Here is a 288358-nt window from a genome sequence, read left to right on the forward strand (position 1 = left end):
CATTCATAATTTGCTGAATTCCGCTGCGCATCCAAAGAAAAACAAATTTATTGCAGTTACGCGTGCACTGATCCGATCTCTCAATGGAAATCCTCAAATCTACGATGCATCACGGGATATAGCAAATTCATCAAGGGAATCACTCTGATCTCTAGAGCGCAATTGGTGTCACATTCAATCGTTGAGCCACGCCCACTTTAGAGTAGTCGTTGTTGGCTCGTGGCCTTCTTCTCGTTATCCCCAACATCCTCCCACATTCCCCGACGGTCGTATCGGGCGTTGGTCTGAGTTCGTGCCCCTCGTCGTCACTCGGTAGATCCGTTCACCTATGAGAAATTCATCGGGGAACAGAGGGGATAAAAATGCATTCTTTTTTAGAACGAAATAAAAGAGTACAGCAAAGTTCACGAGGACATAAATTAAAAAATAATCAGAAAACATGCTTTTTCCAAAAACAGTATAAAAAGCTTTTATATAAGCTTTTCATCACTCGAAAAATTAAGTTTGGGACCTGATTATACTTATTAAAAATTAGTGTATAAGATTCTGATTGGTGAGTAAGGAATGACACGCAAAAATAATATCTAAACGAATCAGCGCTCATGCTTTATTCTCCGAGTTATGGCTCATTTTTTTTACTTTTTAGTGCATATGATACTGTTTCTGAAAAACATGTTTTTAAAATCTATTTTATTATTATTCTCTACTTTTTGGTGGTGAGTCATGTAATTCATCGAATCAGAGCTGTTAAGGCCGTTTTACGCGACGCACGTGATTGCGCAATCTTACTTTAGTTTATAAGTATATAGGTACATATTTAAAAGTTACTATCGATTCATTGGTAGCGATTACATATACTTGAACTCATATCTTAAGTAGAATTTAGATTTATAATTACCATTGGGCATTTACCCAGCCCGCATCACTGTGCCTCCTGTGATATATATTATATTTAGTACTACTACGAAGGCTTAACGATTACTTTCCGGTATCGCATACAAATGATTCAAGTAAATTTCCAAATCAAGTATTTAGTAGCCAATACTTTGTTCTTGCAATTCCTAGATGTATTTCCTTCCACTTTCGTTTTTCTTCTACTAGCGTAACTTAGTTGTATCCAGGGGCTTATCCAGCATAGAGGTTAGGTACCAAGGATCAAAACTAGAGGGGGCCATGCCGTGGTCGTTCAAGTTGTGATAAAGAAAGGGTTAAAGGAGCTAAAATTTCAAGAAAATAATAACAGCGCTTTATTAGTAAAAAATATTTCAACTTTAATTATATGTTTTATACTAGTATCACTTTTCTTAGATTTAAAGAAAATTTGTTCAAAACTTTCGTGTTGAACTTAATATACTTTTGCCTCTAAGGGGGGGGAGGGGGGGGGCAGCTGCCACCCGCTGGGTACGCCCATGGTTGTATCCAATTGCAGTAATTGCGAGTACTTTCTACTGGATACTTTATTTTTTAGTATCTAGGTGCGCGTTAAAAAGCTTAAACTATCGACTCCTTTGTATCGCTAGGTGTCACGTAGATTTATTATAGGGTGGTTTCCTTCATCAAAGAAAACGAAAGGCATTGATTGCGATTTGTTACCCACCATTAGTGTATTCATAATATACAAATTAGTTGGTTTTATAAATACCGGTTTAGACGAATGGCAATGGTCAATTTTATCCTCATTTGAAAAAGGCCAGATTGGCGCCCATGCGATGCCACTCCACGTGACGTCACAGGGACCTAGTTTCTATACGAGTAGATAGGAGTTTTACATTGTCTGAGATTACCAATGCATGCGTGAGGCACAGAGCTCAGGGAAACATGTCTTAATAATCACCTATTAAAACTAGCTATGGTCGCAAAGTTTTCTTCGTTTGATAAGGTATTGATAATCCTTATTTAAGCCAAGCGCTACCAGCTAGCAGGGTACTCGGCTACCTGTTAGCATCCTGCGTCGTATCAGCGCTCAGAGCCTCGCCCCAAGGTCACCTCACTTGCGGCAGCGGGAACCAGAACGACGTCACACGGAGATTTCCCGGCATTCATACTTAGCCGTCGCGTTTTCGTGCGCTTGAAAATTTTCACTTTTCATTTAATCGCGAAAAATAGATATCGTCATTTAAAAATCTAAAAGCGTGAAATACGTACTCCAGGTGTAATAATCTTTCGATTTAGGCAATAAAAAAATAATAGGAAACCACCCTATTACCAATGGGTAAATTCAACCGATTCAGGCGTTATATAGTGGAAGTCTGACTTATTTAAATAAAAGGTTTGTGCAATTTTCCACAGTTAATTAATGCGTACGACAAGGGCGTACCCAGGATCATAACTAGGGGGAGGGGGGCAAGCCATGGTCTAGGGATGGGCAAGCCAAGTTGTCACATTTGAAATAATAGTTATATTTTAGTTACATATCTTATACTAATACATTTCATTTTCCGTGGGTTTATAGAACATTTGTTGAATACTTTCATTTCAATTCAGCACTGATTTTTCTTAAAGACTTTTGCGATTTTTGCTTCCAGGGGGAGGCAGCTTCCCCCACCTGCCCCTCGCTGGGTACGCCCATGTCGTACGACGCGTAACGCCTCACAAATCCATCATATGGTACAAGACCAGATGACGGCTCTGTGAGTCGTAACGCGTCGCGCGCATCAATTAATTGCGGAAAGGTGCAACTACCATTTAGTTCAATACAGTTGGGTATTTACCAGGCCCACTTCAATGTGCCGCCTACGCATCACCGTGGTTATTTATTTCCTTTCTAGATACCTTGCCCATGGTTCACTATCTACGTCGATAACTTGAGTGGGTGCACTTAACAGTCCTTGGAGGAATGGGGTTCTTCCTGGGAACAGGACCGATGTCACGGCCCTGGGACAGCTTCACACCTCCTCCCCACGAAGGTATGTCGGACATTTTAATTTGGAATGAGCACGGCAAGGAGAGATGTGGTTGGCTTTTGTGTCAATTCCTCAATGGGTTGTCATCGTGAAGGTCATTCCTTCTGTAATTTAAGAGAGAGAGGGCGTATTCCACGGAACAAATCATCCCCGGAATCCCATGCTGGACGAGCAGATAATTAAAATGACACGGGTATATATATTTTCCTCCCTTTGTTCTCGCGGACGAGCGATCTTTATCGATTCGCGTGATAGCTCGTTTCGCCTGCAGGAAATTTCGGATTCCCGGGCATCATTGTTGCGGTTGTATTCGTTACGGACGGTGTGAGTGACCGCGCGAGAACTTCTGTGATAACTCTTTTTCGTGCCGGAGAGTTTCTGGGGGAGTGCGTGGCATATTTTTTTAAAGGATGTAATAAGGAGAGGGGAGGATTTTGAGGTTATGGAGGCTCAGCTGCATAGCGGGGCGGGTAATCGAAAATAGCTGGCTAAAACCGTAATTTTTATCATATTTTTTTAATGAAAAAATGCTTTTATTTCAGAAATTTAAATTTCCAGGACAGTAATATTTCAATAGAAAATTCTCCTGTTGGCCTCTAAATATTTTCCATCCACCAACATGCGTACTGAAATTGGTTTACCTAAGTCGAAACTCGCATGGCTTATGGTAAAGCCCTCAGAATTTTACGTGTAATAAGGCACCAATGAGGGCTATTTAACGAAATTTATATTCGTGACAGGTGTATAGCCTGGGGAGGGCGAGGGGTGGTTTAGGTGCTTAAATCCTCTGCTCCCGTATTTTTTTCCTTTCTGGCGACAACCCACCATGCCACCTGCGTAGATGTTATCAATGCAATTCAGCCATTTCGGTAACAACTAATGATGAGTATAACATTAAGAATTAAATTCACGAAATTTAAAGAGTATTTAAAGAAGCCTATGATTTTGCGTGATAAAGATCAATGAATTTTCAGCATAGACAAGCTGCATGTCACTGACATGACAGTCCAAGTTGCTGTAATTACTACAAAGCAATCCGTACTCGCCTTTACAGATGTAGTACATACATGAATTCTCAAAAACTGAAGTTTTGAGTACAAAATACTCGTGGTTCCTACAACTGGATGAAGCTAGGAATTAAAAATTAGTGGAATCAGCAAGGGTATTGTATTACATAGAGGAGGCCCCATTCAATTCGATTCAATTCAATTTCTGTTGCCTCTTCGGTCGCTTTTTAATCGGGTTTCAAAAATGTTCTAAGGGGGGCGATGAGCGGATATTCGTCGGGATTGGGTACAGCTAGGAACGGGGAATACAAGGAATCCTGAGTGCAGAGTCTGTCCAAGAAGTAAGTTAGATGATCTCGCGCCGTTAAATCCAAGGTCATCGTTTTTTTTTACAAAAAAGGCATTATCCGCTCGACAAGGAGTTTGTGCCACATGTTCAAACGGAAAATGGTCACTTTTACTTGCAAGTCCTAAAAAGACTCCCAAGCAGAGTGAAATGAGTCGGATAGGAGATCGCCGACACTAGGCGTCTTCACCATGACAACGGGCCGTCGCACACCGTAAGGTACGTTTTCATAGACGCGTCAGAGGCGCACGCGCGCGACAATACGCGTCACGTATTCGCGTGAACCGTTCACATGCAAGCGAAAGCGAACCTGCGCGTAGGATGTGCTTGCGCGACATCTACGGCAAAGAAGAAATTATAAAAAAAGAAACGACACGACCGTGGTTGCAAACTAACTTTCAGATATATGAGTTGGAGTGTATTTCTGCGAAAATATTTGAAGGGAAGAAATGGATGCAGTACTGCCATTGAATCCTGTACAAATGGAATGGAGGTTTAATGCCTTATTGGGCCTTGTTTTACTAAGAAGACGGCGATATGCAAGAAAAAGGTGGTGGGTTCGCCCAATATTTGAGGAACGCAGAAGGCAGGGAGACTACCATCATCTCCTCCAAGAGATGAGGCTTAACGACCGCGAGTCATTTTTTAATTACTTAAGAATGTCCCCAGAAATGGTTTAGTTAGAACTATCGAATTCTGATGAAATTTATCAAAATTTTTGGTCGTCATATGGCTCATTGAAAAATTTAGTAACAATTATCAATCCAATTTGATAAATTATATCAAATAGGTTTGGTAATTGATACCGAAATGGCCACAGCAGTTCGATAAAAACTATCAAAATCAAAAGATAATAAAACATACGTAGCGTGCACATGTGAAATATTTTCAATCCAGAAAACACTCTCATGATTTAAAATCACAAAATTAATAGTTTAACGTAAGTTTATGCCAAAAATATACATAAAAAAGTAAAAAAAAATTACTCCTGCTAACAGCATCGAACGCGGGCCCTCCGCGTGGAAGCGTTGGGCGCTAACCACTGGACTAACTCGGTTGCCATAACGAATATCTACACAAACACACTAATATTTTATTAATGTTCATAATCAACCTTTGCGTTGAAATGTGAATAAGATGTGATTAAACTTTCCCTTTGTAAGCTTAAGAGTAATACTTGATGCACACAATTGCACTAAGTAGTTACTCCATATCCATATCTAGTGCATATGCGCAATAAAACTTTGTTTGTACGCTTTTTACATCGATCTAGAGGTGATTTTAACGTGCTGGGTGATATCCTTAGCATGGATTGCGTCTAGTATGACGACTTTAATCACGTCATTCAACATGATCGCGAATGATTATGCCTCAGGAATACCTCCAATTAAGGTTTTTATGTGTCGAAATACACAAACATCTCCTAACAGCTTTAATATCCATGATAATACGCTGTTCAATCATTGTCTTTGATGCACCGGCTTACGGATAACATTGCAATGTAAAGCAATAATAAACAGAAAAATGAACGTAAATAAAATTAAAACTTTATCGCCATCACAAATAATAAAAACAAAATCATTTCTACCTAATTACCCGGATTTCCGAAATGATAACTTCATCAACGAAACCTCGCTGGTCGGCCATGTTTGAGATTCTACGCGACCCACGCGTCGAAAGTTGAACATATTTCATCTCGGGAGACGCGAAGCTAGGCGAACGTACGCGATATCACGCGAAGAAATCCGGGCTTCTGATTGGCTGAAAATTTCGCTTTCGCGTCGGTTCGCCTGAAACGCGTTCATGAAAACGTACCTCGTATTGTTACGGAGTTTCCAGCGAAACGCTGTTTCGCCACAATACCCATGCCACCGTACAGACCTTACTTGGCACCTTCAGACTTCTTCTTGTTCCCGAAGATACAGAGGGTACTCCAGGGTGACGTTTTCGGGACTTCATAAGCCGTCAAGGAAGCGACGACGAGTTGCTTGAAGGAGGCCCCGCTGGCGCCGGTGTCCCGACTTGGAAGGGGCCTACTTCGACGAATTTTTATCGATTGTATCGATATCATCTATAAATATTTTTTCATGAACCTATAAAATTTATTTCTTGGACAGACCCCGTAGAATTGTATACACTTAGGCAGGGCTGGGCAGAATGCAGGCCGAGGAATATAAAATACCACTCCAAATGCATTTGAAATGCAAAATACAAAATTCCTTTGTCATGGGTATCTGATAAACAAATTACAAAATAGTATTATAAATACCGTTTAAAATTGAAAAAAGTACATTTTTGTGGAAGCTAAGATATTTCTAAAAAATATAACCTGTAAATATAACCTAAAAATTTAACCTTTTCACGTTAAGGATAGTTGCAAACATGAAGAAAATGATTCCAACGAAAAAAAAAGAAATCTCCGATGCATAATGTTACAGAAGTATTATCACAACTACTTCAGAGGTATTTTACAAATGTATTTTTTATTTTAGCACGGGTAAAATACCAAAAACCTATTTTTGAAATAAAAAATGCAGGATACATTCAAATACGTATTTTAAAATACTTGTATTTGAAATACTGCTCAGCCCTGCATTTAGGAATCGCGAATACAAAATAATCGCTACTCAGTTCTTGATACTATTATGTACTGGGATCAATTGTATTAGATATCGGAAATAAACCTCTCAGCCCACCTCCATCGAGAGCAGTGGCGCAGCGAGGGGGGAGGGTTTGGGGGATAAACCCCCCCCCCCCCCCCCCCAGAGCTCAGAGAATTTGTTGAGTTTACTCCATTTTACCTAATTGGATTGATACTATTACTAATAGAATAGTGTAAGGATTAATAAAATATCCCTCAGAAAGCCGTAAAACTCACTATTTTGAACCATATATCATTAAAAATCCGCAATTTATTAATCTCGCACCTACCGCTTATCCTGGTGGGTAAACTATACCCCAACGCACCCCGGTGTTATTGCACCTAAACCCCTCTCCAGCCTTAATTCCTAGCTGCGCCCCTGATCGAGAGGGAGTGATGCGTCCTCTTAAATAGGGACAGAGGGGGGTCATGGTGTGTTGGGGAGCCCCATTCGACCGAGCCCCATTCGACAGAGCCCCATTCTCTTTTTTTATTTCTCCGCGGAACAGGGGGCGTAGACCGCTCGCGCTCCTCTTATTTGGCGAACACAATGGCTTCCTTCTCTAATTTTCCCTCGCGCGCCTGCCCCGGGCGTCCTTCGACTTCTTCAATCTCTTATCTTATCTTCCCACGGAGCTCTATCCTTCACCCCTTAACCCACTCCAATCCCCTCGGGCGGCGTGAGAGAGAGAGGAGGATAGCTCCGAAAGTGAGAGGCCGATATCACGAAGCGTTCGCTAGCTTTCAGCGTTCACCTGAGTAAGAGCTAAGTTAGTTAAAAAGCGCCCGCCTAACTCCCGTAGCATGTTTTTATTGAACTGCGCTAGTTTCGTAGAATTAGTGGGTAACATTGGTTTACGCATTTTGCGTAACTGGTAATGCTTTTCAATTCAAACCATGGGTTACGGGATCAGTGTTGTCAGTAAATTTATTCCCAGTAAGCAATAAGATATTCGAGATAATATTTTCATTAGCACATTGCCTTCAAATCAAATGGAATTTTAAATGAACTAAAGTTCCCTATTGCTAAATCAATGTGAAAATATTTGAAAATTTCCGATCATCTTACCTATATGTGGTCTTGTTTATAATTTATACAAAAATTAATGATAAAATATCATGTTGATAAACAAGATTCATTTCGAGATATTAAAATAAAAATCTGGCAAAAAAAGAAATTCAATTAAAAAAAGTATTCAAAATTTTTTTTACGAAAAAAATATTTTCATCTACCCTGAAATGTAAGGGTAATTTAAGTGTTAAGTTAATATAAGATTGGTGACGATTGCGATAGAGATATAACATCTGTGTATTACTCTTAGGGAATGAATTCAGTGACTGAATATTAAATAGGACTGGAAATTCCGTCGGGCAATGGCCGACCGCGCGTTGCACCTTCTTGCAGACCTCTGACATTTCTGCAACCACATTGAAGCCTTAGTTTGGGGTAATTTTTGTTTGGGACCGCTCCGCTAAAATTTTTTGCGAGTGTATTGCCCCACTGTGAGACGACATAATTCTCTCATGGATCTCTCCCGAGACCCAGGAAGTGAGCGATCAGCCGAGTGTGGTGGCGAGAACAAAGGGATAAGCTCATTACGTACTCCGCCGCGACTGCGAAACTTGACTGCAGGCCGATCGTCGACGTTCTTGCGGAGACCATGAGACACAGCCGCTGAAATTTCTGCGGGGAGGAAAGAGGGAAATGGTTTTGCAAAAAGGTTCTTCTGGATACGAGATGCATTCAGAAAGTAAAAGTTTTTGAAAAATCGAGTTTTTGATCCCCATGCATCCATAAAAAGAAGAGGCGTAGAGGCAGTTAGAAACAATCTATAGAAATTTAGTTTTGACAATTTTTCCTAGGCTTTCAGATGCAGGGGCGCAGCTAATACTTTAATAGGCTAGGGGGTTTTAGGTGCAACTAATACCTTGGGGTGTGGGGGTATTGCATACTCACCAGGGAAAGAGGGAGTTGCGGGGGCCCTCCTACAGAAAATTTTAAGATTAATGGTTCAAAATGACTAGTTTTACCACTTAATCAGAGAAATTTGATTAATCCTAACACTATTCTATAAGTAATACTAATCCATTAAGTAAAATGGATGAAACTTAAACATTTCTATGAGCTCTAGCTCCCCCAAAACCCCCCCCTCGCTGCGCCACTGTTCAAATGAATTTAGAGGGTTTTAACGTTTTTTTGTTTATGTTTGTGTTCAATTTATACTGTTTTTGATTTGAGTTTTACGTTGAATTTGATGTTTATTTGTAATAAAGAGGGATGAAAGGTTGCCTAGTAGTTGTGGGAGGAGAGGAGGATTGTTTTAAGAGAAGCTATGAAGAAGGAAGGAGACGAGGAAATAAAATTGTACATTTAAAGAAATAAAAATATTTTGAAAGGAAAAATTGTCTGATGTTACAGCGTCAACCAATAACTTTTGTAATATCTTGCATCGTTCACTCAAAAATATTTGTATAAATCTGTCAGTCGGTGCTTGGGAGTTGGTTTTTGTATATGATCGAGCGACAACATCTCTGTATAGCCTGTTGGATTCATTTTCAAATTAATATGGTAACTCAAGATGTAAAACGTTGATAATTCCAAATTCCGTCGGGTTCAGAAAGTTTACGGGATTTTTAAAAATATTTATTTATTCGTCTACATTAATGTTCTCGCCTTCAAAATAGTCCCTTTTAGATATTCATTAGATAAAATGTTCATTAACATTCTTTTCACCTTTTCCACGTTTTCATCGGTTTTTGATGTTTTGGGACGTACAAATTACGTCCAAGACTCTTCTAATTACACTTCATCGACTGACATCCACTATAAAATATACCTTTCGTGCTAATTTGTCTGAGCATTGAATTCGAAAATTCTCATTTTTACTCTAGCTTTAATTTCAAGTACATACATCTTAATTGCCCTAGATCATATTTTTATGGTGTACCATCCCTTCATTATATGTAGTGCATATACTTTAAACTATTGAGATACCTAAATAATCATAGTTATTTCTGCTGTAGTAATTTTTACCTCGGAAATAACGATAAAAACTTAAGATTAATTTGCACTGAATGTCGTTTGTAGCGTAAAAATTAATTTTTACTGTCGTTCCGTAAGGTTATCGTCTTCTAGCGTACCGCTGTTGCGGGCGTTGCCCTTTTGAATGTGTGACTATTTTGAATTTTTATGGAGGGCCACCGGCCAAGAGCGATTTTCGCCTTTCTTGCCCCAAATTTTCACCTCGTAACGTCCTGCCAAATCCCAAATTCCTGCATACCCACGTTTTCTCCCTACTGTGAGACCTTTGCAAGTATGTCAATATTGCGTACCCTATGCCAACTTCACTCCCATTTTTGAAGTGCTCAAGCCATTGGATCTTCACCTTTCATCTTTCATTTCATGACCTATGGATTTGACGATAAACATTATTTTTGTCCACTAGTCGTTCTTTGACCTGAGTTTGTTCGTTTTCCCTCAGAACTCAATTTTTGACCCCATATTTGGTAGCTATCTCTAATCATCATCAGTCAACAATCCTAAGATTGGTTTGACGCAGCTCTCCATTCCTCTCTCCTACCTTCTAGCCTTTTCATAGCTACGTATTTCTTCTCTTTTACATCCTTTATAACCTGTCCTATGTAACTCATTCGGGGCCGTCCCTTGCCCTTCTTCCCTTCCACTTGTCCTTCGACGATTGGTTTCGTCTGGTCATCATGCATCCCAATGTGACCAACTAAGTTGTCCAGTCTTCTTCTTAAGATTTTAGGTCTTTTCTTCCACTATTCTCATCACCTTCTCATTACTGAGTCGATCGGTCAATCCATTTCATCTTCATCATTCTTCGGTAGTAACTTTTACATTTCGAATGCTTCCACTCTTGACTTCTCTGCTGCTGCCAATGTCTATGTTTTAAATTATTTTCTGGACTTCTCTTTAGTTTTTAAGTGGTTTGGTGGCCTAGTAAGTGGAGGACTGCGCTACTAATAGTCTTATCATAACGAAAATATATCATGTAGTCGCAAAGTTTTGCACAGTGGTAGAGCCTCGTGAGCAACCCACTTAAAACCCTAAATGCCCCTGAGGTTACCGTACTCAGGGGTACAGTGGAACCTCGTTTATTCGGAATTCAATTATCCGGCTCTCCAATTTATCCGGATGAATGTTCTGGACCAATATTCCACTTAAAGTACGTTATAAGATTACACTTCTCAGTGTCAAAATATGCAACAGCCGTAGAATTAATATTTACAATTACAGTGAAATTTGAAGTATGTTCAATAAATGCCTGAACTTTTGGTAAAAAAGCAATTGCGCGATCGAGGAACGGTTTAACTCAGCAAATTGAAATTAAAACAAAGGAAGTCAGACAATTTATTTCTACACAAAAACGAAATACATTTCTTCTTTTTATTTTAGTTATTGTGTAGTGAGTTGTGCTTATAAGCAGCCATATATGGCTGATATCGTGATAAAGAAATGGTTTTGTTTTTCTTCTACAGTGCTGTTCTTGTATAAATATTCCTATTTCTTCCGGTTCATCCGGATTTGCATAAAATACTCTTGTTAACCGTGATCTCTAGCAAAACGATGCAAACATTTTAATTAAACCAGATAAATATTCCTCAAGAATGGAACGCATATTTTTTCTGTAGGATTTTAAGTTTACGAATTACAAAGAATATGAAATTTTCAATTGAAAATCATAATTCAATCGGATTCACACAACCTTTTAATGTAAAATTATCATAGAACTAACAGAGAAATTCAGCATTTATTGGAAAAACATAAACCGTAAGAGGTGATATTATTTGGCGCGTATATGTGGGATTCCGATTCGAATCCTGGCAAACAGTTTCTTCACTATGGAATTTCTTAATTTTTTAAAACTTGTTGGTTGTTTCGTTAAGCATTTATTATTGGTCGGCGTTAAGCATTTATTATTGGTTATTGGTCGGCGCTGTATTCCTACAGTTAGTCTTCATGAACATCTTATTATTCAAAGTGAAGATTAAATTTCGGAACTTTGTTGACCGAAGTGTCTCAAGTTTCATTCCAGATAAAGACTTGAGAGGAAAAAGTCTGGTTGCGGTGTCATTTCGAAAACAATCCAGAACATCCGAGAAAAACCTCTGTGGCCCAGGAAAAATATCAAGTCCATCTGCTCTGAATCGTGGAATTCCCACGCCCGTAGTCTAAACTCGCATTTCGAAACCTAATTCGGTTTTTTTACACTTATGAAAACTATTTTGGAAAGAATTCATTTTTTAGCAGTTGATGTAAATATCACCGTAATTTTTGGGATTTGTTGTTTATTTTTTGAGCTAGATACCACACAAAATGACATTGTTTTCATTTTTGGCCTGTGCTATCAGGTATCTACTTTCGCAGTTGCTGTCTTGGTTGAATTATTGTCATTACATTTTTAAGTACAGACTCGCTTTGCTCGCTGTCAGTCAGTATTTTTCACTAAATAAAATTGTTTTTAACACTATCTTAACAAGAAAACTACACACACTGGCAAGGTCAAACCGTTACCAACGAGTCATTAGGCGCTATTACAGTAAATATGGTGATTATAGTCAATAGTGTATTTCCATGGCGAGGCTATGTGTCCGCACCTGGGCACATACCCTCATTCTTTCCTCGCCTCAGATTGCATCTCCAAAGCGTGACCTTCCCTCATCAATCTAAATGTAAAATTCCGGGGCTCGTCTTCCCCCGTCACTTCACTCGATGTTATCCCATTAACCCCGCCCAATCCTTTTCCCCCTCTGTCCTTTGGCGGCCCTCCTCAACTACCTCCCTCCTCAGCTCCTCGCCCACCTTCCCCCACGACCTGCAGCTTTCCCTCGGCGCTTCCAGCCTTCCAGTCGTTGCCGAGACTTCGGGCGCGTAACACACGAAGTTATTCGATATCTTTGCCGTGAAATCCTTTCGGGAACCATCGGGAATTCCGTAGCAGCTGTCGTGTAATTCGGAGACTTCAACGCCCGTTCGACGGAGTCGTTAAAACCCGGAGACTTCAACGCCTGTTTATCGCTCCTGCTGGTCCAGCAAAAGGAGTTTGCTCCTCATCTCGTCCCAGCCGGAGCTACCCTACCGATCTGCCGCAGCAGTGAAAGGCATCTGTACCTGGTCGGCACCGCCCGCGACGCTTACATCTTTTTCCCCGGCCGGAAGACGCCCGTTTGGGGCGAACGTGATCTAGTATAAGAGGTAGGAATATGTCTTGTCGTGCATCAGGGAATCATTGGTCGGTCTTTTTCACGATCTATCGATTTTCCTGAAGTGATTTTCCTCCCCTCAATTGTTCGACTGCTGCAAATTGTTTTACCTGGTGTCCGTTGGAGACGAGCACTAGAGTTTCGCAACGGTTCAAGTGGAGATTTCAACGATCGTAGGAAAAATGTGAGAAGTAAACAGTGCACTGATTTTTAGGCATTACTGTGATTTCATCTCGAGGGGCCTGGAACAAACGTAACACTGTAGTCCCACATTAATGAGTACTAGTATGAGCGAAACCAGGCATCTATTTTGTGGGAGGAACTTCAAAATACTGTTAGTGTGCAATTTATTCACTCCTAACCATTTCCACGCTGATGTGGATCTAGGGAGTTTCCAGGGTGGTACACTGGGTCACAGTGTTTATTATAACCTACGTTTCTACAGTAATCGACTATCATCTTCATGGAAGAGGTGACACACCAAAGACACAGCTCTGAAGACGAAGTTCCATCATGTTTTAAAATCGGCCTCAGTAAACTTTGCGAACCGATGTACCACTCAAGAAGGTCTTAACTCACTCGGCAGTTTTTACTCCCTTGAGCCATATGAGCGATCGGAACTTAAACTCAGCAAAAAAATTATCTCTAGGCTTTGGGAAAATTCCTCTCACCCCCATTAATCTGCCCCTGGTATTTGCATGCCAATGGTATCACCATGGTAGATAAAACTTCCTGATAGTTATTTAGGCAGTGGCGAATTTTTTTTGGGGGGGGGGGGTCACATGGGTCATGATCCCCTGAAATTTTATAAAATTTTAAAAATTTTTGTAAGTTTAATAGTTTTTGTATTCTTGTAAAGGAGTAAAGCGAGTGTGCATGCAAATTCATGGCTACAAGTGACAAACGTGATAGAATAAAAATTAAATTTTAGGCTCAAAAATGCGCAAAATATGTGTATTTTAAAAATTTACACGGAGAACGCTCCTCTCTCCCGGGGGGTTATTCCATACTCGCCGGACCCAGGTCTAGACCTCCCCAAATTTGATGCTGTATCCCTGGCTGTAGGAAATAGTTAGAGGGATCGTTTCTTCTTCAAGGTTTTTTTTACTGATTCGCAGTGCGTTTGTTCCTCCTCGTATCTTCATGTTCCAGGAAACTTTTTCAATGCCTTTACAATTCGCTCCACGTTTAAATTTTGAAACGTGATTTCTTTTTCCAGTGAAGGCTTTGCATTTGATATGATATTTTTAGAATTCGGACATAAATTCCCAGTTTATTATGCTGTTTGCCAATGACTGCAGGTCACGTTGACGCCCTCATATTTTATTTTGGCGTCCCTTCTTTGTAAGTTTTATTTTTATCGTGGATATAATTTCATGCACGACTTCTCTTTGCCGAATTTTCATCGCATTACGAATCGTTTTCCGAGTAACTACATTCATATACACAGAAATGCTATCTTTATTAAGAAGTTTTAACCGCTACATAGAGTGAGTATTTTATGCTGCATTAATGTGGTTCAAGAATGTCATGACCCCTACTATTGTCTCCACTTTGAATGCAGAGTGCCCTTGAGGAAAATGTTACTTGTCATGGAAGAGAAATATCTCAGCGCTCAATGACACGTGGCTCATCAGAATATATGGGATGGACTAAATGAATTGCAGGAGAGGCTTTTACTCGGAATGAAATTCAAATTTCAGTATCTTACTCATGATATTAGTTTAGCCTATATTTATTTGGAATTACTGCCAGGACTTTGTCAGGGAAAAGCTTTAAATTCATTATGGAATCAGTAGTGAGAAAGTACTATATCACTAAATTCATTTTTTAATACTTTTAAATGCTGCAGCAAGACCACAGGCAATAGGAAAAATTACATTTACTCAAAGATTTTTTTCCGAAAAATAGTAACATATCATTCTGCTTTGAAAAATATCATCTTTTGTATGAGTCGCTAGGGCATGTATTCATGCTGTTCATTTTGTCTACGTAGCTTCAACGACTCAGTTCATCTGCTTTATCCGGTAATCTTCTTGTAGAAAAAAACGATGACACCATTTGTATTTAACAGAAAATTTGTTGTAATGATTAAAAAATCGATTGAGGTTATAATTTTGAATTATATATCAGATCTTTACACTGAAAATGAGTTGAGACGGAATATTTGTCATATTTGCCATGTCAACGTGTAATGCGTCAGTTTTTTATTGCAATTTGTGACAGAAACGTTTGATTTTGCCGGGTAGGAATAGCATGCTTACCTATGCCTGACATTGGCGTTGCGTAATGAGGTTTAAGGTCCTCGCCCATTTGATACACCGGTAACCAATCTCTTTGCCCGTTGTCATTGGGGTATGTGTTACTTCATGTGGATCAAGGACGCGTCGCTTTTTTATTTTCATGCCGCATCGGTCGTCATCAAAGAGGCAGAGAAATGGTCCCGCCCAGATTAATTGCGGCCACCTTTCGCTTTGTCTCTCTTAACGTCGTCAAACGATCGTGAAGTCACCTTTATCTAGCGACATGTATTGTTTTCCACAAATAAAAATGCCTTTTAAGTTTAATAAAACATTATATTTGTCCTTGGTAATGAGTTCTTTCCATGAATGAGGTACCAATTCTTTATTTTTTGAATTGTCATCATCACTGATCAACAATCCAAAGATTGTTATGACCAAGCTCTCCACTCAATTGCCCTATCATCTAATTAATTTACACTTACGTATTTATTCTCTTTCCCGTCCGTCTTTACATGTTCCAAATATTTTATTCACGGTATTCCTTTTCCATTCTTGTCATCTACTTGTCCATGGACGATTGTCTTCATCAGGTCATGTTGTCTCAAGATATGAGTTTCTTTTTTTCCTTTAATGTTGTTCCTTTTGTTGTTTGAATAATTTTATGATTTCTGATGCCATGCGATGAAAAGAACCAGTTTTGCTAAAGAGCTGCATTTAAATTAAAAAATAATAATTTAAAGCATGGGTAGGTTCCACTATTTTGTCGTTTCCAATTCGGTTCCTAGCATCGGTTCTTAGTACCTGGTCTAGGTTTTGGCTCTTAATCAAGTGATTCACTTTTGTTGCTTAAATATCAAAAAGCTATAAAATACTTTCGTTCGGTTATTGTGAGAAAGACCTAAAATAATAGTTCATGTTAATGTATACGTGATTTTCTCAATTGGAGAACTCTTTTTGAAGTACGTGTTGTAAATTACCATCAAGAAGAGTTTCCAAACTCCGCGTCGCTGCCGTAATGATAAATATGAATTTCACAGAGAGATTAGCAATAATACGTGATGTTAACCGATAATTGTATTCGTGACGGGGTGATGCGGCAAGTGTATAACTTTTCAGTGATATTACTCGCAAGTTCAAGTACCTTATTGCAATTTTCGGGAATGAATGAATCGCTCTGCTTTCATCTCCGCGCTGTGGATATTTAAAAACATTGATATTAATGCGCCTTAAGTGGCAACATGAATGAAGCTTCTTCGGCACTGACAGGGGACTCCTCTTTCTAGTCCCCTTGGTTATAACACTCGACATTGTTTGGGTGGCTGTATTTCATGTCCAAATATTTTAATTATCCACCTTGAAATCTTGAAAGGACCTTCCTCATACGGCGCGTAATAAAAAGACGTTGAGGAATTCTAAATTCAGCGCAATAAAGATGTTGTACACTGTGTAGCCAAATAATGGGTATCTTACAAGTATCACGTGGGGAATTTTCTAGGCGCTAACCGTGAAAATTGTGTGGAATGATATTATAGGGTTGCGATTCGGATAACATATATTCACATGGCTAAAAGAAGCCTTTAATCTGTTTCTCTAGGCTCTAATGACGTGTTTTGGTGTTTGTATAGTTATCCTTCTGCAGCAAATTTAATGAAAGATGCCGAAATTCATGCAAAAACTCGTTGAAAGATTTAATTGCCGTCGATAGGAATTTGGGGCGATCATATTTGCCCTTAATTGATGACCTTGTATACGGTAAATTTGATCTCGTCTCAATTTGAAATCTCTCAATATGAGTCCCGTAGCAATTAAAGAATCACTAAATTACTTTTTATATGGTATACTACCATCTTAATCTCTCCGTATTAGAGGCGAGTGAATATAACGGGTATTTGCTTAACCTTTTACGGGCTAAGAATAGAAATACTGTGCCAATGATTATAGTAAGGAGACTGTTAACAGCTTACTTAATATTTTAAGCCGATTTTACTTTTTGACTGTAAATTGCCGAAGCAGATTCATTGGTATAGAAGGCCTCCGTAATCTAATGTCGACGCTTTTACGTAACTAGGTAATTTTTCTTGGCTACACATAAGGGTTATAGTCACTATTTGTTACATATTCGATGATGAAGTAATGTATTTTTATCGCATCTCAATGTAAGTTATAGTTAATTGTAGTAAAATTCTGTTCTCTCGATATCAGCGAGCCATAATGGCTATTTGGAGTTTTTGCGCGGAGCTATGTAGGACTTTACCGCGGTGGAATGAAACAGAAAAAAATCGGCTCGTAATTTGTGCATAAATAGCTTCTGATGATGATGTCTTAAGTTGAAGTGCGAATATTACTCGTTCATATTAATAATAACAAAATTAATTTTATCACCATTATTTTTATGCGTACAATCAGATATGAGTGGGTTATTTTCTCATCGTCGACTTATATTATTTTCATTGCTCCTTCATTCATTCATTTGTACTCTTCCTAGATTTTGGGTAACTATACCATGGGTCGTATTATAACGAGCTAGCTTTGCATGTATTATCAGCAAAAAAACGTTTTTGTAGCTATTTAGTAAATGGAACCCGAAGGTTCTCACCTTGTCCAAACATAATTAATATTTATACAAAAATTAAATTTGGGTCATAAATATCAGTCTTTTCATTAAAATTATTTTCCAGGGTTCATTTTTGGGAACTTGGTGGCCTAGTAGGTATAACCAAAAGAAGTATCGTGGGTTTAAATATTAGGTGAAGTCTTTTGACATCCCCAAACCGAAATTCTCGGGGTTTAAATGACCCAGGGAAAGGATTTGGCACCCTACCCTGAATTTGCGAATTCCGAACGCCTTGACTTAGTTCAAGATGAGCTCTACCCTCACTCATCCAAACCAATCCACGGGTTGAAGAACTGAGTGAGTTTTCATTTCCCTACTCCCTTGTCAGACGCGCTCGCTTTCCAGACTCATGCCAAGCACACAGGACAGTGAGATACGGTCAGGCCAGAAACTCGGGGAGTACAAAGTACAGGAAAATAATATCATGCAAGTAAAACTACTAATTAGTAGAAAAATAACTAACAGTTATGCTTAATGGGTGAATGATTATTTTCTCTGTGGATTTTTCGCGCAATTTGTGCATTGCGGGTGACTCCGTAAATATATCACCGTAGCTAGTCCCGGTATTCTTAAAACGAAAAGTTAGTTTAGTAAGTGATTCATGCATGCGTCATAACATACCAAGAAATGCATGCAGTTAGCTAGTTTTGACACTTGTAACAAGTTATTAACTATGCATGAAGAGCCTATTTTATCTAGTCTGAGTCAAGATATCCTAGAGCTGAACTATCGCAGGTGTCCATTACCGTGCACGAAAAAAACGACGTCTTAAATACATCGGTTCTGCAGTCTATTTCCCTAATCTAATCCTTGTGAATGTTTTACTATAATATTTAGGCCCTCTCAAAGTATCTAGACTCTAGTAAGACTATATATTTTCAGGTGTGACTTGTGCGTAATTACCCGTGTTTTTTTCCTGGGGTATTTGTTTATTTTTAGAGAAAATCATGGCAAAATTCAGCCCTACTTGGAATAGAGGCGGTCAGAAAATTGAGGCTATGTTAGATATACGGTGATGTCTACAACGCAGTTTTCTGAAAAAGGACGTGTCACATCCTTCTTAAGGGTGTTCTATACCTCCGCGAAAAACGGCTCTGCAGACTTCAGGTTGCTCGCCATTTGCTCGCTTATTATACACTCTGGAGAGAACTTGTTTTGGATATGGTTTAAGCTAAGATTATTGTTATTGGCAAGTTAAAAAAAATTATTTGAAAAGCATTTATTAATTAGTTATTTGCGCTGAAAAACACAATAAAACGCCTGTTTTCTCGATGTAATTCTACCACGTAGAAAATGCGATTTGAATTTTTTTTTCGGGAAATGAGAACATTCATCCTTCTTCTTGGAAATAAGATACGTTTCATCAATTTAATATTTGTAATAACGACACTATAGCTCAATTTCCCGAGCGTGTTTTCTCAACGTCAAGCGCTTACGATCTTTTCTTCCATGGCGCTGCTGTATGATCCCCCACTCTCGGTGAAAGAGCTTCTCACCCCACAGCAGTCTCTCTCACTACCTCCCCTCCATCGTCTCTTGTGTCCCCTACATCTGTTTTTTTTTCCTCTATGCTTTCCTCGACCTAAGAAGCCCGTCTGACCCGTGGTCGGGCCCCAGCAGGCCAACAGTTTTTTTCGTTATTATCCGAAGCCCTGTGTTCTTGTGTTGCGAGCGGCATGTTTGAAACGGGGCTAGCGCGAGTTTTCAAGTTTTCTGTTCTTATGCATGGAAAGTGAAAGGAAATCAAAGAGGAAGCATATCTTTTGTGGGAAGGTGGAAAAGAAGTACTAGGAATAATGGTGAATGTATAAATCCTTTTTAAGTGTGCTACATTATTAACAGTTAGTATATCTTTAGACACGTATTTTCATCCACGTAAAATCTGTAAAAACGTGATGCAGCTAAGAAATAGACTATCAAATTATTTTAACCATTTTAGTCATTACAAACCTGCAATAATAGATGTTATTTACACTACAGAAGGAGAAACTGCTTTAAAGTAAGTACCTACCTCTCGATAATTTATTGGCTGTGACTATAATATATTAATTTTTTGTAACCAAGCATTGAAAATAAGATGAATACAGAGAATATACTGCACATTATCAATTAGATTCTAGGTTGCACCATTGCCTTTTAAGTTCTTGCTGACGCTAACCAAGAATAAATATTTCACCGAGTAGGTAATATAACGTGCATATCTTCATTTCGTGTCTAAATATTTTCAAAAGTAACCGTTATGTCATCAAAACACGATATGAAAGTATCACGTTGGTTTATTTGTCTCGTATTTCCGACATATATGTTTCTCGATAACTTGCAATCGAGGGAGAAAACTTCGAAAAGTTATTTTCTTATAAAAATATTCTTATTTATTAAAATTACTATTATTAATCATTACATGAGTCACCCAAAAGAAAGAATTTGAACTTGAACCACCGTATCACTAAGCAGGGGTTGATGTTTGGTCGATGTAATACAGCGACGACGTCTAGATGACCGAATTTAATCTTTAACTAGGTATCTATCTAACTATTTGCGTAAATATGCTTGTTGTATGCAAAAATTAGATACACGAGATCCAATGAACCTGCAAACCAGTTTTACAAGTATAAGACAAGAATTTTACTTGTGTAGCAGGAGTGACGAGAAAACAAACAATACACACGGATAAAACTCGAATGTGGGGTATTTATTTCGCTCGAGTGAAGTTATGCAAACTAACTTCGCGTTATATCTCTCACCAACAACCTGTTTCACGTGCTGCTTACACTCTTCTGAGCGATTGATTCTCTCAATGAATTGTTCTCACTACAGGTCGTAATGAACCGAAACTCTGATGATGAATGCAACTTTTCTCAGAAGTGGGCGGCAACTTCCGCGATTTTTCAATGCTAATTTTTGTGAGAATGACTGAACGAGGTAGTTAGTTATTTTTACCTATCCATCGACCGAGTTATTAACTAAAATTAAGATTTCGTGCCAGAGTAAACGACCACATTGCGATATAAATATGCGACACTTCATGTAAAATACTAGTGCGCAGGATCAGGTAGACTCATTATATTTAACTGTTGAAATTATTAGGCATAATAAGACGTCTAGAAGTTTATGACAACTAAATGTAATTTCATTAAAAGTTCTTCAGTTTAGAATGATACTAATATCACCGCAGAGCGGTTGTAGTCATTGGGAAGAAACTAAAATTTCTCAGGAGCATTACCCGATCAATTTTTCTCTACCCCTCGAGTACACTGTATGACCCTTCCGGGATGGAACCCTGGATTGAAGTTAGGTCTTGTACTTAATATGTCTCCCATTTTTTTAATTTCGAAGGGAATTTTAGGTCTTATACTACACTATCATTTAATATGAATGAGAATACATATATACCAAGACTGTTATTTGCCACGAAAAAAACATTTCGCTTATGTTAGCCGCGATTCAAACCCAGATTGCCGGTCCGTTACATTACCAAGTTATTTTTTCTAGGCGAATCTTAGACACAAGTAAAAAGAGTCATTGAAGAGTCAGTGAATTTCATATTCAAGGAAAAAGGTTGCTTCGTGGTATAAGTGGTAGCATATTTAACCGGCCATCGGGGATATCCGGGTTCGAATCCCAGGTTAGTCAAATGATTTTTTCATGTCGATTATCATACTTATTTAACTATGCACTAGTGTATTTAACTATGCACTCGTGCGCGTGACTGCGTACAAATTTGCTTGTTCAATGTAGTACTTTGTATGAGTGAGAGCACAAAACCTTTTGCATGTGACGCTGGAATATCCTCTTTTACGAATAACTCTAACCATTACACGGTAGATAATTTTTAGTTGCCGTTCCATGCTTAACAACTTTATTTGGTAGAATGATTAATGATTTTCAAAACGCTCTACATAAAAACATATACTTAATTCAACTTACAAATAAAATCCGAAGATTCAAACGTGATGGAGCGGAATTTTTCCATATTGAAAGAAACACTTGCAATTTTCCACGATTATAAGAAAAGTTAATGTGACCTAGATTTCAATGTTATAACAACATCTTCAACGTACAAATTGTGTGTAATTCATTCAATGTATCTTCTTGGGACTAAGCTATGTCTGATTACGAACTAATGGATTCGACTTTGCCAACATTTGGCCCGCTTTAATTTCGTAGGGGATAAATTATTTCTAATGCCTTTACTAATTTACTTTGAAAAACTGCGAGAAATATTCCTCCTTCCGTTAATTATGTAAAAGATAAGGATCATACGATCGATATTCATGGAAAAAGGTTCCGCGCTAAATAAAAGGATAATTATGGTAAAGCTTGAGACTAAGCCGGTAGATACCGTAGTGGTACATGTTAACATACCTACGACGGACTACTAGGATGAAGAAGTTAAAGACGTCTATGAAGATATCACAGCAGTAATCAAACAGGTAAGAGGTGAAGAAAACCTTATAATTTTAGGTGATTGTAAGGAGAAGGCTTTGGGTGTCAATATTAACGGAGAGAAAATAGTATGCTACGATTCGCTGACGACATAGCAGTCATAGCCGAGACAGAGAAGAATTTTAAGAAGACTTTGACAAATATATAAAGGAATATGGCCAGATATCAGTTGAAAATCAACAAAAGGAAGACTAAGATATTAGTATGGAGCAAAAGAGAGGAGGCTAGGACAAACATTAAGCTAAGAAATCAAAAGTTAGAAGAGGTGAAAGCGTTTTCTTACCAGGGAAGCCGAATTACCAACGATGGAAGAAGCAAGAAAGAAATAGTAGAATAGCGCTGGCGAAGAGGGCTTACTACAAAAAGATGAATCTTCTTACATCTGAGAATACAAGCATAGAAGTAAGGAAACAATTCATCATATGCTACATATGGAGTATGATTCTCTAAGGAAGTGAGGCTTAGACGTTGATAGCAGCAGAGAAGTCAAAGAGTGGAAGCATTCGAAATGTGTTGCTACCGAAGAATGATGAATATAAAATTGATCGAACGTGTAAATAATGAATGAGTGCAAAAAAAGTGGGATAAAAAATAAGACTTCTAAAAACCTTAAGCAGAAGACGGGACAACTTACTTGTCCACATTATGAGACCTGATAGCCTGATGAAAACATTCATAGAAGGACAAGTGAAAGGGAAGAATGGCAAGGGACGCTCCCGAATGAGTTACATTGGACAGGTTATAAAGGATGCAAAAGGGAAGACATATGTCGCTATAAAGAGGCTAGCGGGTAGGAGAGACGAATGGAGAGCTGCGTCAAATCAATCTTAGGATTGTTGACTAATAATTATGATCTCAAACCTATAATCCCTCGGTACCTAGAAGAGCAGAAATATTGAGAAGCACACTAGTCCAACAACTTTTACTATTGCCCAAATGTAGCAGTATGAATTTTGTCAACACATTGGCATTAATATCTACTATTGGAATAAGAGAGAGATTCTTCTGTAGGACAATATTGGATGTAATTTTTTTATTTTAAACTACATTTTGATAGCATTAAAATTAAAATTCTCTCTCATTTCACAGGCCCGTAATGTCGGCTTTCGAACTCAGAAGGTCTTGTTTATTGAAGTGAGGAACAGATACTGCTGTATTTGTGCGAGAAGTAGCGATACAAAATCGGAGGTGAAAGAGCAATGCTACAAAAATTGGAGCAAATCCTCGACAGCAATGGAAGCTGACATATTAGTCGAAGGGTTCGAAACAGGTATAAAGATGCGCGAATTAAAATATCATTGGATAATTGGTACGATAATATAAGGCACGGAATAATTCAGTGTTATTGTTCTGGAAGATACTATAATACTATCATTTCATTCGTAGGTGATGGCGACAGCAGCGTTACGAAGAAATTGATTGAAGTACCACCCTACGGTATCAACTGCCCAGTACTGGGCAGTTGATACCGTAGTAGAGTGCATAAATCATTTATTGTGCAACTACTGCAACAGGTGGAGGGAAATCGCAAAGAAATTAAACATAATACGGGAAGGGTATCAGTCGCTTTGCGTCGGAAAAGGGAGACAATATCCCATGGAAAGGGACACATTTTCGTTCTTCGGCCGATACTGTAACACTGGACGGAAAAAATAATTTTTTCTCGAGCCCTGGTACCAATCCTGCTGATTCTTATATAAAATGACCACCTGAATCCGAATATGACATCCGTTTTCCTCCATCACCCACAATTTTTTGGGGGAAGGTCCCCCTATAATTTTCATCAATTTTGCAATAATTTGGAGGAATGAAAAGGATTATTTTAGAATTTATATTTCTTATTTGGCTTTTGAGAGTATAAAAGTTCTAAAACATGATAATTAATGGTAAGGATGTATATTTAGGGGGATTAGTTTCCGTTAATGACTAAAAAAAAAACACTTTAAAAATCATCTTTTTTAATCCAATGAAAATATAAAATCTCAGTTTTATATTCTGCATGGAACCAAAAAGTATTACATTTCTTTTTTTTTAGCTGCGAAATCAAGAGAATTGCCGTCCAATCCTTAGCAGGAGAGGCACTGCGAGGGCCAGAGTAGTAAAGTGAATCTTCCGAGCTATTGCTACATATTTTAATTATTGTTGCTATGCTATACAGCAAAATATTTTTATTAATACTGCTGTTTCTTGCTGTTATGTATTATTATATTTCGGGGAGGATGATGTGAAATAGAAGCTGGAAATGTTTTAAAATACGTGAAAATTTGCGAAAAATAGCAAAATTGGTCATTTTAATGCGTTATTACACAATTTACGGATACTAATTTCCCTCAAATCTACATCTTTACCATTAATATTATTTTTTCAGAATTTTGCACCCCTCAAAACCCCTAGGAAAAATTTAAATGCTAAAATAATCCTTTTAATTTCTCCAAATGACCGAAAAGTGGTAAAAATTGGAGGGGGGGAGTTCCCCCAAAAATGGTGGGTGATGGAGAAAAACAGAGTTCATATTCGGATTTAGGAGGTCATTTTACATGTGCATTCGAAGGAATTATAATTTGAGCAAAGCTGATCATTTGAATCCACACCCCCTTCATAGTTTTGTAAAATGATATAATGTCAGAAAGCATTTTGTTACCACTTGAGGCAGTAATACTTGCGTCATGGATAATGGCAGAAGTAAGTACTATACGGATTTTATTGAAACGTAGGTATTACAATGCGGAAATATCGGGAGTAAAGCCAAAAAGGGAAGGATGTAAGACAAGGGCATACCCAGGTTCATAACTAGGGGGGGGGGGGGGGGGGCAAGCCATAGTCTAGAAGAGGGCGCAAGCCAAGTTGTGACATTTTAGCATGGAAAAGGTGAATGAAACAAATATTTTAAGAAAATTATAGCAGCACATTATTAGATTATGATATCATTTCCTAGAAAAAATATTTTTATTTTACTTACATATCTTATACCTACTAATGCATATCATTTTTCGTGAGTTTAAAGAAAATTTGTTGAATACTTTCGTTTCAAATCAGTACTGATTTTGATGAAAGACTTTTGCGATTTTTGCCTCTTGAGGGGGGGCAGCTGCCCCCCCTGCCCCTCGCCTATGATGTAAGGTTCTATTTTTTCTTGGGGGAAATTCAGGAGGAACGTCTGCTTTGTTCTTACTCATCGTCCTTACTGTAGCCAATCTGTTTTTGATAAAGTTCTACTGTTAAAGGCATGCTGGTACACCAATTGTTACTGGTAATATTTCTTCCTCTGCATTCAATGTGCTCTGCTAAGCGTTTGGCAATTTCATGAGGTGAATTGGATTCTTTGAAAGGGCATCTGGCTACGTGCCCATATAAATTTCAATTTTTAGGTAAATTTTCCTAGCATCCACCACAGCAATGACTTCAATACCATATATCTTTTGCTTTTGGATAGATACTGCGTTACAGGACATCGGCCTCGAAATGGTATAAGTTGGTCAAGGATCGTGATGTACTCTGATGGTGTATTTGTAAATTCAATTTTTTTTGGATATTTTATTAATGAACTCAGTAACTGCGGCTTACTAGTCAATTTTCTTACTTTGTAGTCTAGTGCTAAGGTTATAAAATCTAATGCACCGTAGAAAAAAAATCCGATAGCCCAGTGTACGGGAAAAAATTTGATAGACTTCTTTGCTCCAAATCTCCCTAATATCAACACGGGAAATTTTATACGCACCTGAGAGAAAAACGGGGACTAATAAGAGCTAGTTAATCATCTTCACTCAACTGCCTAGTATCACGATCTCTTGCATAATTTCCAGAAACAGAATTAAAGTAGAGATTTGTGATTTTCACAATTATAACTAATAATTCTGCGCAAAAAGAGGCGAAATGCTGATGATTCATCACACACACTTTTTGCACATGGGTGTATTCCAGGAAGATGAGTCATCGGCGATTTCATCAAGCCAAATGCGAGCGAATGAATTTTAATCGTCTTCACGATGGATCGGAAGCGAGAATAAATTGTAACACTTTCGGTCGCATCGGGTCAAAACTTCGGTTGCAGCAAAACTAGGGAACACTTTGAATATTAAACGTTACTTAGAGTTAGAATTACAAGAAATTAGAGACCAGAAAAACTCTAGTTCGAACGGCATCATTTTATTAAAAAAACATCGAAGAAAAAGTCAATGTGACCCGATGCGATCTATTCAGGGTTTTTGGCCTTATTAAAGCTGTATGTGATGTCTGATGCAATATGCAATTTATGATGTTCCTACCATATAAATCAATAAATATTAAAGATGATAGAAAATCAATTTTCGTTCATTCATTATTTGTCATTTGTCTCATTAGTGTTCTCCCTGCAGCGCTATGATTACTGAATAAACATGTTTCGGAAAGTAACTGTATTGAATACACGTTTTCAAATGGACGTGGGTGATTACTATTTCATTCATACTGAGGAATAACGTAAAAATGTAAAGTTGTACTTAAAAAAAAGTTTCACGAAGTACGCGCATTTCGGTTAGCGTAATTGACTTTTACGATTTTTTGAATAGCACTTAACAATTTTGTGATATGAACGTTGACCAGCTCTCCCCTTCCAGGAGAGTCGGATAAGGAGAGAACAATGCAAGTAATCGCCTTTCTTCATAGAAGCCGGCCGCACTTCCCAGCCTCGTCGAGAGCGTGCGTATTTGGATTCTTCCAAGAAAAGGCAACCGAGTGGCTGAAGTGGGACTAATGCCGCCAGAGAGCAAAAATCAACCTCCGAATCCTGACTATTCTCAATATCGCCCCTCCGCAGTGAAACTTGATACAGCGTCGGGTGTTTTTTTCGGTCGGAGCGAAGCTCGACCCCTCCTCCTTTCCTTTTTTTTCCTTCAATCAGCGACTCCTCCCCTCCACCCAAGGAGGCTTCCCATTCCACTGGCCGTAGCGGCCGACTTCGCAACTAAAATTCGGCGACGGTTGAATTTGGATTTTTGAATTAGGATAGAACACCCTTAAGTCATGCCGATTTAAAAAAATAAAGCCAGCAGTCCGTGTTGGGTGACAGATTTAAACGTAATTGGATCGTTGCTTGGCGCCTGCTGCGGAGATAATTAATTTTTTGTTGAATTCCTTATTTATTTTCCTTTGCTCGGCAATTGGTCCAAGCTAAAAAAAATGCTTGGTGCATCCCTCGTGAGATTTAAATATTACCATGGTAAAAAATGGGCACTACACCCGCCAGTTTATCATCAAATGAATGTGGTAATCAAAATAAAAAATGTTGAATGACAATGGCTCTAAGTTGATCAAAAATTACGAACTAAATTCAAAACCGCTTTAAAATGAAGATATCACTGCCATTTTTGCGAATTACCCCTCGTGACTTCTTCCGATTTTATGACCTTAACGTCGCGCTTGAGGGAAAGTGATTATCGTGAGATGATGGAATCGTTGCGGTTGCGGATATGAAGTTTCCAAGGCCACACGTTTGAATACTTTTCTGAGAGGATCCAAGAATTTGTAAGGACACTGTATCAAGTGATTTGAATCCTTACTTGGGAACTACGATGTGAAACAGGTTAACATTCAATCCAGACGCTAACAATAATCTGTGGTATAATTTTATTCCTTATGAACAGTTTGATGTGCACATAAAATGTGTTAAAGTTCCAGGAACTTAGAAACTGAGGTATTGGTGTAATATAGTGTTTATTTCAGTTAATTTTTCTTTGCTTAGTTCGACGCTAGTTGTTGTTTCTAGATGTTAAGCGATAATGATAATCAATGCGTTATTTTATGCTGCGTTGACTGGGAATTTTTCCCGTCAGTTTTTGATCCCTCTCAGATCTGACGTGGGCATCTAGAAATATATCAATACGGCATAGTTGTTGACATTTGTTGATTGTCTGTTTAGTTACTATACAGGGACGCCGACTTACAAAAAATATTGGGGGGCCCAAACCGGGGATCTTTCCCCGGGAAATTTTGTAAGTAGTGAGTTTTAAGTTTTTAAGCATTTTAGAAGAGTCATATGATCAACATTAGAGCACTGAGAACTCTAATCTCGATATAAGGACACTCCGGGGAAAATCGACAAGCCTGACACTTTTTTCCTCACACCCATAACGAATTATTGTGGGGGCTCGGGCCACCTCAAGTCCCATTGAGTCGGCGCCACTGTTACTATATCATTAATTTTCACGAGGTACCAATGGAATGTGAGTTTACGAACGTGGATAGCAGTTATTAATGATAATCAGACACCATCTCTAGCCTGATTATCGACATTCGGAAATAAATTGTTCGCAACCCGGAATTTGCATAAAAATGACTAAATGTGATGACTTAAGACCTGGTACTTTGACTTTCACCATTATATACGCTGTATCCTGATGGAACGTGGCAGATACTATTCCGTGTATGATAATTTTTAAGCTGGTGGAAGATTACTCAAATGTTAATGGTGGCGGATACTTAGTTTTAAACAAAACAGGTGGCTTCAAATCAGAAGTGGAGTACAATTACTTTCCGGAATCGAATAAATCTGATCATGGTACTTTTAATAATAAGTACTGAGAAGCGATTACTTTGCACTCGCGATTCTGAGCTGTATCTTCTTCCGCTGATCATTCCTTATATTAGGGATTCTTAGTTGTATTCACAGGCAGTGATGGCTAGGACTTTGTACTCGGTACTTAAAATTTTAAGTATCTAGGTACATATTTAAATGCGAGTACTTAACCATATGTAGTGATTGCAAATGCATGGATACGTCTATAGTTTATAATTATTTGAGATTGATTAATAATTCACCTTTTTCGACCCATAAATTATTTATTTCTGCACTAAAAATTCTCTATGCGTCGGCTCTTCAAAAATAACAGTGTCCTTATGAGGCTTGCGATTTGGAATATTTATCCTCGGACTAGTAGGTTTCATTCAAAATTTTGGCGTTATCAGCAAGATACTCATCTCGTCTACTTTTGAAGCGAAAATATTAATGCAATTTAATCTCCAGTGAATTACATATTTACTGCACCTAAAATACCAAGAGGAAAAACGAGCTGCGAGAGTGCCCTTCAAAACAGTTGACAAGAATCACGAGCCCAGGCAACAGGCTCGGAAATCAACAACAAAATATGAAGATACAGGAAAACACTGGATCGTTGGCTACGTTCTGTCCATTACCTTGGAGCGCAAATACCAAAATCACTGCGGTGGGACTGTCCTTCTGTGAGCTGGGCTATAAGGCAAGAGCGAGGGGGAGAAAGAGAGGCAAACGAGGTGGATATGTCGCGGAAGGCATGCCTTGGGGTTGGCGAGTGGTCGGAATGCAGTGAAAGTGAAACGAGAGTGCGCACAGGAGAAGGGGGGCATGGAATTGGAGCACCTGAGGGGGACTAATGGTGATGAGACTATGGACTAATGGCTCGATTAATCGTAACTATAATCGTAGATATCGATTAATCGTAACAATTGTTTAATCATAACTGTCGATTAATCGTAACTATTGATTCATCGTAAATATCGATTTATGGTAAATATCGATTAATGGTAACTATAGATTGATCGTAACTATAGATTGATCGTAACTATCGAGTAATCGTAACTATCGAGTTATCGTAACTATCGATTAATTCCAACTATCGGTAAATCTTATCTATCGATTCATCGAAACACCGAAAAATACATTGCAAGAAAAGATCATCAAGTTGTGTTTGTCGACGACATGACCGACGCGTCGAATATCAGCAACATCGAAGGCCTCTATGGTATCGTAGCGAAGGCCATTATGGTATGCTGGCAGTGACGAACCTCTTTATTTTCGATTTTTCGAGACATCGAAGCAATCGATTGTGCCGGCCATCGTCGAATCAATGGTGTCGCGCCTATCAATTAGATCATCATCCACGGATTGATTTCTCATCGACAATTCGCGACAGATCCGGGTTAATACAAGGAAACTTCGACTTATTTACTTTTCAAGGTTCGATTCAACGAATTTATAAACGGTAAATTGAGGCTTTATGATGGTGGTATGCTGTAATAATGGTACTATACTACGGCGAATTATGATATGGATGGTGCTGGTATTTGTATTTTCCTAATACGAAGCTTCAATCTTATTATCAATTATGGTTATGTCGCGTTGAGTCGCTATATTAATAAAAAATTTTATCTGAATCCGTCGTGTAACTTGGTCTCAATGGAAATTACGTATACCAATTTGCTTGCTCGATGACGTACCCAGTGTGTCAAATGCTCGTCCTCTGAGAGTCATTATTAAGGACATTAGTTTCTTTGCAAGAACGAATTTTAAAAATAGCCGCCATCAGTCATCTTTCTCCCGCAGAGAGAGAAATGGTTTAGGAGGGGACCGGAGAATTAGCGTCGCACCCATTCGACGGGGAAAACTGCTTTCGGGTCTCAAGTAACACTCTCTTCTCACTTTCTTTTCGGTCTCGTAATCATTGCACAATCAAGTGGAAGAGCGAGTGCTAAGTGTGGCTTGTAACTGATTTAGCTTGACCATCGTCGACTCACTCGGTTTTAATGGGCGTTTCGAAATCTGAGTCCTCCGATGTGAGTGGAATGTTTATCATTAACAATACATAATTATTTGTACTTCATCGAGGCTTTCGCGGTTCATGGTTGATGAAAGAAAGTTTTTCGGGTCTTACTGCGTAGTACAGGTATAATATATATTTCAACCCACTCCGGAAGCAGCCCAATCATGTTTGAAGAAGCGACCAACACGGGTCGCGATACGTAGGGAGATAGCCTGCACTACGCGGTAAGACCCGAAAACATTATTATTATGCTTAGCGTGATTTTTTTTCAGAGGAGCACCCTATAGATGGTTATCTCGACTGTGCCTCTTATTTTATACACGAAGCTCCGCCCAAGCAGTGAAGTTGTAACGTTTGCTCAGGTTTATTGTCATCTAACGTTAAATTATGTCGCAGTGAATATTTTAAGTCATATTATGTCTCCTAAAGACAGGAGCGGATTCAGTATCAAATTTGGGGGAAGAGGGGGGGTGATGATGTTTTCGGGGGCGTTTTCACTGTGCTGTACTACGCTCAACGATAAATACAACTCACACTTCTCTCGCGTGTGGGACTCATGGCCGTGCATTATCACATACACGCTCTTTACCACTTTACAAGGATAAAAAACTATTAAATAATTAATAATAAACTAATAAATATTTTTTTTAAATTGATAATATTTGGGAAGATCATTACCCCAGCGAACTCCCAACCTAAATCCGCCCCCGCCTGAAAATAATACAAAATGTATTGAATCCGATCATGTTATTAAATTATTTGCTGAAAATCACCAGTAACTTTTATGCTTTAATTACACAGTCTCTTGTTTATTCGAAACTCATGTAATGTGCTGGTGCACTAATTTTTAATTATTTTCGATTATGATGTAGTTTAAAAAATAAAATATACTCGTATTTTTTCGCTTTTCGATATATCGCCTTCTTCTCGAGTTATGCGCGACGAAAAATCGACAATTTTATGCATCCTTCAATATCTGCACTTTTTAACTTCGGCTTAACTCATCCGCAAAGTACCCCAATATTTATTAGCCTTGGTGTACACTTTTACCAAGGGAATACCTTAAATATGTTGATATCGACAGAGTTCGTTATATTATTCAGGAAAATTGTTCCACTTGATGATCGTAATATTCGTGAATCCAGCAACTACCACCTCCTCTAGATTCCCGAGTCGCTTCTTCGAGTTGGCTGAATCCAGGTCTTCTTTCCTCTCGGGGCTCGTTGACTGGCTTACGGATTGCATGCTGTTTTCGCCTCGTGTCGACGTGTTTATCCGTTCGAGCGACTCAACAAGCCGAGGCGACGCGTCGACGCTGCTCTCGTTTCACGGACTTCTTCTCACTGAAATAGGCGAGGAATTTCAGAGGCGGTATGAGCGCGGAGGGCGTGGTGATCTCGGACACAATCAAGGCCTGGCATATAACAATCTCCGCGAATCTGCGATATTCAGACGGTAGGCCTAATGGTTGCTGAATGAATGAAATTTAATAACTGTCCTGGGGCTATACCCCTTAAGAACAAAATAATACATTTTTTGAGCAGCATAATCACAATCAATGATTTGGAAACTAACATGGCGAAAAAATTAAATATAAATGAACACAACATTGACAATTAAAAAGCTGAGTGCAAAGTATTCAGGAAATCATTTAACAAAAATGCATCTGCATAATTTTGCAAAAGTTAACAATAGGAGAACTGCACTAAAATACTATTATTAAATATTCAAACACAATTACAACAATGTGCTAAATAATAACGCCATTTAGTCGTCAGAAATTAACATATTATAATATTTCATCTTAAAACTAGCAACAGAAGAACATTTTTTTATGTTTTCGGGCAGGATGTTCCAGAGATGACACGGAGTGACCAAGAAAGAATTTTGGGACTTATGACTTATGTTATTCGATTAATTGATGACTTTCATGATGCCATTGAACTTCGTAAAATAATCTAAATCTACATATCACCCTGCAAGCAACCTACGGAGGTGCTTGGCAGGGGGATAACCCTCACCAACATGAACCAGAGGATTAAAATTTATTTCCACTAACATGCACCACGCGTCTCGTGCGCTACATACGACACATAATTTAATACATCCTATTAATGAAGGAAATCTTCTCTTGAAGCTAGATAATGTAAAACATACCGTGATGATTATTATAACATGATGTGATGCGAGATTCACTTTGATTTGAGGCGGGTTGATGCCTGTCTCAGTGCGTGGAGGGCGAATGGGACATCTCCTATAAGAGAATGAGTTGCTTACGGTATAGTGGTTCTTTATATTATATGATGCTTTCTGCTCTTTGTATGTTTCTCCTGATTACTGTTGGAGACATCGCAATGACTATACCCCGCCAGCCTCGGTGGCGGCAGGGTTGCCAAGTTAGAGGTCGCGGGTTCGACTGCCATCTGGGTAGGTTATCCTTACCCAGATGATGATGTTCGAGTAAATTTAATTATTAAGTTGTCAAAAAAAACGATGGAAATAGCCAATATTGGCCGTCCAATAAGCCCAAAGGCTGTTTGCGGTGGTATGGGAATAAAAATTAACGAGGCGTAAAACGGCTTTCGGGCATTCTTCCGCGTAGTCTTGTTTAACGGCTACGATGGTTTCTCCAGCCATCCTGCTGGCGTCTTCAGATCAGAAGTGTCGATGAGTTGAAATTGGCCCTCTTATTAAGGAGCTTTGGGGGTTGTAGGTCGTAGATTGCCCCTACGACACGTGTCAGGAATGTGTCGATTGCAATAGGGTAGTTTCCTTCATCAAAGAAAACGAAAGGCATTGATTGCGATTCGTTACCCACCATTAGTGTATTCATAATACACAAATTATTTGGTTTTTGAAATACCGGTTTAGACGAATGGCAAGGGTCAAATTTTATCCTCATTTGAAAAAGGCCAGATTGGCGCCCATGCGATTCCACTCCACGTGACGTCACAGGAACCTAGTTTCTACACGAGAGGATAGGAGTTATACATCGTCTGAGGTTACCAATGCATGCATGAGGCACAGAGCTCAGGGAAACATGTCTTAATAATCACCTATTAAAACTGGCTAAGGTCGGAAAGTTTTCTTCGTTTGATAAGGTATTAATAAACCTTTTTTAAGCCAATCGCTACCAGCCAGCAAGGTACTCAGCTACCCGCTAGCATCCTGCGTCCTATCAGCGCTCAGAGCCTCGATCAAGGTCACCTCACAAGGCGGGAGGGGGAACCAGAAATGCGTCGCACGGACTTTTTCCCAGCATTCCTACTTACGCGTCGCGTTTTCGCGCGCTTGAAATTTTTCACTTTTGATTTAATCGCGAAAAATAGATATCGTCATTTAAAAATCTAAAAGCGTGAAATACGTACTCCAGGAGTAATAATCTTTCGATTTAGGCAATAAAAAAATAATAGGAAACCACCCTATTTGTACCGTAGACTTGTGCTGCACCCTGTACACGCCGCTGCTCAGCCGGTATCCGTAGATGAAACTGTCGATGTTGCGGGTGTTGGACGTTCGAGTCACACTCGTATTGTTTTATGCCTGGGAGGAGTCAGGTGAGGCATGAACGAAAGGGCGTGACAAGGCTACTTTGCTTTCTCCCACTTCTGAGGAGGCCAAGAGATAGCAGGGAGAGTTAATATTAGTGAGAGTGTGCGTGTATGCATGTTTGCATACACCTGGTTGCGTATCGAGAGAGGGGAAAGTGAGCTAGCGCGTACGTCTCCTTGTCTGGAATGGGGCCTTTAAATCTGCGATCGCATGCAAATGCATTCTTCGGGACATTCCGAAAGAAAGAAAATGGCGTTTTCAGAGTGGTGCTCTGGAGTGGGGAGAACCTTGGACCAAGTTCACATGCGTCCCGCGCCAGGGCGCCAGTGTTGGCCGGAGGGAGGAGTGGCGGTACTACTTCAGTCATTTAGAAACGCAGTATCAGCAGATTCCTTGCTTGTCGATGTTAATCCGTTCAGGGGGACCGATCGTGAACCGACTTCCATCGTACATGAAGCGTAGTGCGTGTTGGTGATGGTTCATCCCCTGCCAAACAGGGGCGCAGCTAGGAATTAATTCTGGGGGGGGGGGGGTTTAGTGCAACTAATACCGGGATGTGTGGGGGTATGGAATACCCATTAGGATAAGCGGTAGGTGAGAGATTAATAACTTGCGGAATTTTAAGATAGATGGTTCAAAATGGTGAGTTTTTACGGCTTTCTGAGGGATATTTCATAAATCCTTGCGCTATTCTATTAGTAATATCAATCCAATTAAGTAAAACGGATTAAACTTAGAATTTCTCTGAGTCTGGGGGGGTTTTATCCCCCCTCTCTGCGCTCCTGCTGCCAAACACCCCTGTAGGTTGCTTGCAGGGTAATAAAGATATAGATGTATCAGTGGCGTAACTATGGAGGAGATAAGGGGATAGATCCCCCCCAAAGCCTCAGGCGAATAAAATAAATATTTAAAACTATTGCCTAGTTTTGACATTTTACAACTGCATCAGCTTAAAGTTAAATTTTCAGTGCCAAAACGATGTAAAATGTATTTCCAGGCATGCCATTTTTCAAAAAAGTTTTGTCCTCTCTCGTCTCTTTAAAACCCCAAACATTTGTATGAATCAGTCTGGGGCTGGAAGCGGGTTTTATGGTAAAGTGATTAACACCGGCCACGTTCGGCTTACTGTGACACCGGTGCCCCAGTCGAAATTTTTCCTGCCCTCCTTTTTTTACTACTTCTCTTACCAGTCATAGTTTATGGCCTTTACTTTTGCTACGATTCCTTCTGAGTCTTCTGCTAATTGTATCATGCTAACTTTTACTCCACGGATATTTACTCCTCGCAGTGGCGCAGCGAGATGGGGGTTTTGGGGGATAAACCCCCCCCCCCCCCCAGAGCTCAGAAACTTTTAAAAGTTTAATCCATTTTCCTTAATTGGATTAGTATTACTTACAAAATAGTGTAAATATTAATAAAATGTCCCTCCGAAAGCCGTAAAACTCACCATTTTGAACCATTTATCTTTAATATTTTTTCTGAAGGAGTGCCCTCGCACCTCCCGCTTACCCAGACACCCCAGTATTAGTTGTGCCTAAACCCCCCCACCCCAGCCTTAATTCGTAGCTTCGCCCCTGACTACTCAGGCCTTCTCTTTGATTTCATTCTTATGCCTTCTATATTATAAAAAGACATTCATTTCGATTGGTATCTTGTGAATATCAGTCAGCGCCCACCATCTGTGATTCACTTGGTCGACATGTCGCGACATTTCCAGGTAGAGGGTTCATCTATTATTTTTAAGCATGCCGGTAAGGGTATTCACTTCGCGAATCTTGGGAGTGAGTTTTATCGCGACCCCATTCGGTTTAGCATCGGCTTCCGCGATTACCACATCACGTCTTTCGTGAACTTCATTCGGACCCGTCTTCGACTAATTGTCCCGCGCGGAACAGGTTGTTGGCCGCTACGGCGAGGCGATTAAAATGGTCCCAGCGAAGCGTAACCGTGACGGACTGCTAAGCGGGAAGAATGATAGGAGAGGATCCGCTTTGGAAGACAAAATTAGGGTCGGAAACGTGCGATAACGAGTTTTGTATTGACTCGCCAATATCAGAGGCCGATTCTCTGGGAGATCCGCTGAGAAACGAAGAAATGATCATTTTCGTGTAGATGTATACTGAAAGGATTATCATAAAAGAATGTTGCGGTTTCGGTAATTCATAAGACGATGGTGGAGACTTTTCAGAGGTTTCCGGATCCCTGCTTGAATGCCTTGAGGAGGGCACTTCAAGTGCAACACTCCGTCCGTCGGATGGGACGTTAAGCCGTAGTCTCTTTGGCGCTTTTCGTTTGGCGAAGGCTAATGTCGACGCTGGGTTTCTTTTTTGTCGAGTGACTAAGGGCGCTCCTATTGAAGTTTTTATATTATATAAAATGACTGTTTGAGACGAATAATAAAGAAACACTAATCGTAAGTAGTACTGTTTTCATTTAAATCATGTTCAAATCCGCACCATTCTTGTATGATAAACCTGTATAGTACAGTGAATATTCCCATGCAATAGTATTAATCGAAACTCGTACTATAATATTAGGCTGCCCAATCACTATATATCTTTTGGAAATTAGCATTGGAAGAATTTACCCATTTGATTGAAATAATTCCCCTAGGCCGCACTTTTTAGTGGGCATGGAAAGGGAATGGATATAGAAAAGTATTTAAATGGGAAAGTTAAAGATGTGATTGAAATACGATGAACAAAAGGTGCTGAAAAGGAGGGGAAAAAATTTGTGGTGTTCAACCATTATTAAGTGGGCTGCAAAGGCGGCTGTAATCTATGCGTGGAAAAAATAGATTGTCATGTACTGGAATATAAACGTAAATTTGACTAATAAACTGTAAAATGTGAGTTGAAGCGTAATATTCGGGTTAAAAAAGAAAAGGGAGTGATTTAATTCTCCGATTTTTGAGTTATTGGTTGATGACCGGTTTGTTTGAAGTCATAACACAGTCAGTTGTTGTACATAATGGGGCAACTGTCGGCTCAAATAGCCTCCAACTATGTAAACTTTGGGTTATATTCGTGAATAGTTTGATCCCTGATACACTTTTCCATAAAGGCAGTCGGTGCCGACAATATCCCGAACCAATGGTATTACTTAGTTTATATTTTCAACTAAGGAATCCATTTATATTCCTTTAAGGAGCGGAGAGTGAGGATATTAATTCGGAAAAGATTAATTATCATTGCATTGCGCAAATGCAGTAGCAATGTAAGAAAATCATTCTCGTTTAAAAGAAAAAAATCGCCGTTGTCAAAATATTCATAAAAAAACTGGAATTCCAACACCCGAGTAGCTATTTAAATAGTATACATTAGTATTTATAAAATAATTACTAGATTTATGTTAAGCATGACTTCGTTGAATAGTTTTTTAATCAAAAACTTCTGCTATCGAAATTAATGCATCGCGAAAGTAGTACTGGTCTGTCTAGGCGATTCGATTCAAAGATCAGTATTTCATAGAAAGCTAAATATTTGGCGTTTTCTGGAGCAATAACGAATTTTAGCTAATGATTAATTGGCATATTTTTGGTTTCACAAAGTATGATCGACAAGAATATAACTCATTCTAGGCTAAGCTAATGGGGTGCAAATTTATTGTTGCGTTCGTAAATTTCATTAATATAGCTGGGGTATAATCTCTTATTATCTCTGCCTTATCTATAAAAAATAAATCTTTGGATAAATTTTCATCGCCCAGTAAAAAATAATCAAGATACCGAGCCAGTAGAAAAAATAGGTAGGTATACAGCGCTTTCACATTCTATTTTTTCAGCGGGCCTATTAATTCAAAGACGAGTCCAGATGTATTCCTGAGGAGTAGTGTAAAGGTGACGTTGGTAGTTCTGTGGGCTTTCTCCTTCGCTTCTGATCTCGTTTCTTTATCAAGAGTGCGGCCAGAACTACTTCGCTCCTGTGGTCTGTCGACTCCTGTGTGATTCGACCGTGGCTTGAAATAACTTGCCAAGAGAAGTGATGATAATAAATAATAAATTCATTTATTGCTCTAGGAGCGAACTCCCTTGGAACATAGTTTCAATTTACAATGGTGTTTAAGAAAATTAATTAGGAAATAAGCCAATCAGACCATCAGGAAAGAAATAAGGGTAAATCTTATGGGAAATGCTAACAATAGCCATAAATATAACAAGGTTATCATTAAAAAATCTGAAGAAAAAAAACTGATTTGCTTGTTCTAACATAAAAATGAGCATTAAAGATATTTATATACAAACCAATCAATTAACTCAGTCATTAAAGACATAGCAAAACTCAGTAACTCAGTCACAGTCAGTAATTCAGTAACAAAACTCAATAACAACGTAATTAAAGTAACGTTGTCAATCAACAACGCAAAAAAAGAGCTAATTGTATCTTCTAACACAGAAATGAACATTTATCGTATCAATTAAAAGATAAATTAATAACATGATCAGAATACAGGGGTCACTGGAAAGTGATCCACTGTTTCGGCAAATAATTCTAGAACTGAGGGGCAGAAATGAATTGTACGAACGAAGTTGTTTATCTTCCGGGCTTCATACCGCATCGCTCCTTATTTCTTCCGGACGATAGTTTCGCCGGCTTTGCAGACGGCTTCTTGAAGTCACTAAAGAAGAAGCTGATTGAGGTCACTAAGCTGGCTACGATATAAATAAGAGAGTTTTCATTTTTATTGAATTGGTTTTGAAGGTAAGAAGTAATTAATCTTACGATCCCTTTTTTGCTGGTATTATTACCTGGGATTGTCATCGTATTGAACAGATTTATTGCTATTCAAAATGTGATGCTGCTGGAAAAAACTCACAGATTTACTAATAATAGCAAAAGGTAATAGAATATAACGCATCTGCACAGCAAGAAGAAAAGTATCTCTTTGAAAACGTTTATCAACTTCTGTGTCTTCCTTAATGGTTGGGAATCGAAAATAAATTGCTGTAAACCGCAATTATCGTCTGCATGCTAATGAAGATTAATTAAAAGGGGTTATTTTATAATTTCCCTATCGAGGATTCGATTCACCGTACGGAAAACGATCTAATCTTGAAGATTACCCACCTCCGCCGTGGCAAATTATGAAGATGTAAGATTAAATTCTTGCGAAAATCTGCGTCGGAATTTAATTACCTTGAAGGGAAGGGATTTTAATGGTTGGTAAGTTTTGCCCTTAATTCGATGACCTTGGGAATTCATGATCTCGTTGGCGTTCCAAACTTCTCTGTGTAATAATGATAACATTCCAGGGCAATTAACTTACATTTGAATCCTTCCGTAATGGAAGTGGATAGATTAAACTGATCTATTACTCGTGCTATTTTTGAAAAATTTGGGATTGATTAAGACTAGTTATTAAATAATTACGGATTCAACGGTCTATTATTTCTTTCTTTACTCCCCAGCTGGTATCCTTCGTAGGGCGACAATGATGTAAAAGACTACATGAACTTTTTTGGTGATTCTGGCTGGGGCAAATTTTTTTATTATAATTTCAACGTTAATGTCGATTTGACAAAAACTGATATAAACCATATATTGCCATTTCATGTATGTAGCGATATCATTAAAATGCCGTCCCATCATTATACTACTTTTCAGTGATTAAGAAATGACTTGACAATATTTTAATAAAACTTACGATAAGAGATGAGATTAGTAGGTTTAAAATAATAATTAGGTACGCATTTTGAGCGCGTTTATTTTTACTGTTTACAAACAACGGGTTTGTCAATAAAAGAAAAAGAAATTTTCTGGAAAATTTGCGAAAATTATTCTTTGGAGCCGTTTCCCTCAAGCATTTTTTTTTTTTTTCGCTGTCTCGATAGAATGTACTACGTACTCGTTTGAAACTTTCTAGCTATCACCTTGAAATTTTCGACACTTTATCGTATCTTAAATATGATAACAGTTTCAGTCAGTATTTTCAGTGATGGCATTTATTTATATTTGAGGTTTTGGAAAGTGTTTGAAATGGTCTTCGCCGTATGCATATAAAATTTTAAGGCGACATAGCGCATGCTTAAGTTATTTGTAAGCGCAAGTGATTCTCCAGGAAACGAGGCGAAATATGTTTTTTTAAACTTTTTTTCTTATTTCCTGCTTTGAATATGTCTAAAATTGCGAAATGATCCTGAAATTATCAAAGTGAATGTAATAAAACCTAATTAGTATTTACCTCTTCCTCCTAAATGAAATATTTACCTCACCTCTGTGATAGTTTCTCAATAGCGACGCAATGAATATAATGATCATTACCACTATACATGCGAGTTTGTGAAAAGAGACTGGTGTTCGAAAAAAAGGAAGGCATTCCTTTTCGATGTTTTGCGGAAGTGCAGTTGTTTTGAGAGACGTTCAGCTATTCAAACGGGTTTCTCTACTTCCCTCCTCGAGTTTAATCGGAAGAGCGGTGAAAGTGATGTTGCCGTGTTTTTATAGAGTCTATTTCCATTTTAATCTAATTTGTGCTATAAAAAGTGTGTTACTGATCTAGATTTTGTCTCGTTTTTTTGTTTTCTTAACATAGAATGAAGTACTGCTTAAAACCAATATTTAAAAATGGAAACCTAAGAAGAATACGTGGAAAATGCCAGAAGACATGGCAGGTTAAAAAAAAACTAAATTTTTCAATGGAGAGATACGTATTAGATACTTATCTAGGATCTCAAAAGTTACCTTAGCGGAGATATCAGCTGCGACCATAATTTTTGGTCGAGGAATATCTGTTCAAATTCGAGAAACTTAAGAGAACTGTGAAGAAAATGTGGCTGGAAGAAAAATAAACAAATTGAGAGTTAGAATCAACGGCAGTGGCAAAGAAAACTGCAAGAAGCAGTGGAAATTAGAAAAACTCACGTAGGAAGTTATTGAAAATTGCTGGAAACAAATTAAAATTGGACGATGAGAGGTCGGAGATATTTAATACAGGACGACTGAATGGAGAGAGAGAGGACGGAGATATTTAATAAGTCCTTGGGAGTCGAAAAGCAATCGAGAAAAAAGCATAGATCACGGATTAAGTCTTACACCTCATCGCAATGCGTGAAATGCTAAAGAAATGAAAAGAAAAAAAATCTTCTGTGTACGAGTTGCCGATGGCGTAGTGGTCGTATGAGAGTCAGAGCTATCTGCAGGTCATTCCATTGTATCAATAACCGTATTTGACAAGGGCGAAAGCTCAAGGAAGAAATGTATTAAATTATGCGCCTTATCGTATGGGACTCCACTTAATGATTCCCCTGTCTTTCCGTCATCAACTGTGATATATCCATTGCGATAGTAAACTTGGTTTCCATTGTCTTTAGAATATAAATAGAATAGAAAAAGTGAGATTTATTATTCCGAGACAAAAGTGTTCCTAAGGAACATACATGATTATATATATCTTAGAGTCAACAAGTGGTATATACAATATGAAGATTTACATGATGCTTCAATATCACAGAATGCCACATAATATGAGGAAGTGAGAAGCCAAGGGGTACAAGTGATTTTTTTTCTCAACAGAGTTAGGTAAAGTTAATTGTTGGAAGAAATACACAAAAACTTGGTTGCCAAGGGATACGAGTGAGTCTATTCTGTGCTGACATCGAGTTGAAAAGCAAATGCACTACCAAATATCTAATTGATCTCGCTTGTTTTCTGTACCTAATTTCTGTACCTTACTCTGTGTAGAAAAAAGAAATCACTTGTACATCTTGGCTTCTCACCCATTCTCATATTTAAAAATATTTAACAGGAAGGCAAGCATATGAATACATATAAATAAATCTGATTTTTTACAGTGAATGAAATCTGATATTTAATTCACTAACAAAAGTTAGTTCACTTGTTGTGATATTTCATGGTATTTCTTTTCCCTCAGTTGAAGTCCCCGAGGGCCGTTTGAAAATATTTTCGGCACAATTTTCTTAATGGCCGTGACGTCGGCGGGACCTTGTGAAAGTGAAGCGATGTCATTGTCGCGCTCGGCTCATTGTGTACGCTCTTATGGTCGTCCTGACAGCACCCGCTTTCCTCCAGCATCACGCGTGCCATTGTGGCCCATTGTGAGAGACTCCTGAGGGCGTGGGGGAGGAGAGAAAGTTTGTGTAGCGTACGCCGTGCGTGGATTCGTTCGAAAGAGGAGGGAGAAATTCGCGGTCAGGGCACGCGCCCCCACCCCCTCATCTTTCCTTTTGGTCAATGCTTATTTGGTCGATGAAATCAATGTTTGTGGCCGAACGGTCGTCGGCTCAAACCAGAAATTGCTATTCATTTTAAAGAAATCAATAGGTAGAAGGAGAAGTTAAGTTCTCGAAAAAATATCCTCTCATTTTCTTATATGTACGAAGAAAATTTGAAAATGGAAAAATGGAACAAAAGAAAATTAAATCCTGAAGAAATTTTAGTATCTTTGTGAAAATAGAATTTACCACGACTTAGACAAAAACCTGCCACAATATCAATCGAGAGAAAAGCATGGATCACGGAAAAAGTATTAAACATCTTTGAAGAAAAAGATAGTATAAGAATACAAAAAAATGAGAATGCTGTTGGAGGCCAAATTAAATACGCGAGTTTAAGGAACAAAGCAAGTCTCAAAACGTTGAAATCTAAATAAACACAAATGAGGAAAATATTCTTAGATGTACAAAAATTAAGCTTCAAAATGGAAAAATGGAACTTCAGGGCTTCTGCTATGATGGATTGTAGGGTGAATCTGAAAACAAATTATTGTTTTATTGAAGATAGAATAATCCACAATTTACATAAAAAACTTACTGTTATAGTGAATAAATTTGTCTAAAGAAATATAATAGCATAATAATGGAAATAAATAAGCATGAAGGGCCATTTCTTGGTACTCAAAGCAAACTCCTACGCTAACTTTCCCATTTCCCGATATGTGGTCATTTCCCTGTCGTAATGTCTCACGTTTGAGAATTTTGATAATGGTTTGCAACAAAGAAGATACTCAACCGAGCTATGTGGGAATACAGTAGCGTTCAGATGGCATTTTTGCTAATGATATACTGGTAGGACAAATGCAAGCAACGATTGATTTGAGAAATGAGTGAGTAGATTGAAATTGTAACATACTTTTTCGAAAATGCAACTATCACTGGTAAAAAATTACCAAAAATTCAATCACTCTTACTTTTTTCACACTTCCAAACTCCAGGTATTTCTATTCTCCTTCCCCTAAGATGTCAACATATTTCCGACTCTCAAGTACCTATCTTGAAAACAACGTTCCATACACTTTACTTTCCTATTCAACGGTATGACGTCATTTCCCTGTCATTACGTCTCACGTTCGAAAACTTTCAGATCAGTTCGCGACAGAGAAGGGAAATTCCATGTGATCGAAAATATTAGTGTTATAAAGAAGGGGAAGACAAAAAAGGTTCTCACGGCCTAAACGAAGGTCTCCGCGCGGTCAGCAGAGGTATGCCCCGTTTGAAAGTCGATACCGATGGACTGATGGCCGTGGAAACGCGATCAGCCAGGTTATCGACTGCGCTCCCACGCTCTACCCGACGTGAGAGGGAGCGTGATCGAGTAGTTAATGGGAACGCTAGTCCTTTTCATTGGGCACCGATCATTAAGATGACGTATCACTCCCTTTCTGACGGTGTTTTTTTGTTGACGGATTAGGGGACTTCCATTAAATTACGTGCGGTGACTTTGACGATTTTTGGACACCCTTAGTGAGATATCGTGAGATTTGGCTTGACCTACTCCTCTCCCTTTAATCTTAACGTATCCAAGCGATTATATTGACTTTAATATTACGTGACTCTCTATGTTTTCTTTATTTCTTCTTTCTCAATATGGCTTCTATTACAACAATCCTTTGTTCTTATATCTATCTCGAAAATACCAACTCAACCAAACATTATGAAACAAATAACAACTAAAACAAGCAAAAGTATGAACTTCAGAACATATAACAAAGATAACGTTCAGAAAAACATGTATAAAAGTGATGAGATGGTCATTCAAGATCGGTGCATCGATTAAGTATCAAAGCGATTATAAAAACTTAAATATCACTAGACACTATGGTATTTATTTATTTCTTATATCACAATATGGCTCCTGATACAACGATCCTTTGTTTTATATCTGTCTCAACCAAAACACTAAAAAACGGAAAAAAAACTCAAACAAACAACAAATGTACTTCAGACGATGAAACAAAAAAACTAATATGAAAACAATTATATAAGTGATTAAAGTTATTCAAAGCATATGCATCATTTTAACCTGAGAATATTCAAAATGTGTCTTTTCAGTGTAAATACGTTCATCTATGCATACTTGCGTTGAATTTATAAAAGAAATTGATTAATTTTTTATTGAAGATTAGTCAATTCAACCCAGTATTCTCGCAATTTTACGCTGTTAATTGCGGAAAGAAATTACGTGATATATACCAAGACCCCTCCTCTCCTCCACGTGAGATTGGGTGAGAATCTGCTGGACCCCTTCCCTCCCCTAAGCGCCTCACGTAATTAATGGACGCCCCCTTACTCACGTGAAATAAGATATCAAGGGATATTCTTTATATTGGTTCTCGATGGAGGTTAGAAATACCTGGATTCTGGAAGTGTGTATAAAGAAACAACGATTCAATTTTTGGCAATCTTTACCAGCGGTATTTGCATTTTAATGAAATAATATCTTAATTTCAATCTACTCACTGATTTTTCTAAACATTCTCATTAAGTGGTCAATCCATAACATACACTGATCCATAGTTCCCTTTCTTCTCCTATTCTTCTGTATATCTCTTAGTTTTCCGCCCAATTCTATTGATAACATATTTGTGTGCACGTCATAACATACTGAAGATAATACGTAGAATATTTTGCTATGAATAAACTCTAAAATAAGTTTCTGTCCTTTATAGTATTGCAATCGATATTAGTGTACTACAGCCTTCCATTTTTCCTTGTCCCATGCCAGTTCTTTTACCTTAATGGTTAATGTGCTTCCAAAGTTGTTAAATATGATCTTAACATTCTTCTTATCTGAGGATATTTATTATTAAATCTTGTGGTGGCTGGGGACAAGATAAACGCAGCGTGCTCATTTCATTCAAGAAGTTATGAAAGCAAATTAGAACATGCTCTAATGTAATTCGAATCATTATTCGAATAACGGGAAATTTTCGTTTTACACGGTGAATGAATTCATCATTCATCGTAAAAAAAAGACCATTATAACCTGCTGAAAACAATAGTTTGAATATTTTGCTATGAATAAACTCTAAAATAAGTTTCTGTCCTTTATACTATTGCAATCGAGATTGGTGTACTACAGCCTCCCATTTTTCTCTGTTCAATGCCAGTTATTCCTGATGCTCTTCTTCCCAGTACACTGTTTTCTGCCCTATATACTTGTCCCTTAGTCTTCCTCTGAGGGCTTTACCATCAATTTTTCCTTGCATTACCTTTACCACGTAACTGCTGTGTCCCGTTACATTGTCAATCCACCGTGTTCCTTGGCATACAGTGATTCATGACGTTTTTTCTTCTCCTAGTCTTCTGCTTACGCCTTCATTTCTCACCCTATTCGTCCATTTTAGCCTCAGCATCCTATGTCAGCTCCAGGTCTCGAGAGCCTCTGTTCATTTCTGATCACTTTTTCGAATGATCTAAGTTTCTGAACCATAGACTCACACAGAACTTTCGGGCGTACAGACAGCGTTACCCAAATGTTAAGCAAAATAGGCTGGGAGCCGCTGAAGACTCAGAGGCTGCGCGGTAGGCTTAGATTGCTTGAACAATTGAGAATGGATATCTTTAAGAGCGACACAGAGAAAATAATATTGGAGCCACACTATATTTCCAAGTCTGAGAGAAGTGATTAATGGAGAGAGATGTTTTGCCGAACGGATAGATATGGGAATTCGTTTTTCCCCCGAACCATAAAGGACTTTCATAAATGCTAAACGTAATTTCGTTAGAGCATTTCTTTTTTATGTGTAAATGATTGGTGTTCTAACACCCTCTGCCACACGCCTTTTAGGCGGCTTGCGTGGTAGTATGTCGATGCAGAACCTTATCATAGAGTTAGTGCTATAATTAATTTATGCCTCTGAAATCTAACATGAGGTTTGGTCGTCTATTTGTATCGGCATACCTCCTCCCTCACATCCAACGATTTTATTATTTTTATTCGGGACATCTTTCGTCCTTTGCGACCTTGAGTTCACCAGAACCAGTCATTACCTGTTCCAATCACTTGTTCTTCCTCTCCTCTCAGCAACAGACATCCTCATAGCAATCACCTTGCCAAATGCCCCTCTTTATCTTCCGCCCCGCTGTCTTCATTCAACTCCTCGCCAGCATCTTAAACAGCCCAATCTTATTCTCCTCCGCCAATGACAGTGTACGTTGTTATTAACACTAGCGTTTGTTTACTTCAGCTCTCCAATTGACCTTATCTCATGTCACTTCCTTGCCAATTTTGTTTCAATAATTGTCTTGATTATCCCCAAGAACTTGTATTTCATTTTTAGTCTCCCTATTGAGAATCTTGGAGTCTTTAGAGATTGGCTATTGGAGTGAATATTGTTTGTAAAAATTATCATATGAATTAGGCTTCTTTTACTTTCTTCCTAGAGCGTTTTGGTGCAATGATGGAACAAGGCTGTCATATCGTAAAAGAGCGGTCAAAGTTAATGTTTATTTATATGTGTGACTCATTAGCATTTTCTAATTGTTTTTACTATTTGTATTTTGATTTCTATGACATGTTTCCATAAGTGAAGCCCTGAGAAAACTCGTATTAAATATTCTTTTGTGGCTTGACTTGATCTTATATTTTGAATAAAAAACACAGGGAAAAAATAAGCCCTCAATAATTAATCTCGTTCATGCTCGCTCCTCTTGTTCATCATCGCTCGCCTCCTATGCTAGATCTCATTTGAATTATTTCAATTTTTGTCGCAAATTCATTCGTTTAAGATATGTGCAAAGGCCGTTTTTATACGGGACACGTAACTGTAAAACCTGATATGTGTACGAAAGCGAAGTCAAAATTGCGTCGTGTAAATCGGTGAATTACTAGAATACATGCGAGAATGCGCGGACGTCAGATGGCAAAATAGCCTCTGTTCTAATTTCGTTCGTGCATTCTACTTATTTATTTATATCCTACTTCCCATTAAAATTAGATAAAGGCCTTTGCAACGGAGGATTGACAAAGAACGTCACAGACATCCATACCCTGAATATGGACCAACCACCCAGGCGGGATTCGAACCCACGACCTTCGGTTTGGTAGGTGAGGACTTCACCCCACCGCCACCGAGGCCGTCGTTCGCGTAAGTCCAGGCCAAGAAGATAATTTTATGCAGTTATAACCTGCACAATTCCTTGATCCGCGTAAAATGGCCTTAACGCCATCTGTACTCCCGTAGCAGTTTTTTTACCTTACGTAGTACCCAGTGGTGCAAACAATTTGATATGAAAGGTTATATCGGTTTATGGAGGACATTCAGGTGCAATGTAACCAATTTATCCATTGAGAAAGCTCATCCTCATCGCTGGCGCTTGCAACACGGGTTTAATCTGCGCTGCTTGTTAAGGAAAAGTTTGGGGCTGGAACAGGCCCGGAACTAGGGCGGGGCAGAGGGGGCATGTGCCCCGGGCGGCAGATTTCAAGGGGCGGCAAAATTTGAAAAGGTTATTTAAAATTATTTATTTTTTCTAATAAAATTATTTAACCGTAATTATTAATTTATAAATCATTAAACAATTATATTAATAAAACTTCTTAGTGGCAAACATTCGGTGCCTACTTTCAACTCTCGAAAAATAACATGGGGGAGGGGCAAACTGATCTATCTCTTGACAAAACTTCTTGTTCCGGCCCAGCTCTAGTGGCTCACAACATAATTCGTTTAACATGTGTGTGACCATGGGCGTACCCCGCGGGGGGCCGGAGGGGGCACTGACCCCCCTAGAATCGAAAATAAATTTAGTTCAAAACGAAGGTTTTGAATAATTTTCTTTCAAAGAAAAATGAAAGTAGTCTAAGACATGGAAATAAAATAAAAATCATTATTTTTTCCAAGCAAATAATATTAGTAACTAATAAAGCGCTGTCATAATTTTCTTAAAATTTTGGTTTCATTAACCTTTTCTGTGTTACAACTTCAACGACCACGTCATAGTTTTGATCCCGGGTACGCCCACGTGTGTGGCACTTTCTGTGCGCCATTAGCAGTTTTTGACCATACCTAGTACCTACTGGTGCGAAGATTTTGGTAAGAAAGACATTCAATCAGGTAGTGGTGCTGCGAGGGGGGGGTTTGGGGGATAAAATACCCCCCAGAGATCAGAGAAATTTTAAGTTAAATGTATTTTACTTAATTAGAATAATATTGCTGATAGAATAGTGTGAGTATTAACAAAATATCCCTATGAAGACCGTAAAACTCAATATTTTGAACCATTTATCTTAACTTTTTTTCTTGCGGAGGGCCCCGCACCTACCGCTTACCCTGGAGGGTATACAAACCCCCAGACCCCTCAGTATAAGTTGCGCCTTAAACCCTCCCTAGACTTAATTTCTAGCTGCGCCCCTGCAATCAGGTGCATTGCATGCAATTTATCCATTGAGAAAGCGCATCCTCATCGTTGGCGCTTGCGACACGGGTTGAATCTGCGCTGCTTGTTGAGGAGAGGTGGCATAATTCCTCCTTCCCCTCAGCCTCCCTCCATCTCTTGCGCTGCGTGTTCCAGAGGCGGCCTTGAGCGGCATCCCTCGGCCTGGGCGGCTGCCTCCGTTAAAACAAGAGAGACTTGCTTGCTATCCCGTTACGTCCTCTCACTTTCTTTCGCTCGCCTCTCTCACGTTCGAGTATGTTCTCTCTCGGACGAGAGTCTCTTTTCCTGTTGCGAGGTAACATCTTAGAGAGTTGATAACAGTTTTTGTCACAGCTATTTTCATTCTTATTTATTTTCATCGCCCCGAAAATAGCTTGTTTAAGGCCTTTTACATCGGAGGAAATAAAATGAAACAACGACTAACACACAGCCATTCCTTAGGTAGGGGCAACCTACCCAGGCGGGACTCGAACCCGCGACCTTCGGTTTGGCCGGCGAGGACTTAACCCCGCCGCCACCGAGGGCTTGGCTGTTTCCGAAAGCCCAAAAGTATGAAGTTGCTTGATTTCGATTTATCTTGGAGCTTGAGCTGCGGTTGGAGTAAATCAACTCGCCTACGTAGCCATGACTTCGTGAGACATAAACAAGGAGTGCAAATATGAATCTTAAGAGCGGAAAAACCTCGCCAAGTATCCCGAAAGAAAACACTCCGGCGGCCCAACGTGTGCGTGGACGTTTCCTCAGTGCATTCCTTCCGCTAGGGCTTTTGCCCCTTGGGTTGGACTTCTGTTTTGCTATATAGGCCGGTTGAATCCCCGAACGTCCTTGTCGGCTCAGCAAAGGATGCACCTTGCTCATGCACCAACCTTCCAAGTTCTCGTGCGAAAGATACACAGAAAAAATCATCTGCCTTGACCGGGATTCGAACCCGGATCCCCCGATTTCCGGTCGAGTGCTTAAGCCAGTTAAGATACCGAGGCGTCATTCTTCCCTGTGGATATTGTGAACATTGCGGGTGACTCCGGTAAAAGTTATCACCGCGGCTAGTCCCGGTATACTTTAAACTAATTCCAAGTTCTCACCGACCCGGTACCATTTGTAAGATGTTGCTCGTGGATGGTCAATTATTATTGAAAACGAAAGTACCTCCAAAGAAAGAGACGGTCATCTCCGCTGTAAAAAATGAGAACCGGAAGACAAATTGGATAGTTAGTTACTTTTAAAGGAAGGAGAACCTCTACTCCTCCATGATGAGTTATTTTTTTTAACGAGCAAATCATATTTTTAAAACAGCGTGAAACCTGTGAAGCCAAGGGGAACCTTGAAGATATCTTTTGGGGGTGGGAGGTATATTAATGAACTGGTCAGAAACTAGAAAGCGGACTCTGACGATAATATAGTAATTCATATATTCGTGTATCCGCCCTTGGGTTGACGACGACATGTATTGAATGTAGCGGCAATTAATTGGAGTCAACGATATTAACCGAAACATATAAGGCATTCCTCACGGTCTGATATTTTTCGGGCATCTCAGATCGTTTCTGCTCCGATTAAAACCGGCTGGTAATTTTTTGAAGGCCATTTTTTAATTCTTACTCAATAATTTTGATTGAATGTATCGACCAGAGAAGAAGATTTGTGCTGATAATATTGGATCAAGAATAAAATTGATTGTTTCTTGTGAAGCTTGGTGGAAATTGTGGGTAATTAATTATTACAGTTGTTTTTCCCTACTGGTTACTGTGCAGTTCTCGAATCTGTCGAAATTACAAAGTAAAATTATTCAATAATAGATTGGATCAAGAGTTTTTTGGCCTCTACGATAGTAATGAAATCGAAGTAAATAATTAAATTAAAATGTTAAATTATCCAATTAAAAATTGGATCAATGTTTTTTGGCTGTAGTAATGATAATGAAGGCATTTTTAATGGAAAAATGCTAATTTAATGCATATTTAACTATAATATTTATATACGACATTAACTATTGCCCCAAAAGGTATTTTAATTGCTGGAAAGGAGGTAAATCTAGGAAAAAGGTCACATTATTTAAGTTTTTGGAGAGACTCGGGTATGAGTAAGTATCGTGCGTGAAGCGTTTCGCTGGTGACTGAAAGGTCCCAGGTTCAAACATAGGGATAAATATACATCTAAATACAACCCCGCAAGCTGCCTAAAAATGAGTGAGGCAGGGGGTGTTAGGAACCAAGCCATTTACGCATAAAAATGAAATGCTGAAAAAAAATTACGCCTAATATTGATCCCTTTAAGGTTCTGGGGTAAAACGAATTCCAATATCTATCCGTTTGGCAAAATATCTCTATCTATCTGTAGTGCGGCTGTAATATTATGTTCTACGTGTCGCTCTTAAAGATATCCATTCTCAATTTTTCAAGCAATCTAAGCCTAGCTTGCAGCCTCCGAGTCTCCAGCGGCTCCCAGCCTAATTCGTTTAACATCGGGGTAACGCTGTGTGTACCCCCGTAGCAGTTTTTGACGAACCGCGCAGCTTTCTTTTTTATTTCATTCACTTTACGGATTAAGTCTTTCTGCACCGGATCCCATATGCTCGCTGCGTATGGAAGGTGTGGTCGGACGAGTGCGAAATAGCATCGTTATTTTATTTTCTTTAGGGTGATGATCATGGAAAGAAACTGGCCCACCTACCTTGAAAGTATTAAAAACACTTGCATGCATGAAACTGCTCTTTGATTGCAAGTTCAATCCGTAATATTTTACGCCAACAAGGGCGGATCCAGAATTTTTTCTGGGGGGCACCAGGGTCTGACAGGCAAACGATCTTCTCATGCCTGAGATTGAAAGCAAGGTACAGAAATTCATGTACGAAATGTTCTCTTTATTGCATGAAAGTTTTTTGTATGAAATTAAATGATTGAGGCTCGTAGTACACAAAAAAATGAACGTAATAATAACCGCATTAAAAATTTTGTATACATTTTAAGCGTCACGTTCCCCCCCTAAATCCGCCTATGTACGCCAACATTGTTGCACTATTTGTATACCGTAGTTCAATTTTTTTTCGACGCGAATGCTATTTTATGATATCAGGGTAATTTTTATTAAATAACTGCATGAATAATGCTACATAAAAAGGAGGGAAATAAAAATGGTTTAAAGATACGGAGTTAACTGGAAGAAATGAGTAGTAAGAGGTAAACTCGACCGCCTCATGCCCAAACCTACTTTATGGCCAAAGCACCGATTGAGTGAGAATCTTTGGACGTCAAATGTGTTGTCAAGGTAACTAAAGAATGAAGGTTTCTGAGGAAACGCTTCTGGGAAATCCGTGTTGCGGTGACAATACCGGATGTACACGGAATGCACCGCTCATAGCGCGTCAAGGAAAAGGAACCTTTGGATGAGGTTCTCCTGATGTCATTAGGTTGTAAATAGAAATAGAACGCCGTATTTTTTACCGTGTAACTACCAGAGTGTTCTTCTTATTGATAACTTCCCTTAATTTTGAATAAGAGAATTACAGTTCAAAACGTGATGTCAATTCATAAATTAGCCAAAAAGCGATTCTGAGGTAATTAAAAGTATTTTCCTAGTTCCATGGATACTCTCCGTGGAAATATGTTTTATAATTCGTAATATAGGGAGTTTCAGGAGGAACCTGCAATACTTCAGGAAGTGGTAGGGGAGATAGTTTTAAGCCTTTTTTGTCCATAAACATGGGGTCGCAACTAATTAATAACGAAGGAATGGAAACGCAAACATTTTTATGGTAGTATTTGCAGTTACCATGAAAACGGTTTTTATTAAGTATGCATCCTTTTTGATATTTCATTAAATTCTCTGGATTTTTAAGGACATAAAATAGGTAATGTTTGACGAAAAGGTGCTATTATACTTGTATAGTCAAGGGCGGAAGCATTCGAAACGTGGTTCCACCGAAGAATGATGAAGATAAAGCGGATCGACCGTGTAAGTAACGAGTACGCGCTAAGAAGAGTGGGAGAAAAGAGAATTCTTCTGAAAACCTTAAGGAAAAGGCAACTTAGTTGGCCACGTTATGAGGCATAATGACCTGATGAAAACAATGGTAGAAGGGCAAGTGGAAGAGAAAAAAGGTAAGGAATGGTTTCGAAAGAATTACATACGATAGGTTACAAATGATGTGAACGAGAAGAAATACGTAGCTGTGAAAAGGATAGCGGATAAGAGAGAGGAATTGATAGCTGCGTCAAACCAATATTAAGATTTTTGACATATGATGATTATCTAAAGTGAGTTCTTTTTTACACAACTAGCCCCTCCATTCCCATTTCGTGGACATATTTATTATTCTGTATGTCTACAGTGAGTTATTTATTGTAAAAATAGCCCTACCATTCACAAAATTATTTTCTTCGCACATTCTGCGTGCTCTCCTGTCATCTTTGTTATTTTTCTCTTTCTCGGGTAAAAAAATGGGGGGATGGGAAGTCTGCTAACCTAGAAAACCTGGAATGATCAGGAAATTTCGGTCTTCTGGCCAAATTTGGTAATTTGACGAGTGACCCGATAATATTGACTTTTCTTGCATTCGTCTTACTTTTCCCATTACTTACTATTGCAAGAACTATCCGTTTGTATAATTACTTACGTGATTTTATTCAGTTTTTCACATGCTAACAGCTCATACGTGGAAACTAGGTAGTAAAATTGTTTGTACACTGGACTTCAGCTCAAGATCACTGCAGTTTTTATTTGGGAGATTTTATGGCCTTACGTTATTTTACTGCCATTTAAAAAAAAATTAGGCAGCCATATTTTCGATGAAGTTATAAATAGTGTCCTCCGGTGTGTTGTTTGTTAAGATCAGGATGGTGTTATAATGGCTGTGCTGTCTTTTCCTAGTGTGTTAATATGGGAGCTGAAATTTTATGGAATATACAGATGGTTTATTAAACCTTATACAACTGGATCAACTTACTTGAGCTGATAAGTCTCTGTTATCTTAAGATGCTACTCACGGCTCTAAAATGACTGACCCTAACGTATTCTTGGTGTCGTTTAATTGTAATTTTACTTACAGGGCATAATATACTCCAAAAATGTTACTATGTAAGACTGGATAGCAACATGGAACACAAAGCAGTTCTTAAAAACATGGAAATCTTAAGGAATTTTAAAAATTTTATGGAGTGGACACCCTAACATTGTTACTACTCGATTCCTTGTAATAGATTTACTTCCGCGTAAGATTTGTATTTTTCGTCTCGTGAGAAATTACGATAGTGATAATCGAATCACTGATGGATTTGCATCAATTATGGTCATGCTTTAAGATTAAGAAAATAAATATATACTTCAAATAAATTAATATCAACATCTAAATTATACCTAGCGAGTCGCCTCAAGGGTGTATAAACTTTTCATTCTTCCTCCCGAATTTTTACTTAAAATACTTCATCGTATTGATGCATATTTTTTAAGCATTTGCATGAATACTGTGGCGTCCGATGCCAAGATCCAGCATAGGTAGAGCTGAAAGTAAATATCTAAAAATATCTCTTTAGTTCGTGAGGAGAATGGAAGTCACGAAGGAAGTTCTGTGAAAACGTGGCTTTGCCGTTTCTCTGGCTCTTAAGTGTTGGACAAATCCCTCTCACAAAATTTAAATCTTCAGTGCGGCTGGTCCATGGCCCGAGCTCCATGCCTTCTCCATATTTCTTAGCGTGACCTTTGGCTGGGGATATTACGTACTAAGAATTATTTTTATGGCCAACTTGCCGAAATATTCAATGGAAAAGAATTCAGAATATCAAAGCCCTGAAAACAGTTTAAAATCTATTAGTGAATCTCTTTAAGATTTGGTAGTCCAGATATCAGTGTCATGGAAATATTCGGTTAAAATTAACCCACCAAAATTAATTAACCCAAAATTAATCCACGCTCGATACAATTGAAAAGATTCAAACAGTGGTCTTTATCGAGTAATACTATTGTCTAATAAAGGAACTCCATATCTCCTTACCAGCAGATAAACTAAAATATTCCATAAATCGTTCGACGTCAGATCTACCCTTGTATTTGTAACAAGTTAAAAACTCCTACCAATATTTTCGAGTGTAGATATTACCATTACCTGTTTCAATAGTAGTTAAGCTATCTGCTTTCCTTAAACGACAAAATTATTTCCCGTAAAACACCGAAGTCGTCACTTTTTCATGTACTCACCACCGTTTATCTGTAACTCTGTATCCTACTTACAATTACATCAAACTCCTGTTGTTATAATATCTTTAATTTCATTTCACATACAACCAAAATCAGAAGACTTCCTCTATAAATCCCTATTCCTTTTCCCTTCCCACCTTACAAAAGGAGCGGATGAGGCGGTCATAATAGTGAAATAATACGTAGTATCTTAATTTATTTAATGAGCCTTCTTTTTGTAGCTTCTTTTTTAACTTAATTATTTAACCCTTTGTTTATAAATCCAATGTAAAGGGTTTAAATCGACTGTTTTTGGATTTAATGAGAATAAAAAAATTATTTTATTAACATGTAATCGAGCACCCTATAAGTAATATATGACATGAATGATTTTCATCGTATTGCCTCATCTCATACCCTGTAATCTAAGATGCACATTTTTTCTGAGTAATTAATATGATGTAGGGATTTGACTGAGCATTTGGTAAACCTGTTTTGATTGATTCCCCTTGTCCTGAAAAGGTGAATTCAAGTCTCGTGGTTTCGAATTTTCAATCTCGGTTGGATCCGCAGGAGTCTAAATCGCTCTTTCCTAACCGTACTTAGAGGTTGGTCCATTTTCCATTCGGCTGCGTTTATGGCGTTTGATAGCGCATTGAAGTCTCCTAAGTGGGAGATTCCGACGCCCGACACGCTGCATTGCGGATTCAGCCAAGAGTCGCAACCCACTATATCGGTAGACTGCCTTCGGAATGTAGCTCTCTCGAGACTCAGGTTTGGGCTCGGATTAGTGAAGTGCGAATTCCAAAACAGCACAAGTATACTCTGATAAAATATTTGATTCTCAAAACCTCAGTTTTGAGAACAACATATTTTGGTGTGCTTTAAGGCCTATTGACCAGCCAAGCTGTGGCCAAAAAACACGACAATTTTATTCTTAATTATTTTACTATTTTATTATGTTCGTATTACAGACCACCTAACTCAGATATAACGTCAATGTTGGATTTTCAAAATCAAATAAACAGCCTAGCATCCAAGTATCCTGAAAGAAACTTGATTGTGGGTGGAGATTTCAACGTACCTTCTATAGATTGGGAGACTTATAGCTTCATTCCTGGTGGGAGGGATAAAGTGATCTGCGAGGCTTTATTACACACTTTCACATCTAATTCATTGTTTCAAATAGCATCCGCACCAAACAGAGGAGAAAATATTCTTGATTTATTAGCGACAAATATACCACATCAGGTAATAAACGTTGGCACTGTCGAAGGAATAAGTGACCATAGGGTAGTAACTGCAAAGTTTTCTCTAAATACCGCTGTAAACTTTAAAAAAGAGCGTAAAGTTTTCATTTTTAAAAGAGCTAATTTTGATGGGTTTAAGAGTCATATGAAAAATGCTTTCCCCGAGTTTCAAGAATCAGTATTAAAGTTAAATGTAGAGAATACTTGGAAAGCTTTTCTTTCGCTCGTAACTTCGGGAATAAATAGCTACATCCCTAGTAAAATAGTAAAAGATGGCAGCGAACCGAGATGGTACGACGCGGAAGTGAGAAAATCATTGAGGCGACAGAGAGCGTGTCATGCTAAAATGAAAAAAGTTAGTACGGATTTATCCGCTAATGAACGCGAGCTAATAATTAAAAAATATAGGATGACTAAAGCCGCCACGAAGGAAGCGTTCAGGAATGCGTTCACGAATTTTAAAAGAAAAACACTAGTAGAGCAGTTACAGGATAACCCAAAAGCATTTTGGTCATATGTTAGGGAAGTTCAAGGTAAACGATCTACCGTATGTTCGCTGAGAAACGACAATGGAGATGTGTTGACAAGCAGTTACGATAAAGCCAATTTATTAAATTCCTACTTTAAGAGCGTGTTCACGGAGCCTTCCGAAAACTCACCCGAGACCGATGACAATCCCTGTCTACATAAGATGCCAGCTATTGACATTAGTACGCTCGGAATAGAAAATATATTGAAATCGCTTAGTCCAAATAAATCACCTGGTCCAGACGAAATCCCTTCTCGCGTATATAAAGAACTAGCCTCAGAACTTGCCCCCTACTTGCAGTTAATATTCAGTAAATCCATCAAGCAACACGAAGTACCTAATGACTGGAAAATCGCTAATGTAACGCCTATATTTAAAAGTGGAGACAAGGAACAGCCATCTAATTACAGGCCGATATCTTTAACGTCCATCTCTTGCAAAGTCCTTGAACACATCGTAGTCAGCTCGGTAATGAAACACCTAGACGCGCAAAACTTATTAATGGGAAATCAACATGGATTCAGGAAAAGCAGATCGTGCGAAACTCAGTTAGCGCTTTTCGCCCACGATATTTTAGTCTCCGGGGAAGACAAAATTCCAGTAGACGCGATTTTTCTTGATTTCAAAAAGGCATTTGATAAAGTACCCCACGGAAAGTTAATAATAAAACTGAAATCTTATGGTCTAAACGAAGATGTCATTTCCTGGATTAGAGAATTTTTGAGCGACCGCGTCCAAAGAGTAGTATTAGACGGTGCAGTCTCCAATGAGGTTAGAGTGACTTCTGGCGTTCCTCAGGGTAGTGTCATTGGCCCACTCCTATTTCTTCTTTATATAAACGACATTGGCGAAGTAGTGCAGAGTAAGTTACGATTATTTGCAGACGACGCTGTAGTTTACAGAGAAATCCGTTCCAGCAAAGATATAGATGAACTAACGAATGACCTTGCTGCTATCCAAGCTTGGTGCGATGCTTGGCAGTTAGAATTAAATTTGGAAAAATGCGTCGTAATGAATTTCTGGAAGAAGAATAACTCCCTACAGCGTAACTATGTCATTCGGGGCACGCAGTTAAAGGCAGTTGAATCTGTGAAATATCTAGGGGTTAGACTCAATAATGATCTATCGTGGAATAAACATATTCGAGAAATAACCGGTCAAGCTAATCGTAAAATGGGTTTTGTTAAAAGAATATTAGGAAAGTGCGACGACAAAGTGAGAGAAATTAGCTACTTTTCCCTCGTTAGACCACATTTGGAATACGCTGCCAGTGTTTGGGACCCTCATGAAAAAGGCTTAATAACAGAGTTAGAACGCGTGCAAAGAAGAGCTGCCAGGTATGTGAAAGGTCGTTACGATAGTCTTGTTAGTGTAACTGACCTATTGGATAAACTCGGATGGGAATCTCTGTCGGACCGTAGATTGAAAAATAGACTAAACCTTTTAGATAAATTCAAGAGCAGTGTCTTTTCTGACGAAGTTAACCATATCTTGCGGACGCCAACGTACTACGGAAGATCAGATCATATTAATAAAATAAGAGAGATAGATTGCAGAACAGACAGATTCCGAATGTCATTTTTTCCACGATCAATAAGAGATTATAACGGCAGCAATAGAGCGCGTAAATAGATTGCATGACTTGTAGTGTAGCCTACTAACCTATGTAAAACTTACTGCATGTTTCTGAATTTCTATTCTATATTCTATTTCTAACAGCATATAGTAGTATAGTTTGTTATTATACGGGACGTTTCTTGGACGGTGTGGTGTGCATGTGGGAGTCCAAATGCATGCTGCATGCTGGTGATTGATCACCCCCTGCCAAACACCCTAGAGGTGGCTCGCAGGGTAATTTGTAGATGTAGATGTATTCATTAAAAATCCCGTATGGTTTTTCCGAATGACCAACGCTAGGGAATTGATATGAGTGAATTAACGTTCTCTCTAAGCACCTATTAATTATTTGTGCATCATTTGGATTAATGTGTCTCCAAAGTTGTTAAATACCATCTTAAAATTCTTCTTATCTGAGGATTTTTATTATTAAATCTTGTGGTAGCAGTGAACAAGATGGACGCAGCGCGCTCATTTCATTCACGAAATCATGAAAGCAAATTGGAACATGCTCTAATTTAATTCGAATCATTATTCGAACGACGGGAAATTTTCGTTTTACACGGTGAACGGTCATCACTCATCGTATAAAAAAACTGCCATTATAACCTGCGGAAAAAAATAGTTTGAATATTTTGGTATGCATAAACTTTACAATACGTTTCTGTTCCCTGTTCTTTAAAGTTTTGCAATCCTAAGATTGGTGTACTACAGCCTTCCATTTTTCCTTGTTCAATGCCAGTTCTTTTACCTCCCTGAAGATCTTCTTCCCAGTATTCTGCTATCTATCCTTGGTGCCTTTCCCTTTGCCTTCCTCTGCGGACTTTACTTTCAAATTTTACATTTACTATGTTTTTCAGGTAACTTCTGTATATCATTAAGTTATAATTACATCATATTCTCTTTTGGCTTACAGTGTACCTTAGTGCCCTTTCTTCTTCAATACACTTCTTCTTTTCTCACCTTATCCGCCCATTTTGTCTTTAGTAGCCCTTCAGCTTCAGGCCTCTTTTCTTGTCTGATCACTTTTCCAATGGTCAAAGTTTACGAACCATAAAATGCCACTGAATATTAAATTCCATTGAATATGCGTCCACGAATTACACCAAGAATCTACTTAAGTACTGCACCTGTTACAAAAGAAAGCCATAAGGACATTATTCAACTTACAGCATAAGGATCACTGCAAGCCTTTCTTTCTTCAAACAGGAATTATGACAGTGTATTCATTCTATATATATATATCAGATACTAAATTTAAGAATACCCGGACTAGGTGACATATTTACGGAGTCCCCCGCCATGCGCAAATTGTTCGAAAAATCCTCAGAGAAAAAATTGTTCGCCTTGGCCGAGAAAAAAATAATTCCGGGTTCGAATCCTGGTCAAGGCGAATGATTTTTTCTCTGTGGATTTTCGTACGCATAGAATATTAAACAGGAACTATTAAATGGTGAGCGATTTTATTATGCAATAGGACTGGATTGAGTGCAATCTTATCTTATCGTTTACCTGCACGCTAGACTGCAAGCGGTGTCCTCGAATGTAATCAAGTCCCAAGCAAACACGACATACCCTACGTCCCCGTGTCACGGTACTACTCCAAAACAGATTTGACGTAGTCCGCGCAGGCGCACAGCAAGCCTTAAACGAACCTTAATATTCGTGTCATTTTGGATCCCTCTGAAAACACTAATCGCCTCTTTCTCTCGCTACGTCGAAGCGTCGTGTCGCAACGCTTTTCCTGGAGGGAGCCTGAGGGGGGAAGGAAATATTAGCGGACGATCCCAACCTCCCACATTTACGAGTCTCCGAAAATTCCCCGGGCACAAAGAGCGCCCTCGTCGTTGTTTTTGTTCGGCTGATGATGTGGCTGAGCGGTTCACTTTCTCTTTCGAGTGGTCGGGGAGGCCACTCACGAGAGCCGATGATTGGGGAGAAAGGCGCGGGAAGAGCTCGACAGATAAGAGGGAGAGGTGGAGAGAGAGAGGACGTGAGGAAATTAAGCGAGGAATCCGAGTCAAAGGTCGCGCAAAGAAATGCGGGAAGGCGTGGAGATCGGATGGTTGACCAAGAAGTTTTAGGCTTTAAATTTGCCTTTAAATCGGCATGTTGAAGCCATCACTTCAGCCCAAAGGTATCTTCTATATTATTTCTACTGTATAGATACCTTTTTCTAAACTTATACGCAACCAAACTCTACCAATGAGGTACCAAAATGCACAGAATTTATCAGAGACCATGCGACGGCATATCTTACTTCCTAAATATTGCCATTGTTTCCTAAAATTGGTTTTTAAATAATAAAAAAAAAACAAAAAAAAACAAAAACCGGTAAATATTCTTGATGTTAACGGCGCACAAACTGATACATTTGTTCATTTGCAACAATATCTCGCATTCTTTAAAAACTTTTATCAAAATGCGGCTGATTCCACATTCAAGTCTCCTGTTGATACGTAAGTATGAATCATCATGTGCGTTTAACAGAGGATAGAGTAATTACTTCCAATGTTGTGTTTGAAGAGGTCCTCTGTCCTCAATTTGTACATGAACATTCCAATTACATTTGTACATAAGACCCTGCCTTTTTTTTACATTTTAAAATTAGAAACGCGCCTATCCCTCTGTGGACCTGCATTGAAAAGAGCGGGGGAAGCCTGCTGGGAGCGGGCGCAGCACGCTCGTATTTAATAATTTAAGGCTAAGTAAAGTGGATAATAAAATGAATAATATTGTCACAATGAAACGTAACTCAACGAGGTAGCGCAAATAAACAAAGCTGCTGAACCGGTGTGAAACTACGATATGTTGACAGCGTTGTCAGCAATTATATATAAATCATTTTTCCAAATTAGGTTAAAATTAACAGAGAAAAATACTTCACTGGTTAAGTTCTTTTTATTCATCCCTATAATGATATGGTTATGAAGCTTTACTGCATTTCCAGAGAAAGTTTTTTAATTCTTCCGATACATTAGTCAATATAACAGCAATTCTTCATATAATAGAGTTATTTCATTTTTATTGAAATTCATGCATTGTACATCTATTTTCATTGATTCAAAATTACTTTTAATTTTTATAAATTACACATTGAGTCATTATATCTTGTTGTTGCCGAGTTTATCTAACTGATCATCTGTGCTTCGAAAGCAGTATTTCGAAGCGCAGGTCCTACCATAAGGGAAGGCATTGCTCCCTCTTTTTTGGTCTGGTTTTGACCTGTCATTTTTTGTTTACGTATTACTCGTGCAAAACCTCCGATTGGGTCCTGATATTTTAAGGAAGCATAAAGTAGGTATCAATCTATATCTAAGCGTGTCTCAAATTTTAAATTTTAAATCGTGCAACATTAAAGGGGACGCATAGCTCCCCCTCTCTTGATGCGGTTTCGACCAGTCTTTTTTGTACACGTATTAATTTTGTATAAAATTTCCGATTTGGTCCTAAAATTTTTAGGATATATAGAGTATATACCACTAAGCAATTGCACGTTTCTGAAATGTTAAATTAAAAATCGTCGAGTATTTAAGGAGATGCATTCCTCCCAATTTCTTGGTCTAGTTTGGAATGATTTTTTTGTTTACGTATTAATTATGTAAAAATTCGGATTTGGTGCTGAAATTTTAAGGCTACACACAGTAAACACTATTCAACTTGTGCACGTGTCTCAAATTTTAATCTCATATTTTAGAAGATTTAGGGAATGGAGAGGGGTTGTTCCGTGTAAGAGACGTCTACCAAGACTGCACTGTTCAAAGTAAATACTTCTTTCTATATTTTTGAAGCCATGATTTTTTAAATTATACTATTATTATTTTTTGTTGTTTTTAAATGATAAATGAAGAATTTAGGTTCGCCACTGCGCTTTCTACAACAAGTATTTTACCCCTATGTCTTAAATCAAAATATTTTTACATCCATTTACCTTTACATCCGTTGAGAATAATCAGTAAAAATCTTGGGTACATTAAAGTGATTGATGCAGTCCTTGCACTTTTAATTCAATGTATTCCCAGGTAGGCATTTCAGCCGGCCGTCGCCCCATTTATATAACTAAAGTCATTTGACTCTATTTAAAGGATTAATTTACTCTCTCTTCCAATCAGTAGTTAAACCCGAAGGTTTAAAAAAAGCAAAAATTGTACGGTGACTATATTCTGGCAGTAGTCAACCACCGCTTAGAAAAGTTATGCCGTAAGAACCTGCACTAAAATGTTCATTATTAAATAACACTTGAGCTGAAAATTTAGCTTGGAAAGCCTAAAATTTGTGGCTCTAAAATATGTTGAAAGCCCAATTTTTTTACAAAATAAATTTTACTCTGTTATCAGTCCATGGTAAACACTGTTTCACTAACTCAAAATGTCTGCACGGGTATGAGAGGAGGTAGATATATTTTTTCTTGAAGTAGAATGATGAATGGAGCAATGGAGCTTGATTTGGTTTGCTTCAGTGAATGAGCTGTAATCTAAACGTTCCATTTCGTCAAAGAGTTCCAACACAATGATAGTTAAGGTCACCAAAATTAGTAACTCGTTCGGCAAAAGCTACTATTTTCGGCTAAAAAAATCAAGGTTCTAATCCATTACCATAATCTCATGTAAAAGGACATAATCAAAAACGAAAAAGTATGTAAAACGTCAACAATGGGTAGCGAGTCTTTTCCTCATTAGACAGAGAATAATCAAATTTATTACTAGATCTCAAATCTATCTACTATAAAGACCACTTACGACCACTCATTCATTCATTCACGTATACAAATGTTTGGGGTGAACGAGACGAGATACGGCAAAAAGTCTAATGAAGACCCCCTCTAAAATTGTCTGAAACCCCAGGAAAAATTATGAAAACACTAAATTTACAATTATTTATCCGTCTATTCAATTAAAAGTGAGTATAGGGATTAGTTTAAAAAATGGCCACCAAATTCCAATGGCGGCGCGGCAGTCATACAAGCAAACAATCATAGCAACATAAACAAGAGGAGCTAAACTGGGAAAGAAGATAAAGGAAATGAAACGAAAAACTGATAAATATAAGGTAGGAAATTAAGAAAGTAATAATTGAAGTGTCTATTTCTTTGCGTCTTCTTTCCGCAAGAACAAACATCTGTTTAAATCAAAGCGCATTCAAATCAAAAGCGGAGAAATGTAAGGTAAGAAATTAGTTGTTGTTTTTGGTATATTACATCGAGAGTGTGGTGGTTAATAATTTCAAAGTTAACAAGTGCTCTAAATGCCATATTAGAAATATGATTCGTGCTGTTGACTATAGTTCGTATCTTGTTGGCGATACACGATTGTAGTAGAAAGACTTTTAAACAAGTCTTACATAATATAGGTTGGTAAAAATGATTTTATTATCGTGTTTTGTGATGGTGATAACTTTTTATTTTTGTTTACGTTCTTTTTTCCGTTAATTTCCTTTTTAATGTACAATGTTATCCGTGAGCTGCAGGTGTGAATAGGCAGTGAATAATACAATATGGAAGATAAGTGCAAATAAAGGTATTTCTTATTCAATTATTTGTCTTGCGAAAATCACGTTTCCTTGAGTGACTAAGTTATTCAACTGTGAAAATTATCGAAATCTTGACATTCACAATGTCTTGTACACCAAAGGCTGAGATCCGTTACTCACCAGATTTATTGCGCATTGCGTTGGATATTAAAGCTGAGATATTTGTGTATCCCGATTCATTAAAACTTTAAATAGAGGTATTTCTGAAGTGAAATCATTCGCGATCAGGATCAATAATATTTCGATAAAATTCGTCATACTAGCCCCAATTCATGCTAAGGCGCATTTGTTTCTAGATATTTATATTCAGTCCCAACGTAATTCGCTAACGAAGGGGAACAGCTGTTACATGTTATTCGTGTATCAAAAATTTGGTTGAGTTTTGTGGAAAATAATTAATAAACGTGTTTTTCATTGTAATTCGTTAAGTGGTTATGTTATGATATTACGTATGCATTGGGTGTTACATTGGAACGTGGTCTCAACGTTTTTTGTTTTTGAATTGAATAAGTTAGAGAAACTCGTAGAAATTTATTTTACTTTTTTAGCCCCTCAGAAAAACGTTTCTCTTTATAAATATTTATATTCATATTGTAGCCTACGTACCATGCGCTCGTTTTACGTGAAAGTGGAAATATTGCTTATACCTAAGCTAGCCAGCTTAAAAGTAAACGATCCTTAAGTAACAAGTAGCAAACAAAAAGTGTAAGACCTCCCACAGTGAGCGTAACAGGCCGCAGGCCTTTTTCGGGGGGGCCTAGGGGGGGCAGAGCCCCCCCAGCGAGCTAAGCGAGTAGGTAATATATATCTGGCTGAAAAAATAACGTTTCTTATTTTAGCAGAGTTCTAATCGATTACCATAATCTTATTTAAATGAACATATCAAAAACGTAAAAAATATCTAAAAAGTCAGCGGTGGTTAATGGGCCTTTTTCTCGTAAGACTTATTATAAATGAATAAATAAAAACTCGAAAGATTACAAGAGCAACAGTTAAACTTTATATCAAAATTATTAATTCCGGAGAGGAATCAATTTACAGTCGACATTCCAATTGTTATCGCCAATTTAATTTTATTATTAACAATCGTCTACTTGTATATCTGTTCCAGGCTGGATCAAAGAATATCACCATCTCGTGACGTTGGTCGATCATTTCGCAAAATTATTCGACGTTTCAGAGAAAGAGGGGGACGGTAACTGAAGCGGATGACCTTTCGATGGCATTTATAACCGTCTGCGCGGCGATAAACCTTGAGACGAGGAATCCATGATGACTCGCCTCTGACGGCTAAGCAGTGTGAACTCTATGGGATTATATTGAATTACTGAATGATGGAATTTATCAAGTTCACTGATGAATATTTTAAGCCACTCAATGATTTACGCGTTCTCTAAAAGATAGTGATGATTGGAGGATAAGTGTGTGTGTAATGCTAAAGTGAGATATTTTTAATTATTTGTAATTTTCTTCCAGGGCGCAAATTGTCGTACTTCGCGATTTACGCCGTAATATGAAGGAAATAATCTTTTTTACATTGATTTAAGCTGTACGTTTGCATCAAAGTTTTACTGAAAATTAGTTAACTTATATAATGAATGTCATTGCTTCATTATTCCTCATTAATTCTAACTAATATTACTCGTAACATAATTCATAACTAATATTACTCATTAATTGCAAAAGTCGCGACTTTTTTGTCTATAAACAACGCTTTCGATGTACCCCTACAAGAAAAAATCGCAAAGTGTGGTATCTTCTTATGAATTACAGAAACCACACCATTCTTTAAGATAACTCTGTGTAATAGCCTACGTTACTTGGGGCTCATTAATCTCACAAGTTTTAGTTCAAAGTTTGATAAAATAACATTTTTTCTCACTTTCTTAGAGATTTTTGTAAATTTTTGTTAAATGTTGTTTAAAAGAAATGGCGTAAACGTATTCATGTTTTCGCTCAGTATTACGGAATCTGGGGTCGGTAATTAACATGAAATTGATGAAGACAATGTATATTTCTCTTATTATTATTATTGTCATATTATGGATATTGTATTTTAATCATGCAACGTCCTTAAATGTATTTGAATGAATATATTTTTATGTATCCGGAATGTAACTCGGATTTTTATTACACTGCGATGAAAAGTAATGACAAATTATGATCTTTCTACTTCTATCACCCTAATAAAAATATTATATGTTAGAATACTTATAGATTGATGCAGACTCAAAACGAGGTGATGCATAAGCTGTTGGTTTTTTGTTTCGCTATTTTTCTTTATTTTTGAAATTGGTTTCCTTTTTAAGAAGACGTACCTTAGGCTTATGAGAGCTGATTGACTATCGCCCTTTATTTAATTCATATGGTATGTCATTCCTTGCGTGACGAATAACTCACCGAGTACGCTTTTGTCTTTTTTCGTCGCTCTTGTTATTTAACATTCGATTTTTAATAGTAATATTTACATTCGCAAATCAAAACGATGTTTCACCGTCGTTCATTGATCTTCCTCATTGCTTTCTTCCCTTTGCATCCTCTTTATGGCTGTCGTACGCTGAATGATAATAATCCAAAGTTCAATTTTGATTTTATGGCCTTTACCGTAATGGCATCTTGCTCACTGGTAGGAAAAGAGCTTTTCAAGAGTGTGTGTTGTGGGAGAATTGAATCCCCTGAGCGCCGTTTTCCATCTTTTAAGCCCGAATCATTCCATAATTAATGCATTATGAAAAAGACAAAATACGACCAATCCAACGAAAGTTAAGCTTCCCATACAGTAGCATTTAAGTGTGTTCTTTGTTAACATATATTCAGTACAATTTGTTTTCAATCATGAAATCTTCTTCGACTTGAAACTCGAGACATTTTGTTTTGTTATTTTCTCTCTTCGATTTTCGAAAATCAACCAGGAGTGCTACCGACTATTTCGTTGTCCCCAATGCTTACGGTCGGTGAAGACTGTGAAACTCGTTCGGCGTTCCGCTTTTTATCGTCTTAAGATTCAAATAATTAAAGTACTACGGTGAAATGCGAGGACAACCAAATTTAGAGAAACGGAATGCAGTCTTTTCACGAGGAAAAAACTAGGACGCGGTTCGGCTCCAAATATGAATGGTAGTCAATTGAATGAATGTTATTTATGCTCTAGGATAACCATAAAAGATGATTTTCTTTTTTTGCTAATTTTATGATGAAATATAGTAATTTGTATCTTTCCTGTCGCTGATGTTGTTCTTATTTTGCATATTGTAGTAATTGATCGAAGCACTTGTGTTTGCATATTTAATAGTAGTATTCTAGTGCAGTTTCTTCAATTTTAAACTTTAAAAAGTATGGAGATTGATTTTTCCAAGTCATTTTTAAAATAATTTACATTCAGCATTTAATTGTGAAAATTGTATTCATTTAAATGTAATTTTTAACCATGTTTGTTTCAAATTGTTGATTTTTCTATCAATTTTTCTCAGAAAATGTATATTTTTCTTTGATCTTAAAGGGCAAAGCTCCAGGACAATTAATAAATTATTCAGATATAAGAGCAAAGATAAGAAATTACATATTATGTTCTATTTGGAAATGAAAGATCATTTTTTTTTCGAAATATTCCGAATCAGAGATTTGAAGAAATAGGTTTTAAAGAAATCATAGTGAGTCTTCACAAGATGAGAATGTTTTGACAACACAACAAATATTAAGAATCAATGTTACAAAAATGTAATTTATTAACAAATCGTAACGAAAACTTAAATAAATAGAAAGTTTTAATAACAACAAAAAAGGAAAATGGTAAATAAATTTAATTGCGGGTTTTCAAGTAACGTCTTATTGTTAGTAACGTAAGTAAATCCTTCAACGTTAAAAATTTAGGTAGAGAGAAAGAAAAAGAGTGCAAAAAAGTACAATCGTTCAATCGCTCTTTGAAGGATTGAACGACTATGAACGGTTTGAACGAAATGATAATGATTTGATATTTAGCGATAGGGAATCTAGAAGCGGTTAGTTGAAAAGAGTTGTGTAAGATAGACGAGAGAAGTAATGAAGAAGGAGCACTCGTGCAATTTGTTTGCTTGTCACCAACCCAGATACCAGCTGGAACCGGACTATATGCGGTGGACGTTAGTCATTTGAAACAGACGGCATTGCCAGCTTCGTTAAGGGAAGAGACCATCTTTAGAGTTCGTTCGTTCCATTCAATTTCCATCCTCAGAACTATCTTCCACTCGCGCTCTGCTTTGACATGCAATGGGCTTTCTTAACAGATAGTTCTGAGCAGCCTAATCTGTAGGTCCTCGTCTGTCACGGTAACAGGAGAGCTACGAATAGACATGCCTATCCTAAGTCCTAGACTCATTATGTTTAATCTGATTTATGGTAGAAAATCTTAAATCCGTATTCGGTACTTGAAGTTCCAAATTTAAGACTCCCGTGTGTTTCCCGGTACCTTTCTTTGGTTAAAATCCCATTCTGCTATTTTCCAGTTTTCTCCTTTGATGATCAATGCTTGCCCTTCTATGCTATAACGTCTGCAAGCAGGGCCCGATTTTCCTTTGGGCTAAGTAGGCTTCGGCCAAAGGCCTTAAGATCAAGAGGGACTTATACTCAAATTGTTAGCTAAATTAAAATTACAAAGTCTAAAAACAACATGTTTCATTTAACGTGGAATAACCAAGGGCCTCTCTTCATCTAAATCCGGCCATGTCAGCAAGTAGTACCTCATCGAACTGATGCGTCGATGACTGAAGTCATATTGTTTGTCCTTCATCTGGAAAAGTCAATTCACGACGTGGTCTTTGAGCTGGTAGTTTCGGTTTCCGCATGTGATACGCTGGCAGTAAAGATATCCGAATTCTATGAGGAAACAATCTATAATCAAGCCTTTTGGCTGAAATTCATATACGAGATAATATGATTCATGGTGTTCAAAGCTTTTAAGTAATATTCCTTGCCAAACAAATTTCTGTACGGAAAAATGGGGAATATATGGAATGAGCTGCACTCATCGACGTGCTATGGACAATTTTGGAAAACGATTCAAAAACTAGCGTAGTGCGAGCAAAATTGTAACTTCTGCGGGACGAACAGTGGATTCCTCTGTATAATTTCCTTGGTTCACACAATAGGCCGATGCCTACGACACAATTTTCCTAAATTTTCCGATAGCTCATAGTACATTGAGGCGTCTATTCTCTCAGTTTCTTCTTAACTCGTTCTCATTCATTCAAACGACAAAATAACGTAATCATAACAGCACGGGCGACCTCAGCTGCCGATCATTTCGCCCTAATGATCAACCAACATCACATTCAAACCACGTCTGCGGTCGACAGTGATACCACTTTCCGGCGGCCTTCTGGTTTTACGTGAATGTCATAATATTCCAGTTTACGGTGAATGGGGAGTCTTGATCTCCGTTCATTTTTCTTTGGTTTCCCTCATAGGCTAACTGTTGGATTAAGGAATCCTTGAGACTCATATTATTTAATGCATGGCTGATCACATAATACATACTCGCTTTCGGTAGCCCCAGACTCCCCCTGATGTCTTGCGGCCTTTCATGGTTATTCTGCCAGTTCTTACAATTTTTTCTACCGCTTCTTCCCTAAGAATGGTGTTTTTCAGCGATATCTAACCTACTTAAATTGAATCCTTCGAATGCCAAACAGTCCTTGGCTTCTTCTGACTATTACAAGGTGTGGACTGCCTCAATGACTTTGGTGCCATTAACGAGCTTCTCCGCGATGTTCAAATTCCTAATTATCACCGACTTTTTTGTCATTATTTTTTTTAAAGTAGAAGCAACGAGGTAGTTTGCCACATTGTAATAAATAAATAAATTTGTTTTCGTAAAATTTTTCCTAGGATTTAAGACAATTTAGATGGAGGTCAAGTGTATGACTTTTCGTCGTAAACATTTGTTTGAATCAGTCGGTCAGTGGTCGGAAGTGGGTCGGAAGTTGGGTATACACTGTACAGATGTGTACGAGCCGGGTGGGTATGCCATGATAAATAATGAATAGCGCAGCGATCTCTATTAGACGCAAATCATCGTCGTTGTGGCCAATTTATCAAGTCAAGAAAACGGAATTCAGTGGCAATAAATTCTATAACTTATTTAAAAATTAAATTTAACGTGAGTTTGAATGAAATACTCACAAATAATTTTAGTAGTCATTGGTAAATGGTGAAAATTTCATGGAAAAATTTTATCTTCTGGTGTGGAACGCCGCAAGTTGAGCACACATACCTAGTTTCTCTCCTGTTAAGTACCGATAGTGTGCTTTAAATTTTGTTTTGATTACGCGCCTAAGGCCGTTTTACACGGGGCACGTACTTGCACAATCTGACGTGTGTACGAAGGCCCAGTCAAAATTACGTAGTGTAAACCAGTGAATTACAAGAACACATGCGAGTATGCGTGGACGTGAGATGGTAAAAAAAAGCCCCTGTTCTAATTTAGTACAAGCATTTGCGTAATTCCACGCCATTTTAGAAATGAATCCAGTTCTAAATTCCGCAATTCTGTGTACCGTGTAAAACGGCCTTAATTGACGAGAATTCTCATCATCTGTATATACTATCAAACATCAAGCAAGCATTCGGTAGCGAAAATATACAAATCACGATCGGTTGAGAGGATCAGTGGCGCAGCGAGGGGGGTTTAGGGGGATAAACCCCCCCACCCAGAGCTCAGAGAAATGTTTAAGTGTAATCTATTTCACTTAATGGATTAGTATTACTTACAGAATAGTGTTAGGATTAATCAAATATCTCTCATAATGCGGTAAAACTAGTCATTTTGAATTATTAATCTTAAAATTTTCTGTAGGAGGGCCCCCGCAACTCCCACTTACCCTGGTGGGTATGCAATAACCCACACCCCAAAGTATTAGTTGCGCCTAAACACCCCCTAGCCTTAATTCTTAGATGCGCCCCTGGAGAGGATGTATCGGTGATGTGTCCCCTTCAGCATTGACGATCGTCCCCGTACCGCTTTGATTCGTGAGCGATAGTCAGCTGTTCTCGCATTCTCCTCAATATAAGCACTCTACCCGCCTCTTAGCTTTCTCCCTCCCCTTTCTCCCTCCCCTCTCCAGCGGCCTCACTTTCGTTGGCCTACATGCCACTCCCCTCCCCCCTCCTTCTCATTCTCAGCCCCTCCTTCCGACGACCAACTTCCTATCCCCACCGCCACATACCGATCCCTTTATAGTGGACCGCGTCCTCGAGAAGGCCTCCCAATCAATCTCCCTTTCACGAGGAATTTCATCCAAAAGTATTATCATTGCCAGGGGTGGTATGCCCCATATTTATATTTTTTTGGTTTTATTTTTTTATGTTATTCTCAGACCATCGAATACAGCTCAAATTGGCCATTTTATATCGGGGTATTCAACAAATTTAACGATTAAACGTACACGAACAACCATGTCCTAGACAGGGGAAATCTACCCATGCGGGACTCGAACCCGCGACTAATTATTTGGCAGGCGAGGACGGTACCCCGTCGCCACCGAATCCGGCAACATTTAGATCATGTTTCTCTCAGTGGCGGATATATATGGGGGGCGCAGGAGGCGCGACCCCCCCCCCCCCCCCCCCATCCTTGCGGGTCGCCTTCATTGCCGAACAATGCAGAACCACAATTGTTACATTTTTATATCATAAGATGGCAATGTCTTGTCAATATGTATAATAAGTTTGAATAAAACTTTCTAAAACTTTGCATGTAACTTTATTATTTTTCATTACGATAAAAATATAGGTAGCTCAAAATATCTTTTGCGCACCCCCCTTGAGTGTTTTCTGTATCCGCTACTGGTTTCTCTATAAATTACTTTATCCGAATTTAACGGGCATTTATTTTTTTGCCTCCTCCCTTTTTTTGCTGCCTTCCAAAATTTTCACATACGGTCTTCAGCCGCTTAAATTATTCATTATCTTCCCTATCATCAAGATTTTCATCATTCTGTCTCCTCTTAAAAACATGCTCCGTTTATTATCGCCGCATTTCTGCCGTCCTGAGTGAGTGAATTTCACGCGCCTTTGACTTAGGCCGGGGTGAGCTGTGCCCTCGCATATCCGAACCAACCTTCTGGTTGAAACGCAAAATGAATGAGTGAATACACTGAATGAATTCTTCTCGGGTTAGCAACTGGGTTAGGGTATGCATGTCGTAGGCCAACGTCTCGTTGGGAAACTTTCCTAACACCTTCAGGACTGATGAGAAAATGTTTTCTGCTTCCACCTTTAGCCTGAATCACACGATCATTTTTTCCGTCCATCAGAATGATAGCTCAAGCGATAAGATTTTCAGGGTCCAAACGATTGATCGCTCGACCAATCATTTTCTGCCATTTCCACCGTCCCTTTTTCCATCGCTTGTTTCGTCAGTTTTCGTATTAACAACTGTCATTAAATTTAAATCCATGGGTGGCGTCACGATGGATTTTAGCGGCCATGCGTTCTCATTGGCTGAAGTACGGTGCCAGCGATGGTTTCAGCGACGGCAAAAACGACGGCCGAATGATGGAAAAAGGGATGGGATTCCAGTCCCTCGAACCATCGCGGAAAATGGTGAAACGGTCATTTTTTCTCAGGTGGCGGCAGGGTAAAGTCCTCGCCTGCCTAACAAGAGGTCGCGGGCTCGAGCCCCGTCTGGGTCGGTTGACCCTACCCACGGCATAGTTGTTGTCGTACATGAAAATGTTTTCTTGTTGAAAACCCCTATGTTAAAGGTCAATATGAGCTGTTTTCAGTGGCATGGGTGTAAATAAAATGTAAAAAATATGTTGCTCTTTGCGGTGGTATGGCAAATAAAAATAGCAGTAATAAACGGTTTTAATTTTTCCTGGTGAATACTTCTGACGAATATTTCTCGGGTTTTCAGCCAGGTTAATGCTTATATACAAGCCAAAATATAAAAGTATGGTCTTCATTAAAGCTGTGTTCCGCCACGGCCGACTTTTCTGGTTGGGCTAATCAGAAAAATCTTCGGTGTTCATTTAGCCTCGTCTCAATCGTGCGGCCTGTCTCCCCCACATATATTTTACCACATTCACAAGGTATTCCATAAACCACCGGTGTCTTCAGGCCGATCGGATCTTTCACCCTCACCAAGCGATGCCTTAATATTGGTGGTGGCAGATGGATGGTTTTGATGTTATACCGTCGTAGAATGACCATGCTATTAGATAGGAAGATACAAAAATTCTTTGCCACGCACAACGTTACTGGGACCGCATAATTAAGGAAGCCATAGAGATCCCAAACCCAAAAATTTCAATCGGGACACCGGCATTCATCTCAGCAATACATGGAGACCTGTAATCAGCTGTATAGAAAACATAAGGGTTGAACGTGAAGCATTTCAAAAGACCTACAGCCAATCGGACGACACCTGAGCCGTATTGTTGTCCTCGGTAAGCGGTCGACCCGGTTCAGTGTGAAATTGGACTTCCATAAAGTAACACAGCCTTGAGGATGGTAGACAAGTCGTCTACCGAAACGTCGGCTTGCATAAAAGCATTAACCTGGCTGAAAACCCGAGAAATATTCGTCAAAAATACCAGTGATTTTCCCGCAAGGCAATGTCTATGATGAACTTTTATGGGTTGATTTCGCTGCGATGATCCATGCAATTTTTTTTCTCTTTTATGGTTGAATGAATTCAGCAGTTAGGTACATAGCGAGATGGCACCGGGAGGATCATTATGTGGTCAACATGAATCGTGGCGGCATGTCCTACGAAAAAGAAAGTGGATGTCCTAGTTGTCTCAGTTACACCAGATCCCTCTATTTCATTTGTCTAGTTTGTATGACATGTGGTTTCTATGATATCATAAGCTTATACAAGGTCGTCAAAAAATGAAAATATCGCCGTTAGAATTAGTGAAAAGGGCTCATGTCCCCCATTTACTTAGGGTAATTCTTGCTTAAGTGTATTTTTATTTGCTTTTTTCTTTTTGTTGCGAATAGAATTGTGCCAGGTTTTTATTTTTTTTGTTTGAGCAGAAATTATTGTATGTGTTTTTATTTGCTCCTATGGAGAAACCCAGCCCATTTTCATTTATTCATTCATTCATTAGGCTATTGGCTTAAGCATTTATAGCCCGATGTTATTTATGGGAAAATTAAAAAACAATATTTGTGTTTTGAAAAATGTATATATTTTCATTTCAATCGTAATAATTATGACAGCTTCATATAGACAGTTTCATTTTGCAGCTTAAAATTGCAAGTACTCAAGGTCTATGTTTAATTGAGTTGAAAATGAGCTTATTTTTTACAACGTTTTTATGAACTCGCTTTGTTGTTTGTTGTCTTGTCAGGGTCAAACCTCGCAACTCAATTTTAATTCACTTTACGATTAGCTATCAAGCTGAAATTTTAGGCATAGCTCAGAAAAAAACAATATTCTAACACTTTTATTATGATTAAAACTGTTTATAGAATTTTTATTAGAATATAAAATTAAATATGGATATTAGTTCAAAACATGACCACCAAAATCCTATGGCTGCTCTGCGAACACTGTGAGGAAGGAGAATGATATAAAATAATAGAAACAAATTTGTTTACATAAAATTTTATTGTAAAATTATCGCGAAGAAAACGTTTTTTGTTAAAAAAATGTTAAAATATTTTATTAATGAACCTTATCATTTGTTGCTATTTGTAAGCGACAAAAATATATATATATCAATATGTTAAATTAAACATGTTGTGATTGGTAACAAACTTTATAAAAGATAAATTATAGTGTTCACTCTTTTTATAATGTTGTAATTTTAATTTCGCTGACAATTTGAATGTAGGATCCTCTTGATCTTGAGGCCTTAGGCGGAAGCCTTGTTAGCCTATAGGAAAATCCGACCCTGTTTTAAAGGCTAACTGACTGCATGCAAAATACTCCTATCACGATCGTCTGTCGGTTAAGCACATTGATGATACGGAACGCTGAATAAGTAAGCCTTCAGGTCAGAGCTTTTTTTCTTCTGTCTCGGGGGGATCCTTTTTTCCCACGATGTAGTTGTACCTCCTCCGCGGGGCCTTCTTTGAAGATTCAGAGAGAGTCGACGCGAAGACAATAGATGGGACCTCCATTTGAACAATGGACAGGCGAGAAGCGTTTTCAAAGTATGTTTAACTCAATTTGAAAACGAGACTTCGACCGCAAAAAATGTGACGCTTACGACTGTTAAAACGCTACATGTTTTTTCAAATAATTAAGTATGCACTTTCATCAAAAACGCTGCAATTTCACTCAGTCTATAGCTATTGGTGTTACCAATACCAATTATTTTTATTTATTATTTTTATGCCAGTTGATAAATATTACATTTACGAACTAAACTTGTTCATTTATGAAACCCTAAAAATACCGGGTTTCGCGACAATTGCAATGACTTTAGATTCGTCAGAGGAGTTGTGTTTTTTTGTCACCATCTATCAATGTAATTCTAACCAAAAAAATTTTTTACGGTAGAAAATTTGGACAAACAGAATCTAAAGGCCGAATTACGCAAGGCACGTAATTGCAAAATCTGACGTGTGTACGAAGCCGCAGTCAAAATTGCTTCATGCAAAGCGGTGAACTGGTAAAACGCATTCGAGAATGCAAGGACGTGAGATGGTAAAATAGTTCTAATATCGTTCTTGCACTCGCAAGATTTCACACTACAATGAGAAATTAATGCAGTTCTAACCGGCGGAAACAAGTGCCCCGTGTAATACGGCCTTTAAAGTGAACGAAATATGTATTCCTTTTCGTTTAAAAGTAGATGAAAGATCGTTAAGTGAATAAAATTTTGTGATATTTACAATGATATAATTATTTTGTGCATATTTTACAGTAAAATTACCTTTAAATTTGGTGTTCAGTTCGGTACGGGTTTACGACACCCAAATGAGATCATATGTAATGATTCAGTTAATAATACATTTTTCCCTCCTAAGGGACTCCCTGATGTCTAGGAATAACCTAAAAGTAGCTTTTACGAGCCAGAAACAAACCTCATTGTTGGTGGGGTCTTTGTATAGTATTAAAAGTTTCTATCGCGAATTCAGCGCTTCTAAAGAGATTATTAGCAAAAACTACTTCATCGAGTGATATTGCTCCAATTTACCGAATGGAATATTTTTATATTTTTTCTGTGCAAACATTTTTAAAGTGCATTGTTTTTAAAGTATTTTATCAATGAAGGAAAGAAGCAGAAGTGGAATAATAGGCACCAAAAATTATATGGTCACCAATAATCTTGATCCCTTTTACACTTAGCGTTATGCGTTATGAAAAGTATAAATGGCGGATTCAATTTCGCTGTGCATTTGAAAAATTAAATAGTATCATATTATTTTAGAATGGCAATCTTTTAGAGTCGCTTATTATGGAATGTTTTATATAGCATTTAAAACTTCACTATGTAGTTTTCGAGGTATGAGATGACACATATCTTTATCAGCTCTCTTGTAAGATATGCATAGTTTCCTTTCGAAAAGATTTTGGTGAAATAATTTAGTGACTGAGAAATCCTATTTTTGTCGTCTTTCAACGGTAAGTTACGACCTACCCTTCATGTTTATTTACTGAATATCTCTCGTGAAGCAGAGAGGTAACTTTTTGAGTATTTACCTACGTCACTCACGTATTTTAAAATATTCCTTTTTTAAACATTCCTTTATATTAAAATATTCCTATTAAAGTATAATTATAAAAATTCATATTATTGAACTAGTAGCACTTGGGGTTTTCATACTGTTAAGTGCATTTGTGGAACATAAGATCGGGTTAAGCAATAAAAACCATTGAATATACTAATATTTTCGGGTGGTAATATATTACTGTACATTGAATATTTGTCTACATATAGCATGTAAAATATTTTCGAGAAAAATGAACTCACGGCTGTAGGTATATAGATGCAAATTGACTTTGTGCGGTTGAGCGAACCGAAAATGTCATGGGGTGATGTTATAGCGAAAGCCCTTTTGTGCTGGTAAACTCGCTGTGTGTTTCATCGAACGTCGCCGGGTATGAGTTCACGATTCAAAGTGGGAATACTGAGACTTCCACGAGGAATGCTGGTTTTTATGGCATTATCGACGATATTATGCTTATATTCCCATACGTGCCCGTCTTCGAGCTTTCCCCGAGGGGAAAGCTCTGTCATAACCGGCTGAAATATTCGGTAAGGTGCGAATAGAAAAATATGGAAGCCCGCATAAATATTTGCCTTTAAATCTTGAATATTTCAAACCCTTCCCCTCATGATGCGAGAGCAAGCATCAAAATTGAAAAGTAATGTTTACGCAGTGTTATTGCCATGCATAAATAAAATTTGATATGATCGTCCGTGTTCGTTAGATGTACTATTGTGTAAAAAAATATGTTAAAGTGCACGTCAATAGTGTTTTTCTTTTCTCTTTTTGTTTAGCTTCGAAGGTCGATAATAGTTGATCACTCATGGTAATTGGTAATAATTATTTCTTGTCCCGATTATCCCGCAATTGTTCAGCCCTTGCCCATAGTCTAGGAGGAATTTATCAATAATAACCCTTTTTAAGAAAACTAAGCAATGAACATTATATTTGCAAATTTTTTTAAACATTAATCTTCAATGAGTGTATTGGTGGTTGATAAAATTATAAATATTATTCAACTGGCAATTCGACTGCCTTAAATTAGGGTTATCAGTCGTTCCAGTCATCCAACAAATTTCCAACCGATCAAACTCATGTCCATCGTCTAGGAGGCAGTTATCAATTGGCATCATTTTTAACAAAAAATAACACTGAGCGTTGTTTGAATTGCACAAATAAAATTATTACACATCAACGGCGCGGTCGCTTATTTAGAAGACATGGGAAGTCAGAGAAAGTCGTGGAATATAAAGGAAAATTACAAAAAAATCGGGGGAAATCATATTTCCTCTAAAAAAAATGATGATTTTTCTTTATTCACTTAAACCCATTGGCGCATGTCCGATATCTGATTAAAGTAATCCCGAAAGGTACTGAAAATACTGTAATTTCTTCAGTTTTTTGAAGTAAAATAAAAACGCGAAAGTTACCACCCCACATTTATGAGTTGGTAGTGTATGTAGTGTCTCAGCTCATAAACTTTTTCAGAGGGAACAACTTATTGAAATGAAGAAATCGCTCATAAGATTGTAAGCAAATACGAAGCACACGAGACCGAGGGGTAGCTTAGAAGCGGTTTTACGCTTGATCAGGAGTTCCTGAAGTCATCAACTCATAAGCAGGAGGTCCTTCGATTTTTCGCCGCGAATAGCTGGAGAAGTAGTCAACTAATCGAAAAATATCTAGATGTATGGCTATCGTTAATGAATATATATGGGTATCCTTATTTTTACATCTGTGGACACACGCGGCAATAAATAAATGACAAATGAGCCCATTTGAGTTTGATTGTTAAGCTGTGCTGAAATTCGTGAGGACTCCTAAAAAAAATGTGTCGTTAATTTTTTCTTGGTTGTAGAAAGCTTTCCACTTACGTCCATGGTTTGTGCCTGTATCATTTAGGCTTTGTTTGGTGCAGTCACTTTCTCTGAAAATTATAAAAAATAACGAATTGGCTGTTGAATAACTGAACAAGAAATTTATCCCTTGAGGGACATATCTGAGAAACAGGTTTTAAAAGGGGACCTTCAAGCTCATAATTGGTCTGAATTCTCTTCCTTCTGTAGTTCTCCGATGCTATCGTGTACTATCCAAGTCAATGCGAGGTAATCAATTGCTGCATTATTGCGTTGTTCAATATTTCAGCAAGGAATGTAGGCGCAGCTCGTAGTGGATAACGACAACAGTGGATTAGAGAGTTCAGATTTCCGAAAGGTTTTCACATCGATACAGTGGTTAAATTTGAATCTCTTTTGGTTTGGAACGTATTAAAGAACATACAAGTATTTTGCATTTTTTCGAGCATGTAGAAATAAAGTTAGGTTTTTCACTGATTTCCGATTGCAAATAATATTTTGGTCATAAAAAATATGCGAATTAATGAGAAGAATGGGGACGGTTTGGCTGTCAAATCCTATATAAGCAGCCTTTCTGATGGTAATTTATCAGTAATTTTTAGCATCCATCGTCCACGCCGTTTTCAACGGCGGTAATGATACTATTAGAGGCTTATTAATATTATCTCGGAGTTGGTTTTTAAATTCAGTTTATGTAAAAAGATTGAGTTAGACAAACAAATCTTCGAATGGCTGTTGATAATGTCAAATATTCAAACGGTTATGTTCAATTAACGGGAGTTTATTTTTGTTTGTAACATTTTCATCATGTATTCTTCGTTTTGGGAATCCATACCTGATCGGCCATAATGATAACTGTTCGAGTCAAGCATGGAAATCATAACGCATAGTACATCGTACGGGAACATAATTTATGCATGCATTAGAAAAGAATTATGAGAATGCATGATATGATGTTTAGTTTAAAGAATTAAATATTTTTCCAGTTCAAAAATTATTAAAGTATATTGTAATTGCTAAAACTTCTTTCAATGATATATGTATAAAAAGGAAAGGGTGTATTATCAAAATATCGAACTTGGAAAGGGAACTTTTTTTTCAATAAGATTTTTCAATAAGATTGATTTGCTTTATTAAATGAATAAATAATTTTAAAAAATATTCCACCACAAGAATAAGCGTTTAAACGGACCTTTCCAAGAAACTAGCTTGAGGAAGATGAAGATTCGGCTGTTATACCATTTAAAGAACGCCTGAATTCACGACGCCTCTCAGTATCCGGGCGTTTTCTCAAAACCTTTCGTAAAAATCCTAACGCGTCGAATCACCCGCATTAAGTACACGCTGAATTTTCTCCGTGATAAATTTTCCTTGTCTATGGTAATTGTGTCAATTCTCTTTTGATTCACACCTAAGCTTTTTAGAAGTTAGTTTCTCACCTCACACAATATTTCATTGGAATAAAAATTATTAATGCGTGCCTGAGCGATGGTTATCGAGGCATGATTTGTCTTAAATTTCTAGGAAGAGAAAGATTGAAAAAAAATCTGTGTCTGCAAAGCTGGTGAATCTGACATTAGGTGTTTCCTCCTAAGAATTTCCTGCTGTCTGACGAGGGAACTTTTTACGGAAAAATATGGCGTTACGAAAGAAGACGAATGGTCGGGTTATTTGGGAGTTAGAAGATTCTCGCCAGAAGGGTCATCTATTCCGTTGCGTCCGCGTTCAAGTGAGGGTCAGCGGGAGAAAGCGGACCAAGGATATCTCAGAATTCGATAAGGCGTAGTTATTCTCTGCTACCATTGGAGTAGAAAGGTGTTTTTTAAAGTCTCTGGACCCAGAGCACTTATAACTACATTGCTATCTCGGCAATCCGGCTCATAAGCAGCCGTAGCATATCTGGATTATCGTAAAGGCCGGATTATTGGAAAGATGCAATGCACAAAGACATTTTAAAGTATAGTTTTGCAATATACACAAATACATATACACACATATGTACTTCTTGATATTTATCGATGAGGTATTTACCACAAATATAACTCAGATCGGGTAAGATACAGTTTAAAAAGCAATGAATTACACAATAAAAAAGCACTCACAAGATTAAATTTTCGCTGGCACAACCGCCTTCCTTGCAATTCGGAACAAGGGTGACACCAACTCTCCCTAATGCTTAATGAGTAAGATAGATAACCAAATTAATAGTAACGATTCTGGTTGATAAAGGCAGACAAAAAGGCGATACAAAATACTTACTATGCTTTGGGATATATTTTGTTTAAAACCGACGAAATTACATTAGTGGAAGGGAGGACGTTAGCCCTGCATGCCAGATTACTGGACCGCGAGGCCGGATTATAGAGATTGTACTGAATAGGAAATGCGATAGTAATACCAGGTGATTAATTACTTCGGTTAAAAAACAATATTAGACGGCAGGTGAAGCCATATAGTAAGGTATTACACTGTGGTGTATATATATATATATATATATATATCGCGTAATATACAAAATCATGGTCGCACATATATTGGTTCTTTATCCTTATATTTAAAAAAAATCACCTACTGCTGCATTTTTTAATGAATCTTACGCTTCAGTATGACCACACGAACGCACGTCTCTTATTTCCTAGTTTTTATTTGTAAAAGGGCTCGAAAAATATTTTATTGTTGTTACATTCACTCTTTTAATTCACAAACAAAATTAACACTTAAATGATAAATACAATTGCCCCGAATAAGTCCTCGTGAAGAAAAGTCGAGAGCGACGACACACGTCATTACTTCACAAATCAAATTCACACGAATCGCAAACACAATTGTCCTGGATAAGTACTCGTCCTGGATAAGTACTCACGAAGTAAAATCTGGAGCGACTACGCGTACGACTTAGCGCCAATCTTTACTAGCACATGATTCCCATTTGTTCTTTCGCGTCGTCAACAAGAATTTTTATCTATTATTACGTCACTCTCATGGTTTACTCACATCGTTAATAAGAATTTTTACAATATGTTGTAGATAGTTTTGTATTTAAAAATCCAGATTTGTTACTGTTTTTATGCTGAGGAAGAACTATTTCAATGCTATTATTTAACGAGGATTACGCTTACCTCCACTACTGAAAAAGTAAGGTGAGTGCGAGTTAGCGTGCCGATTGAATCTGCGAAGTATGGAACCAACTATATGCATACAGAACGGATCCGAGACTCTTCGTGTTCTCATGGCTGTCCTTTCTTCCGGTGTAAAGCGAACAGGTGTGGAGAATTCAACATCGCGCGATGAATAAGATCGACGACAGACGTACACAAACCACTTTCTTCGGGGACTCGAAAAATTCCGACGCAATCCCGAGTTACGTGGACGCGGGCTTAAAGCGTTACGTGTTAATTGCGGCTGGTAAAAAAATCTCATCTTCCAGACCACCGGGTTATCCTCTCCCAAATTTGTGCGAAAACCCGTTTAGGAACTGGCGGTTCGACTGTCACGTGCTTTTCGCGAACTTTCACTTTCTTCCTGCTTCGTCGCGGCTTCCATCGGAGCCTGCTTCCAGTCCTCAACCTCCAGCCTCTCCTCCCGGCTAATGATGGAAAAATCGATTTCGACTATTTAGAAAATCGATTTTTAAATTTCGACTAAAATCGAAAATCGATTTTTAAATGTTGACTAAAATCGAAAATCGAGTTTTAATAAATAAAATTATTCATCGTGAAGCAAAAACCCAGTACTGTTCCATAAACTTTAACGAAGGAGCTTGCTCCTTCTGTTTGTATTGATAATTACTTTAATGCCGTCAAAACTAGTTGACAGCAAATAAAAGCTTGTGGAACAGTACTGGATATTTGCTTAACCATGAATATCACATCGTTTCACCAAGTCACGACAAAATAAATTGATTTTAACAAAATTATTGTTCTGTAAATAGTGCCAAACCTCTGTGGGATTTCGTGATTTATACGCTGAATGCGACGCCTGTATTAGGACATTTAGAGCGAGAAAATTGGCTCATGCAGGACTAGTGATGGAGAAATCGATTTCGATTAGAATCATAAGGCGAGTTTTTTAATTCCAAAGATCCAATCATTCGTTTTTTTATTCCTAAGAGAACATCGAGATCGAACGTAAATATTCGAGTTTCGATTCAAACTCGATATTTAAACTTCGATCTTGAACATTTCGTTGGTTCTCAGCAGCGTCACAACCGGCCTATGATAACGTCATCCGTCCAATGTGAAAGACTATTCTCTAATTCCGGTAAAATTGACAAGGCCCGCCCTCGATCATCAAGAGAGTACCTCTATTAGTTTTATATTATCATAACTTATCAGAACCTCCTTTAAAATTTTAGTGAAGCAGGGTTGTTTCAAGTGATTACCTCCAAACTTTAATTTACGTGAATTTGTCAGTTTTTACTGCTAAAAATTCAAGCATGCATTCTAAGCCGATTTCTGGATTTATTTTTATCCTCAAATTTCTTGAGTTTTTCGAACGAATGACAAACTTTATTTTTCGTACATACAGTATTTTTTCAAAAAAGAACCGTCTTTTTTTCGATTAATCGATATTCTGGTTCAAATTTCGATTTGAAAGTTGAATAGTAGTGCATTTCATTTAGCTTAAAAATTGGTGACTCGAATAATCGATTTTAACCGACATTTTTCCATTACGTCTCGGTTATCGAAATTTCCATACATATGAACCCTCTACACGAGGTAGTGGCAGTGGCGTAGTTAGGGGGGGTAGGGTTTCGGGGAGTCCGAAACCCCCCTCCCCCGAAATATAAAAACACAATTAATTTCCTTCATAAATGAAAAAAATATTGAAAAATCATGGATTTACAAAATATTCCTTTAACAAATGAAGTTTTTTTCGATTATGAAAAGTGTTAAAATTAGTTTAAACCCTCTGCTTAGTACCCTATTTTTCAAAAATCTTCCCCCTGGTTTTGGACCCCCAGCGAACGAAATTCCTGGCTACACCACTGGGTAGTAGCCTGCCCGATGCGCCCGTGGTTGTGCACGCAAGAACGATTTGGGCGATACGAAGTTTAACAATTGAATTGCTCGAAGGATGATTGTATGAAACCCCGCTTAAGCTGCATCCAAGCCAGATTTTTCATCCCTCCCTTACAATATACCTACCCACAATTTAAATGCCAGTGAAGCTACGTAAATGGAATGGAGATGTACTGCTGCGATTATTTTCGCTGATGTGGTGCCTCTTGAGTATTATGACTGGTGGCTCTTGTGAAATGAGTGGGTAAACTACTCACTGAGAAATTCCAAATAAAATGGATGGTGGCCTTTTTTTAGCGATAAATTGTTAAATAATGACTAATTTTTATTGTTTAAACAAGTCCTTTTTGTTTATTATTGCTTCAAATCACTTGCAAGTTATGTCAGAATGTGCATAAATGCATTTTATTCTAAATGAAATAATAACCACTGCTTTATAGGCCATGGTTTCTTAGTGATCAGCATTTATGTGATTTTTCATTTTTTTACTATGAGGTCTGACTTGGCAAAGTTCAAAGGATGGCAACTTTAAAACGGTTCAGTTCTGAGCTGAGATAAATTGATCATTATTCATTATAAGGATACTGCTTTCATATATATAACTTTCATAGAAATTGGTGATGGTCACTTGACATTATTTTGCACTGCCTGATTTGAGATGAAAAGGCCCTACTTTTCCGCACCCTATGAATGTTAGATATCTAGGTGTAGGTCTTAAATCTGCCACAAGGTCCACGAGAGGCCATTTACGTTATTGATTGTATAGGGAAGTGAATGGAAAGAATTCTTTTTTCGTTGAAACATCTAAAACCGTGAATCTCCAACAACATGTGCACCAAAATATTTTTTCCCACTATCGATTTAAATTGAAATGCGTTTATCTTGAAAACACCAAATAATTATGTTTGTGCTATGATGTTTCTTTACAAAGACCTGTGATTGAAAAAATACTAAGAGGAACAAAGTTTTAAGATGGCTTTTCAATTAAGCTTTCGTGATTTATTACAACATGCTTATCGCCTGATAAAATGCTTTTTTTGTCTTCCCAAGTTGTGTCTTGGGAAAAACATTTCTCTGCCTTGTGCTGATGGTTATTTAATTACATGAAAATCTGACTTGACATTCAGAAAAGTAGACATTAAAATTTTATTTTTGTGGGTGAAAAAACATGCGGAAATTGATTCTCGTCGTATGTTGTTAACATCATATTTATTGCAGACAGTGACTAATTTTCATGCATAATAATCGTATGCAATTAAATGGAGCGAAAACTTTCATAATTTTGTTAATATTCTGCATTTGTACTTACCCATGGGGTAGAAAAAATATGAGACGCATTCAAAATGAATATCGCTCTCTCCACTTAGTGTAAGAACACAGAAAATAATTATATTTAATGTTCCGCGCATGACTATCCGAATTACGTACACGCGGTATGTCGAGAGAGATTTTTGCTCTCGGAATTGATTTTTTTTCTATTTTCACTCACAAATTCCCGGTAAGTTTTTTTTAAGTTCCTCGAGAGCATACCGATTTCGTCATATGCTTTCCACAGTCCTTCTCACTTTTACCAGCAGGCATCTTTAGAAAGACGAACAAAAAAAAAGAATCGTCAGCCGGCGTTATAGCTTCTGTTGCCGGGGGCAGGATGGTGACCTGGTTGCCAAAAAAACGTCTGCACAGCTTTGTCCCAATGCTCTCCCTGGATCAATTACACCGTCTCTTACGCTTCATATATTAATGAAATCAGGTAGTCTGCTTGACTGAAGTGAAAATTTTCAACCATTGATGGCCCGGTTAATTAATAAAAGTACCCAGCTTATGGCATAAATATAATCAAGTCATGTATTAATAGTATCATCTACTTTCCCTAAAAATTATTTGATTACTGATAGTTTAAAAGTAGATTAAGCTTGGATTACGCGTTAAATTCGAAGTATTTTTTTGTCAAATGAGTTAGCATTTCAACTATTCATAATTAATGTTTTATAACATTAACCTCAGGTCTGTTTGAAATCGAATGGCATATTTGTTGGAGTAAATGATTTATCATTATTCATGTTCTACTTATTAGTTATTTAACTATTTTTCTATGTTCTATCCTAAATGTTGTGATGGGTATATGTGCATACTTAGGTTTTCTTTTTATGATTGATTGAGTTTACTTCAAGATTTCGTTTCTATGCCCTGATGTGTTAGTTGTGCCGAATTCCATTCGGAAATATTTGATATATTTTGTACAAGTTTATTTTGTGATCTCTTTTGTATGTAATATTCATCTTATGTTCTTAATGGACAATTTGTCCAAGAACAATAAATATTATTATTACTATTATTAGCAAAGGAGAGCGAACCACTCTGTCGCAATGGGTTGTGGTATTTTGTATTTGTTTGCGACCTATTACTCGTCTAAACTTAAACTTTCTTATTGAAATGTTCTGGGTAAAAAGATTTCACTTTTGTCAATATTTGCCTTTATATTAAATATAAAAAAATAATTTTGTCAGAAAATATCATAGGTAAAATGTTCATATTTGAGACGTAACGTCGCAAATGTCATACGGGTGATACGTAACGATGAAATACCGGTTAGGCTTGAGTGATGCTTCCTCTTAAGCTACCAGTACATTCTATGCAATATTTCGTCACCCTAGTTTGAAGAATAAAGACCGCTAAGAAGATATACAATTTAGTACACTATATTGTGTTTTGCGTTATGGCATGCAACTATTTTAATGTTAATGATTACTTCAGTATCCGCTAATAAACGGAATTTCAGCGCATGCTTATGGTTTCCGCACAAATGCATCGGATTTGTGATTAAAATCATTCATCACGTCTCTAAATATTCGCATTTACGATCATGTCGGCCTCAGGTCCGATAGCTCCGTCGAGGTCAAAACTATTTACGTCTACCCTATCATCGACATAACTAGGTAATATTTCAAAAATGGTTTCGCAACAATTCGCAACTGGGGAACAGAATTGATCACCTCCGATCTCACTAGGGGAAATTTACAAATATTTATGATTGTTTTTATTTATTGTCAACCTCTTCCCAACTCGAAAGTAAAAACCTAGTTGTGCTGTTATCGGGGTAATGAAAATAAAATAGAATATATGTAAAAAAAATAAACTAATGGGCGGAGTTCTAGGTATTGATAATAACTTAGAAGACAGAATTTTGCAGCGGATAAGAAGGACCTTGATAATAACTCCGTAACACCTGTCGCACAGATATTTGGTGAATCAGGAGATCGTCACCCCGGCGACCGGATGTCAACATTCTTCTCGACGAATGTAATCTTCGCTTCCAAACGTACCGGTAAGAGGAGCGGAGGAAGATGGACGATCTAAATAAGGAAATGAGTTAACGGCTGTCATTGAAGACGTGTGCCTTACGTAAGTTATCCAATGGGGAGTCAGGTAGCACTTTCACTGGCATTTCATCTCCCCGCCCTCTGCTCCGCGCGTGGAAATGGAGGAAGACGGATAGAAAGCATCCTCGACTTAGTTGAATGGAGAACCGTTACGCACACATTGTATCATCGAAGATTCTCCCTCAATAGTTGCGTTCTAAGATATTTGTTGTTTTCGCATTCTGGAGCTTAAGCGGATACAGTTCCTTATAATGTTCAGGGGTGGATAAAGGTCGTAATTTGTGTGCTGTTGTCTGATATTTTAATAAAAATAATATATGTTTACTCCATAGCTGAATAAATTGTTTAAGTATAAATAATTCGGAGCTTCATGCGCAGCCTACAAATTATAAGCACCTGTATCGAGATTGCCTTCCGTAAAAAATTCATGCAATTGCTGATGTTATCGTACAAAAACTGAAAATTTCAGAGCATAGATACATGCACAAATAAGGACCATTTCATTTATGCCAGTTTGTGAAAGAAAAAATACATGCGTTTTTTCCTATGAACAAAGCTAAGTATATTATATAAACACATGATTAGTTACAATGTGGAACATAATATGAGCTACAAATCTAATACAAAATTCTCACTGCGCGTTCATGGTATGCAATACCTTTAAGCAAAAATACTTGTGCTTATGGACGAGCGACACTTTCTCCAGTTAATCTTCATGAGTCAACAATCATTTGATTGGTTTGATGCAGCTGTCTTTTCTGCTCTCCTATCGGCTAACCTTTTCATAGTGACGTATATGAAGAAACATTTCACCTGTAATGTGGTGGCCTGATGAAAAAAATCTTAGGAGAACAGGAGCAAGGGAGGAAGAGTAAGGGATGGCCCCGAATGAGTTACATAGGGCAGGTTATAAAGGATGTAAAAGAGAAGAAATACATCGCTATGAAAAGGCTCGCGGATAAGAGTTATACAGCCGGTGGAGCGGATAGGAGATCTCCAGTTACCTTACGATATTATTTGCTGAGGTGATGAAATTAACACTGTACATGGATTTCCTATGCCTAAATATGCCTACCTACGATCATGAAGGCCCTTATGATGGGATTAAATTTCGTGGCTTGAAACAGTTATTTTTAGTCATAAATGTTTTAAAATTCCTAGTCAAACCTGAGATGATCAATTATGTTCCTTAGTTGTAACTACAGCAGAGTTACAGTGACATTTAAGGTGATAAAGGTCACATTTCTACATACATTACCGATTCAGTGGCGTAGCCAGGAATTACGTTTGGGGGGGACCAAAATCAGGCAAGAAATTTTTGAAAAACTAAGTAGAGAGTTTTAAACTTTAACACTTTTCGTAATCGAAAAAGCTTCATTTTTCAAAGAAATATTTTGTAAATTCATAATTTTTCAGTTTTAGTTTTATTTTGTGGAGGAAAGAATTTGTGTTTTTATATTTCGGGGGGGGGGGGGGTCGGGGGGGTGGGAGGGGTCCGGACCCTCGGGACCTTCCCCCTCGCAACGCCACTCTACCGAGTTATTGATGGAATGGACGTTAATGTCCTTTTGTGATTTAATGCTTGGCTGACGTGATGGCTTGAAACATGGTTATTTTTTATAATGAATATTTTGAAATTCCTCCCAGTCAAACCGGAGATGATCATTTACGTTTTCTAGTTGTGACAAAGACTACGTTTTTGTGACATTTAAAGCAATAGAGATCGCTCTTCTAGATAATTCTCCTAGTTAAGCCGAATGATGGGTTATGCGTAAATAGATTTGACCTCGACGCAGTGACCTCGGTCGTCTGAACACGTCGTTTTCTCATCTCTGCCCTTCAGATAGCCCAGAATGAGTCCCGTTCGACTTGAAAGTTCAGCGAGTCGATCACGCGAGTGACTTCTTTACGCATAAATATTAAAGGGGACGCAGTGTATGTGAGAGTATAGCTACGATTTACATATCCCTCCCGCCTTCCCCGAACTTTTGGATTGGCGAAGGAGAAAGCACGGGTGATTTCGCTTCTCTCTTCCTCGCCGCACCCACAGAAGAAAGTTACCGAACGGTCGAACACTCCACTGCCATGACGTGAAACGAGATTCGTTTCCGGAAATGAATCAAGCCGCGGCATTATCGTCGTTCAATTTTTTTTCACAAAGACGCGTTGCGAAGAAGCCGGCCGGTAAGAAAAAAAGCACGTATGCATAGGCGGATTTAGGGCGGGAACGTGCCCCCCCCCCCCCCCCCCCCGCAGAAATTACGAAATTTCACTATAACATTGGTGTAGTTACAACTAAGGAACATAATTGATCATCTCAGGTTTGACAAGGAATTTTCAAATATTTATAATTTAAAATAACCGTTTCGAGGCACGAAATTTAATCCCATCATAAGGGCCTTCATGATCGTAAATAGGCATAGGAAATCCAAGTAAAAAATCCTCAGCAAAAATCTCTTAAGATAACTGGAGATTCGCTCCACCAAGTGGAAATCTCCCAACTGCCAGCCGTTTCATTGCGACGTAAGGCTTCTCTTTTGCATCCTTCATAACCTGTCCTATGTAACTCATTCGGGGCCGACTTGTTCCTTTCTTCATTCCCCCCCATACGCTCAAAAAATAGATAAAATTTTTAATACGGTTATCATTACGTTCGTTTTTTTGTATGTATTATGAAGTCTCGATCATTAAATTTCATATTAATAAATTTCATGTTAAAATAAAGAGAATATTTCGTACAGTAATTTTTGTATGTTGTTTTTAATCTCAATTATGAGAAGACCGTTTCCTTGCCGAGGACTAATATTATTATTTGTATTCACTAGTGCCGACTGATATATTATAATGTAAATGTATTGTTTTTCTAAGGTGGCTTTGCCACAGAAAATAAATAAATATATTATTATTATTATTATTGCCAGAATCATTTGCCCCACTCCAGGAAATAATCCTGATTCCTCCCTTGCACGAATATACACCACACACATACCTCCAGTACATCTACATCTACGAGGTATCCGTGCTAGCCACTACCAGGGTTTTCATCTATCAAAAAACCTCTGTAAGCTTTCGGAATTCAATATAATTGCATGAATACTTTGAAAATGACTATTTTTAAGGGCCCTGGAAAGGATTTTAAAATAAAATATAGAAATACTCCAATAAACAGAAGTAATCAAAAAGAAAATCCTATCCTAAGTGTAAATTTTGCAATTATTCACGACTAACATACTAGCATTATCTAAACTGATAAATTTATCCCATTAAAATATCGTGCTGGAAACTTTTAGTCCCTCAAAAATTTCATATTCATCTACATTAAAGAAGTTACTAAAGTCACCACCAAGGTGTGTGGCACGGGGTGATTCCACACTAGACATGCAGCAAGCACTAATCCTAGTTTTAATCAGAGAAGCGCTCGTACGCCGGATACATGCCAAGCACGCAGGACAACGACACGTGGTCAGACTAGAAACTAGGAGAATGCTTAAGACACGAACATGGTACCATGCATATAAAACTACTAGTTATCAGAGAAACGAAAAGTTTACGTAGTAAGTGGTTCATGCATGAGTTATAACATGCCAAGAAATGCATGCAGATGAACTAATACATAGACGGATTTAGGGGCGGGGGGTAGAGGGGCACGTGCCACCCCAGACGCTCAAAAAATAGATAAAATTTTTAATACGGTTATCATTACGTTCGTTTTGTTGCATGTATTATGGAGCCTCGATCATTTAATTTCATATTAATAACTTTTATGTTAAAATAACGAGAATGTATCATATTCACTAAAAAAGATGGAATTATTTGTGCAAAAAGAAATAAATAAAATGAAATAAAATATTATTATGATATGTCAGATGAGATAATCTAATTGTGCATCATAGTGAAAGAATTTTGGATTACATGTGTAAAATAGCTTTTACATGTATTATTGACAATTACAGTAAGTTTTTAAATATACATGCGGAGCCTTTTTACCTAATCCGAGTAAAGTTATCCTAGACTTAAGATATGGAGAATATTGACCGGTGGAAAACCCGAGAAACAGTTCTGCATTATGGTTCATTATTGCTCGCTGAAAAACCTAAATCTTAAATCTATTGGTTCTGAAGTCCATTTCCTTAACAATATCCTATTTTCTTCGTTCATTTGACTTTCACAAAGACGCGTTGCGAAGAAGCCGGAGGGGATCGCTAAGGACAAAAATATACCTTGCGCTTTGTCGTGATTTCTGAAGCCTTTGTCAGGAAATTGTTTTTAATAAAGAGTAATGACAACATTTCGGTGAATTTTATTCCCCTTCATCTCGAATTACTTCATGCTTTTTATGATAAAAATCATTACATCAGATAAACTTACTAAGCATCTATTTAAAATTAACAAAATAACAATCTCAAGATAAAAATAACAGTAAAATAGCATTTTTACTCAGTTTACTTCAAAATAAATGTAGTTTGTTCACTGTTATGCAATGATCTTATCATAAAATACTAAAGAGGAAAATTGCAGATTACTCTGAGTTAACATTAAAAATAAACTCTAGAGACTATGAATAAAAATAAACTTTAGAGATATATCTTCTGGTTACTGCTACATTCCTTAAATAAATATATTCTACTCGTTTTCTAAAAAGGTATGCCCATCTTCTCGATATCTATCTCGTATAATAAATGAACATTATTTTTATAGATACCGTACTGTGTTTATTATCCAACTCGATACCTGGATTTTGAGTCGGTGGGCTATTGTTGAGTGTTTTTGCATTAGAGGTATCGAACTGTCTCTTGGTAACGAACCGCACGCACTCACAGTTTGCTAATCACCTATGACATCGGCAAGAACTTGGCGATTATCGCAACGTCGGCCAAGCAATGTCATGGCCCAGCATGCAGGCCTTCGAATGCCACCTACTCTATCATCTCGGACGTGATGCAATCCCTCGACTCACGTGGAAACAGAAGATGCCAACTCTACATGCAAACATCTGATGCCTACAGAGCTTGCTATATTCCAATAATTTTTATATAATTATATAACAATAGTATTTTACTGCTTCATCTTAATGTACAAAATATTGTGTATTTATTACAATTCAAAGCTTCATGCGACCCATAAGGCAACTTCTAGCTGTTGCGGTCATCTTTTGGATATTTAAGCATAGGTAATTAACAATAACAAAAAATCTCCCAGAAAATTGTATAAAATTATTTTTCGCACATGAGAAACCGTAAATATTGCTAAAAAATATAATAGTATATTGTTATAGTCACCAAAGTTTCGTATTTCAAAGTTGGCATCAGCTTTTAGTTGCTCAGGTACCTTGTGCGCTCCTGTTCATAACTATCATCGCGAGATGCATCATTGCCGTGACAACGACCGAGAAATCTTGATCAAAAAAGCGATACACACAGAAATTCCGCAGAGAGACTGGAGAAGAATCTTTTCTAGGTAAGCTAAGGAAACTTAATCCATACTTTTAGAAGTATCTAATGTCCCTGGCTTATCATAAAACGTAATGATTTCAATCAGCGCCTCTGGGCTCAATTTTTTAAACTGTTTTAATGCGTTAGCAATTGTCTTTTTTAAATCTTTCACGTTTATTGAAATAACCTTCAGTTTTTAAATACTTATTTAAGGTATACAATTATTGTCAAAGGTGTTTTTTTTACGAGTGAATTCATGACATGAACTATATGACGAGGACACATTTATGAAGGCGAAATTTCATGAATGATGAAAGGACAACGTGTGGCTCCCTTGAATTAAAAGCAATCGTTTAAATTGCCATGATTTTAATCCATTTTCACAAGATATAATTATTCAATTTTGTCAAATTTGAATTATTGCTAAAGATAACATTTTTCATAGCTATATTTCTTTCAATTTCAGTGCGTTGATTTTTTTCCTCTATTGTATCATTGAGGAGTGTCCCTATGGTTAACTTCTGTCGTTAACACCTTTATTCTTCTCTTTTCAGGTACGTACCACCTTCACCCTGTAACAGCTGTAAGCTCTTTTTGCGGTGGCAAACTTCAAGGTATGATTTCAGGTATAAACAACGGGATCACGATCATTAATTACTCTCTCTAATTACCGAAATAATCTGCCGCAACTCAGTGCTTACCAACAATTTCTCACGACAGTAATATTTCACTCTCAGTAATTTACTTTAACTCCAACTATTGGCTTTCCTAATCTTCTTCAAAGTGATGTTCTTTTTCATTTGCCTTCAGGCAGTCATCAACAATGGTACCTGAAAATATTTCAAAGAGCGCAAGTAAAAATACTTTTCAAAGATTAATTTTTTGTGTGACTTGACTTATGCACAATTATATCTGCCCATGGCCATAATTAAAATTCCTATTTTCAATTCTAAATATTCGTAGCTAATATTTCGTCGATACTCTATTAATGTCGTTTCCATACATTTTAAAATCTTTTCCATGCACGATTCATCGAATTGATGAGCTGGATAATAATTAAACTAAATGCAGATACATTGTTAATTGGTGACAACTGTTTTAAGTCAGGCAATATAATGTCTCTGAAGGTCTTAATAATGGGTTCATTCCATAACTGAAGCCTTCTGGGATTCGTAAAATATTTTAACAGTGGAGTAAATGAAATTATATTTGCATCCGTTCATAATATGACTTTTAGAATTGAATAATGCGATTTGAAGCAATGTAACACCAATTTCTAGTGTGTTTTTTTGAAGAGCTCTTTCCTTTCCTTGAACAAATACCAAACGGCCAGAGAAGCGATTTCAAGACATTATGCAGTCATTGAGAAAATAAAAGCGATGATAAAACTTGGGTTCTTACTCACTATTTTTATAGCGACCATAAAAATTATCATTTTGAAAGACTAGGTGAATTTTGAATGTGAAGTTGAAAGGTGGGTGCTGTTGTTTGGGAAAACAATTGGTATATCTGTCGTAATGATGGTTGAGAGTTTGAGCTGTAGTTAACAGAGTTTGATGCGTGGGACTAATTCGTAGTTTTTATATGGTAATCTAGTGGACTGCGCGTGAAAAAATGTAGACTGTCATTGATTCATGGTCTCTTAAGCATCTTTCACAATACTTGAGATGCCTTGAACAGACAGATGCCGAGAACTTGGTACCTTTATTATTTTCGTACATCTATTTTTAAAAAATTTCAAGTTTAAAAGACCATGATGGAATACAATATATTCAGCCCCTTCTTAGTCCATCGAAACTCCTTCGTTCTCCTCCTTATCTATACCACTACTGTCTTACTGCTTCATTATACTAAGTTTATGTGCTGGGAATTTTATTTTGAATTTCAAGGGATGGAAACGTTTTGCATGGGAAGATTTCTCGATACAATTAAATACATGATAGGTATAGATATCATTAAATTGGTCAATATTTATCGTTTTGCAGACAAGTTTCTCGATGTGAACCTAAACATGCGGTTTTCAAATGATTTTTCTTGAAAATTTTGCGTGAAATTTCAAAGAAAATATGAAGAGAGTTTTCAATCTAATTAAATATGAAATTTTAAGGGATTCCTTCGAAGATATCCATTGATCTTAGGGGATTAATTACCGTGAGTGGAATCTTCGCGGGCGTCTTATCCTGATCAAGATACTTAATGGATCGTATGGTTTGGTCTCCCTCGTCATATGTTCATTGATGAAGTAATTAAATATGTAATTAGAGGGAAAGAATGTTCATTGGAAGATCGTCTAATCGTTATACTTCCGCTTATTATTTGCTTTTCCGATATGCGTAGCCAAACTTTCATTCCAGTTGTTGAAGGGGAACAGTACCGACAGGAAATGCGACGTGAGGATATCTTGAGCTGTAAACCTGTCTGTCGATGTTATCAGTTCCTTAACCCAAGGGAACCGGAAGGGGTATTTCAATCCCCTGTTTTTGACGTCCCCAAAGCTGAAGTTGGGTTCAATAGGAAAGCCATTTGAAATTGTCATCACCGGCCAACAATCCTTAGTTATATATATATATATATATATATATATATATATATATTTTATTTTTCGTTTTTCTGTCAATTTCTAAGTTTTTTTGTGTGCCCACCCTAGGGCAAGAAGAAGTTCCTTTACATTATATATATATATATATATATATATATATATATATATATATACCTAAGGATTGTTGGCCGGTGATGACAATTTCAAATGGCTTTCCTTATATATATATATACATATTTATATATATATATATATATATAAATATGTGGCCGATCGAGGCGAACGAACAAAAATTGTACTACTAAAACATAGACACACGTAAAAAAAAGGGACACTCACAAATAAACGTTCAGACGTTTCAGCGGATTGATCCGCTATCCTCAATGCTGAAGGTGAACTGCTGCAGGCAGGGTAAGTTCCTCCAGTCGCCCTCCTTGGTGAGGTAGTGGGGGTGGAAGAAGGGGAAGGGGAGAGGTATATATATATATGTGAGTGTTTCTTTTTTGTGTCTCTGTGTGTATCGACATTAACTTAAACTATTTATATATATATATAAGTTTGTGGAATAGTACTGTGTTTCTATTTCACCATGAATCCTTAGATTGGTTCGACGCAGCTCTCCACTAATTCTCCTATCGGCTAATCTTTTTACTTCTACGTATTTATTCTCTTTACCTGTTCCATACATGTTATCCGAGGTCTTCCTTTTCTTATCTTTGCTATCTACTTGTCCCTCAACGATTGTGTACTTCAGGCCATCATGTCTGAAGATTGACCGTCTCTCCTACTACTGTTAGGACTTCCTCATTACTAACTCGGTTGATCCATTCATTATGGAGCCAAAATGGGTAGTGGTGTTAAATATTTTGTAGCCACATAAAATATTATATTTATTCTGCAGTGGACTAAGTCTGGTTGCCTTCGAAAAATAGTTTTTTGAAATACTTAATCCATCCAAAACTCGGTAGAAAAAGCATTTGGTCGTACATTTTCTTTGTGCCTTCACTTAACAATCTTTTTATCATCGCATGATATCACCTATGGAAGCGGAGATTGATGCCATAGTTTCCAAAATTACGTAAATCTACTTGGAATGAATTTACAATGAATGCTTTTCCTGCCGAGTTGTGAATTCACACGTTGAGTAAAAAAATTATTATTTTTAACGAAACAAATTTTTAACACAGAAAACTTATTTACGCTGATTCTATTTAAACGGATTCCCTGATATTATACGCTGATTCCTTGTCAGAAATAATTCCGATTCAACATACGTTAGAATTCGCCTTCGATCAATTGGAATTTACGATAGGCCTTCTGGAACGGATTAGTATCGCATAGCTTAGGTATGGCCTTACTGCAAGTGAAAAGCATTGGCTGCAAATTGATATCTGGCGATGGAAACTTCCTCCTCGTGTGGTGGTGCAATGTTGACTGATGATGTGTTCTCGGGAAAGAATGAAAGTCTGGGATTTCGATTGGGTGGACGGGAGGAGAAATTTCGGAAGCAGGATTGGAGATAGCTGTTTGAGGAATTCGATTTTCGGCGCAAGAGGGCGAAGAGACTCCGCGGCTAGGTCATTAACTAAGCGAGACCTTTGGGATCCACGCTGCGGAAGTAGGAAGGGAGTGGAGGGGAGCGCTCAAGAGGCGCCACTCCCTAATTGGGTAATCGGGAAATGCCCGCCTTCTTATCTTCAACTTCCCCTCCGACATCTCATCTAGCATCTACTTCCAAGCCCCCCGGAGATCGAGGAATAAATAATAATAAAATATTTTTTTTTATTATTACAGTGATAACTGTTGAAAAAAATAATACATTTTAATAGTTACATTTTCCAAGATAGGAACATTTACAGTAGTAATAACGATAATAATTAATGTACAAGCAAGCTCGCAACCTCATGTCCTCCTGAGCCAAATCGGCTCGTCAGGAAGTGCCAGCAAATAAGCAAGAAGCTTTAAAAATGCAATAAACCGCCAAACATCCCTGGTTTGTCGGCAGGTTCCGCATTACTGCCTCCAAAGTACAAAGTGGCTCCAAACATTAAACAGAAATTTATCCAAAAGAATGCACATTAAGTGCGTCCACAAATATATGCAAGAAAACACAACCATACATATGGAATTAACACTCAATTGCTAAAACAACATTATATTTTCCTTTACAACAAACGAAAATCTCTCTCATTTAAGAAATACAATTTCCATAATATAAAAAATATCTTCCCCCACAAAAAAATAGCATCCATTGCACAAACAACTGTCTCCAGCAAGATTAATGTCTACCTTGTGCTAAAATATTCTTTTAGTTTCCTTTTTAATTCACAATAATAACAATAATAATAATGGCCGATACTTACAGATAAAACCATAGATTACAATAGGCCTGATATTTTATTGATCCACAAATTACAGCAAAGAGCAAACATAGTCGATGTAGCAGTGCCACTAAATCACAATGTTGAGTCTACGAGAAGAGAGAAAACACAAAAATATCAGAATTTGGCCGGTGAAATAAAAAATATTTGGAAGTTGAAAGTCGTCAGCATTAACCCACTGATAATCTCTGCGGAGGGAGTCTTGTCATTAATTGTCACATTATTCAGTTTAAATTTTCTGTAAGAACTTTAATAACTTAGTTAACTTTTTGAATTGCTCCATCCCAGAATTGGCCATAACTTCTTTTATAATCAAGACAATTCTTACTTACTTAAATAATTTTTTATGAAATCATAAAGGTGGCTTTTTATGTAAACAATGAAAATTTTCTCCGCAAGGCTATTCGGTGCTCCGATAAGATGTAAAGGCAAAATTTATCATTTTTCAGCTTCAATTTCGTGTGGAAACTTTAATACTTTCTCAGTGCGTAGAGAGAAAGGGAGAGATTTTAATCTAGCTACCCCTGGTATTTATGGGACACCCCGCACATATTTCACCCAACTCATTTAGTTGAAAATATGCCCCCTGCCTGCCTATTATAATATTCTCTCGACCCTTCGCCCCGGGGCCACTTGGGCAGGACCGCCCGCCCTCTGCATTCCGGACCCGCACTTCCGGGCACTTTCTTCCTTCCTTTCTTTCTTTCACTCCGTCCGACACACAAACAAACCATCGCTCTCACTCTCTTATGCGCAACATAACCCATTCCACAAGGCCTTTCCCGCCTCATACTACAGCTCTCTCTGATGACTCGTTACCGCTACGCTGTTTGTGCCTTTTCAGTACACGCTTTTTTCTTAACTTTCCTCGTCAGCCTTTCTGTTTGTCTCAAAGATGGAATCTTATAATTGATTTTTAACCTACCTCCCATTGTTGGATTGACTTGAAATTTTGCACACTTGCTTGATTCTGATGCCAATGCAATATTCAATAATTACACATTTGTAACTTAGTAGATTAATGATTTTTAAAAAATCCTGCAGAATAGGTCGTATAATGCAAAAAGTTTTTTTTTAAAGGGCTCTGAATGAAAAAATGTGAGCACAATAAAATACAATAATTACTGTACTGTTTTTATTGTACTCTCAATTTTTCATTCATAGCCCTGAGGAAGGTTTTAAAATAAACGAAACGTTGGCAAAAAAACTTTTTGCATTATATGACCTATACTCCAGGAATTTTTTATCATTAATTAAATGAGGTCAAGACAAGAGAAAAAATAAAATCTAAGTAGATTAAGCTTGGAATATGCCTTGTAAGGATATTATATTTTGCATAAGTTTTCTCAACGTCATCTGTTGGTCTAATTCATCGATGGATCTAGCGCTGTAGTGGTGCCGGTACGGCGTACCCCTTAAAATCCATACTCATTGTAAGCGTACCGGTTAAACTACCTTTTTAAATCTGTAAAAAATAGCCATAATATAAATTGCCCGACAGATTTCAGAGAGAAAAATCGGAAATTATTATAATCATAAATAATTATTTACTTGTTCAGATTTACCTCGTGGCACAACTTGGAACTAATACAAGAATTTGAGTTTGACATTTCAATTGTGGCCGGATGCATAATATATGTTCAGCTGTTGGCAAATTTTGGTGAGTACCGCCTAAATTTTTTCCCAACTATAGCACTGATGGGATCTTATAAATGATTTTAGCCCACTTTCGATTATGGGATCGGCTAGAAAATGTGCAAATGCTTGCTCCTGATGACAATGCAATGTTCAATAATCACCAATGTTTTATTAAGTAGGTAAAGCTTAGAATATTCCTAAAAGTCGAAGTATATTTTACATACCGTTTCTCGGCTTCGTCTGTTAGTCTGTTTCGCCGATGGGGTCTTGTAATTGATTTCTAAACTTACTCCAAGATTGTCGGATCGTCTTGAAATTTGAAAAAAAACTTGTTTTCTCTTGATCACAATGCAAGGTTCAATAATTAGAAATTAGAAGTTTTATACTATTTTCCTCTAATCAATAAAATAAATTTACATATGTAAAAAATACTTATGAATTTACTCAACAGGTAGCGTTAGTCATAAATTTTTAGACTGAGATGTCGTTAACAGCTCCGATTCAATCGATTACATGATTCACCACTAAAAAGAAGGAAGTAAAAATAAAATAATTTTAAAACACATTCTTTCCAAAAATCGTGTAAAATGCACAAAAAAGGTAAAATATTAGCTTTTCATAACCTGTAGAAATAAGCGTTGATGCTGATTAGGCGTATGCAGATTAGATATTAACATTACGTGCCAATCATTACTCACCTATTATTCTCTCTGTATGATTATTTTACCGAAATATTCGGTTATATCATACATACCTATAATTTTTATTCATTAGTATTTGCATCTTTGCAATGGGTTTGTTTTCACAAACATATTACTTCATGGAAAAGATGATGGATCGAACCAGATGTGTCTTCATATTCTTTAAAGCTGCGTATAATATTCACTAATAAGATTTATCGGCATGCTTGCTTGTACTTGAGCTCGTTGTATGGGTCAATATCCTCATCTTTTCGATAAATATATGCATCAAAGTTAAAGAATACACAAGTCAGAATAGCTGCGGTATAAATAGTTTGTTTGGGAAGTGAATTGCCTGCTCAACTTCCGGAGCCGGAACGAAAGTCATTTTATCCGCTTGTGTGTTTATTTAATTTATTTCTCACGTTAAGTTAACAGTCTGATGTAGTCCCCTCGGAAGAAGCCTTTATCTGAGTCGTGCGAATTTTATCTGTTATGAAGCGAGTTCTTCTTGTGAGAAATTTCCCACATCTTCTAGTTCACTCATGAACCGTTTGCTAAAAAGCTCTAATTGCCATGTACCTTCATTCCATTATGCCGGGTGTTTCAGGATGAATATAGAATATTTCAGGAGATGGCAAGGGAGACAACTTTAAGCATTTTTTGTCCCATAAACATTGGGTCGCAACTCCTTAGTTACTGAGCTATGGCAACGCTAACATTTTTGAATGATTTTTGAATTTTGATGATTTTTGAAGTTAGCATGAAAACTGGTTTTCTTGAGTATCCAGCCTTATCGACATTTTATTTTAAACTTCGGATTTTGTAGGACATAAAATAATTAAGGTTGGACGAAAATGTGCGATTATATTTGTCTGAGACAATCTCTGAGTATAATAAAAAATATTATAAATTAAAAAATTTAAAAACAACGTTTTTCTCGCCAACTAAAAAGAATAAAATTAATTTCTCTGTTCACATCTGAGTCTCGATATGAATTGTTACTCGAATGGAGTGACTTAATGACAATCATTGCGACCAAAACGAAAAATGCTGGGCGCATGTAAGTTTACATTTTCTGAGCTACATATAAAGTTGCAATGCTCTAGCTAGTCTTAAAGTGTGTTAAAATTGAGTTACAAAATTCCACCGTAACAAACAGACAGACGTACACGATTAATGATGAAAATAAAATGAGTTCCATTTTTAATCATTTTTGTCGGGTAATAGTGTAGTGTAGAAAAGGAGCTGAAAATTCTTACGGAAATTGTACGAAACTAAATGGTTCTTTGCGCTATGCTCCCATACATTGTATCCCATCTTTCCATTTGGAGATGAACCAACCGTTACCACTCAAACGAGCGAACTACCAGTAGTTTCTCCTTCCAATATTGCATCTTATTTTTCGTGGCAATAATTAAATTGTGACTGATCTATCTCCATTTAATATTGATAAAAATAAAAAATTCCATTTTTCATTTTTTTGGCAGGCGATATTAAAGTCTGGAAGGGAAGCTGAAAATTTTTATGGTTATTCAACGAAACAATTTGGCTCTGTGTGCTATACTGCCCTATATTGTATATGCTATCTTTCCATTTGGAGATGACCCAATCGTTACCATTCAAGCGACCGATCTGAAAGTAGTTTATCCTTCCGCTTTTGCATCATATTTTTGTAGCCATAATATAATTCGTGACCTAACTGATTTCTAATGACGTCGTTCACGATAAAGGTCAATGGAATGATCTTTTCCGCTTTAGGTTGGGAGAACATAAAACGGAGGAATCCGGAACCGGATCACAGCATCAGAGTGATGAAACCGGTCGTTCAATTCTTGTGGAAACACTTTCAGCTGCGGTCAACTCTCAAACAATACTTTGGTGAAGCCTCCTCGGGATTTCCGCCGGGTTAAGTCGTTACAAAATTTCGATGGCTAAGTTCTAACAACGCGTATATCAAAAATAGCAACTTTTCAGGAGAGCAAAAAAACTATGATTTTTTTACTTTTACACCGAAATTAAAAACCAAAAGTTCATGAAACGGAAAAAGAAGCAATCATTTGCGTTTTTTTCTTGTATTTTATTTTTTTAATGTTATTACACTTTGTTTAAGATACCTGTCTGAAACCGGCCGAATTTCAGATACGTGTTGTTAGAAATCAGCCATCGATATGTTGCGTTCAGGAGGAATCTGCAATAATTCAGGATGTGGTAGGGGAGACAATTTTAAAGCATTTTTGTCCATAAACATGGGGTCGCAACTCCTTAGTTACCGAGCTATGGCAGCGCAAACCTTTTTTAGGATACAATTTGCAGTAACCATGAAAACGGGTTTTATTTTGAATCCAGCCTTTTTGAAATTTTATTCCATAGTCTGGATTTTTAAGGGCATTTAATAATCAAATTTGGACGAAAATGTACGATTATAACTGTCTGAAACTTTTAATCTCAAAATGGGTAACACTGCGCAATCAATGGCGTCGCGAGTGAAGATTTTGAAATCTGAATTAAATGCGCGCGGAACGACAACAAATCTCGTGGAGGACTTGAGAATGCCCCGTTGTAATACTAGTGGATCCAAAGTTCAGACTTTTCTGGTCTTAAGGATTCATAAGAGCTAAAATTACACCTGAATCAAACGATCATTTTTTTCCGTGCGCTTTATGCGTTAGCTCCTGTGACTTCTCCGGTGATGGCGGAAAAATCATCGTTTCACGCCCATCCATGTGATTCATAAAATTATGGGTCGAGCGGTCACTTTTTTGGTCCCTGAAAAACTATAATTGTAACTACCATCTGATAGACGGAAAAAATGAATGTGATTCAGGCTAAAATAACGAGTATAATTTTTATTATGGAACATATATTGGCAGATAAATCTCTTACAAAAGTGCACTCAGGAAACCAATTACAAATTTGAACAATTGACTGCTTAAAATATGAGCGTGTGAAGCCAGGATTATTAGTTTCGCGAGATACCACAGCATTGCGCAACAATCAATGACTCGATAAAGGCGCGAAAATGGTGTCGGTTCTCCTTAAAGGACAGACGCGTCCACTCCATCAACCGGTATCCATTGGAAAGTGTTTGCTCCAGTTAATTTTAACGCCTTGTCCTTAAGCTTGAAAAATAAAATGTGACCGAGACTTCTCAGTCACGAAATGTCTCCGATCGGTTCGCGTGTGGAGATTTCGTAACAATCTGGTCAAACAATCTGATTGGAATTGGGAGCCGGTATTCGCGATACCAATGCGGAAGCGTAATACGGATACTTATAGTTTGATGGATCACATTCCGCAATTTTATTGATATCACATATGATTGCTACTGCATTATATATGGTGTTTCAGGAGGAATCTGCATCACCTCAGGAGGTGGTAGGGGAGAAAAATTTAACCATTTCTTTGATCATAAACATGGGGTGGGAACTCCTTAGTTACTGAGCTATGGCAACGCAAACATTTTTTTGATGGAATCTGTAGTTACCATGAAAACGGTTTTTCTTGGGTATCTAGCCTTTTCGACATTTTATTTGATACTCTGGATTTTTAATGACATTAATTAAGGATGGACGAAAATGTGCGATTATATTTGTCTCAAACAATTAATCTCAAAATGGGTTATATTGCGCAATCATATTTTTTTAATGACTCAACCACCGAATACAGCTCATATCGGCCATTTTATCGGGGGCATTAAAATTTTTTAACAATTTCACGTACAAGAACAACCCTGCCCCGGAAAGGGGAAACCTATATAAGCGGGACTCAAACCCGCGACCTCTTATTTTGCAGGCGAGGACTAACTCGCCGCCACCGAGGCTGGCAAATAATATTGTTGATACTCGCTCAAAGCTCTCGCTTTATTTAGCTCAAATATTAATTGTTTTTAATTTTCTTTCTGTTCACAATTCGTCATCTTTGCTACTGGCGCTTTCTGTCGGATGGCGGCGGAAACATTGGGAGCACATTAGGGCGGATCGGAAAAATCGATTTTTTTCAAATCCATCTGGCCCAATGAAAAAAAGTTGTGGGACCGATCAAAAATAAGGCCTGAAAAATTTGAGACCTCTAGGTGAACCCCTGACCCTCGCTCAAATGCAATTTAGGGGGGGAAGGTCGAAATTCGAAAAATATAGTATTTTATGGTCATTTCCTATAGATTTTGCCGAGTTACTGTCCTTTAGGACAAAATTTTCGTGCATTTTGACGTATCTGCCACCGTTTAGCCACAAAATGCCTAATTTGAGTCCGCGCCCGCGAAGAAAATATTCCAATGCCCACGCAGCGTCGCGGATACAAGAGCCGCAGGCCGATCCCCTCCCCTCCCCGCTCGCTACTACCCCTCCCACGCCTCCAATACAGCAAAATGCATCCCGCGTATACTGATAGGAGGTCATTTATCTGTGATAATATAAATCGGAAGATGGTAGAAGGTAATAAAGTAAGCTTAGTGAGACGACTTGTCACTTATTAAGCGCCTCGTCGGGGTGGAACAAATCGATGTTACCAACTTTTAGAGAAGTGATGAAATATTTTTAGATCCGAGAACGCAGGAAAGGAGCCTACGGTCCATGAAAAGGCCTCTCGAGTGGCTATAAAGGTGTGCGAACTATGGTGACGCTTCCCTTCCATTATGTGTATGATTAAATGGATTTAGCGGTACAACAGGAAGTACCAAAACTTACGGAAAATGCGAATAGGCCAAAAGTAGGGTTTTTGCTTAAATACAAACCTGAAGCACTTTTGAAAGAACACTTGAAATTATGCGATATTTTTGCGTGCAAGTGCAAGAAGGAACATAAAGTTCCCCCCAATGAAGAATTATGTTGAGAGACCAGCGGACGAAACTAAAGATTATGGCTGCTGGATTGACAACAACTGAGGAAAAAAAAGAGAATCGTCGGAGAGTGTTGTGTCGACATCGTCAATTCTTGTATGGCAAAATAGTATCAAAAATTTTCTTCAATCATTCATCCGAAGAAAATTAAACTGAAGAGAAATCATCCGATTTTTATCTCTACTTTCCTCATCAAATAAAAATTCAGGACTTAACTCAAACTGGAACTTCTGCCTTGAAAATGCGTCTGCCAAATGTGATAGAGGTATATGCAAGAACCAAGAAACAGCAATGATGTCCCAATGGTATAAGGTATAAGGAAAGACTATACTTCTCAGTCACGAAATGTCTCCGATCGGTTCGCGTGTGGAGATTTCGTAACAATCTGGTCAAACAATCTGATTGGAATTGGGAGCCGGTATTCGCGATACCAATGCGGAAGCGTAATACGGATACTTATAGTTTGATGGATCACATTCCGCAATTTTATTGATATCACATATGATTGCTACTGCATTATATATGGTGTTTCAGGAGGAATCTGCATCACCTCAGGAGGTGGTAGGGGAGAAAAATTTAACCATTTCTTTGATCATAAACATGGGGTGGGAACTCCTTAGTTACTGAGCTATGGCAACGCAAACATTTTTTTGATGGAATCTGTAGTTACCATGAAAACGGTTTTTCTTGGGTATCTAGCCTTTTCGACATTTTATTTGATACTCTGGATTTTTAATGACATTAATTAAGGATGGACGAAAATGTGCGATTATATTTGTCTCAAACAATTAATCTCAAAATGGGTTATATTGCGCAATCATATTTTTTTAATGACTCAACCACCGAATACAGCTCATATCGGCCATTTTATCGGGGGCATTAAAATTTTTTAACAATTTCACGTACAAGAACAACCCTGCCCCGGAAAGGGGAAACCTATATAAGCGGGACTCAAACCCGCGACCTCTTATTTTGCAGGCGAGGACTAACTCGCCGCCACCGAGGCTGGCAAATAATATTGTTGATACTCGCTCAAAGCTCTCGCTTTATTTAGCTCAAATATTAATTGTTTTTAATTTTCTTTCTGTTCACAATTCGTCATCTTTGCTACTGGCGCTTTCTGTCGGATGGCGGCGGAAACATTGGGAGCACATTAGGGCGGATCGGAAAAATCGATTTTTTTCAAATCCATCTGGCCCAATGAAAAAAAGTTGTGGGACCGATCAAAAATAAGGCCTGAAAAATTTGAGACCTCTAGGTGAACCCCTGACCCTCGCTCAAATGCAATTTAGGGGGGGAAGGTCGAAATTCGAAAAATATAGTATTTTATGGTCATTTCCTATAGATTTTGCCGAGTTACTGTCCTTTAGGACAAAATTTTCGTGCATTTTGACGTATCTGCCACCGTTTAGCCACAAAATGCCTAATTTGAGTCCGCGCCCGCGAAGAAAATATTCCAATGCCCACGCAGCGTCGCGGATACAAGAGCCGCAGGCCGATCCCCTCCCCTCCCCGCTCGCTACTACCCCTCCCACGCCTCCAATACAGCAAAATGCATCCCGCGTATATTGCTAGGAGGTCATTTATCTTTGATAATATAAATCGGAAGATGGTAGAAGGTAATAAAGTAAGCTTAGTGAGACGACTTGTCCCTTATTAAGCGCCTCGTCGGGGTGAAACAAATCGATGTTACCAACTTTTAGAGAAGTGATGAAATATTTTTAGATCCGAGAACGCAGGAAAGGAGCCTACGGTCCATGAAAAGGCATCTCGAGTGGCTACAAAGGTGTGCTAACTTCGGATATGCGCTCCAATTTCGGCTTTGTCCGACAGATGTGATTAAATGGATTTTGGGCGAAAGCCGCTCGCGTCCCCTACCCGCAAGCTTCTCCCACGCGCCAAATGCACCAAAATTCACACCAAGTGCGTTTTACTTCGTTAGTCTAAATATTTAATGTTTCAGTATCGTCTGTGGAGGAACAATCACGAAAGAATTTTTCAATTACCTGCTTTCCAATCTGTATTTCTTATATCAGTGTCATTCCTCGTCTTTCGCTGTTGTCAACAAAGTTTTGGCGAATTTCTTCACGAATCTCTCGTCCGTATCTATAATAAAAAGAAATATTTAACTTCAAATCTGAAAGTTCATCAATAGATTTTTGAAAATCCGCAGCACTAAGGTCAGATGTAGCCGGAGGTACTGTGATCTCTCTCCAATATGTCATCAGCGAGTAGTCCTTAAAGTTGATATTAAAATCCAGCAATTTAAAAAATCTCGGATCGGCCGCCAAACGCATACTTGCAACAACGCAAATTCGGTCCTTAGAATGCCCTCCCAATGTTTATGTCGTAAATCTAAGTCAACTTAGTGCAATTAGCAAATAAACTTCTGTAAGGGATGAAATATGATTTGATGCTTTCCCGGCGAATGATGTGGGTAAACTCTTCTCGGGATTCAACGAAATTTATCCCTGATGATGAGTCCTGAGTCGGAGCTTGAAACGTTTGCCATTATGGAAAAATTAACCCGGTGGGAATCCCGAGAACAGTTTACTCACATAGCAAGGGATGTTGGAATTATGCTTGTAGCAGAGGGATGATGCCTCCTTTTTGGGCGGTATTCACCATCGCATTCAAATCCTTTTTATTTTTGTGTATCTAATTTTCACTCGGAAAGGAATCGAGAATCGCAGATTTTATAACTTTTGCTAATCCTCCGACGGGGGAGGCAAACCCAAAAGTGGGACCCTGTTTCTTCAACTAACATCACACATTCCCCTCTAAACTTGGATTGATAAGTGCTCTTGCCTTTTTTCATCATGCAAAAGTATAGTCTTTCACTCCATAAAATTGTAGCCCTTTGATGACACCCTTTGATACCTCTCTTTTCGTATTCACAATAATTAGCATCTTTTTCTGTCTACGTAAGTAATTCTTGCAAACTACCTTGGATGTTTCTTACGAAGTTATGATTTTTGCGTCAACTGAAGTTGCACCATTGGGACATCATTGCTGTTTCTTGGTTCTTGCATATACCTCTATCACATTTGGCAGACGCATTTTCAAGGCAGAAGTTCCAGTTTGAGTTAAGTCCTGAATTTTTATTTGATGAGGAAAGTAGAGATAAAAATCGGATGATTTCTCTTCAGTTTAATTTTCTTCGGATGAATGATTGAAGAAAATTTTTGATACTATTTTGCCATACAAGAATTGACGATGTCGACACAACACTCTCCGACGATTCTCTTTTTTTTCCTCAGTTGTTGTCAATCCAGCAGCCATAAACTTTAGTTTCGTCCGCTGGTCTCTCAACATAATTCTTCATTGGGGGGAACTTTATGTTCCTTCTTGCACTTGCACGCAAAAATATCGCATAATTTCAAGTGTTCTTTCAAAAGTGCTTCAGGTTTGTATTTAAGCAAAAACCCTACTTTTGGCCTATTCGCATTTTCCGTAAGTTTTGGTACTTCCTGTTGTACCGCTAAATCCATTTAATCATACACATAATGGAAGGGAAGCGTCACCATAGTTCGCACACCTTTATAGCCACTCGAGAGGCCTTTTCATGGACCGTAGGCTCCTTTCCTGCGTTCTCGGATCTAAAAATATTTCATCACTTCTCTAAAAGTTGGTAACATCGATTTGTTCCACCCCGACGAGGCGCTTAATAAGTGACAAGTCGTCTCACTAAGCTTACTTTATTACCTTCTACCATCTTCCGATTTATATTATCACAGATAAATGACCTCCTATCAGTATACGCGGGATGCATTTTGCTGTATTGGAGGCGTGGGAGGGGTAGTAGCGAGCGGGGAGGGGAGGGGATCGGCCTGCGGCTCTTGTATCCGCGACGCTGCGTGGGCATTGGAATATTTTCTTCGCGGGCGCGGACTCAAATTAGGCATTTTGTGGCTAAACGGTGGCAGATACGTCAAAATGCACGAAAATTTTTTCCTAAAGGTCAGTATCTCGGCAAAATCTATAGGAAATGACCATAAAATACTATATTTTTCGAATTTCGACCTTCCCCCCCTAAATTGCATTTGAGCGAGGGTCAGGGGTTCACCTAGAGGTCTCAAATTTTTCAGGCCTTATTTTTGATCGGTCCCACAACTTTTTTTCATTGGGCCAGATGGATTTGAAAAAAATCGATTTTTCCGATCCGCCCTAGTGCACATGCTCATTGTTTCTAACGAACGTAACTGCATGAGTTGCTCTTTCATTTATCGTATCATTTATAAATGTAAGTTTAGTTTAATAAATATTATGTAGCGTTGAAATTCCGCTATTCATGTGGAAACTCCCGGTAGGTCGCAGGGAGGTGATGTGACGTAACAGATGAATTTCAAACCATTGTTTTTTATAATTTTAATAGAGCTACCTAACGCGCCTAAGCCCCACTTAACATGAGCTTCAAAGACGACACAAAGTCTACTTTGTCGCACCGAAATCGCGCATTAACTGGAAACAAAGCAATCAATAGGTCTATCTGCACGCAGTAACGGATACAGAAAAAACTCAAGGTGGAGGGGCGCAAAAGATATTTTGATCTGACCATACGTTTATCGTAATGAAAAATAATCAATTTACATGCAAAGTTTAAGGTAGTTTTATTTAAACTGATTATACGCATACACAAGACAATACTATTAAATGATATAAAAATGTTACAATTGTGGTTCTGCAATGTTCGGCAATGCGGTCAGCCCCGCAAGGAGGGGGAGCGCACCCTGCGCCCCCATATGTATCCGCCACTGTCTACACGGACGTCTTAGACGCTGCGACAAACGGCGATCGATCAAAGCGACTTCGTCGTCGATGGTCAAAGACGCGCGCTAAAAATCCGCTACTCAAAATAAACGTAGCGTATTTTCCGCGACGGACTCGTGAGAATCCGCGTATTTGACGCTCGTATAGAATGGGCCTAAAGAGCCAGGGGCGCAGCTAGGAATTAAGGCTGGGGGGGGTTTAGGGGCAACTAATACCGGGGTGTGTGGGGGTATGGAATACTCACCAGGATAATCGGTAGGTGCGAGATTAATACATTGCGGAATTTTAAGATAAATGGTTTAAAATGGTGAGTTTTACGGCTTTCTGAGCGATATTTTATTAATCCTCACACTATTCTATTAGTAATATCAATAAAATTAAGTAAAATGGATTAAACTTTAAAAATTTTCTGAACTCTGGGGCGGGGGAAAATTCCCCAAAATCCCCCCCCCCCCTCGCTGCGCCACTGTAAAGAGCTATTAACTTCAAATATGCACATGTGGTTAAATCTTAAGGCCAGTTGAGCCGTTTTTCCTTCACAGCATGAGAGAATCCTTTCCTCCACGCACCGTTTTCCGAAATGGAACCTCTCCCCGTGCATTCGGTTGAAAGGAAAATTGTTCCCGCGCTCTGAGCGCATTCCGGAACGGACACTTTCGTCGACTTTCTTCGCGCCATTCAGGGGGCGCTGGGGTAGGAAGAGTGAGCAGAGTGCACTTCCCCTCGTACGAAACCGAAAAGAGAGTGCGGAGAGAAAAGACTTTGATGCATTTGCGATCGGAAATGAACCGGAATGTACAGGTGACTGTCTTCTCTCAGATACGAAGGAAAATCCCCTTCTCGGAGATGTGTTTTTTCTCGCGGAATGCTTCCTGTTACGAAGTTGGTTTGCTGGACTCGAGCTGACTCATTTGATTGGCGTATTCTTCCCAGTAGTCATCACCTGCTGAAGCGTTCGGGGGGAGTATTTTACCTCGGTAATTTTTTCTTCCTCTTCGTGCTACCCTGCAAGCAGCCTCAATAGACATGTGCCGGGGGTGTTAGAACACCAGCCGCCTACAGATAAAATGGAAAAACTCTAACGAAATTTCGCCAATTATTTATCATACTCCTTTGTTGAAGTTGTTTAGGGTTTCCCACCGGGTGAGTTTCTCCATCTCTGCCGACGTTTCGTTGGGCGTGTCGTCCAAATATACGCCGGAAAAAACTCAGATCTGTCTTCATTATACTCCTTTGTTTGGGGGAAAGGGAATTCCCATACCTATCCGTTCGGCAAAATATCTCTCTTACATTATCGTTTCTGTAGGAAAAAAATTATGCTATTCATGTTTTAATATTATTTTAAACTATAATATTTAGTTTGGTTGGAGTGGTAACACGAGTACAAGAGAAAAAACGGCCTCTCAAGAGCCACGATCTGATCTCGCCCAATGTAACAACCGGGCTGGGCATGACAGGGCATAGGTTCATCGGGAAGAATGCCATCTCGTAATGTTGAATGCAAAGCTGCATCTGCCTTATGGTGAAACTGCTGCCTCTCAACAGTTGATTCTTGTAGATAAGCATAGCTTGTTGCCTCCCAGCATTCCAAGAAAATTGAATGTTTATCGGGCTTCCGCTCGGATTACTAACTCCATCGTCGCCAAAGTTTCGAAGGGGGAGTTATTTTTCGTCTTCGGGACTTGCAGTGCATCCGGGATTGCTATTCTGATACAGCTAGTCACACTATCCTGAAGTGGACGAGCCACGCGATGAGAACTGTTGGCGAAGATGGAGTTTATAACCTGAGCGGAAGCGCGGGAAAGAGTCTCTTTATAAATCCCCAGAAAATGCATTCTTGAATTTTTTATAACATTTGAAAATATATTCCTGTAGTACAACACCACAAAATAATCACAGAAAATGAAACAATAACTTGAAAAAAATAGACTTCGCAAATTCCACAATGATTTTTATTACCCAACCAGTTTCAACACTTCAGAGCCATTTTAACGGGACCAGCGAGTCTGGGAATCAAGGGGATAAGAGGAATGCATGTTTGGAGGAAACCATATTTCGCACCCACTGATGGAACTGGAAGGTATCACTATATGGAATAGGGTAGAGCTCAACCCACACTATGCCAAAGGTCCTTGATATTTCCACATTCAGGTTAGCTGAGCTAGTTCCTTTCTCCGGGGCACCTAGTACTTTCTAGGATTCTTGCTTAGGAGTGTCCGAAAAGCTTCAACCGGGATATGAACCCGGAATCCTTCGATCAGCACCCAAGAGTTCTACCCAGTAGGTATTCCCACGCTTCTGTTGTCATGATAATTGTAAGTGGTCTTGATTCCCTCTTTTTAGCCGTATATTAGTTGTTTTTATTATTATTATCATCATCATCATCATAAGTCAACAATCCTAAGGTTGGTTTGACGCAGCTCTCCATTCCTCTCTCCTATCCGCTAACCTTTTCATAGCGATGTATATATTCTCTTTTACATCCTTTATAACCTGTCCTATGTAACTCATTTCTGGGCCGTCCCTTGCCCTTCTTCCCTTCAAACAGTCCGTCTACAATTGTTTTCATTAGGCCATCACATCTTATAATATGGATAACTAAGTCGTCCTGTATTATCCTAAAGGTTTTTAGAGTACTTCCATTTTCTCCCACTCCTCTTAGCAATTACTCATTACTTACATGATCGATCCATTTTATCTTCATCATTCTTCGGTAACACCGCATTCCGAATACTTCCAATCTTGACTTCTCTGCTGCTGTCAACGCCCGAACCTCGCTTCCATAGAGGAACATGCTCCATGCGTAGCATCTGATGAATGTTTTTGTTATGGTCATTCTTTTCAGGGACGATCAAATTTTTTAACCCATCATAATGGTCGAGAATGCGTGCGAAATATATCCTGTCTCTGATGATACCACGGTGACCTTGGATTCTCAGTGATACAATGGCGAAATAAGATTGTGAATCATTTTAAGGACTTTCCGTCTCACAAAATAAATCCTCTCATATTAAGGCTTAAAATTCGTTCGTCCTTGCTCAACGTGATACTTTTTTTTATTAAATCGATCCATCCTTGATGCAAATTCAGATGAAGAGGAAAGAACGAACAATTTAGGCAATTAATCATTCCGGAGACGCTCGTATAATCTTCCGTGAGAAGTCCTTAAAATATGACGAAATGATATATACGTGGCAAGTTATATCCCTGGCGAACGAATGTTCTGGAACCCTCCAACATCTTCCTCTTTGACTGACGTTGTGGTCTCGCCTTTAAATTTTGAATTCGGAAAGAAATCGTGGATTAAGTGCCTTTGGGCGTCGGTGGTTGTCGAATAAAAAATGGGATTCGTGAAATTATTCCTTCCAGGCGTCTCTTCCCTGGGCGTCTGCCTGCCTTAGCCTTCACGGTCTATCACTCGGCGAGAGGTCGATGGGAGATAAGCATTCAAAATTATCCATTTTAATGAGGATATCATCCGGTGTATAATTCACCAATCCTTTTGGGAGAATGTAACTCGTCTAACTTTCCTTAAAAAAAACTGCGTAGAAAGCTCTTAACGCGAAGAAAGTTGAGGAGAGTCATGCCCCTGGTCAGTCTTTTTATACTTGGCGAGAAACGTCACGCATAAAATAAATGGAAGCATGATAAATAAAACACTTGAATGTGAGGTGCGCAATCATTGAGACGCATCGTAGATATATGTGCTTAATGTGAAGAAAGGTAGGAAGAGTCGTATCTCTGTTTTGACTTTTTAAACTTGGCTTAAAAAATTCTCGCGTTCAAGAAATTGAAACACGTAAAATGAAACACTTAAAGTGAGAGGTTTTATTCATTGGAACGTGTGGTGAATATTAATTCTTTTTCTGCCCCTGCTAGCCAGCCATGTCCGTTGCCGAGATGAGCGCTGCGGTGAGTTTATCTACCATGACCTTATGGGTACGATGGCAAGGACATAAAGGAATACCAGGAAAATAATGAAAGAAAATACATAATTAAGATAAGTTTAAATGGATCGCAAAAACGACAGGTGGAGTGTTAGTTATGCCTCCTCTTATACTGGCGTTTTGGAGTTTTCGAGTTACGTGATGCATATCTTCTCTAAACGATAGACAGATACGGCAGATCGACGGATCGACCCTTCAATATTTTCTCAAATGAAGTATTTTTACATGCTTTTTCTTAACTTGATTCGTCTGTTTGTCTGTTTCAACGTTGGTATCTTATCATTGATTTTAACCCACTTTCCAATTCCCAAATCGGATTGAAATTTTGCACTTTTGCTTTCTTCTGAAGACAATTTACGAACTTCAATAATCAGACATTTGAAATATTGTTCTCTTATAATTAGCTGACTCAATTCCTATATTTAAAAAGGTTTTAAATTTTCTCAATAGATGGGCGTTAATTATATTATTTTGGCATAGAATTTTATAACAGCTCTGGTTTAATGCATTACATTATTCAACACTAAAAAATGAGATTACGTTTAAATATTAATATTGTGTACCAATCCTTATCTATTCTTCATTCATTTCTAATTAACCTAATCAGCATCCACGCTTAATTCTTCAAGTAAAGAAAAGCTTATGTTATACTTTTTAGTGTATTTTATGCTGTTTTTTCTAGAAAAAACCTGTTTAAAAAAATATTTTCTACTTTATTTTTGATGCATTTGAAATACAGGCAAGTTGACAGAGTTCGAATGCATACAATGTATTCTGAGAATTTAAAGATGATAACGGTAGTCGATTGATATTAAGTGAACGTATGAATGACGAATAAAGGTTTTAAACTCTTTTCAACCCAGAGCTGCCTGTGGGAGAAACTAAATTTCAAGAACTATCATTTTTAAAATGTGAAAATTTTCTAATCGATCATTATTTTTGTGGCAGATAGATATTTCGCCATTAAAATTTACAGCACAGTAGAAAGCGTAGTTAAAATCTTTCCTGAATAGAGCTGAAAATGTATACATTTTTGACGTTACTTAGAGGCAAAAATGGGTTTTAATGGGTAAATGTAGAATATGAGCCTATTTTAAGGGATGCAGAGAAACCACCATAGCGTGTCAATGGTTATAACGATCCAGTGCGCTAACTAGTGGGAGCGTACCACTCACCTTGAACCAATTTTTAATTGGCTTTCGCCGAGAACTTTTTCTCTCCTCGTTCTTGGCTAATAATTTCTATTCTTTCTGCTCAGGTGAAGTGTAGCGTGTAAGTATTTTGGGAAAGTACACCTTTTAACTCCGCTGCGAATTTTCACTTGAAAATTGGAAACAAAAATCCGAGGGCATTGTATGAGAAATTATTGTAAATGGTGCTTCGAATTTTTTAAGTATGTCTCATTTGTTTCTACCTCATTATTTTAATTGTGTAAGGCCTTTGATTCGCGATTGGACGATACAAAAAATACGCCATCAAATCAAATAAGTATCAAATACGACAACATGTCAAAAAAGAAAAAGAAAACAATTGCATGCGAACAAAATTGAATCTGTGTGATCACAGCAATAATTGGCATATATATATTACTATTTAACAGTTCTTCTTTGAAAGTTTCTTAACTAGACAATTTCAAAATTGCGTAATTTTCAATAAATTTAAATAAAGGTATCACAATTAATACATGAGTATAGCCTATTTTTAGTAAGGTTAGATGTGTGGAGGTGGCTTTTAAAATGGTGATATAATCTTGCAATGTTCAGAGTAGACATACGTAATTTCGTCAGAGCATTTCTTTCTCCATTTTTTTCTTAACAACCCCCGCCACACACCCTTTGAGGCGGCTGGACGGGTAGTACGTAGATTGTCCTACTCTCTGAGGCTTTCGTCGTCCAGCCGTCCGGCAACTTCAATGCCACGACATTGCGGACTCGTTCGATTTTTCGAAATCACAATAAATGCGTGGCATAGTTGGCTGGCTCTCCGCACTCGCCCCCACCACAATGCCTTTCATTTTCCGCGCTCGAAATAACTGCCCGCTTTTCTCGCCTCCGCGGCCAGCATACCAACAGACCACCTTGGAGAGCAGTGGGCACTTGAGAGCGAACTTGAGAAATGCCGACCACTGCGACCATCCACGCTATAACGTGTAACACCGAAAATGAAATGATTTGTTTGTGAGTTTTCCTGGGTATCACACAATTACTTATATATTATATTATTATTATATATATACACTTATTACTTATATATATATATTAGTATATAAGCAAGAAGATTAAGTATAGAAGTAAGTAAGTAAGTTTGGAGTGGTATAAAAATGGTATGGTTAAAAGAAGTGGTATAAGTAATTATGTGATATCCAGGAAAACTTATAATGGAATACCACAAAGTTAATCAAGAGTTAGTGAATTTTGCTTTGTTTTTATTCTAAAATCTATGACCATATTGATATGTATAAGTTTTTCCCATATAAAATACATTATTTTCATATTTATAAAACAAAAACACTTTGGTGTGATATTTTTGTTTCTTCTTTTGTGAATTTCATGTCATGCTTCATGCAATAACAATTTGATGATACGAGGACAATAGAAGCCAAGGGGAGCAAGTTCAATTTTTGTAATGTCGGAGATAAGTGCAGATAATGGTTGTATCCCTTTGCCACAACACTATTGTGTACCCCACGAGCCATCAACTGCACTCATCTCCAAAATTATAAAAAAATTCACTTGTAGGTATAAAGATGGTAACTGGTAGTACTGCAACGATGTTATATAAATTATTATTATTATATCAAAAATGTACTCGTTCACAATTTTATTTTTATTTTTGCCGATTGTGATGGCTCAAGGTTAAATTGAAGGACGCTGATGCTGTGTTCCATCAAAAGAAAATTAAGTTGTCTGCAATTCGATAGTGTGAGCTTTATATAAAAAATTTAAATTGTAACTTACTTTTAATGTGAGCAAAAGTCACACATTTTATGCCCAAGTTTTTATCAATTTTAATTTTTTTTAATGATTTTGTAAAGGAAATATATTGTTCAGTTTTCGTTGTTTAAATCTAAAAATCGGCAAACGTGATTGGCTTAGTTAAGTGTGTTCTTACCAAATTTAACGAAAATGACAGTACTGTATATACGTCGAAGATTGATTAAACATGGTCGAAAAAATTCTTTTCGAGTTATCCCCTAGAATACATTTTCCATACCCGATTGAAGGGTCAACCATCGAAATTATACCCGGTGGAGAACCCGAGTTTTCCTGCAACTAGTTCGCCGGAAAGCCTACGATGTCATTTCGATCTGATATGGAACTACCCCGTTATTTTTTCCAAGCATCCTCTCAACTTGACATGTGAAAGTAGCGACAACAATGGATTTTCTCTCTCTTTTCATCTTTCTTTCTCTCTTAGTCTTTTCCCTCGCCTTGTTCCTCACCCATCTATCTGGACAGTGGGCACTTTCTACTCTCCGGCCGAGTTCATGTTCACTGTAGAGGGTTCTACCCAGGCGCGATTAAATTTAATTTTCACGAAAATTTCGTAATTCAGATGTTTTTAAAGACCCAAGCAAGTTTGCACATTTTGAAGCCGATCCCACAATGAGAAGTGGGTTTAAAACTATTGACAGGATGAAATAGACAAACAGACGAAGCAAGTTGAGAAAAATCGTGTTAAAAATTGGAGTAAATCGGTCACAAATATCATAGTAAAGAATTCATCAGTCGGGCGCTAGATTCGATGTCTCCTACCGCACATAAAAAATGGATTTACAAGAGTCAACAGTGACGCCACTGACGGCATACTGATCATCATCATCAGATGTACATCATGGGGACATCTGACCCATGATTTGCCTCTAAAATGTAGAAAATAAAATAATTTTAAAATACACTTTTTTCCTCAAGGAGCATTGGAATCGCTACATGAAAAAAATTAGCTTTTCATCTCTCGGATAATAAAGCGTGGGTGCTGATAAGTTTTAGATACTAATATTGCGAGCCAATCCTCACTTCCCTACACTCATTTATAATAAACTAAATCAGCAACCACATTTTATTCTCCGAGTGATGTAAATATTTTGTTTACTTTTGAGTGCATTTAATAATGCATGTGGAAAAAGTGTGTTTTTAAATTTTTTACAAAGCATTTATAAGTTTCCATAAAATGTTACTTAGGAATACTGAGATAGAAAGTTAAAGATCATAAAATAAAATTTTCGGTCGATTCCGAGATGAAGTTCTTGAAAAGAGTTGATTCATAAGTTTTTGAAGATTGAAACTTAAAAGTAATACTTAGTTTAAGTTTAAGACCAATAGTAGCTAGTCGGCTCACGACATCAGGAAAAACAATAAGATCAATGCTATTGATATCAAATGCTTTAAACTGTTCTTCTACACTCATTTGTAATAGATGTAATCAGCACCCATGGCGAGTGATGAAAAGATTTTTTTAAATTTTAGTGCATTTTATACTGTTTTCATAAAAAGCGTGTTTTTTAAATCCTTTTCTATTTTATAATATTTTGGTCATATTCTTGCTCCAATTCGCCTCTCATGCGGCCTGTAGGCAGTATGCGAATTCCTGTCTGCACCTACCAAGGCCAGATTGTCTGTGATCCGAGTTGACTGATGACGGGAGAATCTCGAAAATCGAATCCGTGTCCCGCCCTGTTTCTCAAGGCCGTTCACTAACTTTGGATCTTAAAAAAAACAGTGCAGATCCCATGGTATGTATTTTCTTACCCTGGGGACAAAATGCTTCTGAGGACGCATACCTCCGGCTTGACCGGTCCTTTTCTTGGTTACGTGCTTAAAATCTATGCAATCACCTTGAATTTTTCAAGGTATATACAAGATGTTTCAGGAGGAATCTGCAGTACTTCAGGAGGTGGTAAGAGAGACAATTTAAAGCATATTTTGTCCAATTGGTTACAACTCCTTAGTTACTGAGATATGGCAACGCTAACATTTTTTGGTGCACTCTGCAGTTACCATGGAAAGAGTTTTTTTTTGGTATCCAGCCTTTTCGACGTTTTATTTTATACTCTGAATTTTCAAGTAATTTCAAGTAAATTTTCAAGTTGGACAAAAATGTATGGCTATAATTGTCTCAAACATTTAAACTCTGACAATGAGCTTAATTAAATAAGAGATTTGAGCGAGTATCGACAATACGATCGCGCATTCTCGCCCACTTTCAGATTATTGTTTCAAGCTATTATAATCGCACATTTTCGTCCACCCTTAATTATTCAACGCCCTTAAAAATCCATAGAATTAACTAAAATTTCGAAAAGGCTAGATACCCAAGAAAAACCGTTTTAATGTTAACTTCAAAGCTCATAAAAATGTTTGCGCTGCCATAAATCAGTAACTAAAGAGTTGCGATCCCATGTTTATGATCAAAAATGATTAACGTTACATATAAAGTAAATTTTACGACTTTCTAAGATTCTCCTCATCTTAAGAGATAAAATCAAACATTTTTTGGGTATTTATTCGAGCCATTATCAAATCCTTGTCAAAATATGGATCTGTTTAGTCATAATCAAAATTTTACTTCCTTTATAAAATGTGCCGAACATTTTGAATGCGTAACGCCATCAGCACTTTCTATTAGAATAAAGGCAGGTTTACTCGAAGGTTAAGACATTTTTTTGTATCGGCCTTGTGACTCATATCCATGCTTTCCTGCCAAATTAAGTAAAATATAATATTCGCCGCTGTTCCCTAATATTTTAATTCAAAGAGCATTCTTACGTCACTGCAGTCGTTCTCTTAGGGTAAGATATCTACAATAAAATGAAATTGTTATCCACTAGTGTCGTTTCCAGTTTTGTTCGGGTAGCTGAGATACGCAATCAGTGAAAGAAGTACACGTTAAGCTCAGGAAAAAAACATTAAAGTTTAATTTTAGGTTTATCGTATAGGGAAATTTTTGGTCAAATGTCGGTCGTCACGAGTTGACCACAACGTATTGCTTACTGAAGCTGAGTTCGTATTTAAGTGTGAAGTAATATAAGTTTTAGTGCTAAGTCGTCCCTAATTTATTCATTTTCACTACGCGGGGTTCTTAATGGATCTATTGTCCTTTGAATTTTCCCAAGCTTTGTCATCGGCCTTTCTCGCACCTTGAATTAAGGATTTATTAAAATTTTCCATTTAATGCGTTTTAATTTGTGGGAGGATATTACGGTTTTAGTGCCGATATAACGCCTATTCAGCGTTAATAGGTCTCTTTGTCAAGTCATAAACATATGATTTAAGTGTGAAATGTGGCCAAAGTAATGCATGGAAAAATTGATGGCTTGGTCCAGAACTATTATTTCTTATCTCCATAATAATCTTTTTAGGATGTCCTTTTACAATCACTACCGAATTATTTAAAAAAGGCTTGATAAAAACCGGGTACATTCGTGTTATTAATTATGGATTCCATACAAGTTTTTAGCGGGAGAATAATCGTTTATGCTTATGAATACTCATGAGATTTTTAGTTTGCTCAGAAATGATGCAGGTGTTTATAGCGAATTCATATTTTACTATAGGTTATAGATGTCTGTCCTCACTAGTAATAATTTCCTTTCATTCCGTCGTAATTCTGGAAAAACCCTGGCCATGAATGCGTAATTAATTCCCTCGAATTGTGGGGATTTGATATTAATTGTATATTCCTTGAAAATTCTATTGCCGAGGGATTTTTATTCGCTGAGGAGCGCGGCTCCCACAACTTTCTTCGCTATGAAGCGTGTTAGGTATAAAAGGATGGTTTGGAAACGTGACATTAATGGTAGTTTGAGGTTAGATGAAGTGAGAAATGTTTAATACGCGAGCAGCGTTTCGCCGGGTGAAAGTTTCGCGCAAATATTTCAATGAATTCTCTCCCTCCCTTTTATGACGTGAAGTGAGGTCAAGAATATCGCTGTCCCTCAAATGTCATCCTTGTCAACGTAGAGCACAACTGAATTTTTTTGATGACAGCATTCGGTTTCAATAAATATGTACTCGCTGTCGGCGTCATATCGGCGAAATTCATGTATACATCTTTTAGATGCCTTAATATTTCTTTTTAATATAGAAATAAAAGGTAGTTGTACTTTTCCATTATAATTTCCAATCTTTTATTTCAATATGTCGAACTTCCACTATATCGCGCCTGAATCGGTCGACTTTATTACGTTTTAATTTGAGCTATTTTAATTATTGATTCTAATTCTCGAGGCGATTCTAAGCGTGAGGCCGATTTCTCTGTGAATATTATTGTATTCCAAAAGTACAAAATGTATGAATTTGAAGAAGAATTTAAAAAACGCTATTTTATTGAAATTGATTTTTGCTCGTCAGTGAATATCTTAATACTCTTGTACTAGTGAAATTATATAAATTTTCTTGCTTTCATTGTATTAAAATATCTAGATGAACAACGCATATCAGAATGTGAACAGCTACATTAGATTCTGTCTACGTGTTAGAAACACTGATTACTGCACGAATGATTTTATGAGAAATTCTCATATTAATACAGTGCGATACTGTTTTGAGAAAAAGCGTTTTAAAAATCATTTTTAACAGAAAATATGTTTTTAGGCTCATACTGATGCGTATATTCTGAAAAATTATCTAAAAGCCATATCTCTAACAGTTTATGAGATACAGGCCGGGACACCTATGTCCCTATGGACGGCATGCATAAGGTAGATAAGCATATTTCACCAAGATGAGCATTGCATATTAGAATGTGAGAACTTATATTAGATTCTGACTCCACATATAAACATTGATTACTGCACGGATAATTTTACTATAAATCTCAATTTTTGGAGCAATACTCTTATACATACTTACTCGCTAATATTTCTTCACTCTAATGCTTCTGATAGTATAACAGCGTAAGATATTCATGATTTTCACGCAATGACCATCAATCAGTTTATTTGGTTTAATGTGCTCGTATTTATGGAGGAAAGTGTCATGCGAGAGCAGTTTTTCACGTATAATAAACTGTAGCAGTAATAATTAAATATTTTTTTATCTAAAAAAAGATTTTTTTCTCGTTCATGACCTTCTAAATCAGGCAGACTTATAGTTACTTTTCTGCTGTCTCAGAATGTGGAATGGGTAGGTTTTACTGGAAGTTCGGATAATAAATATCAAGGTCAGAAATATTTCGCTGTGTGTCGATAAACCTTAAAAGTTTAATGGAGCATTTCAATCGTTCATTTCACCATACAGGTATGGTTATATTTTTGTATGTTCTTAAGTGAAAGAGGAAGGGTAAACTTGAGTGAATATTATATTTTCGTATCTCGTATCTCACCCCTTAACGTCCGCTAAGTCTTCATTTGCCATAAACCCTTTATGAAAAGAGCATTGTCATTGCGGCAATGTCATCAATTTAATTTTTCAGATCACGAAGTTATTATCATTAACTGGAGTTAATTAGTCACGTCATCATTTTTATGAAGAATCCCTTTAACTGCTTCCAAGAAAACTAACTTTATAACGAAGGTTTATTAGGTTCAATCATTACAGTGTGGGTGGTGTTTATATCCATCCAGAAACTGCTCTTCCAAGATTCTATATGCACGCATGAAACTGATGAATGCTGGTAATCGGTGGATGATAATTTATCATTATAATTTTTGCTTCCCTAATATGAAAGATTTCAAGCATTACCTCATTTGAACACTGCATATGTGTACTCATAAAAGAATTTGAACGATAGTAAGCAATACAGATATCTTAGTAATGAAAGTGAAGGTTTTTTGCCGATATGTTTTTGGTCAAAATTGTTTCACACAGTCACCGTCTCCCTAATGTTAGTATTTACATCCATTAGCCGCTCTTTCCCTATTTTTTACTCCCTTTTTTTAACTTGCTTCGTCTGTTTCATCAACACAATTTTGCAATTGATTTTTGACCCACTATAAGTTATACTTATTAAAATCAATTTGGGTGACCGTTGGACATATTATCTTAGTCGGTCAAACTTAGTAATCACCAACGGCGTTACTGAGGAATACTTTCAGTTCGCATGATAAGGAATCGAATTAACTTTAACAGCCATACGTTGCTGTATACATTTAATAAAGACAGCTTTCTCTAAAGAGAATACAACGAAACAAGTGATTGTTGGAAACAATTTAAAATCCACTCAAGAAGAAAACACTGTACGATAATTAACTCATATTTTTTTCGATCGCCATTTTCTATTGCTTCTATACCACCGAAAACGGCACCATTGGCTTTTTACATAGGGGTTTACAAATTAAATATTTAACGTACACGAACATCCATACCTGGGATTACTTCATTTTTTTTCGATCGTCAAATATTTATTAATTTCTATAATACCGAAAATATCAACTTTGCCCTTTTACACCGGGGTTCATAGCATAAAAATTTAACGAACGCGAACATCAATGTCCTGGATTGGGACAACCTACCCAGGCAGGACTCGATCCAGCGAACTCTTATGTGACAGGCAAGGCAAGGACTTTTATCCCGCCGCCAATTTTCGATTGTCAATGATTGTTTGATGTGCAGAAATGTATATGTGAAAGAAATTGTTTGAAATACTGCTGGAAAGAGGAAAAAAATGTATTGACCAACGAAAGTGTTTCAAATCTGAACATTTTTTTATAAAAGTGATGTCTGGTGTTCTCGATCTACTAGCTTTTTTGTGAGTCTTTTGTTTTTCAGCATCGGTATAATTAAAAGATATATAATATAACTTCATTCCATTTATATTCAAATATATTACATCAGAAAACACTTTAATAATTGTGGAATATGTAAGTACCCCTTATTGAATAGTTTTGGGGCTACCATTTACACTCTTTGTACAGGTCTGGTGAAAACATACATGAAAAGTAAATTTATTTCTTTGTATTCAGTGATTTGTTATCTTATCGATTGCATTCACTTGTGATACTTCAAAAATATGCACTTAGATAACTAACTTTCTTACAGAAACGCATAAGAATTACATACATAAAATATACAATCTGTAAAAAGAACATTTTTTGTCGGCAATTAATTTTTACGTGTCTCCATCAAGGCCGGCAATTAAGATTCATATGTATTGCTAAAATGGAGAGATTTCCCAGCGGTCGTTAAACCCTCTAGGTCTACTTTAAGTAATTGTCTCAGAATTCAAGGAGAAGACCACTTGCCCTTCTCGATGCAAATGTTGTTGACCGTGGAATCAATACTCCTCTGGTTTAACGGGTCTCCACCCTTCCGACAATCAAGGACGTCCTGACGTCGTGTCGTCCATTCTTACACAAAAATATTCTTAACCGTACCAGGCCTCGCAGAATATAAAGCTTGTAGATTACCGACGCTGCACATGACCGCCGTACAGATGGCGATGGGAAAATGTCGATGTTTTCGATCAATCGATTTTTCACCGAAATGAAAACATTGACTTTTCAAAAAATATGAACAAAATATCGAATAATCGAAAACATCGAAAGTTCTTTTTTTAAGTACAGTTTGTACAGAATCATGTTCATTATACATTCGAAAAACACGCAAAATACTCATGTGAGGGATAGAAAAAATTCCAAAAAAATCTACCCAGAATACATGATTGAATTATTGGTAGTCAAAATAAATTAATGTACGCACATTCAATTTTTGGGATCACCGCTTGGAATCATTCGGCTCCTCTAAGATTTTAAGAAAGATCAACTGAATGAGATGCTTTCTTGATGATCGAGGGCGTGCCTTTCCAATTTTACCGGCCTCAGAGAAAAGTCTTTCACTCGGAACGGATGACGTTATAATGGGCCGGTAGTTGAAAAATCAATTTTGGATCGAAATTCGAAGATAACGGCTCGATCTTGTTTTCCTCGACCTTTAAATATTTAAACTTAATTTACTATTTTAACCGATATCGATTTTTCCATAACTGCGTACAGAAACTCCACCTCACGAAGCTTTCATTTTCCTAGTTTAGAATTCATCTTTGTCATATCTCCTCTGCCGCATCTAGGGGCTCACGATGCTTAATTCACGGTGACAGTGATTATAAAGCAGTTTTGAATTATTACTGGTTTTATTTTTCATGTCTTCATCCAGTTGAATTGTATCATTTTTATGTTTAATTGTATATTTGTACACATGCCCCTGATGCATGATATAGTTTTCAACTGTATTAATTGTTTTCTTTGTCTGTGATAGCCGCCAAGGTTAGACGTGTTTTTATGAGCCCAGCGATTTTCGGCTCTCTTCGGATACGATAAGTCCCATAAGTCTTGTTCGCTTGAAGTAGGAATTTACCTTTCCTCAACGGCCTTTCCGGGCCGTATTTGTGGACCCAATGATTTAGCGATATTCTGAGTTTATTGAAGGACGCAAACTGTCTAAATCTGGGCTGAATGGTCAGTTGTAAATTTCGTATCAGTTAATGTTTTTAGATGATGTTCAGAGTCTTTTAAACATATGTAATCTATGCTTTTTCATGGCACAGAAATCAATATTGCGTTATGTGGTATGGAATACCCAACAGGATAAGCGGTAGGTGCCAGATTAATAACTTGCGGGATTATAAGATAAATGGTTCAAAATGGTGAGTTTTACGGCTTTGTGAAGGATATTTCATTGATCCTTACACTATCCTATTAGTAATATCAATCTAATTAAGTAAAATGGATTAAACTTAAAAATATCTTTGAGTTCTGGGGGGTTTTATCCCCCAAAACCCCCCCTCGCTGCGCCACTGACTATAGGTAAATGTTAGTCACTTACTTGATATTAAACCGCTCTAATTCCTGTAAGACATTATATTCCTGTGGCTGTAAACCCACTGCTTGCGCTGCTAGCAATAGAACCCATTGGCAGAGAGATATCTATTTCCGCAAGACGCTCACTGCACTGCATCCGTCGCTTGTGTTCATTTTATTGCTGTGATGAGAAGGGAAGTTATTAATGACAGGTGCTTGTAGCAGAAAAAAATGTCAGTTCCGTATTTTCTTTCTGCTTCATAAGTTACACATTTTTTAATGAAATATTAGTTAGTTAAAAAAAGTTGAAAGCTTATGTCTCGGTGGAAAACCGGGAAATCATACTGCGAGTGTTTATTACACATGTAATGTCATAATAAATACATAATTTGACTGAGTAGGCCAGGTTTATCATCACCATAATTATTCCTAAGATATTTTGCAAATCCTGGAAATCATGGTGAATAAATAACTCGAGCGAATTTCCGCAAAATCAAATAACTTCCAACTCAACCTCCACCTTAATAAATGAACCGACATTAAAATCTCTGTCGTATTTAAAAAAAAATTCATATGCTTAATATTCACAACTTTAATTCAACCATTTTTTTCAGAAAAGAGGCTAAATAAACTGTAAAAATTCATGTAAATGTAGTACTCAAAAGGTTGGAAGGATTATAGATGTGTTGTTCTGAGTGAATTATGATGATCTAAACGATTAATCATGACTGTGGTACTATGGAGTACAGTGCGCTGTTGCGTTGCGCTGCAATCGCTCTATACGGGCATGCGTTCTCAGTGGCTGATATGGTGTTTCAGTGACGGTTTCAGCGACGGAAAAAGCGACCAGAGGAGTAATGAAAAAATTGATAGAAATCCTCATCATTGGAGTGGTCGCGAAAAAAATGCGCGCGAAGTTCATTTCCGAGTGATTACTCGAAAATGACGAAAAAAATGATCGTGTGATTCAGGCTTCAACAATCGTTAAAAGACATGTGGAAGGGAGAACGGCAAGCAAAGTCCTCGGATGATAATTATGGAGTAGGTGTTGAAGGATAACAAGCAGAGGAATTATTTAAGTGTCAAAATATGAGCTTAATTGAGAACTGAAGAATGAGCCACGTCAAAAAAATCTTAAGGCCGTTTTACACGGCCCACGGAATTGCGCAATCTGACGTACGTGCTAAGGCGCTATCAAAATTGCGTCGTGTAAAGCGGTGAATTGCTAGAACACATGCGAGAATTCGTGGATGCGAGACGGCAAAATAGCCCCTGTTCTAATTTCGTTCATGCATTCGCGCAATTCCACGCCATTTTAGAAATTAATGCAGCTCTAACCTGCGCAATTTCGTGCCCCGTGTTAAAAGGTCTTTAGGACTACTAATGATGAAATAGAATCATTTTCCTGAAGCGCAAGCTATATGATAAAGTAACTTCGATATTTTTTATTCACGTTGGATTTTGAATACGTTACATTTGATTGATTGATAAGGCATATTCCTTGCAATATGCGTCCACTAGAGAAATTACTCACAATCTGGGAATGATTCGTTAAAGTTATGAATAAAAATTAAATTAAAGTAACAGAAGTAGGCGAGGTAGAGTAGAATGACATCCAGTAAGCACTGAAAGAACAGAGAGATGGCACTTTTCCACAGGTTTATTATTGAAAGTACGACGCGTTTCGACCGTCAGGTCATTATCAAGTACATTTTCAAACACATTTCATTTCACATTCAGTTTCTCTGTTCTTTCAATACTTACAAAATTAAATTCACGCAGTCACAAAAAAATGTGAGTTCTGTTTTGTCTTTTCTACTTCATAAGTTACTTTTTTTGCTGAAAAACTTGCTGGAATAAAAATTGAGAGCTAAATTTTATGAAATTTTTATGAAATCACGTTAATCCTTTACGTGTGACGAATAAATTGGATTTATTTATGCCCCCTATTCACTCGATTTGTAACTATGAAAACTCTTTGTTGTAGTATTTAAAAAAAATCTTGAAATGGAAGAAAGTCTGCCTCACGCTGTAGAAGTTTATTCAATTTCCATGCTGCGTACTCAGCCCATCAGCCCTAAGATTGCGGTTTCTAAATCTTCCTCTATAGCTTTGTGATGTCGTGCCTTTCTCCCGGCAGGGAACATGGCATTGACAAGTGATGACAAAGCCGTGATCGCAATAAGAAAGCCACGTACTATTTGTGGAAGACAAGCACGTAGAATTTCTATCTTGCCATCGACCTTGCCCGTCGTCACATGTCCACTTCGAGCATTTTCTGAGTTGTGTGGTTGGCATAAAGAAACTACTAGATTAGTAGATCCGGCAGCAATTAATTGCCTTGAAAAAACGAGGTGTGTTAAAAAAATAACGGCTACTAAAATTTTAAATTTCTCGCTAGTTTGAAGAGTACCACAGTAGTCACCATATGTTTTATTTCGTTAGCATACGTACCCCTCAAGTATGCTAAAATTTACGCTGTATTCATTGCTTACTTTATGTGTGACAGCCGCTAAGATTTGATGTGTTTTATATTAGTTCGGCGATTTTCGGCTCAAACATCATTTCTTGTTCGTGAATTTTTGGCCTAAAACAATAATGTATTGATGCTCTAGCCACTATATTCGCCAGACATGGCTCCGTGTGACGTGTGAAAATAAAGAGATTCTGAAAGGGTCGTCAATTTTCAAGTAGCGATCGAGTTTGAGAATCGTTTTGAGGTTTGGAAGAAGCGCTGGTACAAGTAATAACAAGCACCTCTAATAGGGACTATTTTGAAAGCGACAGCATTAATGCAGATGTATACATATTTTTTTCAAAAGACTAAAATTCCCGTGATTTTCTGAACTCACCACGCATAATTTTAGCCATGGAAAAGTTTTTTGAATATAACCCTGATGAAACTCTGATGGTTCTACAGTCGTATGTAAAAAAACAATAAGTTGACATAAATGAATTAGTCACCGATTTATCAACTAGCTTTCGTATGTAGGCTTGTCATTTACAACATTATAGTGAATATGAAAAAGAGTGCTATAAATATTGGCGTAGAAACGAAAGTAGAAGACAGCATTGAAACCATGTGGTTTGACGCCGGAGCAACATATTTATTGTTATAGAAAACAGAGAGGGTATTGAAACATATCATTTAGAATATAGTTTCGCGATTGCGCGGTTAAAAACATACTTTTCGCGAATGTTAGTAAGAAATATTTTTGGCACCGAAGATGTCATCCATCGAGCAATAAAGAGAAATAAGTTCACAGAGAATTTGGCCAATAAACCCTCATAAGTTATTATTTTTACAGCTATTGGAGTAGATTGTTGCCCCATTTTCATGTAACCAACGCGAATTGATTTCTATGACAGCATTTACGTCCATATGACTCAAAAATTAGTACTTTGACGTACCCACTTTTTATTTTTACAATTATTATCACTCACTTAGTCGTCCATTTAGACAGTCGTCGATGGTTGGTTTGGATAGGTGAGGGTAGAACTAACCCCAGACTTAGGCACAAGCGTGCGCATGTATAACACTTTCAGGGTAGGGGTAGTTCATTTCCCCGGGCCACCTCGTTCTTCTAGGATTTTGTTCTGGGGTGTCCGAAAGCTTCACCCAGAATTGTATAGTGTATGGTAAAATCAGCTTTCTATAAATATAGAATCTACCTTAAGCTGAAAATGTGAGTATAGAAGTATTGAGGCAATTTATCAGGTGCTGCATATGGAACATATGGAAGGCTGCCGTCTACATCCAAGCCTCGCTATGGAAGAAGATAAAATGGATCGACCGTGTAAGTAACGAGGAAGTACTACAAAGAGTGGGAGAAAAGAGAATTCTTCTAAAACCCTTAATGAGAATACGGGAACACTTAGTCGGTCTCATTATGGGACATGATGCCCTGATGAAGACAATCTTTGAAGGATAAGTGGAAGGGAATATGGCAAGGGACGGCCTCGAATGAGTTACATAGGACTGGTTATAAAGGATGTGAAATAGAAGAAATACGTCGCTATGAAAAGGCTAGCGGATAGGAGAGGAATGGAGAGCTGTGTCAAATCAATGTTAGGATTGTTGACTAATGATGATGATGTTGATAACCAGTATTGCATCAGCTTTTTGGCATCCTATAATGTATATTCTATAACTAAATTTCAGTGGATGAGGTACGATTAAAAGAGCAAATTTTCGGGTTTTAATAAACAATTAAGTTAAACTTTGTCTCTCGGACCAATCTCCGTGAGCCTTGACATTTGCCATCAACTATCATTACTTAAGTCTTGTTAGCACACTGACACCCGAATACAGCATCAGAATGATTGCCGATCAAGTCAGAAAATCGTTAGAGTTAATGTCATGTATTCACGGGAAAACGACCTCTTTTTCTCTCCTAAGGCGTATCAAAGAAAGAGAATGTGATCTATTTTCGTGTGCGCCTCTCACCGGCTAGTGGAAATGAAAGGGAAAGCAATTACTGCTTGTTTTCTATTCGAGGTAAACTTACCTATATGCATCACCTCTTAAATTCAATGTGTAAAATACCTTTACCTCCGCCAACGGTTGTACAGCTTGAAGTTGAAGCGCCTCGTGGGACAACAAGGAGAATAGAGGATGCAACTAGGTCTTTCATCACATGACTTTAAACTATGTATCGGTTGCATGAGAGATTTTAAAATTTTTATTTTATTCTTAAACCACCGAATACAGCTCATATTGATAATTTTATATCGGAGTATTCAACAAATTTAACAATTAAACGTATACGAACAACCATGCTCTGGACAGGGGAAACTTACCCAGGTGGGACTCGAACCCGCGACCTCTTGTTTGGCAGATAAGGACGTTACCCCGCCGCCACCGAGGCCGGCAAAAAAATGAAGAAATGAAGTGTTTTTAAATTAATCTCACTTATAGAATAGATGCGTACCATTCCTTGTGCGGCATAACTTTTTTAAACTTTGCGGAATAACTTAATTGTGATCAAATTGTGTCTGCAATTATGCTTTTCAAAGTTGAAGACTTCTGATGCAGGGAGTACACGATTGTAAAAATTTTTCATTAGAAATCTAAATTAAGATATACGTAAACTAAATTAAAAACAAAACAACTACACGCCCTAGTGTGCACGCCATGGTAAGATGTTGGTGGTGGACCAACAATAAGTGGCAATTTGACGGTGGAGTGGTTTGGTCTTGATTTATTTTGGACTGATATCACTACTTTATCTTTCTGATATTTCCAAATTTAAATGCCATACATTAAATAGGCTTAATATTTCATGTTAAAATATTCAAGGAAGTGTTTTTGAGATATTTAAGATCAAAGTTCTAGTCAACGACCTTCGGTTTGAAAATCCATGCAACCCTTTCACAAGAGCGTAAATTTCAATGTATTACTTTTTTAAAAATACATTCTTCATCACTGTATCTATGCTAAAATTCGAGTTGCTCTCATTTGCGAGGAACGCTCAAATTTCACACGCTCAAATTTCACAACATTTCCCTATTTTCCCATTAACAACAGAGCTCAGTAATGCGCAAGCAGACGATGATTGAGGCCTACCACGGTATTGAACTCAGTTACGAACGAGGCTGTGTGAAGGGGATAGTATGCTATAGACTTTTATCAAAAGAAGAATCAAACGGGTGGTTACTCAGGAAACCAGACTCTTGTTGCCGGAAAACAGAGTTACATGACGTTCTACATGGGCATTATCCCTCGCCGGGAATGAACTTTAACTTTCGAAGCTTTGAAATTAAAAAAAACTTCCCTTTTTCCCCTCCGTGGGGAATATCGGAACTTTCAAGTCTGTGGAATGTCAAGATCGTGTGTGACAGTTTTTTTTCAATATCGGGAAATGACACGCCAGAGTTGTTGACTCGAGAAAGTGGTAGCTGGGAAACAGAAAATCACGCGAACCATCTTGGAAGTAAAAGCTCTGCTCGAATATCAAGCTTCGCTCAGTCGAGGAAAATTGTCTGCCACCTACTTTTTACGAGTGGTCGTGAGAGTTTCATAAATTCAAATCGTGGTAACGTCTTAAAATGCCGTGTTAACCGGAAAACGTACAACGGAAGTTCCCAATGTTGATTTTTTTTGCAAATTACGGTGTGATTGAGCTCAAACTCATTAAATAGCGTGGAATAATTATGAGCCACTATAACCGAGTAAGGAAATACAAATCTTCCTATATTTGTATTTTATAACAGCTGTGTTATTACACTTACTCATGTAGATGATACATAGTTATAAAATTAATTTATTAGTTGAAATCATGTCTTAATTGAGTTTGCTAAAATTCTTATCACTTTCTTTATCTCTTTCCTTTATGTATTATATTTTCCTAAAAATTATATGTCTTCCTATACTTGTGTTTTATAATGGCTGCTTGGTAACACTTACCCATGGAGTCAGGGTTATAAAATTAATCAGTAATGGAAATTATGTCTTTATTGAGTTTGCTGAAACTGCTTAATACTTTCCTCTTTCCACTTGGTATTTTCTTAGATGATACTGCACTTTCGTAAGCTAGATGATGAAATAGGCGTGACAACTCTTGTGAAATTTCTATAAATTTGGTGATAGTGAAAGGGGTCGTATTTATCTTTATTCAGAGGTGCACGCCTTGAAGCAGTTTATACTATTTCTAACATCTTTGAATCTGCCTCGCTGGTCATTTATGAAAAAATAAATCGTTAGGTTTTCTTGCTTGCTGTTCTTCCAGAGTTTAATGGGTACCAAGGTATGGATGGAGCGAGTATTTAGCGGGGAGGGGATGTTGAAAACAGTGCTAGAGCGTAGAATGTTAGATAAACGAGGGAGAGGACGGAAGAGAAAAAGATTTATACATAAAATGAAAGGCCGTAGACCTTACTGGTAATTGAAGAGGGAAGTCCATGAAGGGAGGAGAGACTGCCAGAATATTTCTTAAAAACTCCATGCAAACCTCTATCTTAATCGATAGAATACTTTAATAATAATAAATTTTACATTCGGGTTCTGAATTATAAAAAGCCCTTTAAATTGTCATCAGCTGCCAAACAATCAGTCAATACACTAATAAAATTTATTCCTCAGCAGACTACACTTGGAACTTCTTATTCCATATCCACCATCATAACGTCCACCCTGGCCATTCATGAAAGCAATAAAGAGTAAAACGTTCTTGCCACGTTTATTTGATGTATAATATGGCAATTGTGTTCCAGGTTCTTCAAGTTGATTTTTGTATTGTTTGCAACTGTCGCCAAATACACTTAAATTGAAAGGAATCGAATGGGGTTGGTTTGAAAATGTTACTTTATTGCCTTGACTTGACTATCCCGTAACCCTCCATGTTATCAATGAAGCCTTGTCCAACATAAGAGGAAAGAGTGCGAATCGGCTTCTTAACTTCGGGCCAATATTGGAATGGTTGAATTCAATATCATCTAATGGATTCGTAACCTTAGCTATTAAAAAGACTTAGTAGTTTCGTGAACTTTCAAATAGCCATCAAATACGTTAGGATCATGGTGGTTTTCTCGCTAGCATGACATTGGGCAAACAGCAGAACCAACTTCTAAAAATAAGTAAATGCAGAAAGGACATTTATGCCTCAGCAGAATACAAATGGAGCATTTTATTACATATCCACCATCATTACGTCCACTCCAACCATTCATGGAAGAAGTAAGGGATAAAACGTTCTTGCTCCGTTTATTTGGGGAATTATATGGCTTTTCCTCACGAAAACTTTGATAAGAGGACGATAAAACCATATAGGTCATATCTTGAAACATCATGACTCAATAAATACAGTCGTCGAGGGACAAGTAGATTGCAAAAAAATAAAAGGAAAACCTCGGACAAAGTGTATGGAGCTTGTAAAGAAGGATGTAAAATAAACCAAATATGTACGTAGGTGTGAAAAGATTAGCTAATAGGAAAATTAATTGGAGAGCTGTGTCTAACCAATCTTCAGATTTTTGACCAGTGTTGATTATGATGATGAATAATGATTTTGGTTATTACTTTTTAAAAGGACTTACTAATTTCATAAACTGTAAAATAACCGGTAAATACCCGATGGACTTTCTCGATAGCATAACATTGAGCAAACAGCAGAACCAACTCGAAAGGTTGACTATGCGATTCGTCTTCGCGTGCCCTCCTCCGATGACCTTTCCCGCCCATCAACCATAAGGAACGTGACGAATAATCGTCACGAAATTGGAGAGAATTAGGGCGAGGTACGTTTTAGACTCCCCTTCTTAACCCTTTCCTGACTCTGAAGACCTCGTTGCATAATGACTCGCTCTTGTATGAGTTCATCGTTAATTGCAAATGTTGATACTGATTCGCATCCATAAGTGCATTTACTAAGTTCTACCAGAACAGCGAATTTTCCATTTTTATCGAAGATGACTTAACATGTAAAATTAACTAAGAATGATAAATTAACATGATAATTATCCACATTCTACATACCTTAATTTTGATTTTTTACTTTTTTAATTTTGACTTTATTTTTTAATGAAAAACGCCAGAAATATTTGTTTTGAATTGCGTCCCTTACTATGGCCCTTATAATGTTCTTTATATATTTTTAAAGTTAGCTCCATCCTTAACATAAAAAAGAGTTTCGGTTAATCTTGCATAAAGCCCTCAATTCTCTGGCTGTATAATTCTGAGTTTCGAGTTGCAGAAATTTCAAACCCTCTTCTAATAAGGCTTTAGGAATGTCTCAATTTTTCTGTGTGGTAACAACGAGATAAAGAAGATCATTATGTTCTATCGAGTCGTGGTTCAGAAGTAAAGTTGAATTTTCAAGTGAAATCAATGAATAAGTGAATCAATTAATAGGTTATCAGTCTATAGTTTATATACTGTCAGCGCAATAAATACACAGGCCAAATAAGAATTTTCATTCATATTTATTAAGGCATTGCACCAATTTTAATGCTGTATTTGAGGCAATTATGACTAACCGGCGGAAATAAAAAAAATGAACCATGCAATTTATGCAGAGATTGAAATGAAAAATCAGTGTTATTGCCACTTTGAAAAACTTGCAGAAAAATGAAAAGTAATCAATTCTTGTGGCATAAAATTTTCAACATAAATGTTAGGTGTGGATCTAGGTAAACAGAAGTATATCCATCCATTCATCCTAGAATTATTAAGTCCAATGCAATTGTGGTTTAGGAATAAGGTTAAAATTTCAAGTGAAATCAGCGTTTAACGTCTAACTTCATGTTTTTAACAATGTAATCTTTAAATTACTATATGATCAACACTTGTTTTAGGAACCATTTAAATGAACGAAATTATCTTTTATGGCAATACTTTTGGCTATACACATCCCCGTTGTTCATTTAAACGGTAGCTCAAACAAATCTTGGTCTTAATATTTCCTCAAACGAATCCTGTAGCGGAGAAAGACGGCTTTCGTTAAGCGGAGTCCCGGCTCTTTTTCGGATCGACTCAGCTCGCGAATAATTGGATCAACGGCGTTAAGCAATGCAAGGGAGAGCTCTATCTCATGAATACATGTATGCTGGCGACATAGTCCTCTTCTCTCACACTCGGGATTACATTATGGGCCTGAGAACCTATTGCGTTCCTTCACGGGAGTAAAATCTTTTCCTCCAATTATTACAGTCTTCCTATTTTCGTAACCGTCGAAGTCTTCAGCTGCCGAACTATTGTGCTCGCCCGAACGTTTTTGCCATCGTGGTAGCTTATCGTATTATCTCGTCTCTTTGTTAATTTCGAAGCGTTCGTTTGAATGCGGCACTGCGATGCAAAATCTTATAATATTTAGGTCTTTCTTATCTTTGCCATACTTTTGTCCTATGTCGTTTTTATTTCTCTCAGTAGATTTTCGCAGGTTTTCCACGCCCCCCTTCTTGTGCGGGCGTTTTCCTGCAGTGCGTTTTTTCGCTGAAGGATACTACACCCTTATCCTCATGTTTTTTTCCCACAAACAGATATATTGTTTTACACAAAATTTTCACATATACTTGTTTATCTTTTTTGACATTTTACAAATAGCGTTTATCTTTTTTATTGTAAATGTTCATCTACACTTTTAAAAAAATATGTTTGCATTGACGCTATCGAAAGGTTAGGTGGAAGAGGGGACTTATTAGTCTCAACTTCGCCCGAATAAAGACATCTTATTATTATTATGTCAATGGCATTTGATCAACGTCTTGGAGTGTATGTCTTGATAAATTTTAAATGCAATTTTTTGCTAACGATTCAGTATATTTATACACCTTCAACAGGGCTTGGAATTAAAATACTGCAAATAAAATTCATCAAGACCTACACTCCAATACGCTAATAAAATATTAAATATAGACGTCAAGAGAAAAAAAACCACCTTATATTAATGATACTCGCAACTCGAAGTAAAGCTTTCTTCCTCTTCTTTTTTTGTATACATGCTTGTGCCTCTAATATACTAGAGGTATAACAGTTATTATTGTCTCATCAACCACTTTCAAAAGTAATTATACAATGTGTGTCAGATGAAGTTTTTTTTAATCCAGGAATAAGTTTTAATTTTTGAAAATTTGACAAATCTTTTCACCTCCATTCATTCATTCAGGGTTTCCCCTGCCCTTTCTACAATTCAATCATAAAATTATTAAGAAGAAGATTTCTTCGAAGAGCCATTCACACGAATAAAATGGTTTTGAATGGCCAAAAGCATTGCGATTCAAGATAACTTTATTCATTTAAATGGTTTGTAAAGCAAATCTTGATCAAAATAATTTTATTTTAATCTTAATCACAATATTGCACTGCTAAAACGCAAGACGTGATAATGGCTAGTAATAGTGGTGAAACGTTGCTTTCACTTGATAATTGAACTATATTCGTGAGCCAAAGCTCCGTAGGACACAATAATTCTAAGAATGATGAGCAGATATATTCCATTTTACCAAGCTCTAAACCAAAATTTTATGTTAAAATTTTTGTGCCACGATAATGAAATATTTTGCTTTTTAAATGTACCTTATTCATTTTTTCATGTTTGTAAATTGGTGTGTTTTGTTATAAATGCGTCATATTTTTCGTGAATAGGTGGCGGACTGTTCTGATTTCATGAGTTTTTTTTTATTTTTCGATTTATTTTTTAATTTTATCACCACTTTTTACTTCCTTGTCACTTTGGTTCTTTATCTGCATTGTGTACAATCCAAAACTATTTCGATCGAAACCTTTGGGAAAAAATTCAAATTCCGTTCAGTCATCGCCCCAAAAGGAATAACCTTTTAAAATTTTCTTTCTCATAATTATCATAATTAGCGACTAAAAATCCTACAAATGCCTGAAAAATTATTCTCTGGTTTTCCTCCGCGTGTGGTTTTAGGTGACTGGTCTCAATGTTATTCCGGCTGAGTTTACCATCATCTTCAGGGGTAGAATATAGAGCCAAACTCTTGTCGATATTCATACTCTTTGAGTGCCGTATAGGTGGGCCCTGATTGCTTTTTCCTCGATAGCTGTAATTTTCGTATGTACTGGCTGATTATGCTCTTCCACGTATTGCTTAGCTGGGAGCCTTTGTCTCGATTGGCGTTCTTCTCTTCTAAGTCTAGTCGCATCGCTACTTTGACGATTCGATCCAAATAATTGTCCATGCGGTATAGAACCTTTGTGTTTTTGGCATTCATTCTAAGGCCGAAGTCCGGGCAATGCTCATATACCGCTGAATTCAGTGGGTGGAACAAGCGTTTGATCTTTCGTGTTCTGTCAGCCGTTTTTCTCTCGAGAGTATGAATACCGACAAGAACTTGGCTCCACATTCCACCCTTGAAGACGATGGCAGACTCAGCCTTCGAGATATTGGGACCAGTTACCCAAAACCAGTGGCGCAGCGAGGGGGGGGGTTTGGAGGATAAAACTCCCCCCCTCAGAGCTAAGTCATTTTTTTAAGTTTAATCTATTTTATTTATTTGGATTAATATTACTTATGGAATAGTGTAAGGATCAATAAAAATATCCCTCAGAAGGCCGTAAAACTCACCATTTTTATATAAGATAAGATAAATATCTTTTTTTTTTTCTGGCGGAGGGTCCTCGCACCTCCCGCTTACCCTGGCAGGTATGCCGTACCCCCAGACACCCCAGTATCACTTGCGCCTGAAACCCCCCCTAGCCTTAATTCCTAGCTGCGCCCCTGCCCAAAACAACGCCCGGTGGGAAATTCAATAATTATTCCTTCACACTATACGACGGTAAAAACTCAAATTCCAATGGAATTAATACCTTCCTATCCGCTGATATTTTATGTCAGTGCTGGTAAACAATAATACCTTCCTCTACATTTAAAAACCACGTGAGACTCAAGCCTCGAGGCCCATTAAAATAGCGAGACGGTTAAAAATGAAAGTTATGCCGACATTCCTCACACGTTACTTCCGTCGGCAAGATTTCCTTTGATTCTCACGAGACCACGTGATAAATTTTTCTCTCGTTCTTTTTAGCGGTAGTTAAATGAGAGTGCTATCTGTTGTATCCTGGGATATTTCAACGAGGAATACATTTCCTCTTTCAATGAATGTAATGCGTATGCACAGCATTTTTGACCGACATCATAGCCTCCGGTTAAGCGAAAAAACACACCCTGGCACACACAAACAATCCTGCAATCAGGTAGGGTTTAAATTGTCTGATTTTTTTCTTACGTATTCTCATTTGTGTTTATGGGGGGATGGTTATGTAAGTTTAAAGAAAAGTTCAGAGAAGAGTTACATACATTGCCCTTTTTTGCACTTGGATTACGCAGACCGCCCTCCACGGAGGCTACACTTTCACTCATTCCGATAGGGTGGTTTCCTATTATTTTTTTATTGCCTAAATCGAAAGATTATTACTCCTGGAGTACGCATTTCACGCTCTTAGATTTTCGAATGACGATATCTATTTTTCGCAATTAAACGAAATTTGAAAATGTTCAAGCGCGCGAAAACGCGACGGGTAAGTATGAATGCCGGGAAAAAAAACTCCGCGTGACGTCGTTATCTGCTTCCCGCTGCCTCTCTGTGAGGTGACCTTGAGGCGAGGCTTGAGCGCTGATACGACGCAGGCTGCTAGCAGGTAGCAGAGTACAATGCTAGCTGGTAGCGCTTGGCTTAAATAAGGATTATTAATACCTTATCAAACGAAGGAAACTTTCCGACCAAAGGCAGTTTTAATAGGTGATTATTAAGAGACCTTTCCCTGAGCTCTGTTCCTCATGCATGCATTGGTAATCTCAGACGATGTAAAACTCCTATCTACTCGTATAGAAACTAGGTCCCTGTGACGTCACGTGGAGTGGAATCGCATGGGCGCCAATCTGGCCTTTTTCAAATGAGGATAAAATTGACCATTGCCATTCATTTAAACCGGGATTTCTAAAACCAAATAATTTGTATATTATGAATACACTAATGGTGGGTAACGAATATCAATCAATGCATTTTGTTTTCTTTGATGAAGGAAACTACCCTATTGGCATTTCTGCAAACTGAGTTGCTAATGAAAGGGTAGACGAGCTAATCAGACTCTTGAGAAGGTTCTGCCAGAACAGGATAATTTAAAATTAAGTGTAAATTTTATAAAAAGTTATGATCCCGCCGATGGGAATCATGTAAAAAAATGAAATTGAAAATGTAATTTAAGCATAAAGTATTATTTCTTACATCTCTATTTGTACTGCACTTTTCTGTCCTACTACCTTTTATAGCTGTAAATCCAAATTAGGAAACTTAAAAGGCATACAGGGACAAGGGCGTACCCAGAATCATAACTAGGGGTGGCAGGGCAAGCCAAGTTGTTACATTTTAGCATGGAAAAGGTGAATGAAATCAAAATTTTATGAAAATTATAATAGCGCTTTATTATTTTATGATATTATTTCCTTGAAAAAAATTATTTCAGTGCTCGAGTTACATACCTTATACTAATACATATCATTTTTCGTGGGTTTAAAGAAAATTTGTTGAATATTTTCTTTTCAATTCAGTACTGATTTTGCCTAAAGACTTTTGCGATTTTTGCCTCTGGAGAGGGCAGCTGCACCCCCCCTGCCCCTCGCTGGGTACGCCCATGTAAAGGGATCAATGGATATGCCAAAATTGAAAAAAAATCTGAGATGATCAGGCTGAAAATGTTACTCAAATATAAATTACTATTTGTTCATCTCTATACGTAAATTTACTGGAAGTTACCACGCTTAGTTTGGTTCTATAGGCCGAACTGTATTTTTAATTTTTTTGTATGGATCCCATAGGTGAGATATATATTCGTAGTGAAATCATAAATCGAAATCTTTGCAATTTTAATTCTTTATCTGTACTGTCACTGGCTCATGTGGCCACTCAAATCCAAGTCGATTTTTGGCCTCACCTTATCTATACTGTAAAACCGAATCTATCTATGCTTACAATTAGAAGTATCGCTGTGCATCCCAAAGTTGAAAGTAATCTGAAAGGATCGGGTTGAAAATGTAATTTAAGCATAAAGTATTATTTCTTACATCTCTATTCGTAAATTCGCTCGAAGTTGATACATTTATATCAGTTTTAGGCCTTGTCATATTTTTAATTTTTTTATTGCATGGATCCCATCGGCGAAGTCATAAATAAAAGTCATTTTGATTCTTAATCTGAATTGTAATTGGGAATTTTTCAGTGCTCAGAGGGATCACAGAATATGCTTAAGTTGACGGCAATCTGAAAGGATCGGGTTGAGAATGTAATCGGAGCATAAAATATTCCTGCAGAGCATACGCCGGGAAAAACTCAGATTCTGCATAAAATATTATTTGTATCATTTATGTTCGTAAATTTGCTATAGATTAATTCTTTGAGCTCGTTTTTAGGCCATATCATATTTTTAATTTTTTTTTTGCACGGATCCCATTAGCGAAGTCATAATTCAAGATGAATGTCGTTTTGAATCTTTATCTTCATTGTAATTGGGAATTTTTCAATGTCTAGGTGGATCTCTGTATGTACTAAAGTTGAGAGTAATGTGAAATAATAGAGTTGAAAGTGTAACTTAAATATAAATTTTTATTTCTTTCATTTCTGTTCGTAAATTTAATGAAGGAAAACTTATTTAGTTCATTAAGTTCGGCTCTACCCCATTTCATTTTTTTACATGGTTCCCATCGGCGGAATCATATTTTTTTAATACGATTTACACTTGATTTTAAATTATCCAATTGTGGCAGAACCTTCTCAAGAGCCTGCTTAGCTTGGCTACCCTTTCATTAGCAGCTCGGTGTGCAGAAATGCGAATTGGAATGAGTGAGAGTGTAGCCTCCGTGGAGGGCGGTCTGCGTAATCCAAATTTCCCACCGAGTCCCGTTGAATGTGGCCGAGAGAGAATGCTGAGAAAGGACGCAATATCATATCCCGTTGATATTTTTTCCTTTCTTATCTCTCTAATTTATGTAAACACACGGAGCAAGCGAGTGGAGGAGTTTAAAGCCGAAAGTTGACGGCTTGAGACGTTCTTGGGAATGCGTGGGAAAAAGGTGCGATGATGTGCTGAAGGATAGCGCGTGAGAAATATCCTCTGCTTGTCTTCCTTTCCCATAGATGGCAGGGCACGACAGGTCCCCATGGACAGACCAGGGGCTATTGTCCTTTATGTTCCCATCCACATTTAGGGGAGCAAGTTCGCAACTGCATGGATCAAGACAGATACTCTTCGCGTATTCTATTATTAAGTGTTTTGCTATCATGGACGACGAACGTCGACGTCCGAAATTAAAATAAGTGTACAGAAAATCTGTATCATAATGAATTTCTGGGAATAAATTTAAAGAAGTAACGAAACAATTCATCAGATCCTACGTATGGAGCGTACGTTTACTTGGAAACGCGGTATGGATGCTTACAACAGTGGAGAAGTCGACAGAAGAAAGGAAATGCTGTGTATGGTGTGTTGTATTGTATTTACGCAAAATGTTGTCCTTGGGAAGAAGAGATAGGATCTAAATCTACATACTACCCCGTATGCCGCTGAAAGGGCGTGTGGCAGAGGGTGTTCGGAGACCAGCCATTTACACATAACAAGCAAATGCTCTAACGAAATTACGACAGGCATTTATTAGAGTCCTTTATGGTCCGGGGGAAAAAGGAATTCGCATATCTATCCGTTCGGCTAAATATCTCTCTTAATTTATACTTCTATCGGACCTGGAAATATAGTGGGGCTCTAATATTATGTTCTAGGTGTCGCTCTTAAAGATATCCATTCTCAATTGCTCAAAAACTCTAAGCCTAGCGCGCAGCCTCCGAGTCTCCAGCGGCTCCCAGCCTAATTCGCTTAACATCTGGATAACGCTGTATGTACCCCCGTAGCAGTTTTTGACGAACCGCGCAGCCTTCCTTTGTATTTTATTCAGTTCGCGGATAAAGTCTTTCTGCAACGGATCCCATACGCTCGCTGCATATTTAAGGTGCGTTCGGACGAGTGCGGAATAGCACCTTTCTTTTACTTTCTCATCCGAAACAATTCGCTTTGCGAATTCTAATTTCTTCTAGGCTATGCCGAAAATATTCCTTATATGTGTTCCCCACGAGAGGTTCGAGGTTATCGTAACTCTTAGCTACTTCACTTCGTCTGTTACCTTTATGTTAATACCATCCGCAGCATAAACATGGATAAAGTTTGACGAACTCTGCAAAAAATGCACCGACATGCATTTACCCCATGTATTTAGCTTGCGATAGAATTAACGCATTTGAGATGTGGTCGTGGAGAAGGCTGGGGAGTGTGAAGTGGGTGGATAAAGTGAGTAATGAGGGGGTGCTGGAAAGAGTTGGGGAGGAAAGGACATTATTGAGAACCATGCTAAAGAGAAAGAGGAATTGGATCTGGAATATTCTAAGAGGGAAGGGGATTTTAAATACAGCAGTCGAGGGAACAGTGGAAGAAGAAAAGAGAAAAGGAAGAAGAAATGTCAGAAGAGGAAGAGGAAAACCGAGGGCTTAACCTCACCTCAGAAGAGGAGGAAGAAAACCGACGATTTTTTATCCTGAGGTGAGGTTAAATGGAAGGAATTAGGAAACCAAGAAGTAGGCAAAGGACAGGAGAAGGTGGAGAGAACTTTGGTGCTTGATACCTCCTAATAAAAGGCAGAAAACCAGTTGATGATGATGTTTGGGAACTAACGTTGGAAAAAGCAAGAAAGGAATCGTAAGTAGAGTAGCATAGGAGGCGACGGCATTCTACAATAAGAATTATCTACTTACAGTTGAAAACATGAACAACATGCATAGAAGTAAGGAAATTATGCATCAAATGCTTCATAGGGACCATATTTCTCCACGGAAGCGAACCTTGGACGTTGGCAGCAGCAGAGAAATCAAGAGTGGGAGCATTCGAAATGGTGCCACCCGAGAATGATGAAGAAAAAATAGATCGACCGAGTGAGCAATGAGGAAGAGCAAGAAAATTCGGAGAAAAGAGAAGACTTCTAAAAGCTTTAAGGAGGAGACAGGACGACTCAATCGGCCCACAACTGGCTGGCATGATCAGTGGCGCATCGAGGGGGGTTTTGGGGGAAAAGCCCCCCCCCCAGAGCCCAGGGAAATTTCAAATTTAATCCATTTACTTAACTGATTGATATTGCTAATATAATAGTGTAAGAATTAATAAAATATCCCTCAGGAAGCTGTAAAACTCACAATTTTGAACCATTTATCTTAAAATTCCGCAATTTACTAATCTCGCACCTACCGCCTATCCTGGTGGGTATTCCATACCCCCCACACACCCCGATATTAGTAGCACCTAACTCCCCCCCCCCCCCCCCAGCCTTAATTCCTAGCTGCGCCCCTGGGCATGATGACCTGATGAAGGCAATCGTTGAAGGACAGGTGGATGAGAAAAAAGGCGAAGAACGACCCCGAATGCATGGCAAAGGACAGGTTATTGAGGATGCAAGACAAAATAAATACGTGAATGTAAAAAGCTTAACAGATAGGAGAGCGAAGTGGAGTGCTTCTTCAAACCAATCCTCGAATTGATGACTAATGATAATATTAAAATATGTCTTGATAAATACCAGAATATGTGTGTCGTTTAAAAAACCAGCAAAACTAATCTATCGTTCTTTATACCTTAAGAATCATGATAATCAAAGGTGAATTTAGGGGGGAGGCACGTGCCCCCATTTACTCTTCAAAAATCGGCAAGATTTTTAATACGGTGCTGTTATCATAGCGTTCGTTTTTTATTACGAAATATCCTTGTGCCCCCCAGGACAAATCTTCGATCCGGCCTTGCTTGTGACCAACCCTCCCAGAAATTAATCCTGGTGAAATTAACCCATGATGATAATAATAAACTTATGTTCCACACCGGATAATTTTTTTAGTTATTAATTTATTTCAGGTACGTAGGCAGTGGATATGTTTTTCATCTAATTAAACCTTAACTGAATTAGATTGCTGAAGTGGTGGTAAATTCCGTAATTCATGTCAAATATTGTAAGTCACACGAAAACGGCGCTGGGATCGGCAATTATGTCTATGATAAGTCCCCTTTTTAAGTCAGCAATATATTCTTTTGGTGCCGCTCTTCATTCCGCGTTCCCATCTGCAAGCATTGTCATAGTGACATATCCATGATATCTCTTCCAGATCATTATCTCCATCAGATAATAACCTGTCATATGTAACTCATTCGGGTCTGTCCCTTGCCCTTCTTCCTGCCCACCTGTCCTTTAACGATCGTCTTCATCAGGCCATTATGCCTTACGATGTGGACGACATATTTGTCCCGTCTTCTTCTTAAGGTTTTAAGAAGTCTTCTCTTTTCTCCCATTCTTCTTGGCACTTCCTCTTCACTTACAAGGTCGATCTATTTAATCTTAAACATTCTTCGCTGTTATTAGTGTTGACTTAAAAATTAAAGGTTTGAATCATCCATATTTTCCATACTGTTATTTTTCTTTTTACCCTCGATGGATGAAGTCAATGATAGTGAAACATGCTATGTGAAAAGTATTTCTTTTGAATCACGCTGTCGTGTGCCTATGTCATTAAAAAATTCTTTCAACTCCTTTAAAGCTTCGCGGCAGTCCAAGGGGATCTTCTCCGAAAAATAATAATAAAAAGACCCTTGAACCCACGGTTAGTGTCATTTTCCCCTTGGAACTAAGATTACTTTCACCTCTTAAGGCGCTCCCAGACGGTAAACAAAGAAAGAAAAATCTCGGGTTTTAAGCAAAGAAAGCGTAATCGAGGTGGAAAGTCGTCTTCTGTGATGTGAAATCCGATAAGGGTGCGCTTTCATTGTCCGCTTTGCAATTTGTTGTGACTTGCGTGAGTGTTACTCTTCGAAAGAATGTGTTTCCGGTAGGTCTTGTTTAAGAAAAAAATCATGATCCTGTTCTGAAGGGGCCCTCGAGCAAATCCTTTCCCGTAATTTTCGAGCATTGTGAAACGAGTTTTAATTTATGAATGACTTTCAACTCGAATATTGTGTGTAAAAATAGAGAGAGTTTAATTTTTATCCGCTATAAATCGACTCTTAAATGCACCGAGTCTCTTAATATGACGTTTGCAGTCTCTATGTAGTGTTTAAAATTTCTCGTTGCACCAAGTTCATATGGTGTCATGACGAGTGTATAATTTCATTCGTTCTGTGGCCTGGAGTGTTACTGATTCTATTGTGACTTGCATGAATGTTACTCTTGAAAAGAATGTTTCCGGTAGGTCTTGTTTAAGAAGAAAATCTGGATCTTGCTCTCTTGATGTGCCCTCGGGCAAATCAACTCCCGTAATTTTCGAGCATTGTGAACCGAGTTTAAAATTATGAATGTGACTTTTAAATCGAATATTTCCATCGTTCTGTGGCCTGGAGTGTTACTGACTGATTTTTTTTGCATCTCTGGCTGTACATCGGACCTTAAATAAATAACTGAAGTGGTAGTAAACGTTGTAATTCTAGTAAAATAACGTCATTTACAATAAAACAGCACTAAAATCGGCGACAGTGTTTTTTTTTCTTTTCAACCTTGATCTCATAGAATGTTAGCATTATTGAGGGGATGATATCGCCAAGATCATTATTACCCTTGGGGTATGTTAACCCGAGAACTTACGTGAATCATATTAACTTATTGTTTTGCTTTTATGAACGTATTTCTTATCTTTCTTTTTCTAAATCTGAAAGACTTCTCCTTTAATATTGAGCAGACTGCGGTGGTATTTTCTTCGGCAAAGGTTTTTGTGTATTATTTATAATTGTTGGGAATCCTCAAACTGTTAAATCAGAGGCGTATATGTGGGTGGCCAAGGAATCCTTAGATAAATTTGGCACTTAAAACGAATCATAATTTTCAGGTATTCCCTACGACAGGCACAAAGCACTTTCTCCTACATCTTGTTACAGCCAATTTTTCAATAGTACAATAAGATGTGCCCAAGCATCGTACAAATAATGAAAGCATGTGAAATAGCACGTCAGGAAGTGAATGTCCATTGGAATTACTTACGAAAATCATTATTATCATCGTTAGTCAACAAATATAAATGGGTTTGACGCAGCTCTCCATTCCTCTTTCCTATTAGCCTTTTCGTGGCAACGTATTTCTTCTCTTTTATTTTCACAACCGCTAACAGAAAGTTTTCTGGGTGGTCATGGGTCAAATAAAGGCAAAGAAAAAAAAATTCCATGTTGTTAATAGCCTATTCATAGTAGTATCTTTTAGTCTAGGGCAATTCCATTTGTGACGGAATTACCTTTTGAGGAAACTATGTAATTTGATATTTCGATAAAATTGTAAAATACCCAAAAATTGCAAAACTTCTGGCTATGCAAGATCAGAAAACATCTATAAAGGTGATGTTCATATAGAGAAACAAAATTAATTATCGAAATACCTTCTAAATATGCCCAAAATTAACATGTGACGGAATTACTGCCAAGGCCAACCTCCTAAGTGTAATGATTTTAATTGCCTTCAAAACTAAGTGATTCGAAGTATAATTTGAAAACTTTTAATAAGGCTCTGAATAATGTTTCAAATACTGATTTCATAAAATTCATTCATTTAGCTTTTGACTTATCAAGATATCAATATTTCCAGCCTAAATTTTAATTCCAGAAAAAAAGTTGACATTTTCATGGATATCCCCACCACCCATGGATATGAGAAAAAGAGCATTAGTATTAACCTGACCTTTTCTCTCCATTCACAGATGGCGTCCCCCTCGGGGATGATGACGCCAAGTGCACTCCCTGGATGCCTTTTGGCAATCATCCTGTTCGCCGCGTCCACGATGGTGCAACCAACCGAAGCCGCCACGAGGAAGAACTCCACGTCACGTGAGTATCCATTGTAATCCGTCCCTAGCAGAGCCGTCAACTGACCTCGAGAAGTCATCTGAAGATTCTCTTGAAAAAAAATTTCTATAAAAAATACTATTTAATTTTCAAAAATAGAATTTAAATGCACAAAAAATATATAGAATTCAGGCGAAGCATAAGTAAACAATTTTATCCTTCGTCAAAGTTCTTCATTTAATACTTAATTTGGTTTATTTATTTGATAAACGGGTTAAAACTTTTAGAAACTTTTCATAATATAAAAGTTTATACTTGATCTAAAAAAACTCGTTTATTATCAATGAAAGGAAAAAATGAGATACAGGAAAAAAGACATTAAAATGGGAAATCTATAATTACAGTATAATCCTTCTCCACGTTTTCATACTAATGTAAAACCTACACATATTTGATATTTTCATCATCTTGATTGATTGTATTACTAGGGCATCGCAGCAGCGATGATTACTAATCAGAAAAAGTATGTTAATTTTCTGTAGATGGAGATAAACATTGATCAATTTCAGCTATTGCATTGTCATGATGAATACCCCACGGAAACAATATCATGACGGATGTAAAGTATTTAATTATGTTTGACTTACACTCGATGGATTGGATGTAATACTAACGCATTGGAAGAATTACACTGTAATTATATATTTTCCATTTTATGTATTTTTCTTATTCCTCTTTCTCGCATATCATCCTTAAGGCCTTTAGAAGTCCCATTCACACATCAGATCGCACTTGGAATACGCGGTAAGCATATTGATAGCGAAGTTCTAACAACACCTACCTCAAAGTCGTCCGGTTTGAAGTATCTTAAACAAAGTGTAATAACATTTTTTTAAATAAAATACAAGCAAAAAAGCAACTGTTTGCAAGCAAAAAAAAGCTTCTTTTTCAGTTTTATGAACTTTTGGTTTTTAATTTCATTGTACAAGTAAAAAGCATATCGTTTTTTTCTCTCCTGAAAAGCTGCTATTTTTGAGATGCGTGTTGTTAGAACTTAGCTCAATCTATGTGGAAGCCGGCACGGAATGATTTATTTCTTGATCTAAATATAATACAAATAAAATCGACGTGATCCGTCAAAAAATGCTACGAGAAAACGGAGATCGTTACGAAGCTTTTACTTGAACTAGAGGCTACGTGCTTGTTATAGCAAGGGCTAGGCAAAATATAGGCCGAGGAGAATTTGAAATGCAAAATACCACTCCAAATGTATTTTAAATTCAAATACGAAATACCTTGACTTGGTTATTTGAAAAAAAAACTTCATAATAGTATTTTAAATACCTTCTAAAATAAAAAATACATTTGTATGGTAACTAAGAGATCTTGAAAAAAATAACCTGTCTTGGCACGTTCTGGATAGTTTCAAACATGAAGAAAACCATTCTAATGAAAACGCAGTAATATCTGAAGCATATTGTTACAGAAGCGCTATCAGTGCTATTTCAAAAGTATTTTTTAAATCTATTTTTTTTTTATTTTAGGATTACAAAATACCAAAAAACTGTATTTTCAATACAAAATACAAGACACATTCAGGGCGTGTATTTAAAATACCAAGTACAAATAACAAAAATATTTCAAATACGCATTTTAAAATAGTTCTTGAAAATAAAACACTAATCATCCCTGGGTATAGCTCTACATATCGATGGCTAAGTTCTAACAACACGTACTTCCAATTCGGCCGATTTGAGACAACAACAATCTTAACCAAAGTGTAATAACATTAAAAAAGTAAAATACAAGCAGAAAACAACTCTTTGTTGGCAAAGGAATGCTTCTGTTTCAGTTTTATGAACTTTTGGTGCTTAATTTCAGTGTACAAGTCAAAAAATTAATCGTTTTTTTGCTCTCCTGAAAGGTTGCTATTTTTGAGATACGAGTTGTTAGAACTTAGCCATCGATATACAAGAAAATAGGTTAGATATACTCATTTCTTTTGGCATGGGATGCAATAATATTGTAGTTGGTGAAAAATCTCCATGATGGACACGAAGCGATACGCCCACTTGAGTTTTGAGCGGCAATGACCTTAGTTAGACCAAGCAGATCGGATCGATACCCTTGAGCGATCGGCCTACGCAGTGGGCACCCACGCAGGAACCCCATAGGTCACTCCCATTATACACTCCGGGGAAGGACTGGGTGAATGTGAAATATTGACTCCCACAACTGAGGCAAAGTAAGGTTCACTCAACCCGCGAAGGAGCTGCGACACTCGAATTATGTTTACTTTCATGAGAGTTTACAAACTAAACCTCCTCAGTCACGGGACATAATGCCGTTTTTGATATGGATTTCATGTTTTCTCGTTAATTAGACTTTAACAAACAACATTAGCGATTCATGTGCTTCTGTATGATGCTGTATCTGTCAGGAAGCACTGAACAAGTTGTAGTGGTGGATACATATGGGGGGGCGCGCGCCCGCCGTGCGGGGCTGACCATATTGCCGATTATTATTTTTTTCTTGTTCTTTTCACTTTGATAGTATCCAAATAGTTCCAAAGGTCTCCAAGTCACTGACCGCAAACATATCTTAAGCATGCCTTGAAAGTTTTTCCTCTAGGTTAGAAAGGAATATACGCCAGTGGAATGGTAAATAAAGACCCTCGTTTTCCCTTTTCCTGCGGGTGGGAATTGTATAAGACAGTATTTGTGCCCTGAGCACAATAGAGATCTCGCCCAGATAGCTTCATTCGGAACGGGGATTTTTCTTTCCTCGACGCGGAGAACGTGGTTGGCTCGATCGGTATGCCGAGTCGCTTCCTTCCTTCGAGAAGAGAATGTCTTCATTTCAGAGTCACCTTTTTTGCCGGAACGAACTCGTCACTACCTTCAAACGTCGTTTGAGGACGATTGCTAGGAAACTATGCTGAAATACTTGTTTCTTAACGTTACTATCTGGGGAAGATGGAAGAATAAACCTAAAAAGATTTTTTAAACTATATTTCTGCGATGGATGTGCAAACACTGCGATGCACCGATTATTCCGTCCAACTTTTTATGATAATAACATGGATGCTTTCCCGGCGAATTATGTGGGTAAACGTTTCTCAGATCTCGTCATTTTTTGCTACATGGAGTAATTAAAATACATTTTTAAATTTATGAATTAAAAAGATTGTTTAGTTTTTATATTTTGCGGAATATTCACATTCATGACAGATGAAAATTTGATTTAGTTCAGTAAAATATTTACTTTAATAAAATTGAGCAGCATAGTAATGGAAAAAATAAATTTTAATATTTACGGAATTAATAAAAGCAACTGCATCTTCTCACGTCATTAGTGTTATGACCTAAAAAGACGTGTTAATAAAATGTCACGACACGTTTCGACAAAGAAGGTGATAAAATTGATATACTGTTAGTGAAGAGAGGAAATACTGAGAAAATATTATCATGAATTAAAAACATGTATAATTATCAACGTAAAGATAGTTGTTGATCTACAGAAAACTTTGAAAAGCATGTATGATTTCACACTTTCCCAGCGAACAGAATATTTGTACTTTTCTCGGGATTAGGGATTAGGCGCACTTAGAAAATCTTACCCGCGCGGAATCCCGAGAAAAGTTTAAATATTGTGAAAATCATATTCTGAAAAGCATATATTAAATATCGTGTAACGAAAATTTTATTTCTGTTTTCTTTTATTTCTACAAACAGCCCATTTTGAGTCGAATGTGTGATTATTATTGCCTCAGCTATTTTCAAAGAGTTTGAAATATTTCAGTTTCGAGGCAATTTTTAGTAACAAATGGTATTTGATGCAAGCAGTTTTTCCTAATGGTGTGGGATTTGAAGCTTTTTCTGAGCCGTAGAAAAAAAAATCCCAAAAAATCTGCTCAGAAATATGCTTAAATTTTTTGCGGTAAAAATTTACAAATATTAGAATTTATCACCCTCTTTGTCGAAACGTGTCGTGACATTCTCTTGACACGTCTTTTGAGGTCATACCACTATTGACGTGAGTAGATGCAGTTGATTGATTCCGAAATATTAAAATTAATTTTTTCCATTACTATGCTGCTAAATTTTATTAATATTCAATATTTTACGGAACTAATGGACATAAAAATTTTGGGAATCACCGCTTGAAACCATTCTGCTTTACTATAAGTTTTGTGTTGGAGATGCTTTCTTGATGATAGAGATACTAGCCTCGGAGAAAAATCTTTCACATGGCACGGATGCCGTCCGTATCGTAGGCCGCTAGTGACGCTGCCGAGATCAAACTAAATGTTCAACATCGAAGTTGAAAATCGAGTTTGGATCGAAACTCGATGATCATGCCTCGATCTCGATTTCCTCGATCTTAGATTATTAAAACTCGGCTTTCAATTTTCGATCGATTTCTCTATTATTTCCAGTAACACCTCAAATTAACCCTTTATAACTCAATGTTGCTTCTAATCAACATCAAAAATGTTTAAACTTTCAGCTCTGTTCAGGAAATATCTACACTACCCATTGTTTTGTAGTGTAAATTTTAATGATGAAATAGTTAGCTGCCACGATAATTATCAAGTTTTCAAAATGAAAAATCTTGAAATTTGATTTCTCCCAGAATCAGTTCTGGGTTATGAAGGGTTAAGTGACCCCTTGCTAATTTCAGTTTTCAACTTCCGATGTGGAGATAGTATGTACCCCATTTTTGAGCCTTCAGTTTTTGGTGTGGTTCTAATTTCCCCTGTCTCTCATAGAGTGCGTGATTCAAATTTCCCTGTTGATTTTATTTTATTTTCTTCTTGCCAATTTCAGGCGTTTCAACATCGTCATCGTCTGGTGGGCCTCTAGTCGTGTGCTACTACACCAACTGGTCCGTTTATCGCCCGGGTAGGGCGAAATTCACTCCATCCAACGTGAACCCTTACCTCTGCAGTCACCTCATCTACGCATTCGGAGGCCTGTCGTCAGAGGATGGCCTGCGGCCGTACGACAAGTACCAGGACATTGAGCAAGGTGAGAAAAAAACCTCACGCCATTCTTCCCGAGTCGTGCAATGGAAGTGGCGTAAGCGTGGAGATAAATTCGGAAAGTTGGTCCCTATTATTTTATTTTTATTTTTTTATTTTTATTTATCACATCCCCCGTAAACAGCACATAACGGCCTTTTACAACGAGGGTTTCCAATATTAACAAAGTACAACACTAACATCCATGCCCTGGATAGGGATCCACCCACCCAGGCGGGATTCGAACCCACGACTTACGGTTTGGCAGGCGAGGACTTTACCCCACCGCCACCGAGGCCGGCAAAATTTAAAATATCCTAAGAATGCAGGTGCTTTGAAAATGACGTAAGCTTTGCATTTTCTTTTCCTTTCTCTTCAGAGAGAGAGAGAAAATACATAAAAATTAAAAATTGTGATTCTCATCCTTACGATTCTTATTATTCTTATCCATTATTCTTATCCATTTCTTATCTTTCAATCTGTGGTCATGTTAATTCCATAGCAAAATTCTGTCACCTAAGTTTGTAGATCAATATGTCAAATACCGCTTATTTAGATATAAATTTAAAATGATGTCAATTTTTCATTATATATCATCAATATGTGTAAATAAAGGAACATAAAAGCGTAAAAGTTTACTAATCTTTTGCGTAATGTTGAAAATCAGGGAAAATGTATTCCGAAAAATTATGTTTGCTGCATGCGCATGGGACCAAGGTTGAAATGGCAACACATATGGTTCTGATTGTCTGACTACGACGATAGTAATTGCTCTAATGGTACCTATATCGACGGTAAATTTTATTCATTAACTCAATAGATACGAAGGAGGAGGATCAATATTTTAATATATAATTTTTTAAATAACCATTTCAATTCCTACCTTAACATCTGTTTCCCCCAAATAATACTGATAATGGCCTCTGGTTTTGGTTCTATGCAGTCACTTTGAACTCTCTTGTATATATTTACTCTGAGGCTGCGGAGAAGTCAAAAATAACTTGCGAAAAATTGCCCAGGATAAAATATTTAAAATTAAAATTGGCCATGACTTAACAAAAAATAAATAATAATAATTTATCAGTTATAAAAGGAAGCGTTGCGTATTTGTAACGGTTACATTTACGTAACTAATACGAGTGCCACTGTGCAAATTCAGGAATGCCGTATACTCGGTACTAGGTTTTTCATTTTTGGGGTTAGTAATAGATTCGGTTTCATTCCTTGTGATTCTTATCCATTTCTTATCTTCTAATCTGTGGTCATGTTAATGCCGTTGCAAAATTCTGTGACCCAAGATTGTGGACCAATATCTCAAACACCGCTCATTTCATTCTAAAAAGGAACACTATCTAAATCTAAATCTATTTTATTTCTTATTATATATTTGAATTATATATTATTATATATTAAATCTATTTTATTTCTGCGTTGTCTAATGGTACGAAAACTATTCTAATGCCAATGGTAATTTGATCCGTCACTGAAAAACGGAATTTCAGCTAAATTTTTCTGGTTTCCGCATGGATACATCGCAATTACGGCTTCTCAGCAAAATATAGATTTTTGATATCAAAATTTCCTTCATGTCTTTCGTAGCGAAAGACTTTCGCAATATTTATATCAAGTTTAATGTTTTTTGCCCACCAGTGTTAATAGTATTGATGGAATTGTAAAAAAATCTTATTATCCTAACCGCTCCCCCTGACGAAATCGTCGCATTGATCGTCTCCTATCTCCACAGTTCCTCATTTTGAATCCTCTGGTGATATTGTCACGACATGTGTTAGCAATCAGATATCGTAAAACATTTCATTATGAGCGGGCTGCTAAAGCATTTCATCGTAATTCATTTCTAGTTATGAGCGGGCTGAGCTAACGAGAGCTTGTGGAAAAGACTGAGCGATGGAGGGTGATCCATTTTGTTGTTACAGAGCCGAAAACGCAATGCATCCGTGCAACAGCCAAAATATGCGCTGAAATTCCATTTTAGAGCGAGACAGAGTTTTAGAGCATAATAGAGTTATTATAAGCACGAAATAATTTGCATGACATCATACCTCGCATGAATAAAAGGGTTGAAAATAAATATGGTGTGCTTTGTTTTGAAATACAATTAGTGAGTCTTTAAGATATTGGTTTTCAAACTTGGGTGATAGAAGTTTTCAACGGACAGATGTTTATTAAGATCGCTTTGGTATTTAAATTCTACGATTTACAAAGGCTTAGAAGAAATTTTAATAAATAAAATATAAAACATTTTTGAAGAAGTAAAAAATTGAGAGCCGATTTGTTCCTACGATTTCATATTGTAAATTGAAACTAGATATTCCATATTCATTAGTTGCCTCTTCAGTTCTCCCCGATAGTATGGTAAATAACATCGATTCTACTCAAATATTTGGGTTATTATTTAAATCTTATCCTCCTATGTGTTTGTTACATCATTTGGAAGTTTCTGCCGATGAAATTACTCAAGTTTCCAAAACTCACGTTTTCATGAGTCATTCAAAAGTTCAGGGAAGTGTGTAAACATAGTACAATAGCTGACTGGCCATAAAACACGAACATAAAGAAAATGTGTGAATTTTATTGAATATTCATAGTGGCAATAATCAAAGCACAAGCGATTGGGTAAACAAATCCTTTATTCTATTGTGATCCCGATTTGTACGCGATTAACATTCAAAAGAGACATAGATTTTTAAATCAGAATACATGCTATTTTGGCCAAAGGAGAATGGTCTCTATGGGTTTCTGTGTTTACGATCTCTGTTTGCAATTTGTGTTGAAATCATATAAGCGGTGGCTGAAGGAGTGGGACGAATATATTAACTCTATATTTGACTTCCTAGTAATACTATTCTGATGTTCTCTTGTCTTAAAATTTATCTATTTATTTATTTTCTCTTGAATATAATGGAAGAGTAAACATACCTTTATTTTACGAATGTGGGTAAACATTTTCTTGCTAGTTGCAGTCGTAACTTTGAAAGCGCTGTAATTGAGACTAGTTGTCTATGGTTAACCAGTCATGATGCAATTATTAACCGGTTACGGTGTAACAAAAACCAGTTAATCGTGTCTTGTGGCATCAGCTACTTTTGTATTTGAATATGAGATACCTAAAATAGCAGCGTTTATTTACGGATAAACGAAAATAGATCGCATTGTTATTGGCGCTAAATTATCCACCAGATTAATTTCATGTCTAATTGAGGGTACATTTTTCAGTAAGGGAATGTTAATTGCGACAAGATTTCCTAATGTACATGGAGAAAGAGTCCTCAATAATACTCCTATTATCGTCTATTTTCACGTCTTTTAATATCATCTCTAATCATTCATCCCCTTTTTAATCGTAACTTTGGAATAATCGTAACTAGATTGTTCCTTGTCATAAATCCAGTATTTATGAATATTGTTAATCCTCAGAACCTCGACGAATCAAATTCTTCCAGTCTATGTGTATTTTTATGCTTTTGGAGGAGTAAAAATGACATTCAATTCGATTTCTCAATGGAGTCAAGATACCATTGGTGCCGTGTGAGATACTCAAGAAGGATTTGAACTCCGAAGAAACAAATTTACAGTGTAAAAATTCATTTTGCTCAACCAGGATTCGAACCAACTTCAGATTGTTGGCACGCATGCCACCAGTTACGCCAGCATAACTAGCTGCCCGGCGTTTTGAAGACCCATGTTTGAATGTCGTTATGTGAATTACTTACAGTTTTCCTCTCAGAGTTTATATATACAAGAGCACTTTAGGAAATGCACAGTATCCATAAGCTGAAGTCAACATTGAAACCCCAAATCCTGTATTATTATGGAAAACGGATGTTATTTTGGCAAATTAAATACTTATAATATACTCAGATGGTGATAACTATTTAAATCCATTTTTATATCACGATGCTGCTTAATGTTATTTACTTTAATATTGAACAGCACTTAATCGCATTTTATATCTTGTGAATTTGAATATTACGTAAAATATAAAAAAATTGACAATATATATTTTAATTCATAAATTTATGACTTTATTCAATGCAGCGTAAAGTATATCATATACGTTTTTTTATAATAAGTGCATTTTAGCGATAAGAAGTGATCACGTGAAATCTACATTCCTTCAGGTGGTTACGCCAAGTTCAACGGCCTCAAGTCTTACAATAAGGCCCTCAAGACTCTGCTGGCTGTGGGCGGATGGAACGAGGGATCCGCGAGGTTCTCCTCTCTGGCTGCCGACCCCGAGCGTCGAACCAAGTTCGCCAAGGGAGCCGTCCGCTTCCTCCGCACGCACCGCTTTGACGGACTCGACCTCGACTGGGAATTCCCCGCTTTCCGCGACGGAGGAAGACCACAGGACAAGGAAAACTACGCCAAACTGGCCGAGGTGAGCCCAAGAGGGAAAATGTCAGGGATGGCAAGTGAAAAGAGACGAAAATGCTTCGTTTCGACACGGTGGGAAACGATAGTACGAGACCTCGGTTTAGTTTCGTTCCCGCACGAAATTAAAGTCCCCAAGGAGTTTATTATCGACCCGCGACGAAACTTTACTCCCGGGAACGGAACTAAATTAGTCGAAACTCCGCTGCTTACTGATATGTTTCGATCCCAGAAGTTGAGTGGAGGGAGAATAGTTTCGACCTGGGATGGCAGGTGAAACGAAGTTCCGTTTCGACCCGGAGGGAAACTAAAAGACGAGGCCTAGGTTTAGTTTCGTTCCCGCACGAAATTAAAATCCCCAAGGAGTTTAGTTTCGACCGGGGACGAAACTTTACTCCCGGGAATGAAACTAAATTAATCGAAACTCCGCTGCTCACTGTTATTATTCAATCCCAGAAGTTGAGTGGCGGGGGAAAAGAGGGAATAGTTTAGATCCATTACGTGCGACAAACGTGTAGAGAGGTTGAAAAGTTGACCTTAAAAAATGGAATGGCCGGTTTGTGCTCGCCGTTCTGCTCTTTGTGGTCCAAATATGAGTGCCCCTTGCATCTAATGGCGGTAAGCAGAGCCTCCACTTCATTCAACCATACTTCGTACTCGGTGTGTGGGTCGAAACTAAACTGTTCGAAGGTGAAGCACGTGGTCCCTCCGGTGCGAAATTTTACGTTTCATTTCGTTCCAGAGATTTAGTTTAGTTTCGACCCGAACTAGTTTTGACTCCGATTTCGTTTCGACCCCGAGTTTAGTCCCCCAGGTTCAAATCCATTTCGTTTCGTTTCTACATTTCACTCCCGATAACGAAACTATTGAAATTTTATTGGTTTTGACTTTTGTTTCTTTCACTTGCCATCCTTGGAAAATATGATTAACCTCCCGAGTCCCGGGACATGTCTACCGTTATTTTTGGTCTGAATTTCATGTTTTTTGGTTAATTAGATGTTAGAAAACGACATTAGCAATTTATGTCAATCGCGCTTCATTATGATACTGTCATCTATCAGGAAGCACTGAACTAGAGTGCCAATCCTTACTCACCTATCTGGCTCTCCTACAGTCATTTCTCACTAACCTAATCAGCTTTGCAAAAGATTGTTTCAGAATATTCAACTAAAAACCTATCTATCGATATAGTATATATGAGGGGGTGAGAAGCCTATGGGAACAAGTGATTATTTTATCAAAAGAGTTAGGTAAATTTAATTGTTAAAAGAAATACACAAAAATTGGTTGCCAAGGGTCACGAGTGAGTCTCAGTTCTGTGCTGATATCGAGTGGAAAATCAAATCCGCTGCATCAAATATCTAATTCATCTCGTTTTTTTTCTATACCTAATTTCTGTACCTAACAGAGTATAGAAAAAAGAAATCACTTGTACACCTTAGCTTCCAAACCACTCATATAAATAATATCTATCTTTTATATGTTACAATTTTGTCGCATCACATGGTCAGCAGTCCGGTATAGACTTCAAATTTTCACAGGGAAGAGTAACGCCTCGGTAGCTTAACGGGCTAACGCACTCCATCGGAAATCGAGAGATCCGGGTTCGAAACCCGGTCAAGGCGAATTATTCTTCTGTGAGGATTTTTCGCACAGTGTAAAAGGGAATGTCTGTTTGTCTGTCCGTTATACATTTCCATACGGCTGCACGGATTGCAACCAAAGTTAGGACATAGGTGCATTTCATACTCCTAAAGCCCGTAGTGCTACATATGTTTGTTTCCGACGCGTCCATTGCGTCGTTTTCTCATTATTATTTGTTACATCACGTCATACAATTTCTGTGTGTGGACATCCTGCCGGGTAGGCACACCTCTTGACACGCTCAAAGGGAAAACATAACTCATTGGATTCTACATTTAACTAAAAATCCTCTTGGCGCAAACACTTTTGCTGGGGTATGCCTCCGATAGATGAAAAGCTTATCTATTACTATTTAGTGCATTTTATATTGTTGTTGGAAAGAGAGTGTTTTTTAATATTTCTTTACTTTATTTTTATGTTAAAAATATATCGCAACACTTTTAGTGGCCGACTCGAGAATTGTCTAATATTTGTATAGTTAGCATTAGTCTTTTTTATGACGGAACACGTTCGCTGTCGCCGTCGCTTTCATAATGATAGCGGAAAGCGTTACTCATCTTGTTCTCATCCCCATCTATTCCTAGCGGCTCCTACGCGTGCCTCCCACCTTGAGTGAGTCCTTGAATGGAGGCTCATATATGATTCATGCCTACGATGCGGCAAAGTAAGTTGGGGTTAATGACACGTTCGCGGTTCTGATCTTCTGCCCTGAAATGGTAAAATAATGTGATCGCAAGTATTATCCGAAGAATGAATTTATGGGATAGATTTTTAGCGTAAAAAAAGAACATAGCAGGATTTCGATTGTGTTTCATTTTTTGATGTCCATGTAAAAAAAACTATTCAACAATGAAGCGTATTCAATAAAATGTTGCGCCTATTCCTATGAATAAGATAATAAGTATTGTGTTAATCTGTTAGAAACAAACAAATCTTCTTCCTAATGACATATTATACGTAAAATATGGTTGAAAAGTTTACCAAGAAATATCAATGAAGTTTACCGACAGTAAGTATGAAAAAATATTTTTAAATATCAATTTTCATGTCCACCGAACCAGTGGGTGAATCAAATTATGTTTCAAAGAATACAAACATCTGATATGCAATTTATTTTTGAGTTCCAATTTTGATAGAATTGCGAGTATCGTAATTATTATGCCTCCAAACAAAATGCGCCGAACTAGTACTACCGTTTCAACATGATTTCAACCTTCTCAAATGTTTGAATTGTCACGTGCCATCCCGTAGAAACAAAAACGTTTTCGTCCGTTCATGTTTCATTCGCTGTGAATAATTTATGTTACTAGGTCGTGCGACAGGAAAGCATGTAGACAAAGTATTTATTTAGAGGGATGAACCTAAACCATTTGAACATGTTTAACTCTTAGTTACCCGCTAAGCGGGGATTTTTCCGCATTTTTCAAAATTTCTAAATAGCGTGTTTACTGCGTAATTATCTCTGGTGGCACACTTTGTTATTCTTTTTGTGTACTTTTTCCTCCACCAAGAACATTATCGTCCGCAATTCCGTAAGAAATATTATTCAAAGTATTTATTAATAAATTTGCATATTAATATGCTTTTTTGTTTATGAATGAAAGATAAAGATATTTAAAGTGCTTCTAATTACTAGAAGTTATCCAAATGCGTTAAAATGCCCTGAAATTTTAATTTATATTTAGGAAAAGCAAAAATATTAAAGTGCTGCAAAAAACCGCAAGCGTGCACTAGCGCTATCCTCGCAGGCGCGTATAGCTAAGGTTTAATTGTAACGCCTTTTCGCCAATCAAAGTTTGGTGGAAAAATCTCTTACGTCCCAATGTGTGGCAAATAAGTGTTCGATATCGCATGATTTCACTGCGGAGACTTTTCTGCCCGTCAACATAAATTTGAAATTTAATTTGCGGAATGGATAATATTTCTAAAAATTTTCATCACGAAATTTTTGCAATCGGAATGAAAAGAAATTATCGTCATTCTCTGACTTCGCTGCGGCTGCGGCTGACTGCTAATTAAAAGCGAAAAAGAATTGTATAAAACATCCTTAAATGTATGCATCCCATCAAACGAAGTATTACGGCTCCTAAAGGCCGATGATTTTTGTTTTAAACTAGCAGGTCACCCGGCGTCCCTCGGGATGGATAGGATCCAGAGAAGTGGGAAACTTGCAACATGGATTTCATGATCATATAGGATTTTTATTTTTCCTCTTTGAGCGTGTCAAGAGGGGTGCCTAACCAGCAGGATGTCGAACCGCAGAAGTTTAATTCAATCTAAAAATCTTATTATCTAGCTTCTTCTCCCTCATTTCCCCATCATTCTACTATCTAACAATTTATTGACTTCAACTGTATTACTCCATAATCATTTAGACCAGGATAATTAAAAATAAATCTCTTTGATGCTCTTACGATTAAAATTTCCAAGAATAGGGTGGTTTCCTATTATTTTTTTATTGCCTAAATCGAAAGATTATTACTCCTGGAGTACGTATTTCGCGCTTTTAGATTTTTAAATGACGATATCTATTTTTCGCGATTAAATGAAAAGTGAAAAATTTCAAGCGCGCAAAAACGCGACGCGTAAGTAGGAAAGTCCGTGCGCCGCATTTCTGGTTCCCCCTCTCTCCTTGTGAAGTGACCTTGATCGAGGCTCTGAGCGCTGATAGGACGCAGGATGCTAGCGGATAGCTGAGTACCTTCCTGTCTGGTAGCGCATGGCTTAAAAAAGGTTTATTAATACCTTATCAAGCGAAGAAAACTTTCCGACCTTAGCCAGTTTTAATAGGTGATTATTAAGACATGTTTCCCTGAGCTCTGTGCCTCATGCATGCATTGGTAACCTCAGACGATGTATAACTCCTATCCTCTCGTGTAGAAACTAGGTCCCTGTGACGTCACGCGGAGCGGAATCGCATGGGCGCCAATCTGGCCTTTTTCAAATGAGGATAAAATTTTACCCTTGCCATTCGTCTAAACCGGTATTTCAAAAACCAAATAATTTGTGTATTATGAATACACTAATGGTGGGCAACGAATCGCAATCAATGCCTATCGTTTTCTTTGATGAAGGAAACTACCCTATTACATCACGTCAAGAATCACATTAATAACGAGATTTTTGGAATCTTATAGAAGCGGTTAATGATAAAATATTGGAAACATTCTTTGATCTAGAGTGAAATATTATTCGGTCACATATCCCTGAGTTATTTCTGAAAGCAAAATTTGATGTTTTTTTCATAGGACCTGCGTGCTGAATTTGACAAAGAGTCATCACAAACTGGTCGTCCAAGACTACTGCTTACCATGGCAGTACCAGCTGGCAAAGAATACATCGACCGAGGATTTGATATGAGCAGACTGTCCTCGTAAGTCTTTAAACAGTTTTTTTTCCTCTAAGTGATTGCAAAAACAGGAAGCCTGGGAGGGCATAATCTGCGAATCCGAAGATTCTTGAGCATATTTGAATTTAATTCTATTAGAAGGATGAGTTCTTATTAAGGTATCAGTTTTTGAAAGTTAACTCATTTGATACATTATTTGTAGCTCATTGTACTACTTTTATTCAAACCATATTTTTCTAAGTATTTTTAATTGGAAAAAATATTTTACAGCCCTTGCGTGGATATTTTTAGTTTCAATAGGATAATCCTTATTAATTAGAATAAAAATGAAATGAAACTTTTAGGAGACGAATGGAAAATAGCAAATAGATAAATAGTCATTCCTGGCGAATTACCAGAGTTTTAATGGAATGAATTGTAACGTTTGTCAGGCCAAAAAATCACCACCCATTACAGAGTTATTAGTACTTTGAGTTGAAGAGCTCTTTGGACTTTACTAGTGTAGATTTACATATGTATTTTTGTGCATGTTACTTTTGCCAGAATTTGCCATAGAATTTAAATAGGCCGAAAATGGTTCAGAAATGTGTCATAATGGGATCCTATTTATCAGTATAACAACTCGCGTCGCTTCGCGCGCTCTTGCTAAGGCGCTACCAAAGAAGACATACGCCTCTGACATATTTTTATGGTTTGTTCAGCGTATTGAAAATGGTTTAAGGCTCGTGGTATTGGCTTAAACTACGTCATAATTTTATAGTTTTTTTTTACTGTTTTTGGCTTTACAAAGTGACGATCAAAGGATCCGACTCAAAAATTGCAAATTTTTGTGTTTCTGAAACGTATCTCTAGATAATACTACAAATTATGAAATCATTCGGTAGTTTTCACATAGAAATTTTAATTCAATTTACCATAAATTAAGAGGCAGATGGCTTTCTTCGTATTCACAGACCCAGTATTGAACGTCCGCGTTAAAGAGAACGACTAGGTTGGAATTAAAATCCCATTACTTAATGAGTCTACACGGTTACCATGGGAATAAGAAAAAAAAACAAACTAAAAATTTAACTCATTCCACCACCTATTTAGCCTAAAGCACAGCGAAAATGTGCCTCTCTTTTAATACGAGAAGTAGGCCTAAAACTATCGCAAACACGGTATTATCATAACATTTTCATATTTGGCGGGTATTTACAGGTACATTTACAGGCATCATGGGTAGTACCTGTATTAAAAATTTAATATTTCAAGCACACAAAAATGGCAGGCTAATCGTCCCTCCCTCAACGGCTGGCTAGTCGTAGTGCACTCCCTCCGCTTCTCCTTCTTTCGTTGAACACCACGCCAGCCAATGGCAAACAGAGTCCATTGGGAAGGAGCGTGAGTCGTCGTCCGCCAACAGCAACAGCTCAAGTCAAGTTGGCCAACTTACAGGGATACCTCCTTATATGTTATCCTCGCCTTGGAGTTAAAAGCCTCAAATCTCGCATATTTTTGCCTCTGGGACGTCAAACTTTTCCTGAAATGGACATTTTCGAAGTCGGCTATTAGTCTCGTATGTTAAGCGAGGAGGTACGCTCGTAAATGGTACCTACCATTAGAATTTGTTTATGTTTTTGTGTCGACTTCTGCAGCTTTCGGGCTTGTTGACTGTCCAGTGTCCATTGAACGGGTGGCTAATGGTAATGCACCCCCTCCACTTCTTTTCTCTTTCTTCTTTTCTCTGAGCAACATGCAAGCTAATTCGGAACCGAGCATTGGAAAGGAGGGTGAGTAGTCGTCCACCAACAGCAACAGCTCAAGTCAAGTTGGGCAACTTACACGGATACCTCCTTATATGTTATTCTCGCCGTGGGGATACAAGCCTCAAATCTCGCAGATTTTTGCCTCTGTGACTTCAGTTTTTCTCTAAATTGGACATTTTCGAAGTCGGCTATTAGTGCCGTATGTTATGCCAGGAGTTATGCTCGTAAATGGTATCATTAGAATTTGTTTACATTTTTGTGTCGCCTTCTGAGGCTTCCGTGGTTGATGACTTTCCAATGAACGGGTGGCTAGTGGTAATGCACCCCTTCCCCTTATCTTCTTTTCCCAGAGCAACATGCAAGCTAATGGGAAACAGAGCATTGGGAAGGGGGGTGAGTAGTCGTCCATCAACACAACAGTTCAAGTCAAGTTGGATAACTTACAGAGCATACCTCCTTTTATTTTATTCTCGCCGTGGAGATACAAGCCTCAAATATCACAGATTTTTCCCACTGGGACGTCAGTTTTGTTCTAAAAAGCGCATTTTCGAAAACGGCTAATAGTGTCGTATGTTATACAAGGAGGTATCTCCGCAAATGGTATCATTAGAATTTGTTTACGTTTTCCCTCGCCATCCGCAGCTTTCGTAATTGTTGACTGGCCATTGCACAGCTGACTTATCGTTCCTATCCTGAATGACTGGCTAGTCATAATGCACCCCCTCCGCTTATCCTGTTTTCGCTAAGCACCACGCCAGCCAATGGCAAGCAGAGTCCTGGGAAGGGGGATGAGTAGTCGTCCGCCAACAGCAACAGCTCAAGTCAATTTGGCCAACTTACATGGACACCTCCTTATATGTTATTCTCGCCTTGGAGATAAAAGCCGCAAATATCGCATATTTTTTCCACTAGTACGTCAGTTTTGTTCTAAAAAAGCGCATTTTCGAAAACTGCTATTAGTGTCGTATGTTATGTCAGGAGGTATCTCCGTAAATGGTATCATTAGAATTTGTTTACGTTTTTGTGTCGGCTTCTGCAGCTTTCGTGATTGTTGACTGTCCACTGGACGGCTGGCTAATGGTAATGCACCCCCTACCCTTATATTCTTTTCGCTGAGCAATACGCCAACCAGTGACAATCAGGGCATTGAGTAAGGGGGGTGAGTAGTCATCCACCAACAGCAATAGCTCAAGTCAAGTTGGGCATCTTACAGGGGTACCTCCTCATATGTTATCCTCGCCTTGGAGGTAAAAGCCTCAAATCTCTCAGATTTTTGTCTCTGGGACGTCAAATTTTCTCTGAAATGGACAGTTTCGAAGCCGGCTATTAGTGTAGTATGCTATGTCAGGAGGTATCTTCGTAAATAGTATCATTAGAATTTTTTTACGTTTTTGAGTCGCCCACTGCATCTTTCGGGCTTGTTGACTGTCGACCTTAACGGCTGGCTTCTCGCAATTCACCCCTCACTCTCTGCCTCCCTCTGCTGGATACCACGCCAGCCGATTGCGAACACAGCAGAGTGAAGTAGGGTGAGTAGTCGCCCGCCATCAACAACAGCTGAAGTCAAGAGGGGCAACAAACAGGGTTACCCCCTTGCATGTTTTTCTCGCCGTGGAGATACAAGCCTCAAATCTCACCTATTTTTGTCCCTATACACTCTAAATACGGCATCTTCGAAGCCGGCTCTGAGAGTCTAAAAAGATCTGAAGAGGTATTCTCGGAAATGGTAATATTGCCACTGCTGCATTGATTTATAACAGCAGTCTTTGATCCTCTCGTTTCAAAATTGAATATATCAGTGTTAAATTTTGGCAAAATAAATTAAGTTTCCGCATATTTATTTAAATTTGATATAAAACTGAATGTTGAGTTTGAAGCTATTTTCACTGCAGTAAAGCAATGAAGTGACTACTTTATAATTTGCTGGTGAAGGGTGAAGTATCTTCGTATTGCTGCGATTTCAATGCAATTCACTTACCTATTAGCTGATTTTAAGTTGATTTGATACCCATTGTCCGCTATCTTCTGCTTTCTGCATTGATATGTACTTACCTTTTAAATGGAGAAAATAAAAAATCTAACTGATACCTTCAGCAGTGGCGTAGCCAGGGGTGGGGGTCCGGACCCCCAGTGTATTCATAATATACAAATTATTTTGTTTTAGAAATACCGGGTAAGACGAACGGCAATGGTCCATTTTTATCCTCATTTGAAAAGGGCCAGATTGGCGCCCATGCGATGCCACTCCACGTGACGTCACAGGGACCTAGTTTCTATACGAGAAGATAGGAGTTATACGTCGTCTGAGGTTACCATTGCATGCATGAGGCGCAGAGCTCAGGGAAACATGTCTTAACAATCACTTATTAAAACTGGCTAAGGTCGGAAAGTTTTCCTCGTTTGATAAGTTATTAATAATCCTTATTTAAGCCAAGCGCTACCAGCCAGCAGGGTACTAGGCTAGCCGCTAGCAGCCTGCGTCGTATCAGAGCTAAGCCTCGCCTCAAGGTCACCTCGCAGGGCGGGAGGGGGAACCAGAAATACGTCACGCGGAGAGACTTCCCGACATTCATACTTAAGCGTCCCGTTTTCGCGCGCTTGAAAATTTTCACTTTTCATTTAATCGCGAAAAATAGATATCGTCATTTAAAAATCTAAAAGCGTGAAATACGTACTCCAGGAGTAATAATCTTTCGATTTAGGCAATAAAAAAATAATAGGAAACCACCCTATTATTGTCCTTCATAAAAGAACACAAAATATTAAAAAATCGGGAATTTACGAAATGTTTCTTTAACAAATTAAGTTTTTTCGACAATGAAAAGTGATAAAATTAGTTTAAACCATTACTTAATGACCGGTTTTTCAAAAATTTTCTCCCCTGGTTTTGGACTCCCCCCCGAACGAAATTCCTGGCTACGCCACTGACCTTCAGGATTTTCTTTGTGAGAAGAAAAGTCTGTAGGGTTTTCTAATATATTTAAATACCACTACTATATTTTTTAAAAACATCCAATACTTGATAAACCACCAGGCATAGGGTGTTTTTTTTTATATATAGTGAATCTTACCAAGGGCAGATACAGGATTTTTTCTGGGGGGGTAGGGCACAAGGGCTTGACAGGCAAACGATCTCATCATACTTGAGATTAAAAAAAAGAAACAAAAATTACTATATGAAATATTCTCTTTATTTTAATATGATAGTTAATAATATGAAATTAAATTATTTACAAAATTAATACAAAAAAACAAACATAATCATAACCGTAAGAAAAATTTTGCTTATTTTTTAACCGTCTGGGGGGGAGGGGGCATGTGCCTATCCACCTATGAACCTTACAATATTTATTCTTTTCATTTTCCATAAAAAAATCAATTGACAAAAAAGGAATTTCATCAAGAAAGACAAGATCCTTGAGCTTCAAGCAAAACAGCTTTGATATGTTGTCTAATTTACCAGATAGAAGAACACTGTGTTTCAGGCCTTTAAAAAACCTACTGAGCTCATTGCGATGAAGTGCTTTTGAGCCTCGAGGAGCTTGTGAGCTGGCTGTGACTAGACTCTCAACTGACCAAATAATGCATGTTAAAATGCCCATTTTTCGCTGAGGTTCAACAACATTTTGAGTGTCTGGAGAATGGAGCTTCCACTCCATGCAAAACGTCATGGCTAGGGATGAGTTTTGCCTACAGCATATTCAAAATGCATTGGCGTTGGCTGCTCAGCAATTTTCACCAAATTCAAATCACTACAATACGCTCTCTTTCAGTTCCATTCTTTTTTTAAGTCCATTATTTTCGGTAATACTGTAATACTACCATGTAAACATACCTTAACTCCTTTTAGGGGACTGGTACCCACCAAATAGGTAACTGATTCTGAGGATTAATAGATGCCTTTATTCAGGCGAGGTTAAGACTAAAAAGTCCCCTCTTCTGCCTCACCCCTAATAAGTTAGTTTCATTGGTTTGATATTTGGAGGAAAGACCAACCAAGTCCTTAGGACAATAAACAGTAGGTTTACCTTAGGTAGATGCATATTAATAAAAGGCAAATGTAGAAAGGAAACAATAATATTTATTGGGAACTAGCTTTTTATAAGAGTATGTACCATTAATTAGCAAACAATTCAGGGCATTATTCAATATTTCTTGAATGAAGTCCTTCATGAACTCCTGCAAAAAAAAGGAATAGAAAAAAACAAGAAATTAGTTAATTTAATTTAAATTGTTTAAGACATTAAAGGGGAAGAACACCTTATGAAAATACAAGAAAGTTATGCAAAACGGTAGGACTTCATGAGTTTCAAATACCATGAGCTATAACTAAAATAGGAGTGTTTCAATGTCAAACATAATTTTTTTTGGGAATATCAACAATAAATAAGTTAGATGAGACAGAAAATGATTGTATAGATATTTTCAAAATTCAAAACTTTTGTAATAGAAAAGATAGAACTACAGCTCAGTAATTTCTTTCAAGATAAATTCCCTGAAACAGTTGCGAGTTTTTCAATACCAAGTCAAAATTAAAGAAAGATTCCCATGCCATCAGCGTAAAAATGTATAAAGTTAATTCCACTATCAGAGCACACACAATATGGGATTGAGATATTAAAAAATTAAATAATTAACTTAAAGTATTGTAACTATTTCAGGTTTGCTGCCAGTTACAGAATTTTTTTATTGAATATGATACCCATTTCACTGTCATCCAAACCAGTCCCCTATTCCGCATTTTTTTCTTTAGTTAGGAAGATGACCTATATCTTAGAGCTACATTTTAGAAACAGAAAAATTTGCAATTGTTGACAGTTGGATCAATAGCCCATCACTTCATTATCTAAAAACAGTCGAAAAACATTTCAATTTTTTGAAAGCTAATACATATTTATGGAATCTGGCAATAAAAAATAAGTTTGTACCTCTGTTTTTGTTACTTGTACATCTGTTTCGGCTAATTGATTGACAGGTTAAGATGAGGGAATGACTTTTCCAATGCTGATCTGTTCATTTTATTTAGATTTATTTAGAGTACCAAATAATTAAAGAGGTGGATTGATTGACGGTTCAAGATGAGGGAGGGATTTTTCCAAGTCTGACCAGTTCGTTCTTTTTAGATTTATTTAGAGTACCAAATATTTTCCTCTCAAGTTATTTCTAAAGCAAATTTTTCTTACAGGCAACTGGACTTCCTTAATATTCTGAGCTACGACTACCACTCTGCTTTTGAGCCAGTCGTGAATCACCACTCCCCGCTCTACCCTCTCAACAGAGTAGAAGGAGGATCTGAGTATGATTATGATGGAGAACTATGCATTGTGAGTCCAAATAATGAAAAGAGCTCATCAACTCTCTATGCTGTACATAGTCTTTAGAAAAATATAATTTGTGCATTGATTATGTACTATTGAAAACTCAAGAAGAAGAATCTTGCAATTTTAGTAAGAATCATCATGACAATGAGTAACATTGATGGCAATCACATATGCACTAAATGTCTTGTCATTCAGACCTAGTTCATTCATATCAAAAACACCAACTAAAGGTTACTACACTTATTACAATTACTAGGGGCTGTCTGGCCAGATCAGCTGATTGGCAATCGCCAAGATGCTCAAGCTTAGGGGGCACACACTATGCTCCCATCTATTGTGAAGCATATATGAAAGGCATAATAAAAAAAGACTCAAATTACTTGAACCAATGTTTGTTTGCAATTATATTATACTTGCTACTTTTTTATTTATAAATATATTTACAACGTAGTCTGCATAAAAACATTATATAAAAAATAAAGTGTCAGAAGATGAAGAGATCCTTTTTTGAAAGGGTTATTTGAAAAGGTTATTTCAGAGGATTTTTAGATTTCACTGCATTTTCAAGGAACATATTCACTAACTACATAATAGAACCATTGTACGCTATGAAAATTTACGAGCGGTCCATTTAAGTGAATGCCTCGCAGCCTTTCAGAATAAAATTCACTAACTCTTTCTACGACTATACAACTATGCAACGAACGCCGTGAATTAGACTCGTGAGAGCAGATGGAAATTTTAAAAATTATTGAAAGTCAGGACAGCACTCTGATAAACGAATATCTTTACCCATCCTTTTCTCCTATTCTGGCGTCCATTTTAAAATTCATCTCTTCCTCCGTTCGGTAATTAGGTAGCAATAATAAGATAAATACATCATAATTTACACCTGAAGATGATGATTACTCATCGAAACCTGGGTCACATAATATAAAAAAGTAGTGGTGTAAGTAAAAGTGAATTGTCAAAGAAATCTTTCAGAATAAATTGTTTAATCTCTTGCTTGAAATTCTTCATGTTGATTTGTCTTGTTTGTTTACAGCAACGACTGGAAAACTATTACAGCCAAAAATCTTTGATAATTGACAATTCTTCTCTGTCTGGGGATTAATATTGATTTCAATTTACAGTATATAGGGCCATATAGTGGCAGTAAATTTTTAATATTAATATATGTCAACATTTCATCTCCAGGATTTCACGGTAAAACACTATTTGAAGGCAGGAGTGCCTTCTTCACAGCTTGTGCTAGGAATACCAACTTATGGACGTTCCTACACTTTGCTGAATCCTGAATCGATTGACCCAGGGTCTCCAGCTGATGGCCCAGGTGCTCAAGGTGATGCAACAAGGGAAAAGGGATACTTGTCGTACTATGAGGTATGTTGTGAAATGGAAACTCTAAGAGAATGCTTCTTTGGTTTCTTCTTAGGTTAACTCCTATATAATGGCAGATGAATTTTCCCAACTTCTTTAGTCTGGAGCCTTCCAAGCTCTTCCAATCAAAGGCTCTCTGTGAAAGATCAGCCTCAATCTTACCTGCTGCACAGCCAGGAAATGACTCTTGAACGAGTTTCACAAAGATTAAACAAAAGATTTTACCAAAAGTAACGGTAACTGTAACTAGTTATTTTTTTGAAATTGTAACTGGTACTGTAGAACCTCATTTATTCAGATCGACTGGGACCGTACAGATCCAGATTAAAAAATCTGGATAAACCATAAGCAATGGGAATATCAATAAAAATAATATGTACTGTACTGCAATAGAAAAAACTTACCACGAGATCGACCATAAGCACAACTCAGTACACAATAAACTACAAACAAAGAAAAATATATGTATGTATTTAGTTTTTGTTTACAAACAGTCTATCTTCCTTTGTTTCAATATTGTGTGAAGTTTAACCAGTGCAACGCGCCCCATAATAGCTTGATTACCAAAAGTTCAGCTGGTGCAGTGTCAGGCTGCCGTTTCAAGTAAGTCATGACGTTTCACTGTTTAGACATGGCCTCGGCACACGTCATCTCTTCACTACAGGGGTGGTCTGGCCAGGTCGGCTGGTCGGCAATTGCTGAGAGCCCTGAGCTTAGGGGGCCCCACAACGCTTGCGTCTATCGTGAAGCATATATGAAAGGTGTAATAAAAAATACTCGGATTATTTGAACCAAGTTATTTTTGCAATTATAAAATTCTAAGTTTTCATCAATTGCTTTATTTACAACATACTCATTGTGAAAAGATTATATAAAAAAAATAAAATAAAGGTGCTAGAAGATAAAAGATAACCTAATGCTTTTTTGTTAGGATTATTTGAAAGGGTTACTTTAGAGATTTCTTTTATATTTCAGTGTAGTTTCAAGGAGCAAATTTACTAAATACATGATAGAACCATATAACATTATTAAATGTCATAAGCTGTAAAATTCTCACTTATCACAGTATTTTTTACCTAGTTTGTATAGTAACTTTTATCAGGTTTTTAAGAGCCAGAATATCATCAAAATATATTTCTGGGCATGCAATTTCCTAAAATTTTCCCGGGGGAAGGCCCCTGGAATGTAAGATCCTCATGAACCCCAGCCGAGGGCCCCCAATCACCCCAGATTAACCCTGATACAATATCTTTATTCTCATTATGAATAGATCTGTAAGGCAGTTAAGAGCGATGATTGGACAGTGGAACAGCCAGAGCCTGATGCAATGGGACCATATGCCTACAAAGGTGATCAGTGGGTGGGATATGACGATCCTGATACCATACGTAAGAAGGTAAGGCAGCACTTTATTTTTTACCCAGGATTACCCTGAAGAGCGACAGACACCTAACAGACAGTTCTTAACTTTTTAATTTCAATATTCTAGGCTCGGTATGTGCATGAAATGTCTCTCGGAGGGCTTATGTTTTGGTCAGTGGACAACGATGACTTCCGTGGAGACTGTCATGGGAAACCCTATCCTCTTGTGGAAGCAGGAAAAGAAGAACTGCTAAGGCTTGCTGGGCCTTCAACCAAAAGTACAAGTAAAAGGTAAGGCCTGAATGTTTTCTAGAATACTCCTAATGTGAAATCTTGACAAAAACATTTCTATGTGAGCTTTGCTTCTTTAAGAGGGCATACCTCCCAGTTGACCAGTATTTTTTAGTGATGGACAACTCATTTAAACACATGTACCTATGCCAGAGCTGCATCCTGCTAGCCTGGATGTCAAGTACATATTATATTAAACTATTGCTCAAAACAGCATAGCAGCATGTATAAAAAATGAATGTAAAATATACAGCAAGAGCACAATTGAATCAATGTATTTGGTACTTTCTATACTTAATTTTAAATTATGGCAACAAATATGTACACGCTAAACTTATGAATGACCTATCCTATCTCACAGATTTTAAGTCAAATATTCATGAATTCAATTTAAAATTAATCATCATCACAAGTCAACAATCATAGTAATGGTATAATACAGCTATTAATTCTGCTCTCCTATCTGCTGGCCTTTTCATAGTGACATTTTTCTTCTCTTTTACATCTTCAATAACCTGTTCAATGTAAGTCATTCAGGAATGTCCCTTGCCCTTCTTCCTATCCATCTGTCCTTCTAGGATCGTCTTCATCAGGCCATCATGTCTCATGATATGACCAACTAAGTTGTCCTACTTTAACGTTGTGCTGTTTTGAAGATACTACTTCACGTTGAAAAATGCCTCTAGGAGGCCGAAATAGAGCTATTCGCACCTATCTTATTTCATTATACATCTTGACCTGCTCTTCTTCAGCTTATTCTCCTGGAATTTTTAGCATGTGTGTCTCTGTGTGTATGGGTGTGGGAGAGACTGATTGTCAAGGCTTGCGGGTTGAGAGGCTGCATTTGGTCCCTGAAATCCTTAGTCCATCCCCTCAAACCAGTATAGTAAAAACTGGATTGGCTTAAACGAACAAGAAGAAAATGCTACAGCTGTTTGAGCACTTCATCTTTCAATTCTTATTCCAGGCCACTGAGCTCTCATCCTTATATTCACTAAGCTGTCCCATCTTATTTTTAGAGTTTTTAGAAGACTTCTAAAATTAATTTTTGTTATGTCCACAGTTGGGAGCAATTGACTTACCGTATTTCTCCGAATATAGTTTCCCTCTGATTATAGTCTCCCCCCCCCCCCCAAATTTTGAGGCTTCAGTTTTGGGAAAAGTTAAAAAAATGCATATGAATATTGTACCCCCCTTTACTTATACCTTGGGTATTTTCGGAAAAAAAGGGGGGACTACATTCAGACATATATGGTAATTATGATTATTTTCTGTCCTAGTCGTGTGGGTGGAAGCACAAGTGGGAATAGGAGACGTCCGACGGGTGGAAGTGGAGGCAGGAAGAGGAGGCCAAGCACCACTAGCACCACCACTTCAACCACGACGACCACCACGCCATCATACGGCTCACTCACCACTCCAGAGCCACCAACCACTCCTGATCCAGGAAGCGGTGAGTCGAGACCTGGACATTTATTTGGATTATTATTAACACCAAAGCAGCAGGCAATATCCATAGGATATGTAACTATGTATATTAGGTTGATATATCCAAAATACACTATTACTTGATGGATATTTTGACAATGTTACATAGATATCCTCTTTGTAACATCCACAACGAGTTGCGAAAATAATGTTACATAGATATCCAAGTTGTAATATCCACGGTATTAAAAAATTATTATTCCAAACAGTACCCATAGGTAGCGTTATAACAGGATTTTACTGCATCTTTCAACATTAAAAAAATACATATTACAGGTTCCATTGACCAAGCTTACAAAGTTATGGCTGTGGTAGAATTAAAACTGTTTCCGTTGGAATCTTTTACCGTTGCACGCTTTTAGATTTTTAAATGACGATATCTATTTTTCGCCATTAAATGAAAAGTGAAAATTTTCAAGCGCACGAAAACGCAACGGCTAAGTATGAATGCCGGGAAAACTCCGTGTGACGTCGTTCTGGTTCCCGCTGCCGCAAGTGAGGTGCTAGCAGGTAGCAGAGTACCATGCTAGCTGGTAGCGCTTGGCTTTAATAAGGATTATTAATACCTTATCAAACGAAGAAAACTTTCCGACCTTAGCCAGTTTTAATAGGTGATTATTAAGACATGTTTCCCTGAGCTCTGTGCCTCATGCATGCATTGGTAATCTCAGACAATGTAAAACTCCTATCTACTCGTATAGAAACTAGGTCCCTGTGACGTCACATGGAGTGGCATTGCATGGGCGCCAATCTGGCCTTTTTCAAATGAGGTTAAAATTGACCCTTGCCATTCGTCTAAACCGGTATTTCTAAAACGAAATATTTGGTATATTATGAATACACCAATGGTGGGTAACGAATCGCAATCAATGCCTTTCGTTTTCTTTGATGAAGGAAACTACCCTATTGAATGATATGATATGACTTACAGGTCCTACATAGTAAAATATAAGACAAGTCAAATATAAAACACACATGCAACAAAAAATAATCAGCTTATTTTGTGATAAGAACACTCCATGAAAAACTCATCAACACTATATGTAGTAACTTTTTCCAACAGAAATAGTTTCAGCTTATTTTTTTCTATTTTAAGACAAATTCTCAGTTCATATTACGTAGTTTGAAAATTTTTACAACCCTTTCAATTCTTGGGTGCTTTTCTGTTATAGATTTCGTGTGTAAAGATGAAGGATTTTTCCCTCATCCCAGAGACTGCAAAAAATACTTTTGGTGCCTGGATTCTGGACCTTCCAGTCTTGGTATTGTCGCTCATCAGTTTACATGCCCATCTGGTAAGTACTTAAATTACCTGTTAATTTCTCCACTTATTAAATTACTCTTTAATATAATCAAAAAATACAATAGCATTAATTGAAGGAGGCACTGGCTACCAATGAAAGGTACCTGGATTCAAACCCTGGCAAAACCTGGTTCAACCAAGAAAAAATTATCAGGGAAAGGAACTGGCCCAACCAGTCTGTCAGGCTTAGTCTGGGATAAGTTGTAACCTCACTTATCCAAACCCACACTCAAGTTAAAGCTTTGAGTGATGCCATTATTAGTGGGCTTGTATCAAATGGTTCATGAATGACAAATAGAAAATTCATTAAGTATAAAACCCCTTCAGTTATCCTAGAACTAGAGTTGTTAACTTCCTGATATTTCTGAGAGCTTTCATCTTTATAATTTTTTTCTTAGTTTTTCAGCAAAATAAGCACCTTTTTTGTACAATTTTAACTTAAGTAGATATGTATGCTTTTGTCAAGACATTGTAGATGGATATTTATTAAAGCATGCCTAATAAGAATAACCTAAAGTATTCCAGGAATATTTGGTATTAAAGAATTGCGATACTCTTGTCCTTTGAGTTCCTTCTCCATTATCTTTCATACTTTGTCATAGCGAAAGATATTTACATCTATCATGTTGGAACTTTTCAGGTTTGTTTTTCAACAAAGCAGCTGATTCGTGTGATTATTCACGAAATGTGTTGTGCAAGAAAAAGCTCACAGAAAGTACTTCTACAACCACAAAAGCACCAGCTACAAGTGCGGGGACAACCACAACTCGCAGGACTACAGCAAGGTAAGCTAATATGGATGCTTCCTGAGACAAAGAAGACTTGTTTTCTCAGAAAGGTAATGAAACTGCAAAAAATTTGGTTTGCCACAGAGTGAAACAAGATTTATGTTCCATAATAATGAAGCTGTATGTCTTTAAATGTGTTAGGTAATGAAAGAATAAAAAAATAGAAGATTCTTTAAGGTAAGAAAATTCCATAAGTTATTCTAGGACAAGATTTGTTAACCTCCTGTTATTTCATAGATTTCCCTTACAAACAATTTTCCAAGGTAGAAGATATGCATGCTTATGTCATGCCTTTCAGTGAACTTGGAATGATTTTAATTTTTTTTCAATACTACATTACCATGGTGTTCAGTGGTGAAATTTTGTCGATTCACCAATATCCCTTTTTTTCCATAAGGAGATGGCAACTCTATCCAGGACACCCTGGTATTTTAAACCTGATTGCTAAGTACACCACTGGACATTAGGCCGGCCCTTATTTTTCAGAATTGCGAAAAGTTATGTTTTCCTGGTCTCAAAATGATCCAAATGATGTTCATATTCACGTGTTAAAATTTGGTTACTTTAAAATAACTGCAACCCGTGCCCCAAGGGCCCTAAGTACTAAGGACCCTCAATTGAGTTTTTTGGGGCTGCAAAAGCACTATTTCTATGTAAAACGTAAAAGTAAAACCCTTTAGGGCCGATTTTCTGTTTGTTTTAACCTATCTCTAAGCGTTTAGGAGATATCGCCCGTCGTAATGCAATCTCCCCCCTAGGGCGCCACCCCGCACCGCGGCATCGCTGAGGTATGTCCCGCACCACTTACTAGAGACTTCCCCTCAACCCCCTCCCCTCCCTCGGCAAAGACTTTGCTCCTGATGTCAAGATCTAGCCTCTGAAGAAATGTGCTTACCTTAGAAAGAATTTAATTGCCATAACAATACTTCCAATCCAAGAGATCAATTTATTTTCACTCTGTCCATGAATTTCGGTACATTAACCAAAATAAAATAGATTTTCATTGTATTTCTAATTTTTCACTGACATCCTACATTTGGAAATGAAAGTGCCTTTCCACACGTAAGGATTGTATTGCGATGAAAAGTCACTCTTAGTAATAAATTTTGAAAGCTCTCTTCCTTCAACGTGACTGCCCAAAAATCTTGAATTAGTTTCACTCCTCTCGCTGCACAATCATTTCCCACTTGATGACCCCGAATAATTTGCAAATCGTTCTTGTATGTTCATCCCATTCTCGTATGTTCACATCAAAGAATGCAATGCATATTTACAATACATTAAATAGCTTTCTCGAATTAGTGGTGACAAAATTTGGTATAGATACCTTAGTCATGTCTTTACGTTTATATAATGCCTTCTTCGGTGGATCATATTTTCCTACACAAGACCACATACGGCGTATCACGTTTTTTTTTCACACCTAGAAATGGATCCGTCAAAGAAGGACAGGCCTACCAACTCCTCACTCATGTACCACAAGTAGTTTGAAAACCTCTTTTGTGCTGCTTTCGCAATGTCTAGGTTAACACTTTCGTAATTAACAAGTCTTTGTAGGAACTACGGGTCTCTGATGGGAGCTAATGCAACAAAAGGAGCGGATAACCACATCTTTTCATTTCTTCTTGAATATATTGATATCTATTCCACCAATAACTGCATTTCGTTCTCCTCTTTATTTGCGTAAGAACTTTATTTCTTCAGCCCAAGCACATTTATCCGAGAGATAAACTGCACTTTCCTCCCCGCGCATCAAAAATTCAATGGTACCGCTCCTTGTGATGTCAAGCAAATCATCAAGTTTTGTTACGAAAGATTCTCTTCTCTTCATATCCACCGTAGTTCGCGTTCTCTTTATGCCGTTGCGCGTTCATCCATTCTTTGCGTCATTTTTCTAACTTTTCAATCGCCTTATTTTCCGTAAAAACAGGAATTCTAGTTTTATACTATATGGATGAGACGCATTTCTCACGGTTTTTCTCGCACTAAGTCTTACAAATTTCGAACCCATTAGGAGATAGAGAAAACACATAGTACTTCTCTCACTGTCGGTAAATTTGAGCCGAGTATTTCTTCACTTTCTGTTCCAACCAGTTCAATGCCTGGATTTTGTCTTGATTACATGCCTTTCCTTGTTGGTCTATTCTTAAAATGAACGTCACGTTCATGATAAAGTATTTATTTCACCACTTTTCTCCTTACATCCTAAAAAACTTAGCTCTTCCTATCCTTTGCACACTATACACAATAACTATCTCTATCTATCCACAGGTATCTACATCCGTGAACTTATTACCTCCTTTCTTCTCCTTGAATATTTCTATCTACTGTTGGAGCCCTGGAAGCCCTGCTCAATCCCTTCATTCCTTTATTATTCATAGACACATTTCTATCACATGCTTATAATATTTTGTACATAAAAAGCACTTTGGAACAAAGCCTGCTGGAATGGTTCGCGGCCGTTTGGCGGCAAAAAATCAAGGTTTAAGGGGTCGGTACCCAATACATAGGACGGCGTTGAAGGGTTAAAATTGACATTATAGGCTTTAACAACATTAATCATGACACAAGAGGAACAACCTATTCAATACTGTACCACTAGCATGTAAATCTTGTCATCAGGAGCAAAGTCTTTGCCGAGGGAGGGGAGGGGGTTGAGGGGAAGTCTCTAGTAAGTGGTGCGGGACATACCTCAGCGGTGCCGCGGTGCGGGGTGGCGTCCTAGGGGGGAGATTGCATTACGACGGGCGATATCTCCTAAACGCTTAGAGATAGGTTAAAACAAACAGAAAATCGGCCCTAAAGGGCTTTACTTTTCCGTTTTACATAGAAATAGTGCTTTTGCAGCCCCAAAAAACTCAATTGAGGGTCCTTAGTACTTAGGGCCCATGGGGCACGGGTTGCCGTTATTTTAAAGTAACCAAATTTTAACACGTGAATATGAACACCATTTGGATCATTTTAAGGCCAGGAAAACATAACTTTTCGCAATTCTGAAAAATAAGGGCCGGCCTACTGGACATTATCACTTTATTTTACCTGTAATCACTTTGGCTGAAAAACTTATCTCATTCATTTTGCCTCTAATCTTTGCAGGACGACCACCACCACCACAACGACTACTGAGGCACCAGAGTATGAAGAGTATGATGAAGAGGAAGAAGAGGAGGATGGATCCTTGGAGGAAGACCCAAGTGCTCTCAAAGAATTGATTGGTCTCATCAAGAAACTTGGTAAGCAAGGTCTTTAATGTGTTGCTGCCGTAAAATAACTAAATGCTCCGTTTCAGGTTTGGCCTCCTTGTTATATAAGCATCTGTACAGCTGGGTGGTTTTACAGCAATAACTCTTGACATGCCGCAAGACACGGCCTTTTATACATGTCACTCTCGCAACTCTGCGTCCTTGGTGCTCGCTGCCTTTCCGATGAAATTTGCTAGGATTCAAACCCAAATATCCATATAACATAATTTTTTTCTGCAAGAAATAGTGTAAATTGTGATCTTAGTAATCTTAAATACTATGTAGTCTCAACTAATCTTGAATAAAATTCATTAAATAGATTGTTTTTTCTTTTTTAGTAAAACCAATGCAATAAAGCATATATATTAACGTATTTACATTGAAAATAACCATTTGAAACAATCTCACGTGAGGTTCGAGGGAGGGATCAAGCCAAATCTCACAATATCTCATTAAGGGGAGGAGGGGTCAAAAATCGCCAAAATCACCCCACCTACGAGGGTGGTCTGATAAGTCTGTGACTTTTTGGTTTGATGCCAATCTTCACTCAGCTCTCCTATAACCATATCTTTTAACATTTACGTAATTATTTCTGCTTTAAATCCTTAATCACCAGCTTTATATATCTCACATGTGGTAACTTCTGCCCTTCTTCCCTTCCACCTCTCCTTCAGCAATAATTTTCATTAGATTCATACCTCATGATATGTCCAATTAAATTGCCCAGTTTCCAACCCACAGTTTTCAAAAGACTTCTGCCCTCTCCTACTCTTCTTAGACTTCCATATTAATCACTGGATCTTTCCATTTGATTTTCATAAATCATGTATAACACCACATTTTGAAAGCTTCCAACCCTGATTTCTCCGCTGGTATCCTTGCCCGTGCCTCACTACTTTAAAGAAGCATGCTCCAACTTTATGTCTTGATAAATTGCTTTCTCATTTCAATGCTTATTATCTTAGTTATGAGGACTCTTCTTTTTGAGGAATGATCTCTTTTTGCTTGGGCTATTCTACTGAATATATATCCTTCTTGCTTCGTCCACCGTTGGTCACTTGGCTATCCAAGCAGTAGAACTCATTCACCTCCTCGAGTTTTTGGTTTTCTAGTTTCACGCTGGTCTTTGCCTCTTCTCGTCAATAAAAAAAAAATACAGCTAGATGCTGCCAGCATCAAATTTTTACTGCTGGCGCACACTTCTACATCAGAATTAGTGAAAGCTAATGAGGATATCAGAGGTCTGAGCCACCAGATTATTTGGATAAGACTATACACACCATCACTCAATGATATTTTAATATAAATGCAATAATGCCCTAGAAAGGAGTACTACAATTTCTATGAGTGCTTTCTATGCATGTATGTTTATTACATTATACTAGATCAATGCTGTCACCATCTTTGATCCACGGGTCTGCATTTGAATTTTAGGTAATTTAAAAGGCTATAGGCTACATATTGCTGGCAGATTACTTCCTGTTCTCCTCAGAAGTGATTCATTTGAATTTTCATTTCAACTCGCCAAACTTTAAAGCCCCTTATATTTTCATCCTTGAAGATACGACTTTTTTCGATGCATGTGTGTATTACATGGTGGTAGGCTTCCAGGAGCCGTCGGTTCAGAGAAATAGGGATGGTTCCTCAAATACTGATGTATGGAAACCTTTTGTTGCCATTGGAATATTTTCTCATCTATAGACCATTATGGTTTTTATGTCCATAATTTTTCCTCAGGTGACAAACAAAGCTATGTTTTATATGCCGCTTAAGGTTTTTAAAGGCATAATAAAGGTATGTCAATATGCTGATTCTGACCTAATCTCATTTGGCAAATATCACGAAATTTTTTTCTGCTAGAAACACTGTAAAATGTGATTTTAGACTACGATTTGGTTATCTTAAACACTAGTCTTAACTAATCTTAAATAAAAATAATTGAATAAATTGTTTTCTTTATAAATCCAATGAAATGAAGCATAGATTAACGTACTTACATTGAAATTATGCATTCTGAACAATCTCATGTGAGATTTGACGGAGGATTTCGAGCCAAATCTCACGATACTCACTAAGGAAAGAGGGCAGAGTCCAAAAATTGCCAAAATCACCTCATATAATTAATGGATGAAGGTATATCAAAGGATACATTAAGGATCTCTTCAGGCTTGTACGTTAGATTCTATGATTTGTGTTTAGTTACTACCTCTACCCCTAACTTTACTGTCTTAGTGTTGGATCTTTGGGTTATATATAAGTATTTTTCAATGGGACTCGAATAATAAATTTGAAGCCAAAAAATTATAATAACAGCTATATCAACAAATATAAAAATTCAAGCAGTTAATTATTATTCAACAATGTATACTTTGTATTATATTTTTTTGAATTTAATATGATTTAATTTTCAGGAGGATTGAAGGAACTGGAGAAGCATCTTGATTCATCAAATTCAGGCTCAAAGGGAACGACGGCCAGTCCCATCAACAAAGGCAGCAGCAGTCTTTATGAGAGAGTACTGGGGTCCAGGGGGAAAAGGCCTCCTCCTGTCCTCAATGCCCGAAGACCTCCACCACCAGCCCCAACTTCAGCACCATCAGTCCGACCTGCTCTCAAGTAAGCATCGCTGAATAGAAAAATAAGCGCAGATCGGCAACAAAATTGGCTCATTCGTCTGTTTTAAAATATTTTCAGTTTGCAAAGAGTTTGAAAAACAAAGAGATCCCTATTTTTCTGTTATTTTTTTTTATCTGCGACCTATAGTCACTTTCAAAAGTTTTAGGACAAAGTTTACATTGCCAATTCTGCTTTTCAAGAAGATTCAGTTTCCCGCACTCCTCTTTTTGGTCCTTGGCTATGCAACTCAAATATTTTGTTTGATCGTGAAGATATACGTACTCAATGGGAGAAGTTCCTTTGTTACTGCAAATTTATCATCCTGTCTCTATTATGGTTGGATATTAATGGCAATTTTGCGTGGAATCTACCCAACAAATTGTAAAATATTATAAATATCCCGTTACGGGGACCCGATTCAACAACAATCGCTTTCACAGCAGCAAATGTTCTCCACTAAACCACCGCAGCTACTTACATAACAAGTCTTACAATACATAAAATACAAACCAACAACGAAAACTGGAGCAAGTATGCAGTAAATGATTGTCCTTTGTTTTAATTTTGTGTGACATTTAACCGCTACATGATCGCGTAATCGTTTGATTACCAAGAGTTCAGTCAAAGCAGGGTAACATGTAATCATATACAGTACTTTTCATGGAATACTGAACCAGATCTGTGATACGGTTTAACCAGAAAGCCGGATCATTGAAATACGGATAAATGAGGTTCTACTGTCCTTTTTTAATACTCCAAGTAAACTATGTAAGCATGAATTTAAATAATAATATTTATTGGCCCTGTTGGTTTGTATACAAGCAAATGGCAAGTAAAAAAAAGAGGCATTACTGAAACAGGCAAGTTAAATAAGAAATATTGTGTTTAATACAGTTAGGTATGGTAGTAAAAAATAAAAAAAACGTCACTTAAATATAATGAAAATAAACATGATTTATAGGTATGTGTCTTTGAGGAGGGAAAGGCCTGCCAAGGTGGAACCCGAGGAACAAGAGGAAGAATTTGAGGAGGAAGAAGAGGAGGAAGAGGAAGAAGTTCCTCAGAGGAATGTGAAAACAAGGAGACCACCCACAGGGAACACCCGTGTATTCTCCGGGGAAAGACCTAAATATGTCACCATAAATAGACCAAGGCAAGTTTAAACCATTAAAACAGAATAATTGTGTCTTGCGTGAAATTATTTAACTGCCACCCCATTTTGTGTGGAACATTTCCAAAGATATTTTCAGGAAATTATCACGATTTCATATTTTTAAATATTGATAGTACTTAGTATTTTATCACTACTGTTTGTTTTCGCTGATGCTAAAGTTATAGCTTAGAACCAAGTAAGAAATGTGGGGGCAGAATGGAAAAAAAACGATTCATTACTTTCACTGCATACAGTTTTAAACATCCAGTGAGGAGTGCTATATTGGCCTGATGGGAGTAAAAGGTTTTTTTTGCAAAGTGCAATTCGCAAATTTGCAATTTTTATTGCAAAGTTTTGAATAAAACCCATAGTGGTAGGTTGGTTGAACAGCATGAGAAAACTGTTGGTCTTATCTTGTTCTCAATTTCAGAAATTATAGTTGTTTTTTATAGAAAATTTTTGAGTTTGTATGTAAATAAAACTGTCAAAATTTTGGTGTAAATACATTCTATGTATACTAGTTAGGGAACATGGTAAACAATGGGTAGAGGGTTGGGACACAGATTGAAGGATCCAAGGATCCAAGGAGCCCATGTTAGGCATCCTCATACAAAAATCCTCCTAGTGGACTATGTTCATTCTAATGTTTCACTTTTCAATTCAGACCCTCTACAACCCCTCAGTCTCCTTTGGAGGAAGATGAAGAAGAGGAAGAGGATACTGGCGTAGATACAAGGGAACCTGAGCCAGAGGTTGGAACTCCCCGCTACGTCACAATCAGGAGGCCAAGGCCGACACGAGTTACTGAACCTGAGATTTCCACTCCAAGGTTTTTCTTCTATCTTTTCATTTAAATGGGAAATATGAACTTAAACAGTAATGAAGCATTTTTATATTAATGCTACAGCATGAATCACACAGTCATTTTTTTCCTCATTTTCGAGTGATAACTCGGAAATGATCATTGCGCACAATTGATTTTCGCATTCACTCCAATGATGAGGACTCCCTCACTTTTTTCATAACTTGTCTGGTCGCTTTTTCCACACTAGTTACTACCACCTTATCAGCCAATCAGAAAGCATGCCCGTATGGATCGATTTCAGGGCAATGTTTGACAATTGTGGGAACGACATAGGTAAACATAAAAATGCTAAATATTTTTGTGATGCGGGTCCTAAGATAACGAGCTGTGATATTAGGAAATTATGCAAAACCCAACGGTGGGAGGGATCATGTGATTCAGAAAAATGATCACTCAAGCGATCACTTTACCGGTCCCATAAAGCGATCACTAAGAGGGATGGAACAAATGATCGTGTGATTCAGGCTTAATTAAAAATGAAGTATCATTATCAGAGCAACTTTAAAGTTTCTGTTGCACACTTTGAATTACCTCATTGTTTCGTTGTTTTAGATTTATGTTCAGGCCTTTTGATTACTTTTTGGCCTTCTCTCATGTTTTTAATGCATTTTATCGCAGCTCTTCAAAAGTTACCTAATTGAAATCCCATATACTTTTAGAAGTTAATAGGATGGAAGCAGATGTCAATGGCCTTTTTAAATGTGGAGTCTCGCAATAGCACTGTCAAAGAGGCGATTGAGATTCACTCACATCCTATTAGTTTTAACAATGACACAGGATTTCAATTAAGTAAGTGTTGTATTTCTAATTTATTGAGTTCCTTCCCGGTTTAGGTAGTGCAAATTATGTTTCAAGTATTCATTAAGTATTAATTTGTTCATTGAGGACCTATTTATTATCATAAATACATGAATTTGTTGAATGAATTCATTGATGCTAATAGACAATTAACACTAATGAAGAATTCCATATGTATGGTCTATCGTTTTGCTGGTCCATGCTACATAGTAAGATATTTCATAAATTTTATTGAACCAATATTTTCATAAAGGTACCAGGTCATTGACCGGAGACGCTTTGGAGGTGAAACTGCACGAGAGAGTCCTAGTGAAAAACCGGTAATTATGAATTTTAACTTCTTTCTTATGATACACTCATGTCTTGTGGGTCTCTTCTCAGGATTCCCATCATGTTAAACTATCCATATAAGCCAAAGTTTTGAGCTCTGACTCTGGGCTCATCCTCAGGGCTGCTGAATGTTGTTTTATTTGTTTTTAAGCAAATAAACCAAAATTCAGCAGTCCTCAGGATGAGCCCCGAGTCAGAGCTCAAAACGTTGGCTAATATGGATAGTTTAACCTGGTGAGAATCTTGGGAAGAGTTTACCAACATCATTCACCCGGAAAGCATCAAATCATATTTCTCTCATGTCTTGTTAAACACAAGGGATATGTTACAGCAGGCCTTACTTTAATTGCAATTGTATTAAATGTCTGGCAAGCCTTGAAGATATTGTCAACTTATTTCGCACACTACTGATAGTGCTGGCTGGGTTTCCTTTACTTTTTGAGTGCCTAGGAGTGCAATCCATAAATCATTTTTTTTCAAATAATTAGTGAACCTAACAAAGTTTAATCTTTCATTTTCCATAAGGGAGAGGTTTCACAAAGTTAAGCCTGAAATTATCAATTATAGCTGTGATTAAGTTAATAAATTAAGGTTTGTTTTTATTCACAGGAGATAGAGGAGAAGGCGACAACATTCCCATCCACAACCTCAACTCCGATCCACTCATCATCATTTGCGTCTATTGCTGCATCGTCATCTCCTTCTCTCCTGTCATCACCAGAGCCTCCTTCACCAATTTATTTATCCACGACAACGGCACCGTCGACTGTCACTCGAGTCATCACCTCAGTGACAGAAGCTGCCACCGAGAGACAGATTATAGCGGTCGCTCGAGTGCCCTACTCTGTTCTCCTTGGTGCAAGAAATGCAAATAACAGAACAACGGTGAGTGATGGCCAAGACAAGCCAAATGATAGTGTCAGCACAGGTGGTAACCTGGCTAAAGATGAGTTCCCTTCGTTTGAATCAAATGAGCGTCCTCCCCCTACTAATCAAAGCATTCAAGATTCTATGTCACCTAAGGAAGAGCCACCATCAGAAGCTACAGGGGAGCAGCCACGTGAAAATTTAACGACTTCCATTCCTGAAATTGTAAGCCCCACAATTCCTACCACCAGTTCTCCTATCCCCGAGGAGAATGTAAGATTTTCTCCAACAAGAAAAAGTTATACCAGCACCACCACTGAAGCTACCACTCCAAAGGCTCGAACAAGGACGAATCCGTTCATACAAAGAGGATTCCGCAGGTTTAATTCACCAACCGAAGGTGTGAAAACTACAACCGACCACGAAAACAAGATCGGGTTGACCAGGACAAGGTCTTATCCTGGGGTCAGGGGTTCACAGAACCAAGCGAGCCAGGGAGGGTTTAGAAGGGATGGGGGTGTAACAAAGACCTCTACAGCTCCCACGACTGCTGAGCCGTTGGATTTAGTGGCCGAAGAAGACACCCCCACAACACACAGGCCGCGCCTGAGGGTGCTGGTGGTGACAACCGATGTTTCCTACTCGGAAGAGCCGCCCACGTCGAATCCAGTCAATGAGACCGAGGTTTGGAAAAGGATTTGTGTTTTGAGCTTGTGTGCCTGTTCCTGCTCTATCCTGTTTCTTCTGGGAATGATGTGAACTTCAATGTGAAATACGTGCTAATTCACTCTGTTTCTTTCCTCTCCTTTACATCCTTCCAGGTTACGCCTTGTAAAAATGCCTTGTTTATGACTCTTGCCCAAACTAAATTAACCGATGCTTATTTTTCTATTTCAAGTGTGCCTAAACATATCCTGCGTGCCATGCTTTGTTTATTTGTTCGTCTTATTTCCAAGCTTTTTGTTTTGCTGCTGACTCAAGAGTGATGCATATTTTCTCTTTTTGTATGTTTTAACAAATGCCTGTTTAACATATTTTTTTATCTTTAAGTTCTTCCACCATTTATAAATAAATCAGTTTTCCTAAAGATCAAAAAATATATATACCACGGTCAACAATATTTCACTTGGCCCTTGAATATTTTTTTGCATGAGAGCATGAAGGAAAAAATTAAAAGCAACCGATACCATGGTATCAATCCTTTATAAGCATGAAGGTATTAACTAATGAAAGTATTACAGAGTGATACACATACCTTTCTACTTATCAATATTCTACATAATGTAATATTCTTGCATTTCAGAATTCTATAATTGATGAAAATTTAACAATTTTTACTCTTTGTGCATGCAGTGCTCATTCTCAAATAGGAAATTCTTTACATTTTGTCAATGTAAGAGAAATCAAATTAAAAGTGAAGGGAAATGTATTTTAAATATGTATCACAAGAAAGGCATACATGTCTATTGAGATATGAGGAGGATAGAAATTAAGATGGAAATAATGGTTGTGAAGCAGGTGATATTATGTATGTAGTCTGTGATTACAATTGAATTTTTTCCGACTACTAACCATTGACCTTTACCATCTGCTAGCCGTCGCAGAGTCATGTGTCATGATTTTGATGGTGATAAACATATTTAATAGAGTTTCTTTCCTAAATCATAGTCCCTTCACACAAACTAATGAAAATAGATAATGATTAGAAAGAATCTAAAACATTCTTAGTATCAGTGGTAGTGAAGAGCGAAGAAATTACATGGGAAAAGTAATTGCTTAGGAAAGAACAAAGTGCTAGTTCTTAGTATTTCTCCATCTATTGACATACATATATAGTTGGTAGCAATAGTAGACAATACATAATATATACAGAGAGTCCTTCTCTGATTATTTTTGTTTACGTCAGTGCATTTTAAAAAAAAAAAAAATTCCAATATCTTGCAATTCATAGCATAGATATCCTTCAAACCGCATGAGTATCAGATGGTGTATATATTTATGAGTTATGTTACATTATGTTACAAGCTATCTCTGCATGAAGTTATCAAATGCTCTATATTACAGTTGCATGTAACATTTGGTATGATCCTTTCATTTTGGCTTGCATTTTTTGCCAGGAAGACTGAGTTCATTATTAAAAGCTACATATTTACTGGAGACAAAGAGAGTGGCTCCAGTACATTAAGATCTTTATTGAATTTCGAGCATATATAGTGCGAAAAATCCACAGAGGAAAAATCATTCGCCTTGACCGGGATTCGAACCCGGATCCCTCGATTTCCGGCCGAGTGCTTTAGCCAGTTAAGCTACCGAGGCGTCATTCTCCCCTGTGGAAATTTGTGGACTATACCGGACAAGGTGGTAGGGACTGCTGAGCATATGATGCGACTAGCAGTCCAGGTCGTGCGCATGGCACCACAGCCGGAGAGCAAAGCCCGAACTTTGAACACTAGAAGTGTTCACTCTGGACTTATTTAAGTCTACCGGGACTAGCCACAGTGATAACTTTTTACAGAGTCACCCGCAATGCACAAATAGTGCGAAAAATCCACAGAGGAAAAATCATTCGCCTTGACCGGGATTCGAACCCGGATCCCTCGATTTCCGGCCGAGTACTATTTGTGCATTGCGGGTGACTCCGTAAAAAGTTATCACCGTGGCTAGTCCTGGTATACTTAAATAAATTTCGAGCATATATTTCCAGCACATCTCAAGAAAAATGATTATTGTATTATGCATACGTTAAAGGAAGTGATTTTGCCCTAATCTGTTTTTAAAAAAACAGAATGGGTTTAATATATCCTTTATCACCAACTCAGATGTTATTTCATTTAGTTCACATTTTTCCAGTATTATACAGTACATAACCTCTTACAATCACAACGAAAACCCTACAAGACGAAATATAATGTTTAGCATCTTCAAAATGAGTAAAGTGGGTAGAAAAAATAAAGAAGCTCGATTCCTGTAAAATAGCTGTGGTTGAATTTTTTGAGTAATGAATTCTCTAAAAAAAAAAAGGTTCTATTAGAACTTCTATTAAAGTTAGGCTTAGGTACCTGGTTCATATATTGCTGTATGTTTGAGAATTGAATAGAAGATTTCAATTTGAAAATGGATAAGGAAGATTACAATTTATTTTCCGCCTGTTTCTGACACTCGTACAAATCGAAAAAGGCGGTGAAAGCTCAAATGTTTGTATTTTTCATCTGTAAATATTCAATGTTATAATGAATGTGGAATGGTCTCTAAAATTTTTATCCCTCTTTTTTTGTGTCATTCATGTCAATTTGTGGATTGCCTTATGTGAGGGCTGAGTAAAAGAATGCAGACCCCCTGAACAATAACACATCTGAAATGTAAATAACTAAAATTAAAGGAAACTGGTCCATTTGTAATAGGACTGATCAGTTCCTTATGTTTCATGTGAAAAGCACATTTTGTGTACCATAAAGTTATCATATTATAGCATACACCCAGAATAAAGAATCTATAAGAAAAATGTTTGAATGACTGGACGTCATCACTATTGAAAATATTAATTATCGTGAGTAATTAATGAAGCAGATTTTGGTTTGAGTATTGCACACTCCCATCCAAAATTAAAATTGTTTATAGGCAATATTTTTGTGTAGTCCATATATTCGAGTATGATATGATCTATAGCAGGTATAAATTAGTAGAATTCCTGCACATTTTGAGTAGAAAAAAGCAATACATATGTAATTATTCCACCTCACTAATAGCAAAGTACATACGTACACTGTCGACCACTTTCGAAATATTGAATGCCATTTTCAAAATATGAACCTCAAACGGGTGATATTACTAATTCTGGAATGCCTTGATTCTAATCTATTTACAGGATAAAGTTAAATGTTTTAGATTTATCAAAGATAGACATTTTACAATGTGTTGTACTTCAAAATGTCAACAAGAATAGGACCTCCTAGGTGAAGACTGCCGGTATTCCTGGCTGAAAATATAATGTTCATCAGATCATTCCTTGATAAAGCACTTATAGTCTCTATGATTTCTGATATCCAACAAAATCTGCTTCTGTCCATTCCTGTTTAATATCCTTTTTATAAATTCCCAACATAGAGAACCAGATGAGATGTAGATAACCTGTTCAGTACCGACTGAAAAATAGGGTGTTCTCTAATTTTGCAACAACATGAATTTGTACAGACTTTCCTCTCGGCTTTCCAGTTTGCAATGAGCTAGCATGGCTTTAACTTTATTTTTTTCTAATCATTAATTTTTCCATCTTGCAATTTTTTTTATTCTACAACATTCAGCGTCATGAGGAAGTTTTTGGATTAATTAACGCTGGTTATTTTTATGTTAGGAAACCACCAATGCTGCCACTACGACCTCCACTACTGAGAGAGCAATTTCTACCTCAAGACGTCCTCTCTTCGCTCCTCGAGGAAACACATTGGCCCTTGGACGTCGGAGGGTCACGACAGCAAGGAGGAAGATTGTCATTCCCAGTGCAAGAATAGGGGATGACAATTCAGAATCCCACACAACGACTGTTTTGGCTGCAGCACCTTTGGTATTGACTTGAGATCTTGTACCATTGCTGAATCACTGCTTGGCTTTGCCTAACTCTTCATATTTATTACCAACTCTGGAAATTCTTGGTGGTGCTTTCTATGTGCCTAACATTTTCCTCTTGTCCGTCATGAAGCTATGGACTTATGAGTGTTGTCTACTGTTTTCATCTTGTTACTTGTTACTTTCACACTTGCATACTTCAATTTTTGGCCTAGTTCTTTCCTGGGTGAGTTTTTCACTTACTCATCGGCCAATGGACCTCAAATTTCACATACTGCCTGGGGAATTGACTTTGTGATGATTGTAAATGTCTTGATTTGAATGTTTTAGACAGGGGCTAGCAACCTTTTCAGGGTGAAATTAATCATTTCTATTAGTGGATTGCGATGGAGCATCCCATTATTCAATACAACAATAAAATGACTAGAATAATAACCGTTGAATTGAAATTTAAAGGGTTCTCAATCTTTTGATTGCAGAAGAAATACACAGTTATGCATAGGTCATCCAAATGTATCACACTGACTATAATCAGAATTATTAGTTTATGTGTCTATAAGCAATATACTGGACCAACTTAATTGCTAAAAAAGTATATTCCAATCAAAAAAGAGTACATATATATACTAGAGTAGCATACTTTTAATGTTATATTAAATAGAGTCTAGTAACGAGCATTTATTTAAAAACATTTCTGCTCCAAATTAATCAACTAATGCCTTATGCCAATAAACTGCTTCTAGTGCATGACAGTGATAGCCATCTTATCCTTTGGAAAAAAATCTCATCCTAGTTTCTAAAGCTGCTCAATACCTGCTAATTTTTACAAGCTGCAGTGGAAAAATATGCTTATTGCTTAGCTTTCACCGCATTTATTATAATTAAGACAATCTCAGCTAAAGGGTTAATCCCGCCAAGAGAAGATAAATTTTACTATCATTTCAACAATTTTTTAACTTCAAGACAGGACAAATTGAACGTATGCATTGCCTTAGTCCAGCCAACAGGTAATGGCATGAATAATCAAGGTTGCTGACCACTGAATCACCCGGTGATTATAACATTAAACTCTATCAAAATAAAAGCAATTTTCTAAATGTTATCATGTACCTGCTGAAGTACCTTTGTGTGGTTTTGAAATGTAAACATCCATGCACAGTTCTTTCATACTAAAAAAACTATCTAATATGTATTTATAAACTTTGGAATTAGCTTTCCATGAAAATACTTCGTCATTTTTTGAGAATTCAATATCCATTACATAAAATGATGCTTTACTTATTCAGAAATAGCATGGATCATTGTCAAATAAATTCCAATGCATCACAAACAACGAGCCAGTTCTACGTTTGAATTAATTGAAATTTCATAGGTCTTCAGTGGTGTATGAAGTAACTAAAATGGATTATAAACAGAGCTACTAATACTGACAGATGTATTGATTGAACTCTTCAGATATGTATGCTTTCTGGTTACTTCTTAATGTTCTATCTGATAGAATGAATGATACCCATACATTATTGGTATTTCTGGTTAGAAATAAATTTAGATAGGAATATGGTGAGTAAAATGCTGAAAAGGAAATAAGTTACAGTGATGAAACCTCATTAGGTGCAAGGCATGATTTATTCAACTTTATGCTTATAAGTCAACCATACCACGTGCCTGAAGTCGGAGTGTTTGCATGTAAATGCATGGTGGGTTGAAATTAACATTTCTGTTATTTGTTTTCTTTTTGTTATTCTAATTGAATCATTTGATTTTAGATTTAAATAATAAGACTGGGAGGTTATTTTACTTTGAAATGTCTTCCATTTGGGTAAAGTTTTATGGTTTCTAGGCTGATCATGATGGATGAGTTCCTAAAGCAGGAGACAATGATATTTGCTCAAATAAAAAGTTTCATGTTCAGCCAAATAAGTACATGCTCACATGATATATGCCATCAAGTAAGCTTGAACTTGATCTATGTCAATCAGTATGTAAAGTTTTTAATGTTTTATTAAAAGCTATTTGATGCTATCCTTTGCTATTCTTCAACTCTGTCCTGTCATAAATGAATTTTATCTCTCTTGAATCAAAATGTCTTGCTCATCTTCCTACCTTCCTGGATTCTAAGGTCCATCCTCTTAACTGTATTGAATAACTATGAAGCATTTTAAAATACCTAAAATTACTCCACAAGGTGGGAGAGGAAAGAAAGATTCCTGCCATACGTGGCACTGTGCGTCAAAAGGATAACACGCCAGATGTTGTGGTTGACGGAAAAGGATATGACGAGGTTGGGGATAAGAGGGATGGTGATCTGTTTGAAGAGAGTGAAGAGGTTATAGTTGAAGTCACATCACAAAAACCAGCTTCAATCAGAAGACCTTCAACACGAAGACGTAAGTGAACACTCTTTTTAACTAACCACTATTTTGAAATAAAAACTGTTCACTCATTCAAGGGTTACCTCTAATGAATATGATGCTCATGCTAATTTGTCTCAGTTCTTTTTACCCTTCAAGTGCCAGCCAACCAATCTATCGGCGTGAGGGATATGTACAAAGAATGATTTAACCCTTTCTCTGCCAGCCCATTTCAGGTGGGATGTATGAGGACTGCCAAGGCTATTTTCTGGAATCAGCAACATTTCAGATTTAAAAATTTTTCAGCTACTTAAATTTATTTAATATGTCTAGATTTTTTTCCCAATTCTTAAGATAGATAGATATATAGATATAGATAGATTATGGGGGTTAACATAAATTACAGCCATTGAGAAGGCCACATTCACGAAAAAAGTGAAATAATTCGGCAGTTTTCGCTCAACCAGCGAGGGCCGATATCTCGGCCCAGTGGCAGTAAAAGGTTTAATGGCAGGGTGTTTATTCTTCTATAGTGCATTTAGTAATCTTCCACAAAAACTTTTATTGTTCTGACCCAGGGTTTACTAGTATATCGTCACTATCAAGGTCTTAATATATACATATATCGTGATCTATAATGTTTATATAAGTATACTACAGAATATATACTAAACCCTGGATCAGAACAATAAAAGTTTTTGTGGAACATTACTAGGCAACTTATTTTGAACTATAAATATGTGGTTCCACCAAGTGAAGCCATTTGATACATATTTATTCTTTTTTTTTTTTAATTAAATATTCTTCCCAAGCAGCCTAACAGACGTAACAACTTTTCATTGATGATGAATTAGAAGTATAATGAAAAAATTGCTTCAACACATTCACATTGGAATTTTCGTGAAATTCTAAGTAAAATTGTACATATCAGTCAAAAGACCATGGGCATTATGCAGATGCACCTCTTAAAAAAGACTAGCACTAATCAGATCAAAGGCAGTACCCAAAAACTTTTCATAGTGAATTGGCTGAAGGAAGAGTTCTCATGTTTACCGAGTTGATTGTTGATAAAGGAATAAAAATGAAAACATAATTGGAGTCTCACAGGAAATGTATATCACACTGCCCATAAGCTTCTGCTCATGGGATGAAGACTGAAATGGCTAAATCCAAAAAAACTTATGGAAGCAAATTCTGGGTGTTTGGCAACAAGCTCAAGTGTTGCCAATGTATTCCTGAGAGAGAATGGTCATTTTCACCCACACTCCTCAGTCCCTGCAGTTCAGGTACTTACAGTCCGGCCGGCGAGAGTTGTCCGATGACAGTGCAAAAGGAGGGGCGGAGAACCCTGCGCCAGCACAGTTTGCAGCCAATGGCTGTCCCCCAAATACACCTCACACCCTCGTCTAGTCATACAACGTTGCCGCATGCATATGAATCACTGAAACAAACCCATTCTTTAAATCAACAAAAGAAGGGATTCTTCTTTTGGGTCCTTCACGCTCATCGTCCCTTCCGGCTCCTGTCTTCACGGAACTCTTTTGTTTACATATGATGTGGGCATTTCCCTTTCTTACCAGGCAACCTTGCCCCCTACCCCGAACTAAACCCTTCTGCCGCTCATCGGACAACTCCCGGCGACTGGACTGTAGCCAGGTTCTCTATCCTTGCAGTCCAGGCACTTAGCTTAAGGTTCTTCAGCCACCTAAAATGTTTCCCTTGCTGCGACTGCCAGTGATACCTCCACCACAGAGGCCACTAGCTCATAGGCACTTATCTCCAAACACTCCATTTTCAATACAGTAATAAGTCATATTTTATGATTCTAGTATACAGGGACTAGCCACACTGATAACTTTATGGAGACACCCGCAATGCACAAATGTGCAAATTCCACTGAGAAAAAAATCAATGGCCTTGACCAGGATTCGAACCTGGATACCTCAATTTCTGGCCCAGTGCTTCACTCAGTTAAGCTACTGAAGCATCAATACCATGTGTGGAAACTGAGGAATCCAGGTTTGAATTGCAGTGAAGGTGAATGATTTGTCCACTATAGAATTTCACAAGCTTGTCACATTTTACACCACCAGATCGCTTTGAGGAGACGTATCATTAGGTTTAGCTTTAAGAACTTTCAAAAGATTAGGCAGATTTTGGGATCAAATGCTTATGGAGACAAAGCCATAACACATAACTATTTAGGTCCATTTTGAAAAAAAACAATAACTATAAACTTCAGGACTATACTTCAATGACTACAAACACAATTCATAGCTTATTTAACAAAATGTATTGCTTACAAATGCTAGGAATTAACTAATTACCAATGTAGGCAATCCGTACGTCACCCAAGCTCCCCCTGAAGCAAATGTCTGGCTATGAGCCTGCTACAGTCCATCCAACCCTGCAACGATTCACACAGGTCCGAAACAGATTTTTCTGCTGGTGCCGAGAACTTTACACTGAGCTCTACATTCCAATGGTGATCCTCAATAATGCAAACTCTCTATCGTATGACTGTTTTCTTGCAGCTTCTCCTCGGCCTACCTCATCCATTGGGTCTTCACGCGCTGCAGGATCGAGCCTGCCAAGAAGGACATCCACGACGAGGCGACCAGCAGTTCAGCCGGCTGGAGACGATGATGACTACGACTATTTTGACATCCCGACCGGGTCCACCTCTGAGAAAGTGCGCGTTCGAGTAGACGGAACTGTTCAGTGTTTGGATCGTGGCAATTTCCCCCACCCTCTGGCATTTAGAAGCGATGATAACATCCCACCATCTTGTAATCGGCGATTTGTGTCTTGTGCCGAGGTGGAAGGGAACATCTTGGGCTGGGAATACGAGTGCCCAAGGCATCTAACCTTCGATCCAATCGGTGGTATATGTAACTGGGCGCCTGAAGGGTTGGGTTGTGACTGATCTATTCAAAATATCCATCAAGACATTTATCAGACCTGTACGCCAGTGCCTGCCCTGGACCTAAGTGTTCATAATCATTGTAACACTAAAAAGAAGTCAACTTACATTGACAAGTATATAAAAGGCATTGGAGTGTTTTCTCGTGAATAATTTCATAGTGGGCCAACTGGTTACAATGATGACAGTGAAAACATATCCATGAGGTCAGTGGCAGCAGAATTGTCCTTATTTAATCAATGAGTCAACTACGAGTTATTCTAAAATGTCTATACATGACGTAGACCTAGCTCAAGCACTGTTGTTTCATCTTTCATACAGTTCCAGTTTCCATGGAGAGTGATGTGTCAATTGCTCATATTTAAAATAACTTGGCTTGAGTTGAGCAACACACACAACAAGAATTAAATTAAGGAAATAATGTTTCTGAAAGCAAATTATAATTTCACTTCCCAGCAATGAATTTGAGATTTGTTCTATGTATTTCTAATGAGGTTAGAAAGTAGAGCTAAAGGCATATGTATGGGTCATAGTCCAGATTGGCAAAATAGCATTTGTTGCCCATTCTCCACATTCTAAATACACGAACACTGTCAAGCATGAAAGACACTGAGTGTATTTAAATGACCTATTTCTGTGTACCTGTAAATCGATCAGTTCTAATGAGTGCATTAATTGATTATGAGTGGAGTGAATGCAATGAAAATAATAACCCTTAATATGGTGAATCAAAATGAGGAGTTATCCCTCAGATGTATACTTCATTATTTTCATCTTGATTTCTTCTATTGTTTCTTTTAAGGTGTTATGCAGTTGGTTTTCAAACAAACAAAATATCACTGAAGTGATGGAGTAAATGACAGCACATATTTCATATAGGAGGTCCATAAGATACCCAAAGTTAAAAGCGGTGTTACAAAATAGAATTTTAAAGATTTTTAGGTGCCTTGTTTTAAAAAGACTTTCCCTCAATCAACCTCTGTAAATAGACCAAGTTGAAATAATTTCAGGAAAAAGCTGATTTTTTTGCCAACAATCTCTACAAAATTTGTACCTGTAAATACACTGTCATTAATACTTAATATCAATTAGTGAGAAGCATGCATTAACATTATTTAAGTGTGCAGTTTTTGAATGAAGACAGATAACTGTAAAACTGAAAATGTGTGGCATTTTTTAATTACTCCCCTCAGAAGTTTTTCCTTGGAAATTTACTTTCTTAGGACTATTTAACCTTCACAGAAATCTTACTCTCCAGACTTATTAGCCCTAATGTCCTTAGCGAGAACATCCTTGCATTGAAGACCAGCAGCAAAGTCCCGAGAGTAATTCTGAAGAAGGCAAATTGTCCAAGAAGGGTAAATTTCCAAGGAAAATATATCACACTAAAATAAAATAAAGGCACTTATTGCATTTTTCACACTTATTTTAACATTCTGCAACCGGTTTCGATGTGTTCTCAGTCATTTTCAAGGGAGTCTAGCTCAAGCTATCAATCAAGTGCTCAGGCTCCACTTGGAGGAACCACATACATATCTATTGTGCGAAATAACTCATTTAGTAATGTTCCACAAAACTTTATTATTCAGACCCTGGGTTTCAACTACTATATTGTGATTAACAAGGTAATAATTATGGTCCTTATATACTGGTTGCTAATCTCCAGCTCGGGAGTGTTGCCTCGACGGACGCTTTTACCCCTCAAGCACAACTCTATTAGGACACTATTAGGGAAAATATGGAACTAACTGCGCTGTCGGCGGCGGTTCGAAAACATATCGGGACGAGAAAGAGTGTGATGTGGATGATTTATTAGAGGAACGATCAGATAATCTAATAAATCGTCCACATCACACTCTTTCTCATCCCGATATGCTTTTGAACCGCCGCCGACAGCGCAGTTAGTTCCATTTTTCCCCTAGGGGCAGCACGACTGTGCCCAGAATTGTGTTTGAGGGGTAAAAGCGTCCGTCGAGGCAACACTCCGAAATATGTCAGGAGATTAGCAACCAGTATATAAGGACCATGGTAATAATAATGACTATTCAGTTCTATATAGAAGTTGAAACGTAAGGTTGGAATAATAAAGAATCATGGAATATAAGTGATTGAACGAACTATGGCCGTTAAACAGTTGAAAGAAAATTAATTCCCCAGGGCCGTACTCTTTGGTGGTCAAAGTATCATGGAATATTACAAAGAGAGTTATTTTGCACTAGTCCAAGGACAAATTTCTGAGGAGGAATGGCACCTCAAATAAAGCCAGAAATATAAGGGTGGAATGCGGATTGCAGATTTTATCATTATCGTAAAAAAATTCTAATGTCTTGAATGGTGGTATTCAGTCATACCTACACATTGAATGAAATGTATCCAAGAGCAGTCGAAATTTGTTTTGCCTGTCTGAAAATTGGAGATCTAAAAACACTTATAAATAATGTCATAAAATTCTCTTATTTTGTACATTTGGTCAACTGTATTTGGAAATAGGCTGAACAGATAGATACATGTCATGTTCATCATACCATCGTGGTCTTTTCATCATAACTTCACAGCAGTATTTATTAAATGGTGGTATTGTTTTGAAGTACTACAAATGGGTCAAATGGTACAAATGTATTTGTCCTGAAGTTGTTTCAGTCAGAAATACTTATTTTTTGAGCAAAAATATTACCTGGACCTCACAACTATATTTTCATCTTAAGAGGTAATACCTGAATAACCTGAAATGAATGAACTATCCAACTGTATATTATGTAATGAGCGTGGAGAAATTGTTGTATTGATTTTGTATATAAAGCTGATTGTAAAGTTAAAAATTATTTCTACCTAAATAAAAACAGTATTTTTACAAAAAAAAGTATATGTATTGTAGTGTGCCTTGATGCCGCACATTCAGGGTTTTTTTTAAGAGAACTACAATTGTTGCACAATAATCAGCCAGATTACCAAAAAACCTGGATTTCTGGAAGTCAATTATAATGACACATTTAAACATCAGAGGCTGATGAAATACAATGCATCATTGAGAGAGCACACTTTGGAACCGACTGGGGTAAGATAAACAAAATAGATATACATATGTATTTACATTAGGAATTACCAAGGACAGGCTTTCAGACATGAATTAAGTTTCACTAAGAAATGCAAATTTAACCAGTTTCTCTGTCTGGTAATGATGTATGTGAGAGGTAGCTATCTAATTTTTCCATTATTTTATAAAATGTGATAGCAGTGGCAGCTGGTGCCTTTGTTAATTATTTATTATTTGAAAATAAGACAACTAGGAACCTTTCTGGATAAAATTGGAGTGATTTTTCTGTTCTGATCCATTTTACATCTACCTAACTTTTATCAAGCATCATTAAGTCTTTAGAAATCCTATTCGGGCTACGGGTGGTATCAAGTAGTATGGAATATACTTCAATTCTCCGTAGTACTAAACTGCAGTGTGTGCTACAGCATGTTTTATCAAGTACATAACCAGCAAGAATTCATAGAAATTCTTCTCATCTGGTAGCAAATGCCATGGTAGCTCACACGACTGGTGTCCTAACACCCCCTTCCACACGCCTTTTTTAATTATTATTATCTTACGTAGATGTGAGAGGTGGCTATCTATAAATTATAATATATAATAAGGTATTATCTGTACATGTAGAACACTATGTGCATCATAAGACAGTGCTCTCTTGGAAAAGAGGAGTTTCTCACTGTTCAAAAGGATTCAGACGTTCCCATGGAATACCACGCCACAGGAACGGCTAAGTGCACTGACAATTTCAGACATCCTAAAAACATTTCTGAAGTGTTCGAACCACCTTTTTGGACTTTCAAAGGCTTAATTAATAACGGCTAAAGCTTTTTAACTAGTAATACCTCTCACTCTTAAATACATAGATAATAATAATAATAATAAAATGAAACACTAGTTAGAATGTTATAAGAACAAAGGCTAAGAGGATCAAATAGCCCTTCCTCGAATGTGAACAGTCCTCTCAACTTTTGAGCCTGGAAAATCTGGCGCATCCCCATCACATTATTGAAGGCTACCAGAAGAAATGATTACATCATATAATTTACGGGAGACAGTGTTTATGAGAAACAATGCCATAATCACTTTCTCACGAAATAACCCTTTCGGTAATGCACTATTTGAAATTTCCTAGGCTTCCACCATACTATTTCTAACAAATTATATGAAAGTAACTTACCAACATTTATCTGCATTGAAAATAACTTGAATTTCTCGAAGTAGTTCGTTCAATGACGTTCCTTTGAAGATAAAATGTGATGGAAGAAATCATTTGAACCCATAATTTAAACCTATTTTGTCAATATTTATATTCATGAAACCCTCCTTTGAAAACAAAAGATAACCACAATTCGTTGTCCGAATTAAACTGAACTGATCTTAATAATGAGCGGGTCTTTGCATTAGAAATAGGAAATAGTTTTATTGGAGGGAGTGATAACATTTCAAGCACAAAAAAAGGCTACGTTCACGATGAAAAGTATATATGTACGTTTTCATGTTACCGATCTCTCCAATATCTAAAAACCGCCGCTACCTCCATTCGGAACGACTCGTTCATAATGACTAATCCGTCATCAATCTGATCGACTCTTCGGAGTCGGTGGTAAATGTTCAAACCAGTTCAAAATTGTAACGCGCGTTGGTGGACCAACTGCTGATTTTCTATTTATGCTGATTTATACTTGTGAGATATTCCCAAGCGGTAGATGTGGCAATTTAATAGAAATTTTGGCTCTTAGTGGAAAGTCGGGGGTTGGCGGTAGTTATCATAATGGACAGCAGTACCATTGGATTGGGATGGGCTCATCGTTTGTTCGAGGCTGTGGAGAATGTTGATATTACGTTAGTGCTTAAAATTATGGTGTCGCCTTTCTTAAACTTGCTATGAATTATCTATAATAATTTACATTAATCTTATAGAGCTGTGAAACATCTTGTGAATCTAAGAGGAGTGAAGCCCGATGAGGTGTTACCCAAATATGGTATCTCGCCTTTTCATCTGGCAGTTGGGGTCCAGCCACTTTCATTCTCCGAAGAAGTTACCAAAACATTTATTGCTGCAGGAGGGAATCCTAACATAAGGTACTCGATAGTTTTTTATTGACCGTCCGTCAAATGGTATTTCACATATTTTATAAGTCTGGCATTAGAGGAAGTCTAATGTCGGTGTTTTTATGTCAAGTTGACTGGCACTGAAGTCAACTTTTGTGTGCGAATAAACCTACAAATGAAGTGTTTGAATTCGAAAATCCAAACTCATAGAATATGATTAAAATATTGGTTGCGCTTATAGCTTAAGATCTTCGAAGGTCCATTTTCTTGGCTCTTCTATTCTTGTCTGAAATTATTTCGGAGGGTTGGCAATATTTGGGTCAGATTACTGCGGGCCGAATGCCAGTAATGCGGCAGTTGACAACAAATTTCATTGGAGTTGAGAGCTATAATTATTAATTTTGTGTGTGTAGGCTTTCAATAAAACAGTGCATGTGTCGCACCACCCATGCATCCATCAGAATAAGTACATGTTAGATGGCAAATTTAGCGATTTCATAACCCAAGATTTATTCAAATATGCAACATCCATGGTTCCCTTATGGCCCTATCCTTTTCTTATAAAAAATGAATATATTTAAGTTGAAGTAATGATTATTTCCCATAAAAATTTTCCCTCTGTTTTTAAATATGTGTCATTGAATACAATACGTGTTTACCTTGAATTTAGTGTTATATGAAGAATTTTTGCTCTTTTCCCATTTCAGATCCAGTGAAGGAGTCACCCCTGTTCATGTGTCAGCAATATGGGGTCGTGCAAAAAATCTAAAACTATTACTATTAGGTGGTGGAGATCCTTTGATTTTAGACGATGATGGTTATTCGGCATTAAATTATGCTGAGGAACATCATCATTTGGCCTGCACAGAAATCATTCAAAAGTTTGTGGAGTTTGGGAAACCAGCCTTTGGATTATTGCTGAATGTGATAGGTATGAGTTTTTTATTATCTATAGTTGGTTAATAGTAAGTTAAGTTGGTTAATAGTAACCCTTTTGCTGCTAACACTGGAAATATCTGGCAGTACGTTTCTTGACCAAGGAGACAAAAGCCAGAAAAATTCATTGGATATTTTCGTATGCAGGCAAACGGATGCCGTAATATTCTGCTCCTTGCTTTCTCCCCCTTTTATGACGGTTGCAAATACTTGAATTCTTAGTTTCCGGACCCAACACAGCAGGGCTTAGGCCGTACCCTCAAAATTCGGGAGCAGGTACCTGGACCCCTTGTCTTATATTAACCCTCTTTACGGTCGTACAATTGTTTATTCAGTCTTTTTTTCAGAATATGTGTTTGATCCTTTCTCGAAAAAAATTAAACTAAGAATTGAATTCTTTGTCTTCTGAGCAGCGTTTACAATTTTTAGATTTTTATGGAATTTTTTTAAAATTCTACCGTAAATATTTACTGATATCTCGATTTCAGTACAATGAGCAACATGAAAAATATTGATATATTAAATCCGTTAATATTGATGGTAGAACTTCATTTAACATTTGACAATGCCCAGAAAAATATGAGGAATTCAATTAAAAGTCTTCATTTTAAAAGAAAGCAATAATTATCCATGTAGCTAATACACATGAGCAAATCATAAGTTGACCGCGAACCAATGCCACTCATAGGGTTTAAAACCCAGAAAGGAGGGAATCCAATTACCCTCGGAGTCCGACATAATGCGGAGTCCCTACTGAGAGGGGTTGAAAAAGATAGGAGCTGAGCATATGTGATTGCCTGTGGGATCCTTCTTAACATATGTCCTACAAAACTGCTCTGTACAGAGTGCCTTGGGGCTCAGTCCAGCAGTCATACTATGGAGGAAACTCCATTGTCTTGAAAGAGTTTATAGTTAGCATTAGGTTAATAGTTAGTTAATATGTGTTAGACTGTTTTTCTGATAAATAAGTGCTGTATGCACTGTATTGGACTCTAATTTATTGTTGCTGGTAGAATTTGATTTTTTTGCCGGCATTTCTCACTTGATTTTCATATTGCATGCGTATGTAGTTTGTACTGATTTTTGTCTAAGTAAATCTGCTTTTATCATCTTATGATTATGCGTATTGATTAAATTTTTACTGTTGCTTGAGCAAGGCATTACTTATGCTGTTCATTCAAATGATTGTATTCAATGCTTGGTGTTGAAATAATAAAACAAGTAGACTAGGTTTTCTGATTTGATTCAACATTTACAATGCATGTGCTACGGAGAAAAAAGTACCCCAGCAGAGTTTGTGCTGCCACTATTGTTCAGTGGAAAATAGGTTTCCTCTACTGTGGGTTGTTATTCTTGTTCGAAGAAGGAAATTCTAACAAGGCAAACCATTTCCATTTTTTGGTCGATCAAATTCACAACGGATTAGTGGGTGTATCTTAACCCTAGCGTGTCTCGTGATGGCCCTTGCCCTATGGAATGGATTGTGCATTAAATGTCATCAGTTGTGTATTGTTTGCATTTTACCATGTTATTTGATGTATATGGGCAACAATATTGGTAATCCTGTCAAAATATTCAGGCCAGGAGTGGAAATTTTGCAGAATGGGTCTGTATTTATGTATGTCAAAATCCAAATCGTTTCAGTGAAACAAACCTGGTTGAAAAATGACATAAATTACCGTCACTATGATGTATATAAATTGGCTCCATTCTGCATCAAAGTTTCACCAAAAGCTTTTGACTTGAAGATACTGGCAGGATTGATGGCAAAACTGTTATTATCAGACTTCAATTGATGCATAGTAAGCTCAAAAAATATGATCACATACAGATGGGTTGGTTCCACTGTTTTTTTCGTTTTGTTCTGTAACTGGCATTGGTTCTCGATTTCAGATCTTGGTTCCAATCCAATCAAATGTTTCATTTTGGTGATATGTAATGGTAAACTAGCTCATTACTCCTTATTAGTATTTTTACAGAGCCTGATCTTTGCTAACTCTATACTGTTTCCATTCATGCATATTCTGTGTTGGTATTTTTGATTGGCGCTTTTTAATCTTCTATCTATTCTTCTCACTATTGCTTAGGGAATGAAACGACTGCAAGAGAAAGTGAGAACATAAATGATTTGAATGCAAGAAAGATTTCTCATGAACAAGACAAATTGATGAATTCTTCTGGTTGCAGAGTTGGTGTTGGAAGTTCAGTTTTGGTAATTCTTTGGTTTTTCTTTTTCTTTAGCCATTCGAGAGTTTTTGTTAGCCTTTGAAAACATTGAACAAATGTGTTCAAACCATTTGGAGTAGAATGAAAATGTGTTGAGTGTATTAAATAGATTATTTAGAATTTCCTAAGTTTCAACGGCATACTGTTTCTTGTCATTCTTTCTTTCATTTCACATTGGTGTTCCAGAATGGACTAAAATTCCAGAGTGGGTACCATTCAGAAGTAGGAAGATACAAGTGGTTTCCGCATCCTCAGATCAAAAATGATACATTGAAATCTGTTGAAGCTGAGGGCAATGATTTGATATCTGATTCAAACTGCAATGGAGATTCTGATCTGATAACAGATGATGCTGATCATTCACCCGAGGAAAATGGCAGAAATAAAAGACGTGGGGTCTCAAATGAAACTTATGTAATTTATGGTAGTCCAAAAGTAGGGCTCTTGTACAATTGCCCTCAGAATGATGACTGCATGACCCAAGATGAGTCGGAAAATTACTTGAATGATGAGTGTAAAGGTAATAATGTGGGCGAGATAAATTTGACGTATTCAGTTCAGGATAATGCATTCTACCCTTGGGCAAACTTTTACCGTGCAGATGGTTCATACTCTGATAGGGTATCGTGTCTAGCCAGTGGAATTAGAGTATCAACCTCCAGTCCGAACGAGAACTGCATGCAATCTCCTCTGCAATTAATTAGCCCTCCCTTATGTGCAAGGGGAAATATTGATTATCCGGTTTATGAGGTTGACAAATGTAGCCAAGTGCAGAGGAGGATAGATTTTGACAAAAGCTGGGAGACTTCCAGCACTCTTTCAAGTTCATGCCCTGATATACACCGGGAATGTTTTGAGCAAGAATTTCGGTGTGTTACGACTAGAAGGGAGGTACGTAGTGCAAAATGTATGGGCTCCAAAGGTTTCACTTTTTCGAAATCGGAGAGTGAAGACTATTTTACAGTTCCTGAGGAAATTAATGAAATTGAAGATGAAGAGGAAGGGATCCTGCTTGAAGAAAAGAGGCTGGAAACACCAGTTATACCTGGACATGTGATTCCCCAGGAACCACAAAGTAAGTATCTTAAGGCTGTTATACACGGGGCAGGCAATTGCAATGGTTAGAACTGCATTGATTTCTCATTATGGTGCGCAAACACACAAACGAAATCAGAACGGTGTCTTTTGCCATCTCATGTCCATGCATTCCAGCAATTCACCTCCTAACACAGTATAATTTTGACTGTGCCTTCATACTCACGTCAGATAGTGCAATTACATGCCCCATTGAAATGGCCTTGAAGTATAAAGTGAGTCAGTGCAAGCCAATGTCTCAATGTTAATAAGGATTTTGCTAACGTATATGGCAATTAGCTTCATCATTGATGAAGTATTGTGCAACTTGGAACAAATTTGGCATAATTTTAAAGTCTGTGCAAAATCAGTTCAAGTTGTTAGCCAAATCCAACATATAAGTCAAACTCATCGTAAAAAAAAGGTGTTTATTCTACCTCTAAAATGTAAATTTAATTCATCATTATTTTGTAATGGAGCTATAAAAATTTCTTGTTTCTATATTTCATTGACGATTGATAAAGAGCAAATTTTCTGTATGGATAATTATTTTTACTACCAGATGTCTTTTTAATATGAGTACATGTATTTCATGAAAATTTTCAATGCAATTGGTCGTATCCTAATTTATACAATTTATTGCTTGCCAGTTTCCCAGACTTGAGTATTATTCTGAAATTTCCAACACATTTCTGGGTGTTTTAAAGTAGTCATAAAATTATTTTGAAATTATTTTTTTTTAATATATATGTACTTCAATAAAATAAAGTGCATACATGATGAATAATGTGATTGCAAGTGGTGAAAATGTAAATGCAATAATTTCTTATAACTTTAGTTGAATTGAAGCCTGTGTTAGTGTTCATTTCATAAAAGGTTCGAGATAAATTGTATTTTTCAAAGGAATTCTTGTAATGTGAGTGGTATTTAATTGATTAGTTCAAGATAAGTTAATTTCTTATGCATGTTACAATATAAAGCTTCTTTTTAAATTATCACATACTTTCTATCCTGATTCATTACATAGTCCCATTGAAAATTTGTTCCTAATTATCCCTCTTATATATCAATGTTCAATAATGCTTCTCTCTACCTTTTTTTATTTATAGACAAATTTTACTGCCAATTCTATAACGTATAATAGCACATCATCATCATGATCACTGATCAACAATCCAAAGATTGGTTTGACGCAGCTCTCCTTTAATTCTCCTATCAGCTAATCTTTTCACACCTACGTATTTCTTCTCTTTCAACTCTGTCTTTACGTTTTCTATATATTTTTTCTTCCTTTTCCGTTCTTGCCATCCACTAGTCCCTCAATGATTGTCTTCATTAGGCCATCATGTCTCAAGATGTGGCCTATAAGATTGTTCCATCTTCTTATTAAGGTTATCATGAGGCTTCTCTCCTACTCTTCTCAGGACTTCCTCATGTCTCACTCGGTGGAGCAATTCGATCTTTATCATTCCTCTGTAGCACCACATTGCCAAGACCTCTAACCTTGTTTTCTCCCCTGCTGTCATTGTCCATACCTCACTTCTGTATAGGAGCATGCTAGCACATATTAGGCATTATTGTGTAAATGCATTAATTTTCAACTAAGTTTATATCATATTCAAATTTAACTGCTAATGCTGCAATAACTCTATGCTAATAATAATGCAATGTAATGAATTTCCACTAATTATTTTATTGGTATCATTTAAGTCCATCATTCTTGGGCTGTTCATGTTTATATTTGGACACTTGAGGTGTTAAAAGTTCTTTAATTGCTTTTTATAGTTTGCAGACGCAGTAGTATGAGTTCTCTGACTAGTGGTTGCACCGTAGATATAAGGAGAGAACTAAAGAAAGTTGCATCTTGTGGTTGTAGCATTCCTGTTGGGCCTGTCACTGCCACAACTAAGAGAGTTTATCAGCGGATGATAAGGAGATTTAAGAAGAAGAATAGACATTTAATGAGAGAGCAAATTCCTCTTCCACCAGCTGTCAGTTACAGTTCAAGTAAGTGCTGATTATTTTTTTGGTTGTGTATATTTCGATACGTCCACTGCAAAAACACTCAACAATCGCCCACCGAAACAAATCCGCTCGTCTAGCAGCCCAACAATACGAATATGCTCAGTTGGCAGTGTCTGGAGCATAAACGCTCATCTCCTATTCTCCAAGCTTGGAGGTGAGCGTTTATGCTCCGGACACTGCCAGATGAGTGTATTCGTATTGTTGGGCTACTAGATGAGCAGATTTGTTTCGGTGGGCGATTGTTGAGTTTTTGCAGTGGAGGTATTAATTTTGTTATCTTCAAAATTTGCTTTGTCTCGGAAAGAGTTTTGAAAAAATTCTTATCCTACCAATACATACCTAACCTTGAAGCATTTTTTTGTGAGATATTAGAAATCTATTCTATTCAACCCCTGAATATTTTATGCTATGGAAAACCCCTGAATAGTTGCTAAACGCCATTTGTGGCATGATGTGAAAAAATCCAAGTTAAAGTCTTGCATCAAATATTGCAAGAATTTTCAGAATTATTGATATGGCATGAGTAAATTATGGCGAGTAATGATTTTGCTTCATTTGAAAATTAGCATATGTACATAATCTTCTAATTGTATTCTTGACTAAGATCAGATGAATCATTCTTTGTCACAGTAACTTAATTTTTTGTAGAAATTGATTTCTTGAGAAAATATTAAGAGAAGAACTGTTAATATAGTTTTCATTAATCATATGATTATGCAGGTTTTAAAATGAATGTGCTTATTCACAGTAATATCCCACATTTATCATTCAGTGTTATAATATCTCATGACATTTCCCCAAATTGACCCAGGATCTTTCAAGAAACGAGGAAGTACCAAATTTCTAGGAGGAATGCTCTGAACGTACTGAAAACTTTTATAGTAAATTGCAAAATTACCTTCTCAAATACACCTTGATTTGGGAATCCTAAATAAAAATTGTCAATCGATAGAGAACAAGATGACTCATTCCTATTACTGCAATCACAATTATCTCAAAAAATGTCATTTTCATTAAGTTGCATGCTGAATAAAAGTGATGTCAATGTTGTCAAGGATGTATACCAAGTTGAAAAAAGAAGTGAGAAGAATCTGAAAATCCGAAAAGATGTCAGGTTTGTCCACAATTCAATCAAGTATCTGTCTGGAAACTTAATGTAGATTCTATGTATTGGTTGTGTTGCTAACTTTTTGTACATAGATATCAAGTGTGCCTGGCCGTTATGAGAATCAGCAATGCTTGAAACATAGAAGTATTGGAAAGACCTTTCAGAAGTTTTTTTTTTGTCCTTTGAGAACTACATACTTACCATAAATTCCAGACATCATGAAATTGAGGTGACTTGATTTATGGTACATTCAAAAACTGCGTAAGCTAAATTAGACAATACATTAGACCCTCATTTTATGATGGTTTCAACTTCGATGGGATCAACATGTCATCTGAGTTTATTATCCTCACTCCTTTTAATCTTTAAAGTTTGATTGTTTGATTTCCTCTTAGTTAGCACAGCATAAATTTTAAATCAATAATCGAGTGTGTAAAGGGCTTCACAGTTATTCGGTGATAACTCTAAGCATCATAAGTTAGGTTTAAGTTGTCATAGTCACAATTGTCTCTCTCCTCTTCACAGAGTTTAGCAGTGAGCTGGAAGAGACTTTGGCAAACCCTTTGAACATGTCCCATACCAAATATTTTGCGTTTGAGCAGAAAATGACGCTACAGTTTGATGGATGTGGGAGATTTAATGAATGGAGGGAAGGCAATCAGAAGAGTTCATTCAATTATTTACTCCTTGATCCACGGATGACTCTCAATCTGCCGTCAAGATGGGCTGCCGACGGATCTTCGGACAAAAGCTTCTTCAGTGGAGACAGTTCTAAGTTTTGGCGAGAATTCATCAACTCCATCTTCTATGTGGGTAAAGGGAAACGCTCACGTCCATATTCACACCTTTACGAGGCAGTCGCTGCTTGGAGGAATAAGAGTAGCGGTACTCCAAGGGTTAGTGCAACCTTCTCTCATATATGGCATGCAATAAATGCGTATAATTGTAAAACCTATAAGATTTTATGCTTTCCCTGCGAATTGTGTGGGTAAAATTCTCTCTGGATTCCCACTGGGTTAAAAACTCCATTTCTGCTGACGTTTCAAGCTCCGACTTCAAAGAGTTCAAGATGTTCATCTTCAGGGCTACCGAATGCTGTTTCAAGGAATTTCGCCTTTTATTCTCGAAATTTTGGCAGAAATAGAGTTTTAAACTCAAAGGGAATCCCGAGGGAATTTACCCACAAATTGTAAAACCTTTTATCATTTTGATTGTTTTGCCTGTACTATGCAAATCAATATGTAATCTGAAGTTCCGTGGCTGTGAAAATTAATTCCTTGTATGACGACAGTGATATATTTTGGTGTGTGCAAAAACAATAATTTAAAGGTTATGATTTTCTTAGTTATGAAAAAATTGTGAGCAAATAGGCAAGTACCCTTAAACTGTCTTGTGATTCATCATCATGGTAACTTATCAAATGCTATTCATTTTTATGCATATTGCATGCATGTTGGTTTTGAGCAAATTGGCCAAAAATTTCCCCTCTTATAATGAAGTTTGATTCATGCTATGAATACCCATACATTTATTAATGATAAAATAATGGCTGAAATGATATGCAAAACGTTATACACCACGTGAGAATATTGCTTAGCAATCAAATTTACAAGAAGTGCTCATTGGTATGTATCATATTAGTGGAGTAGACCAGTTAAAAATAAGAGGTTTTCTTTTTCTGACTGTAAGTACAGCATGCATAGTAGATATATGGTCCCTTCCATGAGGAGTAATGTGTGCGTATGCTGGTAGACTTTATGTTGTTTACTGCATGGGAAATTTTTCAACATTTTTTTCTTCTAGTCATGCACCAGAATTTATCTCTAATGATTCTAGCACTTCCCCTCCACCTCTATTGCTTGATTATAAATGACCATATTTTTGTCTTGAAGAGGCAGTGGGTCATTTTTTTAGCTCTGTGTATGGTAATGACCTAAGTTCATCCAATAAATTTTGGTAAAAATTAATGAAATGGCCAGTGACAAATCGTATGTATTGGGCCTTATTGAGAGAAAAAAATCTTGAAATAATATTTGTAATCTTCAGATTGCTAGATCGACTGCTTATTTCTGATTGATTTTAACTAGCCTTGACTAAAGTCATTCCTCTGCAATGAAATAATTGTGCACTATATCTATGATATGATGTTATTATGTATTGTAAAATGTTCATTTAAGCCTGATTACTTTTTTCAGAGAAAGAAAAAGTTGAGGCAGATTATAGAAATATGGAATCAGGACTTAGGTGTTGTCTGTCTACATTTGTTCCAAAATGTGATCCCTGCTGAAGCCTTGACTAGAGAAGCTGCAATGATCGATGCCATAGGTAATTCTAGATTTATATTTGTGGTTGAATTATCATTATTTCATTGTTATCTAATATCTTCATTGGTTGTCATTTTGGAGGAAGCGCTATTCCTGATTCCAGTGGTAATGTGAATTGTGGATCAGGTTTGGTGGATAAATACAATTTATTTTGCACAATTTTAAAATGCTAATCCATTGTTTCTTTTAAAAAAATGGACATATTTGTGGTGGCATCATTTTTAAAGTTGGGTATGTGAATACGTTTTTTGCAATAAATTTTTTGATAAACTGTGGCTACAAAATTTTTGGCTTTTTAATACCAACATAACTTCCGATGCATAGTTAACCATGTTTTTTTTATCAATTCTTTTTCAAATATCTAAATGGGGATAATCTTTGTACAAATACATATACTATTGTTATTTGTGTGTTTCTGTCGTAGAATCATTACAGAGGTTCTTATTGTTCTTTCAGGCATTAAAAATCTGACAAATGAACAGAGGAGAAAATATTACGGATTTATTTCCACCTTGGGGTTTTCTGAAAAGAGGTTCTTCGGATCCTTCCTTCTACACCGTGCATTCATCATTTTCCTGGCTGAAGGTGAAAGGCAGATTAAACCAGCTCACCTTTCATAAATCATTTTGTTTTCAGTTTTTATGAACCATTTTTATACGTTGTTTATCTAGTCCTTACAATGTTATTGTGGGTTTTTGTAGAATTTTTTGTGTGAAAAATTTATCCTTTCCTTAATTTTCTATTTACAATTGTTGTGACATAAGGAAGGTTTAAGTATTGTGTCCGGAGGGTAGATTATTGGGCTGATAGGAGGGTTTCAGTCTCCTCACTTTTCCAAACTAATCTATGGGTTGAGTGAAATGAGTGAAGATTTTTGAGTCTTCTCAAGATGACTAAAGTATTATTGGTTAAAGACTGCATGTGTACATGTTTGCTTTGTTAAAAAAACCTTTGGAAGGGAATTATCATAATATTTGCAGTGCTATTTATTAATTTTGAGTCCCCAGTAAAATCTTTTTTTCTTGAAAACTTGTGGAACCTTAATGATTCAGAGGAAAAGGTTTGAGCCACACAAAAAGTGTTTGAATAAGTAATTCATTGTAACCTCATTTCACCCAGTACTTTAGCCATCTTTACTCGTGACTGGCCAGGAAAATAATCTTGGACCGCATGCATGGACTCTCAGGAATAAAGGTATTTTTTCATTTTCTGTGAAATTTCCCGAGAAATAACACCTCTGCGCCACGTCAACAAATGCTGTTTTTCCAAGGTTCCCCTCTCACCTAAGTTTAAGTTTCAGTATATGTGGCACTTTTTAGAATTATCCATCATCACAGTCTTCAACCTTAAGATTGATTTGACGCAGCTCACCACTCAATTCTCCTATCAGCTAATCTTTTAAAACGTGCATAATTCTTCAGCTTTATCCTTCATCACTGCTCTACGTATATCACATGTGGCCTAACTCTGCCATTTTTTCCTTCCGAACTGTCCATCAACTATAATTTTCAGCAGACTGCCACATCCCAAAATGTGGCCTATTAAATTATTCTGTCTTCTAGCCAAGGTTTTTTCAAGACTTTTCTAACCTATTTCTCTTCCGAGAACTTCCACATTACTTACATGGTTTAATGATTTGATCTTCATCGCTGTAAAACCACATTTCAACAGCTTCCAACCTCGATATCTCCTCTCCTGTCCTCGTGCAGTGCCTCACTACAAGTCTGATGTATTTTGTAATGCATTTTTAATAGTCGTCAAAACAATGGAATATATTCCAAAAATCACAAAATTCTCATGTTGCATTGTACCTTAGATCAGAGGAAATTTTTTTCGCTGCCTTGAGGCTCAATGTGTGCTTTGTCTGAAACACAAGTGACTCGTCTTGATGTATGCCAAGAAAAGGCAGTCTTTGTCAATGTGGCTAAGTGCAAGTAATGACTGTTATGTGTTCATTAATCACCAGGACCACCTTATTTACTTGTTGTATTTAATGAAATGATCTAAGGATGTGGAGTGTAATATGTTCCTTTTCGGTACCATACTCTCTGGTTGCATAAATTTTGCTGAGAGATCGCGTGCTATTTTAATATGTAATCTATTTTGAATCTAGGTGCTATTTACAGACATGCTTTCTTCTGGCAATTTTGTTTCTTTTTGTGTATGGTGAAGAGCTCCATACAAGATGACTGATTATGCCAGAGAACTAAATTTTCGTTTTCATACGTGTTTCAAAGTTTAATAAGGTGTCATACTGTTCATTTTACTTGTGTGGAGGGCCTAAAGGCCTGCAATTTGACTATTTATGACAGAGTCATTATTATTATTATTTATTCATTAATGTGTGATTTGTGTTTGAATGTGTGATGTGAGATTTTTAAAATAATTTTATTAACTATATTAATGTTTCTTTGTGTGTAGCTCATAGGGGCCATCTGAGTTACAAATTATGGAAGACACAAGTATTTAATGTACCTGAGATTTCTAATAATTATTTTACGTCCTATATTAATGTTGATTATATTAACAATCAGTGAATTATAACATTTTGGAAATATTTTATGCTGAAGATAAGTAAATTTTCATTTTGAATATTAAGCTTGGTAAATTTATTATTCGGTCCCCTGGATGCTAAGTTTTCAGAACCTAATCCATGTACTTTGATTAATACAAGGTTGCTTTCATGAAACAGTGAAACGAAAAAGTCTTAGTCAAGGATGGCAAGTGAAACGAAACTAAAATGTTTCGTTTTATCGTTTCGTTTCAACCCGGAGCAAAACGAAAATAGGAGGAATGTTTTTAGTTCCGTTCCCGCACGAAATTAAAATCACCAAGGAGTTTAGTTCCGACCCGGGACGAAACTTTACTCCTGGGAACGAGACTAAATTAATCAAAACCCCACTGTTAAGTTTTGATCCAAAAAGTTAAGTGGAGGAGGATGAGAGAGAATAGTTTCGACCCATTACGTTTGACATTCGTGTAGAGAGGTTAAAACATTGAGCTTAAAAATCAAATGGCCAGTTTGTATACAACCGTTCTCTTGTTAGTAGTAAAAATATGAGTACCCCATGCACCTAATGGCAGTAGGCTGAACCTCTACTTCATTCAATCATACTTCGTACTCATTGTGTGGGTCGAAACTAAACTGTTCGAAGGAGAAATACATGGTCCCTCCGGTACGAAACATTATCTGTGCTTCGTTTCGTCCCCGAGGTTTAGTTTAGTTACGATCCCAAGTAGTTTGGACCCCGATTTCGTTTTGACCCTGAGTTTAGCTCCCCGGGTTTTAATCTACAGTTGAGGACCTCAAATCCAGAAAGCTTGGGACCGAAGGGCTTCTGGAGTTCTGGTCTTCATAGTATATTTAGTAAATTAATTCATTTATACATGTCCTCAGGCTCTTGTACTTGATATTTGATATCCTTATGTGTCCCTGACAAGGTTCTTAGCGTATGTCCATAGTATGTGCTAACTTCCTACGCATCCCAGAACAAGGCTTGGAGAGTGGTGCTACGAGGTGGTAAGTCAAAACACTACGCAGAGGAATTTTCAAACGTTCTGGATTCCAGATTTGAGGTCTCAACTGTATTTCATTTTGTTTCTACTCTACGCTCCCGGGAACGAATCTATTGAAATTTTACTTGTTTTGAGTTTCGTTATTAGTTTCAATAGCCATCCCTGGAGTTAGTACATTTAATTTGAAGCTCTATGGAACTTAGCTGGATAATTAATGTATTTCTTCTTTACTTCTACTGAATGTTTCATGCTTGCAATATAACCTAATCAGAGGAACATACATTTCAGCAACAACATTGATGTTATCAAGTGTAACAAATTCATCAGAGGAAAAGCAATTTCCCTTAAATGGAATTTAATGTTGACCAGTTGTACTACGAAGGTGTCTTCCTTGTCAGAAGAGTTCTGTTGGATTTAGAGGACAAGAAGGTTTATACTATCTGACATACAATGCCACAAGACAGGATGATTTAGTGCAGAGTGAAGTACTGAAGCGTCAATCCCATCTGTGGAAACTGAGGAATCCAGGTTTGAATTGCAGTGAAGGTGAATGATTTGTCCACTATAGAATTTCATGAGTTAGTCATATTTTACACCACCAGATCGCTTTGAGGAGACGTATCATTAGCTTTAGCTTTAAAAACTTTCAAAAGATTAGGCAGATTTTGGGATCAAATGCTTATGGAGACAAAGCCATAACACACAACTATTTACATATGTCCATTTTGAAAAAAACCAACAATGACTATAAACTTCAGGACTATACTAACACAATTCATAGCTTATTTAACAAAATGTATTGCTTAAAAATGCTAGGATTTAACAAATTACCAGTGTAGGCAATCCGTATGTCACCCAAGCAACCCCTGAAGCAAATTGTATTTAAGGGACAAGAAGGTTTATGCTGCCTGACATACAATGCCGTAAGACAGCATGTTTCTGTGCAGAGCAACAGAGAGGCTAAAACTGTAACTCAGAATAATAGGGTATTCATCATTTACACCATAGATGGAAACTCCTGTGGTGGAGTCAGCGGCATACAAGTGCTCATAAAGAACAAAAATTCCAGGGATGAAAACGTTTTGCCTTGTCATGTATTGTAACTTGTATCCCTTGCAATCGCATCATTCGTATGATCGGTGCTCATATTTTATTCAAGGCTACTGATTTCTCCTGTGTGGAATTTTTCCTTTTAATATGTAGTTGCATATGACTCCATTATGGGGTGCCACTTACTCGTATATGTCTATTTCCTTGATAAACTTCTGCATTACTTTATTCTCCACTGGGGTCACCAGGGGCTAGGCCCCAATGGTAAACCCTTAGCGTTGGTGGTGGTACGGGCCCTTATGGGAATTGGCTCCAGGAATTCATACCCTTAATGTTAAGGATATGCGAACAGTGGTGGATCCAGGGACAAGGAAGGGCTTAGTGGGAGTAATATCTCAGCAGTAGTGGGGGTCCGAAGAAAATTACCATTATATCCAGGGTAATTTCTCCATGTTTCCGGTGCAACCGCGTCGGTTTGTTGGTGATGACAACAGTTTCGCTGGCACTGCTGCCAGCGTCTTCAGGTCGAAGATGATGCCGGTCCACGATTTTCGTCCTCCTTATATCCCGTCAGTCCCGCCAGTTGTGGCTGCCGCTCTCTTATTGGTCCGCCTAATGAGCCTCCTCCAATGGGCATCAAGATGGTAGCTGTCGTCTCTGTTAAAATTGTCCGTCCGGGCTATCTCAATGGATTCGCGGATGAGTCTGGGAAAATATCTGCCTTTCACTATTATCTTGGCGTCGTCAAACTTAATGTCATGTCCCGGGGTCCAGGCGTGCTCCGATATGGCAGCCACAACTGGCGGGACTGACCCCCTATATAAGGAGGACGAAAATCGCGGACCGGCATCATGTTCGACCTGAAGACGCTGGCAGCAGTGCCAGCGAAACTGTTGTCATCGCCAACAAACCGACGCGGTTGCACCGGAAACATGGAGAAATTAAAACCTGAACACCGCGGAAATCTACGTAGTCATATCCAGGGTAAATTGGATACCCAAGGGGGGAGCTATAGCCCTCCTTAGCCCACACCCATTGATCCAGGTGAGCGACCTGTACTTTTTGATCTTAAGTCGAGTTGTGACTACTGAAGAGTGTGACTCGGACAGGTGTAGATGGTGTAAGATGGGAGAGGAAACAACTACCCATCTAATATGCGAGTGCCCCGCAATCATGAGGACTTGATACAGACACCTGGGCTCACCTTTTATAAAGCCCAAAAATTTGTATCGGGAGGGAACATGGGTGGTATGCCGGTTGCCTATTTTTATTTTTTGTGGGAAATTCCAAGGCATCGCTAAACCATAAAATTCATTATATGAGCTACATATTTTATTAGAAAACCTGAAGGTTAAATTCATCGTTGGTGATTGGCAGACATAAGGGGACATCCATTAACTAAATGAGACGTATAGAGGGAAGGGGGTCAAGCCAATTTTCACCCATGGGAGAGGGGGGGTCCTGGCAAGTATCACATACTATTTTTTCCACAAGAAACATTGTAAAATTGCAATCTTAAATACTAGTCTCAACTAATCTTAAATAAAAATAATTAAATGAATTGCTTCTTTAAATAAATCCAGCATAACAAAGCATAGATTAACTTATTTACACTGAACATAAGCATTTGAACTGCGTACCGTGATCTCACGTGAAATTAGAGGGAGGGGATTCGAGCCATATCTCACGACAGGTACCTCACTAAGGAGATGGTGGGGTCTAAAAATCACCACACGTAATTAATGGATGCCCCCTTTTGTAAAGTAACAGTATCGACAAATAGAGCATCGAGAGTTGATCTCCTCAGCAGATACATCAAGGGTAGTGGCCACAAGGGCAAAAAATTTCTGAGTAGCCCCTAAAGCTCACCTTAGCACACGTTCCGTACGGATGGTGAGAATTCTCGTAATTTTTTTCCCGAAAATTCCTGATGGATGACGAAGATTCTTGTCATTTAGGCGCGTCAACCTAAACAATTTTGAAGTGTACAATGTGTATTCATTATTACGTTTTCAATTGTTGTTCGTTATTCATGATGAATTGATGCATCAAAACGTTTGATTGGGTAAAGTTATATTCTAAACATTAGCTTACCCCGGTACGCAATGTGTTAATTATGCATTCTCACATGAGTTTGATGATAGAGCAACCTGTTGGCAGATTTCTGAACCTAATGGCCTAGACAGCTATGCAACTGAAACTACTCCACTCAACATTTGTATTAGTGCTCGAAGCACTCAAGTCATGAAGCAGCGACTAGACTCAAATTTTTAAGTGGTCGAATGTCCCTACTTAATGCTTTCTTGGTAAGCCTAGTCTCATCCAAGTTCAAAATTATCAATTGTCAATTACTATGTACTTCCTTAGCTAAGTGCCTGTTTCTCAGATAGGTGTATAAAAAGACGAGGATTAAATAATGTTCTCAATGGCCGATGGACTAAAGCACTACAAAGTTTGATTAAATTCTGAGACCTGCTTTTCCGACACTCCCTGTGTTAGTAGTGAACACCAGAAAGTTATGCCAGTCTTTTCCACAGAACTACCTAATTCTCCCTCAATTGTTTTGAAATATTTCAGAAGTATTCTCCCAGCTATAAACGCATGAGACATTGATCACCATTGGGACTCTTCCATTCTTACCACACCACTGTCCTCGCTAAATCAGACAAATAAAGCAGAAAAATTCATGCATAATTCCAGGTTTTCCAGGGAAATTTCACAAAATTCCAGGTTAATCTTATGTGATTACTGCAATAAGAAATTTAAAACACCCTATAATTACTTAAATACTTTTGAATAATATTAAAGTTATGTATTACTTAACGTCCTTCCCGTAAAGTCTTACACTCACATTAATAGAAATTTTACACTTTATTTATGAATGTCTTACTTAGCAACTCAAGAAATTCTTCATAATTCAAAGCGTTAAATAGATAAATATATGTTTTCATAATGTGCAATTTAACATGTAATCAATACATTGTTAAGCACACGTGTACTTAAAATAGGCCAGAAAATGTGTGTTGAACTGAAAAAACTTCAAATGAAATTAATTTGAAATAAATGATTGAAATTCCAGGTCGGAGTAAAAATTCATGAATTCCAGGGAATTAAACTTCAGGCATAATTCCAGATTCTCCCAGTTACTGGTCACCCTGTTGTTAAGTAGGAAAGGCAGACTTGGCTAGCTACTATGAGCACTGTTCAGAAGCAACTTTCTCCAATAGGAATTATTCAAGGAAGTCGTTAGCAAACTTCTTGTATGTGACTGATTACACATGGCTTCCAGATGCCCCTTTTGTTGATTAAATTTTGCCGCATTATTACGGATGATATGTACCAATCAGCAAAATTAAGCTACCATTATTAACACATTCAATACGGGCCCAATTTTCATGAACATCGTCAGAATCCACCGATAAAATAAGCAATAAAAATAGAGGTTTTTGTGCCATAACTTCCGTTCAAATATTGCTATTTTCAAATGGCACACAATGGACATGCTCCACATCTCGGCTTGGACAGGACCACGTCAATTGACGTGCTCCGCACAGAATGTGTTAAATGGATGAACAACATAAAACGGCTCTAAAGAGCTTCAGCTCAATTGACGTACTCCGCACTGAATGTGTTAAATGGACGAACAACATTAAACAGCTCTAAAGAGCTTCAGGGGTTACTTAAGAGATCAATATTTGCAGGGATACGTTTATTTTCAGCTAATGTTACACAATTCAGATAATTGTTCAGTAGATAAGTAACTGAACCATATTTTCAATGCTGTAACAAATACTTCATACAAACTAACAATTTTTTAAACACATTAATTGGATATAATATTTATACTCCATAAAAACATTAAACAAGCAAGTAATTTATTTCACCCAAGTCTGTGGAACACAAAGTTGAGTAAATACATTTAAGTTCATGGAATTCTAAGTTTTCAATACATGAATGTAATTCAAAACTGAAGCATCACACGGGAAAGGAAAACCAGAATCTTTGAGTTTTCCTAATTGAATCATAAGCTTTCCACACAACTGGTGGAACCATTAAAGCAGCAAAAAAATTTTTATAGGAACTATGCAAAACCAAGTCAAAAATCAAAAACAGATGTCACCAGACAGGTACTAAGCAACAGCCCCATTTGCTTAATTTCGCCTATTATTCGACCTGTGAAGTTGAATATGTACGTCAATACTTTGAAGGACGGTAACATGTGATGGCTACAGCTACACAAAAATAGCATAGACAAGATTACAAGGTGAACGAAAGAATGATACCTTAAAAAAATCGTAATAGCCACATCTAGATAGAAAAAGAATTATTATAACCTTGGTTCAATGTCCCGCCAAGTGTAAAAAGAGCTATCAAGATTCCAAAAATAATTTTTTTTAAATATAGCTTGCCAGTCAATAACAACAAACTCCTCTCTTCTTCCTACTGAAATTTGTGTTCTATGGAAAGAAGTCAAAGCAAGTAAACAAATATAATGAACCATTATCGTATAATTAAATCTAACAAACCACTATGATGATCACATTTCAGGTGAGGCAAAGAGTTGGAAATTTAAAAAAAACAACATTATTAGAATTCAATCTCAATTTGACCTCCGTACCAATACTTAAAATCAGCCAGATGAGTATATTTCTGATATCCATGTAACATATCACCATTTTCAAAATTAAAGACAAATAATCAATGACAATGGGGTAAGGTAATGCCAATCAAACACAAGAATTTCGTAACTGAGAAGAAAAACATAAAAGAAATTACTATGCCCATCATAAATTTCAGAATAAGCATTCAGTCAAAATCGCAAAACTTTAAATTTATAGGGAAAATATTTAGGAAACTTTTTACAGCAAAATAAAGGATTTACAATGAAAATTTGATGAGCATAAGGAATTTGAAGTATGTATTTATTGATGGCTGACTGAAGATATTGGAAAGTCATAGAAGATGAAAATCAACAACAATAGTATATAATTCGGAATAAAAAGTGTATCTTTGGTTTTGGCCCGGGAAAGCAAAGAAAAGCTGAGAAAAACATCATTTGTTGACATAGACACTTCACAGGTAACCAATAAGGAATGTACAGCTTATGAGGCTAATTGTTTATAATCAAACTCCAAATAAAAGTTAAGGGTCCCCTATGAAAAAATTGTATAGACCTGTTTCAAATTTTTTTACATTTTTATACATTGCCATGGCAATGTATAAAAATTTGAAACAGTTTTATACAATTTTATCATAGGGGGTACTTCTTGGTAAGGGTACAATGAGGGAAAAAGTACTTGACTCCTTCATTATAAAATGCAAAATAAAATAAAAGCTCAGGAATGCAGAAAAATTCTGCTTAAATGAAAGCGTAATAGAGAAACACTCCTCCAGACAAGTATCACTTCTTGTTATGGCGGCCCCATTTCTTCTGTTTTCCATCAACCGTTTCAACTACCAGGTAGACTTCCCACTCAGCCGTAACACAAAAATGGAGATTAATATTAATACTATACAATGCTTGTTAAATTGAATCTCAACTCCATTTGAAACTTTTACTTAAATATTAAGCAAAGTAGTACACCACCGACAGCAGCTGACTTAGAGTTCATTTTCATTACAAATTAACACTATGGAATCGCAAGTTTATTTCAATAAAGCCACTCAGATTATCAAATTATGGTATATTATCAAAAAATGCAGATGAAAATATTATCAACCATGAGTTGCTTGACCATGGCTCATTTTGAGTAATCCCTTGTAAATAGATCTAGAAAAAATATGAAACTTCGGGGGCGCAAAAAATAAAATTGTAAGAATTTGACGTGAACATAAAAAATAAGACAGTTGACTATTTTCTTTTCCAAATATCATACAATTGATCCGTAAATTATCACTGAAGCAAGAAATCTTGAAAGGATGCACAAGATGTCAAAGTAATTTTAACAAAATGCAATAAATATGTAACAGATTCCTAACTTAAACACTAACTTCAGGAAATGAAAAAAAATGGGGAATATGGACAAGTGGCAGGATAATCTACAGAGTGCCATGATATCTAAAAATGACAATAGACCAGAGAACTAGCTCCAATTTTTGTAAGGCACGCAAAGAGGTCACAAGGATTTCTTTCGTCAGTCATACTATTCTACACCATTGCTATAGCATATCTGAAATGAAGGTACAAAATATCCTATTATAAGGTTTGAGATAAAACCTTCAGAATGACATTAGCTGCCTCTACAAGTCATATCAACAATGTATTTTCATGGGGAAAAAATAAATAGAAACATGGACACCTACAATTATTTCACCACACAAAAATTATAAAAAATTCTACCTCAACTTTTAAATATGAGAGCCTTATCACAATTCAGTTCTTCAGTTTAAATTTAAACAAGTTAAGAGAGCAAGAGAATCCTTTAGTGGTCTCATGAGTTCTCAAATCACAGGTGTGCAATCTATGTATTAAAGTAAAAAATAATCAAGACATTTCGCAGGTAATTTCACTGTATTGATGTTTTTATGTGTTTGATTGATCGTGGCAGATAATTTAGAGATAACACATCTCTTTCCTCTTTGTTAAAAAAATGTAACTTTTCTCTTTACACTGCAAAGAGTATGTGCATCAATACTGAAATTTTGTGCTTTGGGACATATTCACAGAATATAGAACGAAAAGCTCAATATATATATATTTTTGAGTTCACGTATGGAATAACACAGAAATATGGATATTCTTCACAGACAATCACCACAGAAGGTCCCACCTAACACCTTTACTTTGTGTTACGAAAAATATTTTGCTACTCCTAGCAATGGCTTGGATTAATATATAAAAAATCTCTTCTTCAAACTAATGAACAACCAACGGCACATGAAAATGTATGCACTGAGCAATGGTTTTAGACCCAGTTTAAACACACAATCTGATCACGTGATTCAGACATTTTATGACTACACTTTTGAACACATCAGAATGTTGTAAACATTCTCTGTCATAAACGGAATAAGAATAGCATTAATGAAATCAAAATATTCCACAGTTGCCGCATGTGTGTAAATAGCATAGAGAACCAAAATTGTACTTCAGTCAAAGAAGTCTGAGTCAGTCTTACATAAAACCGTTTTCCTTATGAATTAAAAACAAGACTGGACCAGTTACTAGTGAGAGTACTTTACAGCCGTGTTAAATATGCTAGCTAGGATTTGGTGCAACACAGCTGTAATTTTAATTTCTTCTTACAACCAGCTCCTTAAAAGCAACCACGTGCAAAGTGCTGAATGATGAAAGGAAGGTTGGAATCAAAGCCATAGATCATCAATGCGTCATCTTGAAATTTACTGCAGTCCGGCAGGTTTTCACACACAAAGGATACAATGATCAACCTGAAAAATAAGTAGAAGAGGAGATAGTGCATTCATTAAATATTAGGAATAAAACATTCGAAAAGTCAAATCATCGAATACCTTGAACGATGAGCTTTTAACACTAATCAATATTCGATGACAGAAAGTTATCAATTATTCAAATTTTGAATGCACAGCACAAATCGTCCGTGAATCTCTTTAAATCCATTGATGATGGCTGGGACTTGGATGGAAAATTGGACGTTAGGTCAGTTCAATCCTTTAATGATGTTTTTACAAAAACTTAACATTTAAAGTTAGCATTAAATAAAGTACACTCCCGATTATCTGGGCTAATGATGGCACGAGACGGCACGAATAATCGGAAAACTTGGATAACCCAAACTTTCACTTAAATTTCTCATCATCATCATCATCACTGGTCAACAATCCTAGGATTGGTTTGACGCAGCTCTCCACTCAGTTCTCCTATCAGCTAATCTTTTCACTCCTACGTATTTCTTCTCTTTCACATCTCTCTTTACTTGTTCCATATATTTTGTTCGAGGTCTTCCTTTTCCATTCTTGCCTTCCACCTGTCCTTCGACGATTGTCTTCATCAGGCCATCACGTCTCAAGATGTGGCCTATAAGGTTGTTCCGTCTTCTTATTAAGGTTTTCATGAGGCTTCTCTTCTCTCCTACCCTTCTTAGGACTTCCTCGTTACTAACTCGGTCGATCCATTTGATTTTCATCATTCTTCTGTAGCACCACATTTCAAAGGCCTCTATCCTTGCCTTCTCCGCTGCGGTCATTGTCCATGCCTCACTTCCGTATAGGAGCATACTCCAGATATAGGTTCTTATAAATTGTTTCTTTACTCCCATATTTAAGTTTCCCGCTGTTAGCAGGTCTCTCTTTTGGTGGAATGCTCTCTTCGCCTGGGCTATTCTGCTGATAATTTCTTTCTTGCTTCTCCCGTCACTAGTTAATTTCTTGTAATGTTCATAATTTACATAAAACAAACTATATTATTATTTATGCAGTTTTTCTGTTATTTAAGAGTGCTTCCCGGACTCAATGAGAGCTTTCTTCGCCACTTCGCGATCTTTTTAGCAGTGATAACATGGTTATACTCGTAGTGCAACCTCCATGTAAGGCCCGGTTTTGAAAACCACACATCCGTGGCTGTGTGATCACAGATACAGAAAAGTGGTTTGCACAAATGCTTCAAAACCACTGCTCGACGTCGGAAACTACACTATCAGGCACCACGCCACGGTGTCGCAGCCGGATAATCGGGAGTCTGCTGTTTGTATAATGCTTATGAATCCACAAGAACCACATTAAGAAGAATATATGTATGTATGCATACTTTCAAATAGACACGAGATTGGCTGTTCCTTTCCCGACTCCCTGTTGCATGGTGAATTTATGTTTCACATATTTTAATTTTAAAGTAAAAGTCAATTCTTTATTTAATTCTAAGGCAATAAACCGCAGTAAATCATTACTAATAACATTACCTTCAAAATGCAACAGGGTTCCCACTCTACCTAATATTATTCATGGTTTTTTCCAGGTTTTCATGGTTTTTTTTCAGGTTATCACGGTGTCAATGTTTTCAAATTCACGTTAATAAGCCAACAATAAAACAATCACCGGCCGTATATTAACTAAAAATAAACGTACGCAACAGACTGCGTGAATGTAAACGTAGCAATGAAAAGTGGTATCTTTTATGACGTCACCTATCGTTTACAAAATTCAGGGCCGACCAAAGGCCCAATCCAACCGCGCTCTTCCCCCGACGCCAAATACCATGACCTCCTTTAATATACAAATGCCCTTAGGACCTTATTCCGCCTGGACACCGGAAGTCCTTTTTTAATTCCTCGCCGAGAGAATGTTTTTTGCGCACGTTGCTATTACCGCACTGTGACCAAATTTCCCTTACTGAATCTTCCTGAGATCGCAGAAAATATTAAAATTGTTAATACATAGAATGTAATAAATCAAAAAATCAATTTCATATGATTATAACGCACTTGGTTTGAAATATCTAAAGACAAAATAAATACCTGCTGAAACACGTTATTTTCACTTTCACGTTATTATTCCCATAAACTCGAACGAGGCGAGCGCAGACTATTAAGAGCTATTGCCATAAATTGAAAGCCTATATGCCGTATAAATGTTTCCTCAAGTAAAATTCCAATGGCAAACTCACATTTCGAAGCAGAATATGGCATGTGCCCTCATTTTGTGTGTGAACCGAACTTCGAGTTACAAATCGGATAGTTTTCGTAAATGGTTCATTATGGGTCTATTAGAAATATGGGTCAATTAGAAATACAAGTTATTTCATTTGTCCTTTTTCAAATACAAGTCCATCCCAAGCTATCATTGAAATTGAACCCTCAGACAAAATAAACTTCCACCATTAAAATGGAAAATAACGGTCAATGTGTCATATAGTACGGACCGTGGTATGGACCAATTACAGTGCAACCTCGATATAACGACACCCCACGGTGCACTAATAAACACTTGCTATAGCGAATTGTCGTTTTACCGGAGGTGGAGCACATAATAGCCAATATACCAGTTGCGAACAGATATACAGGAACAGGAGTGGTGCGGCGACAGATAAACATCTATTCGATAAACGTAAGCATAAATCCAGACGAAAGGCGATGTTTTTTTGCATAACTAAATTTCCTTACTCAAATAACGACCAACCATTCAAACAATTTATAAGCGCCGCTCTGAATAAAGATCATGCAAAGCATTGTTTCGTCAATCATTATATTTATCGAACGACAGTTTACCACATCATTTTGAGACTGAGCACTCCATTAACTTCATTTCTAACAGATCGCGAGCAATTACAGAGGTTAAGGAGTCTTGATGAAAGTCTTCCGGTGGTGAAACCCTCACTATAGCGAGAGCCAACGCCGAAAGGGTCCCGTAAAAACGAATTTTTTTAACACGCTTATTATAGGGTCAATTGACGGTGCATCGGCTATCTCTCGTAATAGCGGGGGTGTCGCTATAGCCCGTACTCGCTTTAACGAGGTTCCACTGTATTAGTCTTCCCTTCCAATCAACCAAATTCTTCAGATGAATTGCGATTTCGGGTCTGAGTTAACTACCCGACAGACTACATTCTACATTCACAGCAATGTAATATAATTAGGCACTTTGGGTTACCTCTTTCTTTTAACTAGGCTACTTTCCCGGTTTGATGATGTTGTTCAGTACTCTCTTCGGAAGTCCTTTTTTATTCGAACTTCCACTTCGTCTCTCCCACCCCTCAAGAAAATCCTGAACTCACTAGTTATGAAAGACATTCTGTTAGATCAGTAACTCCTCTGACTTAGATATGCCCCTAAATCTGTTGCTGTTTAAGGTTATGAGTTAATAATGATTCCCTTGTTTATGGTTATGCTATATATAACTGATTACATATTTCAGGCTTAACTTACAATTAGCGAAATCTTTCCATTATGGAATATGAAAGAAAAAATTTTGTTAGGTTCACAAATATGTAATATGATGTAATATGTATGCATCGGCTATCTCTCGTAATAGCGGGGGTGTCGCTATAGTCCGTACTCGCTTTAACGAGGTTCCACTGTACTTCACTTCGAATATTCGTGTGCAGATAAATACGTAGACTATGAGTCTGCGCGTGCCTGACCGAGAAACATGATTAACGTATCCAATTTGATCAGACGACCGTAGTTCTAAAATCAAGTTTGAGATATTTTTAAGGTTTTATGACGAAATTCACGGCTATTTCCAGGTTTTTTCACGGTAGACTAAATTCACAGCTTATTCACGGTTTTAAGGTTTTCACAGTTGAGTGGGAACCCTGTGCAAACAAAAAAAAACAAAAGTATTGCAGTGCTCCATGCATCCAAGTTTGATGTAAACATGGGTGACAGTTGCGTCAGGATTTAGGAGCCGCATTGAAGAAGAATGACTTGCAGAGTGTTCAGCATTTTTTAAATTTTTATTGTCATTTGTCCTTAAAATTGGTGAAAAATGCATATTCAGTAATGCAGTATTCAATATTACAGTGAGGTATTCGGAAAAAAATTAGGTATTGATATTCGAACGCGAGAAAAATGCTATTTCCCCCATCTTTATTAAATATTCTCAATACAATGAAAAAAGCTCGTTAAAAGGGGGACAGTGAAACCTAAATTTCACTAGGACCATGAATCTCAATAGAACGACTCCATCAAATTACAATAGCTTTAAGAGTTATTATGAATGGTGAAGGAATCAGGCTTTACATCAGGCTAAAAGAAACAAGTTGATCACTTTTTAAAGTATACCGGGACTAGCCACGGTGATAACTTTTTACGGAGTCACCCGCAATGCACAAATAGTGCGAAAAATCCACAGAGGAAAAATCATTCGCCTTGACCGGGATTCGAACCCGGATCCCTCGATTTCCGAAAAATTCGAATTCCGATTTCGAAAAAAGTCCAGAGCGAACCCCTCTAGTGTTCAAAGTTCGGGCTTTGCTCTCCGGCTGTGGCGCCATGCGCACGACCTGGACTACTAGTCGCATCATATGCTCAGCAGTCCATACCACCTTGTCCGGTATAGTCCACAAATTTCCACAGGGGAGACTGACGCCTCGGTAGCTTAACTGGCTAAAGCACTCGGCCGGAAATCGAGGGATCCGGGTTCGAATCCCGGTCAAGGCGAATGATTTTTCCTCTGTGAAGTTGATCACTCATAAAAAAATACTCAAAGGGGAAAAATAGAGGGCAATTAAAAGGGATGTCCAATAATTAACGGACATTTTAGCACAGTGCAGCAGTGGGCAGGATTAGTGCCACCATATTGGCATCCGAGTGTTCCTACACTTTATACATAACCGGCGATGGTAGCCTGCACATCATGTTGATCGTACTTTGTATACAGTGGAGTGTACAATGAACGCTGCGATTGAAAAACCCCCATTTTGTTAAGTACGAGCTGTGATAAGATTTATGTTGTTAAAAAAACACTAAACAATTGAAATTTATCACCAGATTTGTGATGTGTACAATCGAGGAATAATGACTCAGAAAATTATGATGCACGATAAAAAACAAGCGATGGGGAAAACTCAGCCAGAAATTTTTGTTTCTCCACGAAAATACTCATACACACACGGCCAATCATACCCAAGAGATCTTGGATGGTTTTGGATGAGAAATTTTCAAACATCCACTGCACAACAATCGAGCGAATATCATCTGTTCCCAGCGATGAAGAGGAGGCTCACTATGCAATGATTTGACACTGATACTGACCTGCATTCCAGTGTAAATTAGAGGTTAAACTTGCAGGAGGCAGATTTCTATTTAGGGGTTATTGAAACGCTTGTTCTATGAAATGATGTCTTAATTTTAAATGGCGTTTATGTAGAAGAATAGCCGAATAGTTTACCTTCAAAATGCATACAATAATTATTATTTTCAATTTGTTTATTTTTTATTTCAATGTATCTGTTACTTTCTGGACAGACCTCGTAAAATGCTTGGTCACACTATTACAAAAATATAATAATTTATACTTATGAGCATACCAGAAACTCGAACCCTAAGGGATCTGAGTGAAGATGAAAGTTAAAATGATGCTACATTAAGACAAGGACCCTTTATAGGACAGCTAAGGCCATATCGATAATATGGCATACATGTCTATGACATGAGCTACATTTTACTTACTTGGCTTTTGGGAGCTTGAGAACTCTTTTGTAGTTGTTGAATGCAGTGAGTAACTTTTTGTTGCTCTCACTGTCAATATGCACTTCATCTGTCATCAGTAGCAACACATCAGCAGAGACCTTTTCTTTGCTAAGCCATTGCAACCAGCCATCTACCATGACCGGGGTTTTGCTCATGCCCTGTGAATACAAAATCAATCCAAGATTGTAGAACAGTATACTAGAGTAAACATAGGTATCGCCAAAAATAGACATATTCAATGCAGGATAGCGTTTTTAATCTTTATCCAAATACAAGTCCAACTGTTTGTTTCAGTCCAAAATAAATAAAAACCTAGCGTATTGTAATGGTTCAAGCCCCATTACAATACATTTTACTCGGCGCATTTTCTTCCCTACCTGTTTACCCGCTCGTTCCACGACCTTTCCAAAACCCCACCCCCAAACCATGGCCCGTGGAGGAAGGCGTGGGTTGAGTCAGAGGGGATGAATGTGTTTTTCGCCGATTTTTGTATGGTTGTGTGTGTGAGTGTGTGTGTGTGGGAGGAGGGGAGCTCGGGTTTTCCCTGAGTGAGTGGCGTACTACTCCTCCCTCCCTTCATTGTGCATTACCCCCACCCCTAGTTGAGGTATGATAAAAGGTGGTGCGCGTAAGAGAACCAGGAGAATTCCTAAGTGACTGTCGGGCGGAGCCTATGCCCAAAATCAGTGCGACACACGGCAGGAGGAGACAAGGGGCCCAAGTGTTTCCAGAAAGATTGATCTGGAAGAAGAATTCCCCCCCCCCCCCCGTCCGAAGGAGCAAAGGACCAGTTGAAGAGGACGCATTATCTCCGTTCCGGATGCAGCTTCCTCCAACAAGGGAGAAAGGAGTGCAGTAAATGGAACGAGAGAGTGTTGGATCCAACCTGGTCCAGACTCGGACTACGATAAAGTAAGATTGCAGCTATCCCCCCCCCCCAAAGCCCCCTTGTGTCTCCTGCCAAGCCAAGTTAAGACAAACAGTCACGGAACGCACCCATTACATTAGTGAAAGTGAAATCAGTCACCAAGTACAATTAACGTTCGCACCCCAAATTTACAAGAGACAGGATGGACTATCATTTACCTCCCCAGTCAAGAAATCATTGAATTTGTATCATATTTACGTGTTCACCACCGAACTTTACTTTGTTATCATCATTTTCTATATTGATTTTCATCTAGAAACCAAGTTATATTGTTTTTTATTTTAATTTATCATCGATGTTTCATAAGTGGCTTTCACCAATTCATATTTCATTAGCGTATAAGAGGGTTCCTTTTGTTTTTTTTGTCATATGCAACCTTATTTGTGTGAATTATATTTTGTTTAATTGAAAGTGTTTGAAAGAGTGTTTTTGTTCTGATTCCTCTACGGGTCACCCCATTGAAAATATCCTTCGTCCTTCCTTTCGCCCCGTCTGATTTCCTTCCCGTAAATGCGTGTTGTACGAGTGCATCAGCGCCTGAACGTCACCCATCAGTTTGAATCGGGAACCCCCCACCCGCAATCATCTTCACAGAAGGGGAATATTTTCTTTATTTTATGTAAATTACGAGAAGTGAGTGGCATAGTTTTGTCCCGTAGGTCCCATGCGGGAGGGATCTTCGCGGATTTGTATTTTTTTTTATTTTTGTGCGACGTCTCCCCCCGGTTCTATTGTGGTATCCGGGCGAGTCGGGGGTGGGATGCCACAGTATACAGTGTCTCAATCAGACTGCCCACAATGAGATGATCAACCTACGAGGCGTGTTTTTAAAGTAAGTACCGTTTTGACATAAAAAAAACAAGGAATTTTTTTTAAAAAATAATTTATTCACTTGAAAGGCCATACTTTACTTTTCTTCATAATTTCCATTACTACAGTAAACTCTTGATTTTACGAAGTCAGTGGGACCGGAAAATTGGCACTTCGTAAAATCGAGTTTCGTAAATTCAAACCTTTTTCATAAGTCACGAAAAAAATGTTCGCTTTTGTTTCTTCCGCCGTTTTTTGTCTTTCGTGGTCTTATTTAAATGTTTTCGGTGGTTATTCTCGGTATAATTCATAGAAAAGGCTTTTTGGTATCGATTTATGATGTGAAAAATCGTTAAATAATTATACCACCATAAAATTCCCATTTCTTGTTCATACTTCAACATCAACGATCGCTAAAGAAATTCCCGACCAGTTTAGAAAACGTAATCAAATAATGAATTGCAATGTTTATTATAAGAATTAACAATTATATATTTGTGGTTAGGAGCCAATAGCTACTATTAAGTATGCAAAAGATAGATATTTGTTTCTTACACCCACGGAATTTTAGCGGCAGCCGGCCTAACCGCCATTTATGTCGCCCTCTATCGCTCAGTGACGAGAAAAAAAGAAAAACAAGGGTCTTAGCCCGTTTCCAAAATAACCTTCGTAAGTTAATATTTCGAGTTACTTCGTATTTTCAGCAGAATGTGCTCTATTTTCACTGAGATTCAATTACGATCATAAATAACGTACGATGTCATTATCTTCTGGCGAATATTTGAAGTACATACTTAAATTCTGTTTGAGTTCTCCGTCCGACTAAGACTTAATTCTTCATCAGGACTGTATTCTTCATACCGGGTGTGAGGTGACCTGTTCCTATAGTATGTTTCTCTCCTTTTATGCCGACAGGAGCAAGGTTCCAACCGGAAAACGACAGGAGAAACATCTCACAGTATCGGAGAAATATAGATAGAAACGTTATTATCCACATTGATTGTTTTCCTACAAGAGACGTTTTATCATTTCTCAACGTGGTTAAGTATTGGTTCGCTAGCGTGAATTCCCAAAAAATGACACGCAAAAACCTGTACCGTCACCTCATTTAGTTTTCGTGTTCCTTTCTCCGCCGTATTGAAAGTTAGGCAAAGGATCATTGACATAGAGAAAAGATTTTCTTAGTTTTAGCACAAACAAATAGTCGCGCCATAATCGTAAATAAATATAGTGTGGAAAGAGCAAAGAAATTAATTTCAATTGAAAAGTCAGCTGAGAAGAAGAGAGACAATTATAAGCGCGGCACCATTTTCCCGATAGTGGAAGATACTTCTTCCGCCTCTCTCCGGTTAATAACTTCCCCCCGTTGCAGGTAAAGATGAACCATGCCCTACTCCACAATCGGGGAACGTTCCCAGTGGGTGGGGTGAATAAGAGTGGGATGGGGATTGCCTGAGGGAAGAAGTGTGGTAAGCACAAGGACTGGTGAAGGGGGCAGGACAAAGAAGGGTGGGGAAATGGCCTTCAGCTCTGCCTCAGTCTACTTTTGGGGGCCGTATTTTTTTGCGACGCACACAAGCTCAGTCTCCTTAGGGAGGGAGTGAATGGGAAATGCTGGGGAAGGAGGGGTTTGGGATGCGTAAGGTGGGTGTCAGCAAGATCAGTCAAAGGCGGCAGGAGGGAAGGGACGGCTTTGGAAAGACAGAACCCCAGCATGGGAGAACGGGGAAGCGCGTGAGAAGAAAGTTCATGGTTAGACTAGGAAGTGCGTCTTCATTACGAGAAGCCTAAAATATAAATTGGCGGTAAATAGAGCCCAGTACTTAAGATATTTAAGTTGCTCATTCACAAAGGCCAATATATACACGAAAAGATATTATGGCGCGGATTGCATGTATCAACGTCCATTTCGGGATGTTATTAATTTCTGTTCCCATTTATAAAAGTAGCAAATAGATTTGAAAGAATGATAATCATGAATAAAAATATCTAAATCGATATCCAAACGCACATGAGCAAAATAGATGAATGTATACATAACGATCCATCGCAAGTAATACCGCTCAAGCTTCTTCCGGCATAGGACTTTAAAATTCTGGATAATGCCTAGGTCCAAGGGCTGGGACTTGCTAGTCGAGTTCGGGGGTAAAAAGAGGACTCGAACATTAGCCAATTTTAGATCTTCCACGTATTTATGAACGGTGGCATTATCCATTATTAAAACAATTTTGCTGTTCTCTCCAGCAATTTTTCTCTGTAGACGTATAACCGTTTGCTGGAAAATTTCTCGGGTCATCCAGCTGTTTTTATTTGCATGGTAAAAATAGGGGAGGGCTTCCAATTTTACATGTTTTAAGCACCGTGGCCTTTCAAATTTCCCAATGACAGCGGGCTTATTTTGTCCGTGCCCGTTTGGTTGACGCACAGCCCCACAGTAACACGCACTTTACTCTTTTTCCCCCCATGGCACCTTTTTCCTTTGAAACCCAGGGTTGCGTCAGGTAATGCATTAAAAAATAGCCCAGTTTCAGGGGCCAGCGAGGGTGAGCTCATCGAGGAAAGGGTCCCGGATTAGGCACCCTTCGAAGTGCTTCGGCGAAAAGTAGTCAAGTAGTCTTCGAAGTACGTTCACAGCAGTGCAAAGGGTTAATTAGGGGTGTACGAAATACTCCGCGGGACCTTCCTGACATGTTAAACTACGAATTATTGTCGATGCTATGTTTAAGAACAGGCACGTAAATAGGGGCATAATGTCAGCCGCGATATTTTAACTTAACTCCTACTCCCCCTATATTCCCACAGTGAGGTTTTTGGCGACCCATTTCTCTCCAAAGTTGCATTATCATTTACGATTTCGCACTTTTGATGGACCACAGTTGGAAGCGCTGATATTGTAGCTACTTACGCCGGCGTAACTAGTTTTGTTGACAAAATTTTCGCCATAGTTCGTATAAACGAATGCCATTTGCTCCTAGGGACCGAGCCGAGGTTCGTAAATTCAAAAAATTTCGTATAATCGAAACTTCGTATAATCGAATAGCGCCATGTATTTAGCATAGGCTTTTCACTGGGACCGCAATATCACTTCGTATAATCGAAAACTTCGTAAAATCCTGCTTCCTAAAATCAAGAGTTTACTGTATTGAGGCACAAATCGTATCTTGGGACCAGCTTTTGTATGCCATCGTCAAAGAAGCTTGCCGCCTGATTAGACAACCACTGCTTCACGGTCGTTTTCACTTCGTCATCATCGGAATGGCGCTGTCCCGCCATTAAGGGTGTGTTGCTGGTCGATTTTTTGACTCGCGGCGACACAATCAATGCAACAGCGTACTAAGCGAGCTTCTTTGACGATGGCATACAAAAGCTGGTCCCAAGATACGATAAATGCCTCAATAGTAATGGGAATTATGTAGAAAAGTAGAGTAAAGTATGGCCTTTCAAGTGAATAAATTATTTTTGAAAAAAATTAATTGTTGTTTTTTTATGTCAAAACGGTACTTACTTTAAAAACACGCCTCGTATAAATGCCTATTGTGCCCTAATAGGCACAAGAAAACAGCTTTACGAAGTGCCTGACATTCGCATATGGACATGCTACTTTAAAGGGGTTGGAATTAAAATCAGCTGTGAAGGATAACAACAGAGAGTAAAAATCTGGCAGCTATGGTTTACTCTTGATATTTTTGATCCAGGAGGGACTTTCACTCTCACGATCTGGCTTTGTATTTTCTTCGCTAGTAAGAGGATTGTGCAAATCCCATTTCATATCCTAAGTATTTTTCTCAATACAGGCGATCCTCGACTGTCGTACAATTCACACTTTCGTACGTTCCAAATTGACACCTTTTAGGGACACAAAATAGTTGCTTTGTAAAAGCTGCCAGTGCCCGGGGCCCTTACTTGGCTTTCGTATGCTAAATTCATACTTTTGAACATTTGTATGTAATTTCCTTAAATTCCCACGATTTTTTTGCGCATCCCAACATTCGACTGTTTTTTATTCAAGGTGATTTTTTGTGAGAGACACTGCCTGCTATAGGATCCTTTATTTATCAATAAAAGAAGAAAGCTGTACTTCAGCCTTCATTGGAGAGATTTTTCTAAAAAGTTTAGCAGACACCATGAAACATCATTCAATAAAATTAATAAATAAAAGTGCTTCTTTCTAGTTTTGTTTTTCCGTTTGAGTGCCGTTTATTCATGTACGACATGCAAAAGATCCACAGAGAAAAAAATCATCCGCCTTCACCAGGATTCGAACCCGGATCCCCCGATTTCCGGTCGAGTGCTTTAGCCAGTTAAGCTACTGAGGCGTCATTCTTCCCTGTGGATATTTGTGGACATTGTTTCTGTATTGTGTGGAGAATGATTTTGGAGAATGGATGATGATGATGATGATTTTTTATCTGTGGATCTTTCGCACGAATGTGCATTGCGGGTGACTCCCGTACAAGTTATTACCACGGCAAGTCCCAGAATACTTTAAAAAATAATGTACGACATGTTCAGCAACAATATTTCATGAAATATCCGAATTCTTTATGTCTTTTGTCTTTTAAGAATAACATGCGAAAGATAGGCGACATGAGATTCGCTGGGACGAGATGTCACCCAGTGAGGAATTTTGATGCAAAAATTATTATGTATCAAGAGTGAGGGCTCAACAATGGCATTTCGTCATGCTTCTTGATGTCATTTTATTTATAGTGGATATTACAAGTGGAATGTCAACTTAAACACCAAAAAGAAGTTTCACTCTGTACTCCGAGGAATTCTTATTTATTTTAACTTTTCCTTACATTTTATGCCAATTTTTGAAATAAAATACATATTGCGAGGAATTTTATTAATTTTTCATTCAAGATTGGTTAATAAAAATAAAATCTGAGTAAAAAAATAAGGTTTTTATAATGTATTTTTCGCTCTTTTGGAACATAACCCCTGATAAGTATGGAGCTCAATGGTTCGACTATTGTACATTCGACTTCTGTAGAGTCAACTTTCATACATTTGAATTCCGTACTTTCGTTACACATTTTCAGGAATGCATTTTGTGCAAAAGTCAAGGACCCTCTGTACCTATGAAGTATATGAGAAAAAAAAACAACGAACAATGGACTACCACTGTATTGTTAGCAGTCTTAAACTGGTCTAAAGCCTGGGACAACTACATTAATGTCAGTGCGATCTTAGATTCTCCCAGCGTATCAAATGCAGAAAGGTTTCTCCGGTTTTCCACCAGATAGTTAGCTCCACGTCTCCCAAGGTTTCGAAGAAAGACTTGCTCTTCACGCTCAGGGGATCTTATGAATGCATTCCCTCAAACCATCACGAGACATGGAGCTAATTACCATGTGGAAAACCCAAGAAACTTTTCTTGTATCTTCCAAACGTTCAATGGCATCTTCCTCCTGTCTGATTGACTGAGCTACAACCTCCAAAGATCTCAAGTTGTGCTGCCTAGCCATTTTTCGAATCTTTACACAACAAAAGCAAAAGGGAGGTTACGTTATACACGCACTAGTATATATATGTAAATATATAAATAGGGGGTCAATATACACCCATTACTTACCCAAAAAGTGCAAACAACACGAAAATAAAAAAACTTTAAAATGACGAAAACTATACGCAAACGGTATCGTGGGGTGAAAAAACACCCTGGACGCACTTCAAACATTCACTGCACAAGCCTCCACGTGCTACTGATGCTGCAAGTGTGCTCCCTCCACTCTCAGACCTTGAAACTGAATTATTGCTACGGTCCGGGGTCGTGAACGTAAGGAGTTTCTTTTTGCCGAGTTATAAACCGGTTTGGGGTGTTTTTTCACCCCGTGTTACCATTCTAGGGTTAATACAACGTCTGACTACAACCTCTTCAACGTTTATGTGTTTAACCATTAGACTGTGGAACATTTTTACACATATAGCATGCTGGCCATGGGAAAAACGCTTTTAACCCTTAACCAGTGACGTGAAATATTTGTTACACTACCAGTGACGTGCGTTCTTGGAGACCGCAATAAATCAAAAATTCATAAAATGTTGCAACGCCATTGTTATTGTTTTGTTTAATTTTTCTTTGAATGCTTAACTATTCTTAAACTTATATTAAAATTTTTACACTCCCAATACGAACCAATTTGTCATTAAAAATTGTGATTTGAAGCAAGCCCAAAAAACTGATGTCCAAAACACTTACCTAAGTTATAATTATTCTATTTATGCATCAGTATGTCGCCAGATTAAAAAAAAGCCTTAAATGTTAAAGTTGGAGAAATAAGTAGCTATGAAATTTATCCAGCTTATTCCTTTCTTGATGCTTTCTCATGCTAGTGACGTACGGTCTCACAGACCGCTAATCGAATTGAAATTCAAATTTACAAAATTTAATAAAAGGAACATTAATTTTTAAGAGTGGGATGTCCTTGTTATGCAAAAATATGAAGCTAATGAGAATTATAGATATTTTGAAATATTAATTTTGAAAATATTCATAATTTTAGAAATGCAGCGGTCTCTCACACCGCACGTCACCGGTTAAGGGTTAAACATTTGACTATTGCACGACTACCTAAAGTAGTTTCCCCAAACTTTTGTTGCTACCCCCACATATTTCTCGCACTAATGTCATTAGAAAATACAGTTTTCATTGATATGTATACTGACACTAAAATCTGAAAGACAACTGAAAATGGTGGAAATTGCAACTGGCAATACACTAAAATGCTATGGAAAGTCACAACCAATACATATGCAAAAGATAATCACAATAAAGCAATCCAAAAATTGAAATGGAAGTCATTCCTCAAAAAGAAAATTTATTGCAATCACCTGCATTATTTCACGAGCACAGTTAGGCAGTGAAGAACCAGCACTCCGCAGTTTTTTGCATGGCTTCCCTTCCGCAGGAACACTGTACGCTGTGACAGCTCCTTCAGCTTCAGCTGCCTCAATGCACATGTAAATGAGGGCAGCTGCCTCAAAGCTCACCACATACGGATTAATCAAGCATCTAACCTTTTCCAAGATGTTTCCCAATCCTATAGCAAACCGCTTTCCAGAAGGCTTCATGTTCTACAGAAAATTTGAAAGGCAGAAGTATTAAATATATATCCTTTAATCAAACTACCAGAAATAAAACCTGAAAATAATAATAATAATAAATAAATTGTTTTATTACTCCAAAAAAATAAAAAGTTCAGAATAGAATTAACTACATAAAAAGGAGTAACTTTAGGTAGCCATTAAGGACAACCTGTTTTATGGATACCATCATTTACAAAGGGTCATGCTGACATAGAAACATTTTAGGCACAGCATTTGAATTGAAGTAAGTACGTACATGTATTATATGGTATTATATCAAAGAAAATATCCTCCATACTTTGCATTATAAACAACCAAGACTGTATATTTTTCATAATTGCGTTATTATTTTTTGATTACAGACATGAATCAGGTAATAAGTTATACACTTTGGGCCTATAAACAAGAAACGTTTATACAGGGTATGTTAGGTCTTGGTAAAGTAATACAGTGAGTCCTCGTTCTACGTCACCCCGTTTAACGTCATTTCGCGATAACGTCATCTCGTGATAACGTCACGAAAATTTTGAGACCGTCATTCGTTTATCGCATTTACGCTTCGCGATAACGGCAAGTCTTTTAAATTTCGCGCGAAAAAAAAGGCGAAGCGGCGGGCGTTGCAGGTTGTTCGTGTGGGCGGTAATACAGTCAGTCTAAACGAAGTGTAAAACAGTGTGCTTATTGTTAATTGCGATTACGGTTTTAACAAATTTTCTGCTAAATGAATTCTTAGGTAGGTGCGCAAGGTTTTACTTGACATAATGGTTTTCAGGAACCCAAAAAGTGATTTCAAGGAATTTTTCCGTGTAGAACTCGGGAGTTTTTGTCGTCACTTTTTTTGCAGAGTTCACAATAATTTTGGTTCCCGTAACTGCGACGATGTTTCAGCAATGATGATGCCCAGGCTACGCTCGCTCGGGCGACCACCATAGCGAAGCCGAAAAGCAAATGCTGGAAGATACAAAAATGGAGAAGGATTTACGTCACTGCTGCTATTGTCGTCGATGAAGACAGGAACTCGTATTTATGCGATAGTTTGGCATTCCCACCGTAAAAAATGCCCCAGATATGATACGCTAACATTTTTTTCGCGCAGGAATTGTGAGGTCTAGGAGCCGATATTCACTTTTTACATTGCTTCTTATGGCATATTATGCTTCGATTAACGTCATTTCGATTATCGTCACATTTTTCAGGAACGGCAAGTGACGTTAAACGAGGACTCACTGTATTTACATCAGGGAGTTCAAGACAATGCAGAATAATAAATAAGTGACGGGAAGTCGAGGAGGCAAGTGAAGGAGTTATGATTAAAAAAATGCACGAAAAGGAGAAAAGAAGGACAAAAGTAGGGAAATAAAGATGGCAGGCAGTGGAGACTAGGCAGTTTCAAGGTGTTAAAAGATGAACCAATAATTTGTAAGGGGCCAGGAAGGAATCGGGCAGGAGAGCCCAGGAATTAATCATACAGCCCAAAAATCTGAAAAAAAAGTAATGAGACAGATCGCAAGTCCATGCTTGCGGCCATAAGAGTAGGCAGATGTCTAAATATTGGTGTTGCTTACACTAAGGTTAATTTCTTATTTAAAGAAAGAGTTACTCTACTTAAATGATTGAAAACATTTTTCTCATTTATGAGTTAAATAATAATAAGTATTAATCCTTCAGCAAGGAGGTAAACGTTTTAAGTGTTTGTATAATGGCAAAGGTTTATTGAATTTTTTTAAATAAAAAAGGAAAATGTGGAAGGGAGTAGTTCACAATTCTTCAATACACCAGAAAAAAAACAAATATTTAATAACCCTGCTACAATGATAACATTACAAGCATTCAACACAGAACACATTTTTTTTCATGCTTAACAATCTTACCTTCACAGTTCCAAGCAAAAGTTTGCTCATCAATTCCAATACTTTCCCATTAGGCTTCGGTACACCACGAGGGATGCCAGAATTTTTTTGTTCACCACTGGTTTGGCTCTATAAGAAAGAAGTTAACACCACCATACATAAGAAAACCATTTTTTTTTTTCAGTTCAACAGCAACTCAACGTCTGACCGTCAATGCATACTGTAAATTGAAGGTACAAACCGGATTTGTTTTTATGGCAGGATCTGAAGGCTGAGAAGCAGGCTCAGAGCTTTCTTTCAGTAAAGCATGGGTTCTGAACCACAATTTTGATGGCAAAACTTCACAATGTCGCCTGAAAGGAGTGAGAAATGACAAAGCTAAATATATGAAGTCATTCATTACAGGTTCAAACTACTACACAGTCAATCAATAAATATACATAGTAAAATGCACACCAGTCATAAGAAACTCGTCCACCGTAAGTGGACGAATTTATTATGTTTTCATAACTTTGTGTTTATGTTTTCTTTGTATATCCTTACATGTGCCTGTTTTGTCAAAGCAAACCCTTCCCATTTTCTTCAAAACTCTACCTACCATGATCACCTCACCCGTTCTAGAAATAACATCCATTCAAACCAATATTCCAGCTCTCTCTGCCTAAAAGGTCCCTACCACTCTGCCTCGATCCTTTACAATAAAGTTCCCGATGAAATAAAAAATAGCAAATCACCTTCCGAATTAAAAAAGAGACTAAAAATCCTCCTAGCTGAAAAATGCTATTACAGTATTAATGAATACCTGGAGGATGCATTATAAAGGAAATTTTCTAGATGGCAACTTAAATGCCTATATTTTTCCAATCTTTCTGTTAGTATTTTTATAACCCTCTCGGCTCTGTTTCTAATGTTTGTACATATAGTGAAATGATTATCTTGATAATTCTCAAGAACCTGGAAAATTTTCAATCATGTATGTATATTGGTATGTAATTATCTGTAAATCTCATATTGACTTTAGCCTTGCAGATGTATAATTTGCCAATGGTGAAATAAATTTATTATTATTATTATTATTAATGGCCCACTGTACTACATTTTAGAATAGGTCTTCAGGAGAGGAAATGAATTGCCGAATAAAAAATATAGGGTGCCCTTTAAAAAAGACATACCGATGTTCATATCTTTGTAAATAACAAAGCTACAAGGAAGGCAATCATGCTGATTAATGTCCCCTTGATGGCTAATGAACATTTGCATGACACATTTTTGAATTTGCATCTGGACAAAAAGTTATTTCTGGTGGTCAAGGTGGTGGTATTTTCTGTATTTCCCAGGCGATTACTAGCTAAATTCATGTATACATTTACACTTGTGTAGGAAAAGACTTTACAATATGGGAAGGCATTTAACTTCTATTCTGAGCCATCCATTGATTTTATAGGATGTCCAGCCAAAGCAGAAAAATTCATGCATAATTCCTGGTTTTCCAGGGAAATGTTTACAAAATTCCAGGTTAATTTTATGTGATTACTGCAATGGATAGGAATTTTAAAACACCCATATTTACTTCAATACTTTTAAATAATATTACGTCTATGTATTTACAAGGACAAAGAATAGGTTAGCTAACACATATTGTATGTGAAATTTAAATCTATTCAATGCAAGCCAAGAATCTGCTTCGATCACCTAGGTAGATGTTGACGTCACCTGGAATTCTATTCTTCGTGTTTCTGAATCTTACTTGAGTGAGTGCTACACATTATGATTCTGCTGTCCTGTTGGGCATTCCATGTCTTGATGAGGCTGTAAAATTTCTACTGAGCTACTAAAATTATGACAAACATTTTAGGCCAGAAAATGGGTAATGAACTGGTTAAATTTCAGGTGAAATGAATTTGAGATTCCAGGTTGGAGCGAAAATTATAATAAATAATTAATGCATAATTCAAGAGTCTAAAAATTCACCCAAAATTCCTGATTCTTCCAGTTTTCCTGGTCAATGGACAACCTGATAAAGCAGAAGTCGCTCTTGGAGTATTTGTAATCTCTATGTCCACTAAGTTACTAGTTTATAATGAAGTCACGAGGTGCTTACTATGTACTGATTGGAATTTATAATGAACAAAGTGAGTTTTGAAGCAGGCGATTACTAATGCTATACACATAAAGATTACAGCAACACCAAGACAAAATTACAACCATAAATGTTTAGTAAGAGGTTTTCAAATACGAATTCTCAATATGGTTGTTTCCTACTTTTTTATGGCCTAAATCGAAAGATTATCACTCCTGGAGTACGTATTTCACACTTTTAGATCATTAAATGATGATATCTTTTTTTTGCGATTAAATGAAAAGTGAAAATTTTAAAGCGCGCAAAAATGCGACAGCTAAGTATGAATGCTGGGAAAAGCCTGAGTGACGTCTGGCTGCTACTGTGAGAGGCCACCTGGGTGTGAGGCTATGAACGCCGCTAAGATACAGGCTGCTTGCTGCAGAACATGGCGGTAGCATAGAGTACCCTGGTAGCAGGTATTGCTTGGCTTAAATAAGGATTATTAATACCCTATCAAACCAAGGAAACTTTCCAACCATTGACAGTTTTTATAGGTGATTATTTAGAGATGTTTCCCTGAGCTCTGTGCCTCGTGCATGCATTAGTAACTTCAGACAATGTAAAAGTCCTATCTACTCGTATAGAAACTAGGTCCCTGAGATATCACGTGGAGTGGCATCGCAAGGCACCAATCTGGCCTTTTTCAAATCAGGTTAAAATTGACCATTGAAATTTGTCTAAACTGGGATTTTTAAAACCAAACAATTTGTACATTATGAATACAGTAATGGTGGGTAACGAATCGCAATCAACGCCTTTCATTTTCTTTGATGAAGAAAACTACCCTATTGGGAGATGATTACTTATTCATTAAATGGTTATTTGTTTTAGAGTTCTTCAGCTTATATTAGATAAAATACCTTCCAGAATACAATAAAAAAATATTACTATATTTAAAGAATGATATACTGTAATGCAGAATACACAAATTTGTCTCCATAATTTGCTCAGTATTGAGTAAATATTTTCTTACACAATTGACAAAACAAAATGATGGTAATACTTTTTTTCTCCCATGGTAGGGTACACACTGCTTACCTGCGATAAGTTTGCATTGAAATGAGCACCAATGCTGGACTGATGGGAGGAAAAATCTTCTTATCAGACCCCGGAGAGAGCATCTCAATAGCATTTTTCAGATTAACTAAAATAATCCTGGTGAGCTCACATACATTTTTGGTAATTCTGTTCAATCTCAAAATAGGGAGATAAACAATAAGCTGCCTAATGGTCATATTATCCAGCGCAACCTCCCAAATCTACAGGAAAAGGAGAAAATAATTATTTACACTATTATGTAAAACTAAAGATATTTAAATCGCTATTCTAAATATAGCTTTTTAACATACAGGCATCCCCCGAGTTACGTAAGAGATGCGTTTCGGCAGACTCTGCGTAAGTCGAAATTTACGTAAGTCGAACCTTTGCGTTAGTGCTTCAGAGATTTCGATCGGCGCGGTGAAATTCTCAGCGGAGAAATGCACGGTAAATTCTCAGTGAAGTTTCATTCAATTCACTGCGATATTCATGAACTCTACCGCTTTCTTACGTTATTAGATACAAAATCGATAAACATTAATATAGTCTGAGAGTTGCATCTCAAGCATTGCCAATCAAAATGCGTAATATTATTCCCAGAGTTGACCGATCGCGTGGATTCGGGAAAGCACGGTATCTCAACGCTAAATTACTAAACTGAATACTTAAATTGATTCATTATGTTATACTGCGATCTAAGGGCCCAAAGAATGCATTGTCTACCTACCTATAATCATTATATCTTCTGCCTTTTATACATAACATTGATCGATGAATCTGGTGGTTTCACTGTCACAGTTAATACACGTAGGAGGAGTGTCTAGGATTACGAGCAAATAACACACAAAAAAATACCAGTAAATAACTATATTCTTAGATACATTCACACACACATACACTCAATCTTTCATGCACGGAAACATACTTTCATTCTCTCATATCTCAATAAAATAACGTGAAAATATCATCATTTGAATATTTACTTCGCTGGAAACATCGAAGAGTATTTCCAAAGCACGAAGCTAATTAAAAGTGAGCTTTTATTCTGCCAACTCCGTCATTAACGTGCAACAAAGTTAGTGGGGAAAAGCTTTCAATGACGCAATATTCATTTACAGATGCACACAATATGAGAGAACGAGAAAATTCAGCTTAATAAAATCTTCCGCCAGAAACATGAAATCAATTACGCAATTAATATCGTGTGTCAACTTTTTCTTAACTTTTTCGCGGCATTCATTGCCAACACTCAAAATTTCAATGCCGTTACGTGGGTACTAAACAATTCTTTTCCGCAATAAAGATTTCTGCTTGAACTTCATTTTCTTTTAATTCCACAGATGGAATTGTCCAAACTTAAGAATACAATTTTTAAATAGTTGAAAGTCGGAGTTCGGGTGTGCATGCTATTTAACAAGTTGTATCGTACAGGAATGAGCGCAACCACATCCATCGCTAGAACTGCAAATTTTCACGTTGATTGCTGACTTGGGATTTATAAGCGATTTTTCTGCAGAAATTAATGAAAATTCCTTCGAGGAATGACAAATATGGGTCACTTCGTTATTTTTAGCACGTAAAAAACTCGATAACTAATCGATATTTTTTCTACCATAGGTTGTACGAGCGAATATCTACTTCTTCGCGCTCGCATTCGAAAATTAACGTAATCATTTGAAATACGGTTATCACTTACGTAAGTACGGATTTACGTAAGTCGAGACATACGTAACTCGGGGGATGCCTGTATGTATCAATTTGATAAGTCTCTTTTACTCTAGCAGCATAGATCACACAGGCAATGAGGTATCTGGCTTGGTGAAAATTTTTTATACATTATTCACGTTAGTTTAAATTTATTTGGACAATCGTGAATTCATTTAAGTGCATAGTTCCATCCATCTTGAAGTATGCCTTGCTGACTTGGGCACCCAGTTATGCTTATTAATATAACAAACTTTGAGGTGCTCAACACAAATTTTTCAGATAAGCTACTTTCAAGTTGGCCAGCACGTGCACCAGATAATGACAATTGCCAATGAATTATGCTTGCTTTAAACATTCCTTCAATAGAATCCTTTCACAGATATAGTACCATGGTGCCTATTTTTAAAATTTAGAGTAATCTTCTCCAGTTTTGGAAGCAGGAGGATACGTTTATTTGTAAAGGAATAACTAAAAACTTACATTCATGAAGAACTGTGGAAGAATCCAACTCCTACACAATTTTCACAACCTTGAGCCCAGTACATAGGCTTCAAAGACTTGAGAACACACCACTATCTGATATTCGGAACACACTTCCATTACAATTATTCGATGACTTCCCAAACTAATTTACAAGAACATCTCTACATCCCACAATAACCTCCAGTCGAGTTCAAAAGTTTAGGACAAATTTTTGATGCCACTATGCATCTCAAGAAAAATTCCTCTTCTCCTTTTGCAGTCCTTGGTTACGCACCGTATATAGTGTGCTCGTGAGTGAATATTCATGCATTCAGTGAGAGACATTACTTTATTCAAGTACCAATGGAAAGAGGATTATATTTTTCTCTAATCAAATGATAAATTTTACTGTGAAATATGCACTGCGCTAATTTTTCAAAATAATTTACATGACATACATCTATGCAATTGTTTAACCTGCTTATATTATCTCAACAAATAAATAATTCCACAAAATTAAATTCAACGCTACCTCTGGGTTACTTTTGAGTTTTTGAATTGAATGAAAAAAAGTTTCATTAATTTCAATAGACTTTCAACAATCAACTTTTATGTGGTAAAATAATTATTCATACTAACTTTTCAAAATAATTTAAATGGTATGAACCTATGCATGCAATTGCTTAATCTACCCATCTAAAAAAAATTATTTCACAAATTGAAATTCGAGGCTACTTCCAAGTTTGTTTTTGGAGTAACTGACAGTCCATACATACCCCTATTCAAGAAGTTAAAAATTTCACCCTAACCCTGTGTACCTAATGTTAACCATTCTTCACATTAAAAAAAAACAATAAAAATGATTATTACCTCACCTCAGCTGTTCACCAATACTCCCCCAGAAAATAAGATAATCTGCACCAACCATTTGTATGAACTAGGAAATCAGCTATAGGGCCTAAACATATGGGACTACAAATTTACAATAAACTTGTCTTACAAATAAAAAAGTTCACAACTGACACGGATTTCATAGATAAAGTAATGGTATTTCTCCTCTTAAAATTGTATTGCTCATTAACGAATTTCTATGCAATGAGAACTTTTTAATATACATGTCTTCTTGTATTTTGAATTCATATGTTCACTATTTAATTTGTCCATTTTCAATTTTAATGCTTCCACATTTTCTATTGAAATGCTTTTTATATATTGCTTTTTGATCCTTCAGCAAATAAAGTACTATTATTACTATTAACAGACATTTTCTTATCAATAATAGCTGATGACTATAATTGGATTTCTTACAGTAAGAAAACTTTATGGGAAGGGAGGGGCCTAAACAGCACCATAAAAGCCAATATTAAGGCCGCTTTACACGGTACACGAAATTGCGCAGGTTAGAGCTGCATTAATTTCTAAAATGGCGTGGAATTGCGCGAATGCATGAACGAAATTAGAACAGGGGCTATTTTGCCGTCTCGCGTCCACGCATTCTCGCATGTGTTCTAGCAATTCACAGCTTTACACGATGCAATTTTGATTGTGCCTTCGCACGTACATCAGATTGCGCAATTCCGTGTACTATGTAAGACGGCCTTTAGGAATAAAATCAAAGTTTAACACTCGAATGACAGAAAGACCGATTTCGGTGATGACATGCCATCCTTCTAGGCAAAATAACATTTTTTCCTAAAATATTCACAAGGCAGATACCTGACTTCACCAACCTAAAGATCTTTAAAGTGCATTAAAAGTCACAAAAGGCCAAATTCATTAAAAGAAATTGGTGAATAGAGTGAGGAGACAAATTCCACTGTCTCATTCTGTTGTACTAATTTTAAAGGGCATACCTTTGGGGCCATCAGCATCGAGTCTTCACAGTGGTCGATAGTAAACTTATGGGCTTTGATAAGTTCAACTGCTTCGAGGACCTCAGGGCAATCCACATCGCTTCCTTTAGGAATTTTAAGTTTCCGTAACTTTGTGGCAGCTTGCAAGTACTTTAGCACACTCTCACCCTCCATTTTCAGTGGGTCATCGTTGGGAATATCATTAAAAACTTCCTGTGCCTTTTCAATACCAAACAAGCAATGGGCAATCACAATGTGATGAACTGAAAGGAAAAGCAATTCCATCAAAAGCTAAATCAATAACTTATACGAGCTAATGTGTAAAACAAAAGACATTTTGTCCATTAATTTCTCCAATCTACGCCTATCTTTTTGACTAAATCAAGACCATAGGTTAATCATAAAGAAAGAACCAATATTTGACATTTCACTGTCAAGAGAGGGTCACATTCAAGATGTTGCAGAGACGGGCATTTTAAAAAAGTTTCAATGAGTTTGGCAAAACGATAGTCATTTTTGACTATTGTTTACCTGGCAATGGCACTACACATTTTTCAGCCACAAAAGAAGTCATCTAAATGCACATGTAAATGTTGTTGAGCATTTGAAACATTAAATTAGCAATTGCAAATTACAGTAAGTCCTCGACGTATGAACAAGATGTGTTCGAAGACGCGTGTCCCGCTGTGTTGCACCACCAGTTTCATCGGCCAACTCCAAAGGTAGTGGAATAGGGTAGTTTCCTTCATCAAAGAAAACGAAAGGCATTGATTGCAATTCGTTACTCACCATTGGCTCGCGAGGAAAAAACTTCTTAGCGCTTTTTGGATGCGGTCTAATATAGGAACTCGTGATTTATTGGTGAACCGATAAAGGTTTAACTTAACTACAAGAATGAAACAGAGAAATGAGATTTGAAACCAACCTGCGTGCTTGGGTTTGATGTGAACTTGTTTCATCAAATCCTTGTGTGACCAAAGATGACGCTGCCTCACTCGAGTAATGTTTTCTGCCAACTCCATAGATCCACAGCGATCGAGATACCACGATTTGACTGCTCGCCGCATTCCTCCTCCCCACCCTTGAGAGTAAAGAAAAACAAGATTCACAGTTAATTGGGTAATCTTCACAGCTTTTAACTCCGACTCACACACAGCTAGCTACCACCTAAAAGGCAGATTGGTGAGGGTAGAGCTCATCCTACAGGAAATATAAGTGCACGAACTTCACCCATTCACAGCAGAGGGGCGAGTTCCTTAACTGATACCTATCATGATGCACAAAGGTTAAGAAAAGACTTGGCTGTTTCACAAAATAAAATATATTTGCGACCGGTTTCGATACAGCATATCATCATCTGATCTGTATCGAAACCGGTCGCAAATATATTTTATTTTGTGAAACAGCTAAGTCTTTTCTTAGCTTTAGTGCATCATTAAGGAGTTTCACCATGTTATGCCAACCACCATCGCATTTATTTTGATACCTATCAGTTTAGGAACTAGCCCCTCTATCTGCATCTTATCTACATCTATCTTATGTCCCTCTATCTACATCTATCTTAACACAGTCTATCACATTGACACTTGCATCAGCAAAATTTTATGGAGTGTAAAAGCATATTGAGTTAGTAGTGCTTGTATGACTATGATTAGCAGCACAGAATTAGCAACTATAACTAAATTCATTCAGAAAAGCATATATGTACATTTTATTGATATTTAATTCCAATTCAGAAAATGTGGAATAAATTTAACCGCAAACTTAAACCTCATGCTCACCAAACTTATGTAGCAATTTTATGCTGCTGACAGAGGGATAATGAAATCATTTATATTTTCACTTTTTCTCCAATTTGTTGCCCAGTAATATAAAACTCATCAAACTATAGGAAAGAAAAGATTTCATGGCCTACAAAATTATAAATACGGGAAAAGATAATGAAATACATATTATATTGAACTTCTATACATCCAAAACACAAACAAATCTTAATTAATTCTATAAAGAAGAAATACAGCCACAATTCTCTTTCACTAATGTGTAAAGAATATGATGGATATAAGCACTTAGATTTTTCAAGAGGTAAATGTAGTTTTAAATTGATTGTGAATTTAACAACTTTTATTTCTTTAATTTACCTATCTAGTCCAACGTAATGATTCCTTGTGACCTTGTGATTCATGCAATTCTATTGAGATTATTTTGGATTGTGATGTTTTACTGCACTATTAAGGCCATTTTACACGGGGCATGGCATTGCGCAAGTTAGAGCTGCATCGATTTCTAAAATGGCACGAAATTGTGCGAATGCATGAACGAAATTAGAACGGGCTATTTTGCCGTCTTGCATCCACGCATTCTCGCATGTGTTCTAGCAATTCACCGCTTTACACGACGCAATTTTGATTGCGCCTTAGCATGTACATCAGATTGCGCAATAATGTGCCCCGTGTAAAACAGCCTTTAGAAAGATTTAACTTACATTTTTCTGACCAAATATAACTTTTATACCTTAAGTAAAAATGTTTTTCTCAATAACAATAGAAGAAAAATTACAAACAAGGTAAAAGCTCCTAAGGAAAAAGTCTATAAGCAATTAACGGTTGCCCTAGTGAAAATAAAAAAACGTATACTGACCTCTCTTTCTAGGAGTAAGTGCCATTGCATATTTAATGAACAGCAGAAGATCTTCTGGTGTTTCAAGCTGCTTGACAAGCGAGTAAGCAGCAGGTTGAGCAGGCCCTTTGGCCCGAGCACAGGCGGCCAAAACAAACAAGGCAGCTGGACGGCAAGCACTTTTGTTGTTCAAAAGTATCTCCTTGACCAAACTGACTATATTAGGAGAAGGCCAACCATCCTTTGGCACAGCTTTGTTCTCCTTATTTTTTATTAAACTATCCTCCTGTAACAACACAATCAAATTCCTCGTTAGCTCTTTCAAAGGTGCACATAAGACAAAGTATTAAATTCAAGAATCATTCCAGCAATATATTACTTCCTACATTCTTGGCATTTAAGAGGTGTGTTAAAAAAATAAAGGGAATTTTTAAAATTCAAAGGTTTGGACAGTCTCACTGTCAAATTGTTTTATTATTAGGTGCGCAACTAAGTTCTCACTGTTTTCTAAATAAAAATGCAACTTAATTGTGAAAAAATGGTTACAAAAGAGTCATTCACAGTATTGCCCATCGCTAGATATAACTTTCCCCTATGATTGCGGTACAGCTCGAATACTATAACAGTAAAAGTGCGCATCTTTTGAGGCTATACACGAATCAGGCCATTTTTTGATTTCTTCAAATTAGCGCAACTGCTGATTAACCAGACTGTGTGCCACCGAACGGAACAAGTAGTGATGGGGCTGCACAATATCTGGCGAATGTAGCCGGTGGGTAAGGACTTCCCATTCCACCGTTATGAGGTGTTTTAACGAATTTGGTAGCATGAGGTGGAGCGTTCTCAAGCTGTAAAATCACTTTGTCGAATCATAAGGAACTCAAGTTCCTCTCTATTACCTAAAATGGCTTGGTGGGTAACTCCTAATGCACAAGCAAGCTCTTCTTGGTGGTCATCAACATTGAATTGACCACCTTGGTGGCAATGATACCAATTACAGCACGTTGTTTAACTTACAGCACGTTGTTTAACTTACAGAAGCATCTTTGTAAACTTTTTGGAGCTGTAGATGCACTTCAGTCGCCATTTCCTTCAAGTAAAATGAACGTTTGAACCTCGATGGCCCAGATTTTAATTAAATTTCCTGCAAGGGAATGTATTCATTTACCTCAAACTAACCATACTTCAACACCATTTTGTGAAAAATAATTTCATGTGAAATTAATGTCTATTTAACACTAGAATGCCAAAGGGTGGTATTTTGACACCCTACACGAACATTTTTTTCAAAGCTGGCTTTTAAAGAGTGTTGTAGAATAAAATATTTCGTGACTTTTAATCAATTTTAGGGCTTAATAAGACAACAGTGTTAGGGATACTCCCGTCTTTTTTCTGTCTTAAAAATTCAAATTTACCTTGAATGCAGGAGGGTGTCATTTTGACACCCAGTATATTTTATCATTAATTCTTTTGGTTTAGGTGTTTCGTGGTATGCAGTTTGATAATTATTAGCCAAATTAGTATTTTAGACTAGTATATTACCTTCACGATTGTTTGTTTTACATAATTTCTATAAATAACAGCTGTTTATCATTTTTTCAAAAATTTATTAGCTCGTAAAGTAAGTATATTCCGCTCTATTTGCAAATGATTTTCCTTGAAACCAGCCAAATTTTGACATTTATTTGCCGTGAAACAGAAGTGTAGTGAAGTGCGCAACAATGCAGTTGGCTTCTGCCGAGACTATGTGTTCGGCTGCCAGGCACGGAGTTTGGCAGACTGGGCCGCTGGCGTGTCACGACCAGTCGAGACGTGCTTCTCGACTTGCATCGGCAGTTTGGTCTTGATAATGGCACTGTATAGACGTGTTACGTCAGAGAATATTATTGCAATACTAAATGATATTCCTGCCTTTGATGCCTTGAATTGAGTGAATGGACATCTAGCTTTGTTTGGAAACAGCAGTTCGTCAATGGTTGTGTGTGGTCCAGGCTATGGTTAATATGACACAGCAATTGAATTCAATGTAAATATCACTAGACACTCGCGTATAATATACACTCGAGAATACAACGCACTAAAAAACGCGATGGCCAAGTATGAATGCTGGGAAAAGCCAGTGTGACGTCAATATGGTTCCAGCTGCCCCTACGCAAGGCCACCTTGATGCAAGGCTATGAGCGCCACTACAATGCAGGCTGCTAGCAGGTAGCACTTGGCTTAAATAAAGATTTTTAATACTCTATTAAACGAAGCAAACTTTCCGACCATAAGCAATTTTAATAGCTGATTTATTAAGAAATGTTTCCCTGAGCTCTGTGCCACATACGTGCATTGGTAATCTCAGACGATGTAAAACTCCTGACTACTCGTATAGCATCTGGGTCCCTGTGACAACACGTGGAGTGGCATCACATGGCCTTTTTCAAATGAGGTTAAAATTGACCATTGACATTCGTCTAAACTGGGATTTCTAAAACCAAATAATTTTTATATTACGAATACACTAATGGTGGGAAACAATTTGCAATCAATTCCTTTTTTTCTTTAATGAAGGAAATTACCCTATTACGTACATGTCATAGGCATCAATCATGAACTAGGGGCTATATAATTGCTGTATTCAGTTTCTTCATTGTATGTGAGTGTATGAGAGAGACAATGAATTTAACAGCTATGACATTTACATAATTGATCTATAGGTGTCATTAAAGTGATCTTAACAAAGGACCGTAAGGGAGGCACAACCAAACCTATTCAATGAATAAAAACTATGTGAGGACCTGCTACAAAGCACCCCAAAGCAATCAGGATCTACAAGTCTTACAAAATAGACAGAACTTGAACTCAGGTGCTCAAGGTGGAAAGCCAACACCAAATTCACTACACCAGCCCAATCATGAACTGTCCAAGTCCATGAAATGGTCCAAGACTTAAGGCCTGTTTACACGGTACATTAACACGTACAATTAATGTACGTTTGCGTGACTGATTTTTGTGGACCGGAACATGTACGAATGCATGAACCAAATTAGAACAGGTTCTATTTTCTGTGCATGCATTCGCACAATTTGGGTGGTTACATGGTGCATTTTGGCGTTCATTCTCATGTTCAAACATTTAGACATTAACCCGTACGTTTTAATATACCGTGTAAACAGGCCTTTAAAGAGTTGTAACATTAGCATTGTAATGATATTTTACTACATTTAGGGTAATTATTTAGAATATAGCAGTTCACTGCGAAACCCGAAAGTAATTTGGATGAAGAATAAAATATTACCAAAGTCTCCACACCAGTGTCCTTATTCGCCTTCAGATATTCTTCAAGCATCTCATCGGAGAAAAGCCCCAAGTCCCATGCCTTGAGGCAGTTGAAATCAAGGTGTGATACAACTGGAAATCCTAGGGGATTATCGGCTTGGGCGCGGTAGACCCCGGATTCCTTACCAAGGTATAAAAATCTTTGAATGTTAGTCGGAACCACTGTGCTGATGTGCAGTTTACTGATTTCGGCACTCAATCCATCGACCGTCTGCTCCTCGTTCGTCGTCGTATTATTTTCGGTCCCGTCCCCCATCTCAGAAGACAGCACACTGAAATAAGAGAAGAAATCAAAATTTGCGATTCCTTATAGAGGAAGGCAAATTAACACCGAAGTACCCTTCGAACTCCAAGCATGCATTTTCAATCGGGCGCGTATTTACAATTCTCCCCCGTGACATCACCCTCCTCTTTGCCCATAGAAGGATAGGGAATATCCGAGGACGATAACCCGTGATTCGACAACGAGCAAGCCCTGTTTTCCATGGGACATGGCCCATAAAGCACCGAACTTGGATGGGATAGGTGCTAATTCCGTTGCTGCCAAAGGACTTTATGATAATCAACTGTCATCCCAGTACTTAGAGAAAGGGACATTGAGACATTAATTTTCAAGCAAAAAAGTTGTATAAAAATCGTTAAAACACAGGCATAACATGAGCACGAATTATGGAGTCAAAATAATGGAAAAGACTGCATGGATGCACTTAGAAATCCATATGACGTGGGATGCCCACCCTTGGAAAAAAAAAAGAACGTATCCTCTGCCAGCATTTATGGAAAAGTGTCTTCCTCAAATCATCGTCGAAGGACCATTATCTACAGGAATTAATAAAGACAATAAGAACATGCATTACTGTAACCCTACATGCTGCCACAAACACAAAGAGAACACTCCATCGTCACACAACACACACGTAGAAATTTTCATGGATTAACTACAAGTTTTAAATGTATTTTACGGTAAAAATCTTACAGGTATTAGAAGATATTCCCGTAATTCCCTCCAAGACCTCACAATGCGAGTAGCAAACGTCTATCAACGTGAAAACGGAATGAGTTGAATTGCAGCGCGATGAGACGACGCATATTGGAACTACCACACGTAAACACTAGCCAGGAATTTTGAATGCATCATTTGGCGACTCATTATTTCATATATCACTAAATTGATGCAAATACCCTGATGATGGATTTCCACAGTACAAATTAAATATTTATTTGTTATATTTCAGAAAAATATGGGCTCACTTGCTTTTAAATCAAGAAAATGAAGCAAATAAATTAATCAAGTAAAATCATGGGTTACACAATAAAATTATAACAGGCCTTCTTTTGGGGCAAACATTTCCAAGCAGTTTATTTTCTTGAAGCTGTTATAAAAACAACATCCGTGGGGATGAAAATACTATGGAAAATCAAGTATCCCGTATCCCAACTGCGCGGTTAGTAGTCGAAGAGCAATGGCACAGAGTACTCTGTGGCAATGGTAATGCGTGTTGCGCAAAAAAAGAGAATAACTCCAACGGCTCCTAGGGGTAGTTAATGGTTGATTATTTTTTAATTAATTCTGATAAAAACTGCAGGGAATTGATTCTCTCATCGAAATTTCGGGAGTAGGTATTTATAAGAAAACTCTTTACTAAAAGAGCAATGCTCTCATTTTCCTTTTTTTTCAGTTTTTTCGTTTTTAAGCTAATTTCATTTATATAGTTCTTACACAATTTTAGCCTGGTATACCATTTGACCAGTGGCTATATTTAGTCCCCAATACCCATAAATTAGAAGCATATCTCAAAAATTTTTAAAAAATTATCAAATGAAAACTCTACGGGTAATTTTTTTTCGTACGCCAAACGTCTATCACCTACTCCTTGTGCAGAAACGCAAAAGGGAATTTTTCATAAAGAATCTCAAATGTAAATAAAATAACTTTAATTAATTCAGAAATAACAATAAACAAGGAACATTTTACGACAAAAATAGAACATATTTGAACGTAGCTGTTTAAAGCGCTATATTTCCCACGAATGACAGGGGAGTATTTTTTATTATAATTTCAATTCATATGACTTAGCCAATTACGATAAAAGTTGCCCAAACAGCCAGCAACCGCTATTTAGTGACCATCTCCAAAAGCGGACAGTTTTCTATGGAACCGAACGTATTTCCCTTTTTTCCCTTCAACGGCCACCTACCATATTTCTTTCGGTCATCAGCCAATCCTAAAGCGACACGTTTGGCGACTCCTCTCCGCTTTCCTAAAAATTCTACGCTACATAGATCAGTGAAAGAGGGGCAGATACTTAATTTCTGGACATGCTGCTTCCTAGAGAAATCGTATTGGAAAGGAGCTCACCTTCCGCTTCATAACTTGCGACCATACTCTTGCAATACACTACTCTCATTAAATGTATGAAGTATATTAGAATACCATAGTATACATATATTAAAACAAAAATGCTATTTACTGAAAGTTAAAACAACATACTAACGCACACATACCAGTACCTAGGCACGTGACCATAAATTTATTAGGGGGTGTGCTATGTGACGTACGTGAGTAGCCTATACTGATTACTTGTGAATTCACATGCAAAAATGGAGTGTCAGAGCAAGGGCGTACCCAGGATCGAAACTAGGGGGGGCAAACTGGTTGTTCCAGTTGTAGGTAAGATTTAAGCATGGAAAAGGTGAATGAAATCATAATTTTAAGGAAACTGTAGCAGCTCTTTATTAGTTTTTAAAATTATTTGCTAGAAAAAATATTATTCTTCTTAAGGAAATTTGTGATTTTTGCTTCTGAGGGGGTAGGGCAGCTGCCCCCTCCTCCCCCTCGCTGGGTACGCCCATATTTCAGAGGATAGATTCCCCTGGGCTAGTGTGCTCTTCAGCAGACGCATAGCGGAAAGACGTTATGAGGCTAAAAATTTCGGGGGTTGGAGACCCCACAGTCCCTTCCCCCTATCTACGCGCCGACTCGTCCCAGAATACCTTACACACATTGGCGGATTAATACTTGGGTACCTGCCCCCAAGACGCTTAAAAATAGACAACATTTTTAATACGATAATCATTACCTTCATTTTGTTTTTGTGTATTCCGGAGCCTCAACCATTTGACTTCATATTTATAACTTTCATAGTGAGATTAAGAGAATATTTCATATGGTAATTTTTGCATCATTTTTTTGATCTCAAGTATGAGAGGATTTTTTCTGTCATACCCTAGTGACCTCCCAGAAAAAAAATCCTGCATACGCCCTTGCTTATATCTGAAACCTTCCAGTCATCGGTCATCTCTTTGAGAGCCTACTTTAATTTTCCTCTTTTTAAGGCCGTATTTTTTTAGGAGAGTATTGTAAGTGATCATGATAAGGGCAATTTTGAACAGTAAGCAGAAGAGGTACGTTGTGGTTCTATACCCGAACAGGAAGAGGTTCGTTAACCAATTTTATGTTATTTTCGATTGTGATACAACTAAGAAATAAAGAGACCAAAAATCTTCAGTTTTGAGATACGGCTACTACGTCTCAAATTATTGACGACGAATAATAGACGGCCTTGACCCTTCCGCAGATAAGCTGATGTCATGAACTCATGTCGAGCGAGTCTCCGCTTCTATTTAACCTGACTGTACTATCGTTTTCAATGATAAGTAGACATCCACGAGCAGTGGCGCAGCGAGGGGAGGGGAGGGAAAAGTATTATATATTACAAATGTATTTTTTATTTTAGGAAGGGTAAATACCAAAATCTGACTTAAAAATACAATATAAAAGATATATTCAGGATGTGTATTTGAAATACCAAACATAAATTAAAAAATGTATTTCAAATACGTATTTTATAATACTTGTATTCGAAATACTGCCCTGGTGAGGGGATGTAAAAACTATCAAAGAGGAAAGTATGCCAGGTGAACAGAAGAGGGGGAGGAAGAGGGTTTATTGAAAGATTGAAAAGGAACAGCCCTTACCAGTGGCGCAGCGAGGGGGGGTTTTTGGGGTATAAACCCCCCCCCCCCCCCCCAGAGCTCAGAGAATTTTTAAAGTTTAATCTATTTTACTTAATTTGACAAATATTACTTTTATAATAATGTAAGGATTATAAAAATATCCCTCAGAAGGCCGTAAAACTTACCATTTTGAACCATTTATCTTAAAGTTTTCTGGGGGAGGCCCCCCGCACCTCCCGCTTCCCCTGGTGGGTATTCCATACCCCCTAACTCCCCAGTATTATGTAGTTGTGCCTAAAAACCCCCCTAACCTCAATTCCTAGCTGTGCCCCTGTCCACGAGTTCCCTTTGAGCATCGGTTCCCGAATGGGGCCGGTTAGGTGAAAGCTTGGAAGGTTGGCACATGAGGCAAGCTGCAATCATTAGCTCACGAATATTTCAAAAAGGGATCCTCAAGTCTGTCTCTAAATGTGTTGTCAAACGCCGCGCATTTAAATGGGTTCATAGCATTCGCCACTCGCGTCGCTGACGGACAAAGTGAACCGAGTTTCACAAGGAAATAACCGAAATTTACGTACAAGATGATGTGATCCATCAAAGTCGTAACTTGCTCATCAATAATGCTATTCCTCGCCAGTGGCGCAGCGAGGGGGGTTATGGGGGATAAACCCCCCACCCAGAGCCCAAAGAAATTTTTAAGTTTAATCCATTAACTTAATGGATTAGTATTACTTATAGAATAGTGTTAGGATTAATCAAATATCTCTCATAAATCGGTAAAACTAGTCATTTTGAACCATTAATCTTAAAATATTCTGGAGGAGGTCCCCCGCAACTCCTGCTTACCCTGGTGGGTATGCAATACCTCCGCCACCCAAAGTATTAGTTGCGCCTAAAAACCCCCCTAGCCTTAATTCTTGGCTGCGCCCCTGTTCCTCGCAATTACCAACATTATAATGCAAAATATTGAGGAAAGGTGGATCGCATTGCACTCAGCACCGCGCCGCGGACATTTTTGAATAATATGCGACCTAAGTGGCAACAGAAATAAGCCTTCTTTGCGATGGAATTGGGCTTCCTCCTTGCAGTCCCCTTGCCTTAAGTTCTTCGCCACCAAGAGCCGACGAGGACAGAAGCCAATGCGACCGGGCTATCGGAACGGGAGTCCAATTCCAATAGCAAAAACCTAAGCCGATGGAATGCATTGAGGTAGCTCACGTCCACTCACACGTTGGGCCGTCGCGTCGTAGTGTTCCCTTTCGGGGTCCGTAGCGAGGTTTTTCCTCTCTTTGGATTCATATTTGGACTCACCGTTACGTAATTATGAAGACGTGGCTCCATAGCTGAGTAGGTGTATTCCATGCGCGGCAGTTGCAGTCAGGGGCGCAGCTAGGAATTTACACTTTGCGTGCCATGGACGTAATATTACGTCCTGCTAATCCTTCTGAGGATTGCCATGGACGTAATATTACGTCTTTCCATTTAATTGGCTTTGTATGCGTGAAGCCTTAATATTTCGCCCGTGGTACTTCTCCAGTTTACTGCTTAGTGGTTCTGTTTTTTCAAAAATCAACTGCTCGATGGAAAAAGAGTTCACTTTATGTCTTGGGGACGAAAAGTCCTCTGTAGCTACCGGCATCCTCATCTTAGGCCACTCAGTGTGAACATTCTTTGGGCCAATGGACCGTTCGTTGAGGGTGCATTGACCCTTTTTGTCATCCAGGATTTATAATGCTTTGCTTGGAGCAATGCTTTTTTATGATTTCCATGCTTTAAATAGTTCAAATTGAGCGTATTAAAAAAATTATTATGCGTGTTATGGCGGTACATCATATGTTGCAAATTTTTTATTTTTCAAAAACAGTAGGTTTTCATTGTTAAAATGTATATTTAAAAATTAGCAATAAATGTTATTCAACTCATTCATAAAGAAGAGCAAAGTCCATTTTTATTGAAATGCACATCGATATAAATATATTTTTGATGCTAATGTTTTAAAAAATGTACGGATATAGTAAAAATGGCTGGATTTTTCAGCAGGGCTTTAAATTTAGCAGCCGGCACTCAAAGTGTTAAGGCTGTGGTAGGGTTTAGGCGCAACTAATACCGGTGTGTGTGGGGGTATGGAATACCCACCAGGATAAGCGGTTGGTGGAAGATTAATAACTTGCGGAATTTTAAGATAAATGGTTCAAAATTGTGAGTTTTACGGCTTTCTGAGGGATATTTTATCAATCCTTACACTATTCTATTAGTAATATCAATCCAATTAATTAAAATGGATTAAACTTAAAAATTTCTCTTAGCCCTCAGAGAAATAACCCCCCTCGCTGCGCCACTGGTTGCAGTAACGGTTTCGAATCCCAATTACTAATTCTTTTTTTTCATTCTATGGATTCTTATTGTTAGCATCAAGACAATCGATACAGATGACTCAAGAAAAAGTTAATGCTGAATTATTTTAAACGACTGAATTTATTACAATGGTGACTCTATCCAGGCCGGGAACTAGGGAAGGCTAGAGGGGTAATGTGCCCTGGACGGCAGAATTCTGGGGGGGGATTTGAAAAGTTTATTATAAAAAGATATTTAATTTTTCTAATTAAATTATCTTCCGAGAACTATTCATCTCTAAATAATTAAACAATAAAATTTATAAAACCTCTTGATAGCAAATATACTGTGTGTAATTCCATCTACCGCATATAAATATAGCATTTATTAAAAATATATTACGTAAAAATTAAAAATTTATGATATTTTAGTGGATGGGGACGGAGAGAGGTAGGGGGGATCAGGGGAAGGGGGGCGGAAAACCGATCTTTGTGCGCCCCTGATAAAACTTCTAGTTCCGGCCCTGGCTCTATCTACGTTTACACATTTATATATAAGTAGATTACTGAGAGGAAATAAACAGGGGAAGTGGCAGCGACATGAATAGAGTGGTTTCCTATTATTTTTTTATTGCCTAAATCGAAAGATTATTACTCCTGGAGTACGTACTACCATAGAGTAAGTATATACTTACTCTATGGTACTACACGCTGTTACATTTTTAAATGACGATATCTATTTTTCGCGATTAAATGAAAAGTGAAAATTTTCAAGCGCGCGAAAACGCGACGGCTAAGTAGGAATGATGGGAAAAGTCGGTGTGACGTATTTCTGGTTCCCCCTGCCGCCTTGTGAGGTGACCTTGGAGCGAGGTTTGAACGCTGATACGACGCAGGCTGCTAGCAGTTAGCTACAGGCAGCAAAACTGTTAATTCTCTGTTGAGTAAAATTCCTACTCATAGTATAAACAATGCTCGATAAATATGACCTCACCATTCAATGTAGGTATATTAATAAAAAATATAAATTCGGTCATATGGCACTCATCTACATATTATTGAAAACGATAGCACTCCATATCCTTGAGCATGGCCCTCGTGTGGTTCGTTGTTGGTACTCTTATGAGCGATTCTTTTAACTCAATGAAAGGTTCTACCTGAAAGGGTTTATGAACTAATACTCTAATGACGTCGCCAACTCATGATGAGTGGGCAGCAACTTCCGGGTTTTCTTATATTAAACCTATGAGAGATGTATAATATGATTTATAGTTCTTAGACTTGCCCATTAAGAACATAATGGGGTTATAGAATGCAATAGAGCTCATAATAGACAAATAACAAAAAATTATACGGGGTAAATGAATGGATGGGCGGATACATTATAGTAAAAATAACATGAGAATATAAAAGAGAAGAAGTAATACCAGAGATCATAAACTTTCAAGGGTTAGCGTATAGCGAAAAATCTTTGCTTAAAAACAGGCAAAGGGACAGAATCATCATCCTTAGGAAAACTGTCTCATAATCGCGATCTGACAGAAGAGAAAGATTTTTCATTAGTGGTCATTCTGTATCGGGGGATGATGAAAAAACTAGGAGCCATTTGGCCGTATTGAAAAGATTTTTAAAGTCGTAGCCAATCTTCCCCTTCTATCTACCGGATTCTTTTAATGATTCGCGATCATGATCCTGACTGGAGGATCTCTCATTCGCTTTGGATTACCAGGTGAATAGGCTCTTTGACTCCCTAGATCAGCGGATCCCAACTGGTAGTACGCGTACACCGCCGCTTTACACGGGGCACGTACTTGCACAATCTGACGTGTGTATGAAGGCGCAGTCAAAATTGCGTCGTGCAATGCGGTGAATTGCTAGAACACATGACAGAATGCGTGGATGCGAGAGAGAAAAATAGCCCCTGTTCTAATTTCGTTCATGCATTCGCGCAATTCCACGCCATTTTAGAAATTAATGCAGCTCTAACCTGCGCATTCCGTGCCCCGTGTAAAACGGCCTTAATATCTTAACGGCCGATAATATGTTTCCATAACATTTTTTTCTTTTAATAGGAAACGTTGAGTCTTGCACCATAACAGCTTGCAACAACTTAAAGAAGGAAAATGAAAATCGTACAACTTGGACATTATGCCTGTCTGCAGTTAGCGATTCATATGAAAACCTAGTCGAAGAACTTAGGGCAATTTTGGTTTAAATTTTATTCCACAGGAATTTAATTTAACTTTTTATCATTAAAAATGTAGGGCGTAAAGAATTATTTACAAATTCCACTCAGACATCTGAGAATTTATTCAGTATATTTAGATTTCGCTAGTTGTATTTTGAACAATCAATTCGCGAGCGAATTTTTAAGGCATTTAAGAGATTTACCAAACGTCTGGTAGCCCTAATTGTGAGTCTCATGGACAAAAGAATGCTAGAAATGCAGAAAATTATATGAGCTATATCTAAATGAGGCAAGGATGTTATAGACAAGCTAGGATGCGGACTTTGGAGTCAAGGAGGAAAAATTCAAAATAAAACCAGTTTTCTAAAGATATCACAAGTAGATAAGATCTATTGACATTCTCAATCCTAAGAGGGATGGCTTATTCTGTTGATATTTTAGACATGCATTTATCTCTACGAAGCATGGAGTACCGCAGGTGACATAATGTCAAATTGGCGTCTTGGATGATTGAAGAACAGTTTAAAAGTTCAAATCTTGGTAGATAAAATTGCACGAAGCTTTACTTTACCGAGGATCGAGTCAAATTCTCGGAAATAAGCATGTCTCCTAGTGCTAAAAGGAAGTTTCCGCTTAGTAACGTATAGCTATATACATACGCTTCTGATGCGTGATCTGGTATTTAAAGATATGATAATAGGAACCTCTGATATGACGCCTCAACATTTTATCTTATACGTGATTTCTCCATCGATTGCCAAAGATGAAAAAAATACAGATTCTACATATATTTACATGTAATTCGACGCTTTACAATTCGAATTTCGCCAAAAATTGGTATTGGTAGAAATATACGAAGGGAAGCAGAACAAGTAATTCATTTATTACACTAAAAAATGTGTATTTCGCTACAATAATGCAGGGAGGAACGTGATGTTAGTAAAATAGAGACTCTTCTTGATCACTCTTTTCCAGAATCATAATGAACTCTATTATTCATACTGTGTAAAAAATAAAACCATGGGCTATAGCGCAATTATCGAAAATACTATGTATATTGAAACATAATCTGCTCTAAATTCAAATCAAACTAGAACGCGGATTAATTTTTCCAAAAAAAAATATGCTTTGGGATGCCTGTGCGGTATGCGTGTTAATTTTTTTTTGTTATTTTGTTGTCAATTCGCGCCCTTTGGGAAACCAAAAATTTCATTAAAATTTGCCGTACGTTTTGCTTGAATTACGTCTTAAGCTAAATTCATCGTTGGCTACAGGCTGACATTATGAAATGTATCTATTTGTCCAAAAATGGAGGATCAGATGATGGTTGCCCCTGGGCTAGTGGTCATCTCAGCAGATGTGTAGCTAAAATTCACTAACTATTGATCAACTTTGTGGTATTCCATTGTAAGTTTTCCTGGTTTTCACACAATTACTGAAAATTACAATTGCTGAAATTTCATCATAATTTGCGCCTGAAGATGATGATAATTCATTGAAACCCGGGTCGCGCTCTGTTAAAAAAGAAGTGGTATAAGTAATTGTGTGAAATCCAGGAAAACTTAGATTTGTAGCTGTTAGAGGAAAAATTGCTCTAGCGGCTCCTCTCCTCTCTTGAGGTAAATGGGCTGCGTCCCATCGAAAACTAGAGCTTAATCTATCCCGTTAACTCCATATTTTCATTTTTTGTTTAGTTTTTTACTATCTAATCAAGTGTTTATGTGTGCCCACCCTATGTCAAGAAGAATTTAGTCATAGAGGGGCAACGTGTAAAGTACTCTCTAGTCAAGTGTTTTTGTATGCCCACCAGGGGTGCAGCTGGGAATGAAGGCTAGGGGGGGTTTTAGGCACAACTAATACTTACGGGTGTGGGGGGGTATTGCATACCCACCAGGATAAGCAGGAGTTCCAGGGGCCCTCCTCCAGGAAAATTTGAAGAATAATGGTTCATAATGGCGAGTTTTACTGCTTTCTGAGGGATATTTGATAAATCTCATCACTATTTTATAAGAAATACTGATCCAAAAAAGTAAAATGGATAAAACTTAAAAATTTCTCTGAGCTCTGGGGGGGGGGGGGGGAGGGTTATATCCCAAAACCCCCCCTCGCTGCGCCACTGGTGCCCACCCTAGGTCAAGAAGAAGTTAGTCATAGAGGGGCAACGTGTAAAGTTTCATGAGTAATCGCGTGCGCGTGCAGTTAAATTCCTGTCTTTCCTTTATTTTAAGTGGAAACAACAGGTGGTGTTCTACCTGACTTACTTCAAGTCTCATGGGAAACTATGCTTCAGCTGATGGCGATATATGACGATCGTTCTTTCATTGCATATATATGGTAAGGTGACATGGTCTTATGAGTCTCCGTCTCATCTTATACTTCCAGTTATGAGTCGACTCTATCGTATGCCGCGGTGAGGGCTGGTATTTTACCCCTCGCATCATATTGTATTTGGTAATGCACTCAAAGGAAAGAATTACCCTGGATTCCGTACGGAGCCATCATGAATAATCGCTATTATTTACTCGTGCGGTTAACTCGACCCATCACTCCTGCTCAACGGGCAGTATTTGCTTTCTTGCTTAGGGACTAAAAAGGTTTTGAAATGCCGTATAGTACTATCTGTAGAAAGAGGTCGTGTCTTTAGTTAAAAAATCTCTAATGGCTGGACTAAAAAATAACAATATTCATTTCCAAGAAAATAGTATTTCTCATACCCTCTTTTCATTACCTTTTTTATCTTATTGTTGAGTAAATTCGATGTTTTTCCTACACTAGGGGGAGTAAGGCAGCCTTCAATCAGGGACCTTGAAGGAGCAGCTTTATTTAAGAATGAAGAATACGTTGACTGTCTTTCATTGGCTCAGTGAAGTGACACAGGAACTCAGACTGAAGACTGGAACTAATTACATTAAGTGAGATCTGATGATCTGAATACCCAAGAGTTGAAGATAGAAGAGGAACATTCAGTGTTTGAAGTCTCAAGTATTGAAGATAGGCCGTGTGCAGACGTTGACTTTATATTGTTGGATATTTTCTATGTATTTCAATTGTATGTGCCTTTTTGTATTTTTTGATAACCGTGATTTGCTCTGAATGAGAGAATGTGGTGTGTGAATGTGAGAATGTGATATAGTGTGATTGAGAGTTTTTTAAGGTTGATTTTTTTGAGTGAATGAGCTATGTCAATTAGTGTGAATGAGATTATTTCATCAGCTGTGAATTACAATGTTATTTTGGGAGAATGAGGACATGTTATTTTGTTTGAAAGACGGCATGCTATTTGGTGTGAATGTTGGTATTAATTTAAGTGAGTGAAATTACGTATGCAATTTAGTGTGAATGAAATTACGTATGATTTATTGTCTGAATGAGGGCATTCATTTAGTGTGAATGAAATTACGTATGTTATATAGTGTGAATGAGGGTATTAATTCAGTGTGAATGAAATTACCTATGTTATATAGTGTCAACGAGGGTATTAATTCAGTGTGAATGAAATGACGTATGCTATATAGTGTGAATGAGGGTATTATTTAGTGTGAATGAAATTACGTATGTTATATAGTGTGAATGATGGTATTAATTTAGTGTGAGTGAAATTACGTATGTTGTATAGTGTGAATGAGGATATTAATTAAGTGTAAATGAAATTACGTATGTTATATGGTGTGTGACGTATGCTTTATTGTCTGAATGAGGATATTAATTCAGTGTGAATGAAATGACGTATGCTATATTGTCAGAATGAGGGCATTCATTTAGTGTGAGTGAAATTACGTATGCTACATAGTGTTAATGATGGTATTAATTTAGTGTGAATGAAATTACGTATATTATATAGTGTGAATGAGGATATTAATTCAGTATGAATGAAATTACCTATGTTATATAGTGTCAACGAGGGTATTAATTCAGTGTGAATGAAATGACGTATGCTATATAGTGTGAATGAGGGTTTTATTTAGTGTGAATGAAATTACGTATGTTATATAGTGTGAATGATGGTATTAATTTAGTGTGAGTGAAATTACGTATGTTGTATAGTGTGAATGAGGATATTAATTAAGTGTAAATGAAATTACGTATGTTATATGGTGTGTGACGTGTGCTTTATTGTCTGAATGAGGATATTAATTCAGTGTGAATGAAATGACGTATGCTATATTGTCAGAATGAGGGCATTCATTTAGTGTGAGTGAAATTACGTATGCTACATAGTGTTAATGATGGTATTAATTTAGTGTGAATGAAATTACGTATATTATATAGTGTGAATGAGGATATTAATTCAGTATGAATGAAATAACCTATGTTATATAGTGTCAACGAGGGTATTAATTCAGTGTGAATGAAATGACGTATGCTATATAGTGTGAATGAGGGTTTTATTTAGTGTGAATGAAATTACGTATGTTATATAGTGTTAATGATGGTATTAATTTAGTGTGAGTGAAATTACGTATGTTGTATAGTGTGAATGAGGATATCAATTAAGTGTAAATGAAATTACGTATGTTATATGGTGTGAATGAGGTTATTAGTTCACTGTGAATGACATTACGTATGCTTTATTATCTGAATGAGGGCATTCATTTAGTGTTAATGAAATTACGTATGCTATATAGTGTGGATGAGGGTATTAATTTAGTGTGATTGAAATTACGTATGTTATATGGTGTGAATGAGGGTATTAATTCAGTGTGAATGAAATTACGTGGAGTGAATGACAGCGTTGTTTTGTGTGAATGAGGAGATGTTATTTAATGTGGGAGATGGTGCGTTATTAGATGTCAATGAGGATATAAATTTAGTGTGGTTGAGTGAATGATATTTAATGTTAATGAGGGTATGAACTTAGTGCAAATGAGAGTGTTATTTAGCGCGAATGAGGGTATTCATTTAGTGTGAATTTTGGTGTGGAGTTTGGTGGTGTATGTGTGGTATTTAGTGTTAATGGGGACACAAATGTGGTGTTAATGAATATGTATTATTTAGTGCGAACGCTGGTTCATTTAGTGTGAATTTTGGTGTATGTTTAGTGTGAATTAGTGAATGTTATTACTGTGAACATTGGTATAGAATTTTGTGTGAATGATAGTTTACTATGTAGTGTATATGATGTTATAAATTTAGTGTGAATATGGACATAGGATTTAGTGTGAATGAGACTTAGTTTTGAGTGTGAATGCGGGTATGAATTTTGTATTAATGGCAGTGTGATTTAGGGTATTTTATGTTTTGAATATGTAGTACTGGTGTTTTTATTGCATTTTATTTTTTCATTTCTGAACGGTAGATGCAGTGCTCTTCATTTTATCGTAGACCTTTGGTAGTGTAGAGTAGTGCATGTCCCCCTCAAATCCAACTGCGTCCTCAACGTGGAGAGGGGGTGTAACAGCGGACAGTCATGTTTAAATGAGGTTGCGAATAAAATGCATAAAAAATCCTCCATTTCATTCAGCGGTTTTCTGCCTAATATCTTTCACAGTATTAGTGGAGTACTTGGAGCGAATGCAAAAACGTAAATGTTTTCAAAATATAAAACTGGTTAATTAATTTCCACGCATGACTTTCCGCTGGCTAATGCAGTTGGTGATGTAAGTGCATTTATCGTAATGTATATGAATTTATTTTCATATGTCATTGTTCTCATTGACTCTGTTTTCATCTCAAGTGGTGTCTGTTTTTTTTAATCATAACTTTTTAATTCTTGTTGCGAAATCTGCCTGTACTAATTCATTTGTCAATTTCATCTGCAATAAATTCTATTTTTATTACAATGAGCGCCTTGATATTTCCGATAAAGTTGCATGATGCACCTTTTTTAACTTTAAGCATCATCTCAGGCCATGTGCTATTGCGAGAAATTCAAATTCAAAACACTCATGTATAATATTTATGACATAAATAAAAATTTCATTTTTATTATATGTTAAAATGTGCATATAGCTATTTTCGGTAAAATTTAATCATGCAACCACAAATAAATGGCAAACTTAATTAATGTACTCATATGATAAAAAAATAATTTGAAATGCATATTTCTTTTCTCTGTCCCTGCCAAATCCAATTTATTTGGTATATATCACTTTAAGTGTTTTCCTAATCATTATTAATAAAATTCAAATAACCAATTTTTACTATCTTCACACGGTACTTCCATTTTTCTATTTCTTATTAATATTCAACTTTTTTCATAATTTGACCTTCAAAAAATGTTGTTCTTTATATTTTGAAATGTTATAATTGTTTCACTGAATATATTTAACCCTTAATTTTTATTCGATTATATTATACTTTACTCTTCGAAGTAAAAACTTGAAATTACATTTTATTTTATGGGCCTCCTAAAACCAATGTAGTTTTTAATGCAATTGACGACATTTCCTTACTTTTTTAATAAAGAAACATTTCACAACCTAGCCTATCTCTAAATATCTCCCTGGTTAATCTACTACTGTAGAAAAATGGTTAATAGCTTATTTTATTAGTTATTTGAGGGTATACATATGTATATTTTGAGTGGTGGTATGTAATTTAATGTGAATGATGTGATCGAGATTTACAATGTAAATGAGGGTATCTAATCTAGTTTGAATAATGGTATGTATTTACTGTGAATGAGAGTGGGCATTAAATTGTTGTGAAATATGGTGTAAATTAGTGTAAGTTAGATTATGTTGTTAAATGTGATTTAAGGAATTTTATTTAGTGTGATGTTTTGTATGTTTTTATTTTAAATGAGAGCAAATATTCGTTAGTTTGTAGAGAGCATGTTGTTTAGTTTTAATATAAGTATGTAATTTAAGGTGAATGAAAGATTGGTTTGCTGCGATTGGGTGTACGTAATTTACTGTGACTTTTTATTTGAGTATGACATTTTTTGTCTTAAGAATGTTGTTTTATGACAATATGTCATTTAGTGGTTTCTATTTTTTTAACAATAGCTTAGTAATTCTTGTCGTGAAATCAATTATTTGGGTATGTTATTGATGGGCATTTGTAAATGTTTTTTAGGGCTAATAATGTATGTAATTTAATGTGCATGTGGGAATTTTCAAATTTATTTATTAGTATTGCATCCATTTTAGTGCAATGAATCAATGGGGAAAAGAAAAAAATTAGCCCCATAAATATTTTTGAACATAGGTGTGTGTATATGATTTTGCATTTTTTCCAGAGGTGCTAAAGAGTCTCTCTCTCAGGAAAGCAGACAGAAATATGCTTCTGAGGGATCGTGTTGTTGTGGTTGCTACAGTGTTGGCTTCCCACCCCTTGGGCTCGGGTTCAAATCCCGGCTGTGGCAGAGAATTTACAGAGACTACCCGATCCCTGCTTGAATGCTGTGTGGAGGACATTTCAAGCGCAACACTCCGTCCGTCGGATGGGACGTTAAGCCGTGGTCCCCTTGGCGCCTTTCGTTTAGAGCAGGCTAACGCCGACGCCGGGTTTCTCTCCACCCTTCCTTCCACACCCTTCCCTCATGGCGCAAATGACCTTTGACGTCGGTCGCCTCCTCCAAATAACATACCGTACCAACATGCCTCGGAGGGCTAAAGAGGTGCTTGGATGGTATGCGGATTGCCTGTACAGATATTTTTTTTGTCAATTCGCGCCATTTTGGAAGCCAAACATTATATCGGCTATATAGGCCTGGTTACACGATACATAAACACGTACGGGTTAATGTATAAATGTATGAACGCGAGAATGAACGCTAAAATGCACCGCGTAAACCACCCAACTTGTGCGAATGCATGCGCAGAAAGTTGAACCTGATCGAATTTGGTTCATGCATTCGTGTATGTTCCGTTCCGGTCCACCAAAATCATTCACATTAACTTGTACGTGTTAATGTACCGTGTAACCAAGCCTTTTATTTCGCTTAAATAATGCTGAATATTTAAATTAATCGTTGATCATTTACATACATGATAATTGCATCGAAACATGCGCCACGAGTGTGCCCTGAGTTTTTTTGCAGATGTATGTTGCCTTTCGTGAACTTATTGAGGAGGAAATGTTTTTTTTAATTGTATCAGTGTTCTTTTCTGCTGTTTATTTGAGTATCAATGTTCGTCAAAGTAAGCTAAGTCAGTGTGAGGCAAGAATGTCACTACGTTTAAACGTTAAAAAAATGCACCCGGTGACGATAAAATTTCTTCATGATTCCACCAATATTTACTACCGTTACCCTTTCACGAAAAGGTATGGTATAGTATTTGGAGGAGGCAACCGACAGCTGAGGTCAAGGGTGGAGAGAAACCTGGCGTCGGCGTTAGCCTGCTCTTAACGAAAGGCACCAAGGGGACCACGGCTTAACGTCCCATCCGACGGACGGAGTTTTGCGCTTGAAATGTCCTCCACACAACATTAAAGCAGGGATCGGGCAGTCTCTGAAAATTCTCTGCCACTGCCGAGATTTGAACCCGAGCCCGCCGGATGGGAAGGCAACACTCTAGCCACCACACCAACCTGATTCACTTTACGAAAAGGACTTGGATAACTTTAACGTCAATAAATCAGTGATTCAACCTGCGAGATGGATTTAGATGGGTGAAGGTAAAGCTCATGCCAGACTCAACAGTAGGCTCGTAAAATTCACGCATTCATAATCATGTTTATTACTCCTTATTAATTACAAACAATTTCACCTGCAAAATGTACAGAGCTTTAGGTAGCCAAGAAGGAAAGACCTGTGTTTAGATTACCATCATTAAATAATAATATTTCATACATTGGTTTATAAATATTGGAAAAACAACGTAACCAATATTAACAAAAATAATATCTTTCACTTAATATTTTACTATAATTATCATTTCAAAAATACGTTTACCTATTATTATAATTTAGGTTAGGGAGTAATTATATGAGCCATCAGAGGTAGAAAAATTTATTCCCGTAAAAATTTTCTGCCATATTACTTCAAAAAAAATACTTTCCAACTTAAAACGACCTCATAAGACATTTCAAATGCAATCGGACAGGTTTGTTCGCAGTTAGGTCACGCTGGTGCGAATAAAAAAATGTCCAAGTCGGGATAAATCCCACTTTTGCTGAGGTAGATAACCTGGAAGGACGTTTTGCAACTTAGCATAATTAAAACATTTACCGCATCGGAGGTTATGAAAGAATAAAAGCTAAATACCCGACGGTGTGGTTTAAATGAAAGCCTTTATTGATACAGAGTTCTTTAAAGGGCTCTTCCGCGGCCATATTTATAGACACTACGTGACGATATACGCACGACCTCCTCACAGCGTAATCTTCATGCTCTAATCTTCAAGCTTACACGAAAAAAAACTGCTGATAGTCTGCTTGGTCCGCATATTTCGATCGTGCTAATGTGAACGCACTAATTTGTCTCCGAGGCGAGTTCCCGTTGGTTACGTGGATGACTCAGCGTAATGATAGTGCCTGAGGTTTATTTTAGAAGTGTGTAGTAAGAACAACGTGACTATGGGTCCAAATAGTTCCGGATATTCCCTATTATTTAAACGTTTATTCGGCGATCATTGGTGGTATTGAAATTAAATGCCGTATGTCTTCCTTGTTAGGAAATCATCGCAACTTTATGCATGAATTATACTTTTAAAACCTTTAACTTTACTCAAATTCTACGATTATTTTATGCATTAGGGTTGATAAACATGTAAAAGACAAATTTGCGCGTATTTTGGGACCCTGACCTTTTTATTTCAGGTTGTCTCACCGATATGCCTTCCAGAAAAGTCGTTTTACTCGAATGAGGCTATTCAAGCTACTGTTTTATGCACACTCGTAGGCACAGTGGAGATTGCCTCCTGACAAGTGATAATTTCAACGAAAATTGCAAATATATATGCATGAAAATGAGCAGGAAAAAAGCCTCTATCCTAACTGTCTTCAGTGATAAATGTATCAGGTAAGATAGGTGGGACGCATATGTCGATGAGTTTTTATTATAATATTGGTTTGATCGGAGAAATATGGCCCACATGAAAATATTTTTTTTTAATTAAAGGTATAGTGTTGAAATTAATTATAGGATAACCAAAAATCAGGAAATTACGGATGTTTAGTCATGTATGACATTTAAACTCTGCTTTTGATATATTATTCGCGAACTCTTCACATTAACTGATTGCAACCCCATTTCTGTCCAAAAGAAATAATCACTGAAATTAGTACCTAATTAATAAACGGCAACTAGAAAGGAAGCTAAATAGGTATAAAAGTTCCTTAACCATAGAAAAATACAGATTGTAAAACTAAGTGTCCATCACGAGGTTAGATTATATTTAATTTCTCTTGAATACAATGATAAGAAAAACCTTAATGTAGAAACATGTTCAACTAAAATTCCATTGCATATGTTGACAATTCTTCCACGACGGCAAAAAATCTAACTACTACACTTTAAAATACAATTACCTTACGGATTTAGACACCACTTACGGCCCCTTGAGATAAATCATTTGTAATTAAAATCGTTGAAGACGGTATGGAAGCGTAAATCTAGAGCGCAATGAACTGGATTGTTTTTTATTTGCGTATCCAAGGACAACAGCGGCAACTGCAGCCACTGCAGCAATCCGTCAAGTATGTTTTAAGTGTCAACCGTGCTGGTGGTCGTGTGAGCAAGAGAAAGATAATAACTTGGAATTTTTCGGCCATTTATAGTCATCTTTTTATCGGTGAGTTGCTTTATGTATTATCTTAAAACAAGAAACATCCTCAATCTACCGCATTCGATTGTAATTCATAAACATTTCAGATAATTATTCCTGTGTGACAAAAAAACATCAAATTTGAAAAAAAAACTACTGTCTCGCTCAGTAATGCTCTCTATAATTCAATTTGGCAAGCTTCTACTATAGATCAATGGCTATATCGACGCCAGAAATATTTTAAATATCGAAAATGAACAAGCAAGATATTTTTTCAGTGCTACAGTATCTTCCTAATAAAAGTGAATCTAGCAATACTAATGAATCTGCCATAGGAAAATGTGTTTATCGATGATTAGGAAATATATGAGGAGCAATAAAAACGGGTTCAATTTCATAATGTGTGAAAATAATCGCCCCAGACAAACTTCTCCTCTCAGTAAATTAGTTAGAAGCTTAGGTACTAAGATAGCTCAAGTGTTCCCTTGAAACTGTTTAAGGAAATACAAGCAGTCCTTGAAATTCAATCATTTTAGTCAATGGAGGGCGTATTTATAATAAATGGGCCAACGATCTCCAAAGTTGGATTCTGGTTCCGATTTGGTCACGAAGTCTAAACATTAGGTGAGCCTGGCTCAGCATCTAAGTGCTTAGCGACAAATTTTACTCACCAGTGCTGTTCACTTGTACGCTGGTGACAGAAAGTAAGTGACAATCAATCATGCATTATGAAATAATTGAAGTCGAACCATTGACAAACAGTTAACGGCACGTCTCATTTGATACTTAAGAGAACCGTGTGTTATTTATGACCAATTCGTTTCAAAGATGAACTCATCAAGTCGACATGTTTGGTTATCACATCGGGAAAAGGCCACCGGGAAATGTGCAAACGACAGAAATATATTCTTGCTTATAAACAGTGACCGGAACCCACGCGGATTATTGGATTACTCTCCATAGAGGTAACTTATATGAAATAAAGGCTAAATGTATTACTGAGAATTTTATCATGTCATAATTATAATTTTTAGTATAGCAGGCGTAAGAGCAGTTAGAACGATGGAACACAAATATTCTTCTCAAATTTCGAAGAATTAAAAAAAAATATTGCAAAATAGAATCACCGGCTAAAATAGTTTGGTAACAAAAACATTGCCTGTAGTATCATAATTCCTGAAACAAGACGTAGGATAGTGCATTCCTCCCAGTAAACATTCCAAACTAAGCCCTTTTTCAATAATTAGTGCTTCACTTGTAACTTCATTGATTGTATTTTCATTTTTTTCATTGATAATTTTTCCACCGCTACGAATGAGAAGCAATAGAAATTGGGCATAACAGTGACATTCAATTACCTTACTCAATAAACATGAATTTGCCAGTCAGCTCCCATTGAGGTAGTTCGAATCGTTGGTCGATCAAAATATTGCATTCTCAGGGTGGGGCAGAAATGATTTATTTGACGTGATCCGTGTCTTGGGTTGACAAATTGGGGTAGAGCATTGATATGAAAACTTATCGGCGAAAATTTGCCCTCCTTCTGAACCGCGTCAAAAAAATTATATCGCGCAAAAAACGTTTCGCGATAATGGTCTAGCATCGTTCGATTTCTTTGCGACGGAAATTCCCAATCTGTTTTCAAAATTTTAAGGCGTGACACTGAGCTAATATCTACTTGGTAAAAAAATGAAAGATTTCAACCTAATTTTACTGAAATACTTCACCTGAGTTAACTTGATTTAGCTGTGGTTTCACTACAGAGATGGACGAAGGCAATAATTTTGCAACTTACCAATTCCATCACTGGGCCAAAATTGAAAACACAGCACTGAAATAGTTTCTCGATATGTTAAGGTGAGGATAGTATCATTGAAATTAAATCATCTCGTCTTTTAAACGCAAGAGCTTGTACATATTAAAAATGAATTCAAAACAATGCAATTCCACGAACTCCGTAATGAACATTGGCGCCCGAAGAATTTTTTTCGATGTGTCATGCATGCACGCCGTTCATGAATTCCCTAATTGATATTTCTAATTTTTTTCGAGCCAGTATTGATGGCATTTTACCCTGAGTGCAGATTTTGAAAATGGCACCAATTATTTGAGAGAAAATTTTTTCAACGATATTTGGGATTACTAACGGTGCCGAAATTATTTGCGCCAAATTTTAGAAACTCATTAATGAATAGCAAAAAGGGATACAAAAAATAATTTAATGGTAATTCTTGTTAAATTTTACGTTTCCTTAACTCCATTTTAACTTTATAAACCCCTTTAAATAGTTTTATGCCGGATGTGCTGGAAAAAGTGACATTCTTCGCTGAGAATAGATACTTTAGCGAAGCACTTAGCAAAGGAACTTAGTAAAGTAGAGGGTACCTTAGTAAAGCACTTGGTGGCTCATAACTCGGAAATAAATCTTTATATTGTAATCAAACTCAAGAAATAGTTTGATAAATTCTATTGCTATAAAATTGTGTAAGTTTGATGATACACTGAAAGAGAATCAATACTTTTAAATGTGGAAAAATAAATGAGGAATCGTGGTGGTTCCTCAAGGGCATCTGCGGCGACGCGTCTCGGCGTGATGAAGAGGCTCCTAGAGGCAAATTCCCTTTTTATAACAGTGAAATAAAAAAATCATATACGAGAGCGTCTTTTTATCATTAAATCTAAACAGTTCAATTTAAAATTTATAGGAAGATTGTCTTTATTTCTCCTAATGAGTGAGTAAATATGCCCACAATTGTAGTTGTCTCCATTAAAAGTTAATAGTATAAGAACACGTAAAAAAAATCAAAATTTATTCGAGACAAAGAGATAAGCAACGAGAAAATTAGTATTTTGAACTTTAAGAATAATCTCTCCCAAGACAATCAGTTGCACGGGACAGTCGGTACAAAATAATTAAGGAAATACAGGTCCCGGGCGCTCGCAGAGCCGGTTGATGCGCGCTTTTCCCTAAAAAAAACTGCCAATATTTTTTACACGATCCGTAATGGGACAAGCGGTCCAGGAATCCCCGTCAGAAATACATGAGTTTCCGTGAAGTAAAATCTGATGCTTTCCCGGCGAATATGTTCAAAAAAGGCTATTCGGGCTTCCAGCCGGGTGGTCTCCCTCCATTCTGCCGACGTTTCGAAACACGAGTCGGGTTCCATCCTCAGGGCTAATGGTGAGTGGATGAAGTTTGCCAGCTTGTTTACTTTTCAGTTGGTTGTGAGGTCTAACGTGATTGGCTCGGAGGCAGCCAATCTTATTTTCTTAAGTGCCGGTTTCCATGCATTACTCAGTGAATACCCTGTGTCACGATTGAGGGTGTTAGTTGCCAGCCGGATCTCGATGGATTCCTTAACCAGTCTTTTCCAGAAATCCGTCTCGCGGCATAGAATTTTCACGTCATCCCACTTTACCCTATGATCGGATTCAATGGCGTGTTCTACAACCGCGGATTTTTCCGGTTGGCAGAGCCTAAGGTGTCTCTTATGTTCTTTTATCCTTGTATTGATAGTTCTCCCCGTTTCCCCCACGTAAACCTGCCCACACTCACAAGGAATTTGGTAGACCCCTGGAGTTTCAAAACCACAAGGATCCTCCGAGCCAATCACGTTAGACCTCACAACCAACTGAAAAGTAAACAAGCTGGCAAACTTCATCCACTCACCATTAGCCCTGAGGATGGAACCCGACTCGTGTTCCGAAACGTCGGCAGAATGGAGGGAGACCACCCGGCTGGAAGCCCGAATAGCCTTTTTTGAACATGAGTTTCCGTGTTTACCGTCAGTTATTACGCCATAGTAGCGGTGTCTGTTGGAAGATTCTTTTTAACTCACATGCCGGCTATTGTTAAAGCGGAGGATTAAGGAGATAATCCCGTCTAGTCATCTCAGCTGATTGGAGATGACCCGGCCGATTCTCCCATCAATCACCAGTTCATTATCGCCACAAAAGATTCTATCTCGACCATGCACACAGCCGCCGAGGGGGTATTTAATAAATCCACCCTCTAACCCAACACCTTCATTTCGCAGGCGAAAACCGACGCGATGGCCGGTTTTCTTGGACGTTTTGCAAGCCTGCTGGCTCTAGCACTGATCCTTGGCGAGACAGCCTCACGGCCGACGGAGCTGAAGAATGCTGTTATGCACTATGACTTCGAGAGTGGTGGGTTTTCCACGTTGATTCCAGAGGCACATCCGGGTCCTGTATCCTGGAAAGTGATGTCTTACAAAGACTTGGACCCGGATTATGAAGGAAAAGCACCCAGGCCCAGTGACGGAGGGGAATATTTCGTACGGTTGGACATGAGTAGCGGGGTAAGTGACACGACAACAGAAATGGAGGCGGTCAGCCTTAATTTAATGAAGTTTACCCTTCTTAAAAGGGGGAGGAATAGAAGGATCAACAAATTTGCTGTTTCCACATAGCAATTTATTAACACCGACCATGGTTTCGTTAAGAAACCATGATCGGTGTTAATAAATTACTATGTGGAAACAGCAAAGTTGTTGATCCTTCTATTCCTGCGATCACGGATTGCCACCAAGTTACGTCCGCTACGATTAATTATATTAAAAGGGGGAATCCATTAATTTTCGTGAATCGTTTATGGGAGTTAGGGGGTCAAGCCGATTCTCACCCAATCTCACTTGGGGGAGAGTCGTGGCAGTATCACGTAATTTTTTTCCGCAAGAATCAGCGTAAAATCTTAAATCAGCGATCTTAGCAATCTTATATACTACTCTTAACTAATCTTACATAAAAATTAATTAAACTCTTTTATAAATCCAGCGCAACGAAGCATAGATTAACGTATTTACACTGAAAATACGCATTTTAAACAACATCACGTGAGATTGGAGGGAGGGTTTAGAATCTCACGATTTCTCACTACGGGGAAAGAGAGGGTCCAAAAATCGTCAAAATCACCTGACGTAATAAATTGACTGACCTAATTAACTGCATAGGCCTAATTAACAGAAGTTTAAGTTTGCTCCTCTTTGCAATTTTTATCCACTTATAAACCAAGATACACTTAATTTCAGAAGTTTTAGGACGAAATTAGTAGTTTTGAATACTTTTTCCTAAACCTCTAGCTTTAAGGATTGTTTTTTTTTTTAGTTTTTCTTCTAAGGAAACTGTCGCCACACAATCTCCATCCATATTAGAGGACATAAAAGGGACATCCGCAGGATGAATCAAGTAATCTCGTGAGAGATAAACTTCCATGAAACGTATATAAGTTCGAGATTCGCTGTGAGGATTAATTTAGAAATATAGTGATGGTATGCATAGGGGTATAGAAACAAGCGTCATCATTAAGTGATATTATTGACGAATTGTACTATTAACTGACCAAAACGTAAAATTGCGTGGCCATATAAAGTAAATTCCAAAATATTTCAATGTTGTAGTGATATAATATATCTAAAACTTATTTTTTCAATCCCTATTAATAGATATTCCAAAATTATTGTTCTTATCGATTGCTCAAACGAAAATAGTCGGCGGATAAAAGCTAAATTCGCTACTTGCTGCTCCCTCATAGTTCTATTTTAGTGATTTCTGGAAACGAAAACTGTCTGTAATTTGCAGTAATTACAAAAAAGCTATTCCCAGTCACTTCATTATTAAATTTTACAGTTAATTGTCATCACTTTCAGTTGGAAATAATAATTGTATTGAAATGAAATGTAGTTGCACTTTTCCAAAATAATTTAAGAAGTACGACGCGATTCGAGTCATAGGACATTTTGTATCAGACGATTTCGGCTCAAAGAGCCATTATCTGGTACAAAATGACATTATGATTCAAAATGCGTCCTAGGCATTAAATTATTGTGGAAAAGTGCATATACCTTTCATTTCACTATGCCGAACTTCCACTATATTACGCCTGAATCGGTTGAACTTATGATTATTGTTACGGTCGAAAATTTTCGAAATATTTCATAATATTCATTCACTTATACTTTACGAGTATATTAATCAGATGTTTAGTAGGACTAAATAGTCAATGAAATGAGAAGACTAGGTTAAAAAACTACACACATTACTACAAGATTTACTATAATATATAATCCGTTATTTATTTCTTTTCTGTGATTATTACTCTTTTTTGCCGTGGATCATATGCATGCACAATGTTGCACATGTATATGAATTACATTTAGATTATATTTTAAATAAAATTAACCACATGTAGCTCAAATTATTCGAATCCTTTACCAATCTTGTGCCTTTAATGATGAAGATCGTATGATTTATCCAAAAAAATTCCAAATGCAATTTTTTATGTTAATATTTTTTTCTTATTTTCCATATGCTCCTTTTCGAAAATTCTGTTTAACACTTGAAAATTATAGTCATGAATGTTCCAACCTATTGACCTAAGTCCATAAAATAATAGGTTATATATTCGATGAACATTTTTTACAAAATTAAAAGCAGCAGTAATCGTATTTGTAATCCTACTGATTGCTTTTTAAATAGTAATTTCTGATTGCAATCAATTACAAATTTGTCAATTTAATTACAGCTGAGCCCGATTACATTTCTTCCATACTTTTCCCATCACTGATTACAATCAGCAGTGACAAAATATTGGTGAACGATTGTCCTTAGCCACTTAGACTCCTTTAGATAAAATTTTCTCGGGTTTGGCACCGGATGAGACTGTTTAAGGCCCAAAGGCAGTCAGCCTCAACCCTGTTGGCGATGAGAGAGTTACTCATCGAAACGTTGGCCTTAAACAGCCTTACCTGATACTGAATCCGAGAATATTGTACCTATACTATTCTCCAGGAAAGCCTAATATCTTATATTGCTTTAGCTTTGCCCAATGCGATGATTCTTACGATGTAGATTAAATGAAAACCCGAAGGTTGCCATCCACACTTCATGAGTTGGGGATATCATTACAATTTTTTCCCATTTACTCGATCAGGAATAACGTTTCGCTGCGTGAATTAACCGGTAGCATGAGTTTGAACAACAAAAAACACACGAGGCCCACTAGGCCGAGGAGTCAAAGGCGTACCCAGGATCAAAACTAGGGGGAGGGGGCAAGCCATGGTTGTTCAAGTTATAGGTAAGATTTAAGCATGGAAAAGGCGAATGAAACCAACATTTTAAGGAAACTGTATAACAGATCTTTATTAGTGTTTCAAATTATTTGCTTGGAAAAATATTATTTTCCTTAAAGACATTTGCGATTTTTGCTTCTAGGGGGGAGGGTGGCAGCTGCCCCCTCCTGCCCCTCGCTGGGTACGCCCATGCGAGGAGTGGTAGAGATGCAGTGGCACGACAGGCATGAGTTGGTGACGTCATCGACTTGGCTGCGAAAGGGTCAATGGCGTCGATTTTTCGTAAAGAGATAGAGACATAGGCGTTGAATCGAAAATCTGAAAAATATTAGGGATGAGGGAATTTCTTATGTGAACGCTGGCCTTAAACAGCTTTACCCGGTGCCAAACAAGAGAATATTTTATCCGTGGTATTCGCTGGGAAAGGCTAGAATATTAGATTCCTTTATCATCGCCACCTGCGTTGATTCTTACGATATTTTCATCCCCAGGTAGCGAGTGGATCTTTCTTCAAGTCGCCCGAGTTCTCGGCCCCCAAAGGAGCCCGCATATCCTTCGAGTACCTCATACGCTCTGGACTGCCAGGAGCCAGCGGGATACAAGTGTTCTACGAAGGTCCGGGTCAAACGCACGTCCTATCACTCTACGGTGCCACTGACGTCTTCAAGACTGCAACCGCCGTGATACCTCCCACATACTCGGGACACGTGCAGGTAATGATGATCAGAAATGGGTATTATTATTATATTATTCTACCGATTAAGGTAGGTTTCCATTAAGTACTAAAGAAGTGATCTGGGAGCCTCCGTTTCCGTCCAGCACTGCCTTCCTCAGTTCACTGTAAGGCCTACTCCCTTTCAAGCCGCCCTCAATAGAGGTTCCCTCTTCAATTCAAAATAAGTCATACTCCCTTTCACTCTATCTATAAAAAAAACTATTTCCTTCCTTCCTCTCCATCGTTTACCCAAAATTCTACCCTCCGCAGGGGCGCATCTAGGAAGCAAGGCTAGGGGGGGGTTTTAGGTACAACTAATACTTGGGTGTCTGGGGGTGTGGAATGCCCGTCTGGGTAAGCGGGAGGTGCGGGGGCACTCCTTCAGAAAAATTTAAAGATAAATGGTTCAAAATGGCGAGTTTTACGGCTTTCGGAGGGATATTTTATTAATATTTACACTATTCTCTAAGTAATATTAATCCAATTAAGTAAAATGGATTAAACTTTTTAAAATTCTGAGCTCTGGGGGGGGGGGGGGGGTTTATCCCCCAAACCCCCCCCTCGCTTGCGCCACTGACCCTCCGACACCGTTTTCAACATCCCCTCCCCGCTAAGTGCTCCTCCCATCCATACCTTCCGTCTCCTCCGTTTCTCATCTAAAAGCTGCCTCTCCTCGCCAACAATATCTAGGACCTCGTCGTTCCTTTTCCTCTTCGTCCATTTCACATTCTCCATTTTTCTCCATACCCACATCTCGAATACCTCCAATCTTCTCTCGTCTTCTTTCCTCAGTGTCCACATTTTCGCACCGTAGAGAGTTACACTCCAGAACAAACTCTTCACCAAGCTTTTCTTTAAACTCTTACATAACGTTCCTCTCAGAAGCTCCTTCCTGTTCATGAACTCCTCCTTTGCTAGTGCAATTCGCTTCCTGATGTATCAATAAAATGTTTCTGAGCTTAAGCCTGAATCACACGATCATTTGTCTCGTCCCTCTTAGTGATCACTTCCGCGACCAGAAAAGTGATCCCTCGAATGATCATTTTTCTGAATCACACCGTCCCTCACGCCGTCGCCTCTCGCATCATTTCCGATATCACAGCTAAATGCCCTCCCCACGATTGTCAAACGTTGCGTTGCAATCTCTCCATACGGGCATGCGTTCTGATTGGCCGGGATTTCAGTGAAGGTTTCAGCGACGAGACAAGTGATGAAAGAAGTTGTGGGAATCCTCATCATTGGAGTGATCACGAAAAACAATCCCGCCCGACGATCATTTCCGAGTGATCGCTGGAGTCAGTGGCGTAACTAGGAATATGCTTTTGGGGGGGATGGATGGGTCTGGGGAGGCAGCGAGGGGGGTTTTGAGGGATAAACCCCCCCCCTCCAAGCTCAGATAAATTTTTAAGTTTAATCCATTTTACTTAATTGGATTGATATTACTAATATAATAGTGTAAGGATTAATAAAATATCCCTCAGAAAGCCGTAAAACTCACCATTTTGAACCATTTATCTTAAAATTCCGCAATTTACTAATCTCGCACCAATTGCTTATTCTGGTTGGTATTCCATACCCCACACACACCGGTATTAGTTGCATTTTTACCCCCCCCCCCCCAAGCTCTAATTCCTAGATGCGCCCCTATGGGGAGGGATCCTACTCCTATACTCTATACTCTCCCCAGGCAACGAGAAAATTTTTGAAAACTACATCCATGGAAATACATTTTACATCATTTTGGCACTTAAAATTTGATTTTCACTCGTAATTCTGCGGGAAATCATCACAGCAGGAAAAACATTACCATACTGTAAAATTTTCTGAGGCTTTGGGGGGGTATCTATCCCCCTCATCCCCCATAGTTACGCCACAGGCTGGAGTGATCACTCGAAAATTACAAAAAAAAATGATCGTGTGATTCAGGCTTTAGTTAGACCTGTCAACAATCAGTTTTGAAAACGAACCATAATGGATTTTTCCAAACCTCCCCATGTTCAATTTTACCCATTACCTCCCTGAAAACCTTCTGCTTGAGATTGTGAAGATGTTTAGGTACGTTGCTCCTATGATCGTCTTTATAATCTAATGATTTATTTTGGTGATACTTTGGGTCCTTCACGCTCTTTGTCCCTTTCGAATCCTTTCTTCAATGATGCCTTTTGTTTACATGTGACGTGGGCGTCTCTATTTCTTACCTGGAAACCTTGCCCCCTACCCATAACTGAATAAAACCTTCTGCCTGTTATCGGACAACTCTCGGCGGCCGGACTGTAATTAGTTTAATGATTTCAAAATCCTGTGAAAGAATATTTTTGTATAAACTTGACCTATATTCATGTCTATTTTTGTTTTTCCGTTCGATTTCGTTCTTGGAACTCGTATTAAATATTTGAGAGATGTATTAATGATAACAACAGTTTTTCTACTGAGGGAAAAATGGTATTTTTTCATTAGTTTCAAAACTGGGATTGATCAAAAGAAATTTTTTTTGATAACGAGCATTGCACTAAATGGAGACAAGGGAACGGTACGCTTAGCCGCAATCGGCTGCCCCATTTATCCTGAAGCTTTTCGTAAATATGCATGAATGGACGCTGAAATGAAATGAAGACGTTATCATGGATTAAAAATTTTTGTTTGAACGAATAATGCCAGGATTCTTACATTTTCGTTCTTTTATCTGTTATAAAGGCTACAATTATGAAAGTACTTAATTTATGTTCATTAATCTGATATTCTGAGAGCTGATTAAAATCAATGCATATTTATTTGTTAGCCCCACGCAATCATATTACTTCAACTGCTCCGAGAGATACAATAAAAGATAATTGGTGGTCAGGATTAGTTCAATTGATGTAAATAATCTTTTTTCTAGCGTATTAAAATTGCACATGTTTACGTAATTATTAGGCAAATACCACCAAAATTTGGATCGTTAAAACGACTTTTTGTTCATATTTACCGGAGAAATTTCAAGGTAATTACTTGATTAGGTTCTGTTCTTGTTAATTTGGCATGATTAAGCGACTGCTCCTTATATTATGTGGCACGCAACCGAACTCAACAGTGACAAATGATACCATAAAATAATTTAAGGCAGACTATTTCATAATATGGCCATTCCACGAAAAACGAGTCAAGCAACAAAATATGTGCGTTTGATAAATGAGATTTTGTCGTTTACATTCACAAAAGTATTGAACTTTCAATGACTGCATTATCATTTTTTCTGTATTTAAAGATCTGGGTGTATGGACATGGGAGCGTGGAAAATGGAAAAGCCGTGATCGCCATCGACAACCTTCAGATAGACCCCATCGAAGAAACAACAACCCAGAAAACTACAAAAATCACTGACGCAGGAACTGATGTCACTAGCACGAGTGAACCCAGCATGTCAACAAAGATAGAATCTCCTGAAACAACGCCCGACGCCACTTCAACAGAAACAACGGTGACCGAAGACGTTAGCACTCAGTCACCTTCAAGTCCGGCACAGGAAACTAGCGAACCTAGTACAAATGCAGAGCAATCAACAGAAGCGGAATCTACGACGCAAACTAATCCCGACACAGAACCACAACCGGATACCACTGAATCCGAGGCAGCAGAATCAACTACAGAAAGAGAGACGACGGCAACAGATCTGCAAACCCAAACCCCAACGGATATGCCTACAGAGGATACGACAGCGCGGATGAGTACAAACGGTGCCGTCACTACTGAATCAGAAGTTCCGAGAACTTCAGAACAGACAAGCGGAACCTCAGAAATTACTAGATTGACGCGAAGCTCAGATCAAACGGAGAACACCCCCACTGACTCGCCAATCAGCACCAGAGGTCCATTCACAACTGAAGGACAAAATTCAGGTACTAGTTCAGCAGATGTGGGTTCGACCGCTCAACAAACTGGAAATCCGACAGGTGGTACTACAGAAAGAAACCCGAACACTGGAACCCCGGATGCAACTTCCAACGACACCCCAGCTAGCCCGAGTGGTACCGATCCCCCACAAACAACTGAGGGCCAAGATCAAGGGTCAAGTTCTGTAGCAACTGAAGAGCAAACTACAGAAGGTAACCCTAGTACTGGAACCCCAGATGCTACTTCCAACGACACCCCAGCTAGCCCGAGTGGTACCGATCCCCCACAAACAACTGAGGGGCAAGATCAAGAGTCAAGTTCTGTAGCAACTGAAGAGCAAACTACAGAAGGTAACCCTAGTACTGGAACCCCAGATGCTACTTCCAACGACACCCCAGCTAGCCCGAGTGGTACCGATCCCCCACAAACAACTGAGGGGCAAGATCAAGGGTCAAGTTCTGCAGCAACTGAAGAGCAAACTACAGAAGGTAACCCTAATACTGGAACCCCAGATGCTACTTCCAACGACACCCCAGCTAGCCCGAGTGGTACCGATCCACCACAAACAACTGAGGGCCAAGATCAAGGGTCAAGTTCTGCAGCAACTGAAGAGCAAACTACAGAAGGTAACCCTAGTACTGGAACCCCAGATGCTACTTCCAACGACACCCCAGCTAGCCCCAGTGGTACCGATCCCCCACAAACAACTGAGGGCCAAGATCAAGGGTCAAGTTCTGTAGCAACTGAAGAGCAAACTACAGAAGGTAACCCTAGTACTGGAACCCCAGATGCTACTTCCAACGACACCCCAGCTAGCCCGAGTGGTACCGATCCCCCACAAACAACTGAGGGGCAAGATCAGGGGTCAAGTTCTGTAGCAACTGAAGAGCAAACTACAGAAGGTAACCCTAATACTGGAACCCCGGATGCAACTTCCAATGATACCCCAGCTAGCCCGAGTGGTACCGATCCCCCACAAACAACTGAGGGCCAAGATCAAGGGTCAAGTTCTGCAGCAACTGAAGAGCAAACTACAGAAGGTAACCCTAGTACTGGAACCCCAGATGCTACTTCCAACGACACCCCAGCTAGCCCGAGTGGTACCGATCCCCCACAAACAACTGAGGGCCAAGATCAAGGGTCAAGTTCTGCAGCAACTGAAGAGCAAACTACAGAAGGTAACCCTAATACTGGAACCCCAGATGCTACTTCCAATGATACCCCAGCTAGCCCTAGTGGTACCAATGCTCCAACAACTGATGGTCCAAGCACAACCGGAGAAGATAGTGGGACCACAATTGATAACCGCTCTACGTCGGAGGCAGATGTAACATCCAGTAGGTTAGAACCCTCCACAGAAGATACCTCGCCATCTGCAGTACCGAGCTCTACTACAGATGAAACTACAGATGAGAATACAGACTCCACTCCCAACGAGGCCAGCACAGCTGTTACTACTGCGACAGCTGGAGGAAGCGAGACGACAGCTGTTACAACCGAAAAAGTTATTGAAACCACATTAGTTTCAACGGATGCCACAACAGAAAATTCGTGTGGTGGAGCAACAAGTCCACCAAATAATGGGGACATCCAAATAAGTTTCTACACCGTAGTGCGCATAAGATTCCCGAATGGAGAAGAGGAGTTGATGGTGTTCCGAAATCAAAACTCGAACGAAACGCTTCCTGTAAACAATTACGTTTCTAAGCAACTGAACGAAGTGCTGGACAAGGCCGAAAAGGCACCCGTGAAATTACCTGAGGGAATTAAGAAATTTGAATATTGAAATGAAGGCGGAAATAATGATCGAAATTTGGTGTCTCCCAAATCAGTACTAAATTTGTAAATGAAATCACTTCTCATTTTACTATTCATAAAAGTGTATTCCTCATTGTTTTATAAATGTTCTGAATGTTGTGTATGCGTTCAATCATATCTATCTCGTCTATTTTTAAAGGCATCGAGTGTAAATCGTTAATGTATTTTTTTATCGTCTATATTTAGTAAACCATTGTCTGTCGAAAGATCACGTGTAACTCGAATGTGTTAAATTATGTAATAAACCATTTATTTATACTCCCTGAAGCAGGATGAGTTATTGAATGTAAGCAGGTAAACCTTGCTATTATAAGTTCTGACCCGTTACTTAGGAACGTGCTTCAATCGAAACTTTGCATCGTTTCGATTGAAGTTCAACGCGTTGTCTCCTAAATAACTAGCTAAAGAAGACATTTTGCAAGAATGAAGTCCTGACAGCGATAACACATTTTGTCTTTCGTAAATTTAATTCACTGTTATTCTGCCATGGGTGTATATCTTGCCAAATTATCTGTATTCGAATTAAGTGATATAAATCGTCTAATAAAATACAGAGGCGATAAGGAGACAGATATACGATGCCGTTTTCGAGATGAGATACAGAATTGCTATCATACATTTTATTTTTTTTATGCCAATTCCAAGCTAAAATATTCGGATCTGAAAAAATCTTCATTAAATGATGAGCGCAGAACAGGAACCAATTTTTCTTCATCGAACTTTATTAACAATTTATGAATGTCATATCATATATCTTTACTCAATAAAATCTATACACAATTCAGTGGCATACACTTAAATTTATTTATCATCAGCGGCTCCAGGAATTTGGCAGAACTTTTCGCAAAAGATTAATTCTAATGGTGCAAATACAATATTTCACCTTGCATTTACCAAAGAGAATAAAGAGAAATTCGTGCGAAGTAATCCAAGGTGAATTCAAGTTGAAAAAATGGTAAGTTATTTTAATCCTTTCTAACCCAGATATGCTTCTGGGAGAAATTAAATTTCCAGACTTCTCATATTAGAAACGTGAACACTTTCTACTCAATCATAATTATTTTGGCAGCTACATATTTCACCACTAACTTTACAGTACAAAGGAACACGAAATTAAAATCTTTCCTGAATAAAGCTGAAAATGTGTACATATTTTACGTTTCTTAGAAGCAGCATTGGGTTGTAATGGGTTATTAGAATTTTTCCTTGAGTTTGAGCTATTAATAACTTATTGCTAATTACTATTATTATCGAGACTATCTTATCTCTTCAATACATATACACTCAAATAGTGATCGGCCAATTCCAACATTTTATTGTGGAATACTTACTTTTCCCGCAGAACTTGGATACTTTTTTCGCTAAATCCTGATACGAAGTATTTACCCATCAGCTTTTTAGACATCAATCGCCATTTCAACATTTGATTATTTATTTTAAAAGTTATTTTTTCTCATTAATCCTTCTTTAAATTAATTAATGGTCCATGGGCGTACCCAGGACCAAAACTATAGTAGGGTGAAAACCGTGGTCGTTCAAGTTGTAACAGAAAAGGTTAAGGAAACCAAATTTTCAAGAAAATTATAACACCGCTTTTTTTATTATTTTATAAATTTAAAAATCTTTGATTGGTAATAAAATATTTTCAGCTCAGCTGTCGGTCGCCTCCTCCAAGTACTATTGTACCATACGAATACTTGAATTAAATTAGAACAGGGGCTATTTTACCATCTTGCACCCATGCATTCTCGCATGCGTTCTAGCAATTCGACGCTTTACACAACGCAATTTTGACAGACTTCTTACACACGTCAGATTGTGCAATTACGTGCACCGTGTAAAACGATCTTAACGCATCCGCCAGCGCCTGTAACCCATTTGCTAAACAGCCAATAAATACCTTGTCATCCGCAAACCTCACAGATTTAAACATTATATGATATTGGCCAAACGCAAAGGATATTCAATTGTTTTCACGTTCAAATCCTATTTTAGTACATTCTTCCTCTCCGCTGAAAAACTCAGAAGCACGAATCCTCTTTCATGACTTCTCCTCCCGATATTTTAGTAATAAACACACGTTGCCATGCGTCGAGTCCGAGAATAAATGTTAAATCCTAAAATACAATAATAATTTCGAATTAAAAAAAATATTCGAAAATTTCCATGATTATAGTTTAAATAATTGATTATACATCGCACTAATATATTTTATATCTCAAAAAGCTTTCTTTTTCAACGCTCAATGTTCTTCAACGTTCATGCTCGCACATTTACGGCATGCCCCGGATAAATGGCGAAGTCGCTTCATCAAAAACAGTTAACAATTCTAAGATTGGTTTGACGCAGCTCCTCACTCAAATCTCCTATCGGGTAACTTTTTAACGCCTTCACAATTCTTCTGCTTTACATTCTTAACCACCTGCTCTATGTATTTGGGGCAATCGCTTAATGGCGTTAATGTTAACTAAACCCTCATCATCATCAACCAATAATCCTAAGATTGGTTTGACGCAGCTCTCCATTCCTCTCCCCTATCCGCTACCCTTTTCATAGTGACGTATTTCTTCTCTTTTACATCTTTTATAACCTGTCCTATATAACTCATTCAGGGCCTTCTCTTTTCTCCCACTCTTCTCAGCAATTCCTCGTTACTTACGCGGTCGATCCATTTTATCTTCAACTAAACCCTATCAATCATAATTAATCAGAATGAACCTACTATTATTAGGATTAAAAGCAATATTAAGATAAGAAGAGTTAAATAAAGTATTGATATTCTTTTTATGCAAAATATCGAGTGGAAAAGGATTTATTCTCGTGAGATTCTTCCCAATCTTCACCTATCTTTTGTCCACCACTCTATTCCTAGTTTTTATAGTTTCTATCATAACAGCGAGAACATGGAGCTGCTCTTTCAGCTACGGAATCAGCTGATAATTGTAATACTATGGTAAAAAATATGCGTCATGACCTGGATGGTTAGCACTATTCTCTCAGGAAACAAAAACTTCAGAAATATTTCTTCAGTCTGTAATATTAGTTCATTGCCACGGATCTAATGTGTCTCTATTATTACCGGCTGAGAAATGATACATAAGTTGAGAAAAAAAACATAAGGTTAAAAATGCTATGAAAATGTCATTAAACTAATGACGCAGTCCCCCCTACTTTATAACAGGTTATAATGAATACAGGTTACTCGACACGGCTACATTGAAATCATCACATGTGATTCCACTAGTTTTTATTCAAGAAGAAGGTTCAAGCGCATGGAAAACTATCTAGCTTTCGCAACAGCCTTGAAAGCGCTGGCTTGTTATATATTCTGGAATATATCAAAGGAAGTTGAATATGCTGCTTAAATTCTAAATCCTCCACGATAGAGATTATTTCAAATCTTCATATGAGCCGAAAGAAAATAAAATATTGCCTTGAGTAGGTACAAAAAACTAGTTTTCAATGCCGATACAGAAAAGTGAACATTTTTAAAGCTATCCCCTGGGTGACAATGACAATATTTTATGGAAAACAAAATAATAAACTTTTAAATAATATATTTAACTATTTATATATAAACTAAAAGCGCGACTCGGATTTCATAGCATAGTTACATCTTCAGGTGATCCCAACTGCGTTATGAAACACGGGTCGTGATTTTTTTTAATATTTTAGTGAGCCTTACAAATTTTATTCTTATATTTTCCATTATGGAAAGGTTTCACACAGATAAGCCATAAGTCATCGGCTAAACAATATTTTATAATTTAAAATACTGAACTACACAGGGGAAAGCGAGTACCATAAGATAGGAATGATGTAATTACAGCCAAGAACACTAGCAAAGAAGTAAGGGAAAAAATCGTATCAGATGATATAATGGAGTATGTTTCTTTATGGTAGTGAAGCATGGATCTTTACTGCAGCAGAAAAATCAAGACTGCATTCGATTCGTGTTGCTATAGACGAATGGTGACAAATAAATAGATCGACTGGGTGAGAATATAGCGTTGGCTGAAATGTAAGTACCCTGTAGAGATACCATACACTATATATAGTCTTGTCAAGTAAAAGGTATCGCAACAACATTATTTTATTGTAGTTAACGAAGAATTGGTATATTCACTCGAAGTTTTAAGATTTAAAAAAGCATAATTAAAGATGAAATTTTAAAATTAACCATAATTAACGCGTCGGAAAATATTAGTAAACCAAGAGAAAATCTACGAAAATTAAATTACATATTTACGAACTTAAAAGGTAAAAATAAAAATCAGAAGATCTGAAATTAGGTTCGAAATTTAAAAGGAATGGATACTCTAACGAAACTTTCGGACCATGTAGCTGCAATCAGATGTTCATGGTGAAATAACAAATTTAAATGAATATTAAATCTATATTGACAAAAATGGAAACATTGAAAACTTTAAAATTCGTTAAAAAAATGGATAATAATGTTATTTAATAAGCAAACTACGTGGCGGAAATAAGTTTTACCAGTTTTTTATACCGTAGTTCTATTTTCGCTAATTTTAACCAGGGGTATTTAAGCAAAGTTTTGCCAGTTAAGTGAGTCATTAATTTGAAGTGGTTATCAAAATTAAAAATAGTACTATACGATTCGAATCCACCTCGTTATGATCAATGGGAAAAAGAATTTAAAAAAACTGATATGAGAGTACTTAACCTCATTGTCGACAAAGATCTACTTTGTATAAACTTAAATTTTCAAGATGACAGCGTAAAAATAAAATCAAGTGCCTTCTCGGTGCAAGTTGTCGATGAATTCTTCCAGTTAATTCCACCTAACTAACTCTGCCATGTGAATTTTAAAAATCAAGGTAGGGGGCCAGTTCAATTCTCTGGACCTATTTTGATCTTCGAATATATTAGATGGCGAATAAACTTCTAAGATAAGAAGGGTGGTTTAGATAGGTAAGGGTAGAGGATAGAGGGTAAATTAAATAAATTTCATACCTACCTAGCCTTAAAAACTCACTAAAATACACAAAATATTCAAAAATTTTGACCCCCCGGTTAAGTGCCCCCCCGTTAAGTGTAAGTTAAGTTAAGCCCCCCCCCCCGAGCATTTGACTCACGAGCCGCCACCGCCCAGGTATTTGAACCCAGGACCCCGAGATCAGCAGCCACAGCCAAGCGCTCTAACCACTAGGTTACCCCTCGAGTACCAAATACGTCAAGAATAATGGTAGAAATACGACCGGTCGAAAAGGGGCGATAAGTAATCGATATTTAATCAAAAATCGAAATTGATTAGAATAAACCG

The 288358-nt window shown here is 37.5% G+C and overlaps 4 protein-coding genes across 6 annotated transcripts; 3 read left to right on the top strand and 1 right to left on the bottom strand.

Moving 5' to 3' along the window:
• The first annotated feature begins 12783 nt into the window (after nt 1-12783).
• LOC124168860 (mucin-5AC) lies at nt 12784-196844 on the top strand. 2 transcript variants are annotated; one of them, XM_046547218.1, is made up of 21 exons: nt 12784-13117; nt 146307-146433; nt 151221-151421; nt 155554-155813; nt 160699-160823; nt 167733-167871; nt 169066-169251; nt 170519-170644; nt 170738-170901; nt 172182-172354; nt 173562-173684; nt 174333-174477; nt 177577-177713; nt 180134-180338; nt 181300-181491; nt 182156-182320; nt 183408-183474; nt 184094-185035; nt 188703-188912; nt 191100-191301; nt 193800-196844. In XM_046547218.1, the coding sequence occupies exons 2-21, from the start codon at nt 146307-146309 to the stop codon at nt 194189-194191; spliced, it is 4281 nt and encodes a 1426-aa protein (XP_046403174.1). In that variant the 5' UTR covers nt 12784-13117; the 3' UTR covers nt 194192-196844. The 2 variants fall into 2 exon arrangements, with proteins under 2 accessions (XP_046403174.1, XP_046403175.1); XM_046547219.1 differs by having other exon boundaries at nt 184094-184369.
• A 2006-nt stretch (nt 196845-198850) lies between these two features.
• On the top strand, nt 198851-211568 carry LOC124168861. The gene is made up of 9 exons (XM_046547220.1): nt 198851-199067; nt 199146-199307; nt 199985-200208; nt 202301-202425; nt 202626-203514; nt 205299-205520; nt 207172-207542; nt 208842-208971; nt 209427-211568. Exons 1-9 carry the CDS (start codon nt 198997-198999, stop codon nt 209588-209590), a joined length of 2358 nt encoding a protein of 785 aa, XP_046403176.1. The 5' UTR covers nt 198851-198996; the 3' UTR covers nt 209591-211568.
• Nucleotides 211569-217230: 5662 nt separating this feature from the next.
• LOC124168830 (60 kDa SS-A/Ro ribonucleoprotein-like) lies at nt 217231-251531 on the bottom strand. Of its 2 annotated transcripts, none has more exons than XM_046547159.1 (11): nt 251424-251531; nt 250407-250719; nt 247145-247409; nt 245430-245585; nt 244505-244767; nt 240483-240703; nt 237564-237675; nt 237344-237451; nt 235218-235460; nt 226622-226800; nt 217231-220925 (listed from the first exon to the last, which is right to left on the bottom strand). In XM_046547159.1, the coding sequence occupies exons 2-11, from the start codon at nt 250701-250703 to the stop codon at nt 220793-220795; spliced, it is 1977 nt and encodes a 658-aa protein (XP_046403115.1). In that variant the 5' UTR covers nt 250704-250719; nt 251424-251531; the 3' UTR covers nt 217231-220792. The 2 variants fall into 2 exon arrangements, with proteins under 2 accessions (XP_046403115.1, XP_046403116.1); XM_046547160.1 differs by lacking the exon at nt 251424-251531 and adding an exon at nt 251185-251350.
• A 17972-nt stretch (nt 251532-269503) lies between these two features.
• On the top strand, nt 269504-283338 carry LOC124169334 (cell wall protein IFF6-like). The gene is made up of 4 exons (XM_046547916.1): nt 269504-269604; nt 273615-273899; nt 277160-277381; nt 280628-283338. Exons 2-4 carry the CDS (start codon nt 273630-273632, stop codon nt 283037-283039), a joined length of 2904 nt encoding a protein of 967 aa, XP_046403872.1. The 5' UTR covers nt 269504-269604; nt 273615-273629; the 3' UTR covers nt 283040-283338.
• Nucleotides 283339-288358: the final 5020 nt, after the last annotated feature.

This window comes from Ischnura elegans, chromosome 12 (assembly GCF_921293095.1).
Source record: "Ischnura elegans chromosome 12, ioIscEleg1.1, whole genome shotgun sequence".
Classification (NCBI taxonomy): Eukaryota; Metazoa; Arthropoda; class Insecta; order Odonata; family Coenagrionidae; genus Ischnura; species Ischnura elegans.

Excerpts from the sequence above, each read along its gene's own strand:
- LOC124168860 (XM_046547218.1), top strand. The coding sequence starts at position 146,307 with ATGGCGTCCCCCTCGGGGATGATGACGCCAAGTGCACTCCCTGGATGC. Across the intron at positions 160,824-167,732 it reads GATATGAGCAGACTGTCCTC|GCAACTGGACTTCCTTAATA; the intron begins GTAAGTCTTTAA and ends TTTTTCTTACAG. Across the intron at positions 183,475-184,093 it reads AGAGTCCTAGTGAAAAACCG|GAGATAGAGGAGAAGGCGAC; the intron begins GTAATTATGAAT and ends TTTTATTCACAG.
- LOC124168861 (XM_046547220.1), top strand. The coding sequence starts at position 198,997 with ATGGACAGCAGTACCATTGGATTGGGATGGGCTCATCGTTTGTTCGAG. Across the intron at positions 202,426-202,625 it reads GTGTTGGAAGTTCAGTTTTG|AATGGACTAAAATTCCAGAG; the intron begins GTAATTCTTTGG and ends TTGGTGTTCCAG. Across the intron at positions 207,543-208,841 it reads AGAGTAGCGGTACTCCAAGG|AGAAAGAAAAAGTTGAGGCA; the intron begins GTTAGTGCAACC and ends TACTTTTTTCAG.
- LOC124168830 (XM_046547159.1), bottom strand. The coding sequence starts at position 250,703 with ATGGGGGACGGGACCGAAAATAATACGACGACGAACGAGGAGCAGACG. Across the intron at positions 235,461-237,343 it reads TTTTGCTTGGAACTGTGAAG|AACATGAAGCCTTCTGGAAA; the intron begins GTAAGATTGTTA and ends AATTTTCTGTAG. Across the intron at positions 226,801-235,217 it reads GTGCTCGTGAAATAATGCAG|GGCATGAGCAAAACCCCGGT; the intron begins GTGATTGCAATA and ends TTGTATTCACAG.
- LOC124169334 (XM_046547916.1), top strand. The coding sequence starts at position 273,630 with ATGGCCGGTTTTCTTGGACGTTTTGCAAGCCTGCTGGCTCTAGCACTG. Across the intron at positions 273,900-277,159 it reads GGTTGGACATGAGTAGCGGG|GTAGCGAGTGGATCTTTCTT; the intron begins GTAAGTGACACG and ends TTTCATCCCCAG. Across the intron at positions 277,382-280,627 it reads CATACTCGGGACACGTGCAG|ATCTGGGTGTATGGACATGG; the intron begins GTAATGATGATC and ends CTGTATTTAAAG.